The sequence below is a fragment of the Glandiceps talaboti genome, chromosome 5, assembly GCF_964340395.1.
Source record: "Glandiceps talaboti chromosome 5, keGlaTala1.1, whole genome shotgun sequence".
In the NCBI taxonomy this organism is placed as follows: domain Eukaryota; kingdom Metazoa; phylum Hemichordata; class Enteropneusta; family Spengelidae; genus Glandiceps; species Glandiceps talaboti.
This window is the reverse complement of record NC_135553.1, coordinates 13,736,934-13,977,500: the sequence shown is the minus strand read 5'-3', so window position 1 is coordinate 13,977,500 and position 240,567 is coordinate 13,736,934. Positions and strand designations below refer to the sequence as shown.

General features: G+C 35.3%; 11 protein-coding genes and 2 long non-coding RNA genes across 14 annotated transcripts in view; 7 read left to right on the top strand and 6 right to left on the bottom strand.

Annotated features, from left to right (window-relative positions):
* LOC144435933 (dexamethasone-induced Ras-related protein 1-like) overlaps positions 1–19,360 on the bottom strand; it is a 19,469-nt gene extending 109 nt beyond the window's left edge. The window contains exons 1-2 of the mRNA XM_078124575.1: positions 19,078–19,360; positions 1–624 (exon numbers count right to left, since the gene is read on the bottom strand). The exon at positions 1–624 is cut by the window's left edge and continues 109 nt beyond it. Coding sequence (XP_077980701.1) covers positions 89–624; positions 19,078–19,360 — 819 coding nt within the window. The 3' untranslated portion in view covers positions 1–88. The remainder of the gene's footprint in view (positions 625–19,077) is intronic.
* Positions 19,361–34,090: 14,730 nt separating this feature from the next.
* LOC144435983 (uncharacterized) lies at positions 34,091–37,808 on the bottom strand. The gene is made up of 3 exons (XR_013480917.1): positions 37,674–37,808; positions 37,171–37,237; positions 34,091–34,695 (listed from the first exon to the last, which is right to left on the bottom strand). It is a non-coding gene; the product is annotated as an uncharacterized LOC144435983 (long non-coding RNA).
* Positions 37,809–40,033: 2,225 nt separating this feature from the next.
* On the bottom strand, positions 40,034–111,421 carry LOC144435389 (uncharacterized). Its single transcript, XM_078123985.1, has 14 exons — positions 111,285–111,421; positions 108,737–108,844; positions 106,948–107,029; positions 102,923–102,974; positions 101,830–101,937; positions 95,959–96,007; positions 85,970–86,028; positions 82,325–82,474; positions 78,776–78,847; positions 66,652–66,708; positions 47,248–47,426; positions 45,019–45,064; positions 40,628–40,696; positions 40,034–40,204 (listed from the first exon to the last, which is right to left on the bottom strand). The coding sequence occupies exons 1-14, from the start codon at positions 111,319–111,321 to the stop codon at positions 40,034–40,036; spliced, it is 1,239 nt and encodes a 412-aa protein (XP_077980111.1). The 5' UTR covers positions 111,322–111,421.
* Positions 111,422–111,646: 225 nt separating this feature from the next.
* On the top strand, positions 111,647–118,829 carry LOC144435574 (galactokinase-like). Its single transcript, XM_078124159.1, has 8 exons — positions 111,647–111,819; positions 112,689–112,878; positions 114,190–114,442; positions 114,785–114,966; positions 115,326–115,476; positions 116,307–116,419; positions 117,040–117,089; positions 117,747–118,829. The coding sequence occupies exons 1-8, from the start codon at positions 111,649–111,651 to the stop codon at positions 117,816–117,818; spliced, it is 1,182 nt and encodes a 393-aa protein (XP_077980285.1). The 5' UTR covers positions 111,647–111,648; the 3' UTR covers positions 117,819–118,829.
* Positions 118,830–121,233: 2,404 nt separating this feature from the next.
* LOC144435388 (monocarboxylate transporter 13-like) lies at positions 121,234–127,270 on the top strand. The gene is made up of 4 exons (XM_078123984.1): positions 121,234–121,456; positions 123,047–123,190; positions 125,640–126,509; positions 127,071–127,270. The coding sequence occupies exons 1-4, from the start codon at positions 121,234–121,236 to the stop codon at positions 127,268–127,270; spliced, it is 1,437 nt and encodes a 478-aa protein (XP_077980110.1).
* Positions 127,271–128,586: 1,316 nt separating this feature from the next.
* On the top strand, positions 128,587–132,892 carry LOC144435387 (monocarboxylate transporter 12-like). Its single transcript, XM_078123983.1, has 4 exons — positions 128,587–128,809; positions 130,086–130,229; positions 131,435–132,301; positions 132,738–132,892. The coding sequence occupies exons 1-4, from the start codon at positions 128,587–128,589 to the stop codon at positions 132,890–132,892; spliced, it is 1,389 nt and encodes a 462-aa protein (XP_077980109.1).
* A 788-nt stretch (positions 132,893–133,680) lies between these two features.
* On the bottom strand, positions 133,681–143,026 carry LOC144435386 (uncharacterized). The gene is made up of 6 exons (XM_078123981.1): positions 143,023–143,026; positions 141,903–142,117; positions 140,944–141,148; positions 140,222–140,394; positions 139,720–139,914; positions 133,681–139,260 (listed from the first exon to the last, which is right to left on the bottom strand). The coding sequence occupies exons 1-6, from the start codon at positions 143,024–143,026 to the stop codon at positions 138,688–138,690; spliced, it is 1,365 nt and encodes a 454-aa protein (XP_077980107.1). The 3' UTR covers positions 133,681–138,687.
* Positions 143,027–143,353: 327 nt separating this feature from the next.
* LOC144435385 (monocarboxylate transporter 12-like) lies at positions 143,354–146,110 on the top strand. Its single transcript, XM_078123980.1, has 3 exons — positions 143,354–143,447; positions 144,653–145,519; positions 145,956–146,110. Exons 1-3 carry the CDS (start codon positions 143,354–143,356, stop codon positions 146,108–146,110), a joined length of 1,116 nt encoding a protein of 371 aa, XP_077980106.1.
* A 782-nt stretch (positions 146,111–146,892) lies between these two features.
* LOC144435793 (hepatocyte growth factor-regulated tyrosine kinase substrate-like) lies at positions 146,893–167,146 on the bottom strand. Of its 2 annotated transcripts, none has more exons than XM_078124416.1 (17): positions 167,045–167,146; positions 165,102–165,186; positions 164,048–164,123; positions 161,957–162,049; positions 160,949–161,069; positions 160,346–160,398; positions 159,761–159,829; positions 158,979–159,103; positions 157,830–157,920; positions 156,886–156,978; positions 156,330–156,413; positions 155,683–155,718; positions 155,112–155,282; positions 154,153–154,357; positions 153,431–153,603; positions 152,929–153,123; positions 146,893–152,469 (listed from the first exon to the last, which is right to left on the bottom strand). In XM_078124416.1, exons 1-17 carry the CDS (start codon positions 167,082–167,084, stop codon positions 151,903–151,905), a joined length of 2,277 nt encoding a protein of 758 aa, XP_077980542.1. In that variant the 5' UTR covers positions 167,085–167,146; the 3' UTR covers positions 146,893–151,902. The 2 variants fall into 2 exon arrangements, with proteins under 2 accessions (XP_077980542.1, XP_077980543.1); XM_078124417.1 differs by having other exon boundaries at positions 157,842–157,920.
* A 6,813-nt stretch (positions 167,147–173,959) lies between these two features.
* Positions 173,960–188,585, top strand: LOC144435384 (uncharacterized). The gene is made up of 14 exons (XM_078123979.1): positions 173,960–174,009; positions 178,808–178,896; positions 179,378–179,449; positions 180,348–180,423; positions 181,440–181,634; positions 181,865–181,934; positions 182,704–182,747; positions 182,995–183,177; positions 184,319–184,420; positions 184,548–184,745; positions 186,200–186,382; positions 187,213–187,332; positions 188,171–188,272; positions 188,386–188,585. The coding sequence occupies exons 2-14, from the start codon at positions 178,816–178,818 to the stop codon at positions 188,583–188,585; spliced, it is 1,626 nt and encodes a 541-aa protein (XP_077980105.1). The 5' UTR covers positions 173,960–174,009; positions 178,808–178,815.
* A 279-nt stretch (positions 188,586–188,864) lies between these two features.
* On the top strand, positions 188,865–190,538 carry LOC144435203 (uncharacterized). Its single transcript, XR_013480887.1, has 3 exons — positions 188,865–188,921; positions 189,604–189,644; positions 190,486–190,538. It is a non-coding gene; the product is annotated as an uncharacterized LOC144435203 (long non-coding RNA).
* A 250-nt stretch (positions 190,539–190,788) lies between these two features.
* Positions 190,789–198,328, top strand: LOC144435382 (uncharacterized). Its single transcript, XM_078123978.1, has 14 exons — positions 190,789–190,864; positions 191,286–191,387; positions 191,557–191,748; positions 191,997–192,066; positions 192,668–192,708; positions 193,240–193,422; positions 194,010–194,189; positions 194,350–194,514; positions 195,008–195,216; positions 195,454–195,587; positions 196,006–196,257; positions 196,576–196,759; positions 197,494–197,594; positions 198,242–198,328. Exons 1-14 carry the CDS (start codon positions 190,789–190,791, stop codon positions 198,252–198,254), a joined length of 1,902 nt encoding a protein of 633 aa, XP_077980104.1. The 3' UTR covers positions 198,255–198,328.
* Positions 198,329–200,098: 1,770 nt separating this feature from the next.
* On the bottom strand, positions 200,099–207,842 carry LOC144435381 (D-beta-hydroxybutyrate dehydrogenase-like). Its single transcript, XM_078123977.1, has 7 exons — positions 207,765–207,842; positions 207,182–207,357; positions 206,511–206,619; positions 202,236–202,308; positions 201,432–201,493; positions 200,587–200,640; positions 200,099–200,191 (listed from the first exon to the last, which is right to left on the bottom strand). The coding sequence occupies exons 1-7, from the start codon at positions 207,840–207,842 to the stop codon at positions 200,099–200,101; spliced, it is 645 nt and encodes a 214-aa protein (XP_077980103.1).
* Between the last annotated feature and the right edge of the window lie 32,725 nt (positions 207,843–240,567).

The following is a 240,567-nucleotide window of genomic DNA, read 5'->3' as shown; positions in this document are numbered from 1 at the left end:
TTTGTACCACCCAGCCTCTGAAAGCTAGGTATGCATATTCCGATTCTTATCGTTCATAAATTGCGTGCTGTTGAACTCTGTCATGACTTTATTGCATACAACATCTATCTCGCTTTCTGTCAGTATCATCTGTATCCATGTCTCTACTTCGCCTCAATCTGGCATTGACTGACATAAGATCGCTTCGGAGACTCGGTCGCCTCACGTGAGGAGCTAAAACACCGTATGCATCAGTTATGCGACGTCGCAGGGTAACTCCCCGACTATTGGTGGACAGGTTTGGACTAACACACGTGGAAGCACTTAGTTTACGATGTAAAGCCGGACTCATTTCATGAGGCATCTTAGCGTTTTCAAACAATGCCTGGAATAATATATCAATGTTAATGTTTTTCTTGGCTGATGTTTCGTAAAAGGTGCATTTCTTAGCACTGCCGAGAGTTCTCTTCACGTCTTCAGCTCTCACCTCTCGTTTGCAGTCTTTGTCGCATTTATTACCTGCGATAACCATTGGGATTGAGCTTCGTTTGCTTCCCTTGGTTTGTAAAATCTGATCCCGTAATCGCATGGCTTCTTCGTACGATGCTCTATTATCGATGCTATACACCAATACAAAAACATCACCTAGTAAAGAAAATACGTGAAAAACGATAAAATTAGAATCACGACTATCACATTATGAAGTAGCATTACCATAGTTACCTACACTCAACAGCACTCGCGTGATGGATGTATATAACTTGTATCTGTAACTCTAATATCATCAATGACAATAAATTAGTTTCCTGTGTGGTAATTGATTTTCTTTGAAAAGTAACGTTTATTAGACTACCGCTCTTAATTAATACTGCAGTTTGCCATCTAGCTTTCATTTGGGATATTCTTTGATGGTACCGACAAGAAGCGACTTCTCATTCCAGGAAACCCTGATAAATTAATACATCGTATCACACTTAAGCGAGTTATACAGTGAATTTCACAATACTGTTCAGATTTTCTATTTGATACAACCAAGCAGCAACCAACACGAAACTGCATATGTCACACTTCAATAGCAAGATATCATTAACTGAAATAAACCAGTGAAATGTATTGCAACTCCATGCAGACATTCGGGCGCCAATGTTTTTCTTAGTATCAAACACTGGATGAAGGGCGCGTAAAATGTCCTTTGTGGGCTTCATTCAGGTCAATATCTTGGCATGTGTAGTTCGATTCACTAACACAAAATGTAGCAAGAAACTGTATTCATTCAATCTTGCTATCTTGTGTAGCATGTCCAGTTTCTTATTGGTTTCTGCGTAGTTGTATCAAACAGAAAAGCTGAACGGTATTGTGAAATTCGCTGTATGTGTCAGTAGGTACTGGGCGTGATACGATGTATTTAATATCAGAATGCTTTTCGAAGCATCTCCTGTCGGTATCAACAAAGAATATTGTAAAGACCCGCTACTGATGTCCAGATACAAGCAAACGGGGCTTGGGATCTGCGATAGTTGTCTTACTATTCAACGTCGTTCACTTCGTAAATAATGTTCTATCCTGTATTAAAATGTGGTTACTTCCTCAAATAGGAAATTGAGAAGATACATCAAAACCTGCTCAGTACATACTAAGTTAAAGTTATGTCTCATCTTCGCTCACCATTAATAATTGCAATAGAGTTTGTCTTGCTAGAGAAATAGCAATTACTTATTTCTATCGTATGGAGATACTTCTGAAGTATATTTTTTTAAACACTTTCTGACAACGTGCTAATAATTGCTGTGCAATTATTCCCCTTGTTAAAAAAAATACACCTTAAATTTAGTGGGTGACGCAGCTATATCCCTAGGGAGCTTTTTTATAAACAGGTTTTTTGCTTGGATTCATCTGCCAAGTAATATTCACGTCCTACCAGGCGTCGAATTATACCGGTAGGATATTAACCACGGCGCAGTCCATTCGCGAGTATTGTTAAATAATAAGGGCCATGTCAGGTCAGTGAAAGTTGAACGACACGTCAAACTATTACTGCATTTGTGGATCTCTTTATTGAAAATCACGTGATCATGCATTATTTATCAATCCTGCCAGCTTATAATGATATGCAATTACTCCTCCATTACTTGCATGTAATACAATTTTATACTTATTACGAATATGACGGTCTCCATTGGTAATGACCGACAATAACATATTTAAATATAGCTATACGAAATGTCGTGACAATGAATAAAGTGTGTTTATTATGAATGCTATTTTTGTACGAGCTACTTTGTCAGGCAAGGTTCTTTGGCAAATTACGAACTCGCCAAGATATCCTATCCGTCGTGCGCGTGGTCGAAAATAGAGGCCGCAACACGCAGCAGGCAGCACACAACAATTAATTATTCGAGTACATAATTCCTAGAACAGCACATTGTTTCTTTTTGGAGTGGTGGGGTGGCAAAAATAATGCATTCATTTGCTTTTTAGTCCGCTAAAACGTCATGGATACAATGCATTGCCCTTGAAGAACCCGTTTACTTTGCATAGATAATCAATGTTGGCGGGAAGCCAACAGAAATGTGAAGATTTGAAATATTGTCTTTGAAATGGTTAACAAGAAAGGTGAATGTACAAGTTTCTGTCAACAAAATGTAATAAGTTATAAAGTATTTTACTTCCTTCTACTGTAACATCCTCATCAGAAATCGTTCTAGTTTCGGTTCAAACTAGACATCCGACATTTTATCCTGAAATCACTGTCAGGATTGATAAATATTGAAGTGTCAAACCAGATCAAACCAGTTTCTTAAGATTGTCGTCAACGCTTTGACAACGTTTCATGCAATCCTTTCAAGAGTGTGTATAAAACGAGCTTACTGAGACTGAAAACAAGAGCAACACCAGTAAACGTGTCACAATCGTGTAGAAACGTTGTAGACACGATATTGAGTTGCATGCGCAGTCACTAAATATCAGAAACAAAATCTTTTAAGTTCGTGACTCCTTCTTTCATTAGAACGATCACACTGTATTTGTAGCTAGCTGCCAGGGGAATTATTGATAATGAAAATCTATGTCTTTGACTCGAAAATATATGCCAGGGTTATACAATAGCAGTACAGAGTGGTGACGCAGTAATATTTCGACCCTGCGATGATAGAATCGAATATACAAGTACCATTTACGTCACTAAAACGTGTTCAATAGTGCGGATGACCTCTCTTATCACGTGGTCATGCAGAAAAAAACGTGTAGATACATAAATACTCGTCATCAAAATCTTGAAGACATTTTGTTGTCATAGTAACCATTGCCCCTCCCGGTTTAATGCCATAATAACTTGTGACAAATATATTCTTAATGTGGTATACACGGATAAAAACTGGAAAGTTACTAGACCGGCTTTTAGAATTGAGTATATCGTGCTTTCGTCTTCAACACGGTATGAACCTGGAGTATATTTCTGCGTATGTTACCATTATATTTCATACACTGGAAAAACATTGCAGTTTGCTGATAGCCCAGCTATGAGAAATCTGTGATTATATTTCTATTCCCCATGGCTTTAAAACTACCGTGATCTCAAAGGTATCAACACATTTTCAGGAATGTAATTGTTGCAATGTAAATTCAATTTTGATACACCCTCGATGGTTTGAAAGGAGATCACCTACGGCAGAGCTCTTATAAATGGCTCTACTATAGGCTAGTCACGTTCTATAGAGAACACAAAGCGAAGTAATCATAGTTTAATGAAGACAAAATCATACAAGCTTCAAATAATCATAGTGGCACTAGTTTTGTAATATATTATTGATCGAAATAGAAATATGCATGAGGCGTGTATAAATGTGTAACCATGGTGATACGTTAGTTTCTATTCTTGTTTGATCTGGCGTATGGCATTCAGTTTGGAAAGGGAATTCCCACACGAGAGGTGGCCACCACAGAGCAACCCCCCCTCTTTGATTTCCCTATCGCAACAAGGTATGGCATTGGCTGTACTATCTTTATCATGCAGCCCAAATGTCGAATTCAGATATACAATAGTGTACAATTATAGGCAATTGGTATGTGTAGTAACATAATTTTATAATGATTAAAGCGCTGCATAATATTAAGTACACACACACACACACACACACACACACGTCTATATCCTGTCTATACACATATTATAAGCATTATAAGAAATACATCGATAACCACCCATGAAATGTTACATGGGGGGTAGTGAAATGTTATATAGCCATTTATCCATTCATGTAACACTTTAATCGGTGATATCTAGTTGGGGGCGGTATGCAATCTACAGCAAACCGACTAATATTCTAGCATTAGTCCTTGCCACACGTTTAACAATATATGTTAAGATAACGTTTATCAACTTTAAAATGTCAATACCACATGTATTTCTTTTGACAGGAGATTAAACGATGTAAACTGACATCTTTGTATCTCCCACGTTTCCCGGTATATTATCTAAAATTTATGTAATATATTAAATAAAAAGCTCAAAACAACAAGAAAACCATACTGCTTTGTAAAAAGTCTCTCTGATGTTTCTAAATGTTTTCTGGTGTTTTCTTCGTATTGCTAGTGTCTATTTAAAAAGACATATAGCCATCCACTAGTAATGAATTTATAGCTTAAAGTTGTTGTTGTTGTTGTTGTTGTTGTTGTTGTTGTTGTAAAAGAAAAGAAATTATCGTCAAAGGATAATGAAATTCTTTTATGGTTTTGATAGCAATGCAATTAACTAGTGTAGCGTTTGGTGTAGCAACCCGTTTTCTCTCGTAGAAAACAAAGTTTGTCTTTATGTTTGATTAAAAGAGTAAAGAAAAGCTGGTTAATTATCATTGGACGAAGTCTTTCCAAAATCAAAACTGACAGATTTCGTTAATGGAGTGACGTTACCGCTGTAGTCAATGTATTACAAGCAAATTTATACACTCTTCGTGTTTATTGAACACCTATAGTATGCAATCTTAGAACCGCTATTATGTAGAAATTTACACCAATTTACTAATTTTCGCAACTAGTGTTGTTGACGTCAAAGGTATTTCATGGATTTACCGAAGGAGGTCAGCCTCACGAAGGTTTTTGCGGGGAATGACCTTTTGACCTTTAATCATGTTCTTTTATGTTGCGTTCCAAGAGAATTCCTGATGATAAAAGCAGTAGTCTTTTCTTATCCTCTAAGCGCTATTTATATGTTTTCATAGTTGATGGCGAAATTCAAAATTGAAATGTTAATTATCTGAATTAGAAAAGAAGTCGAATTAGCTGACATTGCCAAGGATTAGATTCAATGCAAATAGTTTGATGGTTTACAAGGTCAATAGGTAGGTTCATATATTCAGAAAAGAGCAAATTTACTATTCATCATTTGATATTGTAATTTATTGCCGGAAGAAACATTACTTCACAATAACGTACCGTCAGGGCCATAACAATTAAGTACACAGTTCACACACACATATACAGAATTTTACGTACCGATGGTTCGTACCAATGGGAGTCGAGTTTGATCTGTTAAGCATGATTGAATCGCGTGCAAAGGTAAAGTAAATGGAATTCTACCTGCTTACGATTAATCTTCCTGGCTGAATGATCGCGAAGCAACTAAACGCATTTAAACATAGTGCAAAGAGCCTATAAACTGTACTCGCGTCAGGTTACACACCATTCAATACATATACTCAGCTAATACAGTAACTGCAGTCCTTATGTTGCCATGCAGATGCGAGAATTGCTTATTTATTTCGGAATTTTAATCAATACACAAACTACCGTGCTTTTTCTACCTGAAAAAAGTATGAAACAGCATATGCCAAGTCCTTGTTTATGGAATAAAATATTATATGAAAATTTGTTAATGTACGTACAATAACACATTTTTTACACATGTTTAGCTTTTTGGCCATTTATTTAGTTAACAACATTGACTTGGTTGGAGTTGTTTCACTTCGAGTTTTCATGTAGGAAAACTTCATGGTAAAGTTGTTTTTTTATAAACAAACCCAGGATACATACCCACCTGTCATCAATATTGACCACTAAAAGGAGATTCCGCAAAAGATTAACGCTAATATACGATGTTCATAATTTCATTTAGCAGGCTAATGAGATACATTGAATTAGTCAACATCTAATGTTTCCTGTGGGATTTTAAGAGCGTTTGGATGGATATTCAAAACATTAGTCGAAGTATGGATGTTGTGAATAGATGGATCGAAAGGTGAATAAACCAGTGATATTTTACGAACATTTTGGATCTTGATCTTCTCTTGTGTAACATCCGTGACGAACGTGACTGTACTTCATGTTAAGTTCACGGTGATGAACATGTCAATGTTTAGCCAAAGAGACTCCATGAATTGGCGGCGTCTCTTGTCTCCGTTCGCTACTCAACTAATCTATGCCACGTCTGGCCAGCCCGTCCTCTCATTGATTCGCCAATACAATTATGGGTTATGCTGGCAGACAGGTCTTGTGCAATAATCACAATAAGGTGAATCATGTTACCAATGAATTAGCATTTTAAGAGGGGAAAATGTCATTCATGTTGTTACGATATATGACGTATACATATATGTGGTAAGGTCCATCTAATGATAATTCACAATTACGATTGTGTGCGTATAGAATTAACGTCACTTGCCGTCGTACGACTTTCATTCAACATTAATACTGGTCAGGGAAATTCAATTTAAGGAACTAAATCGGAATTAGTCTTCCATCAAATTTACATCTAGTAGTGGGAATATGTTGCTGCTGGCAATCCTACAGATAGTACAGAAAATACTTACTTAAACGCCAGTTTTCTGTCAAACGTTGGATACTGGCGATTGCCAATGGGTATCCTGTCCAGATGGATGCATCATTAACAGTTGACTAGTCTGTGAAGGGTTTCAAGCCCGAAAGTTTTCATAAACCAACTGCTAAATTTTATCTTTTGTTTTTCCCATCCCTCTTCTTAGCAGGAACTTGACATATATTTCACCTTGAAGTATGTCGGTTTACGTCGAACTGTGGTTTAGCTGAAGGCGCCATTCCAAAATCAAACAAATGATTAATGTCTAAGGAGACAGGCATAAAACACAAGCCCAGTGAACCATTGCTTACAATCTTAGACAACCAACTGAGTTAGAATACACGCAAGTGCACTTTGTAGCGTATTTGTGTCACGTTCCTTGTATGTATCCACATTTCTCGAGCGTGTTTTATAACCAATAACTTCTAAATGCACACATTAATTCTTCAAATTCCCTTTTAAACAATTTATCATCTTATCTAATGCACCAGCCAAGATATTTTGCAATAACGTTGATTTTTTTTCTTGAATTACAGTTTAGTAAAAGAAAGTCTTGATATCAATATTCTGCATGACCAGTTTTATACTTAGGTCTAGTATGTTTCAAATTAAGTAAGATTGATAAATAGGACATTTTGTATACAAATAAAACAAACTTCAATTCTTCCAGACAAGTATTCATTAATTCAAATTTTCTGCATCACCTATTTACCAGAAATACTAAGAAAACATATATTTTGACTCAACATTAATTTAGCTTATTTAAGTGAAACGATAATTTTGCGTGAAAATAAATCACCCAGAGATATAATTAGTTATATAATTAACTACAGGCATATTTCTGACTCATTAGGCATAGATTGTGATACTTTAACCTAAGGAAAAGATATGTGACTACAAATATATTATTCATTAGTTAAAATGAAAGGTAGTCATATTGGGAAACATTGTGTCCCTGCCAATTTTTATGTACGCTAAAATTAATACGTCAATGGTATATATACTGATATCTTATTTCGGACGAAATTGCCATTAATATTTCCCACCGCGTCAAAGACACACTTGGAACCATTTTAAATCATGATATGAGGTATTTCGTTTCTGAATATCAAAGCTTGCAATTGCGATCTATGTTTTTTTAATATTATAGGACGTGATCAATCCCGAGGGTGTATTAATGTATCATTATTATTTCAGATTTGATATTTTAAAAGGCTTAGTTATATTTCCCACCAATAACGACGATGCTAACCAACGGGAGAGATTTATCTATTCATTACCACACGCTTGAAAATTGCTGGGTTTAGGAGCATGTTTATAGTTCGCATCGGGATCCACACATGTATGTGCTCTATCAAGCGACTGCGAAATGTCTCCTGTGATTTATATATGTTTACGAAGAATGACAATGAATAGTCATCGTAGGCGCAGATTGCTCAATTACCGTCATCCATCATACATATACGCCTACATTTACTGCATTAACATAGTCGTAATTCTTACATATGCCACTGTTAATTTAGGTTCTATGAAATTGATACATTTACATTTTTGAATGATATTGAAGTTCGTGTACACTTACGTCATCAGAGGTACAACATTTTTCAGACAATAAAGTAAGGCGTATAATACATACATACATACATACATACATACATACATACATACATACATACATACATACACACACACACACATACATACACACACACACACACACATACATACATACATACATACATACATACATACATACATACATACATACATACATACATACACATACATACACACACATACATACATACACACACATACATACATACATACATACATACACACATACACACACATACATACATACATACATACATACATACATACATACATACATACATACATACATACATACATACATACATACATACATGCATGCATGCATACATACATACATACATACATACATACATACATACATACATACATACATACATACATACATACATACATACATACATACATACATAGCATTGTACCCAAGATACAGTCGCAAACCTTTAATGTGTAATTAATATTCCAGTAAATCACGACACACAATTAAGAGACCTCGGTGGCTAAAGAATGAGGCAAAGAACATTTATTTCATTTAAAACATGCCAACTAAGGTCGGTCTAAGTCGAACCCTGAAAATGTTACATAAGTACCATTCCCATCGAGATTTATTTTACGAGAGTTTTGATACGAACGTAAGGTGAGTTATTGAAAAGAAAACATGACGTTATAACACTTAGTACGTTCACCATGCACATGGGGATATGTAAGGTATTCGTGACTTTCTGTGTATATAATGGAGTTGTTTTCTGTTATTGATGGGTCCAACTACGGATATGGAATACACAAAATATAAGCAAACAAAACAGAACGTGGTAAAAATGGTCAGAACTGCCATCCAAAAAAATGGTTTTGGCCTCCTCTCATCAATCCAGGACCGTTCGCGTTAAGTTAGTAACTAAATTTTGTGTGGTAATTTTTAATATAATATTTCTCTCATCTTAATTCTCCACTGACCTAGTAGAAATAATCAATGCGTCAACTTTACTGATAAACTGACCGCGTTAATATACGTTAGTAACAAATACTTATTTCACATTCGTTGACAGAATGTGTCTGAAGAGGTTGGGGTTAATATGTCCCGTGCCACTTATAGGGATGTATGGTAAAGGTGAGGTCAGACTAGGGCAGGCATTTGATAACGTATACGTCTCTCAAAATGACATGTATATAGTACTTATTGCAAAGGACACAGTCATGATACACCAGATACTTTATAGACCAACGCATATATCAAATGGCATATATATATATATATATATATATATATATATATATATATATATATATATATATATATATATGTATATATATTGACATTCTGTCAATATATATTATTGTGACTTTGTCTGTCTGTCTGTCTGTCTGTCTGTCTGTCGATGCGTTTATGTGTCTCTGTGTGTCCGTGTCTATGTGTCTGTCTGTCTGTGTGTCTTTGTGTGTGTGTCTATGTCTAATTTTCAATTTGACGTAAGTACAGACGTGTATATTTTAATGGAATATTTAGCTGATTACCATTATGATAAAAACATATAGGTTTCCTTTTATGTAACTTGATGGTATGTCAAAGTTCACCTTCATATCTCTATTGAAAGTTCTACTCATTAACGTTTTCTGACGTCATCAATCCCTTCATGTTTATCAAGATTTCTCATGATGAAAATATTGGGGTTTCATCATTTCTTTTGCAGATATACGATTGTATAAGTTACAGCACATTATATTTCTGTCAATAACAATCTGCCACTCATAATAATAGTTCACGCAGGTCACATTAATTATTCGACTTATCCCTTGCAATTCTACTTGAACGACCGACTCAACATTAACCTCATGTGTCAAAGGTCATAAGGTCATGTGATTTGCATTCAAATTATTTTTTTTTAGCGGATCACTATGATGTTCGTCGAATGTATGAGTCAATGGATTCGCTACACGCTATAGCCATTTGTAAAAGAGCGGTCAGTTCTTAATGGCTTGAATGAGATGTTCAACTATTTGGGTTGTTATTTCAGTATTAGTTATAATATAAATAAAAAAAAACATGACCTTTGAAGACCAATTAAACATGCACGATGAAAAGAATTTTCAAAAAAAAAAAAATTTCAAATCGACTTCACAAACAATGTACACATGATTATTTGTGTGTGCTCTAGGAAGTATGCTCCATGAAAAACGAAATATTTAGTTTTATACAATTTGAAATGAATCTCTAATAAAAAGCTATCCTTTCCACGCTGCATTAAGGTTAATATTATAGACAATCCTATGAATATAAGACTATTAAAGAGTAAACAAAAAGCTACACGGTAATCAGGGATAAAACTATCGTCTATGTCTCAGATTTCATCAACTAGAAATTTAAATGGCGAATACTTTTTAGGTTATCCTATTATTCCGTGACTTGGTTCACGGCTAAATATTTCCACTGTGTATCAGAGTGCAACTTTTTCACTGTTTTGTAATCCTCGAGATGATTGTAATGATGATGATGATGATGATGATGATGATGATGATGATGATGATGATAAATGATGATGATGATGATGATGAAGAAGATGACGATGATGATGATGATGATGATGATGATGTTCATCAAAATCATCGTGGAAGTTATGTGGCTGAAAAGAAAGACTACATACGACTTATTTACAAAGAATATCTGTGGTTGAAAAACGAGCAGAATCCGAAGATACATGGATTCGAAACTACAAATGTTTTTAAAGACTGCATTTCAGAGTGTATTTGCTTCCGATTTTCAAATCAATTTAATAAAGTTGGAAATCATGTAGCTGTAAAACGTAGACAATGAAACCAGATAGCGATACACTAATTAAAAGCTAAAAGGTAGCTTCAAAGAAGTATCATTGAATCTCCGTGAGTAGACAACAAAGTCAGAAAAAATCCATGGACGATATCCCGGATAATGACCGAGATATTGGTAATTAAAAAAACTCAAGGATTTTGGTAGAGAAATGGTATTCCTCAAATGGACAATGACAATGAACAATAAAGTGACATGTAACATACAGCTCAGCAGAGAAGATACTCTAAATTTTAAAAAGACACAGAAATATTGTATTCGATTTTGAAAACTTTGCAAAGGAGAAAATCTACTATGTCTGTGAAAACGAGCTGAAACTTGACTGGCTGACTAAACACAGGCAAGAATACAAGCTGTTGACAAAGATTGGTTACATGGTGTATATTAAGGCCAATTTGCTTAGGCCTGAAAACAAAATGTTTGGTTTCGGTTCCCCTACCCCACTTGTTTTTTACGTATTCGAGAAAAAAATCATAAAATTGCGGAAATTGCGAAGTCTCGCAAGAAATAGTGATGTGAAAACTGAAATCAACTTATAAAGACAAATGTAAAACTGTTCTTCTAATCTGTAATGGCTGTATATCTTATATGTATATATATATATATATATATATATATATATATATATATATATATATATATATATATATATATATATATATATATATATATATATATATATATATATATATATATAAAATAATAAAATGAAAAATCTAGATACCCCACGCCTATTCTAAAATTGAGCGTAACCGGAACCGCACACTTTTTTTGTGAGGCCTCAGGGGTATTTTGAAAATTGGAAGAATCATGTATATCATCCTGAGTCAGTAGATACGGTGTGGTGAGGGCAGTAAAAGTTAAGCTATCCACTTAGAAAACTATCATTAGACCACTGAATTCATTACAATATCCCATCAAATGTCCAGATACGTCTAGTAAAGAGACTATACCACACGACAAGACAATACACTTTTTGCAGAGAAATGATATATCACAAAGCCTCGTATTGCTGTCCAACTCTAGTACAGTAGACACATCATAAACGTTTGATGGATAGTGCAGTATCGACTTCACTTGTCGGGGATGCGTCCTGACAGGTCATCACGAAATGAAAAATATGAGTTACGACATTTTTTTTCCATCGAACAATCATAACTATCCCGTTGTGATTGAGGGGCTATGCAATTATTCAATAAAAGTGATATTTTATATTCACAGTTTCCAATAACTTGAATCATCATCATCATCATCATCATCATCATCGTCGTCGTCGTCATCGTCATCATCATCATCATCATCATCATCATCATCATCATCATCATCATCATCATCGCCATTGCCATCATTGTCAACACTATAATTGTCACAACCAATCCACAGTAGTTTTTGCCTTAACATGTCTTTCTCTCTTATTTCTATGCCTTTGCACAAACGTGTTTCTGGATAATCAGAGTACTCGTTATTCATACCAATAGACGTAGTATATCTCAGCTATTGATCTATTGAAAAGCTTTGAATGGTATATTCGCATTTGACCCGAGTGAGTCACAATGGAAGCAATACACTTATCGATTTAACTTCTAATAGTATGTATGGCAGGTGTTTCAAAATATGTCTGTTAATCTAATTCTTCTGTCGTTCTTTGTGTTGTATGTAAATGTATGTATGTATGTATGTATGTATGTATGTATGTATGTATGTATGTATGTAGGTAGGTAGGTAGGTAGGTAGGTAGGTAGGTCGGTCGGTCGGTCAGTCTGTGTCTGTCTGTCTGTCTGTCTGTCTGTCTGTCTGTCTGTCGGTCTCGTCTCGTCTTATCTTGTGTTTGTCTGAATAGATTTTTGGAGACATAGACAGCGAATTTTATTATGAATCACGACTGTGCAGTGGATATATCCCATAGCTCAGTTTAGTCTGTTTGTGTTGAAATTAAAACACTAGTGTTTTAGAGATACAATCAATGCCTTTTAGAAGTAATTAGATATGGGTTGTCAGAGACATAACGAAGCAATTAGAAATAAAGACCCACAAAATGCCGCCAGATTATAATTACATTGGCAGATTAATGCACACCAATCAATAGCATATAGTTGACAGTGATAAAGACAGGCAGATTAAAAGTAACGTCACTGGCAACTCGTAAAGCAATGTTATAGATGTGACACTTAGTGAAGCGTTTCCGTTATGATGCAATTCAATGTAAATATGTAATTTGATTAAAACCTACAAAAATTGCTTATTTTTCAGGCAAAAATCATTATTAGAAGGAATCTACGCCTGATCATGACACTCTCTCGAGTTAATATATATTCACGTCCCTGGTCCTCATCACCCTGTAAGAGCAAAGAAGCGTGCGTGCATTTCTAACCCAATATGGACGTTTGCGGATTGGATATTACTCCTACTGCATGAATGGGACTGACAAAAATACGATACACTTACTTCAATGGACCTTGATTCTTCCCGTCTCTTCATTGTTTTAAAAAAAAGTATTTCTTGCCATTTTAACTTTGCGTACAGCTGCTCCTTTTTGATAATTATCTTCTGTTTTTATACAGTTTTTATTCTCGAAATCTGATACATTTTTCAATTTAATTTCTCTGGATTTTGTTTTTAAAAAAAATCTTTTTTTTTTCATTTGTTTCTGTGAATCGCCTATGAACATGTTTTGTATATATGGCGCTATGTAAGTGCTCATTTATTGTTATTTATTATTATTATTATTATTATTATTATTATTATTATTATTATTATTATTTATTTATTTATTTATTTATTTATTTATTTATTTACTTATTTATTTATTTATTTATTTATTTATTTATTTATTTATTTATTATACTGACGACTGCCTTGTTTGAAATCTCTGTACTAGAATACCCAAATATGATAATCATCTTCTCACATGAATGAGTCATCATTGCGAAATATTCTTGGAAAATGATAAATATCATAGTTCATGTATGATGTGACGATGTCCAATAATGGCATTGCGATATCACATAATATGTTCTGAGTAGTGAGTCTAGCTACTATTTTCTGATATATTTTTATTTACATTTTTAAAATTGGATTTCAACTATTATTTTTAAATTTAGTACAAGGCAGTATAACGTAATTCAATTCTATACACAATCATACATCTGCATAAATAATTATATTAAATATTGAAGCGACTCAATACGACTTTTCACGGTGAAGGATATACTTTTTGCTGATTGAAAAAATAATTATCATACCACCCAAATGAATTTCAAAATAAGACATTTGTATATTTCTTCTATGATTTGGATCCAAGTGGAGAAAGTTGAGTTTAAATTGATTTTAAGTCAAGTGACAATAAAGTCCTAAAGCATCGATGAAACTGTTCCAGTAATAGAATAATATAACAATGATCATGTGGATTCATGCCTTCGAAACAATATAAAATGAGTCTTCTGAAGTTGATAGCACAATTGATAATAGCGGGGATGGGGGTGGGGGGGGGTGTCGGTATTTTAGGAAATGTATTGCGCACTAAATCATCTCATTAAATCATTTATGTATTATGTTTGAATACCAGGTTTTGAGTCTGAGTGGTGGTTAACTTAGTCTGAATGCTAACGTGGTCTCTAATGAAACCACGTCTGACCTAAGTCGCTCAATCAGCACAAAAAAGTTGTTCAACCAATCAGTGAACCCCAACTGTTAGAGTGACATGAACAGTGTATAAGTATCATCCTGATGAGCTGACAAATATACCATATTTGGATATTACATAACTGCCCCAATAAACACTAACTTTATCAGGGACGGTGTTATTGGTGAGACTTTATTAATTGATTAACAAAGACATGATGTTAATGACTGTGTGGGTGGCTGTGGGTTCATTTTAAACTGCATCTCATGCATCTCAGGACTTCTAGAGTATACTGACTATACTGTGAGTGGAGGTATAAATCGTAACGATACCATATAGGAACTAGACTATGATTAAACTATATATACCTTGAACAGTAAAATACTACAAGTACATTGTAACATGCGGTAAACTGTACCAACCTTTCATTAAAGACAAAACGCTAAATGAAACCAAAACAATTAAATTTACTCCTCTTTGATTTTAAACTTACAGAAAGGTAAGACTTTATTCAAGATTCTTGGCGGGAAATATAGTGTGAATAGAGAGATTAATGTTAGTTTGACAACGCTTAGACAGATATAGACCACAGTGTAGTTTAACTACTGAAATCTCCACGATTTATTCACGTCCTTATAGTTTCAACTTTACGAGCAAACCTACATCACTTACATATGTGATCTTATCAAGTAACAAACGTCAATTGAAATGGCACTCTTGGGAATACATCGAAACTTAAAGTACACAAATGTACGCTTTCAATAAATTATAAGGAAGCAGGTGATGTATGTATGTATGTATGTATGTATGTATGTATGTATGTAGGTATGTGTGTGTGCGTGCGTGCGTGCGTGCATGCATGCATGCGTGTGTGTATGTATGTATGTATGTATGTATGTATGTATGTATGTAGGTACGTACGTACATTGTACGTAGGTAGGTATGTATGTGTGTGTGCATGTATGTATGTATGTATGTATGTATGTATGTATGTATGTATGTATGTCTGTCTGTCTGTCTGTCTGTCTGTCTGTCTGTCTGTCTGTCTGTCTGTCTGCACGCATACACGCACGCAGTTATGGATGGATAGATGGATGAATGTAATTATGCATTATTGTTTTCTTTTCTTCAAGTTCTTTATATTTTCGCTATCTATTTATTGAATATAAGGTGCTGGGACACAAAATGTAATCGTCTGCAATCAGCCATTGAGCCAGACAAACCACTGACTTTGCCTACTATTTAGATTACACCCAATGAAAGGTGTATTATAATAAACCTAATCCCTAACAACGTTAAGGACGACTTGTAACCATAAGTATTTGCACATTTCAATTTTTATCAATACCAGTATCTGTTCCTTGGCGTCACGGAGAATGGATCTTAGAAAAGAAAAATCAATACTCCATTAAATTCTCCTTGGAACGGAACAGAATGAAGACTAGTCAGTGTATCGATTTCAAAAGACATGAGACATGAAGAATTCATTACGATTAATCGAGCTGTTTATGTTAACCTTAAAATAAAAGTTAATGATATTGCCTAGATGTTAAGCAACGGTGCCTTTTATTGTATGTATGTATGTATGTATGTATGTATGTATGTATGTATGTATGTATGTATGTATGTATGTATGTATGTATGTATGTATGTATGTATGTATGTATGTATGTATGCATGTGTGTGTATGTATGTATGTATGTATGTATGTATGTATGTATGTATGTATGTATGTGTGTGTATGCATGTGTATGTATGTATGTATGTATGTATGTATGTATGTATGTATGTATGTATGTATGTATGTATGTGTGTGTATGCATGTGTGTGTATGTATGTATGTATGTATGTATGTATGTATGTGTGTGTATGCATGTGTATGTATGTATGTATGTATGTATGTATGTATGTATGTATGTATGTATGTATGTGTGTGTATGCATGTGTGTGTATGTATGTATGTATGTATGTATGTATGTATGTATGTATGTATGTATGTATGTATGTGTGTGTGTGTGCGCGTGCATGTATGTATGTATGTATGTATGTATGTATGTATGTGTGTGTGTATGTATGTATGTATGTATGTATGTATGTATGTATGTATGTATGTATGTATGTATGTGTATGTATGCGTGTATGTATGTATGTATGTATGTATGTATGTATGTATGTATGTATGTATGTATGTATGTGTGTATGTATGTATGCATGTGTGTATGTATGTATGTATGTATGTATGTATGTAATAAAGTGTGTATGTATGTATGTATGTATGTATGTATGTATGTATGTATGTATGTGTGTGTGTGAATGTATGAATGTGTGTATGTATGTATGTATGTATGTATGTATGTATGTATGTATGTATGTATGTATATATGTGGGGGATGGGGTGGGGTGTACGTTGAGTTACGTAAATTACAACAAATTTTGATTTTAGGACAATATGGATTTATTAACATGCTATACAGTAAATTAATACATATGACGTTTATGCCCTCAACATGTAAAGTAAAACCACGCCCTTCTCGATACTAACGATGTATAACAAAAATAAAAACATTCCCTCAGTTAAAGGAACTGTATACCACATTGAGGTATGCACATGTACATATATGCTTATACGTTTCATCTAAAACTAAAAAATACGTATTTCCCTATGTAGCCTAATTTTTTTCTGGATGCCTGATTTGAGAAATTCGCGAGATGTTTGGCGCAAATATTATGTAAATTATCTTCTTTCAAAACACTTGGGATCGAATAACTCTTTTGAAGCATCTACGGTAACAGATACCTTGTCTATGACTGAAAAGATGACTTTGAAATTTTGGGATTCCATGAATCATGACGAAGACGAGAGATGTTTGTAAACGTTGGTACGATACACTGTACTCAGAGGAGATTTTCAGGAGGAACTTCACATCCCCTTACCTGACACACTTCAATATCACAGAACGAGAATGAAGTGCCTCTACTAATAATACATCATAAACGGGAAGTGCCTCTTAGTTGATTTATAGTTTGTGTGGTGATTTAGTAATATCAACTATTGGTGATTGCCAATCCTAATGTTAGCCTTTAAAAGACTCATACATTGCTATAGAGTTGTCACACTTTGATTCCTAGGGGTTAAATCATACACAAAGGTCGAGGCATAGTGCTGGCAAGTACCTTTTATTTTAAAAGAACCTGATGGGTCATGGTACAAATTAGTGTTCACTGAAATCAATTATTATAAATAATTTAATATATCATATATTAAAAAAACATAAATTGTGTCTTTCATAAGTTGATATCGTAGAGAGCTGGCGAAAGTGTAACTGATAACACTGGGGTGGCGTTTTTAGGAGAAGGTAGAAAAGTGATTGAAAAATACATACTAATGATGGTATCGCTACCTGTCTATTTGAGATGTGTAGGATTGAAATAAGTTGGGTCGGGCCAAGTTCATCACCATCATTGGAAATAAATACTGTTCATACACCCGGTGTAACGTGCATGAAAAAGAAAAACCCACGTGACTCAAATGGGCAGTAAGTAATGCAATCATCATAGTTACAAATTGTTTTATTTGGTTAATTATATACAGTTCTAGGGAGACAAAAAATGGAGATGACTCACTAATGCAAGTTTTGTGTTAGTTGTTCCTATGGCATACGTACCATATTGTAAGGCTAAGGTGGATTAACAACAAAACTGCTACACATTACGGACATCATTATATCGAACTCCAAGAAAAATAATCGATAGAACGCATACACACCAGAACTAGCAATATCGGTTTGTGTAAAAAGCAATTCACAAAATACTGAGGGCTAACTCGACAATGTGTCTCCCTAAAAAGGGTACAGTCACAACTTATGACATAAATGTCTTCTACCTATGATCTTAATAAAGTCTTTAAGTAATCTGCTGGAAATATAATCTAACAGGAGGTCGTATTATGAAGTGAATTTTGTATCTTTGGTTGAATAATTCAACACTCTGCCCTGAAGGTAGAAAGCGATGCAGACAGTACGCAAGAAATTCGGTAATTACAAGCCGCGTTATCGAACCTGATATCGAGGATCCAATTCAGGGTCTGCACGACAATTATTGATTTGAGAGAGACATATGCATGGCCTGGAACATCGTTTGGGACATAGAAAACAAGGATATAGTACAGGCATAGATTTCCCTGCTGTTCGATTATTTTTTGAACGAATCATATTATAAAATAACCCGACTCACCGGTCAATAATGATAGTCGCTCCATTGCAGGGAATGGGTTGTTTCCCGATGTATCTAAAATATCCAAACGATAAACTTCCCCTTTGATTCTGTAAATCTTCCTATGGAAGTCTTCAATAGTAGGTGTGTAACCTTCATCGAATCTGCCATTCAGAAAACGGTTCACTATAGCTGTTTTTCCCACTTTCGCCGTGCCTAGCATCACCAAGCGAAAACAATTCTTCGCTGGGGCGTTCATTTCGGAGTCTACTATTGCCGTACTCACACTCGTACTCATTGACATCGCCATTGTCGATGACCAGTTCTTCTAGCCAGATATACAGAGAACGTTACTCCTTGTGGGCTCTAGAAACAGATAGAGAGGCCGAAAATAAAACGCGATTTGAAGCGCCTGTATACTGTGCGCGAATACTTGGAGATATGACTGTAGTCTGTGTATGAGAGGTCAGGTCATTGGCATACGTCTCACGTTCTTCGCTGTCTGTCACATTCTGGACATTATGGCAATGCACAGTACTAAAATCTCCGAATCCCATGTAAGTAATTACGGTAGCCTGTCGACATTACGAGCAACAGATCTTCTTAATTGAATGAAAATGTCTACAGGGCCACACAAAGAGAAAACATAAGTTGCTACAATAGCGCAACGTGAACACTTGCATTAGCAGATGAAGCTCGCTTCAAATAAACTCAATATATGTAACTAATGTAGTGACTTCACTTGCGTTGTCCTTGTGTGTGACCGGTATGAGTAACTAGCGTTCTTCCGCTATACTTTGAGTATGTGTACACCAATAGCAGACAGCCTCAGATTATTCCTATTATGTATTATTTTTCAAATTCATGTACTTACCGTTTGTGGAACTCCGCCCTCTTCACCATCCCATGTTACCCTCGTATTACTCCAGGAAATTAGGCTTCCGCTGAAAATCGATTGCATGCGACTACACGTCGCTGACTGTCAAAGCCAAACTACCAAGCTGAACGTACTTTGAGGTAATGCTGTCTTCATTTGCGAACACAGTAAGACGAGAGTAAGTAAAGTATATGTGCCATTAGAAATATCATCACGTACACCATCGATAAAAGAGGTGTTTTGAATGGAAAGCTAACCAAGTTGTATAATATAAATGTTACATTTGGGATTAAATGAAGACAGAACTCCGTTGATTGTTATATCTGAAAATGCATCCATGCATCATTGATTTTTTTAAAATGCAAAACGTTATGACGTATTACACATGCCGCCCTACTGAAGCTGAATATGCATGTAATGTATGGTTGTTTTAGGTTTGTTTTCCCATGTGAGTTCTACACTACATGGCAGTGATGGTATTTCAGTAATTGGATCAACCTGCTGTGGAATTCCCAAGACTGTGCTTTATAACTAGGGTGTCTTTTGAATTTCTACTTGCCAAATATTCTGACCATACCGTGTTTCCAGGCACCTAATATATTTTAAAGAAATAAAGGGTCGGTACCAATCGATATGCATTTATATTCAAATGTTCTAACACACGCCAATACTGCATACCATTATAATAACATTTTCTACATTACCGCGTTCATAGGTAAGAGACGTGCTTTAAGAACATCTAGCGAAATAAATTGTATAGAATTCAAAGGGCAGCATAAAAAGATAAACATTTAAATGCAAGGCAATCGTTGACTGCATTATTGGAAGTATTTTGTTAGGATGTTAGGGGACCTACATAACACTTTGAAATCATATTTGATTGAGAGCTTTCGTGGATAATCTCAGTGAAGGCTAGTGTCCCAAACAGGCGGACAAAAAATTTTGGTTTATACTGAAATGTTATGTTTTCAACCTTTTGAAATAGCTAGTAAATCCTGGTTTACAACTAGTGAAATGAGGAAATTACCGGCTTTTGTAATGTATACTACTACAAGAGTAAAAAATGAAAATTAATGTATTTATGAACTAAGGACACTGACAGTAGAGGATGGGAATTCCATGATGCGGTACCCTGTATCTGCATATACCAATTCTATTGATATCATCAAAAGGAGATGGCCAACATGATTACTATGTACTTTTATGTCATATTGCCTCAGAGTATTCGGGTTTTCTGATTAATGTCAACACAGTTTAGCTCTCTCGGGAAATCTTTTTGTTCTTTGGGGGTCACCTACTTAATCCCCAGTCACCACCAATCAGACAGAGTGATACTCCGATACCCAAATACAGCATTATAGATTCATTTCATCAGTATGAAAACCAGTCCTGTAATGTGGAAGAAAGAAAGTTATACTTTTGTGAGGGTAATATCTTATTTTGTCGAGCATATTTTGAGACAAAGACGAATCAACACATGTTTACCTCAGGAATCATTCCCTGCAAAACTAAATAAAAACGAAAGAAATAACTGAAGTGTGCCAGGTTTTTTTTAAAACTTAAGTTAACTAGCCGTACCTAAGGAAGATCGGTGGTATTTTGTCGAGAGAGTCCGGCTAGAAACAATTTTTGTCCATGATAGAGCGAATCAACCAATCTTTTTATTACTTTGTATTACCTTAGAAATCATTCCCTACAAGTGTAATGACGAAGAGGGTACTTTAAAAAGGAAGTAACTATAACCGCACCTACAGGAGTGTTACACGTTAAATGACTCCTCTAACAGAAGTTGGATCTTAAGCGCAACTTGCTACCAGCTGGTTCCATAGATAATGTTCCGTGCAATTTGATTGGCATTCCCTGAATGACTGCGAAAATTGGTGAATCTCAACTCAGTTCCCTTCTATTTCTCGTCTCTTCGCACTTCACAGTCTGCCAGAAGAACACAACATACCGGAGACATAGTGACGACAAATAGAAAACACGATGGTCAAATTGTCAATGTAGATTAAGCTATTCACCATCGATATTCATGATTTTGCATAGCATATTCACACTAATTTCTATCCCTCACAACATGTGCTCATTCATTCGAATTCTATAAATGTTCTAATAGCATTTACAACAGCATTGAATATTAACTCTATTAACCGTCTGAATACCTTCATCCGTTACAATATGATTAATATGCAAAATGCTGATATCAGCATATGTATATCGATCTATATAAAAAAAAGTAGGCTTTGTGAGTCTGCATAAATCGATGCCTCTATTCTCTCCCTATCCTTCCACTGTGTGCTCTTTCCGACGCCTTGATTACCTTCTAATTTGATTAAACACACGGTGGTTTAATTTTGTTTGACAGCTCATACTGTATAAGGCTTTTTATTTCTTTCGAATGATTAGCTCTTTAGTAGGGCATCAATTCAATATACAGTCACACTCAGTCTGGTGACACGCTCTCTTTTTTGTCATACTTTCACAGCTTTTAACGGGGTAGTTTTAAGTTGGCCTCAAATCGTCAATTCGAATAGCATACAAGCATGGGATTTATTGTCTACGTGCTGGTTATATTGCTTTATATTGCGAACTGGAACGATCGCACATTAAGGAGTACGCTATGGGAGTTCTTGCTTGACATTCGAAGATTAAGAATCTAGTCAAATACTTCGCGGATTACGTCCATTATGGCTTAACCATTGGTATATATTTGTAAATAATTTGGTTTATTATACAAAGAAAGCAAAAGTGACGTAATAGAATGCATTAAAGCAGTAAAACACGTAACTATATATTCTATAATGGTAAATTTGTTTTATATTCCAAACACTGAAACACGTTTAGTAATGTTTAATAACTACAAAGCCTACCGAGAGGAGTACACGTAAAGATGCAAACATACACTGTGGCCGAGATTTCCAGACCTAAATTTAACACCCTCCACCAAACACAGATTTGCTTCCAAAAAAGTTTTTAGTATATACATTTTGTACGCGAATTTTCAGCTAATAATGGGACTTTGGTTAAAGGCATTGTTACATTCAATGAAAGTTAAGCTACTGTGTTGTTTCTTGAAGTTATTTTCTTTCACGGCTGTTTCTTTATTCCTCATTTAGATTGTAACTTTAGTTTGAAACTATGATCAACAAAATAACCCCGCTATACACTAGTCAAATAACAAACCACCCCGCTAGACATAGACGAGTTTAATAACCATCTTATATTCTTAATAGATTAAGGGTTGTTGCAATCCTAAGTAAGTGCATTGGCCTTCAGTTGTTCTCTCAGCAGCTGTTGGACAGGAAAGAAAAATGATTATTTCCCTTTCGCATAAAGCATTTACCAGACAGTTGGAATAATACTATGATTGTACCGTATGTCTGTAAATAAAAATACTTGAAGCGATTTATAGTTACACAATGCCGAAGAGCTCAGAATACTATTTAAAAAGCGTTTACATAACGCTCCACTAAGCGGATTGTGAGTATTCTGTATGTATTTTGCAAAATAGGCTCCATTTTCAACAATCATGATCTTTCAGAAGTACTGTTGCTTATATATCTAGCTCTGTACCTGCACAAATTTGTCCAATTCTTCTTTCGAATTAACAGCAATCGAACACGTTACAACACAAAACTAATAAGGCACGAATATCGATTATTCGGGACATTTAAGGAATACACTCCAAACCTTCACCGGTTTTTACTAAAATATTTAATTACTATTAGATGATAAAGTAATTTTTAATTACAATTTTGTCAACTTAAACCTACACTAGCTGCAACGATGAATTTTTTTTTGTCAAATATTCAAAGATACATATACTAAATAAACATTGGCCATTACTTATAAAAAAGACATTGTGTCTTGTTAATGAGAGGTCAATATTACCTGTAGGTGGTAATATCGTGGTGAGTTTAAATTTTGAGTGAAAGCTCGGTTTTGAATCTGTCACCATGTTAAAACTGTACTAGTTGTAACTTGAGTACAATTTTCAGATCTGACTACGTATACCACAATGTAATCACTGGAAATTGTTAAAATACCAATAAATAGACATTGCATTGATCGATATTAGCCATAAGAAGTATAGAAACACGTTGAAACCGTGATTGTTGTTGTTGGGGGTGGGGGGGGGACGCGCTGATTTTTGGGTCCGCAATTTGATTTGATTTGATTTATCGTGTATGCAGCTACAAAAATCTGTTTATCCACATGTGATGCAATACTGTACACTGTAAATGGTATTATCAGTAAGTTATAGTACCTAAGAAAACATTTTCAAAAAAAGAGTCCAAGTTGCAGCTAGTGCAGGATTAATGTTAAACCCCTCCCTAATATACGTTACCGAGGCGAGTAGCAGCTGTTATGAAAATAACACACACACACACACACACACACACACACATATATATATATATATATATATATATATATATATATATATATATATATATATATATATATATATATATATATATATATATATATATATATATATATATATGTATGTTCAATTTTAAGACTTAATAATTGTGCTATGAAAATTATGTCGTATATTCAAAAATCTATGTCAATAAATCATCATTTTTGAATTATGTTTGTCGGTATTCCTCATCTTCGTCAGGGTATATTGTAGTAACTAATATTAACACGTTTGAGTTATCAAAATAATATTAAATTAAAAATAAAACAATAACTAGGAATCATCCCATACCACATGGACCCTGTTTCCTTAAAGAATTACGTCATAATAATGTAATATATATGGTGTATTTAAAAGCAACTAGCAACTAGCTGCAACTAGCTGCAACTAGCTGCAACTGACACAATGTACTTTTAACCTGTTTTGTTAGATTTAATGACTTAATCACAATATCATATTGAATCACCTGTGGGTAAACCTATGTGTGTAGTAATATACATGATATGGTGCATTATATACAATGAAATTGATTTTGGGTGTGGACCCAAAGATCAACGCCCCGATCAATTATGATTTCAATGTATTACTTAGAGATAAAAATACATTTAATTGACATAGACAAGGTTGGCATTGTAGCACTTTCAGTGAATATGCTTTTGGTTGTTTGATCAGAAATAATAATAATAATACCCCGTTTACAACTAGTGCAGCGTTAAGAACCTGTGCGCCACCTAGACACTGATAAAATATTGATAAAAAACCGCTAGAACGTATTTAGGTGTATAATATCATGGGATTTTAGTTGATGTAAAGATCTCTTTCTTGAAATCTCTTCTTTTCATTGCCTTGTAAATTCCTTGTGAGTGAATTGAACAACCTGGGCTCGAAATAACTGTAACTGTGTATTTCATGTTCGCCATAATATTTGTCATGCTTTGAATGAAACTGTGTATTTCATGTTCGCCATAATATTTGTCGTGCTTTGAATGAAACTAAATGACTCACGAAAGCTTCCCCTATTCATACGTCAGTGTGAAGAGTGGCGAGTTAATCTGGTGAAAACTAATGGGTTCATTCATTTCGATTTTCCATTACACTATTCATTATGCAATGGAAGAGTTTATGACAAAGTCTGGGTTCATTCACTGTCATAGACACCGAAAGCAATGTCTCGCCAGTTATTGTTCACAACTCAATCTACCTGCTTTAATCAAGTGCTTAAACCTCCTGGCGTCAGACATGCTACCGAGAAAAAAGCAGATTTTATGTTTACTACGAAAGTGTAGTTGAAGTAGAAAGTAGTTTACACCACGCGATGTTGTTTTGTACCTTTTGAAATGACTTACAAAAACAAACTGCAATGGAAGCCATTTGAGTTGAGGCAAGTAGTCATCTGGCACGACAAAAACCTGAATAATATCGTCATATTTTATTGTCTGCCTCGACAGATATCAGACTAAAGTTGCTAAATCTTGCACGGCAAGAATTGAAGTACAAAAACGCTATGTTTTTACACATTGGTATGCCTGAAAAAGGGTATATGTTGTTGTAATGTGTATAATTTTGCCGCAATCTGCAAAGATATATTTGAGATAATTGTAGTGCACTCCAATAAGATCTAATAACTTATGTCGCACTGGATGATTAAAAGAAGCAATGTTTATAGCAAAGATTTTGTTGAACTAGAAGTTATTTTGCTTAAACTGGTTTCCATTGCAATACTGATAACTTACAGACAAGTTAAATGATAACTGTATCACTATGTGAACGTCACTGCCATTTATCAAAATAAGATAAAAAAGGCAATTGTAAATAATCATGCTCACAGAGATATACAATGTTTCACTTTACGTTTATTTAAGTAATCAGTGCCTGTAGTTTCTTGTGGATGAAAAAACACAAGTCACTATTGATGATAAAATATGAATACGACAAGGCAATATCAACTCTCTAGACCAACTTTGGCTTCGTAGTAAAGGCATGTATGTGTTATGTATGTATGTATGTATGTATGTATGTATGTATGTATACGTCCTCTTTGAGCCGGGATTTTGACATGAAGGAATTCATATAAGAACGGTCTATTTAATATCATCTAAATGATATAATGTTACAAAAATACTGGAATGTTTGATGAAAGAATGTGGATTGATGTTAAACTACTTGGCAATACTACTATGGTGCCAGTCACGAGAGGCTAAGCACGTACATGGATCTGTGAGAAAAGGGAACTTTAACTCTAACTACAGTATTGTGCTATCATATCTCACCTGGAATGCCCTTAGCACGGGTCGATAGTGCAATCCAGTAATTGGACGTAGGGGCACATACAAGTGATTGATCCTTAAATCCAATAATGGGAAAGCTGTGTACAAACTCATTGACTATCTTGTGAAAGACCTGAGGAGAAAAGATATGGATTAAAATGACTTGGGAGTAAGAGTATGGAAAATCCAATTCTTTCCCATTGATCCGATGCTTTGTTTGTTTTTCTAGTTTTTGAGGATTGCTTTACAAAATGCGATCTAGGTCTGATTCAATGGTTGGTTGGTTGGTTGGTTGGTTGGTTGGTTGGTTGGTTGATTGGTTGGTTTGTTGAGGAAACACCCATTCACCATGCTTCGTAGTTCCAAACTTGCCTAGCCATTACCTGTTCATGATCAGCTGAAACGTTTCATTATGACCCAACTACCATTAACTTAGCAAACAAGGAGGAAGAAGAATTGCCAAGGGCCATCCACGTCTTCAACCCTGCAAGTTCTTAAGTCAGGAACTACTTAGAAAGCAGACTGTCTTACTTTCCATACTGAATTGATATTTTGCTATCAGCTAAAGCCACTGATGTCCAATTAGTCAGGATAAATTTGGTTTTAGATTCCGCCCACATCTTTAATAGACTCCACTTACTGTTAATGGTTTCGTTACCTTACACAAGACGTCATTATCTCTATCCAAAGAACATATGTTGCGATTGTCTTTATTCTAATTTATTTCAATTATTTTCCGCCGCTAAAAGTGTGCAAAAAGATGTCAATTAATGGTCATACTTTTGTTAATGTCTGAGAAATCATTTAACACGGATCACTATGCAACTTATGCATTTTTGTGATTAACACCATGATAATAAATCGTAAGTATTTAAAAAGATGCTGAATCATCAGATTTATTGAACTTTACTGACAAGTTTCCCCCAACTCCCGTTGAGTTCGAAACTCCCACACCACAATGTCTCGGAAATTTCATTCCTTTTGCTCTGAGAAATGGATTTAAAAGTGACCATATATATGACAAGTGTATTTATTTTGGATGCACAACTTTGTTATGTTTCCAAACTTGAAAAAAAGTGAAGAATATGGACCAATGTCACAGCCAGTCTGGATATGCCTGTGTCGCTTTCCCATATATTAAAATATCACTTTGCATAAGCTTAAATAGTTTGATTGTCTGTGTTTACTTGAAGTGATTACAAGTGGTAACTTGTTTTTAAAATGTTATCGACAGATAATTCCCTGTACGCACAATAACAGACTTGTCACGTTCACAATTTTTGCAATTTACAGAGTTTCAACAATGGACTTGGTCTATGTTGTTTCACATTGTTTTCCGTTGACAAGTAGAAACAGTTGTTTTATTACAATTTCAAAATACATACCAGTTCTCATCCGTATGGCAACTTTAAAGATAGCTCACATAAAGAAATTGTAGCAATGTCAGTAACATTTTTGGAGAGTCTGGTGGCGTTTTTTTCCTTCAGGTTAACCGAATTCTATAATAAACCATACAAAATACAACGTGTGTATAGCGTTTGAACTCCAGTTACAACATTAATATGGAACATTATCGACTATGAGTATTTGGAAGATGGTGAAAACTGTACTGATCGTCAAGTCTGCTAAGATGTAAAAAGGTTAGGAGTGACTTGTTTTCCGTATACCGTAATCAATCATCATTTCCCTGAATTTGGATTCGGAAAACGTGTCTTGTCTTATTGAAAAGACACATGACAGTTTCCTTAATTGCGTCATATTAAAGGTTTATATACATGTACTGTTCCGGAAACATTTCCATCCGCACCTTCACAGAACTGCACAACAAGGAAATAAACGATAGTACAATTTATTTATTTCTTAATTTCTCTGTGAGTCTTGCCAAACTGTTTGGCTAAGCAGGTGATTTAGCGGAAAAAAAATTGTGTGGGAGCACACCTTGCGTAATAGGTAGGGTAATTTAGATTTGTGAATACTGTGCACTGACTGCAGCTGGACCATTTAAAAAAAAAATTTAGTTGTTAGATATAATGACTTTTTCCCAATATTGTATACCTATAGGTAAACTAATGTATGTGGTGTGCGCATAGCACGATAGACAAGCATAATGAGTGTGCATTTTATGGTACGGACTCTAAAATCACTGTCTCCATTGACCAGAACATGCTAAATTTGAACACAAAACTAAATCATTCAATATACACGCCGTGAAATAATACGCGTTGATCAATCTGACGAAGCAAGTCAAACTAACATGGTGCCGGTTATAACCCCAATTCTTGCTCAATATTTACACATCATTGCATTACACTACCTATTTATAAAATCTCAGACCACAAAAAGAATTCTTTTTGAGATAAAATCAACCACTAATTGACAACCTTTTTATAAGTAATTGTACAATAGTTAGCGAATACATCTTTGGTTCCTTGATTGAAAAATTTGAAGTTTCACAGGTTTTAAAAAGGGAACAAATGCGTGACAAATGTATCTTATGAACTGCACTTGTTTGTTTTTAGGGGACCCACAAAAATATTTATGGCGCGCCATAGTTATAAAAACCAGCAGAGCTGGCGTAGAAATGGCCTACCCACACTGGGGTGAAGCATTTGGGGGAAACAACCAATGCCAGGAGCTTATGTTTGCTCTCACTCTTGGTTTCAGTATTGTCTAGCCATAGTTCAATGGGATGTAACGCTAGCGCCCCTAAAATTGTGTTTCCCATAATGCCATGCCTCGGTTTATATTCATGACAAAGTTGGTGAAAATAACTTGTTGTCTGGGTCCTCAAGTATACAGAAACACAAAAATGAAAAACTTTATAAATAGGGTATTAAGCAAGCGAATTACAGTATGTCTCAACGCTATAAACGATAGAGGCAAAACAAGTCTTCGTACTGGGGTAGACAATTGAATGGCGTTTCTGTGCATTATAGATTTTGAGTTATGCAGTAAATATTGAGTTTATGAGATGAATATACTCATTCTAATTTCGAGTTCGCGAATACCACAACTTTTTCACATCATACCCCCATTCCCTGATGACCGGCTGCCAGTCTTCAAAATATTGAAAGTATTCCATACCTTACTGCACTTGAGGTTAATGAAATAAACTTTTGCCTAGAACACTACACAGAGAAGGAAATAACGAGCATCATGGAGTTCTAAAGCTCGTGATTAAAATATTCCTGATTATATATTTCTTCGTTAATATTCACGTGGTCAAAAAGAAATGAACTTGTCAGATAAAGCTTGTCAGGACATATTGGCCAACATTTTATTTACTGTTAATCTTCAAATCTTAGTTTAATTTGTGAAAATGAACCTATTTCAAAAGGCTTATCCATAAATATGTATGAGCTTGGGCAACAATTCTTGCATGCTATTTATGAGTTAAATCAGCATTTCAGTGACCTCTACTGGACAGGAAGACATATACAATTAATTATTCATGACTTGTTTCTCTGTGAATGTTCAGGGTTTTATCAACATCTGTTCATTATAAGATTGGGTCGATAGGTGAAAGAAAGTATGTATTCATCGAAGAAAGAGTATAACAATAACCAACGAAATGTTAATTCTGGATTGTGTCCCCGACAATAACAACAACATTCTGCTTGGGGTGTCGGGGGGGGGGGGGGGGTTGCAGTTATCAGCGTCATTCCTATTAAGGAGTCATTCTTTCCGACAATCGACAATAACATGCATGTACTCCGATCTACTTCCTTTTAAAAACACATTAAAGTTGTTACCTTGAATTTCCAAGTATATATAATGGAATTGACACACTGCCATTGAATAATTTACTCCACGTGTTACAGTGTGTAACCCCTTGAATATGGTGGTACTAAAGGCCAATTATGGCTAAGGATAAAGTTTAAATCCAGGCGACAAAACATGAATGAGTTTTAGAAAAGTTGTTCCTGAATACAAGGTCAATTCTTTATCATCCTTATGTTCCATAAATACGATAAATAACATTATTTCAAGAATCTCGAGCCTTAATTAAATACATTTGGAAACATTATCACTGTGATATTCTTCCACACATCGTTAAAGTTTAAATTAGCCAGCTGGTGTATTTTTCAAGTTTGTCACAATTTTCGACCTAAGAACGAGCTTCAGTCTTCAGTTGAACTGCAGCATAAACATTGGTAAATATTGACATAAAACTGACAGATGGTTAGGCTTAGCTATATCAATTAATATGATCGTTACTAACCACTGAAAGAAAGTCGAAAGAACATGGAAGAAAATGAAAGAAATGACAGCAATCCATATATGATATTATTTACATGTTTATAATTTCAGGTAAAACTGCACGGTTTTTTTGACATATCATTCACAGCTGGTCAGTTCTGAAACAGAAGTTGGACATGAAGTGACATGATTAGAAAACATTGCAGTGACATCGATCACATCTCTGGAAATTCAACTCGCTCTCATTGTTGATTAAGGGTAAAATCAAAGTGCAAAATTAAAGCAGACAATTCATTGAAAATGAAACAATGGAATGGGTGTATAAAATGTTATAACATTTCACGAGTAGATAATATAATTCCTTTGGTTGACTGCTCTATTCACTCTACATGTACAGTGTCTTTTACAATCGGCAAAGCTGTCTGGATATAAATAACAAAAAATCTTGCATAAATTTTCATTTATATGCAGGCTAATTTAGTGAAATTAAGAAATGTGAAAGATAATTAAAACTGAAACTGACAATAAATAGCAAAGCACTCTTGATGTGTCAACTCAATTTCTTAATTAAAAGGTTGCTAACATTACTCCCACTTTTCTTCTTAAGGAAAAGTCCACCCAGACTTATTTCTGCCTTTACTACATTGGCACTGATCACTACTATCAATATAAATACAATTACGAAGAATGGCAAGACATATGAACTGTGGTAATTTGGATGTCATTACCAATGGTCTTCCAATTAAGTCTTGCAAGAAATTCCAACACTCGCTGAACACATGTCAAGTGCAGTAGAATTTCTTTACAAGATTTCAAAGTTGAGCTAGTTATCAATGTGCTATATACTAGCCTCAATCACAATGATATGCAAACGGATAGTGGTAATCAATACAAGCATACTAGAGGCAGAAGTCTCACCATGTTTTTATTTTAAATATCTAATAATTTCTTTTGGTTGAAATTATGTGTATTTTACTCATTAAGAATTATTTTAAAAGATCTTTGCATTTAAAAGTCAAATAAAAAGGAAGATATGCAAATTTTACAGTAGATGACTTTGACAAAAAATAATAACAACAACTCAACAGAAGCAAGGGTGGCAAAATTGTGAAATAAAAATATCCCAAATACCGAAATGATTAATACATATGAGATACTATTAGTACATCATTCTACAGTTATATAAATCATATGTAAATTGCTATATCATAACAACATGAAAATATAGAGTAGAATGCCCTGAAGAAGTGTAGTTAAAAGTCAGTTAAAGATGCCAAACAAAAATATCACAAAAATAACAGTTCCTTTATCTGATATATGCTATCCAGTGTGCCGTTTAAGCCAATTTGATGTGCCACAGATGTACATAATTTCTAGTGACACACAATTTGGTATTCCCCTATTTGTTACTATGTGGTGACAAGAAATCCCAGTTTTTCTCATTTTAACTCACAACAACAAAATTTGGCTATCATTAGAAGGCACACTGATGCCATCCCTTTGTATAAATACCAATTTGTGATCATCATAGTGATACTTCTCTTACAAGACTTTTAAAACTGCACTATATGTAACTGAAACATAGACCAGACAATTGTGTGGTACACAGACACCATATTCATGATATTATACTGCCGGAAGTATATGGAATCACCTGGATTGGAAATTGTATGTGCGTTATACATGATACTTCAAGGTGTGTAACTAAAGATCTCTCTTTTTATCATTATTATCTTGGGTGTACCATCCCTGTAGCTATTAGTGTATTATATTCCTACTGGCAGGAAGTACCACAAAAGATAGTAGCCAGTGTTAGCAACAGAGCTAGAGAGAATAGAATGTTTCAGTGACAGACTTGTGAATATTTGAAGGACATAATAGAGTGTGTTTCAGATGGTGAATAGTTAACTCTGCTGCAAATAATATTCTAAAATTGAACTTTTCGATGAATCAATTTTAACATATAAGGAATATGGGATATTTGTACTTAATAATGAATATAGAAATAGCATCAATGGCATAGCAGCATAACTGAATATACCTTAATTCATTTATTACTAAATAACTTAGTTTACAAGCTAAGCAATATTGCACATTATAACATTATCTAGATGATACACTGAGCAAAGCATAACCTAAACACTCATAGGTGCATTACTACTAGCTATCGAACCTAGGTTCAGATTTGGTGAGTTTTGGATATTTAACACCAACTTTCCATTGCTCATTAAGAGTGGGGGTCATCATAGCATCAACAATTCTTTATGTCAACATCCTTAGAAACATTCCCACTGAATTTTTAATCAATTTCTTAAGTAGAATGGAGGTCACAAGTTTTTGGCATAATTTGCAAATGACCATATATCTGTAACAGATGTTCATCCAGACAACCCTAGGAACAGCTCAGACCAATCCGTCCAATATATTATGAGTAAGTGTTCTTGTTTTAAAAAATCACTATGATGAATCAAATGATGCTATAGTGCAATCATTTTGAAAAATTTCCAAAGTAAGTGGCATCCCATCACATATATAAACAGATTTAAGTTGTACCCATACACACACACACACACACACACGCCCAAACCCCCAGACAGACATACACTTTATCATGGCTATGACACAACTGAACCTCAGTTTAGTCATTGGTAAATAATGTTCTTAAATAAATCAAACTATAAAATCTTGAACCTTGAAATAGGTCAATGAACCCTGACAACACCGACAGAATAATTGGACAGATTTGATTGTGTAAGGCTAGGAGAGCAAAAGCAATTTACTACATGGTCATGATTAACACTCAAGTCATCGATTGGGAAATTAATGACAGATTTAAAGAATTAAATACACTATTTTCAATCAATAAACCTGATCAAGTGATTATCAAAAGACTTTTACAGCTATATCAGATGATTACACAAAATTAGCTCAATACTAGATGAAGCCTCTTTTGGTGGAAAGCTACAGATGGTGATTTATATATAGTACACGAGTTGACTGGTGTTTGTTTTAGAATTTTTTCAACATCAAATGAAAACATCAAAGTTAAGAGTGATATGGCATGAATATGCACTTTACAAAAAGGTTGACTATGCACTAAAATTTACATAAAAAACAACACTGTTTTAAGTAAAAAAGAATATGTCACACTGGTAAATATTCAAGAACATATTAGATAAATATCTCTGAGTGTACTTCTAAAAGTCATCTCACATTACAAACACAACATTACCCATGTACAAACAATCTTCAATATAATCTGTAGCACTGTACCTTTACTGAAACCACAATAGTCATATCATTATACATGTTTTTCATGGAAGTATTGAACAAGAATTCATTGAAAGCAGTGTCAAATTTTTCGAGGATGCTAATTTGCATATCAAGATCTATACATACCAATATGGACAAATGATTGTACTCTTGCTGTATATATTTGCCATCATCTTTCTATACAATGACCATTAAATGCTTTTGTCCTGTTAATATAGCAGGTCAGGAAATACAAGCACAAAAGCACATTTTTTTTTTAAAGTCAAAAGTTACTCTTTCTGTGGTATCAATAATTTCAACTACGATCACATGTTCTTAAAAAATTGTCACTTCTTGACTGATTAATAGCCATCAAGTCAAATAACAGCTATTGCTATATATGTTTTGGTCCTTTTCAGTTCTACTACTGAGAAGACACAATATCCGAAATCAGGCGTAAGTAAGAACAGTTACAAGATCATCTTTAAAGAGTTGATTTTTCAGCCATTTCAAAATCTGTTCCTTGATGTAGATAGATTTCTGTCGAACCCACAGACTTATACGAACCAAGTTGTTCTTCCAAATCCTTGGGCTATACTGCACAGTATTGTTTTGGCCTAGGGTTAAAAAAAATGTTGGATAAAGTTATTGAAATATATAGAGGTCTTTCACAAGGAATTACGTTCGTAAATTATTCTTCAATTCATGCATACGATATAACTAAATGATTAATTGCTAGATAGAATGTTTACATTTATGCATGAACAAACAAGACATAAGGCAGACTCCTTTTTCTTACTTATTCATGGTTGATGTCAGAGTAAAGTGGAGCATGTTTGAAAATAACCTTTTGATATTCAGTGTAGTTAAAGTGACTTCAGGCAGAATATGATGCCAGAAATGAGTCAGAATTGACTGATGATTAGCTTTCACCTATGAAAATCAATGCAAAGTATCTGTTCTGTCTTGGAAAACAACTAAAAGTTCAGCTATAAAGAGTCCGATATTTTGCAAAAGTACAATTTAAGGCAGCTATTAAACATTTTCGAAAAAAGTAACTTTTTATGTGTGTGTATGTTGTCATAATTTTAATCATTTTCTTAAATAGGTTTTCATGTGAAAAATGACAACACATTAATGTAACCAATGGATTCAAGTTATTTACGAACAAACCCTGTTGTTTGTATGTTGTCATACATTTGTACTATATTCTTACATAGTTTATGAGATGAAAAATGATACTGCATCAAGGTAAGCAAATAATTGTATTGTTACGAATACACCCTGAAGAGTTAACTAGTTGCGTCTAAGCTCATACCGATTAAATCATCAATTTATTTAATATCTGATGATTGTGAGATGATGCTGTTACACAGAAATGTGCTGATATAAACCAAAACATTCAATACTGATGTACTCTTAATAACTTTGGAGTCTTAAGGCTACATTGGCTATAATTTTAACATTTTGCCTGTCAAATTTTGTAACATTATATATAATGACTTACTCTTTATCTCTTTCCTAAAAGATATTGAATTGCCTTGTGGAAATAAATGCATAGCAATATCCAATATGTTTCAGCATAAAATGTTGAAAATGGTGTACAATTGGTCCATTAGACTGAGTCATTGCTTGTCAGGAATTCCAAAGAAAATTGCTAATTTAGCTTTTTCATCATTAATAGTGCCAAGAAATACTAATGCAAGCAAACAAAGATAGATTTTACAATATTGTCAAATTGAAAGAAATCTGATTTTTATGCTTTCTCATCACAGGCACAACGTACTAAAAAACCTTAGAAGTATTAAGACTATATATATTAATGTGAAATCTGCCTTGGAAATAAACTGTTTAAACTTTTACTGTTAATCTGTTCCCACCCATTCTCTGTTAAAACCAATCAAAAAGCGCTGGGGTCACTGTACAATTTTTAAAAAAATAGACATCAAAATGTTATCAGAATTCAGCAATTTTAGAATCCAATATGGCTGCTTAATACTAGGTAATTTTATAGGAAAATAAAACATTGTTGATTTCTGTGAAAGCAAGATGGTGGACCCTAATTAGTGATTTAAAAAGGCCTAGAAACAAGCTTCCATATGGCAAAATTTTGAGACATTTCAAGAACTTTGATTTTCAGGGAAATTCGTCTCCTTAACACATCCTTTAAGAAATGACCCACCTCTTAAACTTGCCTATAAGTAAAGCCTACGTGTAAGGTTAGAAAAAAAAAATAAGTTTGAAAACTTCATCACACAGTTCAGCTTCTTCACGGGCATAAGAAATTTATCAAAGATCTTATGTATCTGATAGCGATGAGAAAAACCCACACAGCAAAATCCTGTTTTCATTGCGTGATTAATGAGATTTTTATGAGTCATATAAAGTTTATAGCTGACAGTTGATTAATTCATGACCAGGATTAGAGGGATTTTAACATGTACATATACCGTAATACATTATCAATATGGGCAAGAGGGTTCTAATAACAGTGAGGTGGACAGGAGGCCTATCCTTCCATTTATTAACAATTTAGTATTTAGTGAAAAATGTACAGTCATTGCATGAACCTAACTTGCAATCTAGCATCCCTAACCATGTTGTTATAGTATTCTTTACTGATTGTAATAATTGACCCTAACATAATTGACCCTAAAGGTCAATGTCTTAAAATAAAGTTTGCACTTGCTAATATGAGGGGAGAAACTTGAATCGGAGTCCCTATTTAAATTTTTAGTTATGAAGCAAATATTGATTTTTACTACAAATATAGCCAAATTTGACAATGTCATGAAGCAAATTATTACATACAATGTGTACAATGTATGTACCAGAGATGACTTGCACTGGTGTGTGTGCATGCTAGTGGTATTTGTAATGAACACAAAAGCACATAATCACACAGTATCATTTTTAGGGAAAGTTGCTGTTTCGGATAGACATATGTAATAATAAGAGAAACCCATTCCGAGTGAATGCCAGTGTGGGCACTTGGATATATGCACTTGTGTTTGACGTGTTTTCGTAAGTAATAAATTAAATTGACATTTAGCGACACAAGGAGAAGTACATAGTATATAACATAATATTACCTCCTCCTCCTGCTTGGCTTCAAAGACATAACATATAAAAGACTTGGCTAAGGTACAGGTAGTTTCTCTACAAGATGAAACATATCAAAGATGAAGTTAATCTCACATTGTTGCTACTTTGTTGGTAAAAGTCAATCCCTTGACATTTTTTCTGAACTTTAAAACATCCACTTTTGGTAACTTTCAGTTGGTATTATAATGATGTACATTATACATGTACTTTGAGCATTACACAGCATTTGACAAGGTATTTTTAGGCTCAACAACCACAAGAGTGTTACAGTACCACCCAGCCCGACTAGTATTCATACAATTTTACAGCAAGGTGGTTCATTATTACATTCTACTTTGCCTGTGAACATCACGTAAAGTACATGATGAATGTGGAGCAATGCCAAAGAATACCATGGTATGCATAGATACATATAAAGTAGTAAATGGTTGGATATGTACACACAATTTGCAATGCCAATAGAATGGTTTGTTGACTGGTTTGTACGTACCCAGCTATATAAGCAAAGTAAGTCAGTGCATCTGTTCTTCGCCCACAAGATGACACCTCTGTATATGAGTGTTTGAAGTCCAATTTTCTAGATTTAATATTAGTAACAAGTACATCAGTTTCTCCCAATTCAAGCCATACATCCTATTCAGAAAAACACATAGCATGAAATTAATCAATTATCCAACAAATATCTGTAACATCAGACACAATTTATCTCTTGGGGAAAATTGCAAGGCATTATAAACAACTTGAAGAATTAGCAATTTAGCCAAAGATTCAGTGAACATATAGACACAAACAATTAACATCAATTTATACTTTTCGTTACATTTAAATCTATAGTGTAATTTTGGTGATTGGTTTCCGAATTTTGCTGATTGGTTTCTCTGTCGGAACAAGATACATACACATACAAATACCTAATTTCTGTGAAAAGTATGGTACATATTTAAACATTTGAGTCTATATGGCTTACTGAAAATGACAATCTAACATTTTATTTCTTATTTATGTGAATGATAGTTATGAAGTGGGAAAAGATAGAGATATATACACTGTTAATGATTAAGTTGCCTCATCATTGTGCAAGGTTTATATGCAATCAACCTGGGTTCCTAAGGTCAGGAATAGTTTTCCATGAACACATAAAAAAACTGATAGATGGGATGATTCTCAAGGTTGCTAAAAACTACAAATTACTGACTGTTAAATGTGTATAAGGTTTCAACACGGAATTATGTAGCACTTGATGTTTCAACTAGACAGTGATGCATGAGCAACAACAGCTTCTACTTCATATTTATACACACAAGTTATACATTATTTAGCATTCCAGTGGAGTTCAGGCATGACAAGGTCTGCAATCATTCGCAAGGATAAACCACAATTAGAAGTGCAGACTCATATGCTGTTAAGTCATGTGAGGTCATAATTTGATTTGTCACCATACAAATACTACAGATAAGAATGCTTGCCATTCCATCTACCACTACTTAGTATGCTTTTAACATCTTGAAAGTTTAGAAAATGCTGATCAGAAGCATTAAGCTAGTCATGAATAAATTATTTCACTTGAGTTGCTGATACAATGTACAGTCCCTTTCATCTACAATTGGCTCAGTTAAAGGAATTGTCAGTCAATACTTTGACTTTATGAGCGCTATTCAGACTATTTTTATTATGGTAATGGGGATAAAAAGCGAGGAGAAAAGTAAATTGTGCATGTTGTAAAGGTGTTCTGAAATGAGGGCATAGAGCATGTACTTAACTCACCTCATAGTCCTATATTTAGTACATTAAAAGGTAGAGAAAGAGAGAAATATCACTTTAGTTTTAAGTGGCTCCCAGACAGGATGGGAATAGAACATTCAAAGAGATGTACAGAACAATTTCAAATGTGAGTCAAAACATTTTAACATTTCACTCAATCAACCAAAAATTATAAAAATATCAGTCTAGTTTTAAGTGGCTACCAGACAGGATGACAGTAGAACAACCAAAAAGTGTATAAAAATATCAGTGTGGTTTAAAGTGGTTATACAGACTGAGAATATAATAATTAAAGACACACAAAAAATCACTTCAAATGCAAGTCAAAACATGTAACATATCACTTAATCAACCAAAATTGTATAAAAAATATCAGTCTAGTTTTAAGTGGTTCCTGGACAGGATGACAATAGAACCGTTGCTGACATGTAACGAATGATGTCAAATACAAGTCAAAATATTTCACATTTCACTCAGTCACCCAGAAATTATAAGACCTTAATGTAAATGTGAGTCAACAAATCTGAATAGTGTTGATCACATTTAACATATAATAACTTGATTACCATGTACAACCACAATTAAGTTATTATATACATGTTTGATGAGATTTCACAACTGAGCTCACAAACTCAAAAGAATTCTACATACAGTACATGCAAATATATTCTAGCATTAAAATTAATTGGTAGAGAGGCGAGTATTAAATTACAAAGATTCTGATGTGGTTCTCAACACAACAGTAACTGAAGGAAAATGAATGTAAATGTCAACAAAGATTGTGATCTGTTCAGTATATTGACTGCAGCCATGGGTACAAACTGTTTTCAGAACAGTCTGTTTATAATTGAAATGTAAAAGAATCCAGATGTCAGTAATGTAAACTTGTGTGTGTACGTGGGAAGATATTTTGGACCTGATTATTAAGTTTGATTTCTTCTTACTACAATCAGTACAGAAGAAATCAAGGAACATATGATGCAGTCTTTAATACAATACTTTGGTAAATTTATATATCTATATATCATATGTCACTTGAATTCATTTAGCACCAATGTTTATTTTTTAAGACAAATTTCAGGCTGTCTATTAGAAAGAAGTTCCTACACCTACACCTAAATCTACACCTACGAATATTTTAGTCAACGACATGTACACTGTTTGAGTCTTACACTGGGCTTTCACATTTTGACCCTGACCTATATCCAGTGACATTGAGTACTTACTGAGGGTTTCATTTTCTTCAAACACTGCATTGATCTTGTAAAGTAATACACAATCAGAAAGGTTTGATTGTCATCACCATTTGGATATGCCAAACATGAAAACTTCTGAATATTAGAAATTGACTCAATCACAATCCAAATGAGTTTGTATTTTATACCATGCCAAGCAATGTTGCATGCTTTCGAAAAGAAATAGAAATTTATACCCTAGTCATTATTTCCAGATTTTCAATAATCATTCTTGCCTTAAGGTAAAATTATATTAAAATCAGAAGTCATATTATTTCCAACTATTTCTCTCATTCAGCCAGAAAACATGACTTTCCCAAGGAATGTGTCACTACTCGTCTTTGAACTTAGAGTGACAAACCTCCTTAGGTCACTCATTTTTTTTCTGGCTGAATGAAGACAAATATTGTGGAATGGTATCTAATTATCGAGGACCAGTTGAGTTTACCTGTGGCTGTTTTTCATGTTTCTTGATGATGGACATTATGGCTCCTTCTATCTGATTCACACCCCCATCCTACAATAAGATGGAAAAAGAACGTCAATTCTGCAGATCCCTGACATATACAAGCCGACGATGGTAATGAATTTGAACCCAATCAGTCATTTTCATTTTCAATCATCAGCAATGACATTTGTATCTGTTTGTAAATTAAAAGGAATAAAGGCATTTTCATAAATTTCAGGTTCTGGAAAGTAATTTCATGGTGTTATATCACCTATATTACACAGAATTTCAGTGGAACACCAATGAATATTCATAGAGTTTTCACTGAAGGTAGTAATTAGCACTTAGGAGTCACAAATATTAATTGTTCACCTATTGTACGTGTATTCCTGGTGATTCTCATATCGCCCACAGCAAAAATGTCCAAATGAGGCACAAGTTCAAATTATCCCTCACTGTAGTACAGTTGATGTAAAATCATGAAATGACTCTCCGGAACCCAAAGTTTATGAAAATGCATCCTTCCTGGAATTGCGTTCACTTTTAAAATATTATTTACTGTAAAGCCAGAGCTAGACAATTGAACACGCAGTTTATTTACTTATAACTGAATTACATTATACATTTGTATGTTCAAGCATCTGTGTAAAGTTAAAATTGCACTTAGCCACTAAGTTTCCTTTGAACACAATATTGAGTGTGATTTTTCACTGTAATTATGACTATGTTTGTACAATGCAAACATATATCACTCCAAATACATGTACAGTAAATGCATAATGTGTTGAATGATATAGGGCAAATCTTAAACTGAGCTGACTGACTCAAAAGACTGGTTACTAAGCGAATAATATTATGGCACTGAAGTGGTCATCCAGTTTATGATAATTCAATCAATCTCTTTTTGTTTCAAGCACTTTTCTATAAAATACACAATTACATTACTTTCAAATGTAAAAATACCTTGACTTCACATACCATTAAATTTGAAGAATTCATCCTATTAAAAAATACACTAACAAAAACCTTTTTTTTTTCTTTTAGGTTTTTGCACATGACGTATTTGGATAACATTGAAATCACAAATTTCATTGTTATATCTGCATATTGATGACTATGATTTAAAGATAGAAACTAATCATACATGTATTTACAAATTATGGAAAAATGTCAGCACTAATTTATTAGATATCTTGCCACAAACACTCCATACCATAAAATGTATAGTAAAATTACCTGCCCAAATGGCATAACATCATTACGTGGATGATGTATGAGAGATTTGTAAGAAAGCTACGTAGTCACTTCAAAAACTAGATTCCAATAAAGGTAACTTCACTGTTACTATAAAATGTATACTATGTACATGTACTTAATATGCAGACTCATCAAAACCATCAAGTATAGCAGTCAAGCATTTCCAGATACAACTTCCTGATTTAAAACTTTCATTTCAAAATTCTATTCTTAAATTACTCTTAAGCTTTTTTATTACCAAGTTTCTAGGAATACACGACACAGATTTACATATTTGATGGATTTCAAACTTAACAGGAAGATTCTATTACATGTATATCCTGAATCACACGCTATCAAATATCTCACTAAATTCTGCAAAAAAGAGATGGATATGTTCTGATTACCATTTCCTTGCAACAAGAACTGTCACATCATTGACAGTTTTCACCCCTGACTTTCGCACACCATGACTATCAGTCATTCTCACTTTATCACTGTCATGTCCATACAAGTTATATCACTCTGTACCTCACTGTGAGAATTGTTCAGCTCTTTACAATTGAACTGGAACATTACAAGCCTAGTGGAAACTGAAGTTTCATCAGTCAATGTCAATCCACCATAATTTTGAACTTACTGATGTCTTCTTTTCAACTTTTATACTGTCTAGTGTTTTAGCTGAGAATAGCTTACTTTTGATTCATACATTTATAATATACTATAATTAGTTATTTACTTTCTGTAAACACCTCCTCCAGTTTATTGTAACATTTCTCAATGAAGAATTCTGTGGTGTGAAAGTGACTGGTTAATAACAGATGTGATGGTGTTCACCCTGTTAAATTACACATACTATTTTCCATTCTTTATAGAGTTACCACCATTTTCATTGAACCTGTGTTATACATCCATGCACTAAAAGCAGTAATAAAAAGGATGATAATACCTCCTCCCCATCCACCACATACACATACAGACACAAACATATTTGTTTTCAAATGTTTCATATTTTAAATCTAAATATACGATATAAACTATCTCCTAATTTCAAGACAGATAATGGGTTTATTGATTTTCTTGGATGCTATTTAAATTATACAGTTCCAATTCAAAAGAAGGGCATTTTTTAACGCCTTTGATCCTTAAGAAAAAATGTTACAAATACCACTGACATGTATTGCATATTAAATGCAATTTTAAGATCAGAAAATCAAACAGACAGACAGATATGTTTAATATCCTTTATGCCATATGCCACACTCTGATGCCCCTGAGAAATATTTAGTGGGCATTGGTAATATTAATGAGATTATTTTTATGCAGCAATGAAATACACATTACTGGAATTGTCAACATAGGCTAATGACATTAAAAAAAAAGTAAGACTCAGCTGGAATGCTGTATGTCTTGTATTAAAATCCCAACTTCTGTTGACCTAATTTTGATAAAACATCTATGCAATTACAGATAAGAATCTAGAAGACTGTGGACATCATTAGGGAATTAAAAGAAGCTATCTTGGCCTACTCGAGTCAAGGACTGCACCTTTCTATACTATTCTGTTCTGTAATGCTGTTCTAAACTTAATTGATCTTGGGTTCAATAAAGCAGGTAGAAATAATGATTAAAACATACATTATTTATAAGGTGGTAAAGCCAAACAAAATTTGGTACACCTGAAGGAAATATGGCCAAGTTTTAAAATTTAAGAATAATTTAGCATTGAATACAGCCTCTAACAATCATTTTGTGAACTACATATATCCTGTATTCAAGTTCCCTAGATGTCATATAAAATGTCTCCTTCATTTTGTTTGCCTTACATAATGGACCAGTGTAGTCAATATATAAAGATGTACTAATTAAGCCCTGTATTCTTAAGTTATGGCAGGTAAGTAGATGTAGGCGATTCCACTAAATTGGTAGATAGGTAAGATATTTTCTTGAGTTCCATCTTTTCAACTTGACTGTGCAATTAGTGAATCACTGGCCTACATGAAATTAAGTCCATTACATGTTGTTATTATACGAATTTATATTGTATGCATTTCACATACATGTTCAATTTTCCAAAGCAAGGACATCCTAGATAGTCACGTTACCGAAGTCATACATTTAGTCATATCACTTCATTTAACATAAGCCAGAGAAATACATTATTTTGCAAATCTTTTGTTAATCCTAATTTTGTGTCAATCTTTTTAATCCTAGAATTTTATGTGTAAACACTTACCAAACGAGTAGATCAACATTTCATCTACAGTAGATCTACTGTTCATCTACAGCAGACAAAAATCTATATCTACAGTAGATATACTTTTGGGCATATTATTTCGTAGATGAAAAGCAGATGAAATACAATAAATACATGCATTTAGGTCAAGCCTTCATCTACAGTAGATCTACTAATTTTGTGCATATATAATTAGCTCTTGTTGACTGTTTGTTAGGTATGACCAGCATGCACTTAACAAAAGCCACTGTTTGTTGTTGTAGGTCAAAATGATAAAAAAAGACATGTTTTCTTGTGAGTTACGACATAGTAAGGGATGGGAGAACACTTAACATTGGTGCAGCATAAGAAAATTCTGTGTATCAGCAGTGTGTCAAATTGGCTTTGAGGACACGGTTACGACTCATATGGTTTACAGTGCAGAGAGTTAATGTAGACAGGTATTGTTCTCATATTGCACTATCCCAAAGCTTTGTGAAATCATATCTCCGTATTACCTGAAGCAACCCTGAAGCTGCAGACTGATGTAGACATCCGAATCAGATGAGTCGTGTTACACAAACAACCTAACCTTGTTATAGCTTTAAGGTATATAACAATATACATGCTCAGTAAACAAAACAGGTATAGATATAAAAAATGAATGGTTTCATAAATAAAGAATTAAGAACTGTGAAAGATTACAGGATTAAGAATGGTGACCTTTTTATAATGTAATAAACTGCTGTGGAAAGATAAAGACAGAGCATCATAAAGCACTGTCAGAATACTGATATTCTCTGTTGAAATATCAATAGATAAAGCACAGGTAGATAACCCCTGGAATCCATTACAAATAATAAAGTCACAATCAAAGCAAATAAAAGCAGAGAGAAAGTTATCAGGCAAGCAATCAGTACATTATAGGTTAGATACACACCTGCCCCACGTCAACACGGCCTATATACTTTACTCGGTAACCAGCACTGAAAAGAATTGAAATGTACAAATAATATTTTAGTTGTTCATCTACAATGTACTGCACAATGTGAAGCTTATTTGTATTCAGTTCTTGTATCGAAATCTATTTGAAATAACTTACAAGTGTACAATATTCATAGGCGACGCTTTATGCACTTAGAGCTCCTCAAATAGCTGTCACCAGTAATCAAAAATATTTTACATAATATGGAATGTATATCCATTGAATGTCCTTTTAAAAAAGGCCTGAGATAATAAGTGTGGAAAATGGTGAGCTGCAAATAAATATGGCTAAATATGGGTTACAGTTAATTTAGATAAGGCTACAAAACAAAGTGACATTCATTTTAGAATCTTATTTTGTGCTAGGTTTGAATGAAACTGGTTTGGTTTGACACACACACACACACACACACACACACACACACATGGATAGTCAGATGGACAGAATCCATTCCTATAGCCCTCTTGAGAAAGTGTCTGTTGGAAATATTTACCTTCCTTCTTTGTAGATGAATAGATAGCTAAATAGACAAATACAACCACAATTTGTATAAGCCCAATCAGGGAAGTGTTCATTGGCAGATTAAAATATTTCTTATCCCCTTTGTAGTCTAATGGAGCTTATGGCCAAATTTCATTTGTTGTTCAGTTACAATTTTAGTGTTATATACTTTTTCTGCTCTACTTTCTTAATCATGTTCAATCTTGATTAGCTAATTCAGACTCCCAATGGACTTAGAAATTGAAATGTGTCAATGACCTACTTTCCCATATAAAAAGGTATGATAGCTTTATCCGGAGATATTTTCAAGGGGTGGGGGTGGGGGTGGGGGGTGAGGTGGTAGCTTTGTTATATATAATAACTAACTCAATGTTGCACATCATGAAATATACTTTATCAGCTATACATGTACGTAAACCTATGTATAACAGCAAATATTGTTCTTGATGTGAAACATAATAGGACATGTATTGTACAAATTAGCAGTAGAACAATAAAGTCAGTAACTAGGTCCATGCACAACAAAAACAAATTAACTAAATGTTACAGCTACACTTTTTGAAATTCAGGAAAAAATTTTGATTAATGAGAGTGAAACTAAACTAAGGTTATGAAGTAAATATTTTTCCTCTATATAGCCAAATATAAGGAATTAGTTCATGTTTGCTGAGGAAGCTTTTCATTATTAATGATGCAAGGTTGACAGGTTACGGATACATAATGAGTACAATAACGTATGCACAATACACCTTCTTTTGGGCTTAGCAGTCAATTTGAACAGGGAAGTTAGTCCATTTCAGCATACATCAATCACCTTGTTTGTATGCACGAGTACACATGATGCGACATTTATCATCAACAGAACAATTATTATTTATTAAAGACATTTTCAAATATGATCCGATTAGGAGTGAGGAATCTTATCAAATATGAATGGAGTTGTTATCAATTTCATGAGTGGGTGAGAACACATTGAAACTGTGCATTTCGACACCATGACGACATGTAGGGAAAAAAATGATAACCTGGGAATATACATGAAGCATACAGGAGTCAGATATTAGTGAAGCCTGGAGGGAATTATATATTGACATTGAGATGTTCTCTTGACATTCTGTGGCTAGCTGTCATTACAATTCCACTGGTCATGAAAAACACACTTTTTTATTTTAAATCCGACTCGTGTCATCATCTATGTCTTCGACACTGACATTACCAAGGTCACTTATTTACTAAAAGATAGTTATTTTGTGCCTGAATGATCATACCTAGGAAATCCAATCTTTGAGTCATGGCTGAGAGAAGCTGCAAATAAAATATTCCACTCACAACCACACAACATAGTCCACACATTAAAGGCTTATCTAATAAGTCATAAAATGTTGATGAAGTTGATGGGTATTGTGAAAAATTAGGACATGCAGTTAAGTGTGAAACAGAATGCAATATCCTGTTCTAAATTACATATAAAATATTAGCGAAGGGGTGCCATTTCTGCATGACTGATGAAGATTCTAATCCAGTTTGACTTTGCAGCTCTGTTCAGTAACTCAAGTCAGAATAAAATCCCTCACCTCAGGGTGACAACACTACCACTTTGTTACATAAGCCTTCAGTCACACATCCAAGCAATAAATGTCTACTGAACACAACACATTAAAGCTACAAACTAACGGCTCTAACCTTCCATCAGGACTTGATATAGGAACTTCATCTAGATCATCACGTGGCAACTGGGCATGAGGAGGAATCCGTTTCCGTGGTTCTCTCTCTTCAGGCTCTTTGAAGTCCTTGTATTCTTTCCTTAGTATGGCAAGTCTTTCATAAAGCGGGGAGAATATCTTCCCATTTCGTAGATGACACTACAAGTTAAAAAGAAATCACAGAATATAAAGAAAAGGAACAGTAAAACTATAAACCTGTGGACCTCAAATTCACTATTATATATTCTGGGGAAGTTGTGGGGGATTTCTATTTTTCATGGATGTACAAAATATCAGTTTTCTTCATAGTACATTTCTTTGTTCTAAATGTATCCTTTTTACAGACATAATCTCTTGCTGATGTACTTGTACAACCACAGGATTTGCCAGAAGTATTACTTCTAATGGGAGTAATAAACGTTATATAATTATTCAAACAGGCTGCACCTGTTTAACAGTGTATATCTCTACACATTAAAATATGAGTTGCATTCAATATGATAATACATAAAGGACATTACAAGGCTTTACAGCAGCTGTTCCTTTAATTTGCACAAGTTGTAACTTTGAAAACATGTTACAGTATGTATTTTTACTCAACTACCATTACTCACCTCCGTACAATTCAAGGTCAATTAGTATTCACATATGTTAATTACATTACTGGATATGTTTTGTTATTCCAATTTAATGACATTTACTCCCCATGTGAACAGAAACTATATCTAATCAGTCACACACTTTCTGATAAACCAAAGCCTCCTTTATAGCACCATCCTTGACAGACTTTTTACCATGTGTCACAGAAGACAAATAAGGTCTGGTTTGCAAGAATGGTCGGTCTCGCATTGTGCAATTTTGTAACATGGTGTGTACAATCAGGGTTAAAAGGGGAAGGATCCCTTGTGAATTCACTGTGTTTAAATAAAAAGTTGGATGTTAAACAAGATAAATTGCTTTGGTTTCATAACTTTTGCTTATTGTTGGTTGGGCAGAAGTGACTATATGTCTTGCTATATGCATCAGCCGTTAAATGAGTGTCTGTAAAATATATGGCACTTTTTTTGCAGTAGCTGTAAAGTCAGTGGTGTGTAACATTGCTTTGCCAATAGTTGTCAGTAACTATATGTTGTGCGTAATCCCACAAACTTAATGTGTACATTTGACTGCATCAATCATTCTACTGCCTGTGATACAACTTAGGTGAATCATTAAAATCAATTCTCACTATCTCTTGACAGAATCAGACCACCTAGGTGACTCATTAACATCAATTCTCACTACGTCCAGATTTCAACCACCTGTGTGATATGGTGCATTACCTCTGTTAATACCAAAATTATTCAATTTCCACCGTGTTCACACCTTAGTATAGAGTATAAAGTCATGAGCAGCCATCATGTAGTGTACTATGCTCATACATCATAAAGCGTACAATTACCCAATTACAACTATTACACTGAGTGCAACAAAAACACAAGCCAAATTATAAATTTTATTGTTAGGCCAAAAAAAAGAAAAATTTTTCTGGTCAGCATCAATCTGATTAAAATCTGATGTGGTAAAAGCGGCTAGATGCCTTTATTTACCTCTATATGTACATAATTTTGTGTCGTTTGTGTTGTTTCAAGTGATCGCTGCCGTCCCACATCTGGACCTGTGTAATAGACAATCGCGTCTGAATCTCGCGCTTTCGATTGGCTACTCATGATGAGTGTTACATTAGCAGCTGAACACACGGGAGAAATTGAAGCGTGCTGAGTGGTTGTGAAAACCTTACAATATTGTCGACATTCAATGGGATTGTCTATTACACAGGATCAGAGTGGGAAGGTGGCGATCACTCGGAAGAAAACAAATGACACAAAATGATGGAAATAGTGGTAAATAAAGGCATCTAGCCGCTTTCACCACATCAGATTTTAATCAGATTGGGTCAGCATGTGCATCACTCAAATATCCTTGCATCAGTCTTTTTTGTGTGTTTTTCCAGCCCATGCAGTCAGCAGATCTAGGAGTAAAGACAAAAACAACCCTCCCTACTTCAGTGAAGACAGCTGCAGAGCCAATCATGAACAAGCAAATGACATCTGTCCCACACACACACACTTCGCTCTAAAGTACTAAATAAAAAGAAAAGTAACTGCCATAACAGTAGATTGAGTGGCAGGTTTATTGAGAATAAAAAAGAATCACATCATCACACCACTTTAAACAGTATGTCCTAACCAGAAACAATTCTTTTTTGGCCTTATATGATCCATTCATTACACTGTACTGTATTGTATTGATTTTAGTCTACCAAATACATAAACCCTACTCCTCCAAAAAATAAAGGTATTTTCAGAAAATATGGGTTCTGGAGTGTCATTTCAGGATTTTACATCCCCTACAAATACATGTACTTGCGATTCCAGACATGCATTAAGTTGATCTTGTGCCTTTACAGGGTATCTTTGTGTGGGCTACTGCATGATGGGAGTAAGCAGAAATAATATATTTGAACAATGAATATTCATGAGAGATGTTTGACACTGAAGGGAATGATCATTCAGGAGTTTTGATTTAACATTTTCGAAAGATAAATTGATCAAAATGGTGAAGGTTTTATTCAAAATGTGTTTTCTAAAACTAAAAGAAAAGTGATGTGTGAATGTTACCCTACATGTACTGTTGACTTGATGTAATATATGACAAAATGTTGACTGATGTTACATTTTCTAACTTGTACCCCAGTATTCAAGTGTGATGGCTCACACCATCATGTATTTTAAAATTTTATTATACCATGCACAAACCATGTTATTGTCTTTGAATAGAAAATATGGATTGTATACCCTCATTGTTGTACATCAAGACAACCTGTGTCTATGTCACTGGTGCCAAAGTGCTTGAAATATGAGTCAAAACATTCTAAATTGCTATTATTTTTCCCAATTTTTCATAAATAATGTGAGAAGGTATTAGCATATTATTCCCCGATATTTTTCTTCATCCAGCCGCATAATGCTCATGACCTAAGGGATGTTGTCTTTATGAGTTGCTAGACTTGTAGTGACGGGACCCTTTAAGTCATTCATATTTTTCTTGGGTGAACAAAAAATATTGGGGAATCATATGCAAGTAATGCCATTAACAGCATTTGTCTTCTTCTTCTGCTCCAGAAATAAGCATCATCTTCAAATTTGTCTTCTTGAGAGATGTTTGCAAGTGAAATGATGTAATCTGTATTTGAACTAAGCATGCACTTTTACCTTTATATATATTTTGTATCTTTTGGTTGCATATGGGCTACGGGCCTGGCAATGCAATAAGCAAATATCAACTTCAAAATCAAGGCTCCCTGAGAGAATTAATGCATTCCAGGCCTGTGTGATTACATGAAGAAAGATATGACGTACATTCTATAATTATTTGACACTAACATCTCTGAATACATCAAGAGTTGTTCTGTGAAGAAAAAGATTCAGGGAGATACCAGTATTACATATGCATTGGAAGACTGAGTATGAAATGAAAGGAAAAAAATTTTTTGAAGAGGGTGTGTGATAGGCAGTAAAGTTTTCAAACCTCGATTATGATATTTTCATGTGAATGATGGGCCAATAACAACAATTTGATTGTAAATATTATACAGGCTGGCATATGTGATCACCAGATAGCTTTTTCAAAGCTCATAAAACGTTTGACTAACACTGGCAGTGTTTCTGAACTGACTGAGGATAAACCTTGCAGCACAGCACATCTTTGTGATCATGTCTTACAATTACATGCATGTACATACATATCGATCCAATGACCCTAATGCATGCAGATTAACTTTACAAGCATGTCTCAGAAAATCAGATCTCTTTCAGATTGGCATATCTGTTTGATCTTTACTGCATAATTCAGTAACGATCATTAAAACATACAAGGGGCATATATTTTTGTCACAGCAACACTTTGATTGTAAATATAATGTCTTTTTGGTAACCATAAATTTCACTTATCTGGCGTGTATGCATAAATAGAGATAGAGATACTGAATGTGAAGATGGTAATCTCTGGCTGATTGATTATGCCTTGTGTGTGTGGTTTGTTAACATCTCAATACATGTTGAAGTAACTTTTGACTATATTTTGTTTGTTTTTCGGTTGGAAATTACATGTAACCGACGACCTGTTTACTAGTCATTGATGGTACTGTGTACATTGGCTTGTTGTCCAAATGTAAATAGTCATAAATCAGGTTCTAAGCCATATAAATGTCAACAAATTGGGGAATTTGCAATAGATGTATTTAGATGCTGAGGTTTGAAACTTCAATTTCTGTATTATTATGCATGATGGTGATGTCAAATGAAGATCTCAGCAAATCGAGTCTCATGAATGAAGACATAAAAAGCAAATATTTGGTTGTAATATACCGTATGTTTGCATCACAATACACAGTATACACAACAATGATACAAACTAATACAGACTAAAAAAACTCATACAAAACTTCCTCCTTTGCAAAATATCTGAAAGATGATGAAAACGCAGTTCCTACAAGCCGAGTACACTGTCCCTCGCTAACATGCGCGTCGCCATTTTGAAACCTTTTCAGTTACGAATAACCTGCATAATATCGTAATAATCCATAGCACAATGATTTATAGAAGAAGTGAACATCAAACTTGATTTTTTCCATACTTAAACTGCTATTTCTACAAATTTATGATAAATGTAAAGTACGTAATACAAATTTTCTTACCCCTTTTATAACAAAACTGTGAATGTTTGATTACAAGTTATTCTAGATTTTGATTTAAATTTTTACTCAGCATTTCCTTTGATATTCACAAGGCGCAGTACAAGATCTTCACTTTGGATTATCCCCATACATGAACAGCAAGATAATGTCAGCTTAACTTTCATCTAATCTCGTTGTCACAGAATCCCAACATTCAGTGTGAATACAAAAGTTGACTGCATTCATGTGGCAACTGAAGGGTTACACTGAACTAATCCTGAATACTTGTTCCTTCATTGATAAACCATGCAGAAACATCACTATTCCTTGTTTGCGGAAACTTAACAAGCCTTAGGGGGGTGACAGAATACCAAGGGCTGCTAAAATGCAGAATGAAATCTAGTTAAGTGTCAACAGAGGTCTGAAATTAACAAGTTATTTGAAAACCAATACTGTGACAATAGCATGTATCTTTCAAAGCTTGCCCTTCATGTTTCAAGTCACTTATGTCAGGAATATTTGCACATTTATATTCTTGACAAACCTTACCATTCTTCACTGCTGTCACCATTAAGCTCTGTACACAAGTAATATTGAGCAACACAAGTACAACTATATGTCATTGACTAAACTTAAAAACTTATGACTAAACTTAAAACTTACATTACTTTTCCTATATAAAGTGACTGCATTATCAAAGGGGCACAAGCTGAGTTTTTAATTTTTGCTGCATATTTTTAAGGTAATAACACTGAGATGCATACTTAACTATCACTTTGAATTCACTTAAGTCAAACCTGGTATGACCATTAGTAATCCGATGATGTAATTTTCTTTACACACAAAAAATTTTGATGAAATCACTACTATGCAATCAACTTGTCCAACAATGACAGAAGACAATTGTACTGTCATAGAAAGCATGCATCGATTGAGGTTTTATGCATATTATTTTTATTCGACTTAGAAACTCAGCTTGTGAAAGTTCCTTTAATACTGTAACCTTCTCCAAAGGTTTTGGCAATAAACATTATGTATGCATTTTGTTTTTAAGGCTCTGCCTCTGATGTAGGAGATAGTAGATGAAGATATACATTGAATGATGATAAAAAATTTGTGAGAGTATTTCAAATTCATTTATAAAAGAATGGCTAAACAAATCCAGAAATAAAAAAACCATAAAGCTAAGTAACCTACTAATTTATTGAAACAAATAATTCGATTAAAGATATCACGACTGAAGGTATCAATATTTTATGACACGCCAAGGATATAATATAGTTAATGTGTTTACCTCAGTCCATGTCGAGTTGATGAATTTAAGTACTCTTTGTAGAACACACAATAAGAGTTTTAATACCAGTGACACGAATACAAGGATGGTGTCCATATCCCAGCTGAAGATAATAATATTGTCATCAAGGGACATTTTATTTGCAAAGCCAAGACTTGAAGAGCAAGCCATCTTTGTTCTTTTGTCCTAGAGACCCTCTAGTGATCAAAATCTTTTACAAACCTGCATTTAATGTGTTGTGAATCCAGATTTGCCATTTGCTATAACTGTTTTACTTATTAACCCTTTACTTCCTATATAAGTGGCACTATATAGGACCCCCTAGGGCCTGAATAAATTAAAGGGTTAATGCATCATTAAGCCTATCCTAAAACACCATGAACCCACATAGAACCCGCTCAAAAGTCCTCCTACATAAAATGCCCATTCTTAGATACCCAACACCCAACCTAAAACCCTACTCAACCTATCTTGAAACCAGATGGAAATATCTCTGGAAAATACTTTCCGGTTTTGATCTTGTCCTACATGTAACTATGTTAATTACAAGTTAAGAGAGTTTAAATTTCTGGATGTGTTTAGGTTGGCTCTTAGCTTGATTAAAGAGGATCTCGGAATGAGTTTAGGAGGGTTTCAGGATGGGTGTTTGGAGGATTTGGAGATCGGCGTATGATCTATAGCAGGGCTCTAGTAGGTACAGTTTGGGTTCAGAGTGTTTACGGATGTGGGCTTGGTGATGTGTTACAACATGAACACAAGACTCTTACTTCAGGTAGGAATTAGGAGTCTTTTCTATACACAGAACACAAGGTTAGGAACAAATTGATACTGTAACACATTTGTTTCAATAACAGCTGAAGTTATATCAGAATTGATCATCATCATGTAGCCAATAGGTTGAGTTGCAAAGAAAGTAGCTTTTCAGATGAAATGAAGATCACATAATATACACACATCAAAGCTGTTGACTCAACAACCCCTTTCAGTCATATAAACTGTATATTTGTTGGGAAAGACTATTGGAGCTTCCCTTGGTCAGAGACAATTACAGCATTTTAGGACTAAAGGATCAGAGCCAAGTGCATACATAACATGTGGTAGCCTGAAAACTACTTCACTCCAATCTAACAGAACTCTAAAAAATATAGGTTTAATGTAGATTGTATCTCTATGCTGAAAGTCATATCGCTGAAAGAAACTAAAATGTCATTACAGATTCCTATCACACAATATTAAATGTACCATCTCAGACATACCATCACGATTCTATCATTGCTGTCTCCTTGGTAAAAGTTGCCGACTAAATATAGGGTCATCTCTACCTCAGTTGCCATGGAAATGTTCAAATTCCTTATTCAGTCTTCATTACGCTGTCGTTATGAGTTGACACTTAAATGTTGATACATGTTATTTCATCATAGCCGTCTCAATGATGTGAAGATAGAAGACAGACTGTCTAGTGTTATTTAGCTATACCCATCACCACTGCCTTATGTGAGGTGACAACTAAATATTGAAATATGTAATTTCAATCACTACTTGCTTCGTTGTGATGTAAATTGTAATATAATTATAGATATAATAACATTTGTTACTCGGTCACTATAGATTGTCTCAGGTGGTGATAAGAAAATGCTGAGATATATAATTTAAATTGCTTGCTGCTTCACTGTCGCAAAATACAACATATAGAAATATCAAAAATTGCTTCTTGGTAACCATTAAGGTTTCCACTAAATTAGGTTTTTGGAGAGTAGGGGGCCAAATCAGAAAATAGGGGGCAACCATGGAGCAGCAATGAAGCAGCAATTATGTAATACTTCTAACGTATATTAAAATTAAGATAGGACAGTCTTATAGCAAAGGTTATATGTATACACTGAAAGTCATTATCCATTGAAAAAAATATATCTTTCAGTTACATAAACATCACAAACATTGAGTACTTGGATGGCCATTTATACAGTCATGTAGGACGGTAGCTGATTATGTATATTAACCATTGGCCAGTACTTAGTAAAAACACTTGGTAACTACAGATTCTTTATGCTCACATGTTAAAATATATTGTTTAATCATGGCTGTCTATCCAGTGCAATGGACTGACATACAAGTTACACAATGTTATTCAGCCATTTTTAATGTTGGTTTGGGATGACACCAAAGTGCATTTAATCATCGCTGTCTCAAAGCTACGAATTTCAATGCATAGAAATAGACTGATATGATTTTCCATTTGTATGACTTGACACTATTAACTATAGCATGTTGAAAATGTGTCTTGGCTTATGACTGCCTCACTATGACATGTTGTCTTTCACATGTCTGCTGCTGATTAGAAAAAATAGAGACTGCCATCTCTGAGATACACATGACATGCAGATTAAGTCATTGGTATTCATTTAACAGCTAAACACAGATTTTAAGATCTCAGAGCTGTCATGAGCTGTGCATTAAATGGTTCTTTTTCAAAAACTAATACTGATTTTTAAATTGGAGTAAGATCACTGGTTTTCCCCAGGCCACTGGTAGAGTTAAGTGTGTTCCAGCCTACAATTTCTTTAAAATGATAGCCATGCATTAAATTTGACATCATTAATTTATAATAAAAGTACTGTCACTCTCTTGGAAAAAAACTGGAAATGTATTCACAATAGAAAATGTGATGATACAGTGCATTTCAGTACATAAAACTGTTGTTACAAACAATCTTCCCAGCTATTCCATTTTCACTCCTTACTTCAATTCACTGTGGTTTCAATTCACAGTACAGTTCTCAAAAGGGGCGCAATAAATGATCTAAACTGTATTCTCATGATGTAATTGTACAAACTGATGTAACGGAAAAATTCAGACTACTTTGAATTTCACCGTAATTGACAAAAGTTTGAATCTCTACAAACAAACTCTGACAACCCCATCAGTACCTTTGATCTTCAAAAGTTAAAGAGGTTATAAACAGTTGATACAGGTTACAGCTCTCTTGAGTCAGTCAGGATATGTATTATCATATATCTATTTATGTATTAAACATAATTGCACAATAATCTTCATCATGCATTTTTCACAAATTGAATATAAGCAATTTTTTCCCCAGAGGTGATAAGTTAAACGTTACTAAGCCATAAGCAATTTACATAATGGATTTAATATTTTCAAACAATTCTACATGTATTACATAATTGATACCATCAAAATCTATTACATAATTATGGCTTGAAATTACCACCATAAGATTGAAATAATATTCATCATGAATTTTGAAAAAATTGACAGTAAAAGATGTGTTTTTTAAGTGGTTTTGAGTGGAAGCACTTATTAATAAAACAATCAAGTTACAATAACTGACATTTAAATTAGCATTGCACAAAGATCTATTACATAATGGATTGAAAACGTCACTGCCAAATGAAAATAACACTCATCTCTCATTTTGAAAAACTATACATAATTATGTGATGTGTTTTTAAATGAAGATGGGTGAAAACATTGAAAAACAAAAATGTCTTTGACAGTCAAATTTCAACGATACATTCATATTATTGAAAGTTCAGAACTCAGTGGTATATGAGTACAGGTGTGGTGTTACGGTACTTGGAGTATTTGCATATAAATATCACACAATATGATTGGGTAATCATTTGCATATCATTTGCATATTGGTATACATGTAAGTGTTTTCAGGACAAGCAGATGTAGTATCAGCATGCAACAGTGTAAATATCACTGGTACTAGATATTTTAATAGATTGATACTAGCATCATATCATGAAATTAATATTCATCACACTCTTTTTGTAAAAAAAAAATAATGTACGCAGTATGTGCTTCAGGAAAAACAAATGATAATGGTAATAAATCAAAGTTGAATATTAGATAATGGATTGATCTGTCTGGACAGGATATGACAAATTAATATTGTAATACTCTCAGGTAATTAGTCTAGAAATGGTAAGATATATAACTCATCATTAATGATAATGAAAGGAAAGATTTGTTATTACTAATGTTTGAATAAATTATTAGGGATTGAAGAAGGTAACTCTGAGAGGAATTTTGCAGTAGGCTATGTACAATGAAAATGTTGGGCGGCTAGGAGATGTATTTTTGGGTTATTATTATAACCAAATCATTATATCTTTAATATAAAGATGTGCAAAACTTTTGAAATTCATTTAAAAGATACTGATAATCTAGCTTGTGTTGACCTACTGTAGTGTCATGACAAAACTGTGTATTACAAATGATATTGCAAAAAGTATTGCAGTTTTGAATTGATCAGTAACACCATATTCTAGATTAGAACTCATTTGTTTTAATATAGACCTCCTCTCTGAGCCGCTCCAAGATTCTATTACTAAGTATTTAGTATTGTGCCATACACACTGCATTTACTGACACACTGATCAAAGGAAATCTTCCTCAATGTACATGTCCTCAAACAGGTGGTTTCAGGAAGTGTCATTATACTGGTCAGCATACATATGATGCTCATTCAGACTACGGCACGGTCGAGGAGGGTTTCTTTGCAATAGTGTTATTGTGTTATTAGCTAGTGTGTCTGTGGTGTAATACTGGATATCATTATCCAGTTAAAAAAGTGGTTTGTTCAGTATAACATCATGTTCACATAACACCTTATGAATGTCAGTCATAAGCCTCATATTCATAAGGGATCAATCAAATTTCTATAGCACTGATTTCCAGAGCAATGTTCTGTTCAGTCAACTATTAAAGCAGTCAGTATGCTACAATGTTCTGTTCTGTGCATGCATGTAACACTGGATGTTTTTATGTGTGTGTGTGAACAAGAAAATGTGTTTTGAACCTGCTGTTCTGATAAATCCACCTAAAAGTGTGCTGAACTTCTGATATGTGTGTGATATATGTGACTTCCAATCTCTTTCTAGCCTAAATATATAAGTGTTAGGAAAACTGTGCTACCAAGAATTCATGCCAGGAACAACTGGGGTGTACATGTATGTTTAATTATAATGATTGTCCCTGTAAACAGAGCTATTTTTCACAGTTGTACATGTACATGTACAGCATTACCATCTGAATGTGGCAAACGTCTAGCATGTACAACAGCTATCCATGATCTAATTAGGATGCCTTAAAACAACTAATCTAATATGCAGCACAGGAAATAAGTGTTTTTGTCCCTATTGAGGTCAAACCTTCCTGAGCAATTACTTGAAGAAAAAGAGAGATTTTCCCCAAGAGATGTACTAATGATGATGAAATGTTGAGTTCTCTACGTGGTTGAACTCACTGTTCCTTCCTTTGTTTATGAGTTTTCAATAGTAGACCTCTTATACATATTGCAAACCCAGAGGTCTCTGCCTATATATGCAATTTAATAATTGTCTCTCAGAGTATAAACTCCTTTGCTGAAATAATTGTGTTATTTGGTATGAGTGTTGAAATTCATGATGTATTGTTTACAAAAATCTGGAAGTGTTAGAGGCTATGTCTGTGTGTTTGTCTACTCACAAACACATTATTTAGTACAATCAATGTCTACTCATCTATGGACTCTAAGGGACCATCTCAGATTGTCACACAAGAAAGTGAAATTTGCTCATCAAATTTGAAAGCTCAATGACAAAAGTACCAGGAATATAATTTAGTTCTAACAGTTCTAAGTCCATGCACATGACACCAGGTTTTTGCTATGTGTGTGTACCCAATCTACCACTAACCTAACTCTAATCCTAACTCCCTACTTTGAATGTGAATGTGCGGTTACTGTACAGTCAGCCCACTATTCTACATTTTGGATATATTCAAATTTTGTAGTAATCCCAATATACTTAAAGGAAACAAAAGTATACCTTGGGAGACACACATTTACAAGTTAAATTTTCAGAGAAAAAGCAATTATCAAAGGAGGTGCAAATACTATTAAGTAATTAAATTGACCTAAAACCTTTTTGTCCTAAAAAGTAAAATATTGCTGTTTTCCGAAAAGTAACAATCTTAGATGGTCCCTACGTAAATCCCTCAACTGCCTTAAGCTTAAGGAGTCCGGAGTAATTTCCTCCTAAATGAACATAGTTTTCTCTCTGAGCTTAGGCAACAATCTGAGACAGTCCCTAAGTGAATCCTTTATTTTGCCTAAAGTGCCTTGAATCAGAGTTTTTGTTGATGCTGGTAGTCAGGTACATTTTGTTTGATTCTCTAAGGCTACCATTTTCACAAACTAATCATGGATTGTATAAGAAAGTATGTTTACTACATTTCTCAATTTCTGATATTACCAGGTGTCTCAAACCTTAGAAAATCCATTATTTTATACAAAATGGTAATGGAATGGAAGGACTTAGTGGCTGATGGATAAATTCATCAATCTAAAACCTTAGGAAATACCCAACCAATGATGAAAGTCACTTTTTTGGGAAATAATTTTATTTTTGTTATCATGCTCTGTGTACTCTGTTTTCATCTGTATAGATATTACACAATATCTAAAAACTCTCTCACGAAACACCTCATGAAACTGGGGGCCTACTGCAGTGGCTAGATGAATCAATTCAAAATCACACAGTGAAAGTTTTAATATAATTCCCAAAGGGAATAAAAGAGTCTTAGTCACTGAAATTTTACTGTATTGTTGATTCACTATCAAAAGAAATGAGGCACACTAAAGTTTTATTTATATGACAGTAGATAAAAAAAATGTAATTGTTACTCTGAGCTGGACAGGATGTGGCTGCAAGTATAGTGACTATAAAAAGTGTCTTTATATTACATTGAGGAGATTCAGCATTCTCTAATTACATCAAAGTATGACATCTTCAAATAAAACATGAAGGGGAGATTAGATAGAGCATTAAAGGTGTATAGAAGTATTAGTGTTTGATTTACTGAATTACTACCATTTCAATAGAATGCAGGAATTAAGTGGGATTCGGCATAGAAAAAAGCACTTAACAAAAACCATAAACTTGTGTACATTGGTTCTGATTTTTTACACTTGGAATCTACCATGTATTATAGGTGAGAGAGGATCAGATCTGCTGAGTGCTCCCAAACTGAACACAAACTATATATTGGTGTATATTGCAACTGGGCTACCTTTTTACACTTGGAATCTATCATTTATTAATAGGTAAGTGAGGCTGAGGTCTGCTGAGTGCTCCTGACTGACCACAAACAGTATATTGGTGTATACTGTATATTGGTTCTATTTGTCATGCTTGGAATATACCACTGCTTGAAAAAGGTGGAGAAGATGTAATGCAATAAGCGTTCCTGACTGAATCTAATCTACCATTGGTTTTGGTCTTTTACACTTGGAATCTTTCATTTATCATCAGTGAAATGAAAGAAATAAAGTGCGACAAGTGTTTTAACAGAACACAACCAATAAAATGGTGTAGACATGTACATGTATGTACATTGGTTCTGATCTTCTGTACATGCCCCTACTTGGAATAGACTATTATTTAACATTGGTGAAAGATGATCTGATCTGACAAGAGTTATAAAATTAAAAACAAACAAACCAGAAACTGGTGTATGCTACCATGTGCCATGTACTATGTATACTAGTTCTGATTTTCTGTTCTTGGAATCTACCATTATTTGAAATTGGGGAGAGATGGTAATTGCCATCATCAGTGTTCTAGAACCCATACCTAGAATCACACAACTTGCATGAAAAAAATCAGACACACATTTTGTAAATAAAGCCTAGTCTCGGGACACACACACTTCTAAATGAAGTCTCGTCGTGGGATTTAGACATATAAATAAACCCTCGTCTAGGGACACACTTGTAAATAATGCCTAGCCTAGAGACACACTTGTAAATGAAGTCTAGTCATGGGACATTTATTTGTTTATAAAGTATATTCACAGGACACAAACTTGTACACACACTTGTAAATAAAGCCTCGTCTTAGGGAAATACACGTGTACATATATACAATGTAAGCCTAGTCGAGGGACATACACTTGTACATAAAGCATAGTCTAGGACACCCACTTGCAAATGAAGCCTCATCTAGGGACATACACTTGTACATAAAGCCTAGTCTAGGGATACACACTTGTAAATAACGCCTAGCCTAGGGACACACACTTGCAAATGAAGCCTAGTGTAGGGACACACACTTGTAAATAAAGCCTATCCTAGGGACACACACTTGCAAATGAAGCCAAGTGTAGGGACACACACTTGTAAATAAAGCCTAGCCTAGGAACACACTTGCAAATGAAGCCTAGTGTAGGGACACACACTTGTAAATAAAGCCTATCCTAGGGACACACACTTGCAAATGAAGCCAAGTGTAGGGACACACACTTGTAAATAAAGCCTAGCCTAGGAACACACTTGCAAATGAAGCCTAGTGTAGGGTCACAGACTTGTAAATAAAGCCTAGTCTATGGACACATACTTAAAGCCTCTAGTCTAGGGACACACACATGTATTTATACTTAATTTCAAAAACTAATCTGTTGGACAGACAATCATATCACAGTAACCATGCACTTTAGACTATCCAAAGCCAAAGGAAAAACATTCACTGTTAGTATAGTAAAATAGATTTCATTATGGCTACCTAACACATTTTAAGTATTAATCTTGTATCCTTAAATTGTGTGACTCCTAAATTGGTCTATAAATTGATGATGAAACGTGTGATGTAAAGATATCAAGATGTTCGATGGCAATAAATATTTATGTACCCTTTCAACAAAAAATCTTCTGTGGTTAAAGTGGCCATATGGATGAGGATTGGGTATTTAGTTTTGATTTTTAATTTATAAACCAATTTTATCATCAATGTGAAACAACGTAGACCAAGTCTGTGTTGGTAAGTCACTACATTGCAAAAAAGCTAAAAAAATGTGCTAAAAAGTTTGTTATTGTACGTACATTTCACACAGTTATTAATCTTTAGCAATTTATAGAGTTACAAACAAGGAGTTGGCATTTGTTGTTTAACATTCATTTTCCAAGCAATGGTAAAATTGTGTTATAAATTAAAAATCCAAAATAAATACCCAATGCTCGTCTATATGGGTTGTCGATGGCTGAGTGGTTAAATTACTTGCCTCTTACCACTGCAGTTGGGGTTCAAACCTATTAAGGTTTTGATTAAGTTTACCAGTAAGTAAGAAGAGTGTCATTCACTTTGACTCTACCGAAAAATGCAGGTTTTCCCCGGGTACTCCAGTTTCCTCCTGCATTAAAACTAAAACAGTGATTCTTCAAGATCCAAATTTGATGACACTTAAGTGTGAAAAATATTACAGTGAAAATTACTGACTGTCCCATCTTGTCATAATGCTTAGTTGTTTTCAGTGGTAATACTACTTTGTAGCACATTTCACCAAAACAAACATAAATACCAAAAACAAACTTAGACATTAAACATTGTTACCGATCAAATCATTGACAACTATCCCCACCTTTTACTGCAATGAAGATACATTTGTCATGCAGAGCATAAGCTATGCTATATATGTTTTTGTTTTACTGTACATATTTTGCAACACATTTTGCAAAACGATGACAAAACACCCAGATAAGGGAAAACTGCTACTACTTAATGTTGCCCGACTGGTCCTACATTTCATGAGATATGCACTTGTCATGATGGCCATAAGCTATGCTAAACCTGTTTTAGTCTTGCAATTACATTTATATGAAAAATCCTCTTCTTGTGATTTTAATCTTTTTTAATGATGTGATTACATTTTATGATATCATTACATATCAAACTGCATAATCACAAATCCTAATAATTGTTTACAGCCTAATATACGTGTGTGTGGGCTGAGATTCTATGACATAACTCCCTGGAGGGTGTATGAGTTGCATGGCAAAGGTCTGTTTGTCTATAATTTGGACTGTAAAAAAGTGTTCAGGTTTTTATTACATAATGTGGGAAATGATGAAGATAATGAAGAAAGATGATTACTTCCCATCTTATGATAAATTCAGAATGTATCTTGTACTATAACATATCTGTATATACATTAAATCACTGGATCTGTGATTTCACTGGACTCATTGTATCTAGCTTGTTATATGGGCCATTCAAATACAGTAATTTAGCCACACCCCCTCACACAAAAAAGGTAAATGTTATAATACATGTATGTCTAAATTTACATAACATTATAATATTACATTATGTGAATTAGCACATTTTAGGGGTCATAGCTCAAAAGTCACTATTCCAATGTGGCAAGTGTAAACACCATTAATTTCTGCCATCTGTGTTTCATATAGTTATAACACAAGGACATTTTCCTCTTGTCATAGAAATGATGAGAACCACTGAATAGAAATTAATCTGTAGGTGTATATTTACATATTAATGACTTCATTTGAATAATCAAATGGTCTGACATTGTGTAATCACTTCCCACTGCAACCAATCAGCTTATACAAATATTTTCAAACCACTTTCACCAGGTTTATACAGGCTACCATAACAAGCTGGATAGAATGAGTGCAAGTGAATCACAAATCCAGCAATGTACGGTAGATGAATACCAGGTGAATACAGCAACAAATTTCAAAGGCAAAATTAATAGATATTTCAGAACACATCAGATTTTACAATTTGAAATACTGTGCCTTAAATATACGGTCTAGATATGTTAAAAACTAGGAAACCCTAGTTTGTGTCTTTTTGTAGTAAGGGTATGAAAGGTTTATCATATGTAGCATTAAAATGCCACAGAAACATTTCAATCACATAATTACATAAATTGAAAGTGAAACATTATTTTATGCACAAAACATAAAGCTAGTGAGACTAAAGAAATCAAAACCAGATCACTGAGTGAATGGACATCAACGAGCATGTCGCTTGCCATATTCCAGCAAAGCATGCCAGGGTGAAGTGATACTGGGTATATGATAATGATAATACTGTGTACAGTCATTTATGCTTGACAGTAATCAGGAGATGATGTGACTCAACAGCAGGGGGAATACTCAGATGATCTTGAAAAAAGAGATATGAGATGGGCCAAATGATGCATTACTGAATATAAAACACATACTAAAATCTTATCACTTGACAAGTCACATCCAATAACAAAACTTCTTTGCTAAATTTTTAAGTGCATAACTGGTCTTCATCACTTTACAAAGAAGAGAAATATTCCATGTCAACAGTGGTGAAGGCAACAGTGTGGATGAAATAAGGCCTAAAATTTGGACAAAACAAGACAGAAGTGAAAATCAGTCTCTAACTTGTTGATAACCACTCTTTTGAAAAAGTCATTCATTTCATAGCATTTCATAATCCCGACAAACAAATTGGACTGACAACAAAGCTGAAATATTAGTCTCTAACAACTCGACAATCATGCAGTTGTATTTTTTTACCGGTTTACAGAATCCTGCCCACCAAACAGGACAGCAGACACAGAAACAAAATTAGTCCATAACTAGTTGTCAATCACACAGCTGAAAAAGTCTTACAGCATCTTTTCTGAACAAATTCTCAGAATGTCGTAAACATAACAGAAGACAACATACATATGAAATTAGTCTCCACTTAGTTGACAATGACACAGTTGAATCAACTTTTAATTTCTTTGCAAGGCTTTTCAGAATGCCGTTCACAAACAAGACGACAAAGAAATGAAATCAGTCTATAACTAGTTGACAATCACACAGTTGAAAAAGTCTTTCTGAATCATTTCAGGCAGATTTTCAGAATGTCTCCCACTCACGCTTGATTTTGTACAGTATGATGTAAATAAGTAACTCAATTTGACTACATTGTTCATAGTTAATTTCCATTCCAATGGAGCCACAGTTTGCCACCGCTTGATTTGAATTGATATGGTGATGAATTGTCCACATTCTGTCTTCCTCATTCAGGCATAAATTCCTCTAATCTTGTTAGACATATATCAATAGATTCTAATTGTGCCATTATATGGTTTCAATTGATGGGGAAAATAATGGAAATATCAAACTGAAGCTGCAAGAAATTCTTCTCAAAATCTGCTCTTTCAAAGCTTCTTCTCAGTATCACATTAAACACCCACTTTGGATAAGGATTAAACTCCAGGTGTGAAAAAAAAACCTGTAACAGAGCTATAGAAAAAGTTGCTCCAGGACATAAGAATAGTCCTATGTAATGCATATGGCTCCATTGATAAGATAACACTAATGCAATGACCTGGGATTGAAACATAGCCCTTTAAAACACTTTTTGGTTTGAATGTTCTTCAGACTTTGTTACTGTAACAATAGTTACATCTTTGCCAATCAGGATTGGACATAACGTCATATGTTATGTTTTCCTCCTTGTCAGTTTTTTGTAGCAGGATATCTCAAACAAGTATGAGCAGGTTTGAGATGAAACAAGTTGATTCCAGATGTGGATTTAAATGAAGACTTTTAAATAAATTATGACATTGCTAACATGGAAAATGTCACCTCAGATGTAGCGTCCCACTCCAATATTGAAAGTGTTTCCTACAGTAAAAATATTCAAATATTACAAATATTTGGTACTATAACTATATATCAATATCTTTCTGAAATATTTTTCTTCATTAAACCATGAAATTATTACTGCATATTATTCCCTAATAGTTGTCTTCATTTAGCTGAGGAAAATACAAGTAAGCTAAGGAGGCCTTGTCACTAGAAGTCACTAGACGAGAAGTGAATCCCTTATGTCACTACTACCGGTATTTTCCTTACCTGAATGAAGACAAATATGGGGGAATTAAATATAATTATACCTCCTCAAGTATAATTTCAGAAAAATCTAGAAAAATAACAGCAATTTGGAACATTTTGACTTATATTCCGAGCACCACAAAACCAATGACACAGACATAGGTTGTTGTGATGTAAAACATTCAGGGTATATCACATATTTACTGTTCAAAGGCAATAAGTTGGCTTGTGCAGGTATATGCTGGTTGTCTCAGTGTAAAGTTTGTGCCTGATGAGAACCGCATGCATATACATTTAGACTATGTTCTTTTTTCAGTAGATACATTTTGTATCTTAAATGGCGATCTTGTGGTAACCTCTAAGTGAGTGACAGAGAAAGGGAGACCAGACAATCAAACTAAATATCAACTTCAATCATCCGCTAATATAACGCTTGGAAACATTATTCACAAGGTTCTTTCAAAGTCACGCCACAATCCAAGTAACTATTACAACATGCTGTTTTATGAATACTTGTATGCATGGCATTCTGCATAGATATCTAACCATACTAACCCTTTATGATGACTATCTCACCGGGGTTTCTCCAATACTGAGCAGTCATGGGATGTGTTAATGATGGGAAATTACTACATAAATAGAAGAAGGTACTGTAACAGCATACAAATACTACAATATAAATGAACTGTGGTTGCCTTACCTTTATGACTGACACATAAATTGGCCATCCTTCATGCTGATAAAGTTGTTGTGAAATCTAGAAAAATGAGAAAAAAAAATACATTGAATTACTTGTCACATCTTTGAGTTAAATGATGCGTGTCTTTAACTTTAAGAGGTGCAACTGTGGCTTAAAGGGCTATGTTTCAATCTCAGGTCATTGCACTAGTGTTATCTTTTTATAAACAAGGATTACATTGGATTATTCTTTTGGTGTGGTCCAACTTTTTTCCCGGTCAAAAGACCAGTTTTCACACTTTTAATTCTAATCCAAAGCGGGCCTTTAAGCACTTACTGTACAAGCTAAGATATAAACAAGCTAAAATTATATGTACATATCTTTGAAGAGTATTGCAGTGATGTTGACTTGGGGAAAACCAGGTAGAATCTACCTATTATCACCGAGCAGTTTCGACCTTGACCATCTTGAAGGTAAATGTACATGGATGGTTATCAATGCAAGTTTGACTAGATTTTCCCCTATGGTAGGGGTAAGGGGTTGTCAGTGGACAAGCGGTGCCAGGCCTCATGTGCCTCTTAACACTGCAGTCTGAGTTCATACCCGCAAAGCAGCTGGGCGTGGTTACAATTTTTCCAGATCTGTATGTAAGAAGGCAGATGCTCAGTTTAATCTTATTCTTACTGAAGAACACAGGTTTCCCTGGATACTCAGGTTTCCTTTCCCAGGGTACTTGGGTGCTGCACAAGTGGCGACTATATTTCAATTTCTGAATTTAATTTGGATCAATGATGTCGTTTTTAAATAATTTACTAAATAATCTACACATGTAATACATACATACTGTATACATACATACATACATACATGCACACACACACAGACACATACATACAGACAGACAGACAGAGACAGACATACATACATACATACATACATACATACATACATACATACATACATTGTACATACACTGTACATACATACATACAATGTACATACATACATACATACATACGGTACAGACAGACAGACAGACAGACAGACAGACAGACATATAAATAAATACATGCATGCATACATACATACATACATACATACATACATACATACATACATACATCCATCCATACAAACATACATACGTACGTACATACATACATACATACATACATACATACATACATACATACATTCTTACATACATACATACATACATTCTTACATACATACATACATATATACATACATACATACATACATACATTTACTTACATGTAACAGCAGTATGCTCTCTGGGTGGGTCAAAATTATGGAAATTAGGTTTTAATTTGGTTACTTATTGTTTCTTTCATTGTATAGGACAGCTCTTTACCAAATTTTGCGGGGTCACAAGAAGTTGCTGTCCATCAGTGGTGTACCAAACTAGATTTATATCGAGGGCACACTGAGTAGAAGCTATCATTATTAAGAGTCAAGTAAAATATATCACTTATTGTAAATGTGGAGATTACTGCCTGACAATTAAGTTTTCATTGATTTCATCCTTCTTGATATGATTGATGGAGCTGTTCTAACTACAGAGACTATCATTTCTAGGTATTGGAACTTTCATTCATTGACAGATACACGTAATGATAAATAGTAACTACTATATGTCCCCTCTCAACAGGGTTTAGATTTATGTCATGGGAATCCAATTACGGTTGATTTTCAGAAAGTATTGATCTGTTGCCTGACTCTGTGATCAATCAAAAGACTGATCAATGGTTACATGTGCTTTAAATATGTAACGTTGAATTTAGGTTCTCAGCTATAAACATGGGAATTAAGCTGCACTGTCACTGAAAGTTAAACTTCAGGGTGAAGTTAGATTTAAGTTTGTATGTTCTCTCTGTGTGGAATCTTTTAAAGTATGCTCTCATTCATCCATCCGCCCATCCATCAATCTATCCATGCACACATCCACTCATTGATCCGCCCACCCATTCATCCATCCATCCATATATACACATATACATGATTGTACATGTACATGTACATGTATGTATGTATGTATGTATGTATGTATGTATGTATGTACATGTACATACATTACATAAATAACCACACTGTCACAAATGCATGGAGGCATGCATTCATAGGCACACATGTAATACATACATACATACATACATACATACATACATACATACATACATACATGTACATATACATATACATATACATATACATATACATAATACAAACATGCATACATGCACACATGCAAGCACACACACACACACACACACACCCCACCTCCACCATCCATACATATGCATTGCCACAAACACACACAGACCCACAGTATGTACATGTAGTACTATCACGTACATCACCATTGAGTTTAAAAGAAATCAAACACTCTTTACCCATCATGTAATTCCAATGGGAGTAGTCTAAGCTATCATTTTATAAGATAAGCATATTTTATCATTCACAGCAGTGCAGCATAATCTAGACTAAAACATCAGATAGGAAATTTAATTTCTGTAATGTCTAAAGTCTGATAAGATTAAAAAGTTACTATCAATTGTGTCCACTAATGGCATACACAGACGTGGCAGATACTTTTACTTTTATGTGGCTATCACTTTTGACTGTTCTAGTTTCATTATCAATCTCCAAGAGATTGCAGAAGTCATTGCACTTTTCTTCTTTTTTCTTGTTCTTTTTTTATTCTCATCCTCCATTATATAATTCAGAGCTATTGCAATATTATTTTGAACAAGTGATGAAAGTACTCTTGGATTGTAGATGTTATTAATCTGCCCAAATGCAGCAACATGACATTGTGCATTTCTGTTGGTTTAACTTTAACTTTTCACCTCTGCTGGTTGCAATTTCTTTTTGTATCCTACTGCAAGTGTACAACAATTACACAGTCTCATTAAGTTATATTTTTCAGTTTCAGTGAATGGCAAGTTAAGTTACAACTGATTGCTGTTCTACATTAAAAAATGGTGTGCATTCATAATAGGAGTACTTTCACTGCAGTACAACACTGAAAAACATATTGCATACCTGTATGCAAATGATATACAAATGAACATGCAGTCTTTCCTCCTTGTGTACGAAATAAGGTGACTGCACAGTACATGTATGATTTTTATTGAAATTTACTGTTTCCAATAAACATATAAAATCCTGTGCTACATTAGCACAAGAGTGAGTATTCAGGTATATTTGCACTCATCATGGTTGCAGAGTTTTCTGCTGCACTTTCACTCACTTAACTTGTAAAAGTACAACTACAGAGAACACTGCAAGTGTGTGTGCAAATACCCCAAGTGCGCAATACATGCACTAGGGCACATCCTGGTCAGATAAAGCTATCGGTAACTCAGAAATGATCCAATCATATTGATCATGTGGTTACTGAATGTATCACTTTTATTGCCTGTAACCTGTCAATCATGCCATCAAACATATAATTGAAAGGTGTCAACCAAAAGACTATTTGCATATATCACATACTCATTTACATACCCATGATGCCATTGGCAATGAACATTATTTGCATATTAAACCTGACTGCATTAAGCTTTAAAAAAAAAAGTCATTAGTAGTCCAGTCATCGTGTCTTGAAAGCAAATATAGACAGCAACAGACTTAAGTGGGAATGCAATTTGACAAATAGATTGGTCAACAACATCAGTATCTCGGTACAAGCTAATTTGGTTATCATACTGTCCATTACAAGTCATCACTTGGGAAGACATTGCTTTAATTCTAAACACATTTAAGTAAATGAAATGGACAATCATTAAAGACAGATTTAACATTCTCTATATATGTGCACTTTATACCTGTCTGATTGACTGCCTCATGCATGTAGAATGTACTTCCTTTTTTTTTCTATTTATAAGGTATACATGCACTTCCTTTCTTATCTTTCAGCATTGAAATTTAAAGATATGCTGTGCATTCAACTAAACTACATTATTACATATGTATACTAGTGGTAAAGTTGCTATGCACATGAAAATAATGCCACAGAGAATACTGTAAGCACTAATGCAAGTACCCCGAGTCTGCCACACTTGCACTCGCGCATCATGGGGTTCTGTCATATTATTGAGAAATTGCTAATACCAACCATGCACATATAAAGTTTTCCCATATGTGATTATAGTTCTGATCAATCATTACCCCTGACATATACATCTATAATGGAAAAAAACCATAAACAAAATTCTCATTTCCCATGGAGAATTATATACACATACATGTACAATCAGTGCCACTACTCCCTTACAGAAATAACCTATAGGCAACCTATAGACATGTCTATAGGCCAGCCTATAGACATATACATGTATATGGGATGGCCTATAGGATCCTATAGAGAATTGAGACGTTTTGTCTATAGGCCAGCCTCTAGGTTTCTATAGACCAACCTATAGATGTTTATTGGCCAACCTATAGGTTATATAGATTTCTATATATAGATTTCTATAGGCCAACCTTCTAGCCTATAGATGTCTGTAAGCCAGCCTATAGATGTCTATAGGTCAGTCTATACATGTAGATGTCTATAGGCCAGCTATATACTTCTATAGGCCAGCATATAGAAGTCTACAATGTATAGGTCTGTCTAAAAATGCTGATCAAGCTTGAATACACATCCTATATCCACAACTTAAAGAGACAAGGAAACCACCCAGGGATATTTTTTTTAAAAGCTTCTCTGGGTTGATGCTGAAAACACTACCCTAGGGAGTCCTTTAAAAGCATCAATGTACATTTTGTAATTTACAAGGGGAAGTTGCTCTAGAAAGAGTTTTTTATCTGTTTTTCATGCAGCAAGGAAGGTACACTTGATAATACTTTAACAAGGATGCTGAAGTACAATAAACTGAGCTATTCTTAGAAATGTGGTTGAGGTCAGAGGTCAAATTGACACAACCAGTGTTCTCCATGGGGGTTGTTTCACAAGACTGATTTCAAAACTTGTGACTACTTAAGTGGTCATCATCTGAACCCCAAGAGGGAAGTGGACCCCTTCTGGAGGTGGAAATGTTGACATTAAGAAGAAACATTATGGCTTCTTGAGTTTGATGATGGTTTTGATACATTTTTCATATGTCCGTAAGGATTTAAAAAAATAATTTTATTATATCGAGAAGATCATCAGATATTTCAAAAGGGCTTGGTGCTCTTGTTATTACCGTGTAGAGACAGCGCACAAAGCAGCCGTTTGGGAATGTTCTAAAGATTACATGTACAATGTACATTACGTTCACGTCAGAATTTACTTGCAAGTGCACTTAGGATATACAGCTATGTACAGAACTTTTTGAAATCTGTATATTTTGGACGTTACAAAGTGTTCTTCAGGAAGCAAATTGAACAGTTAATAGTAACGAGTAATTTTCATAATGGCATGTTTAAATGTAAGCCATATAACCGAATCCTACATTCTCATCTTTAGTGCTTTCTTAAGTTATAGTGGTGCCATAAGGAATAGAATGATGCAATCATTGATTGATTGATCAGGACTAGTAGTATTTTTCCCTATAGTTCTGCAACATTTGTTCAGGACCATTTTTTCCTGTAGCTCTGTCACACAATTGTAAGAACGTCTTTCCCAGTCAAAATTTAATTCTAACTCTAAGTCTGATCTGACATTGGCATGGTCAGATTCTGAAACAAATTTTTTTCTTATTTTTTTTTCTCCAGAAAGACACATCCATATAAATAGAAATTTAATATATTAACCAACACTACTCCCATGTACCTGTGTTGCTTTGTTTTTATAGAGTAAAGTATGCATAAACATGACCTGCACATGTTAGTGAAATTCATAAACCGAGGAAGTCACTCGAGGGTGTAGAACTACATGCGTGTGTGTTACCCTCAATTGCACATGAGATCTTCATATAAGCTGTGTGTGTCCCTGTGAGTTCATTTTTGTTTTACTGCCACATTACTTGAATGCCCGAGAGCTTGTTTATTCCAATAGTGTACAGGCAGCTCCCATGAATGGTTTCATGATAATGAAAGTCAAAGAAATCATTCCTGGCATTGCTGCATGTTACCAGAAATCAGATTTGTAACATTCTCAAAATAAAGATTGCAGGACAAAACAACTTCTGTGTTGAATATAAATTTTATAAATGTATGTATCATCGACAAAAGTTTAATTTCATAAATCAACAGTGTGCTAAACTATCAGATACTTTCAATACTTCAACGACTCACAGCCATCTTCATCTGGGAATGAGGCAAGGACCCCCACCCCCCCTCCCCAAAAGGTGTCAACCTCAAGCCTAAGGTCATGTAAGTGTTAGAACCAGTTCCCCTGGGTCTTTATCTGCAGTAATAGTAAGTACAGGTCTGGAATAAAGTTGATAGTCATTGTATTTGAAGTCGTTGATATTTTAGTGCACTGTTGATTGATGGCATTATCTTTAAAACTCTACACAGTGAACACAATTATTTAAAAATTCAATCAAGGAAAAGAGTCTCCATTATACATAATAAAAGGCTTTATTACACTCGTAACTGTATTATGTCTTAGTGAGTGATTCCTTACAAACTTTATTGACACACTCACAAGCACACTAGCTTTGACAAAGACTAAATACCATTAACTTGACGCTTGATAGACACGTTTCATGATTGGATCTCCACTGGACATTAAGAGGAGATAAAACATTACATTCCTATAGTTTATACTTTAAATTTACAGTTTGGAACTTGACAGGGCGTAAGACTTCCTAGAAAGAAAGGAAGTCACTGACATTCAGAGATGGCGCCATGTGACATGTTTCTATCTCTCGTATTTATGTTGTCATCACTCTTGTTCAAAAGAATTGTGGCTGCCAAAATTCACTATCATACATAGGAGTATGTTTGCAGGAATAGTAAATATATCTGTTTCTACTTAAAGCTTGAAAATGGTTTGTACAAATGTGGCTATAAGCCTACTACCAAAGTTCAATGTCTGAGCTGGACATAATGGTACTTAGTGTTTCAGTAAAACTAGCCTACCTGTAGACTCGTAGGACTAGCAGTCTACTACACTCTTTGCTATCCTAAACTGACATTTTGATTTTGAATTTCACTGTCCTTTTCTTGTCTACAAATCACAGCTGTGTTCCACTGGTCTAGAAACCACACCCCACTACACACATAACATGTGCATGGCATATTAGCATAAATTTGAATAGAATATAACATAAATTATGTAATGACCAGAGTGAGGTTGAAGAGTCAGATTTCCATGACAACACCTAATCGTGGATTCATCATGTGACCTGATGGCATGATTAAATATTGTCTTCGTATATATTTGACCAATCATACTTTATACACGATTGCCATTCGAGACCAGCTCAAAATAGGAGTCAGAGTAGACATGGGGACAATGAAAATTCAAAAAATCACAATGTCTGTTAGGATTATAGCAAATAGCATAGTAGTGCTAGTCCTTCGAGTCTACAGGTAGGGTACAGTAAAACAAAAATAGAAAAGAAGATATCAAGTGTGAAGTACTTTGCTTCTGCATATTGTGTACATCTCGTATCTTCTGTGCCTGACTTACAATCACAACGTTTTTAAAACTTTTCAATCATAGATCAAAATTCCTCAGCTACAAGTGTATTAGTAATCTTGTTTGAAAAGTGCACGACCTTTGTGAAAACTCACTTCTCCGTTACTCACACTGTAAATCAAGACTGAACCTATTAACATCACTTTCTGGCTAATTGCAAATTTAATGGTTAGGACTGAGAGTATAACACATAGATTTAAAAGGAATAGAAACATAAAGCACTGATCACTGTGTGTGGTTGAACAAATTGTTTTCACAAAATGATACTTGGGCAATGAAGTATAATGTGTAAACTTAACATGAACAGAAACATGTAAAGCTATAGATCTGATCAATCTGTGTGGTTAAACATTTGTTTTTGACAAACTGATGGTCAGGTACTGAAGTATGACACACTAAGTAAAGTTAATGTGAGAAGAAACGTGCAAGGCCATAGATCTGATCAGTCTGCATGTACCAATGCATGTGGTTAACAACAAACTGTCCGTTGGGTACTGAAGTATAACAGTTACACTTAATGTGAACAGAAACATGCAAGGCTACAGATCTGATTAGTCTGCAAGACGTTAACAACAAACTGACCGTTGGGTACTGAAGACTATAACACTTAATGTGAATAGAAACATGCACGTCTATAGATCTGATCAGTTGGCAAGTACATGTACATGTCGGTAACAACAAACTGACATTTGGGTACTGAAGTATAACAGTTACACATACATTTAACGTGAATAGAAACATGCAAGGGTAGGTCTGATCAGTCTGCAAGTAGTTACATTGTAATTATAACAAACTGACCATTAGGTGCTTGATGCCAATACAAACATACACAGGCTCGAACAGATCAGTCTGTGTGTACTGTAGTTACAATAATTGAGTTTGATTAATCTGATAGTAGGGTACTTAAAAGTACAACATAAAAGTCAATGTGAATATAAACATATGGATCTGATCATTCTAAATGTAGTTAACAACTGTGTTTGACAAACTGACTAAGAAAGTGTCTTGTTAGTCTCCTTAACATCTAATGAAAGGAGATATATGAAAGGAGACACTTCAGACATCTTTGATAAAGTTTCTTGAAGGGAGCACATGTGTAGCATGAGAGAAAAGTTGACAAGGAAGGAAGTTGTCACTCTCAGATAAGAACTTTTGAATTAGTGCTTGTCTTACCTTATCAAACAAAAAATAAATCCCTGGGGCACTGTTAAAAAGCACTGACATACATTCACGACATATACATGTTTATCATTATAGATGGAATGACAAACAATGGCAGGACTGATGATAAGTGGACACAAGCTACCATCTGCATTGTTTAGCTTTAAGTAAGTAAAGCACACTTCTCAAGTATCTAATGCATATACACTGTCATGTATATGTAAAGTTTGCTTTAATACTATAATCCATTCAAAATTCAAGCAAACAGAAAGTGACCGATGTGATATTTAAATGTTAGGGTTTAAAAGTTTCAGTCAATGCAGGTATGTAATCAACTACATGTACATTCACGCAACCACAGTCATAATAGTATGTGTACATGTATGTATTGGTTTGTGCCAGTCTTAGCTTGTCGAAACCAACCTTGCCACTGCTATATCAGATGTTCACAAGGGGGTTAAAATTAACTACTCCTCAGTGTAATACTCCAAACCATAACACACACATGGTACATGTATAACACTTTTGTTTGATTTTAGCCCTGCTCATTTAAAAAAAAAAAAAAAAAGTCTAGTTGAACTTGTACTATCTACAACATGCATTTTGTAACTTCAATGGATTGGCAGTGAAAATAACTGTCAAAGCACTTTTTATCACATTTAATAAAGCTGCACTAGCTGCAATGGGAATGATTTTTTGAAAATGTTTTGCTAAGTACATGTACAATAACTTACTCGTAATATTGTACAACATGAAAAGTATTGCATCAATTCATCTGTGGGTACATATTCTTGAAGTTGCATACAAGATAAATCAAACTGAATTTTGGGTCTGCACCCAAAAATCAGTGCCTTCAACAGCAATCAAAATTTCAACCTGTTTCTGTACTGCATATGGATATCCACCACTGATTAAATATGTATTATGTCTAGTTATTAATATTTTTACCTAAAATACTGTAGATTGTGGTTATCTCTTTGAAAAATGGTATCCAGTTACAACTACTTGAACTAGACAATTGTCACATGGTATGTGACAGATTCAAAACCCAGCTGATCGTTCAAGATTTAAACTTGCCAGTACATAACCTACAGATAATATTGACAACAAATTAGCAGATACAATGTCTTTTTGTAAATAATTAACCAATTTTTTCGAGATTATGTGCATTTGATGAAAAAAATAATCCAGTTGCAGCTAGTACTGTGCGTGCATTCTCAAGTGTTGCAACCCATATCTTTGGAATCTACTGCCATTGAAAATACGACAAAAACCAACAGCTTACACCTTAAAAAAAAGAACTTAAAGATGCATCTATTCTCCAGAGCATTCTAACTGTACAGCGCCTCTGAACTCTATATCGTAGTGGAAACTGGCGCTTTTACAAAAATTCACTGATTGAATGACTGATAGTGCAGGTTTAAAGCTGATTTCAGATAACCATTTCATGGTAAACCTACTCGTTTCTGTGGATTTCCAAACCTGATAGGTGTGCATTTCTACTAAAAACATAGTAAGTGGGTTTTGTTGGGAACACGATTAAACCCACACTAATAAAATAGTGACGTTTTTGATTCAGATACATTTTAACAACACCACCAGTTATTTAACTCAGTAACATTAACAGTAATATATACAATGTACATGAAAAACATGTCCCCTCAATCATGTTTTCCCACTGCGAATCAGAGCTTCCTATCTTCTTGTCTTTTCTTAAGTAGATCCCAATCCCAGTGGAGCAAACGAAATGACCCACTACATCTTTCTTTGTTAATTTTGATTACATGTTTCCCAATTGATTGATTTACGAGAAGACCACAGGGAAGATATCCCACAATGTCACATGTCATGGCTGATATATATACAGTATATATGTTGAGAAGACAAAAGGGAGAAATTAAATGAGAATTTATTGACAATGTAAATTCTACCCAATCAAGAACAGCTGACAAAAATAACTAGAACAGAGACTGATGTGATCTCGTTCACCTGGAGGAGCTGAAAGTGTCTGCCATGAATTCATATCAATACACAAACTGTTTGAGACTGTTTGAAACAACACTATTCAGTCAGAAATCACCATGATGATGATAGCTTCTGCATATCATCTCATTATTGTGTTCATAACAACTTCAAATATAATTAGAAATCAGCATGTCAACTATAAAATACTAATTTCCTCATTAATATGCAGATAACACCATCTTCATATATTTGTTTTGAACCTCAGCTTGTAACTTATGCAAATTAGCTTATTAATATGTACATCTCATCAATTCAAATAAAACTTGCTATAGACAAATAGAAATGTCTCACTATTGTCTAACATAATACATACTGTACATGTATATGATCTTGATGAGCATGTGATGTTCTCCATGATGTAGTTTTAATATAATCTTTACAAGACCCATCTTTATAACTTGTCAGAAATCTGTACAACTGTAACAAATATATCAACTACAACTAAAGTCTAATGAACAAGATCATCAATAAACTTGTACCCCGTTATGGAGTTTTGTGCAAGGCATGTGTTGCTCATTACCATGTTTGTTCATTCTGACCTACATGTACATACAATAGCAATTTTTCTCATGGCTTTAATACTGATGTGAAACTTTTCAGTGAAGACATGTGTCAACATTTATGTTTGCCTTTTTTATAGATTACAATTAACAGCCCCTGTTAAAGAGGTGTTTGTTTAAAAATTGTTTGTTTTAGGTGTGAATTTCAAGCGCCACAATTAGGAAATCTGCAATATCAAACTATTTTGTGAAGCTTTATATGCAAATGATACTCATTAATATGCAAGTCTATTAGCTGAGCCTCCATAGCTCTATAGTAGGTCTTGCAAATCAGTGGCAGTCAAATGGTCAATGACCATTCAAGATAATTCACTGGCTCAAAATCATGGTATATGATCTATGTTTGTACATTTACATGTAGAGTGACACTTCAAATGCAAAACAACTGTTTAATGTACAAGAAACTAAAAACTGACCTTTTTAAATATACCATACATATCTGCCATTCATTCTCGACATTTATTTATTATGCAATGTATGACATTTATTTAGTATGCAATACTATTTCATTTCTATCATTTGAATTTTCCACTTCTCAGAGTAATTTGTTAGATGTCAGACTGCATTTAACTGGTGTCACAGTTTAATAGTTTATTATTAATTGATTTACTTTCATCTTTCTAAAGTAGGCTTTATGGTTATTTTACATTACATTTGGAAAGGCTTATGAATTTGAATCATGAAACATTCATGCTATGGCATCAATAAGAAAGTCACACATACATGCATAATACAAGAATTGTGATCACCTCAACCCTAAATTCTTGTGAACAATGCATAAAAATATGTTGTCTCGTACCTTTCCTCTGCTACATCTATATAGACTTTCTCCAAATAACTCATCAAGGACATCACCAGGTTCAATCTTGTCCTGTACAAATAAAGATAACATCAATTCATAATTACAAACTAGATTTGAGTGGTTGTGTCCAAGAAACGCCAATCTTTGAATTGCATGCTTTTGCATACATGAACAAGATATGTATTAAGTGCTAATGTATCAGTGGTGACATAACAACTGCATTAAGAAGAAGTCTTTGTCGATGATGCTCTCCCCCTCAAATACTTTACATGACTGTACTTCTATGTAACTGAATGTGACATGATTTTAAAACAAAGCCATTGTTACAAATAAATACTAAAATGTGGGTGTGATATGCAGGAAATGACGAGATTTTGATAGCTGACCCTGAAGGTGAAAGTCAAGGGCAAATGTTAAGGTCTCAAAAGAGATTGTACACCTAGTAATACAGGGATAGACACTTGATTCAGAATTGATTCGCCATTCTCCATCAGCCATGTATTAAAGGTGTTCAGTTATGCAGTAAATAATGATTACTCACTACAAATATGGCTACCATTCAGTTAAAAGTTATGTGAGAACCAAAATTTATGCATGTATTATTATATTTCTCCTCTCTTATTGCGCATTACCTTCAGACATCATTTTGAGAGATTTTGGCGACACATAAATGCCACAGACTGTCTGCAATATGCCAAAAAATTCCTTCATTTGATAACTGACCCTGAAGGTAAATGCCAAAGGGCACTGTCTTACAAGAAAGCCTGCATGTGATTGGTTAGACACTTGAATTGAGTCTCTATGTATTAAAATTTTCGAGTTATGCAGTAATATATTGATCTATTACTCCAAATATGGAGGCCATTTGGTCAAATTTGCATACATTTGTCTATATTCAAATGAAGTCAATATTTATGCCCTCGGTGCAATGAGCACAATAGTAACATACAAAATTTAAAATATAATTTACATATAGTGAATATTAATAATTATGTAAATATATACAGACAGGCAAGCTCATACCTGCCATTAGGAACATGGTTAAATTACATGATATCATTTGCCATTACTAGCACTCCAAGTAGCTAGTGAGATATTGGAACAAATATCACAAATTGTGATGTAATGTGTCAGTAAACAGGCTAAAATTCAACTGCTGAAAAAGAACATCTGAAAAAAGTGCTTCACAATTAAAAGAGTGATTCATCCATCTAATCCTCATGGCTTCACCAAAACTTCATGATTTTCAATTGCATTAATCTGAGATGCTTAGAATCATGGACCTTTCAAAGACAGGGTTTCAATCCATTACTTTTGCATTTGTCTTATCTATCAGTGGAGCCACAGGGATTACATAGGATCATTTTTTTGTTTATGACAAACACTTTCTATAGTTCTGCTAGACAACTGTTTTCCGCACCTAAAGTTTAATCCTTATCTGAACTGAGCCTAAGGGGCAACTCACACAGGGAATACATGTATACTGAGGCGTGATAATACTTGGCTGGCAATGGTACACCTATCAAAGTACGATACTTATAAAATAATACCACAAATCATAGATGTTGGAGAGAAACCCCAACGTCTATGCACAAATAGTCCTTTAGAAGCCTCATATCTGTACAGTATCTTGAACTAGCTTTCCATTTTTTCTTTCCTTTTGAAAGCTATTGCTTATTTTTTTGTTTTTTTTATTCCATTGTAGAATATTTTCTAAAATAATAAGTCAAACCTCAAATGGCAAGACCGAGTTCCTGCAATAATCTTAAATGTACCCTTAGGCCTGTTCCGTAAAGTGTTGTTTCATGGTTATAGCCCTTGTGTCTGATGTTCTGTGGATGGCAGTCATCACAACTTGGTCAAGCAGACCCACAATTTACATGATGATATTTGCATTTCACTTAATATGCATGATTTACATAATATTTGCATAGTAATTTAATATGTGACATTTTACATAATACTTAGCTCTCATAGTTTTGGGTTTCAATTTTGATACGACATATCAAATAATCATATATACAACAGAAGCAGAACATAATCACTTTGATCAAACATAAAACATTTCTACCTAAATATGGACATCTGCTATAAAAGTAATCCATCTGATATGGTTTTGAGGCAACTAGTAAATTTATTCAACAAGCATACATCAGCAGGTGTAATCATTTGTATATATTTCATCATAGTATTGTTACTTTTCTTTACTTGTTATGACTGTGTTCTTGCATTTCTTTAGATTTATTTAATTTCATAGTGACAAATAAGCTGATGGGCTGGGTGATGAATTAATTTTCTATTCTTTTTACTGTCAAATTGTGTACATTCGCATTTCACTATTACAACTTTTACTACTACCAGTACATGTATGTCCATTGTCAGGTACAGCCAATGATTTTATGGTAGATCAAATGCAAAATATGTGCACAGTTTACCTAATCTATATTATAGATACTACAGGACTTGGAAGACACATACGTAGAAGGTGACATACATTTGTATAATAACACAATTTGGTTACTGTTTGACCGAAGAGGTGCAATCAGCTTGTATTTGCATTGACTCAGATGCATACTTTATTTTAATTTTTCTGGAAAAATTATAGGATTGTCATATATACAATAATATAGTATAAGGTAATTGTTTGTACAATATTTATTCTGCTTTTAGTATCCGTTTGTTTTAAATTTGTATTTTGATGGGATGAATTATAGAAATTATCAAAATAATAAATTATATTTTATGATACCACACCCTTCATGATAAGTTATCTTTGTATGCACTTTGACATTAATCACGCACCACCTATGGAAAACACTTCAAGTAAATGATATTATTTACAAGATTAGTATCTCAATCATAAATCAAGATCCTGCCCTAGCCGAGTACAAAACAAATCTCCAACTCAATTTGTAGAATCAGTTATTGGTACTGACTTCTGACACATGGACAATACATTTCATGATACTCATACAAGGATGTAAAGTTACAGATCTATCAATATTTCCAGACATTTTATGATCAATTTCACATTTCAGAGATAGTAAATCATAAAGCTGATGCCACTTGAATGATTCAGACTAAAGTGTGTACTGAAATGTAGAGATATGGTTAACAAATATTGTCAGTGCAAAGTGGTTTTTATCTAAAGGCTGCAGTGGTACATGTATGGGACAAATGAGTGAGTTGCTCATCCGTCAACAATCCAAATAGATACAAAAATAACTAACAACGTCCATAAAGTTATATAGACTCAATCTCATTAAAACTGATCAACGATATGGGTGGAATTGCTTTCCCTATTTACCTATTTCACATCTACTGAGCTTGTCATTTACATGTATGTTCTCTTTTGACTAATAAAACAGGTGACTGCCTTCTTCTTTGGAATGAAAAGTATAAGTACGGTAAATCTACACGCAAAATACCATAAATAAGCAAACCGAGCCTTCTCCTTGATTTTTATTAGATTTTTACAAACTGTGCTTCTTTCACATCATTGGAAATTTTCCATTTTAGTACCAAGATACAAATTGTGAAACTTACATCTTCTGCTGCCACACTTCCTGGTTTGATATCAGCTACCATAACACGTCCTTGTATATGCCTCACAATCACACCCAAGTCCTTACATGGTACCATTTCATAGTGTCTATGTACTGGTATTTGCCAAGTTTCATCAAGGAAACTTGCATTCTGAAACAAATTATCAGCAATGGGTACAAATTAAAGTGGAATGCAACCTGCAGGAAATAGATATAAACTTTGGCTTTTTGAGATTCCATTTTATTATTTACATGTTAGTCATTGTTTGGTGACGTTCTTGTTTTGGATAATGCATTGTCTAATGTGAGTCAGCATACATGCAGAATGATGTAACAGCAGAAAATCATGATTGTTTTATTGTGAAATTCAAAGTAATAACTTATTGCACATTTATAAATCTCATGTGTATAAAGGGAAGCTGCAATAGCTACAACTGGAGCATTTACACTGTACCTTATGGGCAGGCTAGTTTGTTAAAGCAATTGTTACACATAATGGACTGACATTGGATATTGCGATACTGAATCATGTATAGGTCAACTTGTATGTACACGACTGTGTATATACATACACATAGTGATCAACAGAAAAGAAATGAAAAACAATTTTGAGTATGGTTACTTTTTGCTTGATATACATGTACATGTATGTTTAAATTGCCAGAAAGCAATGTCAAACACATTGTACCAGTAAGAAAGAGAACAGTATCTTATACATCTATGTAGGTTTAACAATCAGGTATCTCGATCATGATTTTGCCATTAATACTTTGTAATACTTTTTGTTTTATAATGTTAAATAGCCAGAAAGCAATGTCAATCACATTATACAATTAATGTACCTCTAAATCCTCGGTCGTGATTTTGATATTAGTACTTTGTAATACTTTTTGCTTTATATGATATGCTTAATTTATAGCCAGAAAGCAATGTCAAACACATTATGTACCTCTAAAGAAAGAGAGCGTACAGCATCTAGTACATACATGTACACATACCAGTAGGTTTAACAAATGTATCTCGACCGTGATTTTGCCTTTAGTACTTTGTAATACTTTTTGCTTTATATGACATGCTTATATAGCCAGAAAGCAATGTCAAACACATTCTGCCTCTAAAGAAAGAGAGCGTACAGCATCTACTAAATACATATACCGGTAGGTTTAACAAATGTATCTCAGTGGTGATTTTGCCATAAGTACTTTGTAATACTTTTGGCTTTAAATGATATGCTTATATAGCCAGAAAGCAATGTCAAACACATTATGTACCTCTAAAGAAAGAGAGCATACAGCATCTAGTACACACACGTACTGGTAGGTTTAACGTTAAATGTATCTCAGTGGTGATTTTGCCTTAAGTACTTTGTAATACTTTTTGCTTTACATGTATATGACATGCTTACAATGTATATAGCCAGAAAGCAATGTCAAACACATTCTACCTCTAAAGAAAGAGAGTGCACAGCATCTAGTACATACACGTACCGGTAGGTTTAACAAATGTATCTCAGTGGTGATTTTGCCATTAGTACTTTGTAATACTTTTTGCTTTACATGTATATGACATGCTTATATAGCCAGAAAGCAATGTCAAACACATTAATATACAAATGTACCTCTAAAGAAAGAGAGCACACAGCATCTATTACATGCACGTACTGGTAGGTTTAACAAATGTATCTCAGTGGTGATTTTGCCATTAGTACTTTGTAATACTTTTTGCTTTAAATGATATGCTTATATAGCCAGAAAGCAATGTCAAACACATTCTACCTCTAAAGAAAGACAGCGTACAGTATCTAGTACATACACGTACTGGTAGGTTTAACAAATGTATCTCAGGCGTGATTTTGCCATTAGTACTTTGTAATACTTTTTGCTTTAAATGATATGCTTATATAGCCAGAAAGCAATGTCAAACACATTCTACCTCTAAAGAAAGACAGCGTACAGCATCTAGTACACACACGTACCGATAGGTTTAACAAATGTATCTCAGTGGTGATTTTGCCATTAGTACTTTGTAATACTTTTTGCTTTAAATGATATGCTGATATAGCCAGAAAGCAATGTCAAACACATTCTACCTCTAAAGAAAGAGAGCATACAGCATCTAGTACATACATGTACCGGTACTAAGGTTTAACAAATGTATCTCAGTGGTGATTTTGCATTTAGCACTATTTACTTTTTGCTTTATAATGTAATGTTAAATAAAGCCAGAAAGCAATGTCAAACACATTCTACCTCTAAAGAAAGAGAGCGTACAGCATCTAGTACATACACATACTCGTAGGTTTAACAAATGTATCTCAGTGGTGATTTTGCTATTAGTACATTGTAATACTTTTTGCTATATAATGTTAAATAGCCAGAAAGCAAAGTCAAACACATTGTACCTCTAAAGAAAGAGAGCGTACAGCATCTATTACATACATGTACCGGTAGGTTTAACAAATGTATCTCGGTCGTGATTTTGCCATTAGTACTTTGTAATACTTTTGCTTTAAATGATATGCTTATATAGCCAGAAAGCAATGTCAAACACATTGTACCTCTAAAGAATGAGAGAGCGCATAGCGTCTACTACATACACGTACCGGAAGGTTTAACAAATGTATCTCAGGCGTGATTTTGCCATTAGTACTTTGTAATACTTTTTGCTTTATATGATATGCTTATATAGCCAGGAAGCAATGTCAAACACATTGTACCTCTAAAGAATGAGAGAGCGCATAGCGTCTACTACATACACGTACCGGAAGGTTTAACAAATGTATCTCAGGCGTGATTTTGCAATTAGTACTTTGTAATACTTTTTGCTTTATATGATATGCTTATATAGCTAGGAAGCAATGTCAAACACATTGTACCTCTAAAGAATGAGAGAGCGCGTAGCGTCTAGCACATGTTCATTGTACATGTAGGTTTAACAATCATGTATGTATCTTGTGAGTTTTCCATTACTTTTTTTATAAATAGAATTTGGCTGAAGGGCTCAATGACTTTGTCAGTAACACAAAGTGATGAGATGGACAACACTTGAGGCTGTCTAAGTTATTATGGAAAATACCATACAGTGATTTCAATTTGTTCAGGTGTCACATTGCAGTTAATTAATGATCTGTCAACCTGTACTCCAGAGTCTAATCTCATTAGTGGGTTATTATCAACACCAAGTAATACATATTATCATTCACCTACAGCATGCATGTGTAATGTGGACAGGACAACACCATGTTTCCCAGTGGGATATTAACTTGTTTTATATTACTTCTTAAGTCACAAATCAGTGCAGTAATACTATATAGTAAAGAACATGTTTATTTCAGCCTATAAATAATTTTCGATATCAAACATTGACAATTTAACATGTATTTTGAAATGACAATGAATGCAAATATGTATACTAATAAACAGTATACTTAACTTGAAACTTGATATTGTATTACCCAAAAATAATAAAAAATTACCTATCACATAAAAAAACTAACATAAAAGGGTAACAGGAGATAATGGCTACACGTATTGTATTCATGTATGACCCCATATAAATTATGTTTAACTTATTTCAATTTTTTACTTATTATCACATGTGCATGTGTATAATGGCAGAGTTGTCTACAAAAAAGTCTCAAACCTACCTTCAAATTCAATTCAAACTGAATGTCAGTTATAAGAAATAACATTGACATCAAGGACTCTGAAAGAAAATAAAAGGTCAACATTACATTTCCTATATGCGTCAGTATTAATACTTTCTTCACATGAACTATGATGCGATAAAAAAATTACCACATGAAGGACTTTTACACTTGTCATAGAGTTGCTGTAGTTATATTTTTGGAAGAACCTCACTTTACCTAAAGATAAACCCAATACATGTATATTGCACACTCTTCCAATTCGTATAATAGTAAACATGTATTTGCATTCACCTTTCATCGTGACTGCTACATTATATACACTGAAAGATTCACTGATTGTTTGTGTTCCACATTGCTGTCATTTACATTGACAGCACAGAATACACTCCACATTGCTGTCATTTACGCTGACAGCATAAAATGCAATGTGGAGTGCAAACAACAATGAATCCTTCAATCACATGTATGCACACGTACATTTTTGTACATCATACAAGTCATGTATATCTACATGTAAATGAGAACTAACTTTATAAATGTACATAATATACATTTCACAGCTCTCAAGTAGAATTCTATTTTTCAGAATACATAATTGTACAATGATGTAGATGGGTACAGTGCTTTATCTACATGTAGATTCACCTTATTAATTGTTATATTGTAGTGAAAGTATTATTATAGCTTCAAGGCTATTTGTAAAAAGTGGACAAAATGTAGAAGAGATTTAAGAGAGAAGCTCACTTCTCATGCAAAAGTAGATGTAGAATGTCATGTATGTAACATTGTTTTGCATCTTTCACAACATTTGTAATGTCACTGATATCACAGACGTGTGAATTGAAATATCACTGCACAGTGAACGTGATTCTTTTGAATTTGTACTTGCCTAATTGTCTGATTTGATTTGATAAAATGCATACTAGACGTTCATACATGTATGTGCTCAAAGTGTCTTACAATGAATTACTTTTAATTACTAGTCCTTGTGCAATGAGTACATGCTAGCTCTTCTTTTTGTAATTCATTTAAGCATTATCTGTCAGTACAAGTGAGGATCGCTGTGGTTTGGGAAATGAAAAGACACCTTATACACAAAAGTTTTCTGCACACCAGGTGGTGTCATCCTTGCCCTTTGCTTGGCAACCTTCCAAGCACAGATCTGAGGTCATGTTAAAAGAATATTAGTAAAGAACAGCTGGATGATCATACTGAGTATGATATTCTAAGTAACTAAAAATTCATTCATTGATAGGTTGTAACATCAAACTCAAGTTTATAACTTCGTGTTGACAAGTGTACATCTACGCAGTGTATTTTCTATTGAATGACAGCAAAAAATAATTGATTGAACCCTTCTGGTAACAATTTTCATAGAAAAAAAATTATAAAATGTCTAACTTGTCGCTGTCAGATTCCTTTGACATTTCATAGTTCAAGAAAAGAACAGCAAGTCCTTATCTTTTGAAGTACTAACACTGCTTGATACCATTATAAATGTGTCAAAAATGGCACACTTCAAATATACCAAGTCTACATTGTCATTAAAACGTTGCCATGGATACACTGTGTTTTCACAGTTAGTCTCTTGCCTGTCAAGCTGTGAAGCATCAATACCCATCAATTTGCCATGTCTGCATTCTTTTGTAAAATGAACTGAGTAATCAAAAGATAAAATTCCAGCAATTTTTTGTTAAAAATTATGATTGCGCATACAAATGTAGGTTCTATTGAAGCTCAAGATTTCATCTTTCAGAAGGTCATTTATATTGAAAATCATGATTTTCATTCATGTTTTTTGGTGAAGACATCTTTTATTACATTTAAAGTTCGAACAAATGTTGTTGACACCATAACTCCATGGTCTGCCTTACCCTATCCTCATATCCAAACAGTGTGACTTGCCATTCAATCTCATATAATTACCATAATTATAATATCCTGCATTTATCTAAGCAGGCCGAGTTTCTCTGTAAATTGAATTGTAAAACGTATGTCAATTTTCCTAACCTATCATTTTACTTCAGCATGCAAAGGTCTCAAATAACACGATATTGTGTGAATTTCCTTTTTGAAAAAAATGACAGCTCCCTACTACATGTACATATACATGTATGCTTTCACTGAAAAATACATTGTGGAGGTCTTTTACTTTCTGTATTCTACACTACAGTAGCTTATCTTTTGTATTTTTTTTTGGCAAATTTGATTACAGTCCTGGTAAGTTGTAGTGCTATAATTTTACATAATTTTTGTCCTTATTTTGTACTTATGTTGAAGTATGTCTGGTGAAGAAACTATATCAGCATCACACAGCATTACAATTTGTTGCAGAGCAAGGTGTTTATTCAACAGCATACTTTTTCATACACATGGACATCATGTATTACCAACAATGGTAGCCTAGGGACTTATTGTTGTTTCTATCACAAGAAGCTCTTTACACCAAGCTCAGTGTCTTTGCAACAGTCTAAGATTATTGAAAAAAAAGTGAGTCTCACAATAAGTTGTAGTTGGGGCTGTAAACTACATGTAGTTGCCTGTTTACTGCGCTGCTGTATTACAGATACATATACATGATAATTAACTGTCTTAAGAACCATGAACAAGTTTGTAATTACAATGTACAATTTGAAAATGTCGGCCCCATAACCTGATTACAATGAAGTCATCATGTTAAATGTACATATACATGCACAGCAGAGATGAACACAGGAGTCAACACATGAAATATGTAAAGGGTGCATGTGATAATTAACATACAGGCGTTTGATAATGACTTTTCGGGGTGTGGCTTACTGAATTAGTTTCTACAGTTCTCAATAAAAGCTAGTTCATTTTGAGGATTAGAAGGTGCAATGTATGACAACAGCTAACGATGTATATAACACAACAGTACAGTAAAACAGGCTAGTAAACTACATGTACATATGATACTGTAATGATATTCCACACAGTCGAATCCAGGACACAGGAGTAATCCAAGTCGTGAAGCAATAAAAAGCGTAATAACACTGGATAGGCTTTATTGAGTACGTTGAATTATCTTCGAGTGTAAAATATCTGTCAGGTGTCTTTGAAGGAACACATCATGATCCACTTTATGAAAAGAAGTCTGAGACTATTGATCACTAGAAAAAACCCTACAAGTGTTATACAGCAAAGACTGAAACCCTAGCTACTTGTACAATTTATTGATTATCAGATCAGATACCAAATTATAATCATGACTGTTCATTATCACACTTCTAAGCTCAAATGCATCACTAAACAATATTAACTGTCTGTGAATATAGTAAAATTTCATGAGTGATATGTGCACATGTGTGACCGATTGAACAACACACAAGCACTGTGTCCAATTTACAATGCATTTATCACTACTACTCTAAAAGTGCAGAAGTAATGACTGAAGCCCTACATCATGTGCCTGTGTAGGTCAGACTAAATTTATCGACTTTGCACATCAGATCATCCATAATTAAAACTATGTTTATCATTGCACTCTTAATGTCATTAGTTCAAGTATAGTATACCTATAAATACCTATAAATAAACAATTATACTAATTGTCTTTGAACAAAGAACATTGTCAACTTTTATGAATTATATTACCTACTATATGCAGTGTATAATTCATTCATCACATAAACATTGAACTACACCAACACTCCTCACCCTTCATCACTACCCCTTTCCAAACTCTAACAATTACTTACTGACTCAACAAATGTTACCCATATATGCACAGAGTGAAACAATGTTTGTCCCAACAGAAACTACATTTGCATATTAATGTATTCTTTAACTTACATCAGAGTTGAAACACCAATAAGACCTTTCAAAGTCATTCAATTTATACTGCATGCACCATATGCACTTTTGACTCCAAGTGCTATGATGCAATCTATTTATAGAAAGGCAATCATTACACATTTAGTATGTCTACCTTCTGATAACCTTTAACGGCCTGGACCAAATGAAACACACAAACCAATATATGCTAGCCAGTCAGTAGATGATGACAATCATCAGATGTTCAAACTAACTCTTGATAACCTGAGAGATTGAAACAATTAGGAACACACAATCTAATATGCCAGTCAGTAGCTGATGACAATCATTACTATATTACTATTATTAACTGTTAAAGTCTACCTCTCAATAACCTCAGCGTTCAGACCAAATAGAACACAAAACCAATATGCCAGTCAGTGCAACTGATGACAATCACTGTTGTTACATCTACCTTCCATTAACCTAAGAGCTCAAAATGAAACACAAAACCAATATGCAAGTCAGTAGCTGATGACAATTACTGTTGTTACATCTACCTCTCAATAACCTGAGAGTTCAGACAAAATGAAACACAAAACCAACATGCCAGCCAGGGCAACTGATGACAATCATTGCTGTTACACCTACCTCCCAATAAACTAAGAGCTCAGACCAAATAAAACACCCACATCAATATGCCAGTCACCACAACCTCTGTCTAAGACTATATCATACCAGCATGTTTATGTCTGGCTCCACATAGCCTGAGCTTAGACGAAATGAAACACACATATCAATATGCCAGTCAGTGCAACTGATGACAATCAAAATAACCTGACAGCTTGGAATCAAATGAAACATTCAAACCAATATCCCAGTCGGTGCAACCTCTCACAACCACTCGACACTACATCTCAATTTTGTACCTCAATCCAAATACATTTTGTAACCTGACACTCCTTGTACCAAATGAAAAATACAAACCAATATATTGGCCAGTGAAGCCTTGCAATGACTATCATGAATCTACAACTCCTACATCAGTTGCCTAGTACAAAAAATAGCTTGATTTTGCAAGAGTTTAATTTTTTTTCTGAAAAACTAGATTTGAACCTGCCAGCATTATTGGTTGTAAATACATGTAAATGTATTTGTATGTGAACAAGAACTTGACAAGGACCTTTATACTATATGCCCCAAAGATTTAGATAGACAGCTATGATGAATTCTTAATTTTGTACACCACAAAAAAAAACTGACCAAGATTTAGATAGATGGCTATGATGAAATCTGTACACATTTTTGGGGGGATTTGTACACCAGAAAGAAACTGACAAAAGATTTTTCTACAAAAGATTTAGGTTGACGACTATGATAAATTCTGAATATTTTGAACACTAGAAATAACTTGATGATCTTACTTCAAAGATGTAGATAGATGGCTATGATGAATGCTGAATATTTTATACACTACACAGAAACTAACAATGATCTTACTTCAAAGATTTACACATATAGTTATTGATGCATTCTGAATATTTACATATTATGCATATTACATTTCAACAGAAAGAAACTTGCCAAAGGCCATTAATTTCTTGAAATGTAAAAAATGGAGATAGATGGCTGAGAAATTTGAATATTTTCATTGAACTTCCAACTTTGTAAATCAGTATAAAGATCTTAGATAGACGGCTATGATGAATTTTGAGTATCTTATACATATTAGAAACAGACATGACATGACACAAAACATCTCTATTGATCTACAAATATTAAAATAAAATGAATGAATTCTGAATATTTTGTACTTCAGAAAGACACTAGATAAAGACCTTATATCGATAACTAAAGTTTTAGAGAAGTCGCTTGAATGAATTCTGAATACTGCATTTAATTTTCATAATAAATCCTTTGTTTGACCAACAGACCATTGGACAGCTACAGCTATGATGAATTATGAATATTTCCTATCCCAGAAAAACTTGATAAAGACCTTAAACTGTATGATTAGCAAAGATTAGGCTAGTAGACAGCTCTTGACAAATTCTGAATATCTGTACTCAAAAAATAAGCTTGATTAAAGACCTTGTGGAATCAGGGATCAGCAACAATTAATATAGATGGTACTGATGAACCCTGAATATCTTGTACACGGTACACTGGAATTCATAGAGTTGTTTCTATGACAAACAAACATAAGTCAAATGGCTTTGATGCATTGTGAGTATTTTGTACACCAGAAAAAAACTTGATAAAGATCTTTTTAATGATCACCACATTTTTACAAATTAGAACTGGTCATCTTTAAGTCTAAAGCCTAGGGAGTTTTGAACAACTGGCATATTCATACAAATGTACAGCAATAACAGATGTTTCACACTGAAGTGTATAGCATTTTGTACTCATGAATATTCAGTGTTCAACCATTGATTAACTTGTTTCTACTATCTCCCATGATGTAATAGCCCATAGGAAAGATCCCCTATAAATGCACAAGATCAACTTGATGGTTCTCTGAAATCGCAAATAATTGTAGGTGATGTAAAATCATGACTTTCAAGAACCCATGTTTTATGAAAATATCTCTATTTCCTGGAGTGGTGTTTCACTTTAAGATCTAATTTCCCAAGTGTACTCTTTTTCCAAATTGGCATAATTTTCAGTTTCTGTACATTCAATTCTGTTCAATCATCCTTGGGGAGGAGTGCAATGGTGCAAAACCTCTTACGAAAAATAAAGTCATCTTTAAATGTTTTATTACATACAGAATTGGTTGCAACTTAACATTCAAAGCACGTAAAATATGATTTTAGTACATTTAAGTATAAATTTATATTATTTTCACCACACAAAGGTGTCACTACGGTTTGATATACCAGATTGACATGCAAACAACCAGGTCAAAACAAAGCTGATTAAAGGCTAAAGGTCGACAGAAAAATGGCAGTCAAAGGTCAGTGCAATCTGGCAAAGTCAGAAACAAATACAAAAATCTAGTGAAGTGAAAACAGATCATAATATAGCTACCTGTTATACAGAAGTGCTCTGAGTACAAATGTATATTTGCACACACCCACTTCTCTCAATAATCTGACAATTTCATATCCAAACTAAACACTATAACATGAGCAATCCTATCAATATTTACAACTACAAACACTAGAAGCCATTCATCTTTACCGCCCAAAGCTTATTAACAATTTACTTGTCTAAATGTCTCTTATACCATCCATCTTAACATTATATATAGAAATTTATGTTATGTTTATTTGTCAAGGGATCCTATCTTATTTGAAACTTGGTCATTTAATTTCAACTACTCTAATTGTGTTATCCATCATCCAGTAAAGTATCTCGACCAAAAACACTCAATTATTCTTCTATATTACATAAGAAGTCCAGTATCAATTTCTATTCTACACATACGAAGCCATGCTTTGAAAAATTAATGTTGAATATTTCTCACTCTGTCAGCGACTAGTAATACTATACACTTTTTGCCTGGCTATGAGGGCACTAGTAGATGACTATACCCCGAGGGCTGTTATGTAGCAACTATTTCCGGAGGCTGAAAGCTGATGGGAATAGTTGCCACATAACAGCATGAGGGGTATCATGACGTCTACTGGCACCTGAATATGGCCAGGCAATAAGTGTTTCACAACACATCAGATTCTTGGACACACATTCTTTTGATAGTCAAAGCAAATCCCCAATAAGACTTTTGTATTGCATGAATATTGCCTTAAGGAAAATAAGATGTGACTAGTGCCTCTATATGCAAATTGAGGTTATTATGTGATATAATCTAAACGAATCACTGATGGCAGGGTGTGATAAAGTAAATTATATTCCAACCATTTATGTGTGTGTGGCAGTGTGATCCATGAATACCTAATATACGAATATACACTTAGTCTAATGAAAATAAATAATCATTAAAGCAGGGGCACAAGCTGAGTTGTGCTCTTGGAGCATAATTTTAATATCTCTCACAAAGGGAAGATGCATGCAAAAGGTGAATGGACATAAATTTGCACAGGATTACCATTTTTGAGGGTACAATGTACATGTGTATTGTGTACTTTCAGTAGAACAAGTCTTGTGTTAGTAACACTTTACCGGACATTTGATAAATTACGCTGGAATTTAGTCTAGTTCCTATATGGTACCATTACCATTTACACCTCCACTCACAGTATAGTCAAGTCCTTACTCTAGAAGTCCTGAGATGCATGAGATGTAATTTAAAGTTTGTCCACAGCCACCCACACAGTCATTAACTTTAAGTCATATATTTGTTAATTAATCACAAAATTCTAACCAATAACACAGTCCCCCATAAAGTTAATATTTATTGGGGCAGTTATGTTATGTCCAAATATGGTATATTTGTCAACTCAGGATGCTACCTATACACTGTTTATGCCTCTGGTTTGAACAGCTTTTATAATTTTGAAGGTACAATGTACTTAGAGTAGAGCAAATTTTGTGTAATATTTTAGCAAACCTTTTATGTAAGCTGTAATTATACTTTACAAATTACAATATTCATTTTTGGCAACCTACAATACAATCTTCTTACAAAGGTATTAAAGCCAGTGTTACATTCAAAACTTAATTAATTTGCTGAGGGAGAGATGGCACTGGTATGTGTATAATTTAAAGTATAATTTCTGAGGGTATGTAATTATGCGCACCTTCAGTAGAACAAGTCTTGTGTAACACTTTACCAGGCACCTACACATTTATATAGGAACAAAGTACACGTCTGCCAAATCTACTCTGACATGCTTGGTTGTTATTTTTAAATTAAGAGTATTTTAATTAGAAATCCAATTTCCATTATATTATGGTGGCTTTGCTGTTCATAAGTGTGTTATATCATATTTTGTACTATAAGTCTTCATCATGCAGTAGACGAATCAATTGGCAGGCAGGTGTACATTTTCCCATCAAATCCAATAATATTAATAGGACTCTGTTACCTTATACCTGTGGGCTATCATTCACAACTATACAGTTACATTTACAGACTTGGCTGTACTATAAGTTGTCACACAATTTTTTTTTATCTTACACGATGGTTATTCCCAAGTGCTCTTCTTGTTCTCCTGCATTGTTTGTTCAGCTTTGTGCACTTCACTGTAATCTAAGTGTCTCAGTTTAGTGGCATTGATCACTTTGCTTACTGTGCCTTTAATCTGACAGTGTTCATTACAGATATCAATTCTGCTTGAACAGTTGTTTGCAACTGATACTTCATACTGTGTTGTCACACACTGTTGCATTTATCTTACACTTTGAGATTACATGTTGCTGTATTTATTACTTGGAAAGAACATGTCCAAATGCATGGCTGAAAGATTTCATATCAATCATACTGGTATCATAGTGTCATCCCTTAGGGTTTTTTTTTTGTTAGTTGGAAAACGAGAATGTATATTATTGACGACAAACTTTTTGATAACTGGTTCAACAGCAAAAACACATGAGCAACTTGTTGCTGTATTCATCATTTTAGTAAGAATTAACATGAGCATAGCTGGAATTGTTCAAATCATAGTGACATCCCTTGTTGTGTTTTTTGTCAAGAGGACTACATGTTGAAGGTAACATGATCTCAGAAAGCAATGTCTTTTCTAAAATCCTGTAAAAGGCTGTAGGTTTCTCACCCCTCCATTCTTCAAAGTTATTGTATAACAATTTGAATAATTTCTTCTTTTTTGCAGGAACTTTTTATCATTACTTTCTGGGAGATCCTTCTTACAGTGTTGCCTCCAATGAAAGATATAATTTATTTGTAAGTCAAATAGATTTTCTGGTGAGTCATCACACAATACGGCACTAGAGAACATGAAATGTTGGTGTGTTACAAGTTACTGCTGTGTGTCAGTGGCACGTCATTAGACGGCACAGTGCCATTACAAATGATGGGCATAACTATTTGAGCATTATAACGTCAAATTGATTGCCTTCAAAATATACAATGCACATGTCATGTAACATTCCCTTATTGATGAGTAATCAGAAATCTCAATAGAGCTCGGCACCTGTTACTTTATTCAGCGAGAATACCACATCAGTTATGACATATGATAAAAGAAACTTGTCTCTATCAGAATGAACGCTACACAGCAAACAGTGTTGCAATGAACTATATATTGTACAGTTCAGCTGATGCAATTAAGAGTACAGTCACTTACCTTTTAATAATTCATTGGCAATGATTGAAGTGGCAGGGTCATACCAGTACTGCCAAAACAAATAACAATACACCTGATAAGTGCATTTTGGAGGTCTATAGGAAATGCACCTACTCAACAACCTAAAACATTCACATCTCTACAAAGGAACATCTTTATATTTCCTGTTGTTAAATGAAAGTACATGTAACTTCAAGATCATATCCTGCTACTTAGTGATTTCGAACGTTAGAAGACCAAAACAATAAAGGAAGATCATGCATGTGCCGGGTACACTATAATGTATAGTTAATGAAATCTAGCTGGAGAGCTACTAACAGCAAATTTTGTTGTTCTTACAAGTTCAGTGTATATGGACTGAACACCTGTAACTGAAGTAAACAACAGTTGTTGCATAACTGTATTGTCTGTGACTAGAACATATATTGTATCGTTGTTAATACTGTTATTCCCGATTTGTAGTTAAACTGTTTTAATGAGTACAACCAAATAGAACCCCGTCCTTGCCCCAACCCCACCACCCCCATCCCCCATAGAAAGAAGATTAAATATACAATTTACTCATATTTCAGTTCCTTTTGTATTTAGAGGTCAACATAATTAGCAGATAACTTTTTCTGATCAAAGATATAATTTATTTACTTATTTATTAGACGCACATGTGTACTTGTATGTAATTTTGACAATTTTTTGGAATAATAAAATATCAATGTCATTATACATATTGCCATAAATACCAGTATTACTTCTCCAGTTCAACAGTTTTTATGGAACTATCTTGTCCTCTCAGATACCCTTTTGCCATTTATACAGCTGGATAAACTAAAGCATATAAATGCGAATGGTTGGATCATAGACTCTCCACCAACTGACCCTCCAACAACTGTTGGTGGAGGGCCAGTTGGTTGGACTTTACTAATCAGACACAAATCAAATAGCAGTAGGTAAGACCAAAACAGTCCATGTGCTGATTACTGGGCTACAATCACCCAGTCAACATGATTACACTCCTGAAGTCAACCATGGACACTAGCTGTCACGTTGGAGAGAAATTTGGAATGCTACAAAATATATGTATGAACTAGCATATGAATATACATGGAGTGGGTGAAGTATAAGGTATCCATATCAGATTATATTTGCTAATGGGTCAATGAATTTAACTTGATGTTCTTACATCAAGTGTGAATACAGCTTTATGTAAACTTGACTACCACAGGGAATTGAACTTGACTTTCTTACATCAAGTGAGTATACGGTAAAGCTTACAGGATGTGGTAGCTTATAGGGCTTTAAATTTGACTGTTATAGTGAATTGAACTTGACTTCCTTACATCAAGTGAGTACATATATACATGTACAACTTACAGGATATAATTTATAATGGGTTTACCAATGAATTCAATTTAATTTCCTTCAGTAAAGTACATGTAAGTATACATTAAAGGAATCTGGATATAATTTCTAATGGGTCTTTGAACTTGGCAATGAATTGAACTCGACTTCCTTACAAGCAAGTGGGTATACAGCTTACAGAATATAATTTCTAATAGGGTTTAAAACTAGGCTATAATCTCAACTTGACTTCCTAATACTGTAACAGTAAGTGGGTAGATACACAAGCTTAAAGGATAGAATTTCTAGTAGGTGTTTAAACTTAACAATGATTATAACATGACTTCCTTACAGTAAGTGGATGTACATGTACAGCTTACAGAATATAATTTCTAATAGTCTTTGAACTTGGCAATGAACTCAACTTGACTTCCTAAAATACTGTAACAGTAAGTGGGTATATACCGAGCTTAAAGGATATAATTTCTAGTGTTTAAACTTGCCAATGAATATAACAAGACTTCTTTACAGTAAGTGGATATACAATGTACATGTACAGCTTACAGGGTATAATTTCTAATAGGTCTTTGAACTTGGCAATTAATTCAACTTGACTTCTTTAATTCAAGTGAGTATACACAGCTTACTGGATATGGTAGCGAATAGGTCTTTGAACTTCATAACAAATAAATTCAATTTCACTTTCTTCAAGTTCCTAAAAGTACTAGGTCATTAAACTGAAGGTCAAGGCACAACTGTGATAACTCTAATGAAAGTTGATCATTCCAGAAGATTAGATCTCTTGACTTAAACTTGAGTGATGATTATTGTATACAACTACATGTAGGGTAATTATTATAGATTGTGAAATGTGTGTTTTCATTAACAAGACCTTGACAAGACTTTCACAGCAGGCAGTGAACTTTTCACGGCACTTAATTATACCAAATTTCACATAGATTTCACAAGATGTACCATATAGAAATGGACAATTTTGCAAAAATTCAAAAACACTGCTCACATTAGGATTCAAGACAATCGAATAGCTATAGCCCAGTCCAAATACAGAGAATGCACTTTTTGTGGGAAGGTCAGAACCGGAGTTATACTCTAGGACTTATTCAAGCACTTTGCAGTATTTTTATTAAAAGCATTTTGATGCATATTTACTGCATTTTGATACATTGTGAAGCATTCATATTCATTGACAAGAACTTTGATGCAGTACAAAGTTCAAATTTCTCTGTAACGACAGTATATCACCTGGTTCTGCAAAGATGAGCATGCAATATAATTGATAAATGGCACGACTATGTTACGAAGTATAATTAATATCATGAATCATAATATGCAGCAGTTGAGAAGATGCTAATAATGAAATAATTAAGTTTTCTCCCCAGCCCCAAAGGAATGCTGGTCGGTTACTAGTATTCATTAACATTAATATTCCATTCATTAAAGTGGCCATATGGATGAGGATTTGGAATTTATTTTGGATTTTTAATTTATAAAACAATTTTATCTTGGCTTCCTACTTGAAAAAACAAAATGAAAAAAACATTGACAAGTCTGTGTTCATAAATCAATAACTTGTAAAAAGCTAAAAAAAATGTTTGTTATTATACGTACAATAACAAACATTTTACATATTTATCAGTCTTTTGCAAATTATTGAGTTACAAACACAGACTTGGTCTATGTTTTTGTTTTTCATTTTGTTTCAAGTAGGAAGCCAAGATAAAATAGTTTTATAAATTAAAAATCCAAAATAAATGCCCAATCCTCATCCATATGGCCACTTTAATCAACATCAGAATATGTACATGTAAAGTGAAGGTGACAATAAAGTGCATAATTAAACCATGTCAGTGGTACGGTACATTTATTAACTGCAAGTTGCTGACCAGTGCTGAACAGAATGGAGAGAATCCAGATATACATACCTTGCTTATTTTTAAAGCTATATTATTACACTGTGTAGAACCATTAGTGTTATTTCATTTTTGACTTTACATTGTCATCTTTAGAGTTCTCCCTGTATTCATTTTGTAAATACTGATTTAACTTTGGCTGCAGTGCACAGTTTATTCTGTTCACTTGTTTCAGTTATTTTAGCCCTGCTTGGGTCTATTGACAACACATTGCACATTTTCCAGAAAAAAATAGCAATAATTGTTTACTTGTTTCCTTGGCAATGTTTTTAATGTGTCATGATAATAAGGAAAATAGTAAGCTGTTTTCTCCACTTCGGATTAGGATTAAAATCTTGGTTTGAAAAGGAGTTGTTTGACAAGGCTTTAGAAAAACTTGGTACAGAACAACAGAATGATTGCAATGTAATCCTGATTAAAATAACACTAAATGCAATGATCCATATTGAAACATAACCTTTTAAAGCGGCAAAATCTATAATTAGAGCTTTTTTTAGGTGACAGTTTTGATACATATATGTACATTGACTTAATCTCCAAGTGTTGTACATCCTGAAATCATGCATGTATATTAATTTGCCTAGGAGTGTGTGTCGAGTATTAACTTTTGACCATGTGTATGTCATGTGCACTGCAGCTACACACACCAGATTAGGCAATTCCTTATACAGTGCATGTAGTTCAGGATGTACAACATCAACAGTAACTCATTACACTGTATATATTAAGGGTCATGTATCACAACTTCCCTTGAAAATGTTCCAAGTTACAGTTGCTGACATATTGCAGCGTTAATTTTGTTACCATGAAAATGTATCCATTAATGTCGATTCCCCCACAATAGTTTTGTTGGAATTTGCAATAATCAGCTTCAATTATGTTGATAACTATATAAACTACACGATTGTACAGTACAAGAATGTGAGTAATTTTTGTACATGCAAATATGATATGAAACGATACAATACAATATGATATTTTTTATTACCCGATCAAAAAGAGAAGAGAAAAATGGCATCACAAACATAAATACAAAGAATCAGATCGGATAACAGGAGTCAGAAAATAGCAATGCTAATTGTGTCTGACCCCTGGAAACAGTAAATAATGGTACAAGTTTAGGGTGTAAATAAATATACAAAATGTAGCTCTACCCTCAATCCCCCCCCCCCTTTTTATCTCTGTGTGGCAAAATGAAAGGAAGGCATGTATTACATTAAAACTATACACTGTTAATGTGTGTTATGTGGTAATACTCTTTCAATAAATCTTTACGTAATGATGCTATGAATCGCTGTCTTCTAGCTTGGTTCATAAATAATTAAACATACAGATTTTCAACTGATGATGACTGTGCCTTTGATAAAAGTATGGACTCTTTGCTTACACTTACAGTACACCATCACTCTACTACCCCCTTTGCTTGCAGATACTATCACTCTACTGGCCCCACTGTGAGTTTTCTTATTGAGGACATTTCAATTTTTGATTGCTTGTGTAAATCAGTGACTCAACTCGATATAGGTAATTCCAATTAACTATCATCATCCCTGCGATTACATTACCAAGTAAATTAATGACTGATGTGAATTATGCTGATTGAGCTGATTCCGTTGCAATGTGATAAATTGCAGGTAAGTATTTATATGTCTCCCCTGATACATATTGATCATATGACCTATCATCTATGTGTCACATCACCCAATAATGTATGTGATATATTGATAATATCCGTACAACGAGTCAGTCGTATTTATATAGCAAGTACTTAAAATTTAATAGTCTACTCCAGAAAAACAAAGGTATTGCATTAGTGTAAAGATTACATTACAAAGTGTGTATTTTTATGTTTTAATATCTTTTAGAATTTGTGAGTGAATGTCGATTTGATGTATGAGGGCCTCAATGGAAAGAAGTCAATCATTAAATGCACTGCGTTCCTTGTAATGCTTTTTGAGTTTTACCCTGAATAAAGATATTTTGTAATAAAAATAATAAAACTCTAATGATTAGTGCTTGCTTGCATATCTCAGTCTAGTCTTTACACACAGATAGAAGGTGCCCTCTAGGACCAATTTCATTTCTGATTAAAAGTTCTTATAAATCTCATCAAACTCATCAAATGAAAGCTTGCTCCTGGTCATTTTGAAATAATAAAAGAAATATTAAGTGCTCATCATCCTGTTTTATGAATCGACAATCTATTATTTTTTCCATAAGAGTTCCAAAATGTAACACAGTATTCGGTGGCCATATTGGATTCTAAAATGGCTGAAATTTGACTTCCATTAAAACAATTCACAAGGTGACCTTAGTCATGATTTAAACTGGATTAGGATTAAAAAGGGGGTGGGGGGGAGGGGGAGCGGTGGTTAGAGTTATAGAAAAAGTTTGTCCAGAATAAAAGAATACAAGAATGATCCCATTTAATTTAAGATAACAACAGTAATGTGATTGAATCATAGTCACTTAACCTTTACTCAAGAAATGCTAAGGCTATTCTTTAAAAAGAGTATCATCAAAACTGACAGAAATCAACTTCAATAACCATGATAGCATTGTCACCTTACTTGTTTGTTCATTTGTTTACCTTTTACAAACTTACCTCTGTTAATTTGGGGTTTTTTAATAGTTGTTCAATAGGAACACCAAGTATTTTTTTCACCAGTGCAATTCTCATAAAACATCTTCCTCTTCCAGTGTGACTTTGTAACTATAGTAACAAAGGAAGAATAATGCAAGAATTCATTTCTTCACATTGCATCTTTCTTCATGTTCATTTTAACAGAAGAAAAGTTGCTGATCTCTTATGCAGAACGATCTCTCTTAACTTGAACAAGATAATATGAAAATGCATCATAAGTAGTAGGCTTAGAGTGTTTGTACATGGGACTCAGCAGACATATAATTATACAATTATATTTTTGAAGTACATTGTACAATATTACATCATATTGCTCCAAATTTTGCAAGCTTATATTGAATATGATTATTGCAATGAGGGATTTTGAATTAAACAAACATTTCACCAAGCTGCGCGCAGTCATGGACACAATAGCTTGATGGCCAATTCAACCTATCCTGGATTGATCTACATGTATAAAGTGTTCTCAAAGGAATATCGTTCCAGGCTGTGAGTACAATTCACGATATATCCTTGGCAAATCAGATAATACACAGCAAATTATTCATGGCAACAAACTTTTCACACAAGACTGTGGTCATCAGCATAATGCAAAGGAAATCAATTGCAATTAAAACGGAGATAAGGCATGGAATTCCTTGTGGTTATATTGATTTTTTGTCAAGACTATATGATTAACGCCGCTTCAGGTTGTACCATCCATAATAGTTCCTGTAATAATAAAATGACCTTTCCATAGCCTAGGTCTGACTACTCGTGTCATCAATTTTAACAGATTTAGTTGATTTCATTCTTCCAGATGGTCAGTAACCATGGCAACTTTCCAAGTGATCTGCGTGCGCACGTGTGTGTGTGTGTGTGTGTGTGTGTGTGTGTGTGTGTGTGTGTGTGTGTGTGTGTGTGTGTGTGATAGAAACTGATACTGGGTCTGAGAGAATGCCACTGTGGGAAAACAAATATATGTGCACTATTAGTACACTGTGTTTGTCAAATTGCCATGAAAATCCAAAGGGTACAACATATATTAAACTTTTATATTAAACACAAAGCTTACCTTGGGTGAAGATTTGCAACTTTCTATGGCTAAAGAGAATAGCGGATTTATCCTGCAAGAGGAAAGCAAACAAAAAAAAGATTCAGCATTATTTTTATTCCATCTGTCATGCTTCCTGTACATATGTTGTCGTGACTGTACAGCTAAGAAGAGCACAGTTAAAATAAAATTCACACTTCAAATTTACAGTGGAACACTTTCTATTGACACATTACACAATGAGGTAAATATTAACTACATGCATATGGACTTTTGAAAATACATGAAGTAAAGCCCCGGTAAGCCTCTAGTGTTTACTACATGTTATGCTTCTCACCATATAAAACATCCTATGTTATCCTTCATGTAACAAGCAATTAAAATCTGATTCTGAAGCTAATACATATAGGCATAAATGGCTAGGTCATGTAAAGAGTTACTTATAAGTGTCTATACTCAAGCACAGTTATGATTTAAAAGACAACATGACTGTATTGCTAGGTTTGATACATCTAAAGAACTGCAACGCGATGTTTAAAAGGGGGGACAAAATCAAGGCAGATGTACATTTGGTATTTCTTTATGCTTTTCGAAAAGCCATATCTGCTAATCATGCATTTGCATATGACCTCTCAAAAATACAGGTTTGTTATAAAATTGGTAAATCTGACTCAAACCTGTCATACCAAAAACTTTACAAATTTCTCACTTTACACAATCCTTTTTTATATAAATATCCAAATAAATCAAAGGCTAATAACGCTCATAAAACTGAACTGAACACTTGCATCCAAGCACAATCAATATAACATTATTCCCAATATTATTCGTCATTCAGCCAAGGAAAATACGAGTGACCTAAAGGGTCTCGTCAACTACAAGCTGCTAAATGAGTACTGGCAAATCCTTCAGTCAAAGGTATTTTCTGGCAGAATGAAAGAAAATATTGGAAATGATATAATTATACTTCATTAAGTATAATTTTCAAAAAATTGGGAAAAATGATAGGGATTTTGGACACTTTAACTCATATTTCATGCACTGCTAAACCACTGATGTAGTCACAGGTTGTTGTGATGTAGAACGACCCGGGCATACAATCCATATTTTCTGTTCAAAGACAATAACTTGGCTTGTGCATGGTATTGTATACAAAGGAAGGAAGAATACAGACAGAATACAAAAGACGCCGATATTGGGACATGAGCTTGAATGTCATATTTTTGGTAAGACTTTGAATCCCAGTATGCTGCATAACTTAACCTTAAGAAATGCTCGCAATTTCTTACACAGTGTTATTCAGATTCCATGTCGCATATACATTTACATGTTAGTGATAAACCCCTCGTAACCATAATGTACATGCAGATTGATCTGACCCTGTAAGTATGACATGTACATGTAGTATAAATCCCAAGGATTTTGTCACTGTACAAGGATTATGCACCAGTCAACACTTTCCAGATAAAGTTTCTCTCGTGTGTAATAGCTTAGCTCTGAAAATATGCACTTCAAGGTTTCCGACAGTCAATCCTCTCTGCTATGGTTTTTATATAGTCATTAGCAAGGGCAGAGGTGGGTTTTATTCCCAAAATCCATACACATGAAATCTGTGCACAATCTCAGGGTTTTAGATTAGGAGGAACCATACATGTACATGTAGCAGAGAGGTTTGTGTCGGAAACCTCAGAGCACATATTTCCAGAGCTACATGTAGTAATAGCTTAGGTTTATTAACCTAGTACCATGGTGAGGGAGCTCTTGCAAAAATCATATGCTACACTCTACAATTTAACATGCGAATCTTGTGCAATTTCCCTGGGAAATGAGGTACATGATGTAGATTTGTTGGTGTTGTTGTTGTTGTTGGGGGGGGGGGGGGTTCGTCTAGCAGGACTATAGAAATGGTAAATTTTATGGAGAGTTCTAGTAATAGCATAATTCCTAAAGTAACTGACTTTGATTCATTGTTAATCTTAAGGCACAATTTGGATAATGCTGAAACTATTACGGATGAAATCCAGTTTTCTGGCTGAGCTGTAGAAAGAGTTGGGTTTAAATTTAAGCAAAAGAATAATCCTATTTAATCCTGATGGCTCTATTGATAAGATAATATTAATCCAAGACTGGGATTCAAACATTGGAGTGACTGTTTTATTGAGAATGCCATCAATGAAATTGTACAAGTTGATTACTTCTTACATGAAAAATTCATCAATTTCATGATGCTAGATATAAAACTGTTGTACAATATATACTGTGAAAGTGTCATTATCGAGAAGTTTAAAGGACCTTTGGGAATATGTTTTGTTCTACTGCTTGGGTGAGATGAATTCATTCCAGTATAGAAACACATATTTGACATGGAACATTGGTAGGGTAGTTTACCACTAGAGGGCAGTAGTCAACAAGAATTTTCAAATTAGGCAAATCTGAATATTTCAGTGTGTGTTTGTGTATGTATGTATGCCTTTGTTTACAATGTACATGTGTCTACATCATGTCTGTGTATCAGAACATCTGTATATGTGCATTCATGTATATGTGTGTATTTGCTTGTTGTTTGAATAAAATATTTCCTTGCTCACATAATACACCAATACCTTAACCACTTCTGAGTGATACTGACATACATGTAGGCTAGCAAAATTTATTTCATTCATTGAATGTAGCCATCAGCTTACATATACAAAAGTAGGGCTTCTCTGACGTACATGCCTGTATATGAGTGACTCTATATGAATGGACTTGTAACATGTGCCATATGGTGTTGTGAATGTACAAAACTCAAACAATTCGGTCATCAGTTTGACGTAAATTGTATTAATACCCATTGTTCACAATACAAAACACACAGCCATACTGCTATAAATTATGAAATATCGGAAAAGGTATGCTGTATAAATATTTACAATAATAAATCGCCAATCAATGTAATAATGTAATTTTTAATATCATACTACATGCATGGAAATCTGTTCAATTCTACCAGGATCACACCCTCACATCTGTGACTGGAGTTCCAAAACCATAGTAAAAATACTGAAGTTGTATTAGGAAGTATTACCCTGTATATTCCAATCCATACTCTAGTCCAAATCCTCACCATCCTAGTTTATATGTATTACAAAGTTAGTCAACTGCTCTTCATTCTTGCAGCTCCTTTCATTGAAAATACAATCTGAACGTACAGCATAGGAATAAATTCATATAACACGGAGGCCATTCAAGACAATGACAGCAGCAGGAAACACATGTACTGTACATATGCTGGCATTTTTGACAGTTTTTAACTTTGCAATTTAAACCTTTCAGACTGTTTGGTCAACTTTATTCAATATCTAAATGTATGGTATATCTTTCCACATGGAAAGTCTTATGTTGTTCCACTACGTACTGCAGTGTTGACAATACTAAATATACCACTCAATTGTTATTCTAAATACTGCAGTGTTGACAATACTAAATACTGCAGTGTTGACAATACTAAATACTGCAGTGTTGACAATACTAAATACTGCAGTATTGACAATACTAAATACTGCAGTGTTGACAATACTAAATACTGCAGTGTTGACAAAACTAAATACTGCAGTGTTGACAATACTAAATACTGCTGTGTTGACAATACTAAATATACCACTAAATTGCTATTCTTGAATACTGCAGGGTCCATTCTAAATATATACCTATATGTACATCATAGATAGCTTTAAGAGTCAAGTTGTATGGAATTTTGACTATCATCCCTCTACGGGCTGTGGGGAGATGGGCTATTCTAAATGTACCACTAAAGTTGTTTTTGAAAAGTGTAGGATAAACAAGCTAACAAAAAAATAAATAATAAGTCTAAACCTCAGATAGGATTTCACCTTTGTGCCAAGTTTAAATTAAATGGCTAAGACATAACAGAGAAACAGCTACAGCTAATGCTTTGTGGAGCTAAAATGTCATTAATTTACCCTTGAACAGTTCTAATTGTATCTCTCTCCATTTAATAATGCAGGTTTGAATATTACAACACACAGAATTGTAGAATTGCTTACTTGTCATTCCATGTGTAATTAGGCAAAGCTTCAATCCAACACCAGTAATCTCGTTTATTCAGCCCAAACAGGGACCCTGGTTCTGTAAGGTAATCCATATATACAAAGGGTTTTTTATTTACAATTTTTATGTACTGAGTATACAATTTGTATGTATACAATGTAAGCAAAGTATATAGTATACATACATATAGTATACAAAGTCATGTACATGTATAAGTGTATCTATATTGGGTTCAGATTAAAATTTCAGTGGGAACAACATTTATTTGTCTGTTGAAGTTGTTGAAAAAGTTCAATAGCCCTAAACAAAGACCAGATGTAATACTTTTACACCATATTGCAGATACTGAAGTTCCAGCCACTTCTCTTCTCAGGTTGCACCATAAGAGGGTGCACCAGATTTGGTAATGCATGTGGGCTAAAAAAAATTTGACAGCCACTGGTTGCATAAAAGCTTTTTCCACGTATATGTGCATTCATTAACTCGTTATCAATCGAGATTGATCATGAGTGAATAAAATGTGTGTGGAAAAACTAGATGAATGTTCGTAAACAAGTATTACAATAGTGGTTGAGCATGTTTTGAATAATTGTAGTCGCTAAAAAAATAGTATTTTGGGAATAACGTAGAGAATGAGTGGTAAATTTGTTTCAGCTTCAATATCTGCTATTCAGTATTCCAGCTCTCACTTCTTGCCACTGTTTATGAACAGTGCTCCAAGTGGCCAAACTCATGAAATCTTTTATCTTTCCTATATAACTGGAATATGGCCTATTGTTCCACTGTAACATCAATGTGACAACATACATGGGGTTCAAACATTGGATTCTAGGAAACTAGTAATTGTAAATTCATATTATTATATCAATGTGTATACCAGCATGTAGGATTAGGATTAAAATTTCGGTGAGAAATACAGTTGTTTGGCAAAGCTATATAAAAACTTGGCCCTGAACAAAATCCTTATGTACTACATGTACTTTGGAATGCAAAAACAAAAGTTTGATTTTTTGACTGTTTATGTTGCTCTATAGACTATAGTGGTACTTGATATTCCAAAAAGTTTGACTTACATGTTGCCTGTTGCATTACTCTATGCGTTACTCTATAGACTATAGTGGTATTTATATTACAAAAAAGTTTGACTTACATGTCGCCTGTGTATGTTACTCTACAATATAGACTATAGTGCCATTAGTGGTACATGTACATGTACTTGATACTCCACTATCTCTTATATTCCACTGATTGTATATTGCTAGACATATAGCATGTTGATAATTTCTGTTTGAAAAATGATTCAGTTAGCCACACCCCCAAAAGCTGTTTGCAGAATACCCCTATAGCTGATTAGTCACATTTGCTGTGTTCATTTACATAATGACTTCATTTGAAAATCAAAACTCTGACGTATGTAATCACTCTCCACTGTGACTTATCAACTGTGAGGCTATTCTGCCAATAGCAATCACTTTTCAAACCATAATTACCAACTTGCTGTGGTTAGCAATACAAGCTCAAAGGAATACAAGAAATAACAAAGTGTGTCTACCACTGTAGAGCACCATCAACAGATTAATTGTGACTGTTCCAATAAGCGAAACTTTATTTATGGCTTACCTACACCTTCAATGGGTATAGAAAGGTAAAAAATTTGAAAACCAGTCATTGTATGACTATTAAAAAGATCAAAATGATAACGCAAGCTGCATTCCACATGTGTATATTTGGAGGGGGTAAAACCAGCAATGTACATTGAACTTATGAGTAAAACAATATACTTACGTTTTAATCCTTTCCTCAAAATATTTTCTAATGTTTCGCATAATTGTTTCACCTTTGGGTGTGAGTCCCTGATTGCTTGTTTTTCATCTTTCAATTTCAATAGTATGCCTGTAAAAACACACATGTAAGAAGAAAAGTTAGTGTTACATGTAAATCGAGAATACCGTGACTATGTACATGTACATGTATACAGAATGTATTTTAACAAATTGCAAGAAAAACTAGTAATTCCAAAGATACATCAGAGCACTGCTCACATGTTAATAAATGATATCATAAAACTTTTTAAATAGATCATGTCTATTTCTTACTGACTTGTAAAAGTTCTGTGTACTGTTCCAACTACTTGGCAATGGGATTAAAGGGTTATGACACTCCAGGAAATTGAGGTATTTTCATAAACTTTTGGTTGTGTGGGAGATTCATTATTTTACATCATACATGCACACATGTATAAGAACAGAAACACCAAATTGAAACTCATTTTCAACTATAACGAGGAGCTGGTAGGACAGATTGTCCTTATGGAGCTGCCATTTCATCCTGTGTGCTCAGAGGCAGCACAAATGTTATGATTCCAAGGATGCTTAGGAAGAAGGCTAGAGGGTTCTACCAACAGTTTTTGAAATATCACATATTTGCCAGGGATAATAATTTTCCAGCATTTTGAGCAAAATTTGTAAAAGAGCTATTATTTAAATGTAAATGAGATTATTATTATTATAATAACTAAACCATGAGGCTGTGTGTGATATAAAAAGATTAAACTGTAAGCAATTGATTATTCCATATGGTAAATACTATTCAACATTGTAATGCATTGACATGATTCGCTACTACTGCCATTGTACAAATTTGCAATACTTCACAAGACATATCTCTTTTCAGAAATAATTTTACAGGTTGACCTAATTGCATGTGCACTAATCGCCCTTTAAAAGACACATGATGAAATAGATGCCGATGCCATCACCAGCAGACTGGTGCAGTACTGCATAGTACTGAGTAAACCAAAATAGCTAAAAGGCTATTAGCTATGTTGGCTACATGTATATGAAGAGCTCTATAATACTATTAATAGCATGATGATTCAGGCTATTTTCATTTCCTGAAAGCCAGCTATCAGCCATCACCTCTCTGAGCCTTCCTAAGTCTGGCTAATCAGCTCCTCCAGCTACATGTATTAGTCATTTATCATGTTATAGCTAGCAAATACCCAGCTGGCTACTAGTAGTACTACAAATGTAGTTACTACCAGATTTAAGACGATCAATACAGTGGGTCATTTAAATTTTTTAATGGACAGACTGTACAATATTTCATACTGTGTTGTGTACAGCATGAGTGGTTGCACAATATTGTGTCAAGAAATTTGTTTACTTTTCCCCACTGTCCATTTCAAGTTATGTAATTCTAGTGATGAATATATTTATAAATGAAAAAAAAAATTACAATAAATATAGTCACTGCAGAAATCATGTGATATCCACACATCAGATTCTACATAGTACTATTGAAATCTGCACCAGTCTTGCCAAACCTAGGAACATATTTTTATTGAATGACATTGTGAAACAAAAAACCATTAGGTTATACCATGGAAGTATGTGGTTATAATGATTCTACCTCCATGGTCACACAGGCAGAAAATAAAACAATAGAATGTATGCTAATTCATTCTATTGTCCATTGTCTACATATTGCATTCAAATCCCTGTCACCCAACAACAATACTGGGGTCCTATCCATTGACTCTATCATCCCTTTATTCTATTGTCTATCCATAAACAGTATCTATGATTGCACACACCTCCTTGGGATGCTACCTCCATTTTGTAACAATGGATGTGTAACATTGGTGTTACATTAACCACAGGTACTCGAATCAATCTGTATGATGATTTTTTTAAATGTATGGTAAATAAGTCTTATTTACCATACATATATTTTTTTAATCATACAGATTGATTCGAGTACCTGTGACACTAACCTTGGAGGAATTAATTCCTCCAAGCACTAACTATGTGGATATTAGCTCGTTCACGGGATAATTAAGCTTCAGGTTAGCTACAGTACTAGTAATCACCCAGGGAGTTATCATTGACCAAGCCTTCTGGCAATCAAGCAATCCCGCGGCCGCACCCGTACGATCAAAACAAATCGCTGATGGATGTTAGCATACATCGTAGCGAACTTTATGAAAAACACATTCATATTGTAACTTGTTGACTGTCGAATGCGACTGCCCGAATTTGAATGTAAACAAACGTAAACCTGGTCCTCCCGTCGTTACGCCAATGAGTACTGGGTTATGTACACAATGCCCGTTGTAAGAAAAGCATAAAGAAATTATCTCCACGTGAATTTTAGCAATTTCTATTTACGAGGACGATGCAAATAACTTGATCAGGCGGCAATGCTGTCAAAATTCGCGTCCATACATGTATTTCATTGCAACTATATAATGTAAACAGGCGGATACAATATTCATTCATTTTTTTTTCTCACAGGCGAACCTCAACAAATAGAAACCAAGGAGTAACATTACCTTTAAGTTCCGTTAAAAGGGGGTCTCGTAGAGCCATTTCTGAACCAGAATTTGCAGACTCTTGTTACATTTTCTTTCGAGGATGGTACTTTCTAATCAGGCCAGAAATTCATTACCTGTCTATCGTCAGCTTTATAGTATGACCTAACGTAAAAGGGTAAATTTAAATAGCCGTGTTTCAAATTTTCGTTTATATTCCCTTAATTTAATTTAATTTCCGTTTTTGACGCTGAAACATGTCAATTTAGTGGTAGAAAAACAAATTTGACGCCAGTAAGGTATAAACTGCTCACAAGCAGTGAAAAAAAACACGTTTATAAATGATATCACCGTTTTACGACACATGCCGGTAAACAGTCTGAAGATGGCAGGGGGTGTGACTGAGGTCGATAGCGTTCACGATTTACTGGTGAAAGCACTGGGGGCATTTGAACTCTGTTTTGATGGCAGACCCACAGCTGCAGCAAGTGCACCTGGAAGAGTCAATTTAATTGGCGAACACACAGATTACAATGATGGCTTCGTCTTTCCAATGGTAATGAAATGTGCATTTCCGTTTGCACGCATGCACCGAAATGAATGAGCATCTACATCATATATTTGAATCGCATGGGATATTCAATCATAAGTGTAGACATTTATTAGCAATGAGATACTAAGCTTCCAAACAACCAATCACACATTATTTTGCAGACAATGTGAACTTCAGTTTGCGCAATTAGTCGATATTATATAATACTTCTATTAATATTAGATCTGACCATGAACCAAATTATGAATAATTATCTCAGACCATTAATGTATTGAATTATTTCAGTCAGTATAATATGTAAAGATGTGTTGTATATAGCAAACAATTATATGGCTAGTGGTAGAAATATGTGTATTCCAAGACACTTGTTGAATTTCTAATATCAATACATTAATAGATTTTATCAAAATTACTGGTACATTCAAAATTCTTCTTCTTTTTTTGTTTATCTGTGTCAAAAATACACCACAGTGCAATTAATTTATATCACCATATTAATATGCAGATCACATAATGACGTATGCTAAATCATTGTAAATTTTACATTTTGGATGGGATGTCTAGGAGAACTTTTAAAAACAGGTGGCCCAAGCAAATTTGGTATGTAAATTAGGTCTGAAACCATGGTAATCAGTGTTTAAAAAATGTTGTGTGGCCTAGTCTAAAATTTGTTTTAGTGCTTCAAGTAGTGTCGGTGTAAAACAGAAACAATTTCAAGGTGATATGTTACAACCATTGCTGTATAAATTAGTCTAGAATATTATATTTTTGGTTAACAGTCTTGGATAGATTGCGCGATATTTTGTAGTAAAACATCGTGAAAAACTTCAAAAACATGTTTTCACATTAACTTTATATATCTTTAATTTCAGGCATTGCCAATGGTAACAGTTGTAGCTGGTAAGAAGTCATCGGATGAAATCTGCCGGGTAATTACAACAGCAGAAAATGTTGACGATGAAAGAAAAGTGGAATTTTCTTTGCCAACAGCTGACAATCCTTTGAAACCAGGGAAACCGTCTTGGTCTAACTATGTGAAGGGAGTGGTTGCAAACTTTAAAGGTATTATGTGTATCATAGACATATCTTTAACCTGCACTAGCTGCAACTGGGATATTGTTTGCATCCAGCAACCAAAGATATAGTCACTAAAATTAAGAGAGGTTGTATCTGTCAATTAGTAGTCAATATTATCTGTAGGTATAAGTGTTAATTAAGTGACAAGTTTAAATCTTGAGCAAATGCCTGGCTTTTGAATCTGTCACCATGTTAAAACTATACTAGTTGTAACTGGAGTGCTTAAAATATTGACCACGAAATAATAGACAGTGTCTCTTTATAGGTAATTAACCAAGTTTAGTGAATATGTTTTTTGGTTGTTGGATGAAAAACTATGTCCCAGTTGCAGCTAGTATGCAGTATCTAGGGTTGTAAGACAGATATATTTAGCAAACAATCTGTCTCAATTACATTCTATGATAATGTCAGCCAGTGATAGCCCTACTGTTACTAGTATCTACCACACTGTCAAAATCTGATAAAGTGTGTTAGTAAATTTACACAACATCTATATATGTAAAGAGCTTTTTGCCATACAAAACAAAGTTATTGTTACCATATCAAAATATCACCAAAGCGTTTTTCAATGGAAAAGTAAATATGACTACAAAATGGGAGAACTATATAGATTTTCGAGTCAATTATTTTCCTTTGATATATAGTTTCCCATAAAAGAAATGCCATGTGTTTTGTGTGCACACTTTTATTTTGACATTTCTGCAGTAGCAATATGTCTATTATTGTGAATGTTATGAAGGATAAAGACTGATGTATAATGTAATCATATAGGAAAAAACACCTGTTTGATAATCAGTATTTAAGATACATAACATATTGATTGCAATTTTTTAAGTTCTCTCTCTCTGAGGACTATTTTCTGTAAGGCCAATCTGAAAGGAATTAATGGTAAAGGCAATTGATGCTACATCTGTAACAGGTGTTTGATCATGGTACATGTAGAAATCCAGTCCAGGGAAATCTATAAATAAAACAACATTGCAAACATTGAGTGTTTTGAAATTAATTCCTTCTAGAATGTAATTGTTATGAATAGTGAAAGTTCATTACCATCAATTAATGATGTATACTTTGAATGTGATGTATAATTTTATTAGAGACAATTTTTCATCGCTCCACTTTATTTTGACAGTATTTTGTTTTGCTTCGGTACAGTGTATTTAAAGCCACATATTTTCGTATTGATTTACACCTAAATCTACCATTATTATTTACATTGATTCTGAATTTACATGTACCAGTGAAGTGATGTATTTTGGCACAAAAATGAGTCACAGGTATTATCTAATTTGTCAGGGGAATTGGTACCATTTGATGCTGTCATTACTTCATCTGTACCTATTGGTGGTGGCGTGTCCAGCTCTGCATCGCTGGAAGTGGCTATGTACACATTCCTTGAACAGCTGACCAGTACTAGTACAGAACTAAAGGACAAGGCACTGGCCTGCCAGAAGGCTGAACATGAGTTTCCAGGAATGCCGTGTGGTATTATGGATCAGTTCATCTCCACTATGGGTAAAGATGGCAATGCATTACTCATTGATTGCAGGTATGGACACAAATAATAAGGGGGGGGGGGGGGGGGTTCCATGGTTCCAGCAGTTCATAATATTTTGATAATTTGGCTGAGGTACCAGGGAAATAAAAGTGGTGTTATAATCAGCTTGTTATGGTGTTTTGTGGTAATGATACCTTTATACAATGTCTTAGATTTTGTCTCACAGTTAATGTAAGTTTCCCTGCTGCCATTAACTTAATTCTGCAAATATTTCAACGTCCAAGTTGTGCATGGTCTAATGTGAACTTGTAACTCAATGATTTGTTCAATGTTCAGTGACTGCCAAGTATATGCAGAGACCATATAGACATATTGGTATTTATATCATTTCAGGTCTATGGAGTCTAAACTAGTGCCTTTATCAGATCCTGATTTAGTTATTTTGGTTATCAACTCTAATGTCAAACATGAACTGACTGGTAGTGAATACCCCACTAGAAGACGGCAATGTTATGAGGCTGCCGCTGCTCTTGGTAAAAAGAGTCTACGTGATGCAACATTGGAAGAATTGGCAGGTAAGTCAAAATGCAGTGTAGATGATATGAAAACTGCCTACTGATAAGCAAGTATGCAACCCAGGGTTCTCTTGAGACTTTTGCAGTATCTTGTCTTAGCCTATGATGTCTTAAAAAAAAAATACAGTGGAATTTTTTGTGTTGTATAACTGCTGAAACTTCCTGACTCTACCAGGTCTTTCTATGTTTCTAGGGAGAATTAACTTTTTAGATTGAAAAAAGCTTGTGTTTGATGGCAAAGAAAGTTACTGAATATTTCAAATTTGTCCTGCCTTGTGGTATCCCTGTAGTTAGATCAGGAGTGGTCTTTATCGTGTATAATTATACTGTCATTAATCTTTGGTTGATTTCAATTCTAGCGCACAAGGACAAACTTGAACCCGAAATCTACAAAAGAGCTCACCATGTGATTGGTGAAATCCAACGTACAGAGGAGGCTGCAGCAGTGTTAGAGGCAGGCAACTATAGCAAATTCGGTGAATTAATGGTTGAAAGTCACAAATCTCTGAGGTAAGGTAAACAAAGGCTGCAAACTCCATTATGTTTTAACTTAACAGTAGCACTTGTGGCATGTGATATATTTATAATATGACAAACCCCATGATGCAGTGCATTAGTGCTAGTGTGGCATATTGGGGTATTTGCACAAGTGCTTACAGTGTTTTCTGCAGCAATGCTTTCACAAGCGTAGTGAGTGAAAGTGCAGCAGAAAATACTGCAAGCACAAGTGCAATATCACACTAGCACTCACACAGCATGAGGTTCTGTTATGTGTTTTTCCAAAACAACAAATTTTCATAAAAATGACACCATGCGATAATGTGCTTTCATGTAGAACAAATGCTTATATCCTCATTTACATAATTAATTGCATGTAGGTATGTAATAATGTTTTCAGCATTGCACTGCAGTGCAAATACCACTAGTATGCATGTGTACCGGACTACCGGTGCAAGTACATGTAATCAATGGTACATAATTATGTAATAATAATAATAATGATGATGTATTTATAATGCACCTGCAACATTGAATGTCATGAGAATAGCACTCTGCAAATTACACAATAACCCCAGGTATGTACCTCTATTAGCATAATAGACTATATACTTCCTCAACTCCCTGGGGAGCATGCAATCCATTGCAGTCTTTGTAAGTGCATAACAAACTCCACTCCATAATGATGTCATATACATGTATAGTAAATACTGCAGTAGGAATATATATTCTATTGATGATCAATGATTTTCTATCACACTGCAGGCACTCTATTTTTTTTCAAAATGGCATTGTAATGGAGGGTTAGTAGTTACGCTTATTTGATATTTTGTTATATGTAGGGACGATTATGAAGTAAGTTGCAGTGAGTTAGACGAGTTGGTGGATGCAGCCATGGAAGTTGATGGTGTCTATGGATCAAGAATGACGGGAGGAGGCTTTGGAGGATGCACAGGTAAATAGTGGTGCAGCTAACTTCCTATATACTGGGAGATTGAAACATGAAATACATAATTCCTCTGAACATTTTTAAAAACTTGAGAAAATATGTTTAAAAAGTTGATGTTTTGCAGCCAATGCCAGATACAGTTTTTTTGAGTAGATCAAGTTTTCAGTCCAATCTTATAATCCGTATTAAGTACTGTAATGATAAATGTTGCGCCCCCCCCCCAAAAAAAAAAAAAAAAAAAAAAAACAAACAACAAAACAAAACAAAAAACTCAACACCAAATAAACATAGCACAAACACAAACAACCAAAAGCTATATAAAAGTGTGTTACGCATATTTAGTGGCATTTTCTTAGTGGCATTATTGTGTATCATTGACCTACTTCCCAGTATCTTGTAGACAAGCTAGTCCTTGCCAGAGTAGCTCTTATGCATTGTAAATTATCACTCTGTTGATCAATGTTGGACAATCGTAAGCAGTAGATTACTTGTAGACTCTGAGCAACTTGAACCAGTATTTTCAGTTGAGATTTAGAACAAAATTATAATTGAAATTATTACAACAGCAAAAGATGACATCATTTTCTAGTTTCTTACTGATAGAACATAAATCTTTCTGTCCACAGTTACATTACTGAAAAAGGAAGCTGTGCCTAAAGTTGTGGAACATGTCAAGGTAAGAAACACGGCAAGAGTTGTCTTGATTTCTTGAGATTTTCATGTATGTAGGGCACCCTCGTGTGACAGTGTGTGACAATATTGACAATACATTGCCCAATATGTCGATTCATTGAGTTGGTTGCCTCCATTGCAAAGCTGTCAGTTCTCCAAAGTGGTTGGTATAAAATGACCTTTCTGATTGATCGATAAATTGCATGATAATGGCACTTTTTCTGATGTGGAGCTGACGTCAAAGTTTTGTATGGAATTGAAATGGAAAATCTTTATATACAAGATGAGCAACACTAAAAATTAAGTAAAAAACAATCATAGATTGTCACATGGAATATATATTTATCCAGTGGAGATTTCTTTCTTCAATAAAAACCAAACCCATGACAATATTGCATTCTGCAGTATTGATTAAAAAAAGCAAAATTGTAAGTAGACATTTTCTTTAAAATGTCATTATACCTGAGTACATCCTGTATCTTTACCTTTATTTCTAATGGAGAATATATTGTTCACGGTTAAAAGAATCACTGTGACAGAACAATATATGGTAGTTACTTGGAAACGGTAAATTGCGGAACGAATGCAACATTTCAATCCATCTACTATGGACATTGATCATTTTTAATATAATGTTAATTTTGTGTATTTTTTTTAACAGGCAAAATACTCTGGAACGCCAACTTTTTATGTGGCCCAGGCATCTGATGGTGCAAAACCACTACAGCTATAAAAAACAACAACATTGCATTGAAGTATCAGGTGTTTGCAGTAAACATGACTAGTTGATGAATTATTATTACAATATTGATCAAATTGGCTACATGAAACTCTGAAGATTGATGTGCAATAGTTACTTCTGATGGAAAAACAATGAAGAATTAAGATGTTTTGAAATCTGGGGGAAAACAATGAGAATGGAGATTAGGGTCTGGAATTTTATTTCTACCAAACAGAAAAAAGTAATTTAAAGCATGGTGGTTGATCATATTCATGTTTAAAGAGATACGGTCTGGTATTTTAAGCCTATTGTTGGCTTTAAGACAGTGGATATAATGTAATTGTAATGCTACACATATACAACACAGTCGCTATTAAATCATGCATGGGAGCAAATCAGTGTCAAAGCAAGAGCACTGTAAAGGTGATCAAAGAGACTTGATAACCAAGACTACGGTGTGTGTTTGTTTTGTTACCCCAAAGTACTGTCATAATAATATGTTGTCTCGCGAATATTTGGTGACTGTTCCAACAGTTACTAGACATGATTCAAAAATTTTTAGTTGTTGAAATAATGTAAATGTAAGTATATTTCTATATAAAACAAATTTTTAAAAGTAACCCTAAAAAACCATGCACATTACAGACTGTGCCCTTTGATTTATAGACTTTCAGTCAATGTAGTCTTCCATGTTGACACATCTGAGTACTATAGTCATTCAAAAAGATTTCATTTTTAACCTCTGTGACATGCACTCTAAACTTTCAACAAATACTTGACATTTGGAATAGAAAGTAGTTCAAGTTAAAATAGCAATGATTACGATATGACAATCTCGCCACCAGTTGTGTTATCAACAAATGTCAAAGAGCAATGCTAGACCTTAGCCATATCGCAATAATGAAAAAAAAAACCACCTCAATCTCCAGCTCTAAGGGACCAAGTAAAACTAGTCAGTACATGTCAGCTTATGTCATGAACTTATCTTTTAGTGTTAATTATTACAAGCAGGGCAAGACTAGAGATAGGGTAATTGTGTATATTAATTGAACAATTACAATAAAACAACAGATTATTTGTAAAAGATTGTGTCTTAAGTTTGCTTGTCAGTTCTGGTATGAAAAAATACCTGCATTCACTACAATGAATGTAAAAGGTTAAACAATGTTAGATGTGAAATTTCAGTTTATTGCTCGGCAGCTAAACTCCTGTATATGTCCTAGTGTAGTTGACATAATCACAAACACAATTAACTCAGTTGTTTATTGGTGCAATGTCTGTAGTTTTTAGGCTTTCCAAAGGATGACAAGAGTGATACAAATGAAGGCAACAGTATTATGTGTGAATTTCTATAATTTTTTTTATGTCTAGTTGTGAATTGTGCAAAGCAAAATGATAACACCATAGGTCATGTGTGATTTGGGTCAAAAATGTCAATTTTAGTCAAAAACTACTGGCCAGATTGGTCTGAAATTTTGTGGGAATGTTCTTAGGGATGTGTAGATGCAGAATTATTCATGACACGGTAATTCCCATCAGTGATATGCAAATTAGGTTTAAAAATGTGTCTTTTTTGTATTCGGTTCATTTTCCACGTTTTCAGCTTGTTGATCACTTTATTACAAGGTCAAAGGTCAGGGTCTGATAAGATTTGGTTTAGATATTTAGTTATAAAGTAAAGACAAGTACGGCCACCATTCGGTCTAATATGCGTATGTCGTAAAACAAACTGATGTGCTAATATATGTCCTATTTGATATGTCACATTTGAGCCAGGTTTGAAAGAAATTGAATATCATGTTTTGTTGTTGATGATGCTGCAGCTACTGTTATTATAATGATGCAGTGTTATTAGTCAAAGATTTGGTTAGTTTAATTTTCAGTATATATATATATATATATATATATATATATATATATACAAATTGTATATATATAATGCATAACAATATTCAGATTCTAGACGCTCTCCATGTTTTTGTTCTTTCTCTCCCCATCTAGTCAAAAGGATGTATGTAAAAAAATATTCCGTGATAATTGTTTTAAATTACCATCAACAGTTTTATTAAACCAATTAGAGCCCGGTGATGTTACTACCTCCACATGTTACTAATATTCAATCTTACATGTTACTGAAATTCAAACATTTTATCTACAGTTGATGATTCCTAGAAATTTATACTTGTTCACATGTTCTATCTTTACACCATGAAAAGAAAATCAGAAAATGCAGCAGCATAGGTAATTAATTTCGTTTTCTTGAAATCTCGCCCAATGCCGTTTCCCGGGCCCAGCATTCACTCCATGCAAGGGTCAGCTAGCTAGACGCTGAATGTTATTTATTTATTTATTTATTATTTATTTTATTTATTTATTTATTAAACTTCGACAATAAGTCGGGAAAAAGGTCGCACAGGTGGCAAGCACCTATATAAGAGCAACCCTCCACATACAACAGATGGCATACACAAAAAGATAGATTCAAGATATAAAAAAATATAGACTGAACGAATAACAGACGAAAACAGAATTAAGAAATATGACACTTGGCACAATGACATCAAGTGACCCATGTGCAAGTATTACAATACAAAAAATTATTTTCCAGAAGATTTCTATAAAATATACGGAGATCGTTTTTATATGAGATAACACTTACTGAAAACGACAAGTCCGATTTGACTGGACAAGCGTTCCATGTATAAAGTATTCTGTTAAAAAAATGAATTTTGGAATGCCTCACTGCGAAATTGTGGCATTTTCAGTACGCTATCATCGTCTGATTTGAAATGTACATATTTATAAATATTAAGATCGTAATCGTTATTAATACATTTCCACAATCAGACATCACTCTTCTGTAGCTGAGGGGGAGAAGGTTTAAGGAAGCAAGACAAGAAGTAGTTGAAAACAGCTAGAGATAAACATTGGCAATAAATCACACTCAACATTTATCAATAGTATTATCTTTATTGAACAACAAAAGTAATCAAAACAATGCCTCCAGTCCCCTGTGGTCGATCCCCGGACATCTCATGACCATGTCACAGAAAGCTGTTCTGATTGTGAAATTACACCATTGGCCAAAAGCTGTATTAAATCCAGAGCTTAGATACAAACACAATGAACATATGATTCTTCCACACTTAGACCATAGATCCTCAACAAATGGGCTCATGATTAGGCCTGACCATGGATGTATTATTAGGAGATACACCCATGGCCAGCTTGACTGACATTACGAGCGAGGTGGAGTCTGGTGGTAAGCTAAATTTGCATATTAGACTAACATTTGTGCCTGTCAATAATATGTCTCTGGGAGTATGTACTTGAAAAAAGTCCAGAAATCACGCAAGCGTCGTCATATACAAAACAGTAACTGTTGTTTCCCAGGTTTTTACTTCAATGTTTCAAGAAGTTTAAGAAAATGCCTCATCTGAGAAGGGCAGGATGTAAAAGACCACAGGCTCCACCAGATGGTGGATGGGGCTGGTTGATCGTGGTGGCTCATTTCATATCAGTATTTCTACACCAAGGCATGTCTAGTACGATGCCAGTAATATACGTCGAACTTCTAAACTACTTCGGGCAAGGAGCTGCAGCAACGTCGTGGATTCTTGCTCTACGCCGAGCGTCCGGGTATTGCACAGGTAAGAAGTTACTGTTAGAGGTTGTCTGAGTTTAGTATAACCGTTGTGATGCTAACAAGAACATGCAAGTATTAGAAAATAAACCAGGATAGAAAAACGGTATTTAGAACCGAAAAGTACTCCAGTGAGGGTACACGGTACACTTCAATATATATGAATACAGGTAAGTCCGATAAGTTGCATTCACGCCTCCTTGCCTGTCGTGCTGACACCTAAGGACTTTGATCTGTAAATAGCACAGAATTTTGACTGATTGAATTTAGGTCATTCGGTTGGTTTTATTACAAAACAGTGATCAACTGCTTTCCAGTGAGTATGTAAACAGTTTTATGATAAGATACTTTTTTTTATATATGTATTGACTTTAATCCCACAGCGCCTATTGAAGCTAGCTCGCAGGGAACAGCAAGCATGTAACTGATTGATTGATTGACTAATTGATTGATCGATCGATCGATTGATTGTTTTATTGATTGATCGATTGAATGATTATGTTTTGTGGTGAATTAAAATTCATTTTGTGTGATATTGATTCATTGACTGATCGATTTTTGTGGTGATATAAAACTTTCTATATAAAAGAGAGAGCTACACTAGTTTAATCCGTGACATCAAGTGGCCAAGTGATATACCGATTTGATTTGTTATATATACTCAAAATCAATTTTTGTCAAAATTATCGAATTTGTGTGTCGAAGATGACATTCGCGCATTAACGATTCACCACATTTTTCAAATATTGGTAACAGATATTTAAACTCAAAATCACTAACTTTAAAATCAATCAATCGATTAATCAATCAATCGATCCATTAATCAATCGATCAATTAATAAATTAATCAGTTACATGCTCGCTGCTCCCTGTGGCAAGCCCTGTGCTTTGGCTATCGGGATTGATTGTTCACCATGCTGAAAAACTAGTATGTCGAGTTGGCAAGATAGTCAAGTTTTCAAACTAATAATTCATACCACCACGGAATATATCTGATTGACGCTCCTGGTAAATCAAAAAGGATAATTATTCACCAAATATGATGTTTGTCCAGATTCGAGACAAAAAACTTTGCATATTTTGTTGTTGTTGTTGTTGTTGTTGTTGTTCCGATTTTAGACAAAAAACTTACACGTTTTGTTGTTGTTGTTGCTTCTTCAGTTGTTGTTGTTGTTGTTGTTGTTGTTGTTGTTGTTGTTGTTGTTGTTGTTGTTTTGTAATGATGCAATGTTATTAGTTTTGGTCATTTCAATTTTCACAATTTCATATATACTTTATTATTTTACTTTGCAATCCCACAAAGTAAACACATCTAAGGTAGGTGGAGGTAGATAGGAGGGTGGGTGGGTTGCGTTGGTGGATGGGAGGGTGGTTAACACAAACATCCTGTCATGACAACGTGGAAGCACGACTCGATGGTGACTGACGGTACAGTTATGATATTACTAAGTATAGCTATACATAGTATTCTATTTTTACCTTTGTTCAAAGTTGTTCGTTTGTAACACGGTTCCTTGGCCATCTGTGACCAAATCAGTCAGCTGTAAGATCTGAGGACACGATGAACACAAGTTTACGTACTTCGTTTATTTTACAGCTCCGTTGACATCAATACTTTGTAAGAAGTTCGGATTTCGTGGTGTTGCAATGGCTGGTGGCGTACTATCAGCCGTGTCTTTCCTTGTAAGTTCATTTGCAACAAGTATAGTATACCTGTGCTTCAGTTGTGGACTTGTTGCAGGTAAGATTGACCAACACTTTGATTATCATTCCTTGTATATTTTCCACCATTCTGTCATACAAATAAAATATTGGTGACCTAAGGGGCCTTGTCATTTCGAATCAAAAATGAGATATATATACTTTTTGTCATAAAACCTTAGCATTTGGGTGTTTGAGACACACACAATTCTTGCTTGAAACACACACAATCCTTGTTCGAAACACACACAATCCTGGTCATAAGACCTTAGCATTTGCCGTTTTGTGCAACAATTTACACAAAAACAGGACACATCAAAAGATGCGTCAGTTCCAGACGACAAAACAAACACTCCAGTCGAAACCACACCAACTAGTGTCTGCATCAACTCTCATTGAAGGAACCCTTGATGTCTTATGTTTTAGAGTAAATTGTTGCAGAAAACAACCAAATGCTAAGCTCTTATGACCAGAATTGAGGTGTTCGAAACACACTGAATCCTGGTCATAAGAGCTTAGCATTTGGGCATTTTCTGCAACAATTTACTCTAAAACAGCACACATCAAAGGGCCGTCAACACGGATTGACAGTTCGGGTAGTCTACACGACGGGTGTTTTCGGTGACCAACACCCCGTACAATTCTGACTCTCCGACGCCCCAGCGGTGGCAGTCGCTCGATCATGGATGGGTGGGTACCCCGGCTTGTTAGCAAAATTTCATATGTACCCCTTTTCCAATTTATATTTCAATGAAAAAGAACACCCCCCCCCCCTTTTTTTAATATAGTGAATCTTGGAGAAAATCACTTCGAAAACCCCCTTCTTTCCGAAATCCGGGAGGTTTTACCAACCAACTAGCTCTGGATTTCTATGCTACAGGGTTTTGACACGACGCGTATACATCCAGAGCTATACCTTCAACGACACCTAATCCATACACTGCACACGGTCCTGGATTACGTTACGTGAGAGAGAGAGAGAGAGAGAGAGAGAGAGAGAGAGAGAGAGAGAGAGAGAGAGAGAGAGAGAGAGAGAGAGAGAGAGAGAGAGAGAGAGAGAGAGAGAGAGAGAGAGAGAGAGAGAGAGAGAGAGAGAGAGAGAGAGAGAGAGAGAGAGAGAGAGAGAGAGAGACGGGCCATCGTACCCATATTCTCGGAGGGTGATCTGAAAAAGTATCCATCCATTGGACCGCGACCAAGAAAACAGGTCGTAAATTGTGATATTGCGATTCTGAAGAGTCACTTTCACGGTAGTCATGCTTGCAGATGGTGTACGCGTTTCGCTCAAGGGACGACTTACTCCGTATGCAAGCAGGACTACTATCACGGCAGAGTACCATCTAATTTGGATGAAGAATCATTAAAGTTTGAGCGTATCATACACCACTTTTTAAAATTTGATGTAGACACTGGACGTACGTACTCTACGAAAAGACACAGTGAGAGAGGGGTGAAAAAGGAGACACGAGAAACATTAGTTAAAGCGGGATGGTCACCGAAAACACTGGACATTGCATAGACGTCTACTGATCTGACTGCTCGAGCACTCTCTTCCACATTGAAAGCGGCATCTTCTGATGTTCATAAATGCTTAGCATTTCACAGTTAAAGTCAACAATTTACTCTGTTCAACAGACCAGAAGTTTGTGTGTCTTAGTCACCACACGAAATTGTAACAGTGTGTAAAGCAGGATGCTTTGAAGAAATCACCTCCGACTAACGCATCTTTTGATGTGTTCTGTGTTAGAGTAAATTGTAGCATAAAACGCCAAAAGCAAGAGGCAATGGTGTAGAGCGTTATACAACCGATGTGATTCTTGTACATTACAATGGTAGGAATGACCCTCCCTAATAATGTCATGTGATATTGCAAATGTAATTCGACAACTGTATTACAATGTTTTTCAATGAAATGTATTACATATTCCATCTGTCATTCACAGAAAATATTACAAATCTCTGCAATTATTACAAACGTCTGTTTTATTACATGGAAAATGTGATTTGTATTACAAATGTCGGCGTTGTTACAAATATCAGCAATTATTACAAATGGCGGTTGTACAGAGCGTCCCCCATGTTTAATCTTTGGTGCCGACCGACGGATCCCAGTACAAGCAAAGATTATGTTTAAACAGTCACATAAGTTAGGATGACTGTCCATTGGAGTTACCTCTCAGAAATCAATCCATGGAAATGTCAGTCTATGGAAATCCCTTTTGAATTATTATGCAAAATATGTTTAATGAGTGAGATGCAGTTTAAAGTTGTTGCTGTATGATTTCACTGTTTGTCACGTTTTAACTGTTCTGTCGTACAGGTGTTTGTATCATTTGTTTATTGTTGCTCTGACTGTTATGAAAATTTTAGTCACGGCCTCTTTACAAAGAAGCAGTGGCAACTTAAGCTTCCAAGGATAAATAAAATAAATAGATCAATGAATCAACCAACAAATCAATTTTACAATCTACTCTCCTCTTCGTTTTCAGGTTTTTCATTATCTCTGTCTGCATTCCCAACTAGTATAAGTCTGGGCCGATTTTTCAAAAAACGGTATGCTTTAGCCAATGGCATTGCAGTCACTGCAAGTGGCATCGGTGGTTTTGCAATGCCCATTTTGTGCCAACATCTGATCAATTATTATGGCTGGAGGGGGACACTGATAGTCATTTCAGCTTTATCGGCGAACTTCTGTGTTGCTGCTTCGTTACTCCGGCCATTGCATCTCAAATCAGACGTTGACCTCACTGAAGCAAGGAGTGAAGCTCCGCCCAACATTCGTGAATGTACGGAACTAAGTGAAAATGAAATTCATCAGATGGAGGAAACGTCTGATCGCATGCGCAGATCAAACTTGAAAGAAAAGGCAAGCAAAATCATGTGCTTCTTTATTCCTGTATTTAAAGCAAGACCCGTGGCTGTTCTACTGATGATGTACTGTTTCGCCTATGGCTTTGGACTTAACATTATACTTGGTCACTACGTAGACAATGCTGTCAAAAACCGTACAGGCGAAGAAGATGCAGCTTTCTTGGTATCAATCATTGGCATTCTCACCTGTGTTAGTTGCCTAGTAACTGGAATAGTTTCCTCATGTGCAAATGCTGACGTTGGCATAGTCAATTCTCATTGTTTTGGTGTTGCTGTATTTGGAGTTGTTTCCGTCTTTATACCATTTGCAAGTTCCTTTGAATCTTTGGTTGGAATCTCGGTAACCATAGGACTCTCGCGTGGAATTTTCTCTGCCCTTGACGAGGTTATGATCAAACAGGTGGTTGGGGAAAGTACATTTACTGAGGGTATGGGTATATCAACAATGTTCGTTGGCATCGGTGCTCTTTTGGGTCCCCCTTTTTCAGGTTAGTAGAGATTTCGAACTTTGTTTTTCGTAGGTTGTATTATTTCGAAACCATTTCCATTATTCAAAACCAAAGTTACCCCCCCCCCCCCCCCAAAAAAAAAAGAAAAAAAAAGAAGAAAAGCATCCTCACTTTATGGATAACATATAAACAACGATGGAAAACTCTTTCCTTCTTTTGATACTTTACTAGACAATCAAGCAGGAATATTGTTTTTACATGTATCTCAATCATTTGGATTAGCTGAATTCTCGATGTACTAGTCGTTTACATAAAAATGGTTTGATGCCAATAGGTAAACATTAATGAAAGCATTACCGACCCATGACTTAGTACTGAGTTTATCAACTAACTGTAAATGTCTCAGATGCTAATAGGGTTCACGATAACTGGGCGATTATATGATCTTCATAATAAACCATTTACTTTCGATTAGCAATATCCAAAGAAAATGAGGGATTTCAAAGCAGAACTGGATAAAAAAGTAATTTTAGTTAATATTGTGGGGGTTTCATTATAAATTTGATATTTTCATCTGTATTTGTATTTATATCATAACAGGTTATTTATATGACTATACTGGTTCCTATAACACGTCATTCCATTGTGCTGGACTTGTCTTGATCTGTGGATCATCACTTCTACCTTTGGCGTGGTTGTATACGAAGATTAAGAACAAATGTACACATGTGACGTCAAACAGTACTGCGGCGTGCTCAGGTGCGGCCAACGAAGCTGTTCCAGGACCTGTAGAAATCTGATCGTTGTCGATTTTTCATGGCATGGGGGGGGGGGGGTTACGGGGGACAGACCGTATTTCAGCTGAGAGGTCAGGGAAGACAGGAAAGATATTGATAAAGCAGGCAGCATGAGAATTATAGTATAATTCATTTAATATATAAAGTGATTCGTTTGTATGTTATTGATTGCGAATGTAAATATTTTGCGAGAAGAGAAGATGAAGCGGAATGATGTGGGGGTAGAGGGTGGTGTGATGTATGTCTGGAAAGGGGGAAAGGGAGACTGACTCAGATATTTCCAGAAAGCGGGCGTTTAGAGGGAGGGCACATCATGAGGTACGTTGGGCACACGTAAAAATGCTCCACTTTTCTCTTTTCAATTGTCAGTATAACTAAAAACTGCATTATCGAGTTTTTCATAATTTATCTATGTTAATTTTCGCTTTTTCGAATGAATTCAGAAAATTGCTACCTTTGCTGCTCCCTGTGTACTTCAACTTGAAGCTAATAGTACACAGATGTATTTATATAGTTTGCTTAAATCACTGTCTTCCCAACATTATGGCAACGCTAAGCCTACTTTTCGTACAGTTCCCCAAGACTGCGACCATTCTTGGTGCATCAGTGGAAAAATATGCACTAGCCAGTAACAAAGTTTTAATCTACAAACAAAATTATGCCTTTACGCAAACAGATCACGTTTCACTGATAATTATATCGCATACTCGTGAACTGAATTTTTTCATTTTTCATAAACAAGTGTGTCTGTGTATTGTGTAGCTTGTAGTACACAAACACATACATTAGTGAATTAGTTGATAACAGCTAGCTAGAGATAAACATTGGCAATAAATCACACTCAACATTTATAAATAGCATCATCTATATTGAACAATAAAAGTAGTCAAGAAATTCCTCCAGTCCCCTGTGGTCAATCCCCCCCCCCCACGTCTCATGACCTTGTCACAGAAAGCTGTCCCAAAAGCTGTTGTAAATCCAGAGCTTAAATATAAACACAATTATAAACATACGATTCTTCCACATATACTTAGGCCACAGACCCCTACATCAATGGGTCCATGCTTACGCTTGACCATGGATATATTAGGGGATACATGGCTTGACTGATATTACGAGCGATATGGAGTCCAGTGGTAGGCGTTAAACAAAATTTACATATTAGACATGTACTTGTGCCTGTCAATAATATGTCTCTGGTAGTATGTACTCGGAAGAAAGTCTATAAATCACGTAAGCGCCCTCATATATAAAACAGTAACTGTTGAATGACATTGCCTTAAAAAGTTTCCCAGATTTGTTCTACAACTTTCAAGAAAATGCCTCATCTGAGAATGGTAGGATGTACAAGACCACAGGATCCACCAGACGGTGGATGGGGCTGGTTGATCGTGGTGGCTCATTTCATATCAGTATTTCTATACCAAGGCATATCTAGTACGATGCCAGTAATATACGTCGAACTTCTAAACTATTTCGAGCAGGGAGCTGCAGCAACGTCGTGGATTCTTGCTTTACTCCGAGCGTCCTCGCTTTGCTCAGGTAAGCAGTTACTGTAGAGGTTTTCTGAGTTTAGTAACCATTCTGATGGTAACAAGAACATGCAATTATTGGAAAATACGCCAGCGACGAAACTTGGTAAGACTGAAAAGTACACCAGTGAGGGAACATGGTACACTTCAATGTATTTGGTAAGTCTGATTGGTGTGTTGTGTTGACACTTCCTTGCCTGTTTTGCTGACACCTAAGGACTTCGAACTGTAAATAGTTCAAAGTTTGACAGATTGAATTAGAAGTGTTGTGGGTCTTTCGTTTGGTTTTATTACTAAAATATGATCACCTACTTTCCAGTGAGTATGTAAAGAGTTCTATGAAAAGAGACTTTTTACATAATTTAATGTATTAACTTTAATCTCACAGCGCCTATTCAAACTAGCCCACAGGGAACAGCGAACATGTAAGTGATCGATCGATCGATTGATTGATTGATTGATTGATTGATTGATTGATTGATTGATTGATTGATTGATTGATTGATTGATTGATTGATTGGTTGGTTGGTTGGTTGGTTGGTTGGTTGGTTGGTTGGTCGATTGATTGATTTATTGATCGATTGAATGATTATTTTTTATGGGGAAATAGAACTTATTTTCTGTGTGATATTGGTGAATTGACTGATTGATTTCTGTGGTGATATAAAACTTTTTGTATAAAAGAGAGCTATACTAGTTTGCGCAAGGCTGAGCGTTTGTATGGTATGAAAATCTCCCAGTAGATAAGATATAAAGCATATTGTCAGGGTATTATATCCCCTGGTAATTATGAGATTTGGGGTGTTTTAATTTAGATATGGACTAGATGTCTTTATTTAGTCAATAAAGTTAATTTCTCACCAAAATATGACAACGTTTGTCCCGACTTTAGACAAAACACAACTGGCTCCCTGTAGCGTAGTGGTGCACATGATTAGCAGTCGGAAGAGGTCCCGGGTTAGAATCCAACTGGAAACTGGGGATTTTTCTGTGACCGACCCAAACCCATGATGAGTGCTCGACAGACTCGATGGGCACGCTGTATCACTTACCGTACAGTTATGATATGACGAAGTATAGCTATACATAGTATTCTATTGTTTATATTTTTCATCATTTACTCACGCATAGGATGTTTAGTCCTGGAGGTTTTCTTCTTCTTTTTTATTTATTTATTTTTAAGTTGTTTGTTTGTAACACGGTTCCTTGGCCATCTGTGACCAAATCAGTCAGCTGTAAGATCTGAGGACACGATGAATACAAGTTTACGTACGTTTATTTTACAGCTCCGTTGACATCAATACTTTGTAAGAAGTTTGGATTTCGTGGTGTTGCAATGGTTGGTGGCATACTATCAGCTGTGTCTTTTCTTATAAGTTCATTTGCAACAAGTATAGTATACTTGTACTTCAGTTGTGGACTTGTCGCAGGTAAGATTTCGGAAACACTTTGATTATCATTCTTTGTATATTTTCCATCATTCTGTCATACAAAGAAAAATATTGGTGACCTAAGGGGCCTTGTCATTTCGAATCAAAGATGAGATATATTCATTAAAGCTAACAAATTTATATATATTCATGGATGGGGGCGGAGTTATTTAAAATGACAAACCCCTTCATAAATGAACTTCGACTGAAAACTTCCAAATCGTTAGCTTATCCAACAAGCAAGTTGGTCATGCAACTCTTCCTCTAAGACTCAAAGATTCGTGATGGTGAAAAGCAATAGGCAATGGTGTAGAGCATTGTACAACCGATGTGATTCTTGTACATTACATGTAGAATGGAAGGAAGGAACACCCCCCCCCCTAATAATGTCATGTGTTATTGCAAATTTAATTCGACATTTGTATTACATTGTTTTTCAATGAAATGTATTACATTTCCATGTCATTCACAGAAAATATTACAAATCTCTGCAATTATTACAAATATATGTTATATTAAATGGAAAACGTGATTTTTATTACATTTTTTTTTACAAATATCGGCAATTATTACAAATGGCGGTTGTATAGAGCGTCCCCCACGTTTAATCTTTGGTGCCGACCGAGGGATCCCAGTACAAACATACATTATGTTTAAACAGTCACACGAGCTGGGTTGGGTGTCTCTCTCGATTTATAGGAAACATCATAGTAATCATAAGGGCGGCGATTTTATTACCAGGAACACAATTCACAAACTATTCCATGAGATTTCCGACTGATTTTTACAAACCGAAATCAAAATACATAGCTGAGAGTTTCCTGTCCATTGGAGTTACCTTTTTAGAATTCAGGTCAAAATATGGAACTGTCAGTCTTTGAAAATCCCTTCTAAATTTTTATGCAAAATATTTTTAGGGAGTGAGAAACAGTTTTACGTTTTGCTGTGTGACTTCACTGTTTCACATGTTTTAACTGTCCTGTCGTCGTAAATATGTCTGTGTCATTTGTTTATTGTAGTTCTGACTGCTAATTTTTAGTCTCGGCCTCCTTGCAAAGAAGTAGTGGCTACTTAAGAAGCTACCAAGGATACATAAAATAAATAGATCGATCAATGAATCAATCAACAAATTTTAAACCAACCAACCAACCAACCCAACCAACCAACCAATAAATTTTACACTCTACCCCCCTCTTCGTTTTCAGGTTTTTCATTCTGTCTGTCTATACTGCCAGCTAGTATAAGTCTGGGTCGATATTTCAGAAGACGCTATGCTTTAGCCAATGGCATTGCAGTCACTGCAAGTGGCATCGGTGGTTTTGCAATGCCCATTTTGTGCCAACGTTTGATCAATTATTATGGCTGGAGGGGGACACTGATAGTCATTTCAGCTTTATCGGCGAACTTCTGTGTTGCTGCCTCGTTACTCAGGCCATTGCATCTCAAATCAGACGTTGACCTCCCCGAAGCAAGTAGTAGAGCTTCGGCCAGCATTCGTGAATGTACGGAACAAAGTGAAAGTGAAATTCATCAGGAGGAAACGTATGATCGCATACGCAGATCAAACTTGAAAGAAAAGGCAAGACAAGTCATGTGCTTCTTTATTCCTGTATTTAAAGCAAGACCCGTGGCTGTTCTACTGATGATCTACTGTTTCACGTGTGGCTTTGGTCTTAGCATTATACTCGGTCACTACGTAGACAATGCTGTCAAAAACGGTACAGGCGAAGAAAATGCAGCTTTCTTGGTATCCATCATTGGCATTCTCGCCTGTGTTAGTTGCCTAGCAACTGGAATAGTTTTATCATATGCAAATGCTGACATTGGCTTGGTCAATTCTCATTGTTTTGGAGTTGCTGTATTTGGAGTTGTTTCCGTCTTTATACCATTTGCAAGTTCCTTTGAATCTTTGGTTGGAATCTCGGTAACTATAGGACTCTCGCGTGGAATTTCCTCTGCCCTTGATGACGTTATGGTCAAACAGGTGGTTGGTGAAAGTACATTTACTGAGGGTATGGGCATGGCAGTGATGTTCGTTGGCATCGGCACTCTTTTGGGTCCCCCTTTTTCAGGTTAGTAGAGATTTCGAACTTTTTTTTTTCATTGGTTGTATTTTTTCGAAACTATTTCCATTATTCAAAACCAATGTCCGTTAAATCTAATATTTTTCCCCTCAATAGCATCCTGGCTTTGTAGATTAAAAATATAAAAACAGTGACGGAAAACTCTTTTCCTTCCTTCGACACTCACTGGGCACTCAAATGGCCTATATGTAAATATTCATGAACGCAAGACAGATCATTTACCTTTTTACTTATTTGTCGACACATTTATGGTATGTTGATAGGGTTCAAGATAACTGAGCGATCATATATACTTGATATACTTGCTACCAAAAGCAACATTGAAAGAAAACAAGGAAAAGTCTTTTAAAACAGTAATTTTAGTTAATATTGTAGGGTTTCAGTATAAATTTGGTGTTTTTTGTGTATGTTTATATCATAACAGGTTATTTATATGACTATACTGGTTCCTATAACACGTCATTCCATTGTGCTGGACTTGTCTTGATCTGTGGATCATCATTTCTACCTTTGGCGTGGTTGTATACGAAGATTAAGAACAAATGTACACATGTGACGTCAAACAGTACATCGTTTTAAATAGCGCCTTTTTACGACAATATTTAATACCTCACGAAAACTTACTCACACCATGGCCAAAAGCATTTATCATTTTTGTTGCTCCAGCCGGCTTTATATAATCAGCTATAGATGTAAATAAACTTTATTTCATTATCCAATGGCATTTATTGAGTAGATGTGCCCAGTCTTGTAAGCATGCAATGAACAGATTTTTAAAAATATGTAAATACCAGTGGGCGTTTTTTATATATGTTGTCCACACTGTGAGTGACATGTGTGAACACATATTAATGAATAAATACTTGGCCAAAAAGAATACGTTCCTTTTGTATGTGTTTGTGCAGCCCATGCAGTCTGCAGATCCAGGGGAAATAGCCCTTCCTACTTCAGTGAAGACAACTGCATAGGTAATCATGAACAAGCACACACACACACTTGCTCTAATGTACTAAGCAACTGCCATAAATACATGTAGTAGAGGTACAGGTTTGTTGAAAATCTAAAAAAATCTCGTCGTCGCGCGACTTTAGACAAAATGTCCTGACCAGAAACAATTCTTTATTTTTTGCCTTGACTTTGGTCTGATTGAGATATTAATAGACATGTGAGGAAACTCCCCCCCCCCCCCACGTCTATGTCTGTACGGGGCATGATGAAGCAGACAGACAGAAATTTCCGAAGCTTTCAACTTATTGTATGTCACTATTTCTGAAACATTCATTCAGTCATTCTTCCCATGTTAAAGTGGCACAAGCTGAGTTTACAAACTTTTTACTCAAGTAATGAAAATACTTACAAAAAACTTTGATTAAACTATGAGTACTAGATAATGTTGATGTATGCCTTCCATGACATTACAATTTGTGTTCTGACATTGTTTGAACTGTTAATTGCATAGTAGGGAGTTCCTGTACATTTTTGACACACATGATAAATTACGTCATCAGGTTCATGAGTTATATCTTAATACCAGGTTTGAGTTCAGTCAATTGTACATGATGGTTGAGTGTACACCAGTAAGTAGAATACAGTGGGTACCTTTCAATATGCAGAAAAAAAGCCTGTGCCCCTTTAAAGATAACTAATGCATGAAATATTTTTAGATTTGGACAAAACACGACAAAGATGAACGACAAATGTTCGTTACATTACACTTTAATACAAAGAAACACATTTATGAGTGTTTTTTTCAAATTAAAGACATTTGCTGCTTTAATAACAGCAGCAGCTAAAATTTACATTGCAACTAACACACGTTGAGAACACTTTCGCTTTTCGCAGTCTATTATTCCGTTACGAAATGACACTAACCCCTTTTCACATAGAACCCTCTCAAAAAGTGGGGTTCAGATTGGTTCAAAGTCAGTGAACATGCAATTAGTCTTAACTTATAATGCTTCCATGGGTAAAGGTCTCCTACAGCCTTCTTTCTCGAACTAATCATCTGGTTTGTGGCATATAAACAAATTTTCATTTAATTTGAATATCAGACAGTACTCGTATACATAATGGCGTAACTGAATACTAAACCTCCTTGTATCTTGCCCTAAATAAGCTCCTCCCCCTCAAAAATAAAATGTGTACATGTGCACTCAAATAATTTCCTTACTCGTATTGCATTCATGTCATCACAAATATGACCTACCAAAGGTACATAGCATTTCATAATTCAACAATATATATGTTCATTTAGTGTATAATGCGATAACATAATCGGGAAATCTGCAATACTTTGTATTATTTCATTTTTTTTGTGTGTGTAAGTTATGCAAATATTTAACTTTTTACAAGGTTGTGCCTCCATTTATTTTACTCCAAACTGCTGTCACTAACACCACCCATCAACAAAGGTCCATTTTTCCAACATACATAAACTATTTGTTGCACTTTTCCCCGCATACTAATTTTCATGAGTAAAATATCGTTTCTTCAAACACATAACAATCTCTCCTTCTTCTAAGTGGTTGATGCTTCAACTATTCTAATACACAGACACATTAGCTATACTACACACAAATTTCAGTATCAATCAATGTATACATGGAACTTTGTATTTGAACTACATGGCACAATTCCTACTGGACAGGATGTCTTTTGAACACAATTTCATACATCCACACTGTAAATGAAATTATTCAGTGCACAATGCGAGGCTCATGAATATTCTAAATATATAAACATGCGATAAGCAGATCATTTGCATAACACCACACTCACTTATAGTAGAAGTGAATACTAATATCCCCCTCATTGCACTCTTGATGAAATTATTTAGTGCACAAGGCCGAGCCAATGAATATGCTCAATAATCAAGATATGATTAATGATCATTTGCATATCAGAACACTCACGAATATAATTAGCATAAATACATACTTCTTTGCCTTACATTGTGCACTTTATAAATGAAATTGACAAGTACAATCTGAATAACAATAACATGGATACTAATAAGTCATTTCATAGTAAGTTCGACTGAAGAATTAATGTTATGAGTTAAATAAATTACACATGTACAATTTCTTATCGCTCTCTTTTCTTACAATCAAATAATTGACTATTCTCTTCGCTCTGTTTACACTTTCAAGTTTGTATCTATGAATTTATCACAGAAGAAAGGGTGTATCAAGAAATTCGTATTGATCACATACAAATGAATATAGTAGCATCTAAGCATTTGAAATCATGTTCCTTCAAGAACAGTGTCCCCAGTCATAACTGCGATAAAAAAAAGGTTCCTAACTGTCGTTTGCTATAATGTCACTGATATTTTTTTCATTTTGCTTGATTTCAAAGGCATGAAGGCCAAACTTTTGAGCATTCATGTCTAGATTTCTGCTGAGAGCAGTGTATTGAGTCCATTGCTCTTTTTGGAAAAATACAACCCATAACTCCAAAGTAAAGCATTTTCTTTATGTACCACAATCGTTTATAGCATCCATATCAAGTGTAGAAGTATACTATTTCATTTGCTGATTGACCACATTAGAAAGGCCACATGCTAGGCTTATAAATAAACTAAATGAGACGGTACACTTTTACACTTGATATGAATGCTATAAATGAGTGTAGCACAAAGAGAAAGTGTTTTACTTCAGTGTTACTTCTACTGAAAGTACATTGAAGCATTAGGACAACACATTGAAAAATTAGGAAGTAAAGTGTGTACACTGTAGGAAATACATCTTTTGGAGTCATGAAAGAGGTTTGTTTGAAAGGATTTCATCAGTGACAGAATTTTCAGAAAGTGGTTGTGACAGGTACTAGGTACACTTTACAAAGCATTTCACTAAAGATATGACTTCGATTTGAATTGTAAGATAAAGAATCATTTAACATGGTTGTCATGGTAACAACTTAAAACAGTATCAATCCCAAGTCTACAATGTGACAACTTAATACTCATGTGAAATTCTTCCAATCAGAAAATAAATTTGACACAAATGACAATAATCAGTTGTTCTGGACTGATTTAATCTCTACACTAGAAACTACACCTACAAAATGCACTGATTAAATTACAATCTGAGTGTAAATAAACACCATCTCTGTCCATTACAACACATCTCAACATTATCTTACATTAAACTTGGAGCTGAGTCTCAGCTACAATCACAACAATATTACCTCAAGTATTCTCTACATCTGGCAATCCATACTGTCCAATAAAATGGTATCTTTTAAATATGCAAATTTAGTCACAATATGCAGATTAGGTTAAAAGTATGAATATATTACATTAGTCAAGTTTGAACTGTCAACTAGGAAGAAAATTTTTTTTTGACCAATTTTTTTTAAGATAATATTCTCAACAATGGTTTCTGAGAGTATCAAGTAAAGAACAAGCCAGTTTGAAGTGCATACACTATTTATATATATAAAAAAATGTCAAAACATGTTTTGTAAATCATAATTTACATAGAATGATATGCACTAGGAAAGGAGACTGAACTTTGACCTTTGTGACCTGTATATCCTGACCTGTGGAGTTCACAGGGAAGAACGTTGAGAACGTCACTGAACTTACTGGTTGTATAAGCATGGGCATGGGGAGGCAACACACTGAGTACTAATGCTATAATCCTTACTACAACAGTCTCAAAGTCACCAAGATATGTAGGATCCAACTGTACTACAAAAATACAGTTAGTTTAGAAAGTTGATTTTCTACACCAATTGTCACAGTACCAAGTCTCTGAAATCACATTATGGAATACATCATACATTATATAGCTGATCAATGTAAGTGGGGTGTTCTGTCGGTAAATCTCAATAATATGAGTATTCTTTGATGACAATATTAATGTAAAATCGATTTTCATGTCACACAGCAATACCCAAATCAGGATGAATTTCAGGACTGTCTCCTTTTAAATGATGGATTCAAAAAAAGGCAAGAGATTTTGTAGAAATCAGCAAATTTAAATTTACTCAAAGTACGTCCCTTTCCCTATGACAGCGTGTCATACTGTTTCCATGGAAACATATATCTTTTCTTTCCCCGGAGAATTAAATCCTTTTCAGGGCACTACTTTGTATAATCAACAGAAGCTACTTTCAATTTGTGCTTTGTAAAATTTTGACGCTTTCTGCCAGTACTTTGATTGAGTGATAAATATCATGTCATGGAATGGGGTGTTAGTTAAATATTTCTGACATTAAAAATGTAACTTTTTTATTAAAAAAGGCCAAAATTTGTGAAGAAACCATGACATTTATTTATTTAACAAGATTCCATGTGTTTCCTGTTTAATTTTTACCAAACTTTTTTAAGCATGTTCACCTCCACTGCCAACAAAAAATGACATGACGTTGTTTTGTAGCAGTCAGTAGTAGAGTATCCTCCACAGTTATTGTTTTGATGTTACAGGAATTTTGTAAACACCAATGTGCCAGGTTGACATGTTCGAACACTGGCTTACATTTGCATTCTCAGACTTAACTATTCTGACACGGCGTCATAAAAAATTAATACTCATGACCAAAAATGGTATTTCACCATGTAAGGTCACATGTAGTCTAGAATTGTACATGTTCACCATTTGAAAAGAGGGGCTCTATGATTGACTTGTAGTAACTAGATTGTAAGCTTGTACCAATATTGAAATTGGTCTCCCTGACTTTCGGGCACTGAAGTTTGCTCTACGACATCCAAGTATGTGTACTTACATTCAGTAAAAGCGTTGTATTATTACAGGTGTTAGGTAAATCTATATTATTCCTCTGTTATAGGCATACTACTGTGTAGTTTACAAAGTGATCGCAAACCATGTATTTTGACTATGATATAAATTAATGAGAAATTTCTTAAACATCGCCCTATTGAAAATATCTGGTTTTCTTCGAATAGCGCCCTCTAGTGGTAATTTTCACCGAAATACACATTAGCAAAGTACACAGAGAATGACATAAACCGTTTGACATCACTTGAATGATTAAGAATAGAATACAGTTCCTACCAAGACTACAATAACATTTAAATTGATGAACTGAAAACTTTGACAGTCCAGATAAACTGTTTAACACAGACAACTATTGAGCTTCTGTTCATAGCATATACACCTGTGCCAAAGCGATCAGACACGCTGGAAAAAACAGAAATGCCCATAGTGTTATTTTTAATGTGACTTGCATGATTTTGTAAATCTAGATGATTCAAAAATGAAGAAATAATGTTGTAAATTATCTGTTGTGTGACAAAAATTACAAATTGCTGGAATCGCTTATGTATTGGGTAAAAGTTATAATAGCAAATTGACAATAGATTAGCAAATAGGTTTTATAAATATACATGCAGGTCCAGTGCCACGGCACTAGTCGAATGAAATAAGTTGAGCCTCTTGTTGTGGCGGCAGTTGCTGTGGGGGCCCTGACTGCATTGGTTGCTGATACATATTACCTTGTGGTGGTGGTGGTGGTTGGTTCATTCCATATGGTTGTTGTTGTTGTTGTTGTTGTTGTTGTTGTTGTGGTGGTGGTGGTGGCTGTTGTTGGTTTTGTTGAGGCGGTAGTGCATTGGCCATACTCTGCATACTGTACATGTTATTCTGTTGGTAATCCAAAGAACTGGGCTGATAGTCCAACGATGGTGCCTGACTCATGTGATAATCTAACGAAGGGGGTGCACTAAGGCTTGATGGCTGGCCGGGGTATTGAGCTTGTTGGGGAGGGGGATACTGCTGCTGCTGCCCTGGGGGGCCAGCGGTAAATGAAGAATTCTGTTGGGGAGGATATTGGTTGGGTTGGCTGTATTGGGGACCTTGGTTGACTCCATTCACTTGTGGGGCTTGAGTTGGAACCCCTTGTCCTGGAGGTGGGGGCTGCTGTTCCATTTTGTATGTGTGAACTGGAGAGTTGTGCATGGACCCTGGTGGACTGCCGAACGCCTATGATAACGAAAGAAACACAATATATTAGCTGTAATAAGATATTAAAATTGATGACCATCTGTGAAAAAACACACTGTTGCATATATACTACACACTAAAAGCAAAATATACTACACATTACAAACTATCCTAACATACACACTTTGTGATTTTATACTAACCTGTTGCAGAGTGGGACATATTTACGGTACCTTACTCAACTATGTTGAGGGTGGGACACATTTCTGTTGCCATACATACCTACTACAGGGTATGGATAGATTGTGATGTCATAACTCATCATACACATAATAGCCTGCGGTAGGAAGTGATTGTGATTCTACACTTAGCTTGTTTTGGAGTGTGGAACATTTGTGTTTCTATATATACTCATCAACTTTGGGGGTCTGGTCGATATGTGTTCCCCAATAGTAACCTGTTATGGGAGTGGGGGTAGATTTTTAACACCATACTAACCTGTTGTGGGGGTGGTGGTGGTGGTTGATTGTATTGTTGATTGGGTGGTGGAGGACCCTGTGGTGCATAATGCATGGTATATTGCATGGGTCTCATCTGTTGTTGCTGTTTCTGTTGTTCTAATCTCATCTGCATTTCACGTTCTTGTTCCTGTAGCCTTTGTAGTGCTAACTGACGTTGGTAGGCCAAATATTCCTACGGGATGAAAGAAAACAGAATGAGTTAACATTACAGAGTATATACATTCATTTCTTTCAGATATCGCTATTTGAAGATAAGAATTCACCTGGCTCTTATGAAATGAAGAACAGTGCCATGTTACAATTAATACTTTGTTAACTGTTGTAACGTTGGACTTAAAAGTATTAACTGATGATAGGGACGAATTTTACTGTTAGTTGAGTGAATAATACTTGGTGTGACATTAATAAGTTCATTAGCTAAGTTGAAACAATACATTGCGAAACTCTTTCATCCCTCTTGATATATACAACTGTCATACCTGTTTCTTTTGTCTCATAATCTCTAATTTCTGTGCTATTTGAATTTGCCTCTGTCTTTCAGCCTCTTCGGCCTCTCTCTGTAGTTTTTCACGATGATCTTCACGCAGAGCGTCAAGTGCTTCCCTGGCATCGCGTAGCTGAGCTAGTTTGTCTTGTAGGGACTCCATGTGATCTAACCATCAATAGTTGAATAAAAAAATACAATTAATACAGTTAAGGTAATGTAGGTCAGAGCATAAAATACCTGCATTCACATTTAGACATTCCCTTCATGAATATATATAATATAGTAATATAGTGAGTGACTAATATTCTCAAACTGATTACTGACAAGTTGCTGTCAATACAACAGAATGCGATGGTCCAATATATGTTTTACCAAATACTGTTTTGGAACTTTAATGAAAGGAAGGAGACTGTGACATTAGAATTAGAGCTCAGAGCTACAAGTAGTGCAATTAGTGATATTTCTCATTTGTTTGACCAAAATTGTACACGTGGTAGTTCCATCCCAGTCAGTGAATGGTTCAATCGAGCTGCATCCATCATGAATGCATTCATGGTCGTCGAAGGCCAGCTATACTACCAAGTGACAAGCTTTCACAGATACTGTTGTCAGGTACTTTCAAACTGTCACGACGTTATTCTAATCTACTGGATGTTTTCAGAATTACCAGAATGCTATCAATGATATTCTACGTGAAATAGACACAGGACTTACTTCTATGATCTTCGAGTTCATCTACAATCTTCATCAGTTGTGGGTTCATGGTGGTGATAGTCTGAAACAATCCTTGGACCGACGTATCATTGGCAATACTACGTCCTCTCTGTGAATCACTCTTCATACGATTGACAAAGACATCGATGTTTGTAGACAATAGTTGTAAGAACTGCTGGTTATCTTCACTGTCATTCTGATATTGCTAAGGATGGAATGAAATGATATCATTTGCTAAGATTACAAAACAACTTACAATACATGGAGGTGAACTTGACACTTCCTAAAATTATCTGCATGCATTTTTTCTGTGAACATGACACAGTGAAAATACTATGTTGTGCAAACAAATGTAAAACACCATTTACTTCTATTTGAATATGATGTACTTTTTTATAATTTAGCTTGGTCGTAATCTTAATGAACCATTTTTTTGAGGTAGGTAAAACAGGCTTACGTCTTGACACTACATTGTTATTCTGTTCGCTAGATGAGAAAAGTTGTTTTTACAAAGACTCAGATATTCTACCCATGCTTTTGGCCAGTGAACCCTCTAGGTCAAATTGACACCCTCCTGATACATCAATTTCTTATGATGCACCAAAATTTATTGTCCCCTATCCCTCACTATGTGATGGGTGACTCGCAAGAAAACTAAATTTTTCATCATTTCGACCCAAAACTAAAAAGTATTGTCTAAAATTAGAAGGCACACTGCTCCTGGCAACAATGATGATCTAACTCTACTAAACAACACACATTTTCCTCAGATACTCCAGTTTTCTCTTGTTTAACATCACAGCGTTACACAAGTGGTAACCAAATTTGAACTTCCTCATTTAATTTAGAGTAATAAAGTATTAGATAATTATTTTTGAAAACAAATGTAACTGGTAAGTAAGCTTATAGCAATTATTGGTACGCTGAAAAAACCCAATAATTTCAATAAATTAACTTACTTCAGGTATCTTTCCTGATGAGGAATACGTAGGTTGTGATTGTGAGGATGTAGACATTGGTGGTGCAGTAGCTGGGGTTATTTCAGCACTAGCAGGAGCTGAGGGAGTTGCCGAACTCTTCTGTTCATCATGCTTCTGTTCCCAGTAATTCCGATTCAAGTACCGAGCAAGCTGCGAGGTCAAAACAAATACGCCAGCGACGAAACTTGGTAAGACTGAAAAGTACACCAGTGAGGGAACATGGTACACTTCAATGTATTTGGTAAGTCTGATTGGTGTGTTGTGTTGACACTTCCTTGCCTGTTTTGCTGACACCTAAGGACTTCGAACTGTAAATAGTTCAAAGTTTGACAGATTGAATTAGAAGTGTTGTGGGTCTTTCGTTTGGTTTTATTACTAAAATATGATCACCTACTTTCCAGTGAGTATGTAAAGAGTTCTATGAAAAGAGACTTTTTACATAATTTAATGTATTAACTTTAATCTCACAGCGCCTATTCAAACTAGCCCACAGGGAACAGCGAACATGTAAGTGATCGATCGATCGATCGATTGATTGATTGATTGATTGATTGATTGATTGATTGATTGATTGATTGATTGATTGATTGATTGATTGATTGGTTGGTTGGTTGGTTGGTTGGTTGGTTGGTTGGTTGGTTGGTTGGTTGGTCGATTGATTGATTTATTGATCGATTGAATGATTATTTTTTATGGGGAAATAGAACTTATTTTCTGTGTGATATTGGTGAATTGACTGATTGATTTCTGTGGTGATATAAAACTTTTTGTATAAAAGAGAGCTATACTAGTTTGCGCAAGGCTGAGCGTTTGTATGGTATGAAAATCTCCCAGTAGATAAGATATAAAGCATATTGTCAGGGTATTATATCCCCTGGTAATTATGAGATTTGGGGTGTTTTAATTTAGATATGGACTAGATGTCTTTATTTAGTCAATAAAGTTAATTTCTCACCAAAATATGACAACGTTTGTCCCGACTTTAGACAAAACACAACTGGCTCCCTGTAGCGTAGTGGTGCACATGATTAGCAGTCGGAAGAGGTCCCGGGTTAGAATCCAACTGGAAACTGGGGATTTTTCTGTGACCGACCCAAACCCATGATGAGTGCTCGACAGACTCGATGGGCACGCTGTATCACTTACCGTACAGTTATGATATGACGAAGTATAGCTATACATAGTATTCTATTGTTTATATTTTTCATCATTTACTCACGCATAGGATGTTTAGTCCTGGAGGTTTTCTTCTTCTTTTTTATTTATTTATTTTTAAGTTGTTTGTTTGTAACACGGTTCCTTGGCCATCTGTGACCAAATCAGTCAGCTGTAAGATCTGAGGACACGATGAATACAAGTTTACGTACGTTTATTTTACAGCTCCGTTGACATCAATACTTTGTAAGAAGTTTGGATTTCGTGGTGTTGCAATGGTTGGTGGCATACTATCAGCTGTGTCTTTTCTTATAAGTTCATTTGCAACAAGTATAGTATACTTGTACTTCAGTTGTGGACTTGTCGCAGGTAAGATTTCGGAAACACTTTGATTATCATTCTTTGTATATTTTCCATCATTCTGTCATACAAAGAAAAATATTGGTGACCTAAGGGGCCTTGTCATTTCGAATCAAAGATGAGATATATTCATTAAAGCTAACAAATTTATATATATTCATGGATGGGGGCGGAGTTATTTAAAATGACAAACCCCTTCATAAATGAACTTCGACTGAAAACTTCCAAATCGTTAGCTTATCCAACAAGCAAGTTGGTCATGCAACTCTTCCTCTAAGACTCAAAGATTCGTGATGGTGAAAAGCAATAGGCAATGGTGTAGAGCATTGTACAACCGATGTGATTCTTGTACATTACATGTAGAATGGAAGGAAGGAACACCCCCCCCCCTAATAATGTCATGTGTTATTGCAAATTTAATTCGACATTTGTATTACATTGTTTTTCAATGAAATGTATTACATTTCCATGTCATTCACAGAAAATATTACAAATCTCTGCAATTATTACAAATATATGTTATATTAAATGGAAAACGTGATTTTTATTACATTTTTTTTTACAAATATCGGCAATTATTACAAATGGCGGTTGTATAGAGCGTCCCCCACGTTTAATCTTTGGTGCCGACCGAGGGATCCCAGTACAAACATACATTATGTTTAAACAGTCACACGAGCTGGGTTGGGTGTCTCTCTCGATTTATAGGAAACATCATAGTAATCATAAGGGCGGCGATTTTATTACCAGGAACACAATTCACAAACTATTCCATGAGATTTCCGACTGATTTTTACAAACCGAAATCAAAATACATAGCTGAGAGTTTCCTGTCCATTGGAGTTACCTTTTTAGAATTCAGGTCAAAATATGGAACTGTCAGTCTTTGAAAATCCCTTCTAAATTTTTATGCAAAATATTTTTAGGGAGTGAGAAACAGTTTTACGTTTTGCTGTGTGACTTCACTGTTTCACATGTTTTAACTGTCCTGTCGTCGTAAATATGTCTGTGTCATTTGTTTATTGTAGTTCTGACTGCTAATTTTTAGTCTCGGCCTCCTTGCAAAGAAGTAGTGGCTACTTAAGAAGCTACCAAGGATACATAAAATAAATAGATCGATCAATGAATCAATCAACAAATTTTAAACCAACCAACCAACCAACCCAACCAACCAACCAATAAATTTTACACTCTACCCCCCTCTTCGTTTTCAGGTTTTTCATTCTGTCTGTCTATACTGCCAGCTAGTATAAGTCTGGGTCGATATTTCAGAAGACGCTATGCTTTAGCCAATGGCATTGCAGTCACTGCAAGTGGCATCGGTGGTTTTGCAATGCCCATTTTGTGCCAACGTTTGATCAATTATTATGGCTGGAGGGGGACACTGATAGTCATTTCAGCTTTATCGGCGAACTTCTGTGTTGCTGCCTCGTTACTCAGGCCATTGCATCTCAAATCAGACGTTGACCTCCCCGAAGCAAGTAGTAGAGCTTCGGCCAGCATTCGTGAATGTACGGAACAAAGTGAAAGTGAAATTCATCAGGAGGAAACGTATGATCGCATACGCAGATCAAACTTGAAAGAAAAGGCAAGACAAGTCATGTGCTTCTTTATTCCTGTATTTAAAGCAAGACCCGTGGCTGTTCTACTGATGATCTACTGTTTCACGTGTGGCTTTGGTCTTAGCATTATACTCGGTCACTACGTAGACAATGCTGTCAAAAACGGTACAGGCGAAGAAAATGCAGCTTTCTTGGTATCCATCATTGGCATTCTCGCCTGTGTTAGTTGCCTAGCAACTGGAATAGTTTTATCATATGCAAATGCTGACATTGGCTTGGTCAATTCTCATTGTTTTGGAGTTGCTGTATTTGGAGTTGTTTCCGTCTTTATACCATTTGCAAGTTCCTTTGAATCTTTGGTTGGAATCTCGGTAACTATAGGACTCTCGCGTGGAATTTCCTCTGCCCTTGACGACGTTATGGTCAAACAGGTGGTTGGTGAAAGTACATTTACTGAGGGTATGGGCATGGCAGTGATGTTCGTTGGCATCGGCACTCTTTTGGGTCCCCCTTTTTCAGGTTAGTAGAGATTTCGAACTTTTTTTTTTCATTGGTTGTATTTTTTCGAAACTATTTCCATTATTCAAAACCAATGTCCGTTAAATCTAATATTTTTCCCCTCAATAGCATCCTGGCTTTGTAGATTAAAAATATAAAAACAGTGACGGAAAACTCTTTTCCTTCCTTCGACACTCACTGGGCACTCAAATGGCCTATATGTAAATATTCATGAACGCAAGACAGATCATTTACCTTTTTACTTATTTGTCGACACATTTATGGTATGTTGATAGGGTTCAAGATAACTGAGCGATCATATATACTTGATATACTTGCTACCAAAAGCAACATTGAAAGAAAACAAGGAAAAGTCTTTTAAAACAGTAATTTTAGTTAATATTGTAGGGTTTCAGTATAAATTTGGTGTTTTTTGTGTATGTTTATATCATAACAGGTTATTTATATGACTATACTGGTTCCTATAACACGTCATTCCATTGTGCTGGACTTGTCTTGATCTGTGGATCATCATTTCTACCTTTGGCGTGGTTGTATACGAAGATTAAGAACAAATGTACACATGTGACGTCAAACAGTACATCGTTTTAAATAGCGCCTTTTTACGACAATATTTAATACCTCACGAAAACTTACTCACACCATGGCCAAAAGCATTTATCATTTTTGTTGCTCCAGCCGGCTTTATATAATCAGCTATAGATGTAAATAAACTTTATTTCATTATCCAATGGCATTTATTGAGTAGATGTGCCCAGTCTTGTAAGCATGCAATGAACAGATTTTTAAAAATATGTAAATACCAGTGGGCGTTTTTTATATATGTTGTCCACACTGTGAGTGACATGTGTGAACACATATTAATGAATAAATACTTGGCCAAAAAGAATACGTTCCTTTTGTATGTGTTTGTGCAGCCCATGCAGTCTGCAGATCCAGGGGAAATAGCCCTTCCTACTTCAGTGAAGACAACTGCATAGGTAATCATGAACAAGCACACACACACACTTGCTCTAATGTACTAAGCAACTGCCATAAATACATGTAGTAGAGGTACAGGTTTGTTGAAAATCTAAAAAAATCTCGTCGTCGCGCGACTTTAGACAAAATGTCCTGACCAGAAACAATTCTTTATTTTTTGCCTTGACTTTGGTCTGATTGAGATATTAATAGACATGTGAGGAAACTCCCCCCCCCCACGTCTATGTCTGTACGGGGCATGATGAAGCAGACAGACAGAAATTTCCGAAGCTTTCAACTTATTGTATGTCACTATTTCTGAAACATTCATTCAGTCATTCTTCCCATGTTAAAGTGGCACAAGCTGAGTTTACAAACTTTTTACTCAAGTAATGAAAATACTTACAAAAAACTTTGATTAAACTATGAGTACTAGATAATGTTGATGTATGCCTTCCATGACATTACAATTTGTGTTCTGACATTGTTTGAACTGTTAATTGCATAGTAGGGAGTTCCTGTACATTTTTGACACACATGATAAATTACGTCATCAGGTTCATGAGTTATATCTTAATACCAGGTTTGAGTTCAGTCAATTGTACATGATGGTTGAGTGTACACCAGTAAGTAGAATACAGTGGGTACCTTTCAATATGCAGAAAAAAAGCCTGTGCCCCTTTAAAGATAACTAATGCATGAAATATTTTTAGATTTGGACAAAACACGACAAAGATGAACGACAAATGTTCGTTACATTACACTTTAATACAAAGAAACACATTTATGAGTGTTTTTTTCAAATTAAAGACATTTGCTGCTTTAATAACAGCAGCAGCTAAAATTTACATTGCAACTAACACACGTTGAGAACACTTTCGCTTTTCGCAGTCTATTATTCCGTTACGAAATGACACTAACCCCTTTTCACATAGAACCCTCTCAAAAAGTGGGGTTCAGATTGGTTCAAAGTCAGTGAACATGCAATTAGTCTTAACTTATAATGCTTCCATGGGTAAAGGTCTCCTACAGCCTTCTTTCTCGAACTAATCATCTGGTTTGTGGCATATAAACAAATTTTCATTTAATTTGAATATCAGACAGTACTCGTATACATAATGGCGTAACTGAATACTAAACCTCCTTGTATCTTGCCCTAAATAAGCTCCTCCCCCTCAAAAATAAAATGTGTACATGTGCACTCAAATAATTTCCTTACTCGTATTGCATTCATGTCATCACAAATATGACCTACCAAAGGTACATAGCATTTCATAATTCAACAATATATATGTTCATTTAGTGTATAATGCGATAACATAATCGGGAAATCTGCAATACTTTGTATTATTTCATTTTTTTTGTGTGTGTAAGTTATGCAAATATTTAACTTTTTACAAGGTTGTGCCTCCATTTATTTTACTCCAAACTGCTGTCACTAACACCACCCATCAACAAAGGTCCATTTTTCCAACATACATAAACTATTTGTTGCACTTTTCCCCGCATACTAATTTTCATGAGTAAAATATCGTTTCTTCAAACACATAACAATCTCTCCTTCTTCTAAGTGGTTGATGCTTCAACTATTCTAATACACAGACACATTAGCTATACTACACACAAATTTCAGTATCAATCAATGTATACATGGAACTTTGTATTTGAACTACATGGCACAATTCCTACTGGACAGGATGTCTTTTGAACACAATTTCATACATCCACACTGTAAATGAAATTATTCAGTGCACAATGCGAGGCTCATGAATATTCTAAATATATAAACATGCGATAAGCAGATCATTTGCATAACACCACACTCACTTATAGTAGAAGTGAATACTAATATCCCCCTCATTGCACTCTTGATGAAATTATTTAGTGCACAAGGCCGAGCCAATGAATATGCTCAATAATCAAGATATGATTAATGATCATTTGCATATCAGAACACTCACGAATATAATTAGCATAAATACATACTTCTTTGCCTTACATTGTGCACTTTATAAATGAAATTGACAAGTACAATCTGAATAACAATAACATGGATACTAATAAGTCATTTCATAGTAAGTTCGACTGAAGAATTAATGTTATGAGTTAAATAAATTACACATGTACAATTTCTTATCGCTCTCTTTTCTTACAATCAAATAATTGACTATTCTCTTCGCTCTGTTTACACTTTCAAGTTTGTATCTATGAATTTATCACAGAAGAAAGGGTGTATCAAGAAATTCGTATTGATCACATACAAATGAATATAGTAGCATCTAAGCATTTGAAATCATGTTCCTTCAAGAACAGTGTCCCCAGTCATAACTGCGATAAAAAAAAGGTTCCTAACTGTCGTTTGCTATAATGTCACTGATATTTTTTTCATTTTGCTTGATTTCAAAGGCATGAAGGCCAAACTTTTGAGCATTCATGTCTAGATTTCTGCTGAGAGCAGTGTATTGAGTCCATTGCTCTTTTTGGAAAAATACAACCCATAACTCCAAAGTAAAGCATTTTCTTTATGTACCACAATCGTTTATAGCATCCATATCAAGTGTAGAAGTATACTATTTCATTTGCTGATTGACCACATTAGAAAGGCCACATGCTAGGCTTATAAATAAACTAAATGAGACGGTACACTTTTACACTTGATATGAATGCTATAAATGAGTGTAGCACAAAGAGAAAGTGTTTTACTTCAGTGTTACTTCTACTGAAAGTACATTGAAGCATTAGGACAACACATTGAAAAATTAGGAAGTAAAGTGTGTACACTGTAGGAAATACATCTTTTGGAGTCATGAAAGAGGTTTGTTTGAAAGGATTTCATCAGTGACAGAATTTTCAGAAAGTGGTTGTGACAGGTACTAGGTACACTTTACAAAGCATTTCACTAAAGATATGACTTCGATTTGAATTGTAAGATAAAGAATCATTTAACATGGTTGTCATGGTAACAACTTAAAACAGTATCAATCCCAAGTCTACAATGTGACAACTTAATACTCATGTGAAATTCTTCCAATCAGAAAATAAATTTGACACAAATGACAATAATCAGTTGTTCTGGACTGATTTAATCTCTACACTAGAAACTACACCTACAAAATGCACTGATTAAATTACAATCTGAGTGTAAATAAACACCATCTCTGTCCATTACAACACATCTCAACATTATCTTACATTAAACTTGGAGCTGAGTCTCAGCTACAATCACAACAATATTACCTCAAGTATTCTCTACATCTGGCAATCCATACTGTCCAATAAAATGGTATCTTTTAAATATGCAAATTTAGTCACAATATGCAGATTAGGTTAAAAGTATGAATATATTACATTAGTCAAGTTTGAACTGTCAACTAGGAAGAAAATTTTTTTTTGACCAATTTTTTTTAAGATAATATTCTCAACAATGGTTTCTGAGAGTATCAAGTAAAGAACAAGCCAGTTTGAAGTGCATACACTATTTATATATATAAAAAAATGTCAAAACATGTTTTGTAAATCATAATTTACATAGAATGATATGCACTAGGAAAGGAGACTGAACTTTGACCTTTGTGACCTGTATATCCTGACCTGTGGAGTTCACAGGGAAGAACGTTGAGAACGTCACTGAACTTACTGGTTGTATAAGCATGGGCATGGGGAGGCAACACACTGAGTACTAATGCTATAATCCTTACTACAACAGTCTCAAAGTCACCAAGATATGTAGGATCCAACTGTACTACAAAAATACAGTTAGTTTAGAAAGTTGATTTTCTACACCAATTGTCACAGTACCAAGTCTCTGAAATCACATTATGGAATACATCATACATTATATAGCTGATCAATGTAAGTGGGGTGTTCTGTCGGTAAATCTCAATAATATGAGTATTCTTTGATGACAATATTAATGTAAAATCGATTTTCATGTCACACAGCAATACCCAAATCAGGATGAATTTCAGGACTGTCTCCTTTTAAATGATGGATTCAAAAAAAGGCAAGAGATTTTGTAGAAATCAGCAAATTTAAATTTACTCAAAGTACGTCCCTTTCCCTATGACAGCGTGTCATACTGTTTCCATGGAAACATATATCTTTTCTTTCCCCGGAGAATTAAATCCTTTTCAGGGCACTACTTTGTATAATCAACAGAAGCTACTTTCAATTTGTGCTTTGTAAAATTTTGACGCTTTCTGCCAGTACTTTGATTGAGTGATAAATATCATGTCATGGAATGGGGTGTTAGTTAAATATTTCTGACATTAAAAATGTAACTTTTTTATTAAAAAAGGCCAAAATTTGTGAAGAAACCATGACATTTATTTATTTAACAAGATTCCATGTGTTTCCTGTTTAATTTTTACCAAACTTTTTTAAGCATGTTCACCTCCACTGCCAACAAAAAATGACATGACGTTGTTTTGTAGCAGTCAGTAGTAGAGTATCCTCCACAGTTATTGTTTTGATGTTACAGGAATTTTGTAAACACCAATGTGCCAGGTTGACATGTTCGAACACTGGCTTACATTTGCATTCTCAGACTTAACTATTCTGACACGGCGTCATAAAAAATTAATACTCATGACCAAAAATGGTATTTCACCATGTAAGGTCACATGTAGTCTAGAATTGTACATGTTCACCATTTGAAAAGAGGGGCTCTATGATTGACTTGTAGTAACTAGATTGTAAGCTTGTACCAATATTGAAATTGGTCTCCCTGACTTTCGGGCACTGAAGTTTGCTCTACGACATCCAAGTATGTGTACTTACATTCAGTAAAAGCGTTGTATTATTACAGGTGTTAGGTAAATCTATATTATTCCTCTGTTATAGGCATACTACTGTGTAGTTTACAAAGTGATCGCAAACCATGTATTTTGACTATGATATAAATTAATGAGAAATTTCTTAAACATCGCCCTATTGAAAATATCTGGTTTTCTTCGAATAGCGCCCTCTAGTGGTAATTTTCACCGAAATACACATTAGCAAAGTACACAGAGAATGACATAAACCGTTTGACATCACTTGAATGATTAAGAATAGAATACAGTTCCTACCAAGACTACAATAACATTTAAATTGATGAACTGAAAACTTTGACAGTCCAGATAAACTGTTTAACACAGACAACTATTGAGCTTCTGTTCATAGCATATACACCTGTGCCAAAGCGATCAGACACGCTGGAAAAAACAGAAATGCCCATAGTGTTATTTTTAATGTGACTTGCATGATTTTGTAAATCTAGATGATTCAAAAATGAAGAAATAATGTTGTAAATTATCTGTTGTGTGACAAAAATTACAAATTGCTGGAATCGCTTATGTATTGGGTAAAAGTTATAATAGCAAATTGACAATAGATTAGCAAATAGGTTTTATAAATATACATGCAGGTCCAGTGCCACGGCACTAGTCGAATGAAATAAGTTGAGCCTCTTGTTGTGGCGGCAGTTGCTGTGGGGGCCCTGACTGCATTGGTTGCTGATACATATTACCTTGTGGTGGTGGTGGTGGTTGGTTCATTCCATATGGTTGTTGTTGTTGTTGTTGTTGTTGTTGTGGTGGTGGTGGTGGCTGTTGTTGGTTTTGTTGAGGCGGTAGTGCATTGGCCATACTCTGCATACTGTACATGTTATTCTGTTGGTAATCCAAAGAACTGGGCTGATAGTCCAACGATGGTGCCTGACTCATGTGATAATCTAACGAAGGGGGTGCACTAAGGCTTGATGGCTGGCCGGGGTATTGAGCTTGTTGGGGAGGGGGATACTGCTGCTGCTGCCCTGGGGGGCCAGCGGTAAATGAAGAATTCTGTTGGGGAGGATATTGGTTGGGTTGGCTGTATTGGGGACCTTGGTTGACTCCATTCACTTGTGGGGCTTGAGTTGGAACCCCTTGTCCTGGAGGTGGGGGCTGCTGTTCCATTTTGTATGTGTGAACTGGAGAGTTGTGCATGGACCCTGGTGGACTGCCGAACGCCTATGATAACGAAAGAAACACAATATATTAGCTGTAATAAGATATTAAAATTGATGACCATCTGTGAAAAAACACACTGTTGCATATATACTACACACTAAAAGCAAAATATACTACACATTACAAACTATCCTAACATACACACTTTGTGATTTTATACTAACCTGTTGCAGAGTGGGACATATTTACGGTACCTTACTCAACTATGTTGAGGGTGGGACACATTTCTGTTGCCATACATACCTACTACAGGGTATGGATAGATTGTGATGTCATAACTCATCATACACATAATAGCCTGCGGTAGGAAGTGATTGTGATTCTACACTTAGCTTGTTTTGGAGTGTGGAACATTTGTGTTTCTATATATACTCATCAACTTTGGGGGTCTGGTCGATATGTGTTCCCCAATAGTAACCTGTTATGGGAGTGGGGGTAGATTTTTAACACCATACTAACCTGTTGTGGGGGTGGTGGTGGTGGTTGATTGTATTGTTGATTGGGTGGTGGAGGACCCTGTGGTGCATAATGCATGGTATATTGCATGGGTCTCATCTGTTGTTGCTGTTTCTGTTGTTCTAATCTCATCTGCATTTCACGTTCTTGTTCCTGTAGCCTTTGTAGTGCTAACTGACGTTGGTAGGCCAAATATTCCTACGGGATGAAAGAAAACAGAATGAGTTAACATTACAGAGTATATACATTCATTTCTTTCAGATATCGCTATTTGAAGATAAGAATTCACCTGGCTCTTATGAAATGAAGAACAGTGCCATGTTACAATTAATACTTTGTTAACTGTTGTAACGTTGGACTTAAAAGTATTAACTGATGATAGGGACGAATTTTACTGTTAGTTGAGTGAATAATACTTGGTGTGACATTAATAAGTTCATTAGCTAAGTTGAAACAATACATTGCGAAACTCTTTCATCCCTCTTGATATATACAACTGTCATACCTGTTTCTTTTGTCTCATAATCTCTAATTTCTGTGCTATTTGAATTTGCCTCTGTCTTTCAGCCTCTTCGGCCTCTCTCTGTAGTTTTTCACGATGATCTTCACGCAGAGCGTCAAGTGCTTCCCTGGCATCGCGTAGCTGAGCTAGTTTGTCTTGTAGGGACTCCATGTGATCTAACCATCAATAGTTGAATAAAAAAATACAATTAATACAGTTAAGGTAATGTAGGTCAGAGCATAAAATACCTGCATTCACATTTAGACATTCCCTTCATGAATATATATAATATAGTAATATAGTGAGTGACTAATATTCTCAAACTGATTACTGACAAGTTGCTGTCAATACAACAGAATGCGATGGTCCAATATATGTTTTACCAAATACTGTTTTGGAACTTTAATGAAAGGAAGGAGACTGTGACATTAGAATTAGAGCTCAGAGCTACAAGTAGTGCAATTAGTGATATTTCTCATTTGTTTGACCAAAATTGTACACGTGGTAGTTCCATCCCAGTCAGTGAATGGTTCAATCGAGCTGCATCCATCATGAATGCATTCATGGTCGTCGAAGGCCAGCTATACTACCAAGTGACAAGCTTTCACAGATACTGTTGTCAGGTACTTTCAAACTGTCACGACGTTATTCTAATCTACTGGATGTTTTCAGAATTACCAGAATGCTATCAATGATATTCTACGTGAAATAGACACAGGACTTACTTCTATGATCTTCGAGTTCATCTACAATCTTCATCAGTTGTGGGTTCATGGTGGTGATAGTCTGAAACAATCCTTGGACCGACGTATCATTGGCAATACTACGTCCTCTCTGTGAATCACTCTTCATACGATTGACAAAGACATCGATGTTTGTAGACAATAGTTGTAAGAACTGCTGGTTATCTTCACTGTCATTCTGATATTGCTAAGGATGGAATGAAATGATATCATTTGCTAAGATTACAAAACAACTTACAATACATGGAGGTGAACTTGACACTTCCTAAAATTATCTGCATGCATTTTTTCTGTGAACATGACACAGTGAAAATACTATGTTGTGCAAACAAATGTAAAACACCATTTACTTCTATTTGAATATGATGTACTTTTTTATAATTTAGCTTGGTCGTAATCTTAATGAACCATTTTTTTGAGGTAGGTAAAACAGGCTTACGTCTTGACACTACATTGTTATTCTGTTCGCTAGATGAGAAAAGTTGTTTTTACAAAGACTCAGATATTCTACCCATGCTTTTGGCCAGTGAACCCTCTAGGTCAAATTGACACCCTCCTGATACATCAATTTCTTATGATGCACCAAAATTTATTGTCCCCTATCCCTCACTATGTGATGGGTGACTCGCAAGAAAACTAAATTTTTCATCATTTCGACCCAAAACTAAAAAGTATTGTCTAAAATTAGAAGGCACACTGCTCCTGGCAACAATGATGATCTAACTCTACTAAACAACACACATTTTCCTCAGATACTCCAGTTTTCTCTTGTTTAACATCACAGCGTTACACAAGTGGTAACCAAATTTGAACTTCCTCATTTAATTTAGAGTAATAAAGTATTAGATAATTATTTTTGAAAACAAATGTAACTGGTAAGTAAGCTTATAGCAATTATTGGTACGCTGAAAAAACCCAATAATTTCAATAAATTAACTTACTTCAGGTATCTTTCCTGATGAGGAATACGTAGGTTGTGATTGTGAGGATGTAGACATTGGTGGTGCAGTAGCTGGGGTTATTTCAGCACTAGCAGGAGCTGAGGGAGTTGCCGAACTCTTCTGTTCATCATGCTTCTGTTCCCAGTAATTCCGATTCAAGTACCGAGCAAGCTGCGAGGTCAAAACAAAGAAGTTAATACAACAAGTCCAAGGGCAAATTTTGCAGCAGTATCAGTTTGGAATGTCTGCCGTTCTTGAAAAAAACTACACTTATATCCTCACATGAATGTCATTTGACAGAGAATTCTTTAGTAAGTCATCCATCTATGCAATTTAAAATACTGTATTCATTGATAACTTTTTCACTTGTTCACAGTGTTATTTTATTCATCTTTCATACACTGTCACTGGGTAACATTTCAGTACACAGCACTGTTCTCCCACCCAGTGAAACCTGTTGGGTTATTGGCCCAACAAAGTGTTCTCCAAGTGACTTTTATGAGTAATGCAGTATTTATTTTCTCGGTTTGATAACAGAATTATGTTTACTGAAGGGAAAGTTGAATCTTACCTCAGGTTCCATATCTGCTGTTTGTGGTGCAGTTGTCTGCCAAAAAAATATGAAAGAAATCAAATGTCAGCCAGTTGTTGCCAATTATGATAACCAAATGTATTGTATGTTACATCAACTTGTGTCATGGGATAACATTATTGAATATATCGATACAAGCTAAGTCATTGAAATTATTAATTAAATAATTCATTAATTCATTCATATCCTTGAATATTGCACATGTCCAGGGTAACAAGTCCACATTTCCTGTTCAGCTACCACTTGTCACATTCTGCTTTTTTCAATTTAAATTGCCTTGCTTATATCTTCTCTAGACTGTAACGTGTCTCTCTGAAACTGTAACTCATTCAATTATCATTATGTAGCCTAGAGAGTAGTCAAGTGGGCATTTTGCTCTCATTTGTCTCCTACCACACCTGGCATTTTGCTAATATTAATAGATGTTTACTATAATGAAGCTTGGGGGGGGCAGAGTAATAGCAAAATCTTCATCTGACTGGATTCAGATTCTAGGGTAATCATTATATTGTAAGAAGTCAGCTTTGTTCTTCTGCATATGTGCTTTATTACAAAATGAAGATAAATCAATAAACACTATTTTTGGGATAAGACTGACTTCAACCACCGTTAGTCTATGAACTCACCGAAGTTGAAGAATACAGTGATCCACCAGTAGATGCTGTTGTTGATGGAGATGACGACACACCTCTATGATCCTTACGAATACGCTGCAAAGATAATACACAAATATAAAGAGTTCAAATGGTGTAATTCTGTTTGAGAGTTTACAGACTTTGATACAAGACGTTATCTTTGAACTTTGAGGAAAGTGTAAAACATAACCAGTGTTTTTGTTAATGTTTAGGAACTCTGGTAACAGAGGACAACTCCCCAGTAAAATTAGTCAAATACCAGTATGGGTAAACCACTTAGGGGAACTCAGGTAGATTTTACCTACGTACCACTCTCAAAACAACACTGTAAGAAACCCTGGTAAAATGACTGGGGAACTCGGGTAGATTTTACCTGCTTACCACCCTTAACAAAAACACTGGTAAGGAACCTGGGTAAATTGACTGGGGAACCCTAGTAGATTTTACCTACTTACTACCCTCAACAACATCAGAATGTCAAATTTATCCAAAATAATACTTACTAAAGATTATTTTACAGATGTTTAAACATTTGATAAATACTTACATCTCTGTTTTCAGCTTCATCTAAAGACAGAGCCATAGCTAACTGTAAGTCTTCTTCTTCCTGTAACTCTATATCAGTTTTCTGTGCTGGCACCTTCAAATACAGATATATATAATATCATACACTCAGCTTATTTTGGTCAACTTTTTTTGCTTCTTTTTTGTTGTTTTTATCATGGGCGTGGGTGGAACAAAAGAGTGGACACTCAGAGCTAGCGATGGTAATAAATAATACTGAGTCTAACAGTTGTAAAATGGATGTGAACTTGTAAGAGTTGTAAAATGGATGTGAACTTGTAAGAGTTGTAAAATGGATGTGAACTTGTAACAGTTGTAAAATGGATGTGAACTTGTAAGAGTTGTAAAATGGATGTGAACTTGTAACAGTTGTAAAATGGATGTGAACTTGTAACAGTTGTAAAATGGTTGTGAGCCTCTAACAGTTGCAAAATGGATGTGAACTTTTAATAATTGTAAAATGGTTGTGAACTGTTAACAGTTATAAAATGCTTGTGAACTTTTAATAATTGTAAAATGGTTGTGAACTATTAACAGTTATAAAATGGTTGTGAACTGTTAACAGTTATAAATGGCTGTGAATTGTTATTAACTATAAAATGGCTGTGAATTGTTAACATGTAAAATGGTTGTAAACCTCTAACATTTCTAAAATGGTTGTGAACTCCTAAAAAGTTGTAAAATGGTCGTGAATTTCTCGTAGTTATAAAATGGTTGTGAGCTTTTAATAGTTGTAAAATGGTTGTGAACTGTTAATAGTTGTAAAATGGTTGTGAACTGTTGATAGTTGTAAAATGGTTGTTAATCCGAGAATGACACTAATAATTTCAACATTATTTACCTTGACAAACATTGAATAGTAGCAGTAGACTCGCGATAGAAAAGTAAAATGTGTAAATGTAGATATTACATTAATTGTGTACATACATTTGTCCTTACCTGCGACTGTTGCGAAAGTGGACTTGCTAGATACTCAGCCGGTAGATCACTATCACTGGCAGTACTCTTGCCACCTGATCTATAGCAAGTAAAAATTGTATATGTATAAGAATTATGTAGTGCTGACACTGTAATATAATGAGACATGGTAGCAAGAAATGGACTAGTTATCTACATATACAAACATGAAAAGTTGCATACAGTCAGACACAAGGTTGTTTTGCTCGTAGTGTTTCTGTTTGTATCAAATCTTGCTAAACATACTTTAACAGTAACACACGCATGAAAATTAGAGTCTGTATACATTTGTACATACTCACATAAGCACATTAACTGTCAAACTGCATGATGTGAATAGGGAACTTGCAATCCAGACTGAGCATGCTCAGATGCAAAGTACTATGGGATTATCTGTGGTTATCGTAATGCCTAATCTGGAGCTACTGATAAAGTTAACCTCCAACAATGGTCAGGGCAACTATGAATTGATTATTTGTGGTTACAAACAATGTATCAACATTGTTTACAATAATAATTGATTAGTATTTATTATCACATTTCCCATGATGCAACGTTCAACATGGCGGGTTTACAAGTCCCATATTGGTTAGTATTACACATAGGATGTACTTCTTGCAAATTTGTACAAAATTACTGACTATTAAGTCAGGACGTCTTGTTTTTAGCTGATTACACGTCAACCCTATTTTTCACTAAGATAGCCTTTGAAAGCTTTGAATCCATGTACATGCATCTATCTCAAGTAACAATCTAACAACTTTACCTTGGACAAGAGCACTAACATAATTGTATTTATTACATATCTACATGTATACAATGTATATACATATGGCAACCTTGTCATTGTTTCAGAGAGGAACATTCCATGTGCAATAAACAAGAAAAAGTAGTACCTTGTCTCTAGTGCTATTTCTAATAAGATGGCGCTCTAAGGGACGATCGCACAATGTCACACAAGCTAAACATACAAAAACTTTGTTCATTTAGGACAACCACCCTCCCCGTAAATGAACATTCACAAGGGTGACATCAATGCAATTTTATATTATATGATTTAAACCATGATGAAAATTGTGCATCTGTACATCAGTGTACTATGTTAACTTGTTAACTTACTTGCTTAATTTGTCATAGCAGGCTTCACAGACACGTACTTCCTTCTCAATACCAAATTTAGGTATAGTTGTTGATTTAGATGAACATTTACTACAGAAAACTTGACCACAGTGTCGGCAATGATGCTAGGGATGGAAAATAAAATTTCACAAACAGTTAATATTGATAGAAAATTGACAGAAAAATTGCATTTACATTTCAAGGGAAATGACATTTAAAATTCAAGGCTATTTTGCTGATTAACACATATTCAACATTATCATCATGATTAACTTTGAAATTCTTGTTGCTTCTTTTACTGGAGCCGTATGATTTTGTTATTTGAAAGTGTCAATAACCCACACTTTTTAAAGAAAATCTCAGACAACTACATGTACATCACTGTAATTACGTTGACTATCATAGACACAGCAAAGCTGTATTAGTATACTATTACATGTAAATGATGTGATAACGGTTGACCTATGCTAAACGCAAAATGGTACATTGAGCCACACTTCAGATTACATCATGCATATATCAGAACACATGTAGAACAATGTCCACTCAATGTAGATGATAATAATTAGATTTATGCAAGGATGTTTAACCATATTCCTATCACTATCCTAACCTAAGTCTAACTCCCTAGCTTGAATACAAATGTGTATCTATTCTACATTCTACCCCGACTCCCTAGCTTGAATACAAATGTGTATCTATTCCACAGCTGGTCCACTCTTCTATTACATTCTTGCTTGTATCGATAGTTGTAATTGTATAAATGAAAGTTAAAATCTTACCTTTCTTTGAACCATTCCAAATTCTACTCTACATCTATGGCACACATCACCATCAACCCACTCTGGAGCCTATCAAACACAATACAGTAAACTTATCATAAAACAAATGTGCATATTGGGAAGAAATAGGAACATGCTAATAATATTGAAAGTAAGCTAAACAGTTCAGTAACTTGTAATTTTTTGTTTTGCGTGCTCCTATTTACAACCCTTGTCTATGGTTGGTGTTGTCAAACTGCATATAAAACCAGGAATTGCACAACGTGGTCATTCTAATTTCTACATCACATTTACCATCTATCATATTGTCTGGCACTCTATTTAGAGAAAGTATCACCAAAATTTTCAGTAGCAAAATGACTTTGTGAAGAGCTTAATTGTCTGATAAAGTAAGGAAATGAAAATTGGTCAGTTTGATTACTATTCCCCACCCACTACAATATCATATTAAACCATCTTTGCTTTTAATCTGTCATTTCTTCTGGTCATAGCATTATATTTGTACCTACTTTCCTTGAGTTGACATTGATAAGTTTGATGTTTGTAAGGACATGATATAATCCAACAGGAAAGGGGAAAACCTACCTTTTCAGAAACAAACATAGCATCACTGTCCTTCACTGGTGGGAAGGTATACCCTGTGTATACAATGAAGGGAATGACAGTAAATCCAAAGTTTTACATTACAGAATTCAAGGATTCAAATGCTCACGATTTTGGAATCAAAAGAGCTAGTATATAAATGGTATAGACAAAACACTACATCAATGCATCATTTAGGTACATGTAGCAATGACAACCAATTGGCTTTCCTGTTGCGCAAATACATAGACATTCATTTCATAAGGAAATTCGAAGTTAGTCTGTCACTGCCTGAATCTGTGACTCTTCTACCCATGAAAGTAGACAGAAAGATCAGCCCTTGAGGACAGTCTTCTAACCTCTTTCCACAAAGGGGAGAGATAATACAAATGTATAAATAAGGACATTCCACAATGTACTTCACAGTTTACATTTGTTGGTTAAAATTGTACACAGTGTAGCAGAGTTACAGATTCAGCCACTTCAGTTGACATGCTAAGACAAAGTTAAAAGGGTAAATCATAATTTAATCAAATTTGTATCCATGACAACAGTCAGCTGTTCTATTGCCTTTTCTGATGGAAAAAATCAAAGAATATTTCCTACCTTCCATTTTCATTAGATGGTATGTATCTTGCACTATCTTCAAATTTGGTTCATTACGGAAAGCATTAGTCCATGTTTGAATCAATTCCAATATTTTATTTTTCACTTGATCACTACCAGTCTGTCGAAAAAAAGGAGAGCTTAATTTACTTTTCTCTTATAGACAGTGGTTTCAGTGTTACCGGTAGTATGGGTCTTCTTTGCTTTTAACATTGTTGTCATGAAGTAGTTACTGTTTGTTAGTTTATAAAACAGTAACTATTATGAATCTGTAGAATGTACCTTGGGGACAAATTTCTCAGAAAATCACAGTTCTTTTGATATACATTTGCAATAAAAGAAATTTGGGTTTCAATATCCTGTTTTCAAGGAGATCAACCATCTTTTATTTTTCCCATAGAGTTACCGTACAGTAGTCAAGGGTGACCATATTGGACTCTAAAATGGCTTACAACACAGTTTGACATCTATTTATAAAATCTGTAGAGTGCGTATTTTTTTAAAACTAAACTGGGAAGGGGTTGGAGTTTTCTTGAACAAAGTACAGTGTGGCAAAAGTTTAAACAGATTATTTCCGAGGTACATGCTTCATCAAGTCAGTAATGTTTACATTTGTACACATCTCAAGTGGGTGTTGTATAAATGTTTTGAACTCTGACATACATGGACTATATCTACCAGACAACAGTCAATTATCAACATACATGTATAAACTACTGTTAAGATGACATTTGTATGTCCCTCTGAAGGGGCTTAGCTATCAGGATTGACAACACTCTTTACCTTGACAAACAGCAGTCTCAAGTCTGATTGACAATTCTCTGGACTTAAAAATATCAAACCCTTACTATGTTTGGAAGTCTCAGATTTTACACCCACCCCCACCACCCTTCATTGCACAAGGATTTACAGTGATCCGGATGTCACCTTTCTACAGACAAAATACAAAACACAACAAAGGCATGAGTTTGTCAATGATAACATCAACATTCATTGTAAATGACTTACTTTAATTAATTCTCTAAATTCATCCATGAATGCTTTCGTAGCAACTTCTTCATAAATTTGAGTGCCACAGTTCTTGACTACAGACTCCAATACCTGTGTACAAAGCAAAGATACAACAGATTAATATGATTAATATTTAAGTTTCCATTCCAGCATCATTTCAAAATTTACAAATACATCTGAGAAGGGTGCACTCTAAAAGGGTTGCACAGAGTAAGAAAATTAGTAACAACACACTTTGCTATTGTTGGACAATCTTGGCAGTGTCATCTCACCCCAAACATGCTTTCAGTATTAAATGTGGATTCAACATTTTAGTTTAAATATAGTGTTGGCCAGAAAATGGGCTGCAAATTCTTAATGGATTTGAAATCTACCTACTGTGTCAGATGAAGTCACTCGTGACCCCAAATTGATGTTCTATACAAATGTATAAATACTGGTATATGGATATAATTAATATGCATGGACTTGGTGTATACATGTACAAAATCAGCATACATTTGTATCACAATGGGAAACATTTTCTGATTGATTCAACCATGATGCACCACAATGTCGCTCGCAAACCACAACCGTTTTACGGCACCGTTCTTAACGAGGTGGTCCCTACTGGCCATACAACATTGCAGTATCTAAGGGTTGACATGCTGCTATTTGAAATACTAACAGTTACAAATGCAGTCACATCCCTGTACACCACAGATTCTGATATACTTGTCAAGTATTCTTTCTTACAAATCTCATAGGGTCTGAATCCTTAAGGCTGTTATACATGGCAAGTTACACTGTTAGACAATATACCGTACATCATATGTAGATCATGTACATGTTTATGTGTATGTTACAGTTCACAGCAACAATGCATACATGTACATTCTTAACTCATGGGATATAATTTTTGTTCAATCTTGAACTGTTATGTTGCATGCATTTTCTGTACTTTGTCTATGACAAAAATTTCAACAGCAAGTAATATATTCCTAACATTACACCAAAATACAAGAACTGATAGTGCGCATACACACTAACAGTTTTGTATTTGAATCTTCCTTGTGTCATCCAACACTGATGTTGATTTGTGTTCACAGTGAGATAAAGTGTATCACTTTATATGCCTGCACACTATCGGTGTCTGTATTTTGTTTTGTGTAATTGGTAACAAAAAAGGAGCAGGATGCAAAAAACATTGAAAATCTATAGTTATTCCAGTTTGGTAGTAAAACAGCTGATCATACTGTCATACACTCAAGATTTCACAGGAAGGTTCAAAATTATATTGCAGTTCAAATATCAAAGTATAATGGCAGATATTTTGTATGGACCATTTGTTTAGATATGATATAAATATGAACAGCTGTTATTCACGGATGAATGCCTACCATTTTTGCTGCATATCATACATTACAAGCTGATCTGTTAGGCAGGGCTCAAAATTAACAGTAGTCACATGCCCACAGACTAACAATTCTTTGGGGTTACCATAATTTGCAGCTGGTAACCGACTTAGGCTACCACTGATTACGTGGTGAGGATGGAAGATTTGTGGACATGAAAGTATTTTAAGAACACATACATGGTGTATTTCCAATAGAGGAATTCTGTTTTCAGTTCAGGAATATGGGACTACAGGTCACAATCCTTGGGCTACCAATTTCAGAAATTGGTAGCCCACTAGGACTACCAAAGAAACAAGTTAATTTCAACCCCTGTTAGGATGGCTCTTCCATATCACTACACTCAAGACTACCCCAACCAAATGTACATGTATATAGGAAATCATGTTCATTTTAATGTTACACCTCACATCTACTCTTTTCTAGTATTACCTGGATTCTAACACCATATGTAGCATAATATTTTAACTTGCAAATTTTTATGTACATACAAATACCTCATTCCCCCCCCCCCCACCCATCCTAGTTGAGAGGGGATTACTTTAGTCAGATGCCACTTCTATGCATTTACACATGACTGATTTTGTACAATTACACATACAAGAATGTCATTCATTCCTACATGTATGACCTACGACCTTTAAAAGGAAGTTAAGAAATAATGAAAAGAATAGACAATTTGAAAGTAGATTACCTGTAAAGAATATAAACAGACATGGGGGTTCCTATCATGCATTTTCTTCTTGATAATGCCAACAGCATACTTGGCGCTGCAATAGAAAGAGAAAGTACAAATAAGGAATCGCGTTCAACAGTGAGTTGCGGGATTTACCTCATGTTCTGATTGATGATCAACACAGACTTAACAGTTGATATTCCAGGTGAATATTCAGAAGTCAATACTGGCTTATACTTATCATGGTTGAGGCTTTGCATGACATGATAGAGCAGATTTGCTTTGTTAACATTGTAAACAGTTGATTTTCGGGTTCCAAATCCAAGATGTATTGCGTGAGTCACTATAACGTATGCTCTTGCCTTTACAATGTACATTTGTTCTGTCTTTATTACATTTTAGATAACATTTTCATTATGAAATGATAGAAAGACATGTTGATCTCTTTAATTGTGAGAGATTTTCAAGAACAAACATGTAATGCCATCAATGACAGATAGATTTTACTCTAAACCCAGGGTATAATCAGGTGACAACTGTTCCACCTGCATGGCATGTACAAACTCCCCTGTAAATACATGGCATTGTACATGTATTGAAATATTTTTTTTTATTGTGATGCAAATGCATTTTATCATTAAAAAAAATTCATTATCCAGTCAGACTCTTTCCATTTAACGTTTCCTGAACTTAAAAATATACTACATTTATACATGCAGACAAGATTCAGTTGTCAATGCGTAAAAATGGCAATACACAACAGTAACTATGTACATGTACCTTCATGTGCAACATCTACAGTGTTGTTCCATGACTCAGTATTGCATGTATTCTGTTTGAAATGTTAATGAACGATCCTCTAAAATGGTATGAGATTGCTCTACGCATACTGTGCCATGCACTCTGGCCTCTTCCAATTATACATGTAATACACACTTATGTACAGGTACTTTTAGCTGACTGAACAGACGCACATGTAAACTATGACTATGTACATAAGTTTATTGAAATAAAAACATGATCGATGCCACACTGAAATTACAATGTATAGTATAACTGTGTATACACTTACGTGACATCGCCTTGTCGAATACAATCACATATTTGTAGTGTAGCATCCCAGTCTGGTTCTAGCAATAACTGACTGGTTGCCTTATCTGCAATGGAAATTTCACAACACAAATGAATATACAGTACACATCTATACGTTGCAATGCATTTCAGACATTTGCCATTTCTATTAATATTGTCAAGAGATAATACATGTAAAGACTACACACCACCTCATGGTTTTGTATTTATTTGATTAAAAAGTGATCTACATTGTAAGGGTTCCTTTATCTAAAATTTCATATGGAAATGTCTCCGGACACTGATCCTAACCAGGTCACATCAAGTTGTCAGTAGTATGTGTGCAAACTTGTAAAGCAGGTTACGCCATACATGTAGACAATAGAAGGGTTACATCATAGATAAACATACACAATGCAGTATATTTTTTGTTGTGTTTAGAAGGGCTTGGTTGGGGTTTGAAATTACATGATAGAGCAGTACACTGGTAATGAATACACTGTACATGTTCTGATGTAATTTACCGAGTTTGAGTTAGTCTAGAGATATAGTTAGGGAAAAAGGTACGAATTTAGAACACTCAACTGACTGTACAATAGATGCACATTTGCATTCATGTAAGGGAGTTGGGTTTAGGGGTTAATTAAGAGTGATAGGGTTAGACTGTCACTCCCTAGTATAAAACCACAGTTGTATCTCCTTCGATGGATGGCCACTGTACTACATCTGTCACAGAAGTACAAATGTACAGGGTTACTACTGTTGTTTACATTCTATGGCCAGTACTCTCCATTTGCTCTCACTCACTCCTACCCAGAAGGTAGTAGGGTGTATTCAACCATACCATCTACAATGCAGTATGCAGGTTATACAATTTGTTTATCTCTACAAGGGAATTGTAAAAAAAATAACACAAGGCAACAATATCTACCTCAAAGAAATGAAAGCACAAACATTTGAACATACATATATACAGTATGTATATACACAAAACTGAATTTTATAAAGAAAGTTTCACAATTAACAGTGTCCTTCAAAATAAACATGTTACCTTCATGTTAGATAAAAGTACAAATACGACCTTCATTATAGAGCAATGACCTTGGCTTGTAATAATCATTGTCTTTTGTTGATTTCTCTGAATGATATCCCGGATGTATACATATACATTATACAAGTGACTCCTGTGGTGACAGTGGGTGAATCATCCACATAAGTTTTGGTTAAAAAACAAAAACAAACACACAACCAAAAATCATGGTCATTTAAAAAAGAAGAAATACTTTCAAAATATCCATTCTTTTCATTATTGTACTTGAGGAATGTCACATACTGTATACATTGAATTTGAACCTGTTGTTGTTTACATAGATCTTGAAACAATGTTAATTAGTCACCTTACGTTCACGACTATATCATTGTAACTGTTTCTGTGTATGAATACAATTTGGGAAAGGTTTATATTTTAGTTGATACCCCAAGGACCTAAGCGAATTCCATTCGAGTAATACGATAACTAAACAATATGTATGTAAAACTACGAATTTGTCAAAACGACGAGTTACGTTGCTATTCGCAGTGCATAATCTAGACTACTCAACTAGTAGAATGTTGGTATCGTCACGCGCCCTTGATTCTACTGAGCGATACCATATCTTTCGCAAATTTTGTTGCTAAATTTGGTCATGATCGTTCAATTCTGTGAACAAGAAACGTTCTTTCATTAAGGTCGCTTCCTAGATAGATAATTTTGTTTAATAAAGTACGAATATATGAACACTTTCGAGACACAATGAACGTATCATCCAGACAAATTAATGACTTTAGGATTCAGATTCAAGAAAATTACAATCAGCATATTACACGCTTGCATGGCTTTACGGTTCATCTATGTATTAAATTGATACCAAGACAAGCAATACTGACATACTTAGCAGTACTTACCGACAAGCTTGTCGAACGAACCTTTCGAAGAACCAAACATTTCGAAAAAAAATATCTACTGATTACGACTGCTCTTCCGTTTCCTCCCAGTGTAAATCCAAGATGGCGTTGAGAAGACCCTCTAGCTTTATGAAGAATTTAAAACAAATAATCTTACGATTACAGTTTCTGTGATATTTCCCCGTGCGTTAAATAATAATCAGTGAAAAATACCAATACATGTATTTTTTTCCATATCATGCATTCAAATGATATTGACTTTCGTAATACTTTGTGACTCTATAAACTAGGTTTTCGTTAGCTGTGGGGTCTTTAAAGGTTACGATGACGTCACATCACTAAATTTATAACTAACAAGGCGCAGTATGAACTTTGAGGGCGCTAACAGTGAATGACGTTTAATCACGAGGCGTGATCGATGTCAGTGTCATTGCTATATATACAAAAAAAAATGTTCCGTGACAACATACTCATTTGTATTTCTTGCTATTTGTTCATAGAATGTACGCAACTTTTTCATTTTCTTTGCCATTTATTTTCACATAATTATTCCTTTGCATTTACTTTAGGCATATTTTCTGTTCTGTTTACTACATATCTATACATGATTAATTGTTCATGTGGTAGGTACTAGGTTACACCAACAACAGCGAGCTTTGGGTGAAGAGAACATAACTGAGAAACCAATTCTTACCTTTTGTTGAAGTATCATTTTGTGGTGTTTCAAAAACCCGTCTGCAAGTCGACTGATAGAAAAAAAATATCAGCAAAGATATGCATGTGTCTGTTGTAAAATATAATGGTTTGAATCGAGGCATGAAAAATAGACAACAAAAAATTCAGCTGTAGCTGCAATATTATTTTTGCGATAAGACAGACAACAACTGAATGTATAATGAACTGAAAATGATTTGAAACGCAATACGATCATACATTTCACATACTAAACTAGAGGTTGATTGTACTCATACGTAATACAATAATGCACACTCAAAAATTAATCTGATTGGATTTATTTATTTATCATTGTTATCAGTATAACTACACAAATACGTTTACCTGTAGGTAATTCAATAATGTTCAAAGGAGTACAATATTGTGATTAGATCATTATATCTAACAAAACAGTTTTAAAAAACGCAGCTTTAAGAACAACGTTTCAAATCAGTCGCCAGTACATCATGCTAAATATTCAACCATTACTTTGTTCGTAACTAGGCCCTTCATTCTATGTACAGATTTACGTGGTTTGCTATGGGTCAATTAACCGGCCGTCACAGACATTGAATCAAGTTGGCAGCGAGCTGTCTACATCGAGGATCCGTGAAGCGGACTCACAGATCAATGATGTAGACGGGTTGATATTGACGGCACATACAACATTCATGTTGAAGCCCCAGTAGTTGTATTCAGAATTTTTCATAGTGTTTGTTCTTATTTAAATCTCATTACAGTACAGGACAAATGCATCGAACTGAACATCGTACCGTCAACAGCTAGCAGACGGATAATTATGCTAATTACCTTTTGGAAGATTGAATCCTTTTGAGTAAAGGTTTAATTTTTTATGTATATTTCAACCCGAAAATTTTTCATAGACAGTGGAGGGGTCTTAACGAACATATACATTCGAGTCGAAATGTTACAGCTTCTGATGCTTCTAACATAATCTTGTTCTATGATCATGAATAAAGATTCGTTCATGATCACCAAATACTAATTGTTCGTCGAAAAAAAATGTGTAGAGCAAATATTAAAGACAATTGTCATGTTCAGTGAACCAGCCATGTTATCAAACACCACAGGCTACCATTCATCGTAGAGATTCGAAAACTCCATACACCCCAGCTTGTGACCCATGAGTTTTACAGGCTGCTGACTGGTGATATATATATATATATATATATATATATATATATATATATATATATATATATATATATATATATATATATATATATATATATATATATATATATATATATATATATATATATATATAACTCGGTGAGTATCAATCTGCTAAGACAGTGCTCTATACCGCAGTGGCAGAGCGTAATAGTTTTGGTAGTACTGGAACTCTTTCTTGGGTGTAACTCGGAGTTTCACGCATATTGCGATATGATCGCAATATGCGTGAAACTCCGAGTTACACCCAAGAAAGAGTTCCAGTACTACCAAAACTATATATATATATATATATATATATATATATATATATCCATGGTATAATATGTTAATTTAACAAAACTCTCTATTAAAATCACTTTCTTCTTCGAATCCAAAGTGAAATCAGAGAAAGCATGTACTATAGTTCGTAAAGTATGATTTAAAAATAAATCGTATTCTGAATCTTTTTATTATACACACTCTCTCTCTCTTCTAAATTCTTCTCTTGGATCTATACTGTCGTGTGATTATGAAGCTGGTTTTCTTTGTAAATAAATGTAATACGCAATGAAACTACAGTGCTATCAATGTGCGATAAATACTTATGTACTTAGGCAGAAAAATCACTCATTTTGTTTCAGGCTTTGTAGATCACATTGTTCTTGGGGAGATATTATCAGGACAGTTTCTAACATGTCTTCATTGGTCGCTACGATTTCATCATAGACCGTTCGCACTGGAATGTTAGTGTATTGACTTGTTAAGAAATCGTTCGTTGTATCTGCGTCGACGGTGTTCCATGTTTCTAGTTGCATTTTCTTTTTGTGTTTTTTACCTGCACGATGTTGACTAGCATGTGAAGGGCTGGTCAGTGCTACACTACAGACACGACAATAATCGTAATGGGGTTCTATTCGTTTTATCACTCCTGGTTTCTTCTCCATTTCGTCATAGGCTACCGGTGACGACGTCACCCCAGTCGTGTCCGCCGCAGACGGAGTCACGTGTTCGTCACGTGATTTGTTGTGCCATTCAACTTTCTTCTTTTCGGCCAACTCTTCGTATTGTTTTCGGAAATCTTCAAGGATTTTATTGAACTGTTTGACAGTTATCGAGTTTTTGCCCTCTGTTTCGTTACTCTCCGCACATTCTGGTAAAACCGTTGCATCTTCAACAGATTGCGAATCAATTTGGTGTTTCACTTTGTCCGTCTGTACATCACCTGTATCACGATAATCCTGAACACCGCCATGTTGTTCATTTGTTAAGTGTGAACTTGCTTCTCTTTGACTATTATCTGCGGTTTTCATCTCTTGGTCTAGAAATTGCACTCTGGTTTCACTTTTGTCATCTTTCTGTTTATCGATATCAAGATCATCAAAATCGTCATTTTGTCCAAGACTTTCCACAGCTGATGCAAAACTATCTGAATCGCTGTTGTCTCCGCTTTTTGAAACATCAATATCTTCTTTCTCAGAATACTCAATCGATTCCATGGCAACTCTGTCTACATCTGAATCTTCAAAATTGGTGGTATGTTGCACTTCAAGTTGGTTCGGATGAACTAGGCCAGAACCCGTCAAAGCAATAGACAGCATCTCTGTGTTCACAACTGAGTCACCCAGTCCAAGAATTGCAGGTTTTCTTGGTAAGCCTACATTTGCAGTTTCGTTTTGACGTTCTTTCTTTCTGTGTTTCTCGCTAGCGTAATGTTGGCTAGCATTTAAGGGCCCGGAGAAGACTTTGGAGTATAACTCACAGAATCTAGTTGAATCAGTGTTGTTGTTGGTTCGTTTTGCTGGTGGTCCAGGGACAGACAGTCGTGAATCTGGTGACAATGATCGCCTACCATTGGACTCGATTTCATACAGGTTGTTCGGACTCGGTGCATGCGCACCTTTGTCTGCACCGATTTCATCAATTTCTCGGTCGCTTCCTTTCTGTTTTACTGCTTGATCAATTTGTACTTCTCGTGGATAATCCCGACGACTTTCCTTTCTCAGTAATTTGGCTTTCTCTTCATTTTCCAGGTGTTTTGGACTAATATTATGAACAAGAAACTGATCTACTGTATCTAGAAACACACAACAGATCGGGCAAAATTTTTTGGTCTTTGTTGGAGTTTGCGCCTCGATCCTAGCTTGTTCTTTTTTCTTGTGTCTCTCACTAGCAAAATGATCGGCGGCACTGCACGGACCTGAAAACTGTACTAAACACAGCTCGCATTTCCTGGTAAATTGATTTGATGTTGATGATTCGCTTACAGGTTCCATTCTTTGTTCACAGTACGGTAAACTTGAAGATGATATCAACGGCGACGACGTAACTAGGGGCGACGCGGACACATCGTCTCTCTTCATCGGTTCATGTGAAACGCCTCCAGTAATGCTCAAGACACGTATTTTTTTCTTATGTTGCTTCCCATTCATGTGATCCCGATGGTTGCCTTCGCTGCTGGAAGATACACGGCAAATATCACAGTAGAAGTGACACATACTCATATTGCTGCTCGTACCGTGCAGTGATTGAACGATTAAGTTTTCGGCAACATACGATGACACGCACAAAGAGACACGTACGACTATGTTGTTGTCGTCACAGCAGACTGTAAGCTCACAGTGTGTTCCCAATACAATAACACACACTTTAGTATTTGATAACGATATAACAGTCGACCACACGACTTCAATAACAGTGTCAAACAGCAGAAGTGCGCTGCTGGGTTTATCTGTTGGGATCGGGAGTGAATGAAACGTCCTTCCTTCTCGAGTTCTTTCAGTGTTTGGTCAATTCAAAAATCTCCCAGCGTCAGCAAAAAACATCGTCTAGATCTAAATATATTCGTAATATATATGTAGTAAACAATGTTTCGTTGAAATGGCGTGTGATATCCTTACCGAGAATCGACTCGTCAGTCTACCGTCGTACGATGTTCGCAACTCTAGATCTAGTGATGTCATTAAAAGTTGGGAAATCCCCCTCTGGAACATTCCATTTTAAAATGGGGAACCAGAGCAGCTCGTTGGTAGCTTACATGCATTCTTGCGCACTGTCCTCTTGTTTTAAAACAAATTATGACACGAGCCCCAAAAGTTAGCCACGTAGGATTATACGGTATGTTACCGCTCACGGTGTTTAGTGCAGCTGGATGAGTTTAATGTGTAAACCCGGAAGTGTCACAACTATAAAACAACAAACTACTAAGGCGAAACTAGTCACCGCTGGGACTCCACCATGAGACGTATTCATTGGTAGAGGTTTCAGAGGTATCGATAGAACAGAGGAACGCTTGGGGAACCTTCCGTAATTACAAGGGAAAGAGGCCGGGGAAGTCAGGCCCCGGCCCGTCAGATCTGTTGTGTAAAATATGACCCTCCCCGATTCGTGCTAAAAAGAAAAGTGACCCTACCTCGATTTCCTTTCTCCAAGACATGATATTCTCCCTGTTTGAATATTTTAAAAGCATTGGATTAAAATTCTGTCAGGCATGGAAAAGGACACTAATTCAAGATTCAATGGTAAGGAGTTTATCCCACCGCTGCCACCATATTTATAATTTTCTGCATTAATCAATACCTGTGCTTGAATCTAGTTGACTGAGTTGATTTGGGTCAAGATATTGATGTGACCGGGGTTCAACATCTCCACTCCAAAACATTCTCCCACAGTCATTTGTGAGCTAATATTCCATTTCAGGATGATAATATATTCTATTTTAGGATGATCATAATACAAAATAATGAAGTTATTACGTGTTTACGAAAGATTCAAAAACTACCGTCGGCGGTGATTGCATCGGAATTTACTATTCAATACTATTTTCTGATGCAATCACTGGTGACGGTACGATTTTTTTTTGTAAATACCTAATAATGTCATTATTTTGTATTATGATTATCCTAAAATAGAATATTAGCTCACAAGTGACTGTGCCTTGTAATATTCAGATGGTTTGTCCACAATAATGGTCGAATAATATTCTACAAAAAGGACACTGACGTCATCGTCGTACCGGGACATCAGTCATCGTCATTGTCGTACTGTGGTATCACACGTGACTATCCATGATAAAGATTAGTTTGTAAAACTATTAACTAAATCTATATTAAGATTTTTTTGGTACATCGTAGATTATAACTAGGAAAACAAACGTTTTGTTCAAGTTCTTTTTCCGGATAATTGGGAATCGTGAACTTTTTCATTTCTATAAACAACAAATTAAACTGGTGGTTGTGTGAAACTTGTAAGATACGCCGTATGGGGGCGCCCTAGTGCAAGGAAAAACCTCGGACTGACATCTTCAGATCTTACACTGAGTGTGTAGTATGACTGCATCGCATGTTCACTGGATAGGTATTGCACTTGGATTAGAAATTGTACCTGAAATTACACGTAAACTATGTTCATGTCTTCAAAAAACGCGAATTGAGACGGGTTTTTCCCATTTGCATTATATAGACATTATCTGACTATTGCATGCATTTATTTAATATATAATCAGCATAATGTTCCAAACACAATTTGTTGACAGTTAGTAAAACATCGACATTTCATGACTCTTCCAAATAAAATAAGAATTTTTATGTAACACTAAATGCACAGTACTGAACGCATAACTGAACTGTCGTAAACTGTTCCTACACCTACGCTACCCCGCGTACGTACGTAAGCTCATTTTTGCGTAACGGTTGCTTCTGCGAAAAAAATATGCTCTCGATTGGCTTGCAAGATTTTTATGACTAGAAATTAACGAACAGGAGAAAAATATTCCACAGAATAGTATTACGAGTAGTTCAGAGCGTATGGCACATTTCCTAAACATTCAACGATAAGTAATTTCAATTGAAATAACATGCATTTAATTCTCGAACAAATCTTTTGAAATGCAAAGGTACTATTATAATCATGGTCTTTTGTGTATCCTGAATAATATAAATTAATTAAAATGTATGTGTTGGCTGGTGTTAATTGAATTGTACATATTTATAAGCACCGTGAAAAATTAACACAACTATTTCGTGATCGGTTGCACACGACATTGTTAACTGCAGTGGCAAGCGAGAAGGTCTTGTCAGGTGAGTATGTATTATAGACATATCTGCCTGTTTTTATAACTTTGGAACTTTCGACGGTTTGTATATTTATATTTGATAAGCATGGATTATCAGCAACATAAAATGTGTGTGTGTGTGTGTGTGTGTGTGTGTGTGTGTGTGTGTGTGTGTGTGTGTGTAGGCGCGTGCGTATGTATATTAATATTTGGTGTCGCTAGTTCTATGCATATCACAAACGATCCGATATATAGCGAAGATCAGCGAACGATCACACAACTGAGCAAAACACTCAAGTCATTCTAGCACCGAGACACAATCAACCAGAAAAAGCTAAAACAAATTGAAATGTATAAAGTTCACTTTACTTCCCAGATCGAGATGTTAACTTCTCTCAATCAAATTCCTCTGGAACCAGTCCCAATCTTGAAACAATTCGTTCACCTCTGGCCTTTATCATCTCAATTGAAAAAAAGAAAAGAAATGCGTTTACTTTAAGAAAAGCGCCTTCTATATAATTAGATACAAGTAAAACTTGAAATCGTCTGGCATTTTAAGATAAATGTGAACTCAAAAGAATTCCAAACCACGTGCCATATACTTTCATTAATCTCCTTAAAGTTACTGTGACAACGCAGGGAGATTAATTTTCCTCTCACCTGATCACAATATCTCAACGCCCAGTTTTCTCGTCAAACAACTATTTCTCTAGTAGCTGAATAATTTTTTAGAAGTATTTTTTTTGCTAATATTAAAAAGTCGAATATAATCTATATATAAGGAAATAGAAGTAGCTATTTGATTATGTAGTATATTTAAGCAATAAACCACCCCCTGGGGATGGTATACCAAGAGGTTTTGACCAGTGAACGAAATATATGCACGAGCGATAGCGAGTGCATATATTGAGTTCACTGGTCAAAACCGAGTGGTATACCTTCCCCAGGGGGTGGTTTATCGCTATTATATTATACCAGTATATTGAAAATATCGGAAACAAGATAAGAACTAACGTTTTCTCGTTTCACATGCGCCTCTGTGTCTAATTTGCATAACAATAACGCTGCTTTTCAAGACAGCTGATCTTGGCCTCAATGTGAACGTCGTGCAGCGACTGGATTTATTTTATCTGCTCGTCGTTTCTAGGGATAATCTGTACATTGATCGGCTCATTAAAAGTGCACAGTGATGAATAAACAACCTGTTTGACTCAAGGAATAAACTTGAAGTGGTTTATTAAATACATCGTGCTTCGATCGTTCCCGGCCGAATTCGCGACTCGGTGAAGTGAGACGATAGGCATGGCGGCAGGTTGATATTTACAATGTATTTATATTACTGGAAGTTACGTCAGTAGATTTTCGGGTTTGAGGATTTCCCTCTCGGATTGATGACTGATACTTTAGGACAGGATCCCAGACAAATTTCTATTTAGATTAATGGTAAGTCGGCCAGTGTAACCTCTTTCACTTGCTTCATTTTTATGACAGGACAGGACAGCTCACCAATGTTTCCACTCCAGCCGCGCCGAGGCTGGGACCGCGACCGATCTCGTGCATGCCTAGCGCCTTGACCTTAGTACATGTAGTAGGCAATGATTTGAACAAATACGCGATGACTGGGTTGCTTTCGAAATTTCCTTCATAATTTCTCATAAAATATTGTCCCATTGAGAGAAAATCCTCCTCTGACAATTCGAAGAGTTCACTATCAGTATCACGGCGGACTACAAGTTGTAGTACAACTCAATGCTCGTAGACGAACAAAATTTGGACGCGTGCCAGCAGTGCATTATCGTACCAGCAGTGCATTATCACTTGTTTTAGACGCGCTAGCTCGATGTCTAGACCAATCAGATCCCTCGATTTCCACCATCAATATACTGGTATAATATAATCCACATTATATTATACCAGTATATTGATGGTGGAAATCGAGGGATCTGATTGGTCTAGACATCGAACTAGCGCGTCTAAAACGAGTGATAATGCACTGCTGGTACGATAATGCACTGCTGGCACGCGTCCAAATTTTGTTCGTCTACGAGCGTTGAGTTGTAGTCCGCCGTGATACTGATAGTGAACTCTTCGAATTGTCAGAGGAGGATTTTCTCTCAATGAGACAATATTTTATGAGATATTATTGAAGGAAATTTCGAAAGCAACCAAGTCATCGCGTATTTGTTCAAATCATCGCCTACTACATGTACTAAGGTCAAGGCATGCACGAAATCGGTCCCACCTCGGCGCGGCGCGGCCAGTTGGAGTGGAAACATTGGTGAGCTGTCCTGTCCTTTCCGATAAAAATGAAGCAAGTGAAAGAACTTACACTGGCCGACTTACCATTAATCTAAATAGAAATTTTTCTGGGATCCTGTCCTAGAGTATCAGTCATCAATCCGAGAGGGAAATCCTCAAACCCGAAAATCTACTGACGTAACTTCCAGTAATATAAATACATTGTAAATATCAACCTGTCTATCACTTCACCGAGTCGCGAATTCGGCCGGGAACGATCGAAGCATGCTGTATTCAATAAACCACTTCAAGTTTATACCTTGAGTCAAACAGGTTGTTTATTCATCACTGTGCACTTTTAATGAGCCGATCAATGTACAGATTATCCCTAGAAACGATTCGCAGGTAAAATAAATCCAGTCGCTGCACGACGTTCACGTTGAGGCCAAGATCAGCTGTCTTGAAAGCAGCGTTATTGTTATGCAAATTAGCCACAGGGGCGCATATGAAACGAGAAAACGTTAGTTCTTATCTTGTTTCCGATATTTTCAATATACTGGTATAATATAATAGCGATAAACCACCCCCTGGGGAAGGTATACCACTCGGTTTTGACCAGTGAACTCAATATATGCACTCGCTATCGCTCGTGCATATATTTCGTTCACTGTTCAAAACCTCTTATCGATGGATCATTTTATTGATGGCACGAGTATATTGTTTTAGTGATTTCTAAATGACTGTCAGATTCTCAAGCTGGAGACTGCACCCAATATTTTGCCATCCGGTGATAGATTAGATGAACAAGTTGTCCATCAGTACCTTTCAATCAACTTATTTCCCTCGTAATGAAACTGGTATCGATACCATCAAAACAAATTTTAATTGGCCGATGTGATTGTTACTGAGTCGTTATTCTACGTAAACCTCAAAAAAGTCAAAAAATGTATGGATTGAGTTGTCATTTTAGCAGTAAAACAAACCTGCTGCCATTACATTAAGCGCTACTAGCTTGAGCCTTTTCTGATGTACCCAGATGATGTACATGTAGTAGTAGTAGTAGTTGTAGTAGTAGTAGTAGTAGTAGTAGTGGTGGTGGTGGTGGTGGTGGTGGTGGTGGTGGTGGTGGTGGTGGTAGTAGTAGTAGTAGTAATAGTAGTGGTGGTGGTGGTGGTGGTGGTGGTGGTGGTGGTGGTGGTGGTGGTAGTAGTAGTAGTAGTAGTAGTAGTAGTAGTAGTAGTAGTAGTAGTAGTAGTAGTAGTTTGAAAGTCAAAGTATCTGGTTATTATTTATTGGTAAATCGACGTTTTGGTGAGAGAATTTGGGAAATTAATTTATAATAGTTACTTGTTAGATACCTGTGGTAAAACTTTGTCTTTAAAAAAAATTATTTCAATCGTAACGTGTGTATTTGTCCGTAATAATGTTTTGTTCCCTTTTTCTTTGTTTATTTGAAGTTGCTAGAAATTGTACAAAAATACTGAAACATCAGATTTAACCAAAAGAGGGAGCAAGAGGGAGGGGGAGGGAGAAATTGCACGGGTAGTACTAGTGATTATAAAACTAGGATGAAATTGTCAGTACTATTTCACAGGTTGTTTCAAATATATTTCATGACGTCACATTGATTAAATTACGGATCTTGCAGTCTAGAATAAATTTTCGAGTTTATAGGAGGTTGCATTGTAGTTCGATTTTTGATTACTCACTAATGTAAAATCAAAATATGTATGACTCAAGTAGGCAATGATAACGTATGACTATACATTGGAAATGAATTTGTTATACAGCTCTGCTACTAAAATATCAAAATTAGCAACATGGTTGCGGACGCCATTTTTCGACAGCTTTGCGACAAAAAAAGTAATTAGGGTAGCCAACGCGTTTTCTGAAATTCCTTCGCTTCAGCCTTAGGCTAACAGATGTTTTATCGTAGCTGAATAAACAAAAATTCTATAACACTCAATGTAACAATAATTGCCAATTAGACGGAATCAAACTTTTACCGAAATCATATTAGTTCCGATCGTAAGGCTAAGTTCCTGTTGCTGAAAAAAGCATGATTGTAAACAATAATTTCCTTCAATAATAATAACTTTCATTAAAATAAATAAGAGCAGTATAAAGTCATTTCGGGATTTGAGAACAGTTCATGCATTTTTTTTTCAAAGGTTAATTTTGTTATTTCTAATTTCCGCCGACATCTGTTTCTCTATCAATATGTCTTAATTAAAATTATAATAACGAGGTTTACAAAGTATTTACAGTTTTGTGCTTACCACGCACGACTACTACACCGGCACTCACTTGTCAGGGGGCGGGGGGTTGGGGTTCTGTTATATTATTCACATGAAGTGAATGTTATTAAGGCGAAAATGTTCGGCCAGTCGTTATGAACAGACAAGTGACGAGCGCCTCCTCCTTTTAACAAGACTTGTGTTCTACTATGCGCTCATGAATATATATAAAAGTGAATATAAGTATGTATGTATATGTATGTATGTATGTATGTATGTGTACGTATGATGTGTACGTACGTACTATATTTCTCTGTCCAATATTCTTTTAATTATGATTTCCTTTAGTTGCAGCCATGTCATCGATAGCACCTTACTTATTACCATTGTTGATTTGGGCTGTACTATACACGAACGCAGCATTCCCTTTCAAGCAGGTATGTGCCTTTATTTGAACCGTAATTCGTCAGCCCGTCTGCCATTTTGTGATGAATGATATTTGTCTGTCTGTCTGTCTGTCTGTCTGTCTGTCTGTCTGTCTGTCTGTCTGTCTGTCTGTCTGTCTGTCTGTCTGTCTGTCTGCCTGCCTGCCTGCCTGTCTGTCTGTCTGTCTGTCTGTCTGTCTGTCTGTCTGCCTCAGTATGTGTGTGTGTGTGTGTGTGTGTGTACATGTTTGAGAGTATGCATCAAACAATGTAATGATAATATGATATGTGATATATGCTTTTTAACTGTCATAGTCTTACCACTTGTATATGCATTGTCATATAGCATATAACGTATATAATGGTAATATCTCCCCAATCTGTAATTGTGATAGATGAAGGTGAACAAAGGTGTGGAAAATTGAAGATTAATTTAATACAAAAAATAAATAACACTCTTTACTCATTATGTTGTATTTTTATTTTCGACCAGGATGACATTCTGAAACGAGTTCATTTGAGAGAAAACTCAAGAAACCATCCTACTTTCAAAGTCAACACTCAGGTGTGTATTTATTTCTCATTCTTTTCGAGGCCAAAATTCGAGATATATTGGATATTACTGGTTGGCCCAAAATCTCCGTACTACATGTCTAATTATTGGTATTTAAACAATTTCCAGTGAATATATATTGTAGTTATCTAATCTGGAAAATGATACTCCAGTTACAATTGGTACAGTTTTAACATGGTGACAGATTCAAAACCGAGCTTTCTCTCAAGTTTTAAACTTGCCACTACACGGCCTACAGATAATATTGACCACTAATTATCAAATGCAATGGTTGTTTAGAAGTTGACTAATGTTGAGTGAATATATCTTGGTTATGAAAGAAATATCCCCATTGCTGCTAGTGTAGATTTAAATCGACAATGAGCCATTTTGTATCTTGGCAGATCTCGAGAAATATGCAAATATACCTAACAACGTTTGCCAAGTAGGTAGCTTTCGGGGTGGCCATTTTGTTTACATGAAAGTCAACGCCTTCATCTGAAAAAATACTGCCTTTTGTGACCATATCATCTAGAATGAGAACAATGGTGTTGCTAAACGTTTGATACTCCAACTTGACCATCCTTACGTGGTTGCTATGCACTCAATGGGATCTCGTGGGATCACGTGAGATCTGCCGCGAGACGGAAAATGGCTTATTAAAGTTAGAGGAAAACGATGAACCATTGGTTTCCTCTCATATACTAAATTTCAGTGATAAATAATAATTTTCGCCCTGATACACACTTGTGGTGTCGTCATATTACCATCATGTATGTTAAACATAGTATTTGTTTATCGTCTGGTCGTAGAGGGCGTCGAGTATTTATATTCATAGTGTCATGAGAAACATGGCAATTAAAAAGGCTTCCCCTAATACAATCATATTTTACGTACGTATACTCGACAGAATGACGTATTACTTGAAAGGATGGAAGACCCACTCTCGGCATTTAGACATGGTGCCATTGAACGACGACAGAGTGGTGAGTTTATACTTGTAGAGTAACTTTATTCTAATACTATGAGGTTGATAGCTAGGTTGTGCTCCCCCGGGTTTGTGTTTGAGGTATAGGTGAAGTCATTTGTACATTAACTTGCTGTAGTTGGTGCGTTCGTGCGAGTTGCTGTATTAAACTGACTGTGAATATTATGCAGGGTTAGAATATATCTTAATTTAATAGACAACTTGGCAATATAAATCAAGAAAAGTCTCTCACATCCTCGGTTTAAAAAATAATTAGGATCACCATGCACATTTTTGAAAATAATATTAAACCATAGTATTCAATTTAACTTTTGTTTCAAATACAACTTGAAAATTTTACCTGAAATTTTCGACTGCACACTTCAGTCTTTGTCAACAGATTGACCCACTATTCAGTACACGTGACCTTATGGGCATGTGAGCCTAATAAGGGGTCATAGGTGCCTGGAAGTTTATATCGCCCTCCGTCTCTGTTCAATGATGGTTTAAGAGCCCGGATGTAGATAGCTTCCTTCACTCCCCGTTCAAAATGTTTAGTTTCAGTATATTTTATATTTGATTATATATTCAGCCAAACCAAAATGGCCGCCGAATACCGTGAAAATAAATTATTTTTGATTTCCTTGAAAAACAAGGTAGTGACCTCAAATTTTCATTATGATTATTTTAGCGTTATTCATTATCACGAACAAGCTTTCCAGTGGCAAGTCTTATGTAAATTAAGATATTTTTTGATTTTCAAACAAATTGGTCGCTGAGGGATAATAATTCTCTAAACGAGACAGAAACTTAGTTACTCTACATTAAAGAGATATCCTTGTCAAACTTCACTTTTGTTTAACTCCACCGGCTACCAAAAAAGCACGTGCGGAAAAAAAATGAATATTGGACTCAGAATGTTGCTCTCAGACTAGTAAGATAGTATGCAAACAATACTAGGTGGATACAGCAGACCTGTCACTTACTTTCTCAAATCAATAAAGTCTTCTCATCTTCATAATGGTATAATTTTAGGTCAGTGGGGTGAATGGAGTGACTGGTCACCCTGCAAACCATCGACCGTGTATTATGACGAAAGCTTTCACTGTACTATTGAGTACGAGATTCCAACTCAGCGTGAAAGACGGCGAGAATGTGACGCACCTTCTTGTGATGGCGACGACATTGAAATCGAATTTTGTACCGACACATTTACTTGTTCCGAGTCAAGTAAGTAAACGTATTAGAAACTAATTGAAAATAGTTATTTTGTTAACCAAGCTTTGGGAACACTTTTGGCAGGGAAACGAATTCTACTAAAGGTGTACCACCTTTTGCAGCAAACTGAAATATTCACACAACAATAAAACATCAAACAAAATATCAACATAATCTCTTTGTTTATTGTTTTTTTTGTCCATATTTTAAATTTTTTTTTGCTTCATTGTCGTTTCAAACAGATTACTGCATTATAGATGGCATGGACTATGGACATGTATCATACATTTTTGATGGCAACTGCAATATAGCGTGAGTTAGTCACCGATATATAATCATTTAATTCGTACATTCAGGTAAAATTCATGTTATCTTAAATTAGATGGATGATAAATGGGTATTTATTTAGATAGTATTATACGTTTTTCTAATTGAAAAAAGACCACATCTTGAAACAACTCAAATCCAGTCCGTATTTATAACCCACTGATAGCAAAAACACGACAACATTGTGTAAAAATTGATTCATGATTTGTGATAAAATCGGTTAAACAAAAGTAAAGCCCCTTTTAACCAATAGTAAACCAACTTTAAATATATGCATGGTGATTTTTCAATATATGGAAAAGCTACAGGCGTACATAGTACAGACTGGCCGTGAGTCACACTGACGTGGTGATTAGCGGTGTTTACCCAGTTTATTTACAGTCACTGCCTTGCGTACAATCTTTGTACACATTTTCCAATTATTGATTTACAGACACACGCTTGGTGTATGTCGTTTAGCATGGTTTCCTTCAAATATAAAAGAATAGTAGTTATTTTGTTCAATCCGAAGACAAAAGGCACCTATTTTCATACACATGGTCACTTTTACTATCGTGGCAACCACTCCTACATAGTTAACATTGAATATGTACTCACCGAAATGTGTTCTATATTTCTTTGTTTTGAGACTGATATCATGACACAGGACAGAAAGGTATATAGTAGCATCTATCTACACTACACCTTCTTACCACGTTATGTATACCGTAGTATCATAGTTTGTCTGCAACCTTCCTTTCATTTTCACTTTCAGATATTGCATATTAGGCGGTGTGTTTGAAGAGTCAAACATTTGTGGTATGTAGAGAATTAAATACGTTTAATGTGCTACGTTTAACCACAGTGTCTGTATTTATGTAATCAACATTGCAAGAAGAATAGACATGGGATTATGTCGAGATGTTGTACTTCTGTCGCGGTTTCGATTTCATACACAGACAAATATTTCATACTAAGGAAATGAGACTTAGGATACTGCTGCGAATAAATGCTCCAAGTGTATGCGAACCATTAATATGATATTTTATTTCTTTTTGCTTTTTAGAAGGCACTACTTGTCCCGTTGGGTTACCACATGAGACTATCCCAGAGGGCACTATGTTGTGTGGTTCACCCCTTGTTCTTACAGCGTATGCTTTTTTGGACAACATTATCGTTGAGCAATGCCCCATTGGATATACTTGTAATTATGCTTTAGGTGAATACACCTTCGGTGTTTGCTGTCCAGGTGAGTACCATATCACATGGCACCCCTTTTATGTCGAAAACCACACAGTGGCACGTTATTCTTGTGCAGATTTTCTTAGCGTTCCTTTCTGAAAATAGAAATCCTTTTACTTATGTTAACACATCAATTTTTAAAACTTGCTATGATTTTTAAAAGGAAACCAACTCGTAACATAAACACATGCATAATCACTCCACAAAAGGAAACATTTAATCGAAGTATAATTGAAGGCACATAATACAGTGCTAAGTTCAGAACCCTTTTGAAAAAGATTTTGAAGGTTCAAGCAGTTTATGTGCTGAACCTTTATTGGGAATTATTTGTTGATGTCATCATACAGTTCAGTAAGCTTCAAACTTTCGTGCAAGACAGGATAGTTATACTACACTGAAACTAAACATGCAGATTAGAAACTCATCATAAATAACGGGACTTACGACCAAAATATGTGTACTATCAAATGCATTTTTTATATTTCTCGTGTCTATTCATTATTCTCTATATATAGGGAGACAAAGACAAAATATTTATAGCCTAACTTTCTGAGCATTCCAAAAGGGTGCTGATCCTGGAAATCGTCCATAATTAATGAAACATATGATATGCTACAATCGAAGACAGTTTATTAGCTGAAACAACATCGTCTGACTCAACGAAAATATTACTAGCATGGCCTCATTTCATCGTCTAGTTGGGCGAAATCTTACTAGCTCGGCTACATTTTATCGTCTGGCACAACAAATTTCTTACCATTGATGTTACATTTTCTTTATATGAGTTATCATTAGGTGATCCACACCCGTAAATTATCACAATGTATTAATTATAGTTGCATTATCAAGAGGCAAACTACATAATGTACCAATGTTAGTCAAAAGTGTGTCTGGTCAGATGATAAAAAGTAGCAATTTTAGTACAAATTTGTCAGGTCAAAGTGAAAATACTTGATAACGACTGACTGATTTGTCATTCATGATTATCAAAAACTACTTTCACTAACGTACAGTGAATTCTAGCACACGTTTTGAGAGGTCACCACTTGGTTTATTAGTTGAAAATATTTGGTGATGACTGACTGATTTTTGGTTCATGATTCACAAAACTACTTTCACTAACGTACAGTGCATTGTCTCATCCACAGCCTGTGAATTTAACTGTGTTAATTCTGATGAGTGTATTCCAAACGCTATGATCTGTGATAGCATCAGTCAATGTGGAGACGGAAGTGACGAATTAAACTGCGGTAAGGATAACATTTAGTTAAATACACACATAGTAATTGAACCAGGTTAAAGGTCCAAGCTATTGAAGTTGGATCATAGAAAAAAACCCGTCACCTTATTTGAACCCTTTGTTCTGTATGATTTTAGGTCAGTGGGGCGAATGGAGTGACTGGTCATCGTGTACACCGATCTCTGTATACTACTATGACAATTTTACTTGTATCAGTAATGAGCTCGTGGTTGAAACTGCGAAGATAAGATATCGAGAATGTGACATATCTCCTTGTGAGGGAGATGGAGATGAATACCTAATATGTGATGACACATTTACTTGTTCTGAGTCTAGTAAGTAAACAACAACCGGTGACAGGCAAACATTTACAAGCTGGACTAGTTATAAACAGGAAAGTAAACAACTGAATTGGATTAACAACACTCGGTAGAGCATAATGGAAGTAAAAAATGAAACGATGAAATGTGATACAAGTCTAATTCCAAAATACTGTACCACGTGCTATTAATCCCAATTAATTCGTTTACTTTTCCTGTTTGTAACAAGTTCCGTTTGTAAATGTGTGTTTGTCACTGGTTGTAATTAGAAGCAAACCTGGCTGTTAACCACATTTTTAAATTTTGTAACAACATTGGCAGAGAAACGAATTAAGCTTACAGTGAAGGTGTATTTTTTTCAACGAAGCAGCAACAACATGAAATATTCGCACAACAATCAAATGTAATCTTCAGAGCAAATAACAAAATTGCACATCAACAATTGACAGCATTGCATTTACGTAAACTGTTCGTTCTATTTCTACATGTTTTTACATTAATTGTTTCATTATCATTTCAAATAGATTACTGCAATATAAATGACGTTGAATATGGACATGTATCATACATTCTCGACGGCAACTGTAATGTAGGGTGAGTGAGTCAGAAAATCATTTATGTCGTTTATTCGGGTATTACGATTCAGGTAAGAACTCCTTCATCTGCAACATTCACCGCAACATGGTCTTTATGTCTTGTGTAGACAACATACTGCCATCTTAACAGGAAGCCCAAATCATACACTGGCGTATATCAACACTCCAGCCTCTATGCTAACTCGTAATCTATACCGTACTATCATGATTTTTCTGTAATCTTACTTTTTTACTTTTTTAACTTTCAGATTTTGCATATTAGGTGGTTTGATTGAGCAACACAATATTTGTGGTATGTAAAGAATTAAATACTAGATTAAAACACAGTGTCTGTATTTATGTCACCAACGAGGCTTAGAAATCAAGGTCTGCTGGTGTTTGAATTATTGGCAACTGTATCTATATGATATGCGAAAGTATGTTGAGAACCACATATTTGTCTGTCAGTGTTTGAGTAGCTAAGCTAGATAACATGTTTTAGCAATTTCTTTTACCTAATCACATTTAAAAGTGATAAGCATATATTGCTATGATCTTACAGTGTAGTAGAAACACGCCTTTGCTGATATGATACACATGAACGTAGTGATTTTTAATGTCTTCAAATATTTAATTTCCTACTGATATAAGCAACTACTTCTTCTACATCCCAAGTGTGTGTGGCATCTCTGTAAGTGTTTATTTCGCATGTGAAGTTCACTGAATGAGAATAATTTGATTGTATTATGCCATAAATGCATATGTTATGGAATGTATCGCATGCATGTATTAATCGTAATAAATTTAATGCTCATTTTTTTCTGTAGAAGAATTTATTGTTAAAGGTCACGATGATTATCTAACCATTGATATAATATGTTATTTGTTTTTTAGAAGGCACTACTTGTCCCGTTGGGTTACCATATGAGACTGTCCCAGAGGGCTCTATGTTGTGTGGTTCACACCTTGTTCTTACAGCGCTTGCCTTTTTGGATAACATTATCGTTGAGCAATGCCCCATTGGATATACTTGTAATTATCCTTTTGATGACGACATTATTGGCGTTTGCTGTACGGGTACGTATTCACTTTATGACGTAAATTGAACATTCGTTTGTTATTCTTGTCACGATGGAGTATTTCTTTCCCTAAAGGCCATCCTTTAGTGAAACGGACTTAACAGTTTGCCAAAGATGAAAGATAAATTCGTAGTGGTGAGGAAAGCGTGTTGATTGAAGATTTATCGAAATGTGAACTTAAGAGCAAATTTCTTGGCAAGATTATTGCTCTTCCCTGGTCCGACATTTCTAAACAGCGTTCTCTCAATTTTGAGATAATAGATTGAAAAAAACAACACGAATTAGGTTGTAGGGTATCGATAGATATAGCAAATCAAGTGAATACCAATTTAAGATATTACACAACATGCTATATATCAATCAAGAACTGCATACTCTCAATCCAGTGATCCCTGTAGAAATTGTCAACATTCTCCAGGGGCCATATGTGAAGATATCACATTACAATAGAAAGATCACGTGGGATCTCTTTAGCACCTTCAAAATTTGCATGATTATGGGTGATCCAGAGGAACGTGTCATTTTAAATTTTTATCTCGTAAGAATGAATGACAAAGCTGGACGCCCATGTCAGAAAGTAGTCCTCAGTTACTGACTCTGTAAACTGATTTTATTTTGGTATTTTAATAACCAACAGATTCTTTGTCTGTTTGTATTCTGTGTATGTCTGTTTCATTTGTTGTATTACCTTCCGTATTTACCTTTGTATATAAAGCTGTATTGGTGAGGAAAGCTTGTCGATGTTATTACATATTTGTTTAAAACTGGCTATATATTTTTCTTTCTTTTCGTGAACACATCATACCTACACCCACACTCTGTCATCAGTAATACCATGTATCGATGGTACTTGCGACGATCCCAATTCCTACTGTGGTGAGGCTGATGGTACCTATGGATGTCATTGCAATGATGGATACAGACAGAAGGGAGACATCTGCTTAGAAGGTATTACAATTAACCATGATTTTTTTTAAAAAGGAAAGACAATTTATTATGTAAAGACAAGCATGATCACACATAAATTATTATTGAGAACGATGTGTTGATGTCTTCACATTATTCATCAAAGTTCAAAGTTTCGTGCAAGAAGGGATAGATATACTGCACTGACACTGAACGTGCAGGTTAGCAACTTATCATAAATAACGGGACTTGCATCCCAATATGTGTACTATCAAATATATATATATTTTTATATTTCTCGTATATGGTCATCCATAGGGAGACTAAGACAACCTTTTTTTAAAATGTCAATTCTTTCTAAACTATTCCACAGGGGTGATGCTCTTAGAAATCGTCCTTAATTGAATGCAACATGTATACTACAATCAAATCCCGGTTTACCTGAAACAGACCTTCGTTTGACTCGACGACAATGTTACTATTATTGCAGATATCTTTTATGTCATTCACACCTTTAAAAGATTACATGGTTATTTTCGTGTCAGACTTTAAAGTGTAACAATGTTAGTAGGATTGATGAACACGATAAAAACTATTGATGTTATTAGATATTTTACGAGCCAGACAACATAAACTAGCAATGTAAGTAGGAGATTTTGTTTAGCCGAACAGCGCTCTGTTTCAATTCTGTCTGAGAATTCGGGTTACTAGCTTGCTTCGTTTGCAGACTTCTGTATTACCAACAGATAATTCTAGTACAGTTTTGACAGGTCAACTCTTGGTGTACAAAGTGGAGATATTCGGTGACGACTGCGTAATGTTTGATTCATGATTATGAAAACTACTTTCACTAACGTACAGTGCATTGTCTCATCCGCAGCTTGTGACTTTAACTGTATTGATACTGATGAGTGTTTTTCATACGACATGATCTGTGATGGCATCAGTCAATGTGGAGACGGAAGTGACGAAAACAACTGTGGTAAGGATATTAATCTTTAATCAAATACACACATAGTAATTGAAGCAGGTTTGTGGTTTGGATCAAAGGAGAATAAAATAGCCTGTTTATACCTTTGTTCTGTATAATTTTAGGTCAGTGGGGAGAATGGGGTGACTGGTCACCCTGTACACCCATAGTTGAATATATCGATGAAAATCTCGATTGCATCGTCAATGAGGTTGACACTTGGCAGGAAAGATGGCGAGATTGCATTGACTCCGAAATCCCTTGCTATGGAAGTGACTACGAACGAACTAAATGTGACGAACCACTTATTTGCGTAGGTAAGTAAACTATGATATCAGAATGAAAGACTGGTTGATAGCTAGCAAAGACGCTTTCGCGAAAACTATGTACGAATATCAAGGGCAAGCCTGCTGTTAGAAACAACAATGGTAGCAATCATATCAAACTGATCTAAATATTACAAAGTAAGCGATACATAGCAGAAAACAACAAAACCTAGCATCTACATTTTTCCTAATGTGCGATATCATTTTTATCTGGTTGTTTATCTGATCTTTTCGATAATTTCCTTTGCTCCTATATTTCAAATAGATTTTTGTACTATAGATGGCAATGTGTATAGATCTATCACATACATTATTGGGGACAACTGTACTTTGAGGTAAGTAAGTCATCAATGATAACAATTTAATTCGTTCATTTAACTTATTTGTATTGCTTATGGTAAGAATGCAACTGAAATAAACGCTGTTTCATAGTTACAGTGAATTTCATAACACCATTCAGCTTTTCGGTTGTACAAACAGGCAGAAACCAGCAAGAAACTGGATATGCCATACTTCAATAGCAAGATCGTATGTTTGCTACATTTAGCCTAAATGAAATAACCTTTTTTGTAACTCCAGGCAGACATTCGGACGATGAAGGACGCGTAAAACGTCCTTTGCGGTGTTCATTTGATGTCTGCAGGGTGACACTTTACAGCGTCATTCATCCATTCATCCAGACAAAATGTAGCAAGAAAGTGTTTTCACTCAATTTTGCTATCTTATAGTGTAGCATGTCTAGTTTCGTATTGGTTTCTGCGTCAGTGTATCAACAAGAACAGCTGAATATTGTGTTGTGAAATTCGCTGTAGCATTTATTGGAAGTAACACTTAACATTATAATCAACGCCACAGGAGCTGTATATGTTGAGAAAAAGATCATTTTGATCTTGTCTTTCTAACTTAAACTATATATACTAAACTTCAATTGCCCGTTCATCATTATAAACTGCAAGTTACCCATTCGTTATAATATTATCGTTTTCTCTGGAAGCCTATTTTCATTTTCATTTTCAGATATTGTTATCTAGGCTCAATCGAAGAAAGTCAAGTTTGTGGTAAGTACGCATAAAGAATAAAAATATTGGTTGTAAAAATATTGAAGCTCGAATTCTGTGGAAATACTTCATTCCTGGTTTTACATGCAGGCAATATACCTATTGATATCTTACTTACTTTCTATTAAGCTTTGTAGGCAAAGTTCTTAATATGTTCTTTAAGTTTGAGCGGCTACCACAATAAATCAAACAATGCAATTCAAGGCATAACAATTGTTGGTTTCATATAAAGGTTTGTAACAACTACTTCAAACATTTTATTGCATCGGATAATGTATTGCAATTCTTTACAATTGATCAAGATCATTAATCTGTAGGTAATGTTACAACGATGTTCGTCCAACCGTATCTCTTAGCCCGTCTCAAGCTGTGCCGAAACTATCTACTAGCAGCAAGTTTCTCTATTGATCACAGTGTAATATTTCAATCCCGGATGTTTAATTGTAAACATAATGTTGTTAAGACCAAGGCTGGCTAGTCACTACACATACAATATGACACTCATATAGTTACTTACTTCACTCAGGCGGTAATCAAACAACTCCAACATTTGATGTTGAATTAGCAACTAGGACACAATACAAGTTTGCAACTTTGTTTATTTTACCAAATTAGATATCGCAGAGTGTCGCTATCCTGAAGACTCTATTTTAAAATCCACAGTGAAATGTATACTAATTAAACATCAGGGAGGGAAATTTTACACTGTGATCAATAGAGAAACTTGCTGCTAGTAGGTAGTTGTATCACATTTAAGACAGGCTAAGAGATAGAGTTGGTCGAACATTGTTGTATAGTTCAAGGCCAATATAATTACAAATATTTATTTCATTTCTTTTAGAACAAACTACCTGTCCAGTAGGATCCCCTTTGGAAACGGTACCAGAAGGCACAGTGTTCTGTGATGTAGAGTCCTTAGACTCTGAGCTGTTGACATATCTTGAGAATACAATTGTTGAAGATTGCCCTGTCGGATATTCATGTAGTTATCCCTTCGGTCCAAACGTCACTGTTGGCATTTGTTGTCCTGGTGAGTACTGCCACAATGGTCATCGTTCTCACTTTGCGAAGACCAATCAACTCATCCTCATCACCTAATGAGCACTGTTTATGCCAACTTGTATAGTGTGCATGCTCAGACGCAATGGACTATGGGATTATTTATGATATTCCTTCCCTTAAAGCTGTAAGAAGTAGAAGTCTCATTGCAATAAACTTAAGTGAGTTATTGGGAAACAGGGCGTAGTCTAGTTACTAGACACAAACCCACTAACAATGCTACAGTTCACCGGCTTGCTCGACAAAACTCTAATCAAAATAAAAAGAGCTACATGTTTTTTATTACACTGTAACATTTGAATTGTGATCATTGTTGAACCAGACGATAAAATTTAACATCAGTATTAAGAATTTTGTCAAGCATGCCTCTAGAATCTTACAATACTAGTGAGACAAGCCAGACGACACTCTTTTTCACGGTAACAACCGGCTTCTATTGCATTCGAAGAGAATTCTAGCGCAAGTTTGAGAGGTCACCACTTGGTTTATTAGGTGAAAATATTTGATGATGACTGACTGATTTTTGGTTCATGATTAACAAAACTACTTTCACTAACGTACAGTGCATTGTCTCATCCACAGCCTGTGAATTTGACTGTGTTAATTCTGATGAGTGTATTCCAAACGCTATGATCTGTGATGGCATCAGTCAATGTGGAGACGGAAGTGACGAAAACAACTGTGGTAAGGATAACTTTTAGTCAAGTACACACACACACACACACACACACACACACACACACACACACACACACACAATTGAGTCGAATTTAAAAGTGAAGATCAATCTATTGTAGTTGGATCAGAGGAGAAGAAAAGAGTCTGTTTATACCTTTGTTCTGTATAATTTTAGGTCAGTGGGGAGACTGGAGTGACTGGTCATCCTGTCAACCCCTTACTCAATATTTGGATGAAAATCTTGATTGTATCAGCTACGAGATAGACACTTGGCGTGAAAGACGGCGAGAGTGTATTGACCCGGTGTTCCCTTGCGATGGCGATGACTACGAACGAATTCAATGTGATGAACCGTTTATTTGCTCAGGTTAGTAAGTTTTGAAAATTAGCATATTAACTTAAAAGTTAGTAACACAGATTTAGAAATGGTGAAAAGGAACACAAAACGCGAATATCCTAGGCACACCGTCTGCTATGAAATATTAACATTAGAAATACATATATATTTTCACAAGATCACCTCAGAAACCAATAAACCCATGGTCTAGTTATTATATTTGTATTTCGTTTTATCTGCAACTTTCGAACTTCTCTTTGCACTGTTATTTCAAATAGATGTTTGCACTTTTAATGGTATTGATTATGAAGCTGTGTCATACATTATCGGGGATAACTGTGATGGAATGTAAGTTAATCATTAATTCGTATAATTATTCAGAGAGCAATTTATGTTATTCAAGTCATGGAGGTAAAATTGCATAATCGGCCACAGTGCAGGGTCTATATTGGGTAAATAAACTTCGATCTTTATAGAGGACTACACAACTATACACTAAACTTCACATTATTTTATTTATTAGGTCAAATAAAAAAATTGTAACACCCAAAACAGGCTTGGTAGATTGAGTATTTTTTTAATTTTTTTTATTTTTTTTTTTTTTGGGGGGGGGCAAGCTCGGTTTGTTACAATATACGTAGATGACAAAAATGACTTCCTCATCGATGTGTTCGCACTTTCCGTATGATATGCAGAAGACACTGAGTGATACAGTGTATTCTGCCATGTTGTTTTGATCACAAGACAGTAATGTCATCAAATCTCTCACGACTTTGCAAAAAAATTCCATTTTTTCAATGTTTTTTTTCGAATTACCTAAAATAAGTTTATGGTCGGCAGTGGAAAACTGGGTTGGTCGGATTACAGGAACCAAACGATGGGTTGATTTTTTTGGCCTTATTATATGGTATTTACATTTTCTCGAGAATACTTTTACTTCTTTTTTCAGGTTCTGCTATCCCAATCAGATCATAACATTCGAAGCCTGTGGTATGTAAAGAAATTAAAGTTTTGATTAGATCTCCTCAAAATTCATATGTGGTTCTATATGCAGATGTTAAATTTTTTTTTTTTTTTTTTTTTTTACATTTTCTACAGGGAAAGTTCTCAATGTGCCCTTTAATTTCGAACTGAATGGTGTTAATTATCAAATCCTGTAAGAATTACTCTAGTGATCATTTACATATATATGGGTTCTTCAGATTGAAGGTCCTTCCACTTAATTAACATAAATTATACCCGCGTTTAAGAATTATTTTTTCATCATTGAATCTTTGAAATTATAATGTAAGATATCTCTCAATAGGGTAAAAAATGAGTAAATATTACTAGAATCAAAAATGATATTAGTTTAACCATACAACACTGTATGTCATAAGTACAAATTTAATGGCAATGTTTTAGTGCATTTGACAAAGCATCTTGCATTTATTACACTTTATTAAAGCCATAATTAGTCTATGCATGATGTGATAATTCAAGGTCAACATTATTGCACTATATTTACTTTATTTGTTTTAGACGGCACGACCTGTCCTACAGGATCACCATTGACGACGGTCCCAGGGGGTACAGTGTTCTGTGATGTAGCGTCCGTAGACCCTGAAGTGTTACCCTTTCTGGAGAATACAGTTGTTGAGCAATGCCCTATCGGATATTCATGTACCTATCCCTTTGACAGTAATGCTGGTATTTGCTGTCCAGGTGAATATTTTTACACTGTACTGTACTGTACACTTTGCGAGGACCAGACAGTCGATCCGTCACCAATTCCAATTTGAGCGCCGCAATTGCAATATTGCAATGCTAAGAGTGCGCATGCTCAGGTGCAATGGGCTATGGAATTATTTATTATATGACTTATACGCCTATAAGAATAAGGGATACGGTGTCATAACAATAGCAGACAGTTAACCTTAAACAAAGTGTTGTGGAGCTCTAGATAAATTTTAGTAACACAGCTACATTAAGTCGATATAAGCATTCTAACCGAATTAGCCGACGTTCTGTTTTATGTATTTAATCAACCATTCGGTTCCGTGTAATAAGCTTATGATGTTTCGTAAGTAACCCCTATTTTCTGTTCTCATGGCAAACATTCACATTTAATTACCACCGACAAAAATGCCAACGAAATTACAGTGTATATATCAGTAACTACCATTGTCTAATAGTCAAGTCAATAAGACCAAATTAACCAAACCTCATCACTAAAATATACCAAGTTAATCAAATTCACAACTACAGGTAATAAACTGGGTTAACCGCTTCTTCTTTTTTTTGGCTCCAAGGTGAAGGCGAAGTCGACATTCCATGCTGCGCAAGTCCAGAATACGGTACTTGTTATGGACAAGAAGACAAGTGGTATTATGATTGTAAGGAACGCATTTGTAGACAGTTTACATACAGTGGATGTGGTGGAAACGAAAACAGATTTGATAGCAAGAAGGAATGTATCAAACACTGTACAGGTAAATATCAAATCAATACTTTATACCAAATTCTCATCTGCAATTTTTTAAGCTCGCAAGTAATGTACATGTTGTATTATATAGTGATGAGTAGATTATATAAAGGTAAATATATTTCAAATTTAAATCACTTTAACCAGCTTACGATTAACATTGGCAGATGACTCCTGTTGCCTCGATCCTGACCCCGGCCCATGCAAAGGATCCTTTCCGATGTGGTATTTTGACCCGAGAGACAATACGTGCAAACAGTTTACTTACGGTGGTTGTGATGGTAACAAAAACAAATACAATACAAGCGGAGAGTGTGAGAGAGCATGCCAAGGTAAAGTAAAATAGTCCCGATTCAAGAAGTCAAGTACTTTGTCTTTTTTCCCATGGGTAACTTAGTATGTTAAAGTTTCATGAGTGCAATCCAGTCCTCAAGTTGAAGATAATATAAATATTGTCTTCCTGTTGACGTTAAGCCCTGGCTATGGGCAATTTACAGCAACATCATTCTGCCCTTACGGGTCTCATTTAAAAAATAGCAGTATCTCTCGATGTGGCACTAATATATCATTTATCTACCATGACCTATTTTCATTTAATTTGCTATTTTTTTTACATCCTTTAAGAATCATAAACACATAAACATAATACGAAGATCATCAGCGAAATCATATTTGCATTATATATCAAATCGTGTGGTATATATTCAATTATAGTGCATTATTGTGACCATGGAGGAGTAACTATGGAAAGATTATAGCATAATACATCTATATACACATGTGTGTATATATGATTGATATCTGTTTGATTTTATATGTGTACAGAATTCAACAAAGACATCATCTGTGAGGCTGACAGAATTATAGCTACTATATCCGTCGACTGGTTGCATAAACTATTGCCCCATCAGAACAGTGAACCAGGAGGATATTACTTGAATGATGCTAACTGTGTCGGTAGGGGGCGCTATGTCGGAGGGCAATATTATTACGAATTTACTACTGATTTGGACGGGTGTGGCACTACATCATATGTACGTATAGAATATTCACTTTGAATTAAATAGGGTTACTTTCCATTCGATGTAGTCCGTGTGTGGTCATCGTCCGTGTGTTCTGTCACTTGAAATATTTCGATGGTTTTGGATGTTATACTAACAAATCTTTCGATTGTAACATAAACCATACATTGTAAATTACAAACTTCACAAATGTATACAGATGTTCTTAGGACATGAAATTGCTGACAAATGTTTCACTTTCTTGATTAGGAAAAGACTGACGATAACAGAATCGTGTACACCAACGTAATACATACCGAAAAAGGAACGGAAATCTTTGAATTGGAATGTTGCTATGAGACTGAATACACGATTGTACCTATCCATATCATTACCAACCCATGGTAAGTAGGTTTCCAGATTCTTGAAAAAAATATCACATAACGCTCTCAGATTCAATTCGTTTAACTGTTTAATGGTGCTTCACGTTGGAAAGAAATGTAAGTGTATTTGAGCCTGAAATGCGATGATTCTGTCCACATGGGTATAGAAATTAGGAAAACATACACAGTAAGCATAGTCGTCATCAAGAGTGTCCCATATATGTGTGTATATTTATGTATTTTTATTTTTTTCTAAAATGTGGTAAATAGTTGACGGTAGCATCAACAATCGTTTTCAAAACAGTTGCGTGAATTACTCACTGTTGCGCTGTCAGTGAAAATTTGTCATAGGAGAGAAATCGCTTAAAGTAATCTGAGTGGTAATTTTTCTACCAAAGCGATTCATGATTTTTCACCTATTTACTCGTTGTTTCCATAGCTGTGTACTGGTCACTCTGCGAGGCTTTGGTACATTCAACATCACCGCAACGTTGTACACAAATGACTCATTCACCACTCTGTTCAATGAAAACGACTTTCCACTTATGATATGCGATGGCGTGTTCATCTGTTTTGGTATTCGAGTGGAGTTACACGACCCTACCTTGGTGTTGTTTGCTGAGGAATGCTATGCATCAGAAAGTGAAGACCCACACGCCATTGGTCCTCATTATGAAATGATTAGTAATGGGTGAGTTGATTTTTTTTAAAATTTCTGTGCGTGTTGCCTATTAACATTATGTTCCCTATATTGAATTTCAGTTATTATAACTAACATTTATGTCATGTACACACATTAGATTTCTACTTATCAATATATATATAATGATATATTTATATATATCAAAACACTAAGAGGTGTTGTGTTACATACTAGTATTGAATATGGAATAACAATAATCACACATTTCAACAATAGGTGTTGATTAAATATCTGATTTCCCATCAAGTGGTCAGTATTGCAAGGTGAATTTATAAATGAATAATACTACGTCTATCCTCTTAACAGGTGTCGGGATAATAATACCATGATTCCCTATGTAACCAATGATGATCTTACACTCCATTTCTGCTGGGATGCCTATGATGTAGTAAACCGTGATGATGTTGAGGATGGAGAGGAGATCAATCTGTATATACACTGTAAAGTTCATGTATGCAAGAAAAACGAAGCTGGAACTCGCTGTCAACAGGTATGCACAGGAAATGCAAACACAGCTTTGCTTTTTCTTATTAATGAATAACATTATTCATTAATTAATCGTAAGGTATCGGAGTTCGAAACAGAAAACCTTCTTCCAAGGACTACGTCAGATTTGATAGCAACATGCATCCTTACACTATAATTTGAATCGACAGTCCAGTTAAATATGCTGGCGACAATACAATACAGAGTATCTTTCGTGAAGTGGATATAACCGTATGTAACTCATATGCGACAAGTGATTTTCTGTCAACCTAGCCAATTTTTGGCGGCTTTCACGCCAAGCAGTGAGCAATTAAACCCATACAATAATAAATGAATGTTAAATCCGATAAATGCCATTCCTGTATTGACACATTTTGCCAATGAGATTGGAGTAAAGATGACTAAAAACACGAAAAAGTAACATTTCCAGTAATTTTGATAAGCAAATAAAATATGTCTTAACCAATAGGTTTCATGGAAATCTCTGTTTAACTTCGCCTCGCTGAACACAATGGAATTATCAGCATTATGAGCATGTGCACACAGCCTACACTTGTTATTGCGATTTTCTTCCAGGGCTGTATCAGGGCAATCTCTGACCGTACCTGTCTGATTTATTTTCAGGGCTGTGGGAAACGTAACCGTAGAGCAATCTCTGACCTGTCTGATTTGTTTACAGGGCTGTGAGAAACGTAACCATAGAGAAATTTCTGACCTGTCTGATTTATTTATTTACAGGGCTGTCAGGAACGTAAACGTAGAGAAATCTCTGACCTGTCTGATGACGGTGACTCTACCAGTACTTTCATCACTCATGGTCCCTTGAAGAAATCAAACAAGTACGTAATTAAGTTACCATTCTATTCGACAAAGACAATCTGGACACTTATATTGTGGGGAAAAGGTATCGACACGTAGTGACATATCTCTTATCATGCAATGAAATACTTTGAGGGTGTGACTGACTTTCAAAATTGATAATGTAAAATCATACAAAAACTCGAAAATGCAATTGTTGCTTGCGATGCTCTTCGAACTACTCATTTCATGTTAGTGTTCACTGGCTCTGATGATGCAACCACTCAGAAGCCACTAAGAAACTGTACATGTCACACTTTAAGATATCAAGTTTGAAGACATTTTCTTGTGCTATTTTGTCTAATGAACTGATGCACCACCATGCAGACATCAAATGTAGACGTCAACACATTGGCGCCCACGTGTCTGCATCTAGTTGCAGTTCATTAACTTGTTATCTGTAAGTGTAGAATGTGTACTTTCTTACTAGTTTCTGCGTGGTTGTATAAAACAGAGCCGGTGAACACTAACATGAATGGGCGGTATGAAAGAAATATTGTTAGGCTGCAACAACGACAATATGTCATAGTTAATCAACTACAAAAACTATACTTGTAACTCTACAATTGTGCAACTCTAATTAGAATTCTGATATTACTGTGTAACTCTTCTCTTTTTTCATTTACAGTTGTCAAGGCTAACTAACTGGACAGGACACACTAACTGGATATGATACGCAATGGATTATGACGAATACTGGAACCTAACGACGCCATTTAACGATGACATCATCAATTGTGTTGTCACTCTGCAAAATGCTTTAATTTGACGTCCAGCTTGAAAAATTATAATGATTTATGATTATAATATCATTTGCACATTTGACAAGTTTGATCCATATACGGTGGCGGTATATTTTACTGTAACAATTAATTGTGTCAATTTTGATTTACGATATATGTACAATTTATCTCAGATAAAGCATTGGAAAATTTGCCTTCATGTTAAATTAAAAATTCGTTGACAGGTGGATTTCTTTTTCAAAAGGATAATGTTACATTTCTAACATTTTGAATATATATATATATATATATATATACATGCCATTTTACGCTGTTTGATTATTAATATTTACGCTATTGGTTATCGATAATGGGTTCTTGGTTAATTATTAGTGAAGGTATACTTAAACGTAATAAAACTCGCTCAAAACATTTTGGCTGTGGATTGTTTCAAGAATGTTGAATACTTTGTATGGTCGTATGTCGTGTGAATTTAAATAACCCCAAGTAAAACAAAAAAGATGCTCTTGTTGTTCACACAGCTTGTAAATTCAAAACTTTTGCCCAGGTAACACCGAGGCAACTGTTTCAAGAGGTTTAAATCCCCCAACTTTTGCTTACTTCCACAATAATGCCCCACACCACTGCACTGTACAATAGGCGAAATAATGAATCAAATTTAGTCGAGTTCTCAATTGTTTAATGTTATGTCAACATATACCTTAGACATCGAGTTGTGTGTTTACCTTTCGTAAGGAGAGGTAATGAAGTGGATATAGAATTGTGTGCGTGTGTATGCCCGTCGGTCTGACGTGCATACAAGATAAATAGACCAAATGTGTTAGACACTTTTGTTTTCAAATTGGTTAAAACAAGAGCTGATTAGATTATGGACAAGATCCGTGCACTTACAAGCTAGGCTAGTCCCAGGCTAATTACGTGTGCCAAAATGTGTTCATGTCTGTAGTCTATATACGTTCCTTTTCCCCTTGGTTTATTGTCTAACTAATGTGCACACGCTCTCAGCATTACACTTTCATGAGTAAAAGACTTGAAAACTACGGTGAGTGGGAAGTTGATGGTCAGTGACTTTGTATGCATATTCTCTTACATGCTTTTAGACCTGACTCAAGCAATCAATATTTGTTTTTGTCATACATCGTTTTCCTAACATTGTTTTCTCAGTATCTCAGGGTTCCACTTTTAAAATAAAATACTTTGTATTCCATTTGAGAGGAATTGCATGTAGAATATTGAGTCTTATCAGCATTTTTCTAGCATTTATTGTACGTGGAATGGATAGCCTTTGAAGTCTCAAAACCTTTATAACAATTACACGCATTTGCAATAATTAATGTTTTACACTTATGCATCTATGCTTTGTGGATTGTTTCATACATCTTATAATACACGTTCGCCTTGATTGAAATACTAATGCTACATCAAGGCATGATTTTCTGGAACAGTTTGTGAAACAATCATCTACCACAACGACTTCTACGGTCACTAGAGAAATACGTGTTCTCTACTAAGTCAAAATGAAATAAAACCTTATGAGAGGCATTCAGTTTGTATCTGGTTTAAACCAGTCCCACCAAGTGACCTTCAATAAACAAAATGCAGTATGAAAAAAATCTTTCTAATTCCTTCAAGTAAGGTACAATACAGTATACAAATGATTGGTACTAGATAGACAATCGGTCCTTCATACTCGAATAACAGACAATTCACAATGATTCTCATTACCACACCTCTACGATACTTTACCGCGCACTTAACCCCGCATCTATAACATAAACCGAACCGGTTGTCTGGTCAGCTGCAGGTGAACACAGGAACGTTGACAACTCGCCAATCTGCGAAAGTACAAGACAGGACAGCAAAACTTCATCATATTATATTCACAATAGATGTCATTAGATAGACACAAACGCTGCAATTTCGTTTTGACAGTACATCACGGACACCCACGTCACCTCCGGACAGTTTTGCCTCTCAAGTATTAATTAACCTTGTATTGATGACATTCATACACAACATGCAGACTGACCATATTGATTATTGTGTAGTGTACACAATTTCTGCTTCTGAACCAGAAGTGACTACAATAAAATGTTGTGCTAAATACGAACCTGTGATAAAGAAGAGTACTATTTTACGCCAACGTGACCTCCATGGGGTTTGGCACAAGACGCGTTGTCAATGGTACTTTCCAGGTGTAAAACAAACTCCCATGGAAGGGTTATCTTACCTGATCGAGTCCAACCAGTTGACCAGAAGGGTTATACGTCTCCAGGGACTTTTTCTTGAATAAAGAAGAGAAGTAAAAACAGGTACCTTGTAATAATTAATGGCTAGAATAAACGTGGTATTTAATCTTTAAACATTGAATGCCATTCTTCAGCTTATTTTATATTGAATACCCTGATTGTTTCTAACTTCTCAAGCTTCGTGAAACATCAAAAAAGAGACTATGGCAGATTATCACAGTGGAAAGGAACAATTAAATAGGCATTTCTGGTTTATAAGTAATTCTTTGACATGTACGATGTCTCTCTGTAAACGTTATACACTTTCTACCAATACGTTGTTATACATACATGAATGAATGAATGATGAGTTCATAGAACATAATCAGTGGTAATTGTTATGGGAAATGTGTTAACTTTCCATCATAATTTGTCTACTTTAATTTCATGACAATCGTGTGACAGGCAGTCTAGCTGGACTCTTTTGAATTTTGAATCACCATTGGTGTTTACAAAGGAATACACTTTTCTTTTTGTCGCACCAAAATCCTATTCTTACATTCTCTTTCTGGCACTGACCAAAACAAACGCGATGGTATTGCATAGAAATGAGGAATGTAGTGGGCTAGTGGTTTAAAAACTCATTCAATAATGCGAAACAGTAATTTGAACACGTTGACCTTGACCTTGGCCTTTATGCATCTCCATTGGGTACATATATGGTGTTATCATCCAAGGGGAGCAATCTATACTATTACATACAGTCAAAGTACGAGCATTTCTTCAGAATATGCTAAAAGTCTCTTCAACACTATTAGTTACATGAAGTTATTTTAATAGTTGCTACCTTTGCTTCTTCTAAAGATACGCCCCATGTTTCAGCCTTAGTTTCGATCATTTCTCGAACCACTACCAAAAAAATAAATAAACCAAAGTTAGTTCATACACATTAAAAGATGCATTAAAATAATTGGTTTTCGGAAAAAGGCAATTTCCTCCTGCTTCCACTACGTTAAGACAAGTCTAGTGTAATCATTTTGTCTATTAACATTACAGCTTTAAATATTTATATATATACAACTTATATTGAATGGTGTTTACATGTAATAGTGTTTAAATGTCTATATAGCATTGATAGGGTTAGGCATGAGTACTTTTTATTACGATTCCGACTTCAATGCCACTTTTTGGTGTACTCAACGAAGTATATTATCCATTCAGATATTTGGTTTACTTCTAAAGCTAACTGCTATGCAACAGATCTTACGATTGCTGCAGCTGGTAAATAAACACAATTCTGAATCAGTGGGTCGAATAAGTGAATAACACACGGAATTCTAAACTACACTATACTAAAAGTGGTAAAGCGTAGTTTAGTATTATTGTTTGTTGACACCTAAGATGCACATTCATGGATATTCCTTGTTGATTGAACACAAGCTATAAATACATTGGACGAATGTTGTTTGTATGACAACACAGAAAAGGTAACTGTTGTAAATATTACAAATAATGTATAATTATACCCTATTTCCATTCATTTTGAAATATCCATGACGCTACAACTCGTTTCATAATTGTAAAGGCTATGTTATATGATGGCTCTGTGTGATTGCATTTTGCCCTCACTGTAAGCGCTACTATTACTCACATACAGTATCTGCCATAGCAGGAGCTATGGAGTTACAAGTCACCCCACTGCCAAGGGTTTCTAATGCAGTCACCTGTGAGAGGAAATTATAACAAATGTATGTCTATCTCACGGAAATAAGATATTAGTAAAATTATGTTTGTGTTAGAGACCCTCGTTGTTGAAACACACTTGTCATTGTTGGAGTACAAAATATACGAGATGTAAACTGAATGTCTTCCGTAAGGGCAAAGTTTTGAGATTGTCGTTCCTACAGACAATTGTTGGAATACAGAACATATGTAATAAGTTATTTTTTCTCACTGATTGCTATTTGCTCATTGCTGTTAGTGATCTCCTGGCCAACCTCAACATGTACTGTAACATTTTCAGGACAAGTGCGCTTTGGTATCGCAAATGCATGTATCAAATTATATTGAATTTGAAGCGTGCGTTCTTGAGATATAGCCTAATTACCGAAAAGCATTAATTATGTAAAATTCTCGTTAATATTCTTGGGATGTTCACCAAAATTTAATCAGTTCTTGCCACTACCCTACAAAACACATGTAATAAATTTCGTTTGAATTGAGCCAGTCGTGTTTTAGAAAATGGTGATAACGTCGCACCACTTTAAGCAACATTTCCTGACGAGAAACTATTTTTTTCTTTTTTGTGGCCAATCGAAAATATGCCAATAACTTATTAAAACTAAAAGCTACATTAGTAATAGTTTCAGGACAGGTGCACTTTGGTATCACAAATGTGTGTACCAAGTTATAATGAATTTGAAGCGTGCATTCTTCAGATATAGCCTAATTACCGAAAATCATTAATTATGTAAATTGCTCATTAATATTCACGGGATTTTTACCGAAACCTAATCAAGTCTTGCCATTAACCTACGGAATACGTCTTCAAAATCTCGTTTGAATTGAGCACGCCATTATGGAGAAAACGATGACACAGACAGACAGACAGACAGACAGACAGACACACAGACACACAGACACACAGATTTCCACCCATAAATATATCTCTTCCTTACGGAAGAAAAAATTGAATGAAACTCGTAAGATTGAGCATTTAAACAAAACTACTATTTTCACGTTCAACACCTAATTTTGTAATTCTGTACTCTCTCTACTCCCAGTATTACTTTCTGTGCTATTCCTAAGCCTCGAGGGACAGTCTGTGCTGGGGTAACCCACAGACACGAGGAAAACTGACATATGATGTTGCACGGACACGATCAGTCAACATGTATTTCTCACTCTCTCACTGTCTCAGTAAAGTGTTCCGTACGTACATGACGAAGTGACATATACAAAGGGGTAAACTCATGCGTCTGTATTTATGTTGTAATTGATGGCTACACATGGTTTGTATGTCATTAAATTAGACTTTAGAATAACAAACCTTTGTTAGACCATTTATTCCATGTTTGGTTGAACAATACGAAGCATATTGAACACTTGCCATTGATCCACAACACGAACTCATGTTTAGTATTCTTCCCCACCATATATATATAAATGCAAACATGTTGAAATGAATATTTATTAACTGTAATTGCCCTCATATTATCAAAGAGTTGTTTATTATAAGAGTTATAAACAGTTCAAGATAGTTATCAAACAACACACAGATAATAAGAGGGCTAGGGATAGAAAGATGCATGCATGACTTTGAGACACTGCAATTCATAATTAGAAGTGACATAAATGAAAAGTGATTGGACGACTGTATGCAAATGACTCCTACCTTTACGTTTCATATCTGGTAAACATAGTTTAGTGAGATAGAATGGAGCAGTCAGATTAACTCGAAGGTCTCTTTCCCAGGTTTCCAGTGGGAACTCTTCCATTAGATGAATACTAAGAATACCTGATAATTAGGAACGAGATAACCTCTCTGAATTTATTATGTTTTCTTTTTGTTCAAAAGCATCCTTCTATCATTCATAGATATTTCATTTTTGTCAACCATGCAATTAAATTATATAAGGAGGGAGAAATCGAGATATTGTTTTAGTCACATTTGGAGGAAAAAGAAATACACGTTTAAAAGGAGCACATGTAAATATAAGTAAAAAAGAAAAGTGGATGATTATGGTACGTCACACACGATGACGTCATTATTCTCCCCGTGATTTCAAAAATTCATGCCCTGCACTTACAGGTGCACTTGGATTACGAAAGAAAGTTGTTTTGTAGAGCAACAGAAAAATAATGGTCCTGAACGAATACATGTATGTAATCTTCATAACTCCACTGATAAGATATTTATGAACATTGGACTGTATAATGGGCCTTTAAGATTTGTCAGAGTCTTTAAATATGTCTGTGTTACATATTAAAAGTGGTGTAATAATTTACCTGCATTATTGACAAGTATGTCCAACCAGCGTGCGAAATTAACGCCGGTCCTTCGGCCCGAGACCAACAGATTTCCGTTCGGACCGACAGTTTTTCAGAATTACAACAACGTATCGGTCCTTATGACCGACTGAAATTTGGAGTAAATAATAACATTTATTCAAAGATATATCCAATTTCACCTACACGAATCTGATCTTGTGTTACCTATTTTACTCTCGACATCATCTCGTTCAAGTTAAGCGACACAGAGCTAGCTCGCTACGTGTTGTTGTCAATGTTGATATGTCTACATATGACGTAGCATACAGCATTTACTTTATGAAATTATGTTAGCAAACACATGATTGACCGAATTTCTCCAATTATTTGTGTCTTGACTAATCAGAACGTCTTAGACATTCAGACCCATTTTACGCATTCAGCGCATGCGTCTTTTCCCGCCATGATATATTAATTGTTGTAAAGTTTACTGTTCTATTAAAGTGTATGAAACTTTTAACGTGTTTGAGACAGTTCCACGTTGTATTTATAAAGTATGTGGCGATATTTAGAAGGCAGCAATGAACTTCCGAAGAAGAAGACGAATTTAAACAGACACTATTTTTGAAAGGCTGGTATTAAAGCCGGTAAATGTTAGCGGGTTTCCCGATCAATTTACCGGAGTTCCCCATGTATGTGGCCATGATCAAAACAAACTGACGGAAAACATATAAACTACTCTGAAAATGGCGTTTTAACTAATAAAGAAGGCAGGTACACTTCGTAAAATATCTTCAGTACGATTATAGTTTTTTTGTAAAACAGTAAAAAAAATGCGTAGTCTGATTGCTTTCAATTTGATTCATATGCTAATGTATGTCCTGTCATGTTGTAATCAACGTATAAACTTAGAAATGTTGCATTTTTGTTGCCATTGTTGTATCTGGAAAATTACTGCATCGTGCCAAACACGGGTACATATAGTGGATGACACACTACAGTACAGTTACCATATCACGCTCCCACGTCAAAAAAAACTTGCATTGTAAGACATGTTTAGCCATAGTTCTCTTCATCATGGTCAGATTTCTTACACAAACAGTCGAGTCAGAGACGATAATCAATACACCACGGTAGGGTATACGGGTAGGGCTTTATGGGGGGGGGGGGGCTTCAGTACATATTTGAAGGAAGACGAAACCGCTCCATGTCACTTTTGTGGATGGAAATTTAAATAAAGTGAATACAAAGTTTTCAAGAGGGATAGTTATGCGACAAAACTTTTATTTCTGCCATGATGAATTTGTGCGTCTACGTTCGCTAAGAGTTGGAAAGCTACATCAGCTGTTGCCACAGACGATGAATCTGACTTTGGATTATGTGATTCAGAATTTAGTGAATCGTACAGAGAGGAAGGAGAGGACTGTGATCTCTTAGAGATTGCAGATAATGTATATTTAATGATTCATTCACCCATATTATCTACAATCTATGGATATGTATTTCTATGGTGTAATGAATACATTCAGTCTCAGACCACTTTAGTCTATAGGATCAGATTATGCGAGAATGACTATTCATAGTCTCTGGATTCATAGTTACAAATGAAAATCTCTACTCATAGAGTCAAATATTTCTTGGTAGTGAATCAAAATTTACTTCCAAGTTATTTGTTGACTCTGTGAGTGGAAATTTTATAAAATAATAGTGGATAGTGAACAATTCGTTGTACTCTCTTTTACTTTAGTATATCTAAAGATATGTTGTATCATATTAAAGTTCAAAATCATTTAATCTGTAAATGGAGGGTATATAAATATAGGTCGTGAACGTGAACTGCATTGAGTATGGACCAGCAGTTTTCCTTAAGGACCAGCAGCATTTGCTACATGTCGGTCCTTATGACCAGTAGTCATTTTCCCTTAAGTTCACACACTGTGTCCAACCCTTCAGCATATATATGTTTGACGTCGTCGTATAGTGTATTGATTGCAGCAAGAACGTTCAAATCGGCTCTGATGTAATGAGCTGAAACTTCATATTGTCTGAAAAGACATGTTGGAGGAAAGGATGCTTAAAAAAATTAGCATGCATATCTATCGCTTTTAAATTCAATGTAAGAATCGTGAATCAACTCTATCAAAATGAAAGTTAGGCATGCAGCTAACTTGTTCTTTCTGAATGAATACTAACCTACGTCCCACTTTTCAAATATACGTATATAATTCTTTTAGACAATAAAGTTAGCATACTTCTCCCCGTTACAGGGACATGGACCAACTTGGTACACGGTTTTTATCTAAATTTGGAATATTTCCATAAACCTCATCTTGTATAATATAATAGATATCGCGCAATTCCATATATATCAATTACAGGTTTGGGCATGTGTGTTTTTTCTACGATCTTGAGGTAATTGGTACTTGTTGAGTGCATCCAAAAAGTACCTGATTGAAGCATTCCATTAGTTTATATTGCGGATCTGACCCACGCCCCTTAACTTAGTTGTAATATACTTAGAGTAACACACCAAGGTAAAACATATATATTACATGTATTGCATCACACAGTCAACGTCCAAAATACTTACCGACAAATTCCACTTACCCTTCCAATTCTTTCCTAAGAGACACCACTTTATCGCTGTCTCGACCACCACTTAGGATGATACTGCATCCTCTCTTTGCCAGGCTCCTTGCTATAGCGAAGCCAATACCTCCAGTGTCACTTGAACCGGTGACTAAGGCAACTTTGCCATAATGAATGCGAGATAAATCGCCCGTCTGTTGAGATGTCAATAAAGATAACCATGCCACAACGACGTGTGTAATAGATATATAACTGTCTTATGGCATATTCGTTGCTTGTGACAATGTATTATATATGAAGTGACGCACCTCGTGACCTCTCCTACCACAATGAATGTAACAATGCGTTGACGTCTAGCGTCAGTTTGGTAGCTATCAACAAGGGTTCTATGTCCCGAATTGTGTCAGCGCTTAACTGATGTCAAATGTTTCCACTCTGTCTTACATATGTGGATTGATGTGCGCCCCTTTGTCACTATAAGTCACTTCCTTACCCTCTCATCGGTTCGTCTCACCCATTTCTATTTGGCTTATAGCTTTGGTCTGTGTATGGGTAGTAACCTCGACATATTGCAAATATGTGTCATTCGTGAAGTGCTTACCTTCGAACTAACCGTTCTGTTGCTCGCGGACAGGCTTCGCAATAGCGTTAACGAGCTTATACGTCTCATGAGATACATTTTGACTTAATCTAGAAAGTTTGACGAAGTGGATATGCAGAGCTTATTTATGTCTGTATGTCCTACTGTTGAGCTCAATCCGAAGTCTTAGAAATTAGAATATCCTTGCAAATTGACCTTGTACACAATGAGGTAGGGAAGGACGCCATATATAGAGTTTAACGCTATATGACTTTATCTAACTCTTTTGTTTGCAATAAAGAGTCTAACCACCCTGATACTAGACTAGTAGAATGCGAAAAATGTGTATGTATTGACTGCTCACGTCTGTCTGAAGAAACGTAAGCAAGCATCAGTAAAGAGGAATCGATGATACATTGGTATTGCTCCGAGTGTAACGCAGAAGCACTAGTGTCAGGCGTCATAATAATAATAATAATAATAATAATAATAATAATAATATTTATTTTTCTATACCGTAAATCCATAAAATGCTCTAAACGGTTCACAAAGTTAAAAAAAAGAAAAAGCGCTTGACATTAAAACAATACTTGATACATCTTAAAAGACATTTAATTAAAAGCTTTGCGGAAGAGATGCGTTTTTAAACTTTTCTTAAAACAGTCAACGGTATTACACATTCTAATCCCAGTCGGTAAGTCGTTCCATAGCCGCGGAGCAACATGGCTGAAGGCCCGTTTGTAGACGAAAGATGACCTCGTAAACGGAACCTCGAGCAAGCCCGAATCTGAAGAACGCAGACGACGCGTATTATCTCTGGGTGTTAAAAGATCAACAATGTACATAGGAGCAAGACCATGAAGTGCCTTAAAAACCAGTAGTAAAACTTTGAATTCAATTCTACACTCGATTGGGAGCCAGTGAAGTGATCTTAGAACAGGAGATATATGATCATGCTTGCGGCAGCCAGACAATAGGCGAGCCGCGCTATTTTGAACGAGCTGTAGTTTCCGTAGTAAACACAAAGGAAGCCCAAGAAACAGTACATTACAATAGTCTAACTTAGAAAAAATGAAAGCATGAATGAGCCTTTCAAGTGACAAACGTGGAAGAAATTTACAAATGCGAGCTATATTTCGTAAATGAAAGTATGCACTCTTGCATGTGGATGTCACATGCCGCTCCATCGTCAATTGGCTATCGAGAAGAACACCAATCATAACATCTCAGCTTATCAAAACAGATACTGTTGATGTATGCTTCATCACTGGCTCTTCTTATTAAGTTGTGTTTACCGCTCTCCCAATAGTAACTCTAGATCTGAAAACAATGCACAGCTGCGATCATCACTTAATAGAATATGTTCATCAACGCATGATTGTTGGTGATTTCAACACTCCAGGAATAAATTGGAATGATTGTACTGTACAACCAGGCTCCAACACTAATGCATCACTATTACTTGAAACAGCAAGGGACTGCTTTCTCTACCAGCATGTGAAAGAACTCACACATTTCAGACCAAATACTCAACCAAATATACTGAACTTAGTCCTTACCAATGAAGATGATATGGTAAATAGCCTTGAAGTTATTGCACCATTAGGATTCCCGAGAATTGGCTGGAGTAATTTGTGTTCCCCAGCAGATCATTTTAATGATTCACTGACATCCAACAAGTTCCCACAGCCTGGAGGGAGGCGCACGTGACTCCCATTTTTAAGAAAGGTCCAAATCTGAGGCCGGCAACTACAGACCAGTTAGTCTTACCAGTGTCATTTGTAAGCTTATGATAAAACTCGGTTTACTAAAGATACTAACTTAATTGAAAATGTTCTAGGGAGAGCCACCAAGAAACTTAGAGAACTGCGTGACTTAAGTTATGCAACCCCAAGTATGTTATATAGGAGAAAAAGAGGGGATATGATTGAAGTGTGGAAATATCTAAATGAAAAATATAATGTTAACCAGTATCTCCTACATCGCGGCCTACAAAGTGTCCCCAGAGGTCATTCACTGCTACTAGTACTGTACCTTGTATTGTACTCTACAAGTAATTACTATGTTGAACTCTGCAAACAAACATGGACTTTGTGATGGACAATCGGACCATGAATTAATTTACACACACACACACACACACACACACACACACACATACGTGTGTTTTATTACAAATGAGGCCTTCAGTACGGGTGTGTGTTATGAGACCCCTAGTTTGTTGTGATGCTAAATCCATGAACATGATATCGTATATTCTTCCCCTAGCAGACTATACAAAAATCATCGCAGTTTAAAGAAACAACCATTATTGAGCTTTCTGTAGGCATGTGAACTTGTGAAGCCTTCCCAGGCTGACGTGGTTTATGGAGCCATTGGGTGTGAAGCATTTACTGGGCATAAGCTTAAAAGTAGGACCTTGGACCGAGTGTGTACTTTTAAGTGGGAAGTAGGGCCATTTACATACTCATGGAAGTAAAGTATAAAATAGGACCTTTATGCATTTTTAAAAGGTAAATTAAGTATCCCTGTATTTTCCGTTGTATCTTTACACAACAGCAACTGCAAAATTGTCAGAAAACTGACAACCTACTGTAATAATCTGGTATTTGACATAATTTCATATGCTTTCTTCCTTTTTAGAATGCAGAGTAGACAGAGGAAAAGATACCAAAAACTCTTGAAAACTTCAAAACCAGTTTAAAGTTTACTAGGTTGTTAGCATGTTATTAGTAGACTTCTTGAAACACGATTGTAGTCATATTCTGGTGTGTAAAATCAAACTTTTACCTTTATTTGACAATGATTTTATTGGCCAATAAAGACAAGGTAAAACAATATGGCAAATTTGAACACCCCTTGTTGTAACTGGTCTTCACAAAGGGACAATGTGATTACAAATAGGTTTTTGTATAGTGCTCTGAATTCTGAAGTCATGGGCTGATATGACACCAGACACAGATATTACACCAGACACAGAAAAATACACTGATCATATATTTTTAATTGAAACATCAAAACCAACAGTTAGAACTTTGCTATGTTGTGGACCAACATTATTTTGTTTTGGAATAAAGACTTCTACTTAAAAGGGTTTCTTAGATGATCTGGCAAGTAAATTGTGTGCATGAAGTGAAACAAATTTTGAACATGATGTTTACATAAAGTATACCCAATCCTTGTTCAGTTTATTTATTTTTCAAAAAATGTGAAAAACTGACTTCAAATGGACAATAAGAAATACAGTTCCAGCACACCAAAATTTTGCAGTCTGAGTCAAGGTTGAACATTTTAAATAAAATGGTGTGACAGGTGAACAAAGAAGTAAGTATGTGGCCCAGAATGCCAGGTCCACTTACATTATCACTTCACATGTTCAAGTACCAAGTATTTTTGATTGGACAATGGAGAAAATGAATTAAATGATACATTTCCAAGGTAGTGCCATGCATTATTTTCAGAATGTGGTCGATTGATACACTAGCCCATGGTCACAGCTAAATTTATGTATGACCATGCAGTGAGTCCTGGTGACAGTGTAGTGACCATAGTTGGCAGAACTCACATGGAGTCTAAAGTAGGTTACATGATGCATTTGTATAAATAACTCTGGCCCACCCCCATCTGCCAAAAAATTGTTGTGCCTTATCTCACTAACAAATTTACTTTATAAAAAAATGAATAACATAAAAAATTCTGCTTACAAAGGTCACACTCTTTCCTGTACATTACAGATTTGTCCAGTTAGTGACTAGCTACTACCTGCATTGACGCATTTTTCCAGGAAGAGGAACATGAATCAAAATTATTCCATTGTTGTTATATTTAGGAAAGTGAGTTTAAAGTATTGTGCTTTTGAGATAAGACTGAGATAGGTTAGCAAACAAGTAGCCTAGAATCCATTCAAGTTCCTTATACTATGGTCACCACAAAGACACCAAAGCTCAGGCCACAGATGAGAGATTCAATTTCTGCTGTATTTTAAATAGAAGACACAAATAAGTCAAATCATGTACACAATACAAGCTACAAAGTAATACTTTGGTGTGTGTATTTTCAACAGAAAAGCAGGACCATTTACACACCCTTGGTATCATGGTACAATGGAAGGCCCTGGAGTGTGATAATTTAAGTGACAAATAAGGCCATCTACACACTCTTAGTAATATGGCAACATGACAGACCTTTGACTGTCCATTTATACATTGAAAGTTGGCCATTTATACAATCATAGTAATAATATGGCACAATGAAAGGAGTTTGTAGTGTGTACTTATGAGGAAAGTTGAACATTTACACATTCATAGTATTTTGGTAAAATGTATTTTTTAAAGTTTAACATGGGGTCATTTAAACACTCATGGGAGTTTGGTAGAGAGGGAGACATTATTGTGTTCTGAAGTGGAAAACTAAGAAGTCCCAGAATGTAAACAGACAAGAGGTTAACTACAAGCTATGCAGCTTTGAACAGCAACCAATACACAATTGTAAGATGACTGATGACTCAATATATTGTTCTCACATTTGACAGCACTTCATATATGTGGTCTTGCTAGATATTAGACTTTAGGGGGATATTACAACAGACACAGAAACAATATACTGAACATATACTTTTATTTGAAACATCAAAACCAAAAGTTAGAACTTTGCTATGTTGTGGACCAACATTATTTGGTTTTGGAATAAAGACTTCTACTTAAAAGGGTTTCTTAGATGATCTGGCAAGTAAAACTTGCACATGAAGAGAAAAAATGAAGTAAGAAAAGTTTCAACTTAAACTTTGAACATGATGTTTACATAAAGTATACCCAAGCCTTGTTCAGTTTATTTATATTTCAAAAAATGTGAAAAACTGACTTCAAATGAACAATAACAAATACAGTTCCACCATGGTACTCAGTGAAGGTTGAACTTTTTAAATAAAATGGTGTGATAGGTGAACAAAAAGTGAGTAGGTGGCCCAGAATGCCAGGTCCACTTATATTATCACTCCACATACTCCAAAGCTTCAGGGTTAGTCAGAGATTTCAATTATTGTTCAGGTACTGAGTATTTTTGTTTGGGCAATGGAGAAAATGAATTAAATGGTACATTTCCAAGGAAAGCCATGCATTATTTTCAGAATGTGGTCGATCGATACACTAGCCCATGGTCACAGCTAAATTTATGTATGACAATGCATTGAGCCCAGGTGACGGTGTAGTGACCATAGTTGGCAGAACTCACATGGAGTCTAAAGTAGGTTACATGATGCATTTGTATTAAATAAACCTGCCCCCCTCCCCCCCATCTGCCAAAAATTATTGTGCCTTATGTGACTAACAAATTTACTTTGAAAAAAACTTAATAACAAAAAAATTCTGCTTACAAAGGTCAAACTCTTTCCTGTACAACAGAGATTTGTCCAGTTAGTGACTAGCTACTATCTGCATTAAAACATTTTTCCACGAAGAGGAACATGAATCAAAATTATTCCATTGTTGTTATATTTAGGAAAGTGAGTTTAAAGTATTGTGCTTATGAAATAAGACTGTGATAGGTTAGCAAACAAGTTAGTATGTAGCCTAGTATCCATTCAAGTTCCTTATACTATGGTCACCACAAAGTCACCAAAGCTCAGGCCACAGATGAGAGATTCAATTTCTGCTGTAATTTTAAATAGAAGACACAAGTCAAATTGTGTACACATTACAAGCTACAAAGTAATACTTTGGTGTGTGTATTTTCAACAGAAAAGCAGGACCATTTACACACCCTTGGTACCATGGTACAATGGAAGGCCCTGGAGTGTGATAATTTAAGTGACAAATAAGGCCATCTACACACTCTTAGTAATATGGCAACATGACAGACCTTTGACTGTCCATTTATACATTGAAAGTTGGCCATTTATACAATCATAGTAATAATATGGCACAATGAAAGGAGTTTGTAGTGTGTACTTATGAGGAAAGTTGAACATTAACACATTCATAGTATTTTGGTAAAATGTATTTTTTAAAGTTTAACATGGGGTCATTTAAACACTTATGGTAATTTGGTAGAGAGGGAGACATTATTGTGTTCTGAAGTGGAAAATTAGGAAGTCCCAGAATGTAAACAGACAAGAGGTCAACTACAGGCTATGCAGCTTTGAACAGCAACCAAAAAAATGAATTAAATGGTACATTTCCAAGGAAAGCCATGCATTATTTTCAGAATGTGGTCGATCGATACACTAGCCCATGGTCACAGCTAAATTTATGTATGACCATGCATTGAGCCCAGGTGACGGTGTAGTGACCATAGTTGGCAGAACTCACATGGAGTCTAAAGTAGGTTACATGTTGCATTTGTATAAATAACTCTGCCCCCCTCCCCCCCCCCATCTGCCAAAAATTATTGTGCCTTATGTGACTAACAAATTTACTTTGAAAAAACTTAATAACAAAAAAATTCTGCTTACAAAGGTCAAACTCTTTCCTGTACAACAGAGATTTGTCCAGTTAGTGACTAGCTACTACCTGCATTAAAACATTTTTCCAGGAAGAGGAACATGAATCAAAATTATTCCATTGTTGTTATATTTAGGAAAGTGAGTTTAAAGTATTGTGCTTATGAAATAAGACTGTGATAGGTTAGCAAACAAGTTAGTATATAGCCTAGTATCCATTCAAGTTCCTTATACTATGGTCACCACAAAGTCACCAAAGCTCAGGCCACAGATGAGAGATTCAATTTCTGCTGTAATTTTAAATAGAAGACACAAATAAGTCAAATCATGTACACAATACAAGCTACAAAGTAATACCCTGGTGTGTGTATTTTCAAAAGAAAAGCAGGGCCATTTACACACCCTTTGTACCATGGTACAATGGAAGGCCCTGGAGTGTGATAATTTAAGTGACAAATAAGGCCATCTACACACTCTTAGTAATATGGCAACATGACAGACCTTTGACTGTCCATTTATACATTGAAAGTTGGCCATTTATACAATCATAGTAATAATATGGCACAATGAAAGGAGTTTGTAGTGTGTACTTATGAGGAAAGTTGAACATTTACACATTCATAGTATTTTGGTAAAATGTATTTTTTAAAGTTTAACATGGGGTCATTTAAACACTCATGGGAGTTTGGTAGAGAGGGAGACATTATTGTGTTCTGAAGTGGAAAATTAGGAAGTCCCAGAATGTAAACAGACAATAGGTCAACTACAGGCTATGCAGCTTTGAACAGCAACCAAAAAAATGAATTAAATGGTACATTTCCAAGGAAAGCCATGCATTATTTTCAGAATGTGGTCGATCGATACACTAGCCCATGGTCACAGCTAAATTTATGTATGACAATGCATTGAGCCCAGGTGACGGTGTAGTGACCATAGTTGGCAGAACTCACATGGAGTCTAAAGTAGGTTACATGATGCATTTGTATTAAATAAACCTGCCCCCCTCCCCCCCATCTGCCAAAAATTATTGTGCCTTATGTGACTAACAAATTTACTTTGAAAAAAACTTAATAACAAAAAAATTCTGTTTACAAAGGTCAAACTCTTTCCTGTACAACAGAGATTTGTCCAGTTAGTGACTAGCTACTACCTGCATTAAAACATTTTTCCAGGAAGAGGAACATGAATCAAAATTATTCCATTGTTGTTATATTTAGGAAAGTGAGTTTAAAGTATTGTGCTTATGAAATAAGACTGTGATAGGTTAGCAAACAAGTTAGTATGTAGCCTAGTATCCATTCAAGTTCCTTATACTATGGTCACCACAAAGTCACCAAAGCTCAGGCCACAGATGAGAGATTCAATTTCTGCTGTAATTTTAAATAGAAGACACAAATAAGTCAAATCATGTACACAATACAAGCTACAAAGTAATACCCTGGTGTGTGTATTTTCAACAGAAAAGCAGGACCATTTACACACCCTTGGTACCATGGTACAATGGAAGGCCCTGGAGTGTGATAATTTAAGTGACAAATAAGGCCATCCACACACTCTTAGTAATATGGCAACATGACAGACCTTTGACTTCGACTTCACAATTATGAAAAAGAAAAACAACACTTTGAATAAGTAGGATCATTTACAAAGTAACACTGTAACATGGTAGAACGTGCGACTGAGGAGAGTGCACAAACTCTTTTTTACAAACATCAAAGCCAACAAAGTTACAAATATGCCATGCTAAGAACCCATGTTATTTTGATATTGGGTAAGAAAGTCATTTCTCAGAAAAACAATTTCCTTCAAACTGTCAAGTCAAACTTGCATATGAAGAGGAAAAACATGAACTTGGAAAACTCAATGTCAAAAAGCCTTCAACTTTGAATAAAATGTTTTGATGAACTATCCTAGTTGCTCTAGCTCATGTTAGCTGTCTTTCAAAAACAGGCGCCAAAAATCAAAACCTTACAGCACACGTTAATATTGCTTTGTCAGCAAAAGGTTGAGATTTTGAAATCAGTTGGTGTGATAAGTGAGTAATTACAAGAATATGTAGCCTAGAATCAAAGCCAGTTCCGATGGCATTTATTGCTAGTGTAACACAACACAAAGGCTTGATGGTCAGACATTTCAATTACATTGAAAATTGACTAATTGTGATTGGAAAATGCTCATATGAAAATTAAATTGTGTGGTAAATTTCCATGGCAATGCCATTGTTTTAAAATGTCAGTACTATACCACACCTGGTGGCATCTAGTTAACAAGAAACTTATATGCACACATGATTGTCGGCAACCACAGTTGGTGGAACTTAATACATAGTTACTTCACTAGGTCATATTTTGCATTGAATCAGTCCTGCCCTATCAGACCAAAGGCTATCTTTAAAAAAAACAGCTTCTTAACAAACTTTGATTCCAAAGTTAACACCTATTTATGAAGTACAACAGTCAAACTCCTAACTCAGCAACTACCACTCTGAGAAAGGCCATAAAAACAGCTTCTTAACAAAACTCTGATTCCAAAGTTAACACCTATTTATGAAGTACAACAGTCAAACTCCTAACTCAGCAACTACCACTCTGAGAAAGGCCATAAAAACAGCTTCTTAACAAAACTCTGATTCCAAAGTTAACACCTATTTATGAGGTACAACAGAGAATTATCAAACTCCTAACTCACCAACTACCAGTCTGAGAGAAGCAACAAAAAAAACCCCAGCTTCTTAACAAACTCTGATTCCAAAGTTAACACCAATTTATGAAATACAGCAGAGAATTATCAAACTCCTAACTCACCAACTACCAGAGAAGCATCAATTTTCATTAAATGAAAACAATAGTAATATTAATGCCAATTACACTGCAGAAATCATGCATACACTACACTGCAAGTCTTATAATTTACACATCTTTACCCTTCCATCACCACACTTGTGACCCACATGATTACTACCACCTTTGTCTAGGGGTAGCATGAAACAAAGTATCACCTTTGACCTGCCACATCACCTAGGGAAGATTTGACTGGAGGCAAAAAAGGCCAAAGATGACATTCTGTCCATACTTACCACCTTTACACAACCTTTACACAATTATTACACAGGTGGAAAGATGAGTAAAATGACTTTCTGTATTTTGATATTTAGTTATAGGAATCAAGACCTAAAGACATCCCAACCCCAACAAAGTTTATGCAACCAAGATGATCGCTATTTTGAAGCAGGCAAAGACTTACAAGCACTTTTCTGGATTTTATTATTTTCTTTGCCAATTTAACCTCTTTCTTTGCATGAGGTATCTACATGCTTTAATAGCATCAAAGTTTTGGAGTTAACAGCTCTCAAAATATGAATATTCTCCACACAAAATAGCTCATTATAGTGAACACATATTGCCTGGCCATGTGGGCTATAGCACTCGTTTATTACACCTGAGGGACTGTGAGTTACCAGAATCACATGCTATTTCCCCGAGGCCGAAGCCAAGGGAAATAGCATGTAATTCTGGTAACTCACAGTCACGAAGGGGTAATAAACAGGTGCTATAGCCCAAATATAGGCCAGGCAATATGTGTTTTATAATATACCTCATGAAAATCTTGCCCTCTTTTCTTGAGGTTGGCAGACGACATCGTTCGAAGCTGCCATTTTGACCTGCTGTGAATGTGCGGTGGTCACATGACCATGTAATAGTTGATGGAACTATTTCCCTAGGGAAATAGTCATTCTATTTTCCTATCATGTGACTGATTCTAGCGAATCATGGCACAGCATTATCACTAGGTATATTATAACTTAAATTATATCAGACAATGATGCTACTGAATGCACTCTACATAAGAATACTTAATTTCCACACATTGTGCACTATAGTATGATGTAGGGCATGAAAAGCACAAACAAAATGGCCACCGAGCAGCCATATTAGAACATGTGTCACAAAAGAAATAAACAAGCATGTATGTTATACTCGTGCCAAGTTTGCCAGAAATAAACTCAGTCTTGTCAAAAAAATATGACTTCAGATGCTCACATGCAGGAACAGATGGACAGAACCCAATATATGTGTCATTTACATTATCCAAGACTTCCTCCAGCAGGGATTGAACTTTTCAATCTCAAACACAACTTTTGAAAGCTACACCTGAAGCTTTCATCCTCTAACTAATCAACTTCATCAGCAGACTGAAAAAAATTGACATGAATTAGCTAAGCTAAGAACAAAAGGTGTTACTTACCATGTTTAGAAACATAACCACTCACTGGGTTAAGTGAGTGATATTAACACTGTGACAGTGGTCCGATGCATGGGAAAGACTGAAATGGCTCCCATCTTTGTTTAGATGATCATGCAAGCAATTGTTAGTAAAACGAAAGGACAAGACAGACAAAAAGGATCTGAAGGGTCCAACATATCGCATTAAATGTGGGGGCGGTAGTGATAGTCAGTGTGATCAAGACTGAATCGGGGAGATGGAAAGATCACTGAAAGTGAGGTTTTTAGAACACGTACAGATTGCCAAGCACATTACTAGTACATCCGAAGTGTCTAGACATATATGTCAAATTTACTGTGGACATACATAGTATATCAATCTGGTGACCACTTCTGACTGTGAAACCACGGGCTTACAGGCCTACTTTGAACAGAGATGGGGACCATTTCACATACATGTACATGGGACTCACTCACTAAGCCAGTGAGTGGTGGTGTTTCTAACATGTTAACACCTGCTGTTTGTTTATGTCAATTCCTTCAGTCTGCTGGTGAATACCTTAGTTAGACTGGATGAATGCTTCAGGTACAGCTTTTAAAAGTTGTTGTGTTGGAGAATGAAAATTTCAAATTTCAGTAGAAAATGGCTTATAGTATACCACACAGTTTAACCTACATAGTTACTTGACAGTGTTATTTTACATGAACAAACAAGGTCATGTGAAGCATTAAATAATTAGACATACCTCACTGTCACTGTCATCTACTGTGAGCTATGTGCAATATTGGTTATCACATGAGGGTTGACTAATCACGAATCAGTTAAAAGTCACAATTTGATCACTGCCTAGATAGGAGATAAACCAGACAATTCTGATCAATAGCAAAACCATACATTACATTTGTTGTTTGGTGCCTTTTTTTTCATATGCTATTGCTCTGGTTTGAACATGCCATTTTATTAATTTCCAGTCCCTGTTGCACAACACTTTCTCCTTCAATAGGCATTTTTCAGCTTCAGACTTTGTTACAGCTTTCCTCTTTTGAATGTGAGACATGAAATTCCTGTCAATGGCTTCTTCTTCAGCCCTTGTCCATGGCACTCTTCGTCCAACAACTTTAGACTTTGTCCCAACTACATGTACAAAGAAAAAAGACCAATTTTCAGCAATATACTTTCACTGTCATCCTTGACATCAAGGAAGAACATTCAGCTGACATTGTTAATGATGTAAATGAGCAATTACAAGACACTGTAGCACTTAATAACTTTTGGAACTATCATATTGCTGTATGATCAATGTTTGTTTCAAGTTCCATCAAAGCAAACTTTCCTATTCTTTCTGGATTTACGCGCATTGATAAATATACAAATGAGCAATTAAGCAACAAAACTCTAGTCTTTTCATACTCATGTTGCATCCAAATACTATGTCAGCCCACAACTGCTTGAAAGAAAGTGTGACACTAACAATTTGTTAGCATATGTACGTCCACATGTGCGTGGGGTGTGACAGTACTCCATATCCTGCAATGCAAGTAATCCATCAGACCCCTTCTCATGCATTGTCAGTTTTTATGCTCGAAGATCCTTGCTTAGCATTTGATACTGTCTATCAAGACATTTAGGGATTGATCTGACATTAGTACCGGAACAATAAAGTACACTGTAGTGTATTATAAAACACACATTGACCAGCAACAGCAACCTGTTCCCGAACGGGCTGCAAGTAACTTGAAATGAATGCAATTTCATTTGACTGGAGGAAAACAGTCTGATTCATTCTGGGTGACTAACTTATTTCCTCCTTGGGAACAGATATTGACAGAAGCCATCACAACCAGTCATTCTATGACAGTTTAGCACTTATTTTACACTTACCTGTGGTTGATCTATTTTTAGGTCCTGTAGATGACCCCTTCTTAGGTCCACAATTTTCTCTAATCTCTGGTTGACTTGTCTGATTATGTATACTTATTCTTTGTATTCCCTCACTGGAGGCTAATGAAAAAATTATAGTCACTGTGTAAAATATCAAGCCTATGCAGTAAAGATGGTATGTTCACAAATTATGCAACTCAAAATCACTGTTAGCAAAGACAAGAATTTTTGAATTCAAAAGAAAAGAGCTGCCAACCAACTATTCTTGCTGTATACCACACATTATAGCTATCACATATATATATGTTAAATTTTATCTTGTGATTTCCCAAATGATTCATAGTAAATATTTCTATACAGCTTGGATTGATACTCCAGAACCTGAAACAAACTGAATCACAACAAAAGACAAAAAATGCACCACACCACCCCAAAGGGTCATTAATGTACAAGTGTGTCTTCAAGAAACAATTATTACTTGTAGGCATTTACAAGGATCTCATATCATTAAAAAACAAAAACATATTTAGAAATACAAGTATTTAATGACAAGACTGATGACACTTTGTATGTTCTTAAAAATTCTGACTTCTCAGCAGCACAGACAATTTTTAGATGTGCTACTGTTTTCATTTAACAACTGTTTTAAACATGTCCTTTTCCGATGTAGCATAGAGGAGAGCATTATTTTTTTTAAAGTACAGGTGGACAATTAACTTACCTGGATTAGGGTCCACTTCTTTTTTTGAATCATCACAATCTGGATTAGGGTCCACTTCTTTTTTTGAATCATCACAATCACTATCACATGAGTCTTCCTCATCAGAAAGGAGTCCAGTAACTTCTGTTGGAGCAAACAAGCTTGAGTGAGGTCCTCATCATGACACAAAGAAATTGAGAGAGAAGTCACGCAGTGTTTTATTTAAGGGTGGTAAGTAGGTAAATGTTACCGGGGTTCCCCTGTCATTTTGTCCAATTGACACTTCAATTTTTCATCACTAATGTTACCGCAGTTCCCTATGAATTTGCCTGTGTTCCCAGGCAGCTGACCTTAAATAAAACATTGTGATTGTGAAGTGTACATACATCAGGTTTGGGCACCTGCTTGGGGGTTCCCTGGTAGGGGCCTGTACACACATACATTTAGATGCAGTAAATTTTTTTCCTTTTTTCTGATACAGTCGTCATTATCATTTTCTTTGGTTAAACTTTAATGACAAAATCATAAAGCCTTAAATAGACCAATTGACACCCAGATAGGTATGATGGTTAGTACAATGTAAGAAAATGAAGAGAAATACTTATTATACTATTTTATTTCTTCTTTACATAAAATTTGGTGCATACTCTTATTTTCAAAATTTAAACTTAGGCCAAAAAAAGGTTTTGTTTCCCGTCCTCGCGTGCGTCATTCCAAACCATGCCCATCGTACGTTTTTATTCTGTTTCCCCCTCCCCCATCTACCACAGGCAACTGACAACGTACAAAGTATTTCAACTGTAAAAAAAATTCAGTGATTGTAATAGTATATTTAAAGGGTAATTAAAGTACTGGTAATTTGATGGTACCTCTATACATTTCGTCTGAATACGTTGGAACATGGCGTATCATGTAGACGCCTACATACATGTTATAAGGATGAATGCGTACTCTGTAATACATGTGTTGTAGAAGCTCGTGAGACAGAACGTCTAGCGGACACACAGTTGAAATACTTCGTACGTTGTCAGTTGCCTGTGGTAGATCAGTGAAGGGGATGTTTTATTTTTGTATTGCTATGCTTTTGTCCATTCAAGTGTCCGTTGGCAGCAAAATCTATTTGATGAATGATTTTCAGATTACTACTGTGACTGTAGGTAAAGCTCAAATGTAGGGTACTAACCTTCTGGAATTATATCTATTTCTTCCAGACTTCTCCCTCTATATTTGGCAATAGTTCCACTTTCCATAGCCAGCAACACCTTACTTATCTGTGCAGCTTGTACGGCACTTTCTTGTTGTCTATAAAAATTACTGTGTACCCTGATGTCATGCCCCATATATTGGGCAAGGTTTGCTAAATCATTATTTTTCAAGTTCAGGATCTGACACATTGTAGCCACATGCTTTCGCATACGTGTGGACTGTAAGCTTTCAGGATTTGACACATTGGCCTGCACTGCACATGCTCTGAGAGTATCGGTGCCCCTGTAGTATAATCTTCTTGCTCCATTGGGATTAGCGAAAAAATACGGATTCCCTTCTAAGCCAGCACTTTGTCGGGTCTTCACCAGCAATTCCATAACCTCATATGTGTTGGGTGATAGCAGAATTGGAACCTTGCCGCCCTTTTTGCCTCTAGTTACGATTCTTGTGAAGTATTTCAATAGTTCTTGCTCTGTGGTACTTAGAGAAGCTAGGACATCTGCATTTGGTGGTGAATCATCTCTATTTATGAATGTTTCAAGAAGAAGTCTTGACACTTCTCCGCTCCGTCTCCTGTTAAATATGATAACAGAAGTCAATGTCACCTGACACAACTTTCCCCACATTTCCTTTGTGAATCCATCTATATGTGCCCCAGAAAGGTTGTCTTTATAGTGTGTCATCTCTTTAGATAAGTAGTCTGTGATTTTCTGTACATCTTCAGAAGATGGCAGCACTGCAGTTTTATTCCATCTTGCTTCTTTGAGTGTAGTAAGAGCAGCAGCAGAAATTTCAGCATTCCATTCTGATCTATAGATTTGCTGGAAACGCTCAGCCTGTAAAATATGAGTAAATATTCATAATGAACTTGTCAAACAAACAATTGTTGGTGTTAGCCCTTGGGAAGTTGTACGGATATGTGCCACCCAGATGGGCCACTTTCCTAAAATTGGTTGACATTTCACCTGAAAACCCCCTCAACATAGAGAAACCTTAAAATATAGGTTTGATTTTGACTAGAAATCCCTAAAAATGTGTCTACTTTTTTGAGTTTGCATTGGTAGATGTTTTCAACTCGGGCATCGGACCCGCCATACAAAAATAATGGGAGTACGTACAGTACCCCACTCAGGGTTTGATGTAGCCGTGTGTGGGAGAAGTGACAACCACAGTGGGTACCTAATGTACCTTTCTCTGTTGATTGATGTTGAACAGAAAACCACTGACAACTGTAGAGAGAGTGTTACGCTACCCTCTTGTTGTCAAAGATGTATTAAACAAGATCTATCTAGGTGCCAAGTGAGTGAACCTATATAATTGGTTTTGAGACAACAGGATAATTTGTTACTACATTCACTGTGTTAGAGTATTTTACAGTAACTGTTACAATTACATTATTTGCAGTTGGCTTTGAATATTATTGATAAGCCCTGAACAAAACATTAACTTCTACATACCTTTTTAATTCTCTCATCACAGTTTTCCATTATTGCACAGTACATTTCAATCTCAGAGAGGGAAAGAAGGTTGTAGCCAGTCTTCAATGCCAATGAGGGGACTTCATAGCTCACTCCATTAAATCTACCAAGAGCTCTCACTGTCTTTATTACTGTCGGAAAGTTCTCTGGAGAAATGAAATCTTCCATCATCTTTAGACCTAAACTTCTTCCTGCTACAACCAATCGGCCACATTCTCGCAATCGCTGTTTGATGTAGTCATTCTTTGCAGTGTCATATATAACTTTACCACTTTCCAACTGCCGCCGTCCATGCTTCTTGAATAGCTTCTCTCCAAACTTTATGATTAGTGGGTCAGCCATGATCGCAGAAGTGACTTCGTCTTTCTTCATATCTGACAGAACTTTCCAAAACTCATGTGAAACATTCTTTGGCATGGGCATTAGTTGCCATGCACTCGCTTGTATTTGACGACCTTTTATTGCATCACTACTGCTTTTCCTGAACGAACATGTTTGTACGTGACGCCACAGTGTGTCCTTGAAAAACATTCCTCCACAGTGTACACAGAACAGGTAACTCTTAGCTGTGCGTTGTTTTGATGGTTGCCTTCTTGTTACAATAGTTCCAGAGTTCTTCGTTAATACTTCCATATTGTGTGCTTTGTTCCCTTTATTCACAATTAGACTAAACGATCTCTTCCGTTCTTTTGAATATTTCGGATAAGCCAGAGCTGCAGCTACTTCCTTCTCCTCTTTGTGCATTAACTTTAAATGTCGAGCTATATGAGTTTGTTTTTTATCACAGTAGTAGCAGTAATTGACTTTGTTCTGTATTCTTTTGCCTTGTGCATTACGTGAAACACACTTTACTGAGATTCCTGTCTCAGACTGACCTACTTCACTTTGACTTGAGATGAATCCAGGCTCAGCTTCTTTTTTGTCCACTGGTTGGCAACTGCCATCATTATTTTGGCCCTCAGTCACATTCAATTCTTCACTACTGTGATTAAAGTCATGATCAGTACCAGGCTTAGGTCTTGGTTTGTCCATTGGTTGACTTCTGGTATCACTATTTTGACACTCACTTGTATTCAATTCTACACTAAGGTGATCACAGTCAGAATCATCATCACTGTCACTTTCAGGGTCAGCACTGGGAACATACTCAGAACAACTGGACTCTGCAGCTTCACTGTCTTCTGTATTCTTCAAAGAATTGAAAGAGTATGGTCCCTATGCAAAATAAGAAACATGGGAGCTTACAGTAATGGATTGTTTTATGTTTTTGCAAGTTGGTGAATGTCAGGGCATACATAAATTGACAGAAATACCTCCACTACACTTATCATATGGCGAATCTGTCACTACTGTTCACTTGATGTCCTCTCTGGTGCATTAAAAAGCTTTTAATAAACTACTCATACGATAAAAATTGTATCACATACAACAGATGTATGATTTGGGAAACCTGAAACAATTATGATGCTTTGTCAAGAATTTACATCTTTTCTGATTTTTCAATCACTGATCACGTGCAATGGAAACAAAATGGCTATCAGTTTAGGTCATCTTGGGTACATGTAACATCACAGTTATCCATGGCCTTGTTCAATTGGACTTTAGTCTAATACAGCGAGTGCAAGTCAAAACAGCATGGAATTTCAGTGTTCAAATCGGACAGTTTTCTTGACTGACAGATACATTAGAAAAGGTATTAAGGTGCGGTGATAAAATACTGGTATCTAATTGAATCAATTTGATATCCAATCATAATGATTATTTCATGGCAAAACTTTCAAGTATATCTACAACCCCTCTGATTTTTAAAAAACAGAATTGTTTTCATCTTCTGGAATGAATATCATTTTTTGATTACCTTTTCAATCAAAGAAACAATAACATGTAATGTCTGACTACTTATTACATCAAAATACTGTGCCAACATGTACCCATATGAAATTGACTTGCCTGCTATCACCCCATTTCACACACCAATAATGTTGTTACACCTTTATGTCAAGAAATCTGTCTGTGTTGAACACTGAAAATCTACACTGTCCTGATTTGCACTGTAGCTATAATGTAGATCCCAACTTACCTGATCGCTTTGATTTTCAGAATCCTCATTACAAGAATCCATGACAACATCCTCATTACTAGAATCCATGACAACATCCTCATCACTGGAATCCAATGCAGTATCCACATCGAATACCTTTGGCTTTAAAAAAAAAAGTTGGTTGCATGTAACAAAATTGTGACTTAATTGCTCATTTTTTGTATCAACAATTACTATAATCTAGTATTTTGACAACTGATAAGGTTAACATATTAATTAATCAGTGCTTACAGTCTTATTACTTCAAGAAAAAGTAAGGTGTGTATTCATTCTGTCAGAATGGGTATTGAGAAATATACTTTGCAGAGTTAGCATGACCAAATATCTGTTTTGAACAAATCAATATGATGAACACAATATAGCAAATTAGTTCTAGCATACATACCTCACTACGATGACGCTTCTTACTGGGGGAAACAATGGCAACATTCTGAGATCTACTGAATGTCAGAGAGCGTTTGGCTGGCAATGTTGAGAAAGGAGTCCTATTCCACCCCAGCGGAATTCCTGACTGGGTCAAGCTGAGATTCTTATGTTGACATAAAGCAGAGTCTGGATTCTCACTCTGTTGAGATGACTTGGCTGTTACTGCTGAGACTGTGTTCAAATTCTGTTGAGATGATATGGCTGTTTGAGTCGAGTCTGGATTCTTGTTTTTTTTAGATGAGATGGCATTCGAGTCTGGATTCTTGTTCTGTGGAGACGACATTGCTGTAATAGTTGAGTTTGGATTCTCAGTCTGTTGAGAGGAAATGGCTGTTAGAACTCTCTTCAACTTCTGTTGATATGACATGGCTGTTGCAGCTGTGTTCAAATTCTGTTCAGAAAACATGGCTGTTGGAGGAGCTGAGTCTCTGTTCAAGATTGAATTCTGTTTTGAGGACAAAGTCTGATCTGTGTTCAATTTCTGTTGATAAGACATCACTGTTGCAGTTCTGTCTGTGTTCAATGTAGAATTCTGTTGAGATGGTATGGCTGTTTGCGCTATGCCTCTGTTCAAAATCAAATTCTGTTGAGATGACAATATATTGGTTGTTGCAGGTATGTTCCAATTCTGTTGAGATGATATGGGCGTTAGAGCAGAGTCTGAGTTCAACCTCTCTTGAGATGATATGGACGTTTGAGCTGAGTCTGTATTTAAATTCTGTTTAGATGGGATGGTTGCTGGAACAGTGTTCAAATTCTGCTGACATGACGTGGCTGATTGAGCTATGTTTGATTCCTGTTGAGATGACATGACTGTCTGAGTTATGTTCAAATTTTGTTTGTATGACATGGCTATTGTTGATAAGTCTGGATTTTTGTTCTGTTGAGATGATACAGCTGCTGTAAAAATTGAGTCCGGTGTCTTTTTCTGTTGAGATGGCATGACTGTCTCAGCAGTGTTCATAATCTGTTGGTATGACATGGTTGTTGGAACTGTGTTCAAGTTCTGTTGAGATGACAAGGTTGTTGGAACTGTGTTCAAACTCTGTTGAGATGTTATGGCTGTGTGAGCTGAGTCTGTATTCAAATTCTGTTGAGATGGCATGGCTGCTTGAGCAAAGTCTGTATTTTGACTCTGTTGAGATGATGTGACTGTTGAGTCTACAGTGTTCAAATTCTGTTGAGATGATATGGCTGTTGGAACAGTGTTCAAATTCTTTTGAGATGACATGGCTGTTGGAACAGTGTCCAAATTCTGTTGAGATGATATAGCTGTTGGAACAGTGTCCAAATTCTGTTGAGATGATATGGCTGTTGGAACAGTGTTCAAATTCTGTTGAGATGATATAGCTGTTGGAACAGTGTTCAAATTCTGTTGAGATGACATGGTTGTTGGAACAGTGTCCAAATTCTGTTGAGATGACATGGTTGTTGGAGCTGTGTTCAAATTCTGTTGAGATGACATCACTGTTGCAGTTCTATCTGTGTTCAATGTAGAATTCTGTTGAGATGGTATGGCTGTTTGCGCTATGCCTCTGTTCAAAATCAAATTCTGTTGAGATGACAATATATTGGTTGTTGCAGGTATGTTCCAATTCTGTTGAGATGATATGGGCGTTAGAGCAGAGTCTGAGTTCAACCTCTCTTGAGATGATATGGACGTTTGAGCTGAGTATGTATTTAAATTCTGTTTAGATGGGATGGTTGCTGGAACAGTGTTCAAATTCTGCTGACATGACGTGGCTGATTGAGCTATGTTTGATTCCTGTTGAGATGACATGACCGTCTGAGTTATGTTCAAATTTTGTTTGTATGACATGGCTATTGTTGATAAGTCTGGATTTTTGTTCTGTTGAGATGATACAGCTGCTGTAAAAATTGAGTCCGGTGTCTTTTTCTGTTGAGATGGCATGACTGTCTCAGCAGTGTTCATAATCTGTTGGTATGACATGGTTGTTGGAACTGTGTTCAAGTTCTGTTGAGATGACAAGGTTGTTGGAACTGTGTTCAAACTCTGTTGAGATGTTATGGCTGTGTGAGCCGAGTCTGTATTCAAATTCTGTTGAGATGGCATGGCTGCTTGAGCAAAGTCTGTATTTTGACTCTGTTGAGATGATGTGACTGTTGAGTCTACAGTGTTCAAATTCTGTTGAGATGATATGGCTGTTGTAACAGTGTTCAAATTCTGTTGAGATGACATGGCTGTTGGAACAGTGTCCAAATTCTGTTGAGATGATATAGCTGTTGGAACAGTGTCCAAATTCTGTTGAGATGATATAGCTGTTGGAACAGTGTTCAAATTCTGTTGAGATGACATGGTTGTTGGAACAGTGTCCAAATTCTGTTGAGATGACATGGTTGTTGGAACAGTGTCCAAATTCTGTTGAGATGACACGGTTGTTGGAGCTGTGTTCAAATTCTGTTGAGATGACATGGTTGTTGGAACTGTGTTAAAATTCTGTTGAGATGGGATGGCTGCTTGGGCTGTGTTTGAGTCCTGTTGAGATGACATGGCTGCCTGTTGATGAGCTGTGTTCAAATTCTGTTGGTATGGCATGGCTGTTGTAGATGAGTCTGGATTGCTATTCTGTTGAGATGATTCAGGTGTTTGAACAGAGTCTGAATTCTTTCTCAGTTGAGATGACATTGCTGTTAGAACTGAGTCTGTGTTCTGTTTAAATGACTTGACTGCTTGAGCTGTGTTCAAATCCTGTTGGCGTTGTGATGACATGGCTGATGGTGCCGAGTCTTGATTGTCAATCTGTTGAGATAACATCAGTACAATGATTATATCAAGTACTCCTCAATAGATTCATATGATCAGTGTGCCAGTAGGAATATATGGTTTTGGTTAGAAGTGAACACAGGAAAAGATAATGACAGTCACAATCCAAATAATTCCAATCAAAGCTTGGGAGATAAAAAATCATTCTTAGAGAAATGTACACTCAGTCATTGTTCGCACAAAGTAGCAATGACCAGCTTCATTTGAAAATATCAAATTATAATGATACCACTACTAATAATAATGATAATAATAATATTTACAAAAATGTGCATTTTATCATTGGGGAAGATCCACTGACAAGAAATAATTCTTTTATTTGAGTTGGTGTAACAATTCATCTACATGTATGCATAGTTATGTACACATGTAATTTACATGCTTACAATGTATGACACAGTTAACTGAAATTTTGCACAAAAAATTAAATGTTCAGGCTTACAGCAATCATTTTTAGCTTTCCATGCTCAGGTTCATCAAAAATTGAAAGGATAGAGAGTGGTACAGATTTTGAGTCAAAACGCTCTATTTCTATAACTAACCTGATCACCTTCAAATGGGTTACATTTTCTGCAATGATAGGAAGCCTGAAAAAAGCAATGAAGTACCAAGTGTTATACATAAGACTGTATAGAAAGAACTAGATGCTGCCTAATATTGACACGTCTTATTTTGCCAGTATCAGTATAACATATATGACCTAAGCAACATAAATCAACATTCAATAACCATTTATGTTGATCAAAACATAGCAATTTTTTTAATGCATTTACTTTTCACTTTCTGTGTTTACATGTAATGTCTCCCCTCATCATACACATGTCCTACTATGCATATGAATATTTACACCTAGAGACTTATTATAGGACAGCAATATGAGGTCAAACACTGCACAAGTTCTGCTTGCTGAATGTCTCTAAAACCCATGTATAAATTTGGGACATTAAATATTGCTATCATAATTACATACAATCAAAAGTATTATTATTTGTTTATTCTATTTTTTTCAACACAAAATGAATATCTTTGTGACACCTGCTATATAATTGTTTACAATAATCTGACACTTTGTTGTCTGATAATGAACAGTTATGGCCTCACAAATACAACATAGTATTAATTCATAATATGCCTGTCACTTGTTGAATCAACATGAACTGTCATTTCTGCACACACAAACAATAATTATGATAAATGAAATGGAATGGAAACCTGGGATAAAAATTTCATAAATGTGTCTTTTACCTGTTCACGCCAATATAAGTTATCTCCATCATAATTGTATGTTATTTCTCCACCTTTTTCGATATTTCGAAGAGCAAAGAAACATATGTGAGGCTGGCAGTTGAAAAGAACTTTTTTTGCTTTGCAGTTGGGGTTATGATGGTCATCATTTATAAATCGTCCAAGAGATCCATCATCTTCAGAAGCATCAACACTGCAAATTATGAAAAACATCAAAGTTTATGCTTTTGAATGATTTTGTTAAAAGTATACTGTATAGCCATGGAAAAGTAGAAAAATAGTATGACTTTTTAAGGGTGAATCTTAAGCAAAACAATAACTTGCAATATTTTTGTTTTCATGATTGTCACCAAACCTTCCAATGCTCATTGAGAGATTCCAAGGTTGACATGTGACTGCATGCCTGCTGGAGCTGAGATCACCAATGGGCATCATTATTAGTCCCCATCGGACAAGTCTAGAACGGGGACTTGTGGATTGGGTTCCGTTTGTGTGTGCGTTTGTTCACCCGCACCCATTTCTCAGACATGGCTGGACTGATTTGTCTCAAACTTGGTACAATGACAACAAAGTATGGTGTGCATATGCATGTTAATTAATTTTGTGATATGATCAAATATGTCCAACAGGCTGCCATTTTGTCACAATTATATTTGTCTGTCTGGAGTATGTCCGGAGCCATTTCTCAGACATGACTGTGCCAATTTGTTTCAAACTATGGCATACATATGCACATCAATTTGTTTTGTGATACATTCCAATATGGCTGACATACGGCCATTTGGTCATTTGTTTGTTTTGCTTTCCAGAGTTTCTCAGACATGATTGGAGCGATTTTTTCGAAACTCATTACAAGGAAAACTGACTATGGCATACATATGCACATCAATTTATTTTGTGATACAATCCAATATGACCGACAGTGGCCATTTTAACTGATTAACTGTTTGACTGTCTGGAGCCGCTTCTCAGACATGGCTCGACCGGTTTGTCTTAAACTCACTACAAGGACAACACACTACTGCATACATACATGTACTATCAGTCTAGCTGACAGCAAATAAAGTGCATAATTTATGGAGCTGCCATGTACTTTGTAAGCTTTTTTTTTGCCAAAATTTATATTTTTCATGTTTGTACTGTGGCTTCACATGTATTCTATTCTAAAATTGCATTTACATACAGTATGCATTGTGTCAGGACAAATCTTGTGATACATGAGACTTGTTATACCTTACACTGTTAAGTGTCCAACACCTCACGATAGTTTGTGACGTCATTAACTGCCATTTTGTAAAATGCTTGTCTTGATTGTCATATGATGTATGATGTCAAACTACAACTAATCGTGTTTTCAGAGTGAAATTGAACAGAAAACTAATGATCGGACACAACGTCAACTCTTTATGGAAAGGTATATGAGGCTGATGTTCTTTTTTGACGATGTTGAAGAAAGCAAGTCCAAACTCTACAAGCAATGTGTTTGCCATGTAAATTCACACATTACCGTAATGCAGATATACATGAGATAGCAATACACTGTGGTCAGCTCACACTTCGATAGTCGAGTACTTGTCGTTGTTGTAATTAATGGTCAGCTATATTGTTCTTTTCTACAAGTCATTTTTAGAGTTCATTGTCTTTTAAGTCAATCAATATGCATTTGTGGGCAGAAAACTAAGGTAACAGTGAGGGATCAACACAAAGGAGAACTTTAACAGTTTGAAAGGTTGGGTGAAGGTAGGGATGGCTTGTTCGGTCAAGTAGGCAACCATATGGCTGCTGCTTAGCAAGAAGCTTGCTCACGTGACCAAAACAGCTGATTGTACATCATGGAATAATCCATTGCACATAAGGGTAAGCCACACACAATATACATTATTTTCGCGTGGTTCAATTCATCTCTGCTTTTGATTGATGTTGTTACCATGGCATATAAACATGCATATTTATGTTTTTGACCATTGTCTTTATACTACTTTGAATAGGATCCACTCCTGAATGTTTGTAAATGCCTTTGAACATGGACAAAATTGTAACAAAATGTCCGCAACAAAATATGTATGCTATCTGTATGCTATATAATATTCTATCTATTCAGCCTACCACTCTACACAAAACTCTACAAACATAAGAACTACAATGCCAGCCATACCCCCACTCAATTCCCCTTGCCACACCTCTATCACTATCAATCCACCCAAAACACCTATGTCATTTACAATGTCTTGTTGAATAGTTGGAAGTGGAACGGTATATTCGTACAATCTTTTAACTGCAGTAGTTTCAATGAGATGGCTTTTCCTGCAATCTCATCTCTATACCAAAACAGGACTGTGAAGACAAAAACATTAAAAAAACACTTACCACAAACTTTTCTCATTGTGGCGTAGATGAAACATATAGTACTCTTTCTGATGAAATTCAGACACTAAATGATCTGCTTCAAAACTTGTTATAAGCTTTCCGCGATATTCTAAGACAAAGTCTCCTCTTGAAATAGGTTCTGTTGCAAATACTCCATGTCCTAGAAAAAAAGTAAGTGTTATACACTAAGTAGGTACACATGGTTTTCTTTATGACTGCATTTTTTTTACTCAACACCAGCTAGTTGTAAGCTATGTTGGATACATCGTAAGACACTTAACAAAAGTCAAAGGATATCATTTCTTAGTTTGCAATCTTCATCGTGTACTGGATATTTACTGCATCAAATAAACTTGTCTTGATACAAGTACATTTTATAGCAATATTCTTCTATTGAATATATTTTTTCTTATCAATAACAAATGGGAAAAAGGAAAGGGGATAGTTGTATACATACATGAATGTGTAGTTAGTAGGTGTCAACACACATGATTAGGAGTTACTTTTGTGCCTAAGTATGAAGTATGAAGTATGAGAATGACATTATATAACAGTTATGTTGCACTTTTTGCTACTTTCATTATCTAAACTTTATAACTTTGCTTGTGGAAAAAAACCCTCTGCACTCTGACCTACAGTATTTGTACAGTAAGTTCTAAGACTACATTATTTGCCAGGCAGGTACACATGTGCAAAAAGAAACTTCAATCTATGTTTTCAACTAAGATTTCCTCACCTTTGTAATCACAGATGAACTGTTTTGCAACATGGGGCTTATCCTTCTTTTCCCTTATATACCTCTTATACTCTGGCTGTCTTGAAACACGTCTACTGCGTGACATATTTTTTCTAAATCTATAGACAAAAGGATGTAAAAAAGTTTGAACAGTAAGGCTACAAAATATAACACAAAATGAATGAGTCAACAACTTTCTACCATCAGCAGGTTTTCCATAAAGATGACTTAACTGGTGCAACTATGCAAGGAATTTACGTAAAATATAATTAATACAAGATCTATATTCAAAACATTGCACTTGAAGGCACATTACATGCATGTACACAATGTACATGTAAAACAAAAGAATTTATGTTCCAGAGACAATGCACATGTCATAAAACCCACTGGTCCATTATTATGCTTACCTTGTGTACCTTTAGCCTCAGAGTCTGTAATTTGTAAATTGATAGTATTCTCTTAATGATACTACTGCAGCTTCAATTTTCTCCAGGAAATGAATTACATAAATTATGTAAAGTATCTGTGGCCAAACTTTCATCCAAATCCAAATAAATGACAGGATGAGCTATCCGACCTATCAAAAGGAATACAGGGAGATGACATTGAATAACCACTCACTAAAATGTAAATTCCAAATTGGGATCACAAGGCTGTTTTTGAAGTAATTATAATAGATGGTATTACTGCAATTCTGAAAATAAACTGTATTTATCAATAGTACATAAGATGTTATGAAATAAGTACAGCAGATGGTCTCTCTTGTATACTTGCACACTTATTCTATACAAACACTTAAAACTCAAAAGCAAAATAGAAACATGAGATCAAAAGAATAGATGGCCTTCTAAACACACGCACACATATACATATACATATACATACATACATACATACATACATACATACATACAAACAAAGTGACACATACAAACTAATTCTTTATAGAAATTTACAAACTGTAAGAACTCAACAGCAAACAGAAGACATGAAATAAGAACAGCAGACGGTTTCTTCTACACTTATCCTGTTATTCTCTATGCACGCTATTAAACAACTGAAAGAAGGATAAATCTACATGTATGTGTGGCAGCTGGTCTCTCTTCTGAAGTCTATACTGAAAATCGATACACACACGTACCCTTTAGAAAATTAAGCAACATGAAGGAAGTAGAGCAGATGGTCTTACTTTTACACACACAACACACACACAGTGTAATTCTCTATACAAAGGTATCATCTGTAGTAATAGTTAAAAGAAGTCATAAAATAAGAGCAGCAGATATATAGTCTCAGTAGCTCTTCTACCAGTGATCACTTCAAAACTGATATACATTGACAGAGCGCGCGCACACACACACACACACACACTGATTGATCGGTACAAAGTTACATGGTGAAGTACCTCTGAGTCACTGTTCTACAAATAAACCGTTATTCCCTACACACTAACAACTCAAGGCAAAAATACAAACAAGTCATTGAAAATGACATAGACCCAGCTATGATTGGGTTTTAAGGAACTGGCAGTTTATGTTGTCATTTTCAAACCTGGTTAATGTTGTTTGGCCTCATATGGTTGTTTTTGATATCACTACTCTGTTCAAGCATGTCTGGGTTATGGCTTTGGACATGAAAACTGCGCCAACAAAAATGCTAGGCAGCCATATCGGATTGTATCACGACGAAAATGGATATGCACATGTATGTCATAGAACACTGTGCTAATACCAACTTTGAATGAGATATATTCAAGCAAGTCTGAGTTATGGCTTTGGACATGGAAAATTCGAAAACAAAATAGCTGGCAGACAGCCATATTGGATTGTATCATGACAACAATGAATATGCAAATGTATCACTATGTCATAGAACACTTTCCTAATACCGACTTTGAACGAGATCTGTTCAAGCATGTCTGAGTTATGGCTTTGGACATTGAAAATTCGCAAACAAAATGGCTGCTAGGCGGCCATATTGGATCGTATCACAACAAAAATGAATATGCACATGTAAGTCATAGAACACTGTCCTAATACCAACTTTGAATGAGATCTATTCAAGCATGTCTGAGTTATGGATTTGGACATGGAAATTTGCTAACAAAATGGCTGCCAGGCAGCCATATTGAACACATATTGCCTGGCCATGAGGGCTATAGCGTATCATGGCACAGCATTATCACTAGGTATATTATAATGGATTGTATCATGACATCAATGAATATGCACATGTATGTCATAAAACACTGTCCTAATAGCAACTTTGAATGAGATCTGTTCACGCATGTCTGTTATGGCTTTGGACAGGGACAATTCGCAAACAAAATGGCTGCTAGGTGGCCATATTGGATTGTATCATAAAACAAATTGACGTGCATATGTATGCCATAGTACATTTGTATGTTGCCCCTGTACCTAGTTTGATAAAAATTGGTCCAAGCATCTCCAAGAAACAGCTGCGGGCGGACGGACGGATGGACGGATGGATAGACGGACGGAACCCAACCCATAAGTCCCCGTCCGGACTTCATCTGACGGGGACTAATTAATGTATGTAATGAGAGAAGTCAAACAGGTGGCCTGTCTTCTTCACAAACTGCTTTGGTTGTGATGTAATACAGGTAACAAAATATTTGTCACAAGCATCCCCAACAAATGACACCAACTGTCCATAGATAGTGACTTTTAACTACACATCATTCTCTTACTGGGGTAATGTCAATCACACTTGATGGGCTTGTCAAAATTCATTACAACTGGCAGTTGTAATGAATTTTGACAAGCCCATCAAGTTACTGCATGGGTCTATAGCAACTTTGAGCTTCAACAAAGGTCTCATTGACAATAAAAGAAATTTAGTGTAGTAATTAGTTCAACATCCAGTACACACGCCATCCATTTAAAACTCCCTTTGCATCAAGTACATCATGCCCATGCACCTGATTACCACTTAAGAATTTACCTATTAGTAGGTCAATTATTAGTCGTATACATATCTGTGACCAAACTGGGCATCACACCATAGCTACACACCTAATCACACTTTATAACATAATGGTCTTGATAACACCATTTGTGTAAATTTTAGCAGTGGCTGTCTATAAGCAGGTTTTCAAAGAGAGCAGGACTGTGGGAAATCAAAGCCCTCATCTTGCTGGCCAGTAATTTCTGGGGCAATTCAGTTCTGCTGCAGACACAATTACTTTTAATCATATTTTAATTTATTTGTCTGACCCTCAGCAAAAAATGTTGTCAAGAAATGTTGGTAGAATTGAGTACATTTCATTCATCAATGATGACATCATTGACAGAAACAATCTGTTGAGAATAGTAAAGTTCAATAAGCTTTTCTGAACTGAATTTTATGAATAAAGCTGGTATTTCACCAAATTAACTTGCTGGAAAACAGATACTAGTCAATCCTTTCGAAATTTATTGTCTTAAAGATGATTATGTTTATGAAAACATACCATGAGGTTGATCGTTGAAAGCAAAGTTTCACAGGAAGCACATGCCAGTGTATGTGAATATAATTTTTGAAATTAATTTGTCATCTTTTTAGAGATTCCCAAAATTAAATCAGAATAGGAATTCATATCATGCTGGGTTTGACACTGGAGTAAAAAAAACACTATCCCACAGGACTAGTAAAATTGATAACATAGTCCTGCAAAAGAATTGGTGGTCCCGTCTTTCAGTGCTTTCAATTGTTCACTTTGGCTCTTCATCTCTCTTAGCTTTTGCTCTACTTCTAATTCACTTTTCCAAACGCCATATTTATTTCAAACCCTGTGTTCCAGTTGTACTGTCTATTTCTTTGTAGTTGTTTGTGCATCATCAGCTCCTTACTGTAATTTTGTTTGCTTTTTTATGTTTTGGGGCTGCTTCTATTTTGGCTTTCTTTATGTAGTTTGTCTTAATTTTTTTTTTTTTTGGGGGGTGGGGTGGGGATGAAGGGTAATAAGATATGATCATGTGGTCTTATTTCTAGCTTAAATATAACATTCTGGTACACATTAGTCTGACTTGCATTTTTAAGGACAAAAAATTACTTTCCCATACAGCAAGTCTCTATAGTGTCATCCTTAGGGCTTACTAGAATGTATTCACAACATAAAAATAAATACATCTGAAGGTTACCAGCAGTTAGAGTAAAATTTCGTTACTAATTACACGTAGTCTATTTTCATGTCTATGTACTTCCGGGTTGACATATTAAACGTTAAACGTGATACAGTTGGCCCTATAACTACTAAGAAATGACAAAACCAATCGTAAAATAAAGTTCAGGATTTTGATTTTTTCAAACTGAATATCAATATCCACTACACATTCAATAACTGGTTTCGTGTATTTAGAAATGTTCCCAAAAACACGACCTCGCAACACAGAACGGAATCGTGTTATTGTTACTGTTAGCAGTGCCACATGGCTTCAATGTAGGCTGTACCCGGTAAAAATTACGATCATCACAGCAAAAACATAGAACACGTTGTGTTCTTGCTGAATAAACTCACTGACACAAAATAAAAGAAGTATTGGACCCTCAAACTAATGTGATTTGAAATTCGACGCACCGAAAACACGATCACGTCATCGATTTTGACAGCAACCATTGTTATGATTGAGCTTCACTATAGTCAGTTCAGTTGAACGTGACCGGACGAACGCTTACGTCCAATTTGTACAGTGATTTTATAAAGGGAGCTTTATAACCTACCAAATAAATAACTCAGAAACGTAGTTTAGATACCAACTGATCTGAAAATTACTGTTTAGAAAGACTACGCACTGTACATAAATACGAAATCATGCGAGATCGCCTGTTGGGCGACTTTCCCACAGGGCGTGCTTTTCGAAAACTACACAACATAAGCTGTTATGGCACGAACTCATATAAAATCTACCCCGTTTCCAAACTGATAATTTTATCGCGAATACTCGGAATAGACAATCAGAGTTGGTTACAATAGCAAATTAAAAATCGAATGAATTTTACCTTACCGTGACCGTGAATCCGTATCGCCACCATTTTGAATGCTGAGCTCCCTAATATTGAAAAGTCACTATCCCGTATGTAGGATATACATGCAATGCCAATGGGCATTTTAGTAAGTTTTACTGGTCCTTACAGAAAGTTACTAGACTCGGGATAGCGGGCCAGTGTGTATATCGAACCAAAATCCTAATGCTTCCTTATTTGAGGTAATATTAAACACGTGAACATTTGACCTTTGAGTTAGCGAATAGCGGGACTGAGCTGAGTAGCGACTACGTAACTATCTGTAAGTTTATAAAATTACAAATGGTGAACTTCCGCCATGTGAACTTGCGCCATTTTTATTGTAACAATACTATTAAACATGGCAAATATACATGTACAAGAACATAATTAATATCTCTGTAATAACCCATGGTAAAGTTTAAATTCTGAGCTGTCCACATAAACAGGGTCAATATTTTCATTCATTTGTGACTTTTCGTTTTTCAGTACTCTTGGCTTCTGTGCTTTCGTTTTTCAGACTGTTGCCATCAACTAAATTTTTACAGCCCTTGTAGATCACCCCTGTCTCGAACATGAGCGACTACTTTTAGATAAAAAAACACACATTCAAGCAGATGAATGCACCCATCCTTTGATGAAAGGTTTGACAATACTAACTGCTGAAAATTTGGACAAAAATATATGAATTCAAAAACGTCTACAGCACAAAGATGTATATCATATGAGCGGCCATATTCAATCGAGTTTGCTCACTGTGACGGGACAGTCACACATAATAATAGTGTCGCCAATTCAATTTGAAACTCTGAAATAATGGTCTTAAATGATAGTCATTATTAGCAAAGTATGAATGGTGGATGTACTAACCTTCAGAAAAAGGAAACTCCAACGACAGGACTTGCCATGAGGCAGTGAATGCTCCCTGGAGCTGGAAGTACTCATGCATAAGTGAACAGCAAACTTACACGAGTTCACTCACTAGATACAGAGATACGCGCATGCGCACATGAACGATTTCAACTCTTGGTGGCGCTATGTGCCTAGAACATGAGTGCGTGCTTTCCTGGTGACTTTTGCGAACACTCACGCCGATTTTCGCACATATTATATTTTTGACAAAAAAGTAGGACCATCGCTGAGAACATTTCTAGGCATTTTTTATGCCTTTTTAAGCGTATTAGGAGGGCCAAAAGTGTGAAGCCCGAGTGCGTGGCTTCACAACATTTTGTGGCTTTACAGCGGTGGTGGTTTCGAGGGGTAATGGATTGACATTTGATAAAACACACACACGCACACACACACACACACACACACACTTTGTTACATGTTTTGGTGATTGTTTTGGACAATTTGACATCGATCAGCTCATAGGCTATTAGCCTGTTTTAGCTGTAATTTGAACTCACTTTTGTTGTAGTTCCTGTAGTCTATATACTGTTTCTTTTCCCCTAACATGCACGTTCTCAGCATTACACTTTCATGAGTAAAAGACTTGAACACTACAGTGAGTGGGAAGTTGGTGGTTAGTGACTATGTATGTATGTTCTGAGAAAACATCACAGTCATGCGTTAACTTTGTATCTGACTCAAGTAATCAATATTTGTTTTTGTCATACATCATTTTCTTAATATTATTTTCTCAATATCTCAGGGTTCACCCTCTTTTACTTTGTTTTACCTTTTAAAGTAGTACAATATTGAGTCTTATCATTATTTTTCTAGCATTTATTATGGATGCATTTGCATACACGTGGATTGGATAGCTTTTGAAGTTTTTAAAATCGTTATAACATTCACACGCAATTCCAATGATTAATATTTTACACTGATGCATCTATGCTTTGGGGGATTGTTTCATACATCATAACACAAGTTCGCCATAATTGCAATACTCTAGCTACATCGATCAAGGCATGATTTTGTGAACCAGTTTGTGAACGAAAATCACCTAGTACAACGATTTGTAAAGTCATTAGAGAAACACTGATTCTGTACTTAGTCAACAAGAATTAAAGCCTTAATGTGAGAAATTCAGTTTGTATCTGGTTTAAGCCAGTCTCCTCATGAGACCCTCAATAAACAAAATACAGTATGAAAATAATCTTTCCAAATCCCTCAAGTAAGGTTCAATACAGGACACAAATAATCGGTTCTTCATACTCTAATAACAGACTAGACTGGTCACCATGTTTCTCATTGTGGAGCTCTACGATAATTCACTGCGTACCT

Coding starts and splice junctions, on each gene's coding strand:
- LOC144435389 (XM_078123985.1), bottom strand. CDS start 111,321: ATGGCTCTACGAGACCCCCTTTTAACGGAACTTAAAG. Junction 86,029..95,958: donor TGCCAATGAATTATTAAAAG/GTAAGTGACTGT, acceptor ATTTTCTTTCAG/AGTCCTTGATGTCAATGTTA. Junction 40,205..40,627: donor AACATGAAAAACAGCCACAG/GTAAACTCAACT, acceptor TTACTTTACAAG/ATCAATGCAGTGTTTGAAGA.
- LOC144435384 (XM_078123979.1), top strand. CDS start 178,816: ATGTCATCGATAGCACCTTACTTATTACCATTGTTGATTTGGGCTGTA. Junction 181,935..182,703: donor GATGGCAACTGCAATATAGC/GTGAGTTAGTCA, acceptor TTTCACTTTCAG/ATATTGCATATTAGGCGGTG. Junction 188,273..188,385: donor AAGTGACGAAAACAACTGTG/GTAAGGATATTA, acceptor GTATAATTTTAG/GTCAGTGGGGAGAATGGGGT.
- LOC144435381 (XM_078123977.1), bottom strand. CDS start 207,842: ATGTATCTCATGAGACGTATAAGCTCGTTAACGCTATTGCGAAGCCTG. Junction 207,358..207,764: donor ACAGAACGGTTAGTTCGAAG/GTAAGCACTTCA, acceptor ACATCTCAACAG/ACGGGCGATTTATCTCGCAT. Junction 200,641..201,431: donor TATCTTTAGAAGAAGCAAAG/GTAGCAACTATT, acceptor TCTTTATTCAAG/AAAAAGTCCCTGGAGACGTA.
- LOC144435386 (XM_078123981.1), bottom strand. Junction 140,395..140,943: donor TGAACTCGAAGATCATAGAA/GTAAGTCCTGTG, acceptor ATTGATGGTTAG/ATCACATGGAGTCCCTACAA. Junction 139,261..139,719: donor CACCACCACCCCCACAACAG/GTTAGTATGGTG, acceptor TCGTTATCATAG/GCGTTCGGCAGTCCACCAGG.
- LOC144435574 (XM_078124159.1), top strand. CDS start 111,649: ATGGCAGGGGGTGTGACTGAGGTCGATAGCGTTCACGATTTACTGGTG. Junction 114,443..114,784: donor GCATTACTCATTGATTGCAG/GTATGGACACAA, acceptor ATATCATTTCAG/GTCTATGGAGTCTAAACTAG. Junction 114,967..115,325: donor AACATTGGAAGAATTGGCAG/GTAAGTCAAAAT, acceptor TTTCAATTCTAG/CGCACAAGGACAAACTTGAA.
- LOC144435388 (XM_078123984.1), top strand. CDS start 121,234: ATGCCTCATCTGAGAAGGGCAGGATGTAAAAGACCACAGGCTCCACCA. Junction 121,457..123,046: donor AGCGTCCGGGTATTGCACAG/GTAAGAAGTTAC, acceptor TTTATTTTACAG/CTCCGTTGACATCAATACTT. Junction 123,191..125,639: donor CAGTTGTGGACTTGTTGCAG/GTAAGATTGACC, acceptor CTTCGTTTTCAG/GTTTTTCATTATCTCTGTCT.
- LOC144435387 (XM_078123983.1), top strand. CDS start 128,587: ATGCCTCATCTGAGAATGGTAGGATGTACAAGACCACAGGATCCACCA. Junction 130,230..131,434: donor CAGTTGTGGACTTGTCGCAG/GTAAGATTTCGG, acceptor CTTCGTTTTCAG/GTTTTTCATTCTGTCTGTCT. Junction 132,302..132,737: donor TTTGGGTCCCCCTTTTTCAG/GTTAGTAGAGAT, acceptor ATATCATAACAG/GTTATTTATATGACTATACT.
- LOC144435382 (XM_078123978.1), top strand. CDS start 190,789: ATGGACTATGGGATTATTTATGATATTCCTTCCCTTAAAGCTGTAAGA. Junction 194,190..194,349: donor ATGTATCAAACACTGTACAG/GTAAATATCAAA, acceptor TAACATTGGCAG/ATGACTCCTGTTGCCTCGAT. Junction 196,258..196,575: donor TATGAAATGATTAGTAATGG/GTGAGTTGATTT, acceptor TCCTCTTAACAG/GTGTCGGGATAATAATACCA.
- LOC144435385 (XM_078123980.1), top strand. CDS start 143,354: ATGGTTGGTGGCATACTATCAGCTGTGTCTTTTCTTATAAGTTCATTT. Junction 143,448..144,652: donor CAGTTGTGGACTTGTCGCAG/GTAAGATTTCGG, acceptor CTTCGTTTTCAG/GTTTTTCATTCTGTCTGTCT. Junction 145,520..145,955: donor TTTGGGTCCCCCTTTTTCAG/GTTAGTAGAGAT, acceptor ATATCATAACAG/GTTATTTATATGACTATACT.
- LOC144435793 (XM_078124416.1), bottom strand. CDS start 167,084: ATGTTTGGTTCTTCGAAAGGTTCGTTCGACAAGCTTGTCG. Junction 156,979..157,829: donor AGTCGCAGGTAAGGACAAAT/GTATGTACACAA, acceptor CTGTATTTGAAG/GTGCCAGCACAGAAAACTGA. Junction 154,358..155,111: donor CATCAGGAAAGATACCTGAA/GTAAGTTAATTT, acceptor TTCCATCCTTAG/CAATATCAGAATGACAGTGA.